This window comes from Scaptodrosophila lebanonensis, unplaced genomic scaffold (assembly GCF_003285725.1).
Source record: "Scaptodrosophila lebanonensis strain 11010-0011.00,11010-0021.00 unplaced genomic scaffold, SlebRS2 tig00000024-arrow-pilon, whole genome shotgun sequence".
NCBI classification, from domain to species: Eukaryota; Metazoa; Arthropoda; class Insecta; order Diptera; family Drosophilidae; genus Scaptodrosophila; species Scaptodrosophila lebanonensis.
The window spans coordinates 1,219,208-1,452,401 of NW_022060538.1; the positions used below are offsets into that span (position 1 = coordinate 1,219,208).

General features: G+C 39.7%; 24 protein-coding genes and 1 non-coding gene across 41 annotated transcripts; 12 read left to right on the forward strand and 13 right to left on the reverse strand.

Annotated features, from left to right (window-relative positions):
• Positions 1–12,944: 12,944 nt before the first annotated feature.
• LOC115621791 (B9 domain-containing protein 1) lies at positions 12,945–13,761 on the forward strand. Its single transcript, XM_030515562.1, has 3 exons — positions 12,945–13,218; positions 13,277–13,522; positions 13,589–13,761. Exons 1-3 carry the CDS (start codon positions 12,960–12,962, stop codon positions 13,678–13,680), a joined length of 597 nt encoding a protein of 198 aa, XP_030371422.1. The 5' UTR covers positions 12,945–12,959; the 3' UTR covers positions 13,681–13,761.
• Positions 13,762–15,034: 1,273 nt separating this feature from the next.
• LOC115621790 (opsin Rh6) lies at positions 15,035–17,321 on the forward strand. Its single transcript, XM_030515561.1, has 3 exons — positions 15,035–15,493; positions 16,165–16,605; positions 16,664–17,321. The coding sequence occupies exons 1-3, from the start codon at positions 15,227–15,229 to the stop codon at positions 17,063–17,065; spliced, it is 1,110 nt and encodes a 369-aa protein (XP_030371421.1). The 5' UTR covers positions 15,035–15,226; the 3' UTR covers positions 17,066–17,321.
• A 221-nt stretch (positions 17,322–17,542) lies between these two features.
• Positions 17,543–18,241, reverse strand: LOC115621792 (trissin). Its single transcript, XM_030515563.1, has 3 exons — positions 18,123–18,241; positions 17,970–18,063; positions 17,543–17,910 (listed from the first exon to the last, which is right to left on the reverse strand). The coding sequence occupies exons 1-3, from the start codon at positions 18,157–18,159 to the stop codon at positions 17,715–17,717; spliced, it is 327 nt and encodes a 108-aa protein (XP_030371423.1). The 5' UTR covers positions 18,160–18,241; the 3' UTR covers positions 17,543–17,714.
• A 788-nt stretch (positions 18,242–19,029) lies between these two features.
• LOC115621789 (activating signal cointegrator 1 complex subunit 3) lies at positions 19,030–26,008 on the forward strand. The gene is made up of 6 exons (XM_030515560.1): positions 19,030–19,191; positions 19,266–20,968; positions 21,028–22,412; positions 22,488–24,922; positions 24,979–25,429; positions 25,489–26,008. Exons 1-6 carry the CDS (start codon positions 19,067–19,069, stop codon positions 25,936–25,938), a joined length of 6,549 nt encoding a protein of 2,182 aa, XP_030371420.1. The 5' UTR covers positions 19,030–19,066; the 3' UTR covers positions 25,939–26,008.
• Positions 26,009–26,354: 346 nt separating this feature from the next.
• LOC115620211 (probable cytochrome P450 6d4) lies at positions 26,355–28,271 on the forward strand. Its single transcript, XM_030513348.1, has 3 exons — positions 26,355–27,043; positions 27,107–27,306; positions 27,365–28,271. The coding sequence occupies exons 1-3, from the start codon at positions 26,355–26,357 to the stop codon at positions 28,006–28,008; spliced, it is 1,533 nt and encodes a 510-aa protein (XP_030369208.1). The 3' UTR covers positions 28,009–28,271.
• A 116-nt stretch (positions 28,272–28,387) lies between these two features.
• On the reverse strand, positions 28,388–30,127 carry LOC115621301 (cardioactive peptide). The gene is made up of 3 exons (XM_030514911.1): positions 29,968–30,127; positions 28,796–28,859; positions 28,388–28,727 (listed from the first exon to the last, which is right to left on the reverse strand). The coding sequence occupies exons 1-3, from the start codon at positions 30,079–30,081 to the stop codon at positions 28,432–28,434; spliced, it is 474 nt and encodes a 157-aa protein (XP_030370771.1). The 5' UTR covers positions 30,082–30,127; the 3' UTR covers positions 28,388–28,431.
• A 627-nt stretch (positions 30,128–30,754) lies between these two features.
• LOC115620662 lies at positions 30,755–34,202 on the forward strand. The gene is made up of 6 exons (XM_030514015.1): positions 30,755–31,001; positions 31,694–31,812; positions 32,980–33,318; positions 33,415–33,615; positions 33,682–33,795; positions 33,906–34,202. Exons 2-6 carry the CDS (start codon positions 31,699–31,701, stop codon positions 34,023–34,025), a joined length of 888 nt encoding a protein of 295 aa, XP_030369875.1. The 5' UTR covers positions 30,755–31,001; positions 31,694–31,698; the 3' UTR covers positions 34,026–34,202.
• Positions 34,126–38,346, reverse strand: LOC115620663. The gene is made up of 9 exons (XM_030514017.1): positions 37,884–38,346; positions 37,624–37,824; positions 37,281–37,562; positions 35,923–36,283; positions 35,677–35,862; positions 35,449–35,618; positions 35,248–35,395; positions 34,918–35,159; positions 34,126–34,864 (listed from the first exon to the last, which is right to left on the reverse strand). The coding sequence occupies exons 1-9, from the start codon at positions 38,025–38,027 to the stop codon at positions 34,193–34,195; spliced, it is 2,406 nt and encodes an 801-aa protein (XP_030369877.1). The 5' UTR covers positions 38,028–38,346; the 3' UTR covers positions 34,126–34,192.
• A 681-nt stretch (positions 38,347–39,027) lies between these two features.
• LOC115620500 (protein winged eye) lies at positions 39,028–50,333 on the reverse strand. 3 transcript variants are annotated; one of them, XM_030513753.1, is made up of 11 exons: positions 49,152–50,333; positions 48,949–49,095; positions 46,119–46,250; positions 45,713–45,829; positions 42,952–45,163; positions 42,180–42,876; positions 41,806–42,046; positions 40,777–41,417; positions 40,504–40,683; positions 40,278–40,439; positions 39,028–40,209 (listed from the first exon to the last, which is right to left on the reverse strand). In XM_030513753.1, exons 1-11 carry the CDS (start codon positions 49,660–49,662, stop codon positions 39,946–39,948), a joined length of 5,304 nt encoding a protein of 1,767 aa, XP_030369613.1. In that variant the 5' UTR covers positions 49,663–50,333; the 3' UTR covers positions 39,028–39,945. The 3 variants fall into 3 exon arrangements, with proteins under 3 accessions (XP_030369613.1, XP_030369614.1, XP_030369612.1); XM_030513754.1 differs by having other exon boundaries at positions 39,029–40,209; positions 40,777–41,447; positions 42,952–45,130; XM_030513752.1 differs by having other exon boundaries at positions 39,029–40,209; positions 40,777–41,447.
• Positions 50,334–50,642: 309 nt separating this feature from the next.
• LOC115621197 (E3 ubiquitin-protein ligase RNF220) lies at positions 50,643–52,162 on the reverse strand. The gene has a single exon (XM_030514776.1). It carries the CDS (start codon positions 52,003–52,005, stop codon positions 50,818–50,820), a length of 1,188 nt encoding a protein of 395 aa, XP_030370636.1. The 5' UTR covers positions 52,006–52,162; the 3' UTR covers positions 50,643–50,817.
• A 146-nt stretch (positions 52,163–52,308) lies between these two features.
• Positions 52,309–56,665, forward strand: LOC115620895 (transmembrane protein 47). 4 transcript variants are annotated; one of them, XM_030514381.1, is made up of 7 exons: positions 52,309–52,453; positions 55,097–55,409; positions 55,497–55,572; positions 55,641–55,827; positions 56,094–56,243; positions 56,308–56,370; positions 56,427–56,665. In XM_030514381.1, exons 3-7 carry the CDS (start codon positions 55,522–55,524, stop codon positions 56,585–56,587), a joined length of 612 nt encoding a protein of 203 aa, XP_030370241.1. In that variant the 5' UTR covers positions 52,309–52,453; positions 55,097–55,409; positions 55,497–55,521; the 3' UTR covers positions 56,588–56,665. The 4 variants fall into 4 exon arrangements, with proteins under 4 accessions (XP_030370241.1, XP_030370243.1, XP_030370239.1 ...); XM_030514383.1 differs by having other exon boundaries at positions 52,320–52,449; XM_030514379.1 differs by lacking the exon at positions 55,097–55,409 and having other exon boundaries at positions 52,343–52,825.
• Positions 56,666–61,219: 4,554 nt separating this feature from the next.
• Positions 61,220–64,802, reverse strand: LOC115620791. The gene is made up of 7 exons (XM_030514211.1): positions 64,473–64,802; positions 64,169–64,314; positions 62,579–63,470; positions 62,397–62,516; positions 62,015–62,179; positions 61,842–61,950; positions 61,220–61,783 (listed from the first exon to the last, which is right to left on the reverse strand). The coding sequence occupies exons 1-7, from the start codon at positions 64,534–64,536 to the stop codon at positions 61,561–61,563; spliced, it is 1,719 nt and encodes a 572-aa protein (XP_030370071.1). The 5' UTR covers positions 64,537–64,802; the 3' UTR covers positions 61,220–61,560.
• Positions 64,803–64,939: 137 nt separating this feature from the next.
• Positions 64,940–66,867, reverse strand: LOC115620792 (septin-2). The gene is made up of 2 exons (XM_030514212.1): positions 66,650–66,867; positions 64,940–66,236 (listed from the first exon to the last, which is right to left on the reverse strand). Exons 1-2 carry the CDS (start codon positions 66,795–66,797, stop codon positions 65,125–65,127), a joined length of 1,260 nt encoding a protein of 419 aa, XP_030370072.1. The 5' UTR covers positions 66,798–66,867; the 3' UTR covers positions 64,940–65,124.
• Positions 66,868–67,005: 138 nt separating this feature from the next.
• Positions 67,006–69,329, forward strand: LOC115620724 (signal recognition particle subunit SRP72). Its single transcript, XM_030514103.1, has 4 exons — positions 67,006–67,186; positions 67,247–68,283; positions 68,348–69,030; positions 69,084–69,329. The coding sequence occupies exons 1-4, from the start codon at positions 67,075–67,077 to the stop codon at positions 69,211–69,213; spliced, it is 1,962 nt and encodes a 653-aa protein (XP_030369963.1). The 5' UTR covers positions 67,006–67,074; the 3' UTR covers positions 69,214–69,329.
• Positions 69,330–69,520: 191 nt separating this feature from the next.
• Positions 69,521–71,317, reverse strand: LOC115621094 (tRNA pseudouridine synthase A). Of its 2 annotated transcripts, XM_030514629.1 has the most exons (5): positions 71,257–71,317; positions 71,165–71,193; positions 70,589–71,095; positions 70,254–70,524; positions 69,521–70,202 (listed from the first exon to the last, which is right to left on the reverse strand). In XM_030514629.1, exons 3-5 carry the CDS (start codon positions 71,016–71,018, stop codon positions 69,686–69,688), a joined length of 1,218 nt encoding a protein of 405 aa, XP_030370489.1. In that variant the 5' UTR covers positions 71,019–71,095; positions 71,165–71,193; positions 71,257–71,317; the 3' UTR covers positions 69,521–69,685. The 2 variants fall into 2 exon arrangements, with proteins under 2 accessions (XP_030370489.1, XP_030370488.1); XM_030514628.1 differs by having other exon boundaries at positions 71,165–71,287.
• Positions 71,318–71,720: 403 nt separating this feature from the next.
• On the forward strand, positions 71,721–102,811 carry LOC115620642 (transcription intermediary factor 1-alpha). 5 transcript variants are annotated; one of them, XM_030513983.1, is made up of 10 exons: positions 71,721–72,571; positions 96,573–97,962; positions 98,545–98,628; positions 98,716–99,095; positions 99,175–99,301; positions 99,379–99,674; positions 100,117–100,291; positions 100,840–101,200; positions 101,269–101,392; positions 101,458–102,811. In XM_030513983.1, exons 1-10 carry the CDS (start codon positions 72,362–72,364, stop codon positions 101,728–101,730), a joined length of 3,420 nt encoding a protein of 1,139 aa, XP_030369843.1. In that variant the 5' UTR covers positions 71,721–72,361; the 3' UTR covers positions 101,731–102,811. The 5 variants fall into 5 exon arrangements, with proteins under 5 accessions (XP_030369843.1, XP_030369845.1, XP_030369842.1 ...); XM_030513985.1 differs by having other exon boundaries at positions 100,864–101,200; XM_030513982.1 differs by having other exon boundaries at positions 71,722–72,571; positions 101,455–102,811.
• A 1,066-nt stretch (positions 102,812–103,877) lies between these two features.
• Positions 103,878–115,480, reverse strand: LOC115621900 (meckelin). Its single transcript, XM_030515729.1, is given in 7 exon segments — positions 103,878–104,351; positions 104,417–104,580; positions 104,798–104,885; positions 104,952–105,108; positions 106,335–107,914; positions 108,001–108,698; positions 115,225–115,480. Coding segments are annotated over 7 exon segments (3,075 nt in total). The 3' UTR covers positions 103,878–104,219.
• Positions 115,481–117,199: 1,719 nt separating this feature from the next.
• Positions 117,200–117,283, forward strand: Trnal-uaa. The gene has a single exon. It is a non-coding gene; the product is annotated as a tRNA-Leu (tRNA).
• A 298-nt stretch (positions 117,284–117,581) lies between these two features.
• On the forward strand, positions 117,582–125,042 carry LOC115620771 (protein hairless). Of its 4 annotated transcripts, none has more exons than XM_030514178.1 (5): positions 117,582–117,712; positions 118,984–119,882; positions 119,941–120,114; positions 120,358–122,868; positions 123,206–125,042. In XM_030514178.1, exons 2-5 carry the CDS (start codon positions 119,174–119,176, stop codon positions 123,232–123,234), a joined length of 3,423 nt encoding a protein of 1,140 aa, XP_030370038.1. In that variant the 5' UTR covers positions 117,582–117,712; positions 118,984–119,173; the 3' UTR covers positions 123,235–125,042. The 4 variants fall into 4 exon arrangements, with proteins under 4 accessions (XP_030370038.1, XP_030370039.1, XP_030370040.1 ...); XM_030514179.1 differs by having other exon boundaries at positions 117,606–117,773; XM_030514180.1 differs by lacking the exon at positions 117,582–117,712 and adding an exon at positions 117,856–118,467.
• A 1,254-nt stretch (positions 125,043–126,296) lies between these two features.
• On the reverse strand, positions 126,297–138,105 carry LOC115621263 (phosphatidylinositol 4,5-bisphosphate 3-kinase catalytic subunit delta isoform). Its single transcript, XM_030514862.1, has 9 exons — positions 137,987–138,105; positions 135,197–136,916; positions 134,927–135,124; positions 128,779–128,985; positions 128,116–128,703; positions 127,734–128,040; positions 127,499–127,669; positions 127,311–127,430; positions 126,297–127,247 (listed from the first exon to the last, which is right to left on the reverse strand). Exons 2-9 carry the CDS (start codon positions 136,687–136,689, stop codon positions 127,119–127,121), a joined length of 3,213 nt encoding a protein of 1,070 aa, XP_030370722.1. The 5' UTR covers positions 136,690–136,916; positions 137,987–138,105; the 3' UTR covers positions 126,297–127,118.
• A 543-nt stretch (positions 138,106–138,648) lies between these two features.
• LOC115621709 (leucine-rich repeat serine/threonine-protein kinase 1) lies at positions 138,649–149,261 on the forward strand. 2 transcript variants are annotated; one of them, XM_030515418.1, is made up of 17 exons: positions 138,649–138,706; positions 139,913–140,072; positions 140,133–140,308; positions 140,368–141,034; positions 141,099–141,359; positions 141,460–141,618; positions 141,674–143,536; positions 143,662–144,147; positions 144,210–144,588; positions 144,649–145,344; positions 145,399–145,812; positions 145,875–146,138; positions 147,064–147,327; positions 147,383–147,608; positions 147,679–148,282; positions 148,347–148,779; positions 148,853–149,261. In XM_030515418.1, the coding sequence occupies exons 1-17, from the start codon at positions 138,688–138,690 to the stop codon at positions 149,087–149,089; spliced, it is 7,308 nt and encodes a 2,435-aa protein (XP_030371278.1). In that variant the 5' UTR covers positions 138,649–138,687; the 3' UTR covers positions 149,090–149,261. The 2 variants fall into 2 exon arrangements, with proteins under 2 accessions (XP_030371278.1, XP_030371277.1); XM_030515417.1 differs by lacking the exon at positions 138,649–138,706 and adding an exon at positions 139,528–139,821.
• LOC115621901 lies at positions 149,116–157,352 on the reverse strand. Its single transcript, XM_030515730.1, has 29 exons — positions 157,222–157,352; positions 156,778–157,161; positions 156,332–156,724; positions 156,110–156,273; positions 155,815–156,045; positions 155,550–155,753; positions 155,404–155,488; positions 155,069–155,345; positions 154,814–155,015; positions 154,531–154,756; positions 154,363–154,475; positions 154,156–154,305; positions 153,923–154,089; positions 153,752–153,795; positions 153,495–153,707; positions 152,743–152,903; positions 152,448–152,664; positions 152,185–152,375; positions 151,927–152,125; positions 151,710–151,873; positions 151,413–151,643; positions 150,889–151,092; positions 150,753–150,837; positions 150,412–150,688; positions 150,155–150,356; positions 149,871–150,096; positions 149,702–149,814; positions 149,477–149,626; positions 149,116–149,414 (listed from the first exon to the last, which is right to left on the reverse strand). Exons 1-29 carry the CDS (start codon positions 157,322–157,324, stop codon positions 149,274–149,276), a joined length of 5,517 nt encoding a protein of 1,838 aa, XP_030371590.1. The 5' UTR covers positions 157,325–157,352; the 3' UTR covers positions 149,116–149,273.
• Positions 157,353–157,616: 264 nt separating this feature from the next.
• LOC115620289 (neprilysin-4) lies at positions 157,617–168,565 on the reverse strand. Of its 3 annotated transcripts, XM_030513466.1 has the most exons (6): positions 168,303–168,565; positions 160,116–162,184; positions 159,045–159,732; positions 158,572–158,960; positions 158,368–158,508; positions 157,617–157,913 (listed from the first exon to the last, which is right to left on the reverse strand). In XM_030513466.1, exons 1-4 carry the CDS (start codon positions 168,313–168,315, stop codon positions 158,635–158,637), a joined length of 3,096 nt encoding a protein of 1,031 aa, XP_030369326.1. In that variant the 5' UTR covers positions 168,316–168,565; the 3' UTR covers positions 157,617–157,913; positions 158,368–158,508; positions 158,572–158,634. The 3 variants fall into 3 exon arrangements, with proteins under 3 accessions (XP_030369326.1, XP_030369324.1, XP_030369325.1); XM_030513464.1 differs by lacking the exon at positions 168,303–168,565 and having other exon boundaries at positions 160,116–162,543; XM_030513465.1 differs by lacking the exons at positions 158,368–158,508; positions 168,303–168,565 and having other exon boundaries at positions 160,116–162,544.
• Positions 168,566–191,235: 22,670 nt separating this feature from the next.
• LOC115621595 (histidine-rich protein PFHRP-II) lies at positions 191,236–193,779 on the forward strand. The gene is made up of 2 exons (XM_030515287.1): positions 191,236–191,247; positions 192,640–193,779. Exons 1-2 carry the CDS (start codon positions 191,236–191,238, stop codon positions 193,777–193,779), a joined length of 1,152 nt encoding a protein of 383 aa, XP_030371147.1.
• A 12,250-nt stretch (positions 193,780–206,029) lies between these two features.
• On the reverse strand, positions 206,030–207,502 carry LOC115621594 (PE-PGRS family protein PE_PGRS26). Its single transcript, XM_030515286.1, has 3 exons — positions 207,371–207,502; positions 206,599–207,305; positions 206,030–206,316 (listed from the first exon to the last, which is right to left on the reverse strand). The coding sequence occupies exons 1-3, from the start codon at positions 207,383–207,385 to the stop codon at positions 206,304–206,306; spliced, it is 735 nt and encodes a 244-aa protein (XP_030371146.1). The 5' UTR covers positions 207,386–207,502; the 3' UTR covers positions 206,030–206,303.
• Positions 207,503–233,194: the final 25,692 nt, after the last annotated feature.

The following is a 233,194-nucleotide window of genomic DNA, read 5'->3' on the forward strand; positions in this document are numbered from 1 at the left end:
ATACACTCGAAAAAAAGTCTTCAATGTTATTGTGTGCATTTCGGCTTTTGTTTATTGTTTTTATTTTGTTGAACAACATTCTACATGCTGCATTAAGCTGAAGCATGAAGCGATTCTTCGTTTTATATTTTCGACAATTTTTTGGCGCAATTTTCGTTTTTGTTTACACTCGCACATGTCTGCAGCAGTGTATATGTGTGTGTACGAATGTGTAGCGCTGCCCAAAGAAGGTCGCGCAGACACTCACAGACAACTCGCAACTCGGGTGCACTCGCAATGCGCTCCCATGCACTCGCCATTCACTCTCAAAGGGTTGCGCATGCTCCCTGTTTAATTACCGTTATCGTTATGCGTTCGACTTATCACGCAAGGTGCGCGCAACAGCAAGACGTAAGAAATACATGATGGCTCTTGATTCCGGGTGTGTTTGTTGCCGATGATTTATAATCGTTCTAATTGTTTTTAAGCAGCAGGAAGAGTGAATTTAGGGCTGCAGAGAAAACAACTTAACCGACAATACCGCAACCGCAACCGAAACCAACCAAACCAAAAAACGCGCGTACCGCTCGGTGTGTTGCCCGATTCTGACTGTCAGCGAGTCGGGTGAGCGACAACGCGCCAAGCATAAACCAGCCCGCGCAAGCTCACACACACACACTTACAAACATGCAAACATACGCCACTAAAGCTCTCATCTACAGCTGAGGCCCCATACAGAAATAATACAAACAGGCGGACATTGCGTGTAAAGTGTTTCCCATTTCTTAAAAACATTTTTTTTTTGTTTTCGATTCTTAAAGCGGATGCTTTCCAGATAACACAACCGGCGGCCGTTACCCCACAGGGTCCCAACCTGGGCAAACTTACTCTTTAAGAGCACGTTCGATTCAGCTACTATCATAACTTGTCAAAAAACAAAAACAGAGCTCCCCACACACATACAAACACACAGCACTGAGCTGAGCTTTAAGAGAATTCACCCGGCTCGATTCGCCAGCCCTGCACAAACAAACACTCATATATATATATAGCGTTCTCTTTACATAATTTACTCTTTACTTGTGCTTAGTCTTAACACTCTCTTGAACTTTTTCTCTATATAATTACAATAAATCCTGTCAATGGCGCAGTGCGCCACACAATGTAATACAATTTAAATATTTTATGAGAGATAATGCAATTGTTAATAGTACTATAGCAAGGGCGTACGCAACTTTTACAAAAGGGGTGGAAGGCAAAAAAAAAAAAAGTGTTGATTAAATAATGCACAATGCATTTAAAAAATAATTTATACATATGATCAATGAAAAAACTTCAAAAAATCCAACTGAGTTCCATTTTAAGGCGAAATATTGCTCAATAATAATGAACGTGTGGTCGACTTTATATGGCAACTTTTTTTGTAGCCTTAAATAATGCTTCACCATAATACTTATAAAGTTTGATCAACATCGTAACAGTTAGCCGCCACATGAACAATCAGCACAAAGAACAATTTATTTGTTTGTCCTCCTGTATCTCAGAGACTATAAGGGATACCAATTTTTGTACATAGATGCCTTATATGTTATGCGATTCTTCATCGTTTGTATAATAACCTATGTATATCTCGGAGACTATAAGTAAGAGCAAGAGACACCAAATGTTATATTCGAACAAAGAAAAAGTGTTTTTCAAAATTTCGTCCTTTCGTCCTTCTATTAGTGATTTTACCGTAATTTTTGAAATTTTAAATAACATTTTTTATATACTTCCAGTTAGTGATCATGTATCCATATGACAAGTTTCATCGAGATATGTCTATTTTAAAGTTCCTTACTCTAACAAAACAAAAAGGAAACAGCCTCTAACAGGGAACGCGCATTTGATTTATAGCCGGCATGTTTTAAATAATAAATGTTGTAATTAGCAATAGTTCTTTCCTTTCTTGCATGTCTTATAAACTATACTTATACCAAACTCTATATACACATCTACTTACGATGAAGGGTATAGCATAGGTTTATTAGCCAATTCTTACAAAAAGGCTCTTTAGTATTCAAGTGAGACGCCATTTTAGTATGGTCAAAAGTTTCCTACCACCTATAACAATTAATTTTATAGTCTCTTGCTATTAAAAGTCAATAAATAAAAATTGCAACCAAATTACTTTTAACACACACCCAGAATTTTAAAACTAAACGTTTCCATATAGCGATATCCATCAGCCAATCTGTCTATGTGTACTTTTTTTTATCACTTCTCCTACATCTGAAACTTTGAACTGTACAGAAATCGACTAGATGTAAATTCAGACTTTTTAGATAACCACTTTTTCGAATACAGAAATTCAAGCCAAAATGCCTTTTGATAGTAGAGGATTCCACATTGTATTGATTTTGTAGCCATTATTAACACGAAAGGATTTCTCGTTTAGTCTTTTAGAATGTTAATGTGGCTTGGAATAGTTTTTTACTCGCAATCTTTGAGTCTAGCTAATGTAGGTCAAGCGTGTCCATTGGTGAACTCATCAGTTGCCTGGAATAGATCGGCTTCTATCGTTATTATGATGACTTCTACACAAGAATATGTCAAATTACCATATGTAGCAATTGACCTTTCATATTAAATGTTTTCTTTAATCAAATACAACAACATTGGGACAAGAGCAACAAGAAGAATTAATCAATTAAAGCGAACGCTCGTTTTCCATATTAAAATATAGTTGGGAATTAAAAATCCATTTTGGCAGTGCATGGCACTTGGAACCAATCAAATATTTGAAAAAGCGAAACTTGAATGGCATAATAATTTTTTGGCAAAGCACATATGATACACACATTCATTTATCCACTATAAATATGTGTATCTATAAATCATATACATGTATGTGAACATATGCAAGCACGATGTTGGGGGCAGCCAGAAGCGCCACCGTCATAATCAAAACCAAATCCAGCCACGAAGAAATGCGTATCCCAACAGCATCAACAACAACGTCTATGCAATATGTTGTAATGAGCAACATACCATAATGCAGGCAACCAAGAAAATCAACAGAAACAAATTGAAAACAACATAAAACAGCAACAAAAGCTACACACAAAAATATAGTTGCAGAACATGCAAGAAGCCAGCAATGTAAACAATAAGAGTTTAAACAAGACAGTACACTGCAGGGCTCTATATAGCTTTACGGGCCAAATTGTGGCTAGGAAAGCACCTCAACTGCCACTTCCACTACCAGATGTTGTGCAGACGCACGTCTGCCTAGAGAAAAACGCACTCGAGACGACGTGTCGCACAGTGGCTTAAATATGTGAGCGACGTGGGTAAAAATAAAAGCTTCTGTACTTCTTGGTATACTTTCTGATGGACCTTCAGTGTTTGATATTATTTCATTACCTTACCAAAATAGTCTTACCTCCACGCATTAACACAAACTTAGATAATTTAGAAGAAGTCTGTTGTAACGGGTAAAAACGAAGCATCTGTATTTCTTGACACCCTTTTTTTTAGCAAAGGCTTTTGCTTTGATGATTAATGTTGGGTTGTTAGGCTTATCCATGTAGACCTGCAAGCATTAAATATTAAACTATCATAGATAACTTAGAAGAAATTGTAAAATATTGTAATAGTTTTTCTAAAATCTGACCCCTTTTACTATTCAAACAATACTATAAAATCAAATATAGCTATTCTAAGAAATTACACCGGCTTTCTAGGTTGTTCATTAATTCGGTAACGTTTATATCTTGTACAAGGTATGTAAAACATTTTTCTGTTTAATAAAATTGTGGCACATGTGCGTTTCAGAAGTAATCGAAGTGGATTCTTTTCTTTTTGCCCGCGCACAAGTCCGATGCGGAACAAGACAAGAGAGCTGTTGTATAAGCATACACAAATTCATACACACTACATATATGTATGTACAATGCCTCTAGCTATAGCTATTAATTAAGGAAATTAACTTTATTAACAGCAGCCGGCCAGCTAGCACGCGCTCTAGAAACGCCGTCAATCAGTCAGCCAGTCTCAGCCGCCAGAGATAGCAACTATTGTACATAAAACGAGTAAAACTGCCACAAAGGCCGACTATTATATACCCTGTACCCCAACCATCATCCCTTTCCCAAAAACGTGTACAACAAATAAAGTTGAAGAGCTATCAAATAGCAGTTATGTTAGAATAGCACAATAATCAGAAAATTTGTTCAATTTTTACACTGATCGTTCCTTTGGCAGGTATACTTGTATAGTTTATAATAAACTTGATATGATGACAAGTTTTCTGACAAAATTCTTATGTCTTAAGACGGACTGTTCTACTTAATCCTGCTTTTCATTTATGTGCCATTTATATGGTCTGCCATACCTATTTTTGGACGTTAAAAAAGCCTAACGGTTTCATGGTGTCCTCTTATTCCTCTGATTCCGTATAGGGCATAAAAAGGCACACACTGTTCAACTCCGAATGCCAAACTTCGGCCATAGCTGTGTTTGATGTGATATTTGCGCACAGACAAGCAGATCAATCGAGATACGAGATATGCCTATTATTGTACAATATGTACATATATTTTCAAAATGCAATTCCGTAGGCTGCGAGATACACTCCCACTCTAAGCGTTTGAGCAACTTGAAATTTGTTGCCTTTCTTGTCGTTTTTTGCAATCAACTTGAAGATCATAGACAGCTGGCAAACATAGTTCTTCTTGTCAGACTGATTGTCTGTCTGATTGTCTGTTTTTAAATAAGACGCATGTATGTATGTACGTCTCTGCGTATAACACGCGCTCCGTATTAGTCACGTATAAGAGGTTTGATTCCAACATAATCGGCATCAATAATTCCATAATTCAAATGGACATTTTGAAATTTGTCTTTGTCTAGTCTTTCTAGATACAAAAAAAAAGAACAAGTGGCATAACTAAAATCGGGTGTCCCAACATTGAAATATTCTGTACATATGTGTTGAATATTTTAAGAAATTATAAAAACTAAAAAGATTAAAAAAAAGTTTGAAAAATTGCGACAGATTTTACCTCATTTGGCATTCGAACTGTGTGTCTCTTGTGTCTGTGCAAAACAGCAGCATCAACAACAATAGCTGCGGGCAGTGATTGGGCAGAGAATACATATATGGCTATAACATTCTTAAAAATCGACCTATAATAATCACGGATTCATAATCACTAACTGGAGGTATTTTCCGAATTGACGTCCCTTAGGAATCCTAAGGTTTGGCAGAGAAGTGACTTTCTTTAGTACCTTAGAGGTGAGATTCCCATGAAAAACTGAACAATTTGATTTTGATTCGGTTCGTTAGCTGATAACACTGTTTCGACCATTTCAGAAAAATTAAAAAAAAATCTTAATACTGTTTAGCGAAACCTCGAATGTGCGAATGTTCATACTACATTCAAACAAATTCGCTTGTGCGTGCGTATTTATGTTTGTATAATTTTGCGCGTTTTCATTTCTGTTTGCCTTTTTTCATTGATAAATATTGATCCTGATTGAATGATGGAAAGCTTAGGCAATGCGCCAACTATACATGTACATAAACGTACTCGTAATAGCAATCCGAGCAAGCGCCGGCCGGCCACAAATTATTAAGACTTCACGTTTTTAAAGTTCATTTGACAGCTGCTCAATCAAATCAAATATTTGGGCTAACTAAACAAACCTTTTTGACATACCCCATGGCTCTTGTTGTTGTTGTTATCTTTTGATGCTGCGCATACATAGTTTTCTATCCATGATTCAGTTGGAGTAGAGAGCAATGTCGCCCATCCAATGAATGTCAGCCCATGCCCCGTGCCCATTCAACTGAAGCGAACGCTCTGTCTGAAGTCTGTCGGATGTCTGAATTCTCGAAATTCGCTAAAAATCAAACTCAATTACGTGTGCTGTCAATCAAAAGGAATCGACGTCGTCCATAGACATGCTCTTACGCATTTTGCTGCGTTCTTCTTCTCTCTGTTCGTATCTCCAAGATACATATTGCCTAAGTGTAGTTTTCATGCCCACATCAATTACTTACACATATACTATAGTTCGTATGTTTCAATGATTTTCGTACTTCAAATATATAGTATACATATATGTATGTATACCCTGTGGTACCAAGCAATAGCCCCTCACAGATTGTCGACCCCGAGCAATGTATTGAATTGGATTTCGTCGGCCGGAGCATAAGGATCTAAGCATCTGAGGTCTATGCCCAGCACATTCCATGCACATTCAGCTATTTGAAAATAAATTAATTGTGTATTGTGTGTACCAACTGCTGGGCAGTACGGGCGTACGGGCGAAGAAATTCACACTTACACGATCCTCCACAATGATTTAAGATCTGCTCTCCGCGTTTCATCGATCGCACCTTTTCCCTGCTGTGCATACTTTTAGTTGGCGAAGTATCGACTCATTGGAATCCTCTCTTTGTTAACAAATCACAAAGCACCGAAGTGTTGAACCCTAGTGGCCATAAGCGGTAGGTGAGCCTTCCAGTACTATAGGGCATGGCGTAGACATAGACATCAGGCAGCACGCGCATAGCAAACAGGCGACCAGACACGGACACAGACTCTTTTCGTACATATAGTACTTATAAACACACACATATGTACATATATGTAGTATACTTTATGTTCATACGCACTACAGATGGCTGCGATGCGATCCCGAGATCTGTTGGATACGATGCCATTATTTGATGTCCGTTGACCCTGACCAACGCCCGCGCAAATATAAGATGATGTGTGTATGTAGCATATATTTTTAGTTTGGCAGCTCAACTGATGCTGCTGATCATCAATACCATAGTATAATATGTATTTATTAGAACAGCCGCCGCAAGTAGCACAGTAATGAAAATGAACTTGAATTAAAATAAAAAACAAAAATAGTACATAAAACCATTAAAACCATTGGGAACAACCATTTTAGACAAACGAAAAGTGCCTGCTGAAAAGAAGCATAATAAAATTATATTACTCTGTGAACTATTTGCCGATCCAAGCCGAACGTTCCGTTGCTACCACTGCCTCAAGGTTGCGCCATCCATTTTACTACTATACTTATCCAACTTTTTTTAGAGCTGGAGACAGACATTAGGCAAAGGACAGCTAATGAAGTGCCAAACGATTCGTTGTTCCGTTTTCAAGTCTAGGCCTAAAAATTAAAAAAAAATATAATACAACTAGTGATGGATTTGAAAGCGAACACATACTGTAAAATAATGTACGAAAAATATGGTCGAATTATGCGACACATTCAAACCACTGACAATTCTCAACACAATTCGAAGCAACCAAAACATACTTGTATATGTGTATGCTCCTTAGATTAATAGGTGATTATCTAAGGATACTATTAGTTCGTGAGCTTTGATAGTTTCTTGACAATTTTATAAAACTTCTATTATCAAGATGTTTACAGTAAATGTATGACTATAAGAGGCTACTAATTTACATTCAGATTCTTTTATATAGATTATTAAATTTACCCTGCTTAGCTCTTAAAAAAAATAGACCAAGCTTGGTTCTTCTAATTCATATGCTTTGTAAGTGCCTTGGGTTCATACAGTCGTACAAGCAAACAGGTGAGCGGGCGATCGAGCCCATGGGTTTACTGATTGTGTAATCAAAATAAAAAGGAGTTCTCCGCCATAAATTGTGCTTGCTTGTGTGCACAAATGAACTCGTCTGTATGGATTTGTAAAACAAAACACTTAAATATGAAAAATGTAACCTTAGGCGCCCCTTGTGTCAAAACCGTTCTTGTTGCCGAACGTTACCAAACGCTTCAATTGAACAGTTTCGTTTGGTGAAACGTTCAATGAATTTATGGTGTACATAAGTACAAAAGCCATAAGTACATATAATATATTTATATACATATATAAATTCGATATGTGCAGCAAAAGAAAATTTATTGTTTTTCTCATTAATTCTTTTCATGATTGCGTTCACCAGCTTTTGTTCATTGATTCTGAAAACGTAATTGAATGCATAACTAAAAAAATAATAAAGCAAAATAAGTATGTACATACATAAATATATATATATATATATATATATATATATACGTAAGTATGTATGTATGAACATACCATTGGCTTATTAGAAGAGCTGCCCACTGGTGACCAGCAACAAATTATTGTAATATTCAACTTGAGCCCGAATTATGTCGATGTTGCACTGCGTCAGCAGAGTTTTTAGCTCGGGCCCCAGCTCCGACCAACCGAAAGCCTTCACCTAAGACCCAGTACTGCCAAAAATCATGCGACAGCTCTCCAATTGCACACATACTTGTACAGGCGCTAAAGCGAAAGCCTCAGCTCCCATACGAGTACATACAAATAAATACGTACCCGTACACTCAGAAAACACTAGCGCAATATTATCGTTCTAAAGTCAAGTAAAAACGGTGTCAGTACAAGTAGTTCGAGAAATTATTTATTAGATAAAACTTACCATTTCTTACTATTTGAAATATAGCTCTCACAGGTCCGCTAATTGCTACCGACCAGCGGAAGTATGTAAGAAAATGAAAAGATCATATTGCTAGTTACATTAACGCATTTCGCGCTTTCTATCCAATATAACTTTCAAAGTACTTTATATTATTATTATAAGTACATTCTACACAATCCAGCTAAACGAGTCGTTGACGACACAGGACTTTTGTCTAGTGATGTTAACTGTGCCATCGCATTCAGATATCAATTAAAAGCTGTCATACTAAATTACAGACGGATTCATCGTTTTCTTTCTTAACGGTCTTTTTATTAGGAAAAGTTAGAAAAGTTAAATATCGAGGAAATAAAAGAAAATTTTGATGCTGGGGGACACTTCTCCATCTCTAAGAGCTGTGAGGTATTGGTCGAACAATGTTTTCATTGATGTATCTGTATCGCCTGAACGCGGAACAAAGTTGCGTGAAGAAGCTAAAACCTAAGGTGCAGGCAATCAAGATTTTATATAATGAAATAGATGTGAACAAAGTGTCGGCCCAATAGGTGCCTCGATTACCAACGGTGGGCAAGACTCCGCAAGAAGTATTAAGTCGTCAGCGTTGTTGAAAGCTAGACACACCATTACATGCCAGAGACAAAACAAATTAGGAGAAATATATTTGCAAGAGTTGACCAGAGGAGAGAAGTTCTGGCAACTTGATTAAATAATATCATTAAATCACCAGTCTTTTTGAGATACTGCTTCAAATTCTTCAACAATTCATACTTTTGATGAAAGGAGTACAGAATGTCCTCAATTCTAGAACTGTTCGTGTCGTTTTTCGCTAAGTGTACATAGTGGCTTGAAAATGGGCTTTTTCCATAGAACTGCACATGGCACTCGAATGCCGTCGATTGCAACACATTTTTTGTTTGGGCTTCAATTGATCCTCGGCTCAGATAGAGGCGCAGGCGCAGAAGCACACACAGATGATGGTGGAGAAGATGAGGCAGCTGCAACGATGCCGGCGACGGCAACTTTGTCTGGGACTGGAACAGCTGCAGCTCAGTGCAGCTCATTTGCGTAGCTTTAGCTGTATTCTGCTTAAAGATACAAAATACAAATGAAGTGTTGTGCGCTGTTGTTGTTGTTGTTTACACCTCAGCATCTATGGGTCGCCTTGAACTATTGGCATTAATTTCGTGTGTGCTGCTCACTTTTAATTACATTATGAAATATTGAATGGTGTGTTGCTTGCATAATGAGCCGGTTGTCTCGTAGTATCTGAGCAAAAGACGCAACTTCCCGTTAGCTGCAAGACTGCCACAGTAGCGCCAGTAAATTGTCATAATGATTTATACACAGGCACAACTTGTAACCATAAATTACTTAATGGGAATTACAAAACTAATTACAAAGCTGCTGTGACAGCTGTTGCAGCAGCACTGCTGCATGCAAGCCGCCAGAAGAACTTATAAATACTTGTACTGCACACATTCTTGTCTACATGCTCGTACTGCCGGTATTCTTGTTTACGAGTACAATAAGCCCAAGACACACTGTCAACCGCAATTGACCTTTTGCCACTGAGAGGAGAACAATGCAGGCACAAAACACTCTGACTTGCCTGGAACAAGCGAACCACCGCAACCGGCGAACCACACGACCACAAATGAATTATTATCTTGTAAATTGTCACGTACCAAGTTATTAATTGATCGCAGATAAACGTTACATTGTTTATGGTGCCCGTACCCGTACACGTACCCCCATATGCAAAACTGGGCAGACAACTGGCAATGGCCAACCCGACCATGTATGTGTGAGTATTAAATTACATTGGCGACGTAGTGGCCGCGACATGTCCAGACACTATCGACTGCCCTGAACGGGGCGCGTGCTAGCCAAAAAATAAATAAATAATAAAAAATTAAAGCTACGAATTCAAATTATACGCTTTATACATTAAAGTTATGAATAATATATATTCTCGACGATACTTTATAATTACTGATTCATTATAATCATGAACATTTGCTTTTTCAACACCTTAAAATTGCACCCAACTAGTAAGCAACTACAACTTTATTATTATTAAGTAGCTCACAGATTAAGGTGTGTTCAGCAGCCAATCGTATAATGAACGAGAAAAACCGCATCGTCAACTTGCAATAAAAATTTTAGCTAAATGTCTCTTTCTGATATTATGAACTTTTTGTTGTAAACACAGACCAGTTGAGCCTCCTGTTCACTGATTAGTTTTATATTTCCGCTTGTGTGGTGATTTGGCCGCCCCCCATGCGGTTTTCATACCAAATTCCTCAGTGATGGCACAGCGAGAATTAAATTTTTTAAATTAAATTAAAATAATTGACCGACCTCCTCTGCGATTCTCTTACCAAGTACCTAATTAATAGCAAAGTAGGGATTAAATTTTGGAACTTCTGATAAATTAAATAAAAACAAGATAGAACGCTACAGTCGAGCAAGCCCGACAGTAAAATAGCCTGTACTCTCCACAAAAAGGAAAAATTAAAAAAAATATTAAAAAAAATTAAATTATTAAAAAAATGAATGAATTAATTAATTAAAATAATTAATTCAATTAAATTAGAATACATGTTTATGTTCAGTTTAAACAGCATACATTTACATCACGTACCTATGCATGTTTATATGCGTGTATGTATGCAGCACAAAGTTGAACAAAAGCAGCAACAACAACAGCTGCGGGCAGCGCTGCCGACAGAGCTGCAGGCAGCGCATGAGCAGCGATTTTACTTATGGCTATAACTTTCTTCAGAATTGACCTATCATGATGAAATTTGGCACATTAGTACTAACTGGATGTACCTACCAAAATTGATTTTAAAATTCCGAGAATTACGGAAGTTATAAGAAAAAATACGATTTGCGGGGGAGTGGGGGGGGTGTATCAGAAAAAATAAACAAACTCGTTCTGCCTAGGGCTTATAGGAACCTTGATACCAATTTTGGTTATCCTAGCTCTTGTACTTACTGAGATCCTTGCGCTCATACAGACAGACGGACAGACGGACATGGCTATATCGACTCGTCTTCTCATCCTGATCAAGAATATATATACTTTGTGGGGTCTGCCGCGCCTCCTTCTGTGTATTACATACATGCGCACAAAACTAGTATAGCCTTTCACCTTTTGGGAACAGGCTATAATAATTGGCCGCGCTACTGCGATTCTCATTCCAAGTACCAAGTAACTTATAGCAAATTCTCATTTCAACCATATCGGCTACACCTCAATAATTGATAAAGCAGCCTTCGAGCTTATTAGTATGTTGGGTTTTCAAATTGTATACACCTAGTCCTCGCTTAAAACGGGGGTTACGTTCCTTGAAAACGTCTTGTTAAGCGAAATCGTTTAACGCGATGCCATGTATTTCCATACAAAATGAGTGGTTACGTTCCTAGACTTCGAAAAATGCCTACACAAATATTTTTTTGTTTAATGTTTAAATTGATTAGTTTCAAAAACATAAAAAGGTTTATTCAAATGGCAAATGTTTTCAAAAGTAAAAAGAGAACAAAATGTATTAAAATAAATTGGAAATTTATTTGGTGGCCTTTATAATCAGAACAGTTTTCGTAATCAACTTTTTTTTATATGGTGGCTCCCCTTCCGTGGCAAAAAAATCAGTAATTTTCGTTTAGTGTTTAGTGGCTTTATAGCAGCACTCCTTATATGGTTTGTTTTCTTTTGCTGCCATTGTAGAAACTTCAATTTGTATAATTCATTACCATTTTATTTCATTCAAGAAGAATTTTAATCTTACTACATATGGGCGCGTCTGAAGAAATAAAGTTTTGCTCACCTTTGCAACTATTTATGTATGGACATACGAGTATGCACTCATTCTTACTCTGATGCCGTAGAAAGTGGGACTTCCCTTTTTCTACACACATTTCATGTGTGGTGATACATACTATACACAAAAATACACATGCAATAATCGACAAAATAAAAAAATCGATTTTGTCAATCGCGTAAGAGCAGGGTTTTTCACCGTGTTAAAAGAGAAAAGGCAGCAATTTTGTAATTGCGTTAGACCGAGAGTTAGCGTTAAGCGAGGGCTAGGTGTATTTCAAAAGCTGTATGTATGGTCACATTGCTGAGTAGCTGATCGGAAAAATCGATTATTAACCAAGAAATTAGAAAATCAAATATACCACATGCTACATAGTATGTATTACTTCAACACATAAGCTCTGGTCACATTGCCGCGAAAGCCTGTACTCCTAGGAACTCTGGACACTATCCAACACTAATATAGTCTCTAGTCGCAACGATCTGAGAAATTTCAAACAATCAATCAAAAAATCCGCCCCTGGTGTTTTTTTTAACAATTGCCGTTGTTAATAATGAGCGACTCCGAGCCAATACGTTCCCATGGCAGCAGTGCTTACAACAAAAGCAATCGGGCAGCGAAACGAAAACAGGAGAAAGCCAATGAGGAATCAGGTGGCCAATTTCCTAAGGATATGGATGGAAAAATCACGGCCAGCTACTTTAGTTTATGCATCGCGGGGCAGATAGTGTCTGCCACCTTTCCGCTGGGACCAGATACGGAGTTTGTCTTTTGTCGCTACGAGTTGGTTGCCGGACCAGACTGGTTGCTGTGCTCGGGTCCGCAGCACGGACTCACACAAATGGCCACAAACAAAGGCGGCAACTTCAATGACAAAATTATATTCAACATGCCCATTGAGGCGACATACAAGAGCACGAGTCCTTTTGGCTGTGAGTTCGGAGAAAGGAAGAGAAGCCTCAGAACTATGTAAATAGGTTTTACTTACAGGGCCGCAGCTGCTGGTCAGCGTGTTTGGTTGCAATGGTCATGGTCGAGAGCGCCTACTTGGCTATGCCAGGGTCCACCTACCCCTCTTTGGTAGTCAATGTGACCAGAGCTCGCAACCCATGCTCAATGCGCCCATCTTGAAGCCCAAATGCCCTAACATAATCGCCGACTTGACCAGTTGGATGATGAGACGAGAGCCCGAACTCCGCGATGCCAAAGTACTGCTGGACACCATGAAGTGTAAAGGTAATAATTAATATCAATTGTTTCGAGGACACACAACTAATTTATTAATTACATATCCATTGATAGGTCTGTCCATGGAATCTTACGGCACATTGGAGTTACAACTGTCTACCATAATGAGAGGAGCGCAGAAGCTTGGCTATAATTGGCACGTTTGAGCGCTTCTTCCGCATTTCGACATCCGTCCTGCCATGTGCAGCTAGTCTTAGCGTCTTTAAATAAAGCAAAAAACCTGCAAATGCCACCTCTTGAGTGAAAGTCAAACAATATCACTAGTGTTGTCATCTTAACCTTTTCTCTGATACTATATGTATATCTGCTTTTTCAGTTGAAAAGGCTGGCTTATATTTAACTATAATCTTAATATAAATCAAATTAATATAATTAACTAACAAGAGAACAACAACAGGAGTTTGAGTTGGCGGTGGACTTAGACCATCCTAATTGCTCAATGAGCCGCTTTATGCACAGGTCAAAATTATTTAATTGATAAAAGAGAGACCAAAGAATAAAAAAAATAGTTAATTGAAAGAGCTTGGCAATTAATTTCAGCATATTCGTATATTCCTAGCCTTAGAACCACCTCTAACTGTAATGCACTAATTATCTCAAAGCTCGAATGATTTCTATATATAAAATATCTCATGCAAGAATATTTCGCGAAAAATTGACCAGTGTCGTTAGTTTCTTAAACAAACTTGTGCTTACAAGATTTGAACTTTATTTTGAATTTGTTTTAAAAATGTAATTATAAAGAGTCAAATCTCTACAAATTTAAAAAACATAAATACTTGTACAAATATGTTGGAATTTAAGTTTGAAAACTTCGTCAACTTTACTCAAATTTGCTTACCTTCTTGTAAATTATATCCGATTAAACAATTCGCCTCTTCGCAGCGTAACAAAATAATTCCATTGGTATGATTTTCTAGCAAACCAACTTACCAAACATTTAGAATTGCTTTCTTTCATGCATATAGTGGTATGGATCGAAAAAAACGCATAAATTACAATAATCTCTAAAAACTCATTAGTGAATTATTTAAAAATAGCTCGAGCAATCATTTAAATGCTCAATAATGCGGCTAAGCTTGAGAAGGACTAAATGCACTCCTACTTAATTATGTTAACGTCAATGCCTCAATAATATTTTGATTGAGATATTTTACTCAAAAAATTGGCACCACTGGTCTCCAATGTGGCAGCCAAGCGTTTGTCTTAATCTAATTGTAAACAGACGTCGCCTACTGCTCAGATTACGGGGTATGGAGGCGGGTGGCTTGCCGCTTCTTTAAACTTGACCTTGTCTGTGCTGAATCGACGCTCCGACGACGTTAATCCGCGCGTACAAATCGTGGCAATTGAGAAAGAGACAATACGGTGAATTGGGCAAGCGCCAACTAATTGGATTAGGGCAATTAGTCTAAGACAAGTTAGTAAGTGCCACTTACTGCCTGCACATATAAAGGCCCGGGTTGGTATAGCGCAAGGCATTCGCCTGAAGACGTGCGACCAAGAAACCGAACCGCGACCTTCGAAGTAACGCCGAACAGGAGATTGCAACAAACCTACTATGGGCAGGAGCACATAGGGTCCAACAAACACAGCAACTGCAGCAACAGATAGCCATAGAACCAAAACCAATTGAGTCCAGTGATCCCAACGCCACGTTCCGCTCCCATTTGTCCAGCCGTAAACACAGACATGGCCAGTTTACAAGCGCCGATGTATGCGCATATGCGCAGTGGTCAGAACATCAGTCTGGCGGAGAGTGTGCCCCCAGAGATAATGCACATGATCGATCCATACTGGTACCAATGGCCCCCCATGGAACCCATGTGGTTCGGCATCATTGGTTTCGTAATCACAGTGCTTGGTATAATGTCGTTGTCCGGCAACTTCATCGTTATGTACATCTTTACCTCATCGAAGGCATTGCGCACGCCATCCAACATGTTTGTTGTGAATCTGGTAAGAAGCTTTCATCATATTTTTACTATTCCATTGGCATACCTAGGATTACGATCTCTTTCAAACAGTTATGAAGGGTTTTGAATGCATTTAATGTCAGACTTAAAAAAGTGTACTTTGGTAAGACAAATGGAACAAGACATTAATTTAAGATCTTTCTCAATATAACTTATACGATCTAAAGCAACTGCAAATTCGAATAGAATTTAAAGCATTTCAGATTCTGAAAAATGTTAGCATTCACGTTTGTGGAAGTAAACAAAAAAACGTTTTCAGATAAAATAAACTATGGTTCCTAAATTTTTAGTACATTTCGATTTATTTATAAATAGCTTTATTGTTTTTATGAATATTTTTTTAAAAAAAGTCTTTAACTTATTGGAATATTGTAAGAAAGATAATTTAAAATTATTCTCTTCGAATTTGATTGTCTTTTCTCGTTTATACTTATTTTTTAATTATAAAAACTAATTCTTATTATAATTTTCAAGTAAGTAAATCGTTCTCGAAAGATTTCGACACATTTCAACTCAATTTTGAAAATGACAGCTCTGGTATCCTCAGGCGTTAAAATTTGGTTTTTGTTATAATAAGTGACTAAGGTTCAGAACACCGTTCGAAGCTAGGAACATAACGAATACTCCTATTCAATAATTTCATTAAAACTTCAGGCCTTCTCTGACTTCTGCATGATGTTTACGATGTTTCCGCCGGTTGTGCTCAATGGCTTCTATGGCACCTGGATCATGGGCCCATTCATGTGCGAGCTGTACGGTTTGTTCGGTTCGCTCTTTGGCTGTGTCTCCATTTGGTCAATGACGCTGATTGCCTACGATCGGTACTGCGTCATTGTTAAGGGTATGGCGCGCAAGCCGCTAACAGTAACTTCGGCTGTGGTACGCCTGCTCATCGTGTGGCTCATCTGCGGCATTTGGGCGCTACTGCCGCTCTTTGGTTGGAATCGTTATGTACCGGAGGGCAACATGACCGCTTGCGGCACAGACTACTTTGCCAAGGACTGGTGGAACCGTTCGTATATCATCGTCTACTCGATGTGGGTGTACTTTACGCCGCTGCTGACCATAATTTTCTCCTACTACCACATCATGAAGGTGAGCTGATTAGTCAAGATCTACACTTTGTACACTCCTCTCCTTCCCTGCCACACAGGCGGTCGCAGCTCATGAGAAAGCCATGCGAGAGCAGGCCAAGAAGATGAATGTGGCATCGTTGCGCAACAGCGAGGCGGACAAGAGCAAGGCCATAGAAATCAAGTTGGCCAAGGTGGCGCTAACCACCATTGCACTGTGGTTCTTCGCCTGGACACCCTATACCATTATTAACTATTCGGGCATATTCGAGTCCATGCACTTGTCGCCATTGAGCACCATTTGCGGTTCGGTGTTCGCTAAAGCGAATGCGGTGTGTAATCCCATTGTGTATGGCCTGAGCCATCCCAGATACAAGTTGGTGCTCAAGGAAAAGATGCCATGTCTGGCCTGCGGCAAGGAGGAACCTGTCACAGACTCCAGAACCATGGCCACCACAGAAATCAGCGAATCAGCTGCCTAAATATTATCTTATACACAGCGACTGCAGCAGACAACAAAACAGCAACAAAAAAAAACAAAAAAAAAACGACGACTTTAAAGGAACTGAGAGCTTTACAGACATATCCAAATCTACATATATATGAGTTTCTTTTTCTAAGCTAATTACAATGCTTCGTATTAGTGACGTCTGGCGCCAACGTCAACTGCGTGGCACTTGGCCAAAAACTTTTTGCATACAAAGAAAAATCAAAAAAAAAAAAAAAAACAGCTTAAAAAAATTGTAAGACAAGAAGAAAAACTGCAATTGATATAAAATCAAACAACAAATGTGTTTTTCTTTTTCAACTAGAAATAAAATATAACTATTTCACAAAGTCTGCCTTCTATATGAAACTAATTCATCAATACGATTTTGAAAATCAATTCCTCCTACATTTTTTTTTATTACATTTACATTTATTGGGTAAAACAGTACAAAGACTTCGCGAAGGATGAATATGTTCTGCTTTATCAAGCATGTTGCCCCAAGGAAATTCTTGCATTTATTTTTGATTTATAAAAACAACAACAAATTAACATTTCAAACATTTTCGTTATTTGGGAGGATCAATTGCATGTCGTGGATCTCATGTATGTGTGTGTACGGGGTATGTGTTTGGTGAGTTCTTTTAACCGTAGTACGTTTCTAAGCCGACGTCTATGATGGTGCCATTGCGATGCCTCTCCTCGGCGCTTCTTAACTCGTTTTGCGTAAAGAGCGCACGGCCCTGCAACAATATGAAGTCAATAAGTCGCCGATTGGAGCTTAATTGAAGCGCAGCATCAGGATCGGTACGCTTCCGAAGATAGTTGAAGCAACAGGTGCTGGTTGAAATGAAAATTAATTGAAAACGGAAAACTTTACGAATGAAGACGCAACTTACCGAAAGTGCTTGGTACCGCAAGCACTAGCGCACTCCTTGCCACAGGAATCACATGGTATGGCATTTGAGTTAAGGAAAAACATGACGCACAGGCCTGCAAAATAACAGAAATAAACTAATAAATCAACGAAAGAAACGGAAAGTATTTCTTACATAGTACAATAATATGAAAATGCATTTGCGAATGCATTTCAATGGCCCGGTTCGGTGGATTAAGGTATTCAGAAATTTGCGAAACTCATAGGAGCTGCCGTGATTTAGACAGAGTCGTCCTGCAGCATCAACTAAAAGAAGAAGGCTCTGTGGTCCGCCGCTTATATATGCCCAAGATGCTCACGCACACCTACACAACCATTGACCAAAACTGCAAAATTCAAAGAAGTCACTGAAGCATACTCTGAGCCAACGACCAAAGAGATTCATTCGAGTATGTGGACATGCATTGCATAATAAATTATCTCTTACACACGCACAATTGCAGCTTGCGCAACAATTTTGTGTAGCATACTTAAGGGGTGCGCTGTGGTCCAGCCGTGGAAGGCGTATCACATGAAGACTTTTCATGTCTTGCAATCAAAACAGTTCGTCAACAGGTTATAAAAGTTTTGAACAGCTTTGCTGTGACAAGCTGTGCATAAATAAATTAATTGAAATGAAGATGCAAAATGACCATGTGTTCAGCGGTCAACAACGAATGGAATCTGTGAAAATATTATATTGTAGTTTGTTCTTACTTAAAAAAAATATAATATATTTTTAAACTTGTTATTAGACAAATCTCAAATCAGCCCAACTTTATTAGAAATAAATAAAAAAAGCATTCTTATATTGTAATCTGTGTTTAAGAGCGGTTAGTTATTTATAGTAAAATAATAACTGAATAAATTAACGTTAAGAAAATTGCATAGATTAGCAGTCCGTTTATCTACCAAATAGGTGGCAGCCTGCACATACCATTTTTAAACTAAGTGGCACCACGCACTCGTGTAATGGCCCCAAATGAACAGCTGTTGCTGCTCATCCAGTGCAAAACGCATTCACTACATTTGAATAGAGAATATTAGTTACATTTTAAGATAAAACAATTAGAATCAACGATGTGGGATCTACCACGCCTGAGTGCATCGCTACGCGCAAATACTGACCTTGAATTAAGAAGCCAACGCATCTGTAGACTACGCAATGAGCATTGCCGAATTTCCACGACAGCAGAAACGTATGAGTAAGTTGTATTTCACCACTGCGGTGCAATTTTTATCTATATGCCGATAATAAGCATCCCCCTGCCACCCACAGCACGAAAAAGGCGCATACGAAAAGCGAACAAAGCATTTCACAGCTTCTGGCGCAGTTTCCGCGAGACAAGCAACCGGCAGCTAAGGTGCAGCTACAAAAACTGCGCAATCTCGTGCATGAATGCATGGGCTACGAGGAGCACCCACAGGTGGTTGAACACGCATCTCTCTATTTGTTTTGGCTGCTGCTCGATCAGCGGGTCATGCTGGTGTCCACCACAAACCGGCTTCAGAGCGTTTTTGGCAATGTGTTCGATAAGAAGCGCACCGAAATACACGAATGTGTGCTGTCCTTGAGGGACACTCTAGAGGATTTTGAATGCGCAGCGCTCAAACGTTGGCAGCAAACACAAAGCAAAGAGAATGAAGCAACTCAACGCCCGTTATGGGGCGAAGATGTGCACGTGATCTGCCGTCATGCCGAATGGATGGATACTGGTCTACTAACCAATCTTTCTCCGGATGTTTTGCTAAAGAATCGCACTGTCAAAAAATTCTCCATGAAGTACAAAGAGCAGCAGAACGCGATAGCTCCACTCGCGGACACCAAACTTAGTGCTGAGCTAAACGCACTACTAGGAATAGCTGAAAAAGTGGGCGATGAGCATTTACTTAATCGCGTCGGCGACATGCTCAGCTCTAAGCGCAGCAGCGATGATCTGCAGAATGAGCTCATGGAGCTGCTCGGCTTTGAGCACTTTGAATTGGTCGGTCAGCTGCTGCAAGAGCGTAGAAATATGGTCAAGCAACTGGAAAATTGTGTGACCCGTACGCGTCGAGTTAAGGAAGTTAAACAAAAGCGTCTCAATGCGAGGTCAGAAGCTGGTGCTGCCAATGAGAAGCGACCTACTGTTGCCAGCGCTGTGGTGGTGCAATCAGAACAAGAGAAACAGCTTGGCAAGTTGCAAAGACGCGAAGAGAAAAAACTGCAGCGAGTTATGAAAAGCATTAAAGACGATGAACAAGATGACGGATGTGCGGTGGCGGTGTCAGCGGCAAAGCTACGATTGCAACATCAGCGGAACTTGCTCGAGGCGGCACAGCGAGAACCGTTACTTCACACCACCAAATCTATCAAATCGGAGTATCAGCAACAAAGACAAAATGTCCACTACACCGTACATTATCCGTATGTCTTTGATAGCCAAATGAATGCTAAGCAGCATGCCGGCTTCATTGGTGGCAGTCGCATTACGCTACCAGAAAATTCACATCGCGTGGACAACAAACAGTGGGAAGAGGTGAAAATACCGGCCAACGACCCTCCTCCACTAGCCGTAGGTCATAAGCGTGTTCAAATATCCGAACTGGACGACGTGGGTCGTTTGGCTTTCGCAAACTGTAAGGAACTTAATCGAATACAGTCTGTTGTTTATCCTGTTGCCTACCACAGCAATGAGAATATGCTGGTCTGTGCGCCAACAGGTGCCGGTAAAACGAATGTGGCAATGCTAGCAGTGGTGCATGCCATACGCTCGCATCTAGAGAACGGCGTTATCAATCGTGATGAATTCAAAATAGTATATATAGCGCCCATGAAGGCCCTCGCTGCGGAAATGGTGGACAATTTTTCAAAACGTCTTAAATCGCTGAACATTGTCGTTCGTGAACTGACGGGTGACATGCAGCTGACGAAGGCAGAGATGACAGCAACTCAAATATTAGTAACCACACCAGAAAAATGGGATGTGGTTACCAGAAAAGGTGAGTAAAAAATCTGTCGTTTTTATTGACAATCTTTCTATAAATATCGCGTGTTGCAGGCAGCGGAGATGTAGCTTTAATCAATTTGGTAAAGCTGCTCATCATCGACGAAGTGCATTTGCTTCATGGGGAACGTGGGCCAGTGGTTGAAGCTTTGGTCGCACGCACACTACGTCTTGTGGAGTCCTCACAATCTATGATACGCATTGTAGGTCTGTCCGCCACATTGCCCAATTACATAGATGTAGCGCAGTTTTTACGTGTTAATCCCATGAAGGGGCTATTCTACTTCGACTCACGCTTCAGACCCGTACCGCTTGATACTAACTTCATTGGCATTAAGTCGGTGAAACCGTTGCAACAGATCACAGATATGGATCAGTGCTGCTACCAAAAGTGTGTTGAGATGGTACAACAGGGTCACCAAGTGATGGTCTTTGTGCATGCCCGAAACGCCACTGTGCGCACGGCGAACATGTTGCGGGAGCTATCACAGCAGAACAACACAAGCGCGCTCTTCCTGCCCTCCGATTCGAATGCTTTTGGTCTTGCCTGCCGCTCCATACAAAAGAGCCGGAATAAACAGCTTGTGGATCTTTTCTCTTGCGGCTTGGCCATGCATCACGCAGGTATGCTGCGTGCCGATCGTCAAATGGTTGAGAAATACTTTGTCGAAGGGCACATCACAGTCCTGGTGTGCACTGCCACACTGGCCTGGGGCGTGAACCTGCCCGCCCATGCAGTCATAATACGCGGCACAGACATTTACGATTCAAAGCACGGCACTTTTGTGGATCTTGGCATCCTGGATGTACTACAGATCTTCGGGCGCGCCGGCAGGCCCCAGTTCGACAAGAGTGGTGTGGGAACCATTATAACCACCTATGATAAACTGAATCATTACCTCTCACTGCTCACCAATCAGTTCCCGATTGAATCGAATTTTGTTCAGTGTCTGGCCGATAATTTAAATGCCGAAATTGGACTGGGTACTATTTCAAATGTGGAGGAGGCCATTGAGTGGCTAAGCTATACATATCTGTTCGTGCGCATGCGTAAGAACCCGCTTGTCTATGGAATTGAGTATGCAGAGCTGCAGAAGGATCCGATGTTGGAAGCGCGACGACGGTCCCTCATCATGTCCGCATCGATGAGTTTGGACAAGGCGCGCATGATGAGGTTTAATCAACGCACAATGGACATGAACATCACAGATTTGGGTCGTACTGCCTCGCATTTCTACATCAAATATGATACCGTTGAGATTTTCAATGAGCTAATGAAGCCGTTCATGAACGAGGCTGAGATCCTGGCCATGATTTCGCAAGCTCAGGAATTCCAACAGCTTAAAGTACGGGACGATGAACTGGAGGAGTTGGATGATCTGCGCCGTAGCTACTGCAAACTAAAGGCATTCGGTGGCAGTGAGAATGTTTGCGGCAAGGTAAGCCATTCTCAAAAAATATGTAATGAAGGCTCTCTCAGATTAACCACCATCCTTATTTTGATTTCTTTGCAGGTTAACATACTCATACAGACATATCTTTCGAATGGGTATGTCAAATCCTTCTCGCTCTCCTCAGACATGTCCTACATCACACAGAACGTTGGTCGTATTGCATGCGCCCTCTTCTCAATTGTTCTGCGTAACAACAACGCCATTCTGGCAGGCCGAATGCTACAGATGTGCATAATGTTTCAGCGCAAGCAATGGGATTGTGACAGCCACATGCGGCAATTTCCAACTATCAACGCCGAGACCATAGACAAGCTGGAACGGCGTGGTCTAAGCGTTTATCGATTGCGCGAAATGGAGCAGCGCGAGTTGAAGGAATGGCTACGGAGCGATCGCTACGCCGAGCAAGTGATACGATCGGCGCGCGAGCTGCCAATGCTTGATGTGGAGGCCAACCTGCAGCCCATCACTCGCACCGTGCTGCGCATTAAGGTGGAAATTTGGGCCAACTTCAATTGGAACGATCGTGTGCACGGCAAGACCAGTCAAAGTTTCTGGCTGTGGATTGAGGATCCGGAGTCTAATTACATTTACCACTCGGAGCTGTTTCAAGTCACACGAAAGGTAGTCTTAAGCGGGCAATCGCAGCACCTGGTGATGACCATTCCGCTGAAGGAGCCGCTGCCGCCACAATATTACATACGCGTTAGCAGCGATTCCTGGCTGGGAAGCCCAACATGTGTGCCGCTTTCATTTCAACATCTGGTGCTGCCGGAACATCATCCGCCGCTGACGGAATTGCTGCCCTTGCGTCCTTTGCCCGTCAGTTGCCTGAATAATGCACTGTACGAGTCGCTCTACAAATTTACGCACTTCAATCCAATCCAGACACAAATCTTTCACTGTCTTTATCATACGGACAACAATGTGCTGCTCGGTGCACCCACAGGCTCCGGCAAAACGATTGTCGCTGAAATTGCGATCTTTCGGATGTTGAATCTGAACCCTAAGTCTAAAATAGTGTACATTGCACCGTTAAAAGCGCTAGTCAAGGAACGCATTGGTGATTGGAAACAACGATTTGAGAACTCATCGCTGGGCGTAAAAGTAGTGGAGCTCACAGGTGATGTGACGCCGGATATTCAGGCCATACGGCAGTCGCAGGTGATTGTAACCACGCCAGAGAAATGGGACGGCATCAGTCGATCTTGGCAAACGCGCGAGTATGTGCAGGATGTATCTTTAATAGTCATCGACGAAATCCATCTGCTTGGTGAGGATCGTGGACCTGTTATTGAAGTTATTGTGTCCCGGACAAACTTCATTACCTCGCACACTGGTCGATCTATTCGAATTGTTGGTTTGTCGACGGCCCTGGCGAATGCGCAAGATCTGGCCAATTGGCTGGGCATCACCAAAATGGGACTGTACAACTTCAAGCCTTCCGTGCGACCCGTGCCGCTGCAGGTGCACATCAATGGCTTTCCCGGCAAGCATTATTGTCCGCGCATGGCTACAATGAATCGTCCAACATTTCAGGCGATACGCACCTACTCGCCATGTGAGCCTACCATTGTGTTTGTCTCCTCGCGTCGTCAGACACGTCTCACAGCCCTCGATATCATCACCTATGTAGCTGGCGATGAAAACCCAAAGCAATTCCTGCACATAGCCGAGAATGAAATGGAACTTATATTACAGAACATACGCGATCAGAACCTTAAGTTTTGTCTCGCATTCGGGATTGGTCTGCATCATGCTGGTCTGCAGGAACCGGATCGCAAATGTGTTGAGGAGCTGTTCCTCAATCGTAAAATTCAAGTTCTCGTGGCCACAGCCACCTTAGCCTGGGGTGTTAATCTTCCAGCACATTTGGTCGTCATCAAGGGCACAGAGTATTTTGACGGCAAGGTGAAGAAGTATGTGGACATGCCCATCACAGATGTGCTGCAGATGATGGGACGCGCCGGTCGCCCACAGTTCGACAATGAAGGCGTGGCCGTCGTTCTGGTGCACGATGTGAAGAAGAATTTCTATAAAAAGTTCCTGTACGATCCATTCCCAGTGGAATCCAGTTTACTGGGCGTTCTGCCAGAACATATAAATGCCGAAATTGTCGCCGGCACAGTCCAAACTAAACAGGCGGCCCTGGACTATCTTACTTGGACGTATTTCTTTCGCCGTCTGCTGCGCAATCCCACATATTATCAGCTGGATGGCATTGAGCCTGAGGATGTGAATAAGTTCATGTCAGGTCTGGTGGAGCGCGTAGTTTACGAACTGATGGGGGCAGCTTGCGTGGTGGAACGTGAGGGTTTTCTGGTTCCCACTTTCCTGGGGCGTATCTCTTCATTCTACTACCTATCCTACCGTACAATGCAGCATTTTCTCGAAGACTTGCAGGGGGGAATGGGCACAAAGGATGTGCTGTTAGCCATTACCGATTCGTATGAATTCGATCAACAGCCTGTGCGCCACAACGAGGACAAATACAATGAGTAAGTTTGGACCTTAAATCACGGTAATCAGTTGACAAAATGATTCTACTCCGCAGGCAAATGGCGGAAAAGAGTCGTTATCGACCGCCCTCGGCTAGCTGGGACTCCCCGTATACAAAGACATTCCTGCTGCTACAGGCACACTTTGCGCGACAATCTCTTCCCAACTCCGATTACCTTACCGATACCAAATCTGCTTTGGACAATGCCACGCGCGTTATGCAAGCCATGGTGGATTACACTGCTGAGCGGGGTTGGCTCTCCACGACGCTGGTGGTGCAACATCTGATGCAATGCATTATACAGGCGCGCTGGTTCGACGAATGCGAGTTCCTTACACTACCCAACGTCAGCGAGGCAAATGTCGACGCGTTCTTTAAAGTCCAACACGATCAGGACTATTTGACGCTACCGGTTCTGAAGGATATTTGCCGTAAAGACTACGAAGTGCTTGCGCAACCGCTACGGGATGCATTTGAAGAGCATGAAATCGAGCATATTTACCGAGTACGCTAAAAACTCATTCAGATATTGTGTCCATGGTTTAAGAATACTTTTTGTTCTAGGTTCTTCAAGATCTGCCCGAAATTGCTGTGCAATTTTCAGTGGAGGGTCGTTTTTTGGAGGATGAATACGCAAAACGCAGCTTGCCACTTACTCCTGGTTCCGATACGTGGACACAATTGCATGCCAATGAAGACTACGTGCTCAATATTGATCTGCAGCGCTTAAATACCGCACGTCGACCAATTGGACATTATCCCATATATTGCCCCAAATATCCGAAGCCTAAAAACGAGGCTTGGTTCCTAACACTTGGATCGCAAGCCAACGATGAGCTGCTAGCCATGAAACGCGTCAGTTTGCGCAGCACACGCTCCTCCAATCGAATTTCTTTTCAAGCCACACCTCGTCGAGGTCGCCTGCTGCTAACATTGTATCTAATGTCGGACTGCTTGATAGGCTTCGATCAGCAGTACGACCTACAATTTGAGATTATTGATGCAAAGGCGTAGTATTTATAATTATAATAACTATAATTCAAATTTTTGAATAATTTATATGCATAAACACAACTGTGAATAAGCTGACCTTCTATACTTTGTGATCCTAAACGTAAAACCGTTTTATATGACACCCTGGTTGGTGTTTTGTACTAAATGAAGTTAAAAACATTAAAAGGAATTTTAAAGCAAATTTTCGAGCAATTTTCGTCTCCACAATCTCTTACAATCGAGATGTTTTTCAATAATGCCTATGTGGAACTGCTTTATCGACACATCGGCGATTACAAAGCCACGCGTCGCTACCGCCTCGCGAAAGAGAGCTCCACATTCATGAAATTAAATTAGTAAAAAGCCAGTGCGACAATTGTCATATCAATAGACGCGTTTTGATCGTTCTCGCGCATAGACCCATTCCAGTGGCTATTATGTTATCACTAGTTTTTATACTTGCCTCGCTTGTAGCGGTTGCCTGGCAGTATGTCAAACACCACTATAGTTATTGGCAACATATAGGATTCCCCTATGATAAGAACTCCAAAATTCCATTTGGCTGTCTGGGCAGCGTTTGCAGGCGCGAAAAGTCCATGGGCATGGCCGTTTACGATGTTTATCGGCGGAGTAAGGAGAAATTCCTGGGCGTGTATATGCTCTTCCGGCCTGCAGTTTTAGTGCGCGATCCTGAATTGGCTGGGCGCGTGTTGGCCCAGGACTTTGCAAGCTTTCACGATCGCGGGGTCTATGTGGATGAGGAGAGAGATCCATTTTCGGGCACGATATTCGCACTACGTGGCCACAGCTGGCGTTCAATGCGTCTCAAATTGTCGCCATGCTTCACGTCCGGCAAACTGAAGGGCATGTTCAGCACAACCGAAGATATTAGTAACAAGATGGTTGGGCATTTACAGGCTCTGCTGCCGGATGAAGGATCGCTGGAAGTGGACCTGAAGGAACTGATGCAAACCTATGCCATTGATATCATTGCATCGACCATTTTTGGTCTGGACATCAATAGCTTTGAGCAGCCGGATAACAAGTTCAAAAAGCTGCTGCACATATTTCGTCGCAACACGAGAATCGGCGCAGTGTTTAGCATATTTATATTCTTGGTTCCCTCGTAAGAAATCTGAATAAGTCTGCTCAAATGGTTCTTTCAAAAAAACCCTTTTATATTTTATAGTGTGGCCCAGATTTTATTCCGGCTAGGCTTTAAAAATCCGATAGCAAACGCCCTAATGCAAATTGTCAAGGAGACTATTGAGTATCGTGAAAAGCACAACATTGTTCGCAAGGACATGTTGCAGTTGCTTATGCAGCTCCGAAACACAGGCTCGATTGACGAGAATGACAACAATTGGAATTTCGAGAAAGGCGATGACTGTGAGTTCCCTCAACTTTTTAAACTCAACAGCTCGATCATATTTATTTTTCCGTTCAGGTAAAATCAAGAGTATATCCTTGGAAGCCATAACCGCCCAGCTTTTCATATTCTATGTGGCTGGCCAAGAGACAACCGGTTCCACGGCTGCCTTCACCCTGTTCGAGCTGGCCCAATATCCCGAGCACTTAAGCCGTCTCCAAAAGGAAGTTGACGAAACACTCAAACAGAACGATGGCAAAATCACCTACGATTCCCTACAGAAAATGCAGTTTCTCGATTTATGCATACAGGAAACGCTGCGAAAATATCCCGGCCTACCGCTACTAAATCGCGAATGTACCCAAGACTATGTTATCCCTGAAAGCAAGCATGTCATAAAAAAGGGGACACCTGTGGCCATTTCACTATTTGGCATTCATCGCGACGCAGAATATTTTCCCGAGCCGGAAAAATATGATCCTCTACGCTTTTCAGAAGAGACACTAAATTACAACCCTCAGGCGTTTATGCCTTTCGGCGCGGGTCCCAGAATCTGCATTGCTCAGCGCATGGGCCGCACAAATGCGAAGCTGGCCATTGTTAAGGTTCTGCAAAACTACAATATCGAGGTGATGAGTCGGCGCGAACTTCAATTCGAAAATTATTCCATTGCACTGCTGCCAAAGGGTGGCGTCAAGGTGCATATGTCCAAGCGAAACTAGACGTGATTGAAAAACGCCGAGAAATTGTGAAACAACTAAACAAAGCGCGTTTAAACATACATACGTACATACATAGCTAGAGATAAGATAACCACACATTTAGATAGTATGCCATTACGGCACCTTATCTGAGTCGCCTAATATTTAAATCATAAATAAGAACAGGGCTTATGCTGATTGAGAGCTGATAAAAATTTGTGAAGAACCTGTAATGTTAAAAATAATACCTAGGAGACTAATAAATAAGAATTGTGACCCATTAACGATTGTATTTAGTCGAAATGAATTGGATTTACACTTTTTATTGAATGCTCGCAAATGTTGTAGTATTCCTCACATCAGTATTATGAGTCCATATACAATAGATAGTTAGCTAGATAGATACGTATTTACATGAACAATCGGTATATGTTTTCAGCCCGTTTATATATTTTCGCGCTCCTCCAAATTTCGTTGCTGCGCAGCATTTTGCAGCATTTTCTGTTTATTCTTCTGCCTGAAGATCTCCTTGCTGGCCTCTTTGATGGCTTCAAATATTTTGGCCTGAGACATGATTTGCTTTTGCACATTCTCGACAGCTGGTTCGGCATTTATATCGATCAGATCACTCAGACCTTCTGACAAGTATTCATTATTATACGGCTTTTCCTCGAGTTCGTTGCGCTTGATGAGCGAAAAGGGCGGATAGGAGGGGTATGATGTTCGTTTGCGTCCGCAACCTTGAAAATTTTCCAAATTCCAAATTTTAAAACTATATAGAAAGACTTTTATTTGAGTCTACACATACCGGTGAAGGCATTGCAAAAAGGACGCTTCTCATATTTCCACTGTATAACTCCGCTTAGTTTGTGCTGCAAAATAGAAAAAGAGCAGAAATAAAAGGAGTTGAAAAGCTAACTTCATCTGCTATCCCATATACTCGTATACTGTAACGTTTCCATACTATAGTAATTCTCTTTAGAAGAAACCAAATTAAATATGTTTGTAAAAAAAACCATGGCCAATCTGTATGGTAGGTGATCTGATATAGTCGTTTTCGACATATTATTATTATTGGACTAATAATAATATCATATCAGTATGTCCGATAATGTGGGTCTAACAAACTTACACACCAAAAACAATATCGCCTTTTTAGTAAACGGTGTACAAATTCAAATAAAATACAAGTATGATGTATTAATCGTTTTTGGTCCAATTCGCCAATAGTATTATTTTCTCCAAACAAAGTAATTGGATAGGTGGCCCTTCCCAGTTTATAGTTAAGTATTAAATCACTCAATTGACAACCAACTCAGAAGCGAACATCTTTTCACTATGCATCCAATATGTATGTCGTCTTAAAGAATCATTTCTTTCGAGGAAATTTCGATTTTCAGCTTTGCCTAAAGCATTGCTCGAATAAATTTTTTTGGCGAGTAAATGATTGAATAAGCTTTTTAAACTCTTTATAAGTAAAATTCATAGTAAATGTAGAAGATGGCAAAAATGATGTTTTTTAAAAATCGTTGTTTGTTTTTTAAATTAATTAAATTGAAATAAATATGTAATGACTAATCTGGTACTTGTAACGCTTGGATAACTTTCTAAATAAATAATTAGAATTTATATAATTAATAATTGCCATGTTTTTAAGAAGCTTGATTTTAACAAATATACTGAACTATACTTTAGAAATATCATCGTTTTCATTGAGTTGACAATTCATACTGAATATTTGAATTATTTCCAAGAAATTATTTTTTATTTCTACACATAGTATTTTGTTAATAGGTTAGTTGCATAGTTTAAAATCTAACGAATCTCCACCCACAGTAAATGAAAAAGTCAATACATTATTTCTCCAAAAAGAGTAAAGGAGTGGAACAAAAATCGTGGCAGCTCTATTTTACCAGACACTTTCCACGAAATGCTCGAGCCTGTATTACTTTTCACCATATGGCCTGCATATCAACTTACATTGGACAAATTATTCACTTCACTGTTTTCAGTTTCTAGGGACGCGTGTGTTGCTCGCAGCACACAGATCGCCAGCACGGCCAGCGAACAGAATATTTTCATGCAAGTTTTCATGGCGGATTCAAACTGATCTTTGAAAATTTGAGCACACGATTATACAATGCTAATGGATAGGGATTGGCAGCCTAGCGACCGTTACGCGTCAGCGTTTGAAACTCAATTGAAAGCAGAGTCGACTGAAGGCCTTGGTTAACATGTCGGCTACACAATCTTCTGCTTCTAGAGTGCACCGCAAGGCTGTGTGTGCGCGTACTTGTTGCTTTCAAGATGTGACAGGACTGCCTGCTGTGCTGTGAATGTACTTTGGTTTCGTCTTAATAGCTTTTTGTGTTTTCCACGACCTTACCCCCCGACAGCGCTGATTTTTGCTGTGGCCTTTGCGGCGCGTTCTGGGCTTTAAGCTTGACCGTTTTTTTCAGGCATTTAGATAGGTGTTGAACGAGCTATGACTAATAAGGGACAATTTTTACCAGTGTAGACAACTGCATCATTTAGCGCCGCCTCACCGCGACACTTTCTCATGAGCGTCGCAAGACGCGCATCTATTTATAAAGAAAAAACATTCTCACAGATACACATATTCACGTTCTAGACACATTGCTCGTACACGGAGGTACATGTGTGTGAATTTTCGGAAACTTTTCTACACGCTTCCACAGGAATTTTCGGCACTAACGGCGGCAATTTCGAAACGGTTTTCAGTGGGATCGGTTCGCGTGCTTCTCTGGCCGCAGTTCGTATAAGATTTTAGAGAAGAAATATTGGCAACCAGCACAACCTAAATAGACAATTGAAAAGTTTGGCAATAAATAAACAATTTGGATAATTTGTAATAAGAATAATAGGCGGATCGGAAAAGCCGCATCAAGAATTTAGTGCCTTTGTTTATACATACGATATAGTACTTGTTCAACGCAACAAGAATTTGTGTCGAAAGTTAAAGAATTTCTGTGCCAGTTGTACTAAAATAGCATGTGAGTAATTAAAGAATGCATAAATTTAAAAACCATCGGCTTAGAATGCCAGGCAATTCAATCATCTCTCTTCAATTGGCAAATATGTTATGTATGACAGCATTTTAATTGTTCGTGCCGCGACGGCTCATATTTTCCGCACACACATGTATATATATATCCAATTGCAGTTGGCATGTTAAGCTTTTTACCTTGTTTCTTTTTGTCTACATAAAGTAAAAACGCCTAAAAATAACGCATCTATTTTGAGTTTCTCTCACTTGTACCGCCGCAACACACAACATCGCTCAGACAAACAGTACTATAGTGTTAACCGTAGTTTTGTGTCCCATTGTCGCCGGCTGGTAATTGACGGAAAGCATTCCGACTTTCCAGCTCTTTGTTTATAACAAAAGCAACAAATTCCGCAAATTTTTGACGTGCCCGAATCATAAACAGCCCAATAAACATTGTAAACATTTCAGCGCGTGTAAACGTCAGCCATATTTTCCAAAGAGAATCCGTTTTCGGTGGCCGATCGTAAAAGATAATTTCATTTCAAAAGTGAAATGAAAATTTTTGCATTTCATGGGCAAGGGAAAACTAGGAAAAGAATTTCGAGTGACGCGGCAACAAGAAATTATGATTGCGACATTCATTTTTATTTAAGGATGATATTTATTTAATTTAATTTCTCACTCAACTATTTTTAGCCAAGATGTCAGAGCCCGCAGCCCAACAACAGCAACAGCAAAATGGGAAAGAACGTTCCAAGTCAACGGAGGAGAAAGAGATACCACGCGAACCAGCATTGGTTTGCAAGGAAATCGATGTAAGTTTCACCTTCCTTTCAACTTCCTTAATGAATAGATTATAAAATCGATACAAGTATTTCGCAAATGTTGAACTTTAACTGAAGCTGTATAGTCTTTTCATTTGTAGCACAAACAGTAAGAAGATAAAAAGCTTACAAAATAACAAGGCCATCTATTCCAGTTCGAATCCTATGCGATCTAAAGGGACACATTTAATATGTAATACAGAATAATTGCAGAGAACAATACTTCAAATTAATAATAAACAAGATAAACACTAGAATAAATATCAATATGAAATTAAATTTTAAAAATTAGATTACTTGACAGATTCCTCTGAATACTTTTACTCCACTTATAAAGGTAGTTTCTGACTCGCTGTTAAAAGATTTGTTACGCAGTCCGGCATGCGCGAGGAAATGCCTTAAAGGTGGAAAATAAATCTACAAGTTGCTATTGAAAAGTTTATTGCTCACTTTTATTATTAGTGAGTGATTCTGATGTTCAAAACAGTTGCATTCATATTATTACTGCAATTATTTAGAATGCTTGTTTATTATATGAAACACCCTCAGTCGTGTACATACTACTTAGTATGTATGTTTGTATAGCTTTTTTCTTTCAAGGTTGAAGGCCTTAGCACAGGTATTACCGAAGTTGCAATACCTATGTACCACATAGGCTGATTATTAAATCGTTTAAATTCAATTAGAGGGCCCGGCAGACCCCACAAGGCGTATAATTTATAATATAATAATTCTAAATATATGTATAAAGAGTTCTGTATGTTCGTATGAGCGCAAAGTATAAGAACTAGAATCAAGAAATAGTTTACAGGCTCTGTTAAGTCCGAGACGGAACTAATTTAATCTGTTATCTAAAAACTGCTGTATTTCTTGAATTTCAATATCAGATCAATGTATGCCAAGCGCTAACTTAAAAGCTTAACTTAATGTAAGATAACCACCTATGTACCTAGTTCCTCCAAAACAAAAATCAATATTCAAATAAATATATGTATTTTATTCAGCAAATTCATGCGCTTTGGAAATCGACAAATAAAAACTTTCTTTTTATAGAATAATCCATTTTGAAGCTTTAAATACTGGCGATTTAAATGATACGTCGTATTAGGAAATGCGTTTTGTACTAAAATATAAATCAATGGCCTATTTCTCTTACAGATAAAGACTGAATTAGAGTGCCTAGTTAAGTTGCTTGATGGCAAGATCTACAAAGAGGAGGAAGTGGCCATGGAGGAGCTGCATCAGTATTTGATCGAGGACGATGGCTCTTGGGCATTGGGCGATAACTTCCTGGTGTTTGTCCAACGGGTACTGCGCGACGTGCAGGCCTTCTCGCCAGACACACGGATACACTTGATACGCACACTGGCCTACGCAGCGCTCAAGGACGATGTCATAATTATTCTGCATCAGGACCGCAGGGACCATACGCTGATGAATTTTGCACAGGACATTGATAAGCACACACCTGAAGAGCAGCAGGCCTGGGCCATGTTTGTGAGTGTTCCCTGAGTCTATTAGTGAAATGAGTATCGAGTATGAGTATCTCTCTCTCTCTCTCTCTCTCTCTCTCTCACTTTCTCTATGGAGCAGATGTGCAATCTCTTTGAGAATGTGGGACCCTCTGAGTGGCTGCTGTATATTTCTGAATGGGAATACAATGGGCAAACAATCTCTAATATTCGCGTAACTACAAAGGTAGCCGTACACTGCATACTCTCTAATTGTCCGCAGCTGAAAAATATTGGTTCCATGATCCTTTACAACATTGCAATCAAGGAGGTTAAAACTGTGGTACGAACAGCTGTTGACCATTTAAACCTTGATTATAAACTACTCTTCCATTCATGTGTAATTCAGGTCTTTGATGATGTGGCCATCGAGCTGGCCATGGCTATACTACAGTTTTTCCAGAGCAGTCCAAATGAAGATCAAATCTTTCGCTCCCTTAAAGCGCTCGCACGTTTTCTTGAGGTAAACTGAACTTGGCCTACATTTTTGAAATGAGCTCTATGAAATGACTTGCGCCCATTCCACGCTGACAGCTGTCACCAACTATAATATTTCTCTTGTCAATATTTTAGGTATCACCAGACGTAGCCGCCATTATACAGATGATTGGCCCGCATCCAAAACAATTTGCCGGCAAGAGCGAGCGCGTCGACGAGCTGGTCAAGATCATTAGTCGCAAAGTGCCTGCATAAGACAAAGTTTCTCTATGGTCCATTTGCTGGCCCATGCCCATAAATCTTCACGTACATACTATAAGCAAATAACTATAGCGCCCATTACAACATACATATATTCGTACACCTATGATATTCTCCTTCATTTTTGTAAGCATTTTTGCGACACAATAAACATAATTTTCTTAAATCATAGCATCACCACAGCAAAGCTTCATTAAAGGAAACCCATTGCCACCTCCGGCGCGCAGCTGTAACCAATGCTTCTGATTCGACACGAACATTTCCGAGGGAAGTTGAGTGTCCTGTGCTGAGGCATCTTCTATCAAGCAAAGCATAGAATGTAGGACCTCTCGTCTACACGACAAAAATTGGAACTTACGAGATTTCTTGTCGAACTTGGGGGACTGCGTTATGGAAATAACGTCCTCTGGTTTGCGTAGCAATATTTTTCCCACGCCCTTGCACATGCGCAGCACCTCGTGGTTGCTTAACTTCTCCAGCTGCTCCTCATCTAGCAGAGTGCAGCTGAGAATCCACTCCCGCACATCATCGAAGTCGTTGAGCAAGCGCACGGCACCATTCACACTGAACCGTATCCGTTTCTGAAAGATGAAGTCCAGCCACGCCTCACAGATCAGCTTGAGTATCAGTTTCAGTATGACAATGTCCTTAGTGGCCTTTATTGTGGGCAAGTAGATCTGGTCGAGCACATAGCCTACATACAGACTCTTCTCCTCGTTGTCGTAGACGTTGCGCTGCCAGTAAATGGCGGCGGGAAAGCAGAGCGTGAAGTTGGCCAGGCTGAGTTCCCGGCAGACAGCAGATAATATCAGAACACACTCATCGGTGGTTTTCTTCAAGGGACAACACCTTTTAGTCTTAATCACCAGCTGACTGAATATCCTACCTTTAGTTTGTCTATGTTGGCATTAACCTCGGCTATCAGTTTTGTGCGCAGGGCAACGCAGACCAACATAAGTATGTCGGTCAGATCGGCAGTGAGTTTGGGCAGTTTAAAGGTAATAAAAACTCTTAGGCATAGCTTTACATCGTGCTCCAGTATTTGAAAGAAGTGATCCATTTTCCACTCGCAGCAGAGGAGCTTGGCCTGCTCCTTTACCCACAAGCGCATGGAGTGTACGGAATGGTCTGCACAGAAAGGAGGAAGTAGAATCCTAAGTCACGCCAGCCCTACTCTTATATCCTCTGGACCACTCTGTACAACTAAAAGACTCACCCAGTCTGTGCAATATGGGTATTTGTTCGGCCACTGGCAGTAAACTGGAATTGTTGTGTGTGTCCGTGTTGGAAAAGTACTGATTACTCAGGTTTACCAAGTTGGAGAAGACGCTGATCCATACAGTCCCCGTGGGAGTACCATGATCCTTGAAATAAGCCAAGTTTCATGCACTATTTCGATATATGGATGATGACTTACATTTTTGGGGCAGTCACGATATTGTTCAACAAATTGATCGACCAAGCGCTTGGAATTACTGGCCGATATCAGGGTCAGGCGAAACAATTGATCCCATATGTTGTTACAAACAAAACCTGTCAAGATTTCGCCAATGCCGCGCAAAGTGGAAAACACAGGCTCGGGAACATCTATAGAAAAAAGTTAATATTAGATGAGGCCCCACAAAAAATGTCCCCACTTTCTTACCATTAACACTTTGATGATAGAGCCAGCTGCGTATGGAATCTATGTGGGTTAGACTGTAGCAGGAGACAGGAGTATCAATCCACCAGAGTAATATGTGATCCAAAATAATACCCACATAGGACCACAACAGTCTCAAACCACGCCCAATATACAGATGCATGTCGACAGAAGTTTGATTGCCCATCTCTACATATGTAACTCATAATTACACACCTTAACAAATAATTGTTATGATGCAGAGCTTACCAAAAATTGTTGGGCAAATGTCCGCGGCCTTCGTTATGAGCTGTGCGATGAACACGCGCTCCTTTTGCAGGAAACTCTCAGTGTGCTTGCATCGCAAGCTTTGCTGATCCTGTTCTCTGTCATCTTCTCCTGATATATGCAAGGCGTTATAGTCCGGGGCGGACTCACAATATGGCTGATATTCGCCACCAACAGCACCAGCGCTTGCTCCGAAGGATATATTCAAGGTGCGCAATATCTCGAGACTTGAAGAAGTGGACTCATCGTTGTGATGATCACGCCAGGCGTCCTGTTCGCCCATATTGAACAATCCAAAGACCAGGTCCAATGCACTCTGCTCCACGCGCGTTTGGGCTACAAGCTAAATTGAAAGACAGTTGCATACACTCAGAAAAAATGTGGACATTTTGTCAAAGTATGTGCAGAGTAGTGCTTAAAAGGGGGACGATCACAAGTCATTGTTGTTTTTCAGAAGGGTCCTAACATTCGCTTAATAATTTTATTTTATTCGTGTGTCCCATATATAATTAAATAAAAATACATATATAAACTAATATTTACGAATTAAATTCTTAAAACAGCACCCCTCTGCGTTTATCATGGGAAGCACTTAACCGAACCCACTTTAAGCACCAGACAGGGTTTCAGAATATTGAATATAATCACTTCATAATTTGTATGAGCTAATTAGAGACAACAGCCGTCCACCTCGCTTTCAAACGTTGCTTTTGTTGCCACCGATTGTTGTTTAATTTAATAAACTAATTTGTACAAATATTACACAATTACGAAGCACTTAACCGAAGCCAGTTAAATCCCCCGAAACTAATTAAATCACATTAATTATATAAAATGGTTTTTACTGCTGCGCATTTAAAAAGCACTTATTAACATGACAATCTAAATAAAGAACATTTTTGAAACGTGCTGCCTGGCAATCTGAATATGCTAATACAAAATAAATGTAGAATATACATATGTCAACTAAACTATCAAATTAAACAGATATTGCTTAAAAATAGAAAAGTAAACAAATAATATAGTACAATAATATTCGTAAAAGGAACTTTGGCTGAATAAACAAAATTACTTTTTAACTTTATAGGCAACGTGTGAAGACAACACACTCGTAAAATATCAGAAGATCTACAACCTCGACTATATAATTATGATTATCCTACGATCAAATATATTTGTGTGCCTCTGACTTTCGTACATATTCATAATAGGGGATTAATTATTGTGTGTTCATAAATATAGGACTACCAAAGGTTCGATGTAAAAATCTCAAACATTGTTCCAGTAGAAAATGGAAATGAAAGCCTTCAGTGACAATGCTCTTTTTTTGCTTGACTAACCTGTAAAACGTAGCTGAAGTCGATGGTCTTAAGTGAGAGCAAGAGTGCGGGAAACATGTTGCTGCACACATTGGCGTGCATTTCCTCTTTGTTCTTGCCGGCGAACTTTGGCTCTGGCAGCAACAGTTCCACATCCTCCTCGTTCGCTGGCTCGATAGGAGCACTCACCTCTGGTGGCGACTTACACTCGACCTTGCGACACTTGTTATACAGTTGAGTGATATGTAGGGCCCAATTGAGCCACATTTCCGACTGCATGGATTTGCGCAGCAAGAAACTCAACTGGAAGACAAAGCAATCTGAGCAATCAAGTGCAAACCGGGGTACCTATCTCTACACCCACCGTGCGCTTTAGGACAAAGGTCAGCTGGCAAAAGCGCCTATCGTTGAGCTCCATAATGTTGTTGAACTTCTTCATCAGCAGCGCATTGTACGGACTGCGTTTGATTTTCTTCGAGAGCGACTGAAAGTCTGCATTTTTCGTCTCGTCCTTGAGACTCCAATAGAGCTCAACAATGCGCTCACACTCCTCCAGTATGTTATCCTAAGAAAGATTGGCTGCATTCTACATCCACATTAGACAGATTCAATTGCATAACTCACATGCTCGCTGAATATATCCACCTTGACATCGATGACAATGCGCTTAGTAATGCGGCGCAGCTCCAGGCCCAATTTGTTGATTTCCGCAAACGTGTGCATCGGTTGCGATTTGTTGCGGCAGTACCATTTTGGTGTCGTGCTCATTTTCGGAGTAGCCTCAGTCGTGGCCCCACAAACCGCCACGCGTATGTAAATAGCCCTTTAATTATTATATATCGCCTGCCTATGCACGCATTCGCTTCGATCCGATCCCTTCTTCCCTTTTTTCGCGCCTACCAAATGCAAATGATTGTAGTTCCCCATCGATTGTTTGATCAATACTAGAAGTTGCCATTGCCAGGCAACGCACGCATTGTGCGGCACAGGTGTCTCGAATGCCACCAAATACTTATACGCAAAGGGTAATACGACCTTCTACCGGACTTCAGAAGCTAAGTTTCTCGAGGCATTCCAAATCATCAACAGAAACGCATTACTTTCTGATTTCGGAGTAATTTCGGAAACGCTGTGATTGGAAATTACAATTCCTAGTCAATTACGGCCCGGCGTTTAATAAAATTGGAGTGTCGGATTATAAGACAAAATTGATATAGTAATAATAGTGGAAATACAGAAATGAAAAATGTTGCCATTGAGAGATCTAATGGAAATAAAGTAAATGTTTGTTTGATTGCTTAACTACAAGTTTCAAAATTCACATGAAAGTAAGTTGAAAACAAAAAATATAATTTAGTTAGGTTTTGCTGGAACTTACTAGAGCGAGCTATTTTATTTGTCGGTTTTCAATTCATTGTCAGCATTCTATACCGAGTCATAGAGTTACTAGCCCCATCCATCAAAAATGTTTTAGGCTTGATTTACTAAAGCCTCAATTAGGTACGCAAAAGATAGCGGATTGCTCTTCCTAGAAATCGTCTATAGAAATCGCTCTTTCTCTCTTTCGGCCAAACCTGTATCATTATAACCTTGTTATAGCTTGTCTTTGGCTTAGAGTTTTCAAACGAAAGATGACAAGCCTTCAATTGTCTCTTAACTACATTCTGCATCTGCGTCCACATTTATTTGATGTGAAGTTGGTACTTAATGGTTTTTGAGGAAGGGTGTAAAGAGACACAAGTTCAACCTATTGGACACAGAGTGTATAAGCCATTTAGCTAAACGTAGCCCTGGTCTTTCATATTAAAAGCGACCCCATTCCGGAACAATCCATTAACCTACCAATTACGTGAATGATAATTGGCTATTTGGCCACCATACTACCAACCCATAAACTAAACTAGGTCTGCCGAGGAATAATTACCATCTGCAAATAATTAATAGCCGCTTGTTTTCTGCTTTTATTATTATATTTATTTTCTTAAACATCGTTCTCTCTCTCTCTTTACACATCAACATCTGTTTTGTTTTGCTATCACATTGAATTGTTACATTTATAGTAGTAGTTGCTGCATGTTTCTTGCTTAAAATCATTAAACATGTTTTAAACTTCATTTGAAATACAATTGTATTATTGTTTTTTATGTATATAGGTAAGACCTATGTGGTATACATGTATGTATGCGTGTTTGTTTATGGAGCTGTGTTGGTGGTGGTTGTAAAGAAATTAAGGAGCACTCACAAATGGCAGCCTGTCTGCCTGCCTGCCATACGTTAGACGGTGCTGTTTGTTAACATTTTGCGGAACTTTCAATACGTTTTTGAATTTTTATAACTCGAATTCAATTTCAACATTCATTCCTCGTTTGTTTCCATTATACAATTTAGACTTAAAATTGCAGTTGCTTTTGCTTGAAGCTTACACATGTATAGTTTTAGTTGCTTAGTTCCTTTTTCTCTCTCTCTCACTAAATTTTTGTTTTTCCTTTTAAAATATACGCTTTAAAATATAGAAATAATATGTGTATACATATATGATTCATCTGTTTCTGTTTTCGTTTTCTGTTTTGTTTCACGTATATATAGTAAAATATATGTATAATATAATATAATATTGTATGTGTGTATATATAGATTTGTATGCATTTCCATTATGCTTGTTCTGCTATCAATGCATTCTTCTTAATTAATTCTCCGTAGTAGTTGTTGTAGTTGTAGTATTTTGCAGCTCTTCGAGAGTTGGAATATCGTCTTGTAGTGTCAGCACTAGTAACCTTGGGTTATATTTGCCAGCTAAATAATATGTATCATTGTTATCGTATATGGATTGATATTGCTTCGCATCGGCGCCGAACTTGGCGAAGTAGTTTGGAAACTGCAGCACCTCGCAGCGATGAGATATGGTCTGTACATCGTTCTCATCCTCGTGCGGCGATTCAAAGAGAGCACCCTGAAAATATACAATATAAATTATTGAAAAATAACAACAATTTTTTGTATACAATATAATAACCCTACCGGATATTTAAGTTTGGGACAGCCCGTCGTTTCTTCTGGATGATAAAACCAAGCTACGCGCACTACTTTATTGCCAGTAGTGGTCTCCCACATAGACTCAATGCGTCCAATGTAAGGTCGATCCGGCCTTCCAGTTGATAAAAATACTGCACAATCCCCGACCTGCAAGGCAATCCATACAAATAAATTAACATTGTGTTACTGCTTCTAATTCCATTTTATATACCGTAATGGTCTCCTTTCCCCTTTTGATTGTTTTGTAGAATTGCTTTCTGGCTCGACCCTTGACGCCCGCCTTACGATAGGCGGTGCCAAACCAACCCCAAAGCTGCCGCTCCGGCAAAAATGCTGCAATTTTGCTGCTGCCTTTGGAGTTGTTGTGTTCAACCAGTTCGTCGCCCTTGACCTAGAAGAGATTTGAATTATAAATTGGTTTAGCACAAGGTTACTCGTATAATGGGATTAACCAGAAATAGACGAGTTCATTATTAATGCTCACCTCATCAGATATCTCAGACATCATGTTGGACGTAGTCTCCTCTTCCATGTCCAATTGCTCCGTTTTAACTTTAGCCAGTGCATCCACTCTACCGCGCTGTTGGGCGGCTTTTGAATCTAAAGAGGACTCTATTGTAGGTGCAGTCACATCTATTGCCTCCGACTCGGCCTCCGGCATGTGTGGAACAATACCAGCTTGTGTTAAGTAAATCTGACCCTCAGCCTCGTTGGCATTTTTTCTATGATGCTTCTTGTGCTTCTTGCGCTTCTTGTGCTTATGATGCTTCCGACTACCCTCAGTGAGATTGTCGCTGGGCGCTACGCTCACATCCGTGCCACCGTTGTGGCAGCCATTCACAGTACCACCGCTGTTGCTGTTATTATTGTTGATAATTGTTGCCTGTTGAGTGCCGTTTTGTGATTTGTTTAGTTTCTTTTGACTCTTCTTTAGGCGCTTCTTTTCGCTGCGTTGATTAAACAGCTCCATAGTGGCGGCTAGTGACGTCATATTGTCAGTGGTCATGGCAAAGCCATGGTGGCTATGATGATCATCGCCGGACAGAGAGCTATGCTCGTTCGCGGCCTGTGTGTCGCCACCGCTGCGGGAGCCACTGCCACCAGCACTGCTACGCTTCTGCTTGCCTAAGGAGTAGAGGGGATTATCGTTGTACTCTGTATGGTGGCCGAGTACGATACGCAACACACGAACACAATGCAAAGAAGGGAAACGAAAAGGTAGAAATAAATAAAGATGCTAACACACACACAAGTAAACGAAAGATATTCCTATCAAAGTTATTCCTGTAATGTTGTCCCCTAATGAAATGTCCTATATAAATATTATTTATTAAATAAGTATGTACACTTCTATATAGATAAGTTTTTAGATTAATTTAGATAACGTTTCCAAAAAGAAATTCCCGTTAATGACCGTCAATAAAATAGCGATAGCGCCAATTAGTGTAATTTTTATCAACCTCGTAACAATTGTGTAAGACTGAGTAATCTACTTTACTTCAGGTATTCTTACCCGCAATCGGATAATGGCTAAGCAGAAAACGTATGTTCTGCAAGCGGATCCTGCCGCTGTCACCGTCATCGAACTCCACGCTCACAAAGTCCTGCGGTGTTGCCGGTGCTGCAGCATCCAGAAAAGGTTCGGATTCAATGGCACGACCTGGATAAAGGCAGCGATACTGTTGACTCCAGTAGGCACATAAGCGTGTGCCCACAGGCACGTTGTCAACACTCTTCGGCGCCACCTCGAGTATCTGTAGGTAAATAGAGAAGTTTTAATCTCAAGAAATAATCTAAACATATCGTAAAGCAATTGAATCCGATAATATGCAACCTTAACTTTTCTTCCACAGGTATAACATAACTCATAACTGGATCTAAACTCACCGTATCCTTGAGTATGTCCTCTCGCGACATCACATGTGATTTGTTGCCGCGCTCACCGTCCAGTGTGATTGCATAAACATCGGGCGGCCGCAAGGGCTTCATTACACCAGCATAAAACAGACCGCCCATGTCCGTGAGAACGCGGGTCTCGTCGCGATACAAATGCTCGCTAGTGAGCTGCAGCTCCCGATCTATGGCGCTTTTATTGCTGTTGTTGCTGCTATTATTATTATTGTTATTGTTGTTGCTAGTACTGCCATTAGCGACTGATGTTTCGCGTTGCTCCAACGCCGCTGTTCGAGCCGCGTTTTTAGCCACAAGTTTGCGCTCCTTCCGTGCCAACTGATGAGCGGCTTTGTCGCCGGCCGAATGTTTGTGTGCTAGTCGAGAACCATTGCCAGACACCAAGCAAGAGGTAGAGGGGGAAGAGGACACAGAAGTGGCACTAGAAGCTGTCACCCGACTATTATTTGCCGCATCAAGAGCACTGGGCTCGAGCCGCACAAACGACGAAGACGGAGTATTAACGTTACTGCCAGAGGGCAAAAGACTGTCGCCTGGATTGGTGCACAATTGTGCAGGCGATAGTGGAGGTGGGAATGAGTGCGTCTTCTCTGGGAAGCGCAGAAAACTGGATCCTTGCAAATTGCTGCTCGAAAATTTTGGAAATTTGTAGTCCCGCAAAGGCGATGAAGTGCTGTGAGGCAAAAGAATAATGATTTACATTAATAAAACAATATAATTGAAAATGGTTTTTGCTGATAGCAGTTACCTCAGGACGTTGTTTGAGTGAAGCGCTGAAAGCGTCGACGTCAATGTTATCTGTGTGGGCTGGGGCTGAATCTGCTGCTGCTGCTTGGAGCATTTTTTCTTTTTTAATTTGTTAATCTCATCGAGTTTGCGCTTCTTCTTGCGAATTTGGCGGTTAATATTCGCCAACCGCATGCGCATATTATTGTCCATGATGCTATAGACCTCCCGGCTGAGACGCTCGGCATCGCTTTGATTTTGATTCATCGGGTGAAGCGCAGTGCGCAATTCCGACTTAAGCTGTTCATCCTCCAGATCCAGCTCCTCACCTGGATCGCCACCAATGGCAACCTCTCTGCTATGCTTCCGCTTCTTCTTGCTCTTTTTGCTGCAACGCGATGACTTGCGACTGTCAGAGGCGCTCGAGGAGGACTTGGAATGTTTGTGCTTCTTACGCTTGGCGGGCGACAGCTCACAGCTGGCACTCATACTGGACGTGGTGGGCAGCTCAATGCCCTCCATTGAGGGAAATGTGCCGCTACTGCTGCTCAGCGACATCTGGAAAGTGGACGTCTCCAGACGAAAACTTGGTGCCTGTTGCTGCGTAAAACCAAAACATGACTTTGTCAATATGCTACCAGAATCCATGACAACAGCCTCGGGCGAGCGTGTCGGTAGTGACGATGGTAATGATGGGGAAGGTGTGCGGGAGGTGGGCGTGGCAAAGAGACTACTACCCTGCACCTCTTCCTCTTGTATACGCTGTTCGGCAAGCGCACAAAGCAGCTTGAGGCCGCCAAGTGGTTCCGATGGAGCGACTACATCGATCGCTGTGGTCACTTGAACTGGTGGGGGTGGCGTCAGCCGTCGTGTAGTCATAACCGCACTTGGCACCAATGCATGCTCCAATTGCTCGGCATGCTCCATGGGCTCCTGCTTGACACGCACCAGGGGGGTACTGTTAGTGCTGATATTAGACAGCAACTCCAATCCGGTAAGGTCTTCAGCCGCCGCTTGCGGGGGGGATAGCTTTGCCGACTGCTGCACCGATTGCAAGGGTTGCATTTGCGTTGGCAGCGCTTCCTTATGCACTGGCTCAATGGAACTACTAAAGGCTGCTGCACTGGGACTGTTACTGGCTTGATTATGGCACTCGGTTACATGTTCACTGGGCTGTTTTGTCAATTCTAGCGGCTGCTGCGCTGCATCAGCATCTGTTTCCTGCACTTTCAGCGGACAGGATGAGTTCTCATCCTCGCTGCAGACCGGTGTATCGGTTTGGATATTAACATCCTGCATCTGTGGCATCAGAGAGGTGACGGCACTGGGTGGATTTCCACTGCTCACCACTAAACGTGGTGGGGTCTGCGGCGTTAGCGGGGTGTGCAGCTTAAAGTTAAGAGCCGCTTCATCACAGGGTGCAGGACCAGGCGTGGGCGGTCCTATGGACGTGGTTGGTGTGGGTAACGACGTCGCACTGTGCATGGACAGATTCAGCAATGCCGGTGTGGGCGTGGGCGGTCCTATGGACGTTGTTGGTGTAGGCAGCGAGGCCGCGCCCGTCTGGAAGAGTATTTGATGGGGCTGTTGGCTGAGTGCCGATTCAATTGTGGCCGAAGTCGGCGGTGTTGGCAAGCGCATTAGATTCAGGGCGTGTTGTGCACTGCTTGCCTGCAGCTCCAGAAGATTGGATGAGGTGCTATTTGTGTTCGTTAGCTTGTCACGCATCTCGTAGTTGAGAGCGGTGGTTTGTGGCGGTGGTGCCAGCGGCACCAACGGCGGCACAGGCAACGAGAGCGGCTGCGCCGCCGCTAGAGTTGTATGCTTGTACTCGCTAGCATTGTACTCCTCCATCTTCATGGCCGCCGGCGCTGTGGTGGCCAGACTCAGGAAACGCGAGCTGGTGCTGCTCATGCTGCTGCTGCAACTGCTACTGGTGGCACCACTCAAGCTTAAATTAATAGAGTTGGTGGTCGTGGTGCTACTTGTGTTCGTCTGCTGGTTGGCTGCAGCGGCCAAATAAAGTTGCAATGGGGAGGCATATGATGGCGTGGCGCTCAATGTTGAATGTGCGGCCATCGGGGGGAAAAAGAAGTTGGCAGGCGAGGATTGCTGCGCCTGTTGTTGCTGCTGCAGCGCAGCGGCCTGGGGTATGTACGGTAAGACGAAGGCCGCTGCTGCTGCTGCCTGTTGAAACGGATCTGTGGGTGTTAAGATAGGAAAATTTGATATGCCTATGCACATACGGTTTACGATTGTTTTGGAAATTTTTTCATGTGACGGATTGCGGCGTTGGATGTCGTTTCGGATATTGGGTGGACGTATAAATTGTTTAAGGTTTGTGGTGGTGGGAGGAAAGAAGCGCAGTTATAAAAGCATGAATTAGTTTTATATTGGCGAAAAATCGTAATCAAATTAAATAAACTTAGCTTAAATTTTGACTAAAGCGATATATAGTAGTATGTGATAAGTGATGGCATGAAATTACAAAACTATGAATAAACTTATAGAAAAAGTGCGATGAGAACCGTTTCTTATAAACTTCATCATACCTTCACTACTATTGACATTAATTGCCTTCTTCAGACATATAATATAAAAAATTGCCTTTTAGGAATTATCTGCCAATTCACAGCAGTGTTCTTTATAAGTGTCAAACTGCAAATATCATGATTTTTATAAAAGCCTTGTATTCGATTCGCACTTCCTTTATAGCATATTATCTTTTACACAGGCACTATGCAATATTTTTGAGTAATTTCCAGCTATTTGCATACACTTACCAAGCGCTGCTGGAGCGGCGGGCAGCAGCACCACCTGTCCGCGGCTCGCCTCGCGTGAGTATTGCAAGCCCACTGTGGCGGGCGACATGGAAATCACTGATTCAATGGGTAATGGATCTACATGCAACAAAAAAAAAAAAGATGAAGAAGACATCAAAGAGGATAGAAGATACAAAATAGATGAAGATATAAACACGGAATGGAATTACTGGCATAAACACCATTGTAAATGCAAACATCAGGAATAAACATCTACTTATTCAAGCAATTCCGTCCCAGGCTTATCTCTACAGCAGTGTCGAATAGTCAGGTGCGGGTCATCGAAACAAAACGAAATTAGAATTGCTTATGATGCAATGAAGGCAGCAAGTGGCTTTTGCACAAAGTCAAAGGATGATGCACTTACTTGAATACTGCCAAAAGGCAGAAGGCGCACGATTGACGCTAGCAGCGCTCAGAGCCAACTCCTCGGCGGCGGCTGAACTGGTCATCAAATCGCCGTTGCCCGTAAAAAACAGGTTGCCACAGCTGGGGGCACCTACAATGAAATGAAATAAGGTAAAGGAATGACAATGTAAAAAATCGAAAATGAAAAATACTTTGCTGTACAATCAACAGGAAGCGCTTACAACAGCAGACAGGCAAATGAAATTTGTCTACACTCCACAATATTAGACATATTCATGTTATAATGCAAAGATTGCTCCACCTTGTCGTCAGCCCCAACTATAGTTAAAATAAATTTAATTTAATTTGTTTTGTTTTTACATTTCTTTAAGGTTTTACGCGCGCACAGCTTTAACGAACAACAAACCACGACTGACTCAACTCGGCACTCAATTGTTTAATACACAAGTTTTTATATAATACACAAGTATATATATATATATATATATATATATATATATATATATATATATATATATATATATATATATATATATATATATATATATATATATATATACATATATGTATGTGTGTGTATGTCTCTATGTGTGAGATACCACGTTGTGTGTGTATACGAAAAATATTGCATGTCCTTGAACTATGCATTTGGCGCTTGCAAACCATCCACCACCCCGCCCCACATCCCCACACTCCCATTAACATCTTCGTCGTTGCTTGTGGCATATAATTTCACATACAAATCCAATTATCTTTTATATGCCCTCACTAATTGTAGTGCATTGTATGTCACAAATTGATATGCTCCCCAGAAGTATGCAACAAACCCGAAAGAAGAGCGAACGGGCAGGAAAGTCGCCTTAAAATACAATTAGTTTGACGTTTCTGTGCCCACACAATTTTTGCAAACAACTCGATATAACACACACACACACACAAATACACACTTACATATATACCTTAAATCCAATCATGACTTCAAATATACATACATATATGAGCATACATATGTACGTACAAAACCCAAATTCATGCGATTGACGGGGGAGGGCGACTTTGCCATATGGTCACATACTCAAATCATTTAGAGTCTCATATTGCTATGCAGCAATATGGCTATTGCCAACAACAACAACAACCACAACAGGAACCATAGCAGCAGTCACAACCACAACCAGCCACCCAGCATGTGAGCATCCATCCCTTGTTGCTGAAACTCCAACTGCTGAGGCTGAGACTAAGGCTGCGGCCTAAGGCTGCTGTTTCTGTTTCCGCTCTTACCCCCATATGGCCGACGTATCGCCTCACATAATTGTTGAGTGTACTTGCAACAACAAACACTGAAGTTGTTCGAAGCAGCCGAAAACGCAAAAAACACCCACCAACAACTACCTACTACGAATAATCTTTCTTTAAATCTGCTTTTATAGGGTGCTGTTTTACGGGTACATTTCCCTTTCAACAGACGAAGACGGTTCTTTCCAAATGAAAACCGTTTTATTAGTAAGATTTCAATATAAGATTGCCGATACTGCGTAATGCCCGCTCGCAGTTCTGCCACGATCGAAGTGGAAGAGTGTTTTAAAGAAACAAATTAGGAAAGATAGTACATTTTGAATGCAATTGTTCGCTTTTAAATGACATATTAATACAAACCATATGTATATCGTTCATTTACAGATCGCTCGTTTAACTCTGTCGTTTCTTTTTCTAAATATCACACCTCTTCAAACATAGCGCAATAAACCATCGGCAACTTGGATACATTTAAATGTGAAATAAGAAAAATAGTTTTATTCAGATACCCGCAGAAAAACACAATTAAAAAATTGATAATGATAATAATGATTAACTAAAATAGACCTATACCTAAAAAGCTTAAAGTGGTGGCTAAGATAACTCTTAATTCTTTTTATCTAAACAAACTACTTAATTAAACACAAATTAAGTCAGTTTATAAAAGATTTAAAAAACCCTTTGTATTGTATTGTATTTCGTGCCTAGTAAACGGATGTGCACAAAAAAATTCTATACAATGAAAAATATTGAGTTCATACAGCAAATTCTAAAATGCTAAATCTTAATTCTTAAACAAATACTGCTAAAAACAGTGCTACCTAGTTCGATCTCCTAGTCATGTATTAAAAATTCAAGCTCACATACATCAAATACGTTATTTATGTGGCATAGCGTAGTAGTTAGTCAACAACACCCAACCGAAAAACGTACACTCTGCTTAATTCCCATCGTTAACTTCCTTCTTTACAATTTTATATAATTTTCCATGGGGTTGTTTGCAGTTGAAAACAGCGCGATGTTTGCGTTTTAATATTTAAGCGCCCATAGTGAAGAGCACAGTCACATACAGTCCCAATCGGTCTGTCGAGCCCTGGTGGGGGGGAGTTAGAGGCTGTCACAATAACTCGGTACGTTAACTACCGAACAGGCGGCCGATCGCATCATATGATTTCTGCCCACTTAACGGGGTGTTTAAAGCACCACCACCATCTGTGCGAGAGAGCGGTGCCGACGACAACTACGACTACCACGAAAAGGATGGCGTCCACACCCTTAACTCACTGATGGAATTTTTCAATGTTTGTGGAAATCTTATTAGTGCCATAATTGGACGAAGTCCATACCGCCCAGTGAACGAAGGAAAGCAGTTGCACGGTCGTGCTTTTTTCACCATAATGATGCCCCTGGGAACAAGCGAGCGGCTTTAGCATCAAAGTCGAACATTTATAAAGCATCCATGCCCTTTCCATGCCCATTTTAGCCAACGGCAAGAATCTCTGCCACTTTATTGAATTACAGCAAAAACTTACCCAAGTCTGCTACGCGTATGCCGAAGCAATTCATATCCTTGCTCAGTGGCTGCTGCAGCGGCAGGGTCGCAGCGCTGTTCAGGGTGGCTGTTGTAGTTTCCTGAGGACGTTTACGTGCTACTGCAATGCCAATGGGCACAGAGTTGCCTAGAAGTGAGGGTGTTGTGTTAGCAAGTAGGGGGCAGACGGGCAAATAAACATACTTGTGCTCCCCAGCGGTGGCACCGTCGTCGTCTTCTCCAAATCTGATACTTTGGGCGAAGAAGCCTCTATTTTTACCAGGGTTGTGAGAGTGGATGACGACATGGTCTTGGATGTGGCCGATGCTGTAACTGAGGAAGACGAAACGGTGCCCAGACCAGCCGCTGTGAGTGATGTGGAAGCCGTCTGGTGGTGGTGATGCTGCTGCTGCTGCTGTTGCTGATGGCAATTATTGGAGCTAATTTCAGAAACTTGGCAAGGCTCCCGCTTGATTTGCACAAAAGTGTATGAGGAGTTAGTTTGCTGGTGATGGTGATGCAGAGGCGCAGTCACATAATGCGTATTTGCTGGTATAGCACCAAACTGTTCTAAGTGCAGTGGTGTGCCAGCGGCTGCTCCGGCTGGCGTTGTCGTGGAGGGCACTAGAAATGTCGCTGCTGCTGCAGCGGCGGCAACCGAGGAACTCAAGACGTCCGCGGCGTTAGCTGTTGCATTTGCATTGAATGTGGCCATTTGACGTTTGTGGTGTTTCAGTAGTGTGTGTTTATGTGTATTCAAATTGTAGGACTTTTCTATCGAAGACGACACAGTGGTTGTCTAGCGTGAGGCATCGCAGCAGCCAAACCGCACTTGGGTCCCGGTGGTTGGCGATGGCAACAACAACGGCGACGTGCTGCGGCGCATATACTTTATATAAATATGTATGTATATTTTTGCGTACACATATATCTTTCTATATGTATGTATATATGTATGTACTTATTTATATAGCTACAACTAACATCCATTATCTGCGCACACATTCGCAGTCTACATTTTTAGAGGTTTTTGGTGTCGTACGTGCAACATTTAACGCATTTTTAAACAACATTAAGACGCTTCTTATTAATAAATGACATAATCGACGCGCGACGTATGCAAGTTGCAGTATTTCTGTATAAAACTGGACCTGTCCGTAGGTCCCAGCGAGGTGGCGACAACAACTTCGACGACGAGAAGGTGGCGGGGGCGGCGATGAGGTTGTGGCCCGCACACAATCACCAGTGTTCTGCGTTAAACTGCGACGCTTTCGATGGTTCCAAAAAACGTTTTAACTTTCACAATATATATAGAACTAAACGCTCTTAACGATCGCGCGTTTTTGCGAATTAGTTATTCCTGGAAAAAAGTCCACGGGAGACAAAAACTTCAAGTTTTCACTTAGTTCACGAAGCAGAGGTACTGCCAACTCAAGCCATATTGAATTGTCAGCAAGGCGACAGAGGCAGTAACTGCTGATAAATACTGCAAGTACTTTTAGTATTTTGAAGTGCTGCCAGACAATTTTATTTAATTACCAATTTATTACTGGCGGCAAGGCTTCACATTTTAAAATATAAAAATACATTTTTTGTTAATATTTAACCATCAAAATAAAAACTAAAATTGGTTAACAGATATGTGAACCGCAATCTTTTGATTAATTTCTGATGGTTTATTGTTATCGTTACATACTTCTTATTGTTATGTCACGTACGTTATAATCATAGCATCATTAAATGTATATTTAAAATAACTTATATAATACAACGAAAAATAAAGGGCTAGCCAACTACCAAACCTTCTTAAAGGATGGGAAGTTACAAAATACATAAATGCAAATACTGTGAGCATATGATGCGTCACCGCTTACAGGTAAATGCGCCGCAAATCCTTAGGCGTTGTAATTGAATTGCATTGCGGACACAATTTTCGAGCTCCTAGAGTCTGCAACCAGCACTGTTCGCAGTGGACATGCCAGCAGGAAACGGAAATGGCGGGATTTTTGTAGTCATCGATGCAAATCAGGCATTTGAATTTGCTCTGCGCCTGCTTTTCGTATAGACGTAACTTAGCCTTTAAGGACTCAATTATTTGCTGTTGAGTCTGGGCGGATTTGCTACTACGTGATGTGGAAGGTGCTTGTGATGTGGATGGCGTGGGACTGTGACAATCTGAATCTTCCATCGCTTCAGTCGTTGGGTGAACGTTGTTCGCTCCATTGGAATGGTTAGTTTTGCTTATTTCGTTGGACGAAAGCAGCTGCCGGACATATCGGGTCACATCTGCCTCCGAAACATCCCCGTCAGTGTCCTCGTTGGTTAGTGATATTACATCTTCTTCGCCGTATTGCGTTGGCCCGTAGATGTGTGTGTCGTCTTCGTCCACATTGAGATCTTCGTCGTCCTCATCGTTAGTCGCCTGTTGGCTGCCATTGTACTTTATGGTCTGGCCTAAGTTGAGAGACGAGTATCCCCCCTGCACCAGCGTGGAGACACGTACACGCTTTTGACCTGCCCACTCGTACTCCTCGTACTCATCGCTATCCTCGTCGTCATCACTGGAATGGCGTTGGCCATTAGTTACACCATTGCGTCGGCTACTGCGCAAGCATTGGTTCACATGCCGTTGAATTTCAGACTGTGGAAAGTTTTTGTTGCAAACTGGGCAGGTGGGTTCGGTGCTCTTTGATGCAGTTGATGCGGCTGAGGGGGCCGTCGGCGTTGTAGGACGTTTGCGGGTGCGTTGTCGCTGACGTGCTTGTCGATTCCGCTGGATTCGCTGAAACACACACCAAGGCTTGCGCCGACTGCCGCCATCATCTCCGCCGCCTTCACTTGATTGTGTTATTGTTGTCGTTTCAACAAGAGTCGATGTAGCTGCGGCGGAATTGTTGGAACGCAGCTGCATGCTATGCAATCGCTCCATTTCTATCTTACAGTGTTCGGCCACAAGGCCACGTTTAATTTTGACATCGCAGGTCGGGCAAACTACATCCTCATCACCACCGCTACCCAAAGCGAAGTTTTCGGCGTTTAGAGCCGCCTCTGTTGTCATAGCAGGACACGTTTCCGGACTTTCTCACGCTAAATACCCACACATAGACAATTTCCACACTTCCTACCGCCACACAAGTAGTGTCTTTACAGTCCGGATTGTTTGGATTTCGCAGATATACCCAGATTAATAATTAAAAATTTCGCAACCGACAACGACGCGACAGCAATAAGCAGTCTGTTTCGATAGCAATATGTTCGTGACCTGGCACGACCATCGATAGTTCATTCAAACGTGTCAGTTGCCATCTCCATGTCCGCTAGTCGCTCCGAATGGCAAGCGCAGTTTCTACTTTATCATTTCGATTTTGTTTATTTTTGATGTGAAAAACTTGCCAAATTAGTGGTGCGTGAATTTGAGGCAATTAAAAATGTAAAAAACTAAAGATAACGGGTTTCTCCTATGCACAGTGTGTATAATTTCTCAGGTGCATGCTGCTAATCTGTAGGTACTGAATCTACGCCATTTTTGCAGTTCTCACTGAGACAGACACGTTCACAGGCCACGAAGAAAAACAAATAGAGAAAATAATAGTTTGTGTGCAAAATAGTATTCTTTAAAATTGCAGAGCAGTGAGTGTGTGTATATGGGTGTTAAATACATTTTACTTTTAAAATAAAGTGAGGAAAATGACACCAACTGCGCATAATTCAAAAACAATGCAACAACAACAGCAGCACCCTTACCAGCAGCAGCAACAACAAAGCCCTAACTTGCCTCAATATGCCTTGAGCGGAATGAGCTCCTTTGATGCTGAATCGCTGCCTGATTATTCAGAATTTGATTCCGAATCGGTAACTTTGGACTATTACAAGGAAAGGTATCGTTTTGTACTCCCAATTATTCCATTTATCTTTATCTTCATTTTGTTTTGCTTCCGTTGCATCGTCACTGTTCGTTCTTATTCTCTTGTTGTTGTTATTGTCAGTTTATATCTGTATGTATGCCCTAGTTTTACTTTTCCTTTTGCATTTTGTCATTCATTCATTCATTCTATTGCAATTAAACCCAAAGATCCTGTTGCCATGCCATTCAGTCAATACCTATTGTTGTTGTTACGTGTTCCCATATGCAAATTTTCTTCGCTCAATATTCGTCTATCATCATGCTGAAATAAAAGCCGCTCGTGCTCATTGCTAAAAATAGTCGCGTCGTCTTGATCTGATCTGGTCCCCACAATGTATGCCAAGAGGCAGCCGAGAAATGTTTTTTTGTTTGTCTTGCCCGTTTAGTTTTCTCAACACTGCCACATTTTCCCCAGCCATTTGTTTTTGCATGTACCATGTTGATACATATTATTATGTTCATACATACATACTGAATAATAGTATGTATGCGTATGTCTTAGCATTTCCATATGTATCAAATCGTCGCCCCCACAAAGGCATTGTCAGCGCCATCGCATAATTAATGATGCATTAAGTTGCGCGGTTCCCAATGCACTTCTACGGCTGCTACTCCCGTGGCGCCCTCTCTCATCTGACACGCTGCTGAGCCTGCTCATTTGAATTGAATCGTTTTGTCGCAAGACTCCCTTATGTTGTCGGTTTTCCCATACATACATATGTACGTATGTATGTATGTAAATATTTATGTACACAGTCTGTTGCCGGTTCGCTTTTTCGACTACATTTACATGACTTCCCTATAGGCCGCTACTTCCGACACACATATGTACATATGTATCTATTCTGGCCAAATAAATTAAATTCAAATTATTTCGATGAATGAATCAAAAACTATTGAAGCGTTGCAAAATTGCAGCACTTTATTTGGTTGTATTTTGCGTATCTTAAATTGTGTTACGCCAACCAATTGTCTGGATTAATTTTGCCCCAATGCCTGTCTTTATACGAATAGAAAACCAATTCAGATTTTTTAAGAAAAAATATTTTTTTTTATACCCTGTACCCAAAGGGTACAAGGGTATATTAGTTTTGTGCGAGTCCACATGGAACACACAAAAGGATGCTTGGTAGACCCCACAAAGTATATATATTCTTGATCAGCATGACAAGCCGAGTCGATATAGCCATGTCCGTCTGTCTGTCGTCTGTATGAACGCAAGGATCTCCGAAAGTATAAGAGCTAGAATAACCAAACTTGGTATACAGATTCTCCTGAGCCCGAGAAAGGACGAGTTTGTTCATTTTTTCTGATCCACTCCCCTATTAACGATTTTCTATAATTCCCGTAATTCTTGGAATTTTGAACTAAAATTTGGTAGTCAGTGGTTAGTGATTATATATCCGTATACCAAGTTTCATTATCATAGAATGTTCGGAAAAAAAGTTATAGCCATATAGCCAAATTAATTAATTAATTTAATTTCTTTTTTGTGGGGTGGTACAGGGTATTTAAGAGTTGAGCCTGCTCGACTTTAGCATTCCTTTCTTGTCATTTCTGCGCGACTTCCAAAGTAAAAACGAAAAATAGAAAGAAAATCAGACAATTCCTATGTTCCTCTAACTGAAAGAACAAATTGTTGCGAAACTAATTTTTAATATATAATATTTGGTAATTGAATAACATAATCATTTTCCAAAATGCTATAACCAATTCTATTTTGGTCTAATTTTATTAGGTCGATTTCCGAGGTCTACAGATTAGATAAATCCATCCATATTTTTGTGTTCGCATATTTTTAATAAGTCAATGTATTAAATTATGAAGAATCACGAATTGAATGCATCGTTGAAACGTGGCATGCAAAAAAAAATGCATTTTTATACTATACAATTTTATAAACTCGGATTTACCATGCTTCCAATCCCCTAAAACAATGTCGTTTATCATAAAAAAGTTATAAAAAAGGAAATAGTCCATCAAGAACTTGTCGGGTGATTTGCCTGCTCGTTTTTGTTGCCGCTGTTTAAATGCATGTTGTTGCTTTCATTTTTTTCATTATGCCTAACTGCTGTTGCTTTCAAGTATTTTGTTTTGCTGCACGAACCAAGTCGTAGTTGGCCCCAATATCAAAAATATCCAGCTTGAATAAAGAAACCCAGATTCAAGCTAATCAATTGTTACCAATTCTGTTCTCCTCTCACCACCCTGCCATAAAACCTAAAACAACACACTCTCAAAACAGGTGTTGAGAGGGCTGTCGCCGTTGCCAGCATTTTAAAATTGAAGCTACGAAAACATTACGCATTGGAAAACCTCAAACACGTGCAAAGAAAAGCAATACAAAAATATTAATAATAAGAACGCAAGTTAAAGCATTTAAACGTTAAAGCCAATTTTTCAACTACAACCGTGTTATTCCCCATAAAAAAACTAACCAAAACCAAAAAGCAATTTCAAAGCCGAAACCCAAACAGTAAACATAAACATTTAACTAAACGCATTGAAGCATTCCAAATTAGTATTCTCGGGCAACTAATTGCCTCCTAGTTTTTAAGGTGAGTATGATTAATAAAAATATACAGTTGCTTTTGCCATAGAGTGTGCAATTGGTAATTAATATTGAGTCTCACTTCCATACACAGTGTACTACGTCCACCAGCAGAAAAGATGGCGCCAACAACTACAATTGAAACCATTACAATCACAAGGCCGTTGAAGGTAATCATTGGGGCTAGAAAATGTCTGAAAACTGTGCTTAAACCTTTTTCTGTGCTGTTACGTGGCAGGTCATTGCATTTATATGTGGCGTCATTGTCGTCGCACTCATGATCATGGCTCTGGCTTCCACAGATTGGCTGATGGCTGCTGGCTGGCGTCAGGGTCTGTTTATGCATTGCATAGAGGAGGATGTAATGCCACCGCTGCCGTTTAATATTCAGGATCCTCCTGGCTGCTATGCAAGTCGCGATGTCGGTGCGTAATAATTAAACTTCAAACTCCACTACGATTATTTACTTGTCCACTGCATTACATTCAGTTAAATCAATCCATAGTTTTGAAAATTTAAGTCTACTGATCAATTAGTTATATTTGGCTTGTGTCGAATATTCGATCAGTATGGATGTATAAAGATATATATTTCTTATTTTTTGAATTATGTACGTTCAAATCTATTTATTTAGATGGTAAAACATAAATAGTTTATAAAATTGTTTCTAATAACAGTCATCTGTTTTTAGGTTACATTAAAGCTACCGCAGCGCTGTGCATTATTACATTAATAACGGACGTTATAGCCACAGTGCTTACCGGTTTAGGCTTGAAATCGCAGAACCACAATCTCAAATACAAATTCTATCGCATCGCGGTCTTAGTAATGCTTGTATCATGTGAGTCGCCTGAAGATATCAATACAAATGACAAATTATAATAGTAGTAAAATTTATTTTGCAGTGCTGGCCGTACTGTCTGCCTTGATAGTGTACCCTGTTTGCTTTGCAGGCGAACTTAATCTTGGTAAGTACCTATTCATTTTATTTACATATTTATAACATTTTATTCATATGCCTCAGCGAATCGACCAATTTGGGAATTCGGCTGGGCCTATGGTGTTGGCTGGGGCGCTGCCATATTCCTCTTTGGCGCCGTCGTCTTACTGCTATGCGACAAGGAATCCGAGGAGATATACTATAAGGAAAGAAAAATCGTACACGAAAACCAAATGCGCGCCTAGGCAAGGCCGCACGACCTGCCTGACGTCGTTCTTTAGACATAAGTATATAGCAACAACAACAACAGCAAGAAGACACACACACACATATATATATATATATATATATATATATATATATATATATATATATATATATATATATATATATATATATATATATATATCAAAACATAGATTTCGATTCAAACGACAACAGCAACAGAAAATTTGCATTGCCAATGTGTTAACATTATGATTATGTACACCATTCAACATTTAAAGACAAAAATTTCCACTTAAAATCTCAGTAGTCACCGAAACCCGTATAATATGTACTCAATATTTGTTTAGAATTTTCATTGAGTTCACAAGTTTCCATAATCTTCCAAAGCATAATTTCATACATATATACACACATGCATACATACCTACCCCACATATACTCATGAGTTAAAAATTGAGGAATGGAGTGATATGGATATAGTAGAAAAATCAGAAGCGAATCCTAACTAAATACTTATAAATATTAAGCTTAACAGCGACTTTTACAAAATTGTAGCCAACTTTTAGTGTGCTCTTTAGTAGGAATGTGAAACAAGTAAAAAGAAGTTGTACTTTCTGCATATTAACATACTCGCCCGCATAAAAACATATATACTCTCGCCCAGTTATGTAACCGTCATGTAATCTCCAAAGATGCAAAAAAAAAAAACCGCATATACATATGTATCCGCAATGGATTGCTTATACAGTCTTTGAGCTCCCTATTAAGAAGAAATTGAAAAACAAATATTTAAACAAATATTAGAAATTGTACCTATGTGTATGTACTTGAATTCATTTGTAAAATTCTAAGCGTAATGAACAAAAAACAAAAGACGTATCGCAAAAACGAAAATGCAATGAAATTCAACGATCCAGACACACTCGCGCACACACAGGAAACACAAAACATACACTAGTTTTTGTGCACCAACCAACTTGGAACCCGCGATTACGCTTTCAATAACTAGTTTTGTTCTTTTTTTTAAATGCGTATCAAGTAACCAGTTCGTTAACAGTTTAGCTCCTATTCCTTGACGGCCACCGCGCCCGTTTCCGTTTTGTTGATATTTTTGTAGCTGCTATGTATATGTGTCAGTGCTGTTCAAAAATCATTGTACTCGAATATTTGTACCTACTTACCTATTGTAACATAGTTTAGATCCCTCACTGCCTGACTCCAAACAGTTCAATTAATATTTTAAGTTTTGAACTGCAAACTTTTCTGACAGACTTATAAACTTTAATTAATAATATTGTGCAACTAAACTCATATTTATTTATATTTGTTTACGTTTGGTTTACTCTCTATATATTTGGCACAAGCTTTTGTGTAATTTTGTAATATTTACTGATATACTGAAACATTACAGCTTAATTTATATTTATTTGTATCAAAAGTACGTAATTGACTTGTTCTGTATACTCTTGTCACTTTTTGTTAATAAAATAAAATCCATATGATTTTACAAAACACTTCAGTTATTTTTTGGTTTGTTCTTAGATGCTTTCCATAAGCAAAGTATACCCAATAGAATATGAACATATTTATTTATTTTCTACTTATAATTAGTTTGTAATATTTAATTATAAGATTTAAAATGCGTTAGATTCAATAGTAGGAGAGTATTACTTACCAGTTGTCCCGAACATTGAGCTTAACGTGCGACAAATACAGTAGGTTTTTCAACATCAGTTTACGAACCTAATTAGAGGAGCTGTACCAGAAATTTTGCCCTCAATCAGGTTCAAAACCCAAGTCTTCCAATTAGCGCGAAGCTCTTCTACTTGTTGGGTTGGCCTAAGATTGTATTAGACAATAGCTACTGTAATTATATGGGCGCGAAAACAATTTAGCAATATGAAATCGACCGCAAGTTCATTATTATGGTGCACATTTCGCCTTAAAATGGAACTGAGTTGTATTTGTTGGATGTTTTTATTGATCATATGCACAAATTATTATTTTAAAGCATTTTAATTTTTTTGGCCCCCATTTGGAAAAAGCTGCGTACGCCCTTGGTTACAACTGAGTTCGTTTATTTGGAAAATCAGCGCTAAATATTACGTTCTAATCTCTTCTACACTGCCTACGTTTCGTACTGGGCGCCACAAAATGGTCCGCAGCATTTGTGTTTATCAGACATCTACTTATATGATTGTATATACATAATTTTATTATTATATAGCATAGTCGCCATTTCGTATACAAACTTTCCCAAAAGCATCGTTCAAAAAACAAATTCATATCCTCTTTGAGCTTTGTTTAAAACGTTTCAGTTTATTCCGTTTCGTTTCACTTTCTCTTTTCGTTCCCTCAAAACGCAGAAAGAGCAAACACAAAAACGAAAACAACTATCACAAAACACAATTGCAAATATTAGCCGAAGTCAAATGAAATGGAAAACAAAACCACATCATCAATAACAACAACAAGTTAAACGCGACGTAAATTACAACAAAAGGAAAAATATATGCTTAAATATACATATATTGAAGATATTGAACAAATCGTAGGCAGGAACGTGCGGTGAAAAAGAAGAAAACGAAACGAAACAAAACACAATTAATAGAGAGTATAACATTAAAAATTATACCAAAAACAAAATAAGATGAAAAAGATATAAATACAGAAACAAGTTAAATTAACACTAAACTATTGTTAAGTAAGTTTAAAGTAAATTTTATTAAACAAAAAACACAACATTGTAATTATCAATTAATTAATTTAACAAAACAAATATACACGCATGCATACTCAATTGCAAATCTTAACGAAACGTTACCATTTTATATTTATTTATTGTAAAACAACATTAAAACACTTCGAAAATTGAAAGCAAAATTAGCAATTAATAAGACATAACGAAATATTTGTTATTTATCATAATAACACATATTACTAAACGAAACGTCTAAAATCATCATTCATAGAATTTCGAATTGAAGACCACAAATCGACTGGTTTGAAAACAAAATGCGAAAATTATCAAACGTATTGCTAGTGATTCATATAATGTAAACGTATAGATCGTATATTATGAAATTATATATATACATATGAAAGGAAAAAACAAATTACATTTCCCCTAACTATAACTGTAAACAAGTAAATTTAAAATTTATTTCAAAACCAAAATCAACATTACTTAATTATTATTGCATTTGGCAAAATGTTCACCAGAAATTTCACCCCACCCTCGAACATATTTTAGTTGCAATGTAAATATTTCGGGCAATTTTATCAAAATTACACACACACCCAAAATAATGTATATTTTGGAACTCAAGTAAAGTTTTATTACCCATTAACCTGTTTGAACAAAATATAAAATACACATACATATGTAACACTTATGTAACTATATTCCATAGCCAAAGCGTATCTCTAATCCAATTTATGTTCTACCATTGCTATATCAAGAAAAGATACTTACAATATATAGTACACCAATCCGAGACACATAATCCATTATATGTATGACGTCCCGAAATTTTAAATTATGTTGTTTTTTTTTAAGGGCGGGTCAATTTGTACACTTTTTGGCAGAGACTGATGAACACGCAGACTACCAGGTCCTAGTTTCGTAAGAACTTTTAAAACGTTTCTAGACATATTATTATTTTCCAGGTCTTATTGCTTTATAAATTTGAGATGAATATCACCATGGATGGCAGTCCATATCGTGGCGCATTAAATTTCCAGCTTGATATAAAATATGGTTTGAAAATATATTGACAGACAGCAAATAAAAATATAATTTAAAATTTTTAAGCTTCCAGGAGTACACATTGCTGACCGTTCATAGTATTCAACATTTGAAGCTAATTGTTTCCAACGAAAATGAAAGAAGTGCTAACGTTTTTCAATTAAAACTATTATATATTTTTTCATTTATTAATAATAAATACATACATATAAATTTTATGTACATCATGAATTATGTAAGCTAACACCAGAGTGTTACATAATTTTGAAGGAAATCAAGTTTTATTCATCATGATTTAAATTTAAAAGGTTTTGTAATGCATTTGCTTGACTTCCCATTCCTCTCTATATAAACGTGTAAATATAGTACATATTCGTTTGCATTTGCTAGAATTTTGAAATTACATACCGTTTATGATCTTGAGGAGAGCTTAACCGACAATACTTTTTATGGTGATGCATGAATGTTTGTGTCTTGCAAGTTAAATGTACTTTTAGTAACATGAAATCCTTACCTTTGTTGTTGTATGTTTATTAAAAAGCATTCGAATGTTCGCATTTAGTTTCGATGCAAAACTAATTGTTTGTTCTAGTATCTATCACAATTACAAATATGTATGAATATTTTGCTTGAGAGTGTGTTCTTATGTATTGTTTAAATGTTCTCAGCACATTCTTTGAGCTGTCTTTAAGTTTCAAACTTCTATCGAAAACAATTACATGTTTACAAATATCATCAATCAATGAATGCTTACAACAAATATATTTCTTTTTTCATTTGCTTTAGAACAAAGACAGTCTTTTACAGCTACTTATGAGATTTAGTACATATAGTACACACATACGTTTTGTCCGTATATGATTGCGATTGCAATGATTACATCAGTTTTGGCCATTAATGAGCACGTGTATGAATATGTGTTAATTGGTGTGCGTTTATGTTATGCAACTAACAATATATAGAAAATATAATTCAAGTTAAGGGTATGACTGAAATAAAGTAAATATCCATGTATAACAAAATATATTACATATATACAGTGAAAAATCCCTTAATGGACACCTCTTTTATGCGGACACTCCCTTCGGCGGACACTTTTTCTAAAACATTCGATCGGTGTATAAAGTAAGTATCCCCTTAAGCGGTCACTGTTTTCACTGTATCAACCTAAGTATGTATGTGTATAAATTAAATTAAATAGGTTAATTCGTATGGGTAACATTATTACAACAGCTTTCGATTTTAATTGAGCGTATTATAACGCAAGTTGCTGTCCATATCCCCGACATTGCCACCAACCAAATTGGCCGGTTCGGCAATCAGATCTGAACTAGATGTGGAAAACCGACGAAACCGAGGCCAAGCCTCCCGTACGCTGTCAATAAGGCGTTGCTGGAATGTCTTATGCTCCATGTCCACCGATTGAGTGTCTCCGAAATTGAAATCGGCAACCTCCACAGTAAAGCTGTGCATACAATTTTGGTATAAGAAAATATTCAAATGTCAAGAATATTCTAACTTACCGATTGCGACTTTGTATATAATAGGATACGCCAAATACAACCAAAATAACAGCGAGCAGAGTACAACAAACAGGCACAACCACGACTGACAACTGTGATTGGCGCTTGGCTAAAGGATTCAAAGAGTGTTACTCAGCATATAAAAAATTATTTGTACTCATTAGTCGACGCACCTTCATACATGTTGACAGTGATTATATTTTTAATATCCGATACCTCATTACGTATAAAGAACATTATTGCCTTGCTGTCGGAAAAGTAACGCTGATAGCTGAACTGACACACGTTCGTCCTCTCATATTCTGAACAAGTCTCGTTGCCTGTCATATTGTAGGGAGCTATAATTATAAACAATCGTTAATATTTAAGCAATTTTCAATTATGTTTCAACTTTAAAGAGATTTTATATATGCTGAAGCCTAGCAAACCGATTTCAAGTTGTGATAGGTTATTAGCATATTCGATCGAAATGGAAAGAACAGTGAGTTCATATAATAAACACAGGGAATTCTTTTAGATTGTAATGAAACTTTGCGTTATATTTGCAATACGTACCATTGTGAACATAAATGCAGTATTCTATAGGCGCTGACCCATTACAAGTAATCTGGAGATTCACCATTTCCCAGTGTTGTAGCCAATTTTTGCCACTACTGCCAAAGCTGGAGACGGGATCTAAATGAGGTGACAAATAAAAAAGGTTAAGAAACGGGTACGAAATCTATCTGATTACTTACTTTTAGATACAATGCGACGCCTAAAGTAGCCATAGGCCTTCTTCGGATCTTGTGATATAATGCTCTTATTGACACAATTATAGGGCGGCTCTTCAGGTATTAACGCTAATAAACGATGTACGCCCAGCAATGGACGCACACGTTGAGGATTAAGCAAGGCTACCGATATGTTATGGCTGGTATTTTGTTGTTGTTGCTGCACCGCAGACGTTAAATTAAGACCCAAAAGGGCAGCATTGGCGTGCATTGTTTGCATGATGTCACGTTTAGAGCGTGGCACGTCAGCTTTTGGTTTAGATGTTGTGGTTGTGGTGGTTGACGAAGTCGTCGTACTTGGTGTGGTTGATGATGTTGTTGTTGTTGGCGTGGTTGTAGGAGTAGTAGTGCGGGGCGTAGTGGTTGTGGTAGTAGTTGTAGTAGTAGTTGTAGTAGTCGTCGTCGTGGAAGGAGTTGGTTGAGGAAGTGGCTCAAAAGAAGCAACCACCAACGCTTCGATATCATAGTATATATTAGGTTCCGAATATATTGCCTCATATTCATAGCTATTGGACATGCCCAGATATGTGCAATTTTGAAACCAGTAGGTCTGCACATAATATGCCTTCTGCTCTAAATAGGCTAAATCTTCGGGCAAAATTTCAATTTTGTGGTTAACTGGTGTCTTTGTGGAAACAAACTCGCTTGGTCGCACAAAATCCTTTTGTATAAGCTGCAGTTCTCCGCCCAGATGATCGCGTAGTTGAATGTTTGTTGAATCATCCCCAACTGGGAACCAGATATTGAGCAGCAGCTCTTTTTCAACTTGCACGCTCACTCGATATTTGCCTGGCTTTATGTGATCCTTGGCATAATTGACAGTCCAATTGCTTTGGGGTGACTTCAGTTGAAATACCTGTGAATGGAAACAAAGCCGCTCGTAATGAATAAGCCAGCAAGTTTAAAAATCTACAAATAAGCAATTCGAAGGTGAGGTTTTCTTTTATTTATTTCCACAGTCAGTGACGCAGATAAATGAACAATGGCTGAGTTGCTTGCGTATGTGGGGAAAACTAGCTGCTGATAACTAAAGCTGAGCGTACCAAGTACGAATTGGTATAGGCACTTTCAGACAGCGCCATTCAGAAAATTTGAATTGCAAATGCATCTAAGCATTCATACTCATACATACGATATGTACATATGTATGTATATATGCTATGCATTTCAATTACAATGATTGTTAAAAATAGCTACAAAATAAAATTATAATTATTAAAGAAACGTAACCCAATTTATCCAAAGTATGCATTGCATATTTACATAAACCTAAAATTCAAATAAAAAACACGTTCTGCTGTTTAATATGTACAAAAACGTCTCTACTATTAATTATAAATTGAGCTCATTTGGGTAGAATTGTTATCAAAAATGCGTTTCATTATTTTATTAAAAATATTTTAAATGCACGCGAACATACCAAAATGTGAGCTTATATGCTATTATTGATAATGAATTAGTCATAACAATAAATGTGCGAATATATATATATATATATATATATATATATATATATATATATGTATATATGTATATGGGTGCGTGCGTACTTGCCTTTTCATGGTTTGCATTATCTTTCCATATGAATTTAAAGTTGGTGTCTGTAGCGGGCGTCTTACCATCGTAAATTGTAACGCTAAAGTTCACCGAACCGATGAGGGCGGACGCTGGCGCCGTTAAGACAACATTGTAGGCCCTTGCTGAAAAACAAAAAACAATGAATGTTTTAGTGTAAATTTTGGCAGTAGAGCAAATATTGATTGCTATAAAAAGTGGTACGCTTGTCCGATTTATATTGTATGTATGTACATATGAACATACATACATATGTATGTACGTACACAAAAAGTTTCCTTACCTGTTTGCAGAACAGCATAGATAGTTAAAGCAAATTTCAGAATAATCGCTGGACTAGGCGACATATTTGCGTCTCGATGCAATTTCAAACAGACGTAGGAAATTCCGTTTCGACTGATTATTATGGACTGCTGCAGAACCAACCCCCCACACCCGTGCCCAACACTTGCGACAAGTAACAAAACAGAAAATCTATATTCAATTGCGCCGTTATACACCCACTTTTTACGTTTGTACAATACACTGTATATGTCGATTAGCCTTGTACTTGGTTTTTGCGTATATCACAACATTTAAATGTGTTTTAAATAACCATTCTATTGCGTTTTATTCTTCAACTGCACTCCATTAGCAAAATAATCTAACAAACATGGCAACGACGGAGTTGACACCTTGCAGCGTTGCCACCCCGGTCGCAGTAACACGACCGGCAAATCAAGTCGAAACATTTTTTTAAATACTAAATTCGCTTTATTTGTTAGTATGTATGTATGTATGCTAATTGTAAGCACATATAGTATGTATATATATTTTATGTTAATATTTGAAGAAAACTTAATAGTATAAATGAAATACAACAAGATGAAAAAGCAATTACTTTGGGATAAGCAAAACGCACAAAATATTCAAGAGAAGGGCCAGAACTTCTCGGCCTACTTCTTCTTGCTTTTGCCCAGCGTTAAAGTATGATGTGCTGTAGCGAGTTGCTGTTTACGACGTTGGAAATCCATATAGTCCTCTTCAAGGGCCTTTCGTGACTCCTCGAGTTTTCGCTTCTCCTCGGCATGATCTCGCTTCAATTTCTCGAACTTAGCATGCAAATCTTTCTCGCTCTCCTTCAACTCCGCTTCTTTCTCCTTGACCCGCTGTACAAACATTTGACGCACTTCCTCCTCTTTGGCCTGCAGCTCCGCCAAATGGTTGGAACGTTTTGCCTCGAATGTTTGCTGGAATGATATTGGCTTGTTGTCGCTATCCACATCACTGAAGCCCATCTGCTCCAAGCGTTTTTGGCGATAGAGTTCGTAGTGTCGTGTGTGTGTCTTCTCCCGCATATCCTCCATGTTTGTGCGAATAAGCATTTCACGGAGCTTGACAAAGTCACAGTGTGTCTCATTTTCTACCTGGACTGTGCCCCATGGGTACTGGCGGGCACGTATGAGTTTATTGCCAACCTTAATGAACTCTGTGCTGCCCACGACCGCGAAGGGGATGTGGGAATTCATGCCGCTGTTTGTCTCGGCCACGGTTTCATCGTCCGTGGGAAACTGATAGATGTGAACGCCGTTGCTGTTCAGCTCCTGTATGATCTTTGCTTTGAATCGCTGCAGTTCCACTTTGGAAATGGTGTCAGCCTTTGCAATAACTGGAATAATATTAACCTTGCTGTCCAGCTTTTTCATGCAAACTAAATCCAGTGACTTCAGCCCATGTCCAGTAGGACAGATGAAGTACAAACAAATGTGGATACGACTATCATGGCAAGTAACCAATGACCGCTTGATCTTCAGCTCTTCCTGCAAATAGTTCTCGAACTGAGCATCGATGTAGTCGACGACAGCTTTGAATGAATCATCTTTGTTTATCTGATCACCATAGCCGACTGTGTCGCAAATGGTAAGCTTAAGACGCACGTTGCTCTCCTGCAGCTCGTAGGTGTGAGCCTTCAATTTCACGCTGGGGAGCGTATGCGGGGAGGGTGTCGACTCGAAACTTGTGTTAAAAAGCGTGTCCATCAGTGTGGATTTTCCCAGACCAGTCTCGCCTACAGTTGAAAAAGTGAAAGACATGAAAGCATGCAATATAAATAGATAAGTGTGTGCGCACTTAAGTGCTGTCAATAGGCACTATCCACAAATATATATTAGTGTCAGGGCGAAATTGTAGAAAGCAGATGCCGCTGGTCTGGGCATGAAAATCGATTGCCACTCTGCATGTTAATCATACTGCTTTCATATTACTATTGAATCAACGCTTCTGTAAATGTGATTCACTGCCGAATGGCGGATGAATATAGTGAATCAATCAATGTTTCAATTCCTCTTTTATGCACTTCTGCTACTCCTCCCCATCCAGCCAGAGTCAGAACCCCAAGCGTTGATTCATTTTATTGCATACACACTACCAGACACACACACAGACACAAATATCGAGTGGTATACAAATACATATACGCACCAATACACATAACGTTGAAAACGAATCCATTCTGAACGCTCTTGTTGACTAACTGATCGGGAAGACTATCGAAGCCCACATGTCCTGACTGCTTCAGAGTGCGTAGGTGCACCTCCTTTTTATTAATAAAATCAACTTCAGCAGACATTTTGCTCCAGAACACACAAAAAACGCCGAAATTATTACTCTAGCAAAGGCGTCGCCAGCGAATCGAACAATAAAGTTACCAGTGATGGCCCTTGCGCGTTATCGAATGGTTTGGTATTTTGTGTAAATGATTTGGCAACCGTCCACCACGAAGATGCGGCAACTCTGGTTTGGTGATGTGTCTGTGTCTGCCAGCTGTCAAAGTTGCTTGCCTAGCGAAAGTGCACGCCGAATCGTAATTAACAATTATCTATTAAAAATTTTGTGTATTTGCCGCAATGTCGAAAGACACAAACCCCAAGGAGGCGCAGATAAAGTCCGCCTACGCTGACGTCAACAAGTACGGCAACAATAGGGAATACGATAAGGCAATAAAAGCTGTTAATCGCAGTAAGTTTTCGCCCTTCTGCATATGAATCCGTCAAAGTGTCTTATTGTCTTTGTCTTCAGTACTTGGAGTAGCTCCAGACGACCAAACGGCCCTGCACTGCAAGGTTGTGTGCCTGGTGCAGTTGTCTAAGTTCGAGGAGGCTCATAAGTTCATCGAGAAAAATCGTCTGACGTCGCTGATTTTTGAGAAGTCATACTGCGAATATCGTCTCAACAGACAGCAGCAGGCGCTTAAAACCATCGATGATGGTATTGTGCAGCCATTGCCTCCCAACTTAAAGGAGTTGCGCACTCAAATACTGTACCGCCTGGAGCGCTACGAAGAGTGTCTGGATTCCTACAAGGACATTATCAAGAACACCAGCGATGAGTACGAGGATGAACGTCGCACCAATCTAAGTGCGGTGGCTGCAAATTTGGCAGTGGACAAGAACAAGGATGTGCCCGATGTGACAGAAGATACGTACGAGCAGTACTTCAACAGCGCCTGCATACAATCGAATCGTCAGAAATATCTCGAGGCTGAGCGAAAGCTGCGCACTAGCGAAAAATTGTGCCGTGACTTTCTCGAAGAGGAAGGTGCCAGCGAAGAGGAGATTCTCGAGGAACTGGATGTCATACGCGTTCAATTGGCTTACTGCTTGCAGTTGCAGGGCAAGGTTAAGGAGGCTAGCACCATTTATGCTGAGTGCTTGCGTCACAAGCCCAAGGATCCGGCTCTGGTAGCAGTAGCTAGTAATAATGCAGTGGTCATCAATAAAGATCAAAACGTTTTCGATTCGAAAAAGAAAATTCGCGCCGCCATGGCCGAAGCCTGCGAGCCAAAATTGACTTCCCGTCAAAAGCAAGTGATTGCCCTAAACAATTGTCTGCTGGCCTTATTCACCAATGCTAGCGATCAAGTGCAGCAGCTCAGTCAGAAATTATCGCAGAACTATCCCCAGATGGAGTTCGAGGCGCTTCTTATCCGATGCAGTCAACTTGCCAAGGATAAAAAGCACAAAGAGGCCATTGATCAGCTGCAGAAATTCGCGGCTTTACATAAGTCACACGAGTTTGTCACTAAATTTGCCATCATACAACTGCAGCTTCTGCAAGTGAGTATCATAATGCTTTTAACATTTCATCGATTGATATATTAATACGTTCTATCTCATAAAGGGCAATCGTAAGGACGCCATCGAAACACTGCTATCACTGGGCGAGGCCAAATACAAACCTGGCATTGTTTCTGCTCTAGTCTCGCTCTACTTGGGAACGGACAATAAACCTGCTGCATCGGCATTACTCAAATCCGCTGTGGATTGGTATAAGCAGAACAATGTAAGCAGCGGTGATTTATCGGATATGTGGCGTCAGGCCGCCGAGTTTCATTTGCGTGGTGGTGCTTCGGAGACTGCCGCCAGCTCGCTGGAGGAGCTTCTAAAGCTTAAGCCCAATGATATGAAGGTGTTGGCACAGTTGGTCATTGCTTATGCACAGTTCAATCCGAAACGTGCTCTGGAAATAAGTCGGAAGCTGCCCAAATTAGAAACCCTGACAACTGCTTCGGAAATCGATGCACTTGAGGCGGCCAACTGGGTCATGTCCACGAAGGCGGCCAAGAAATCGGCCAGTGCAAAGATTGAGCCTTCGCCAAGCACGCCATTGGTAGAGAAGAAGAGCAAAAATAGGAAACGCAAAGGCAAACTGCCCAAGAACTATAATGCAGAGGTGCCCCCAGATCCAGAGCGCTGGCTTCCCAAATATGAGCGCACTGGTTTCCGCAAGAAGCGTGGTGGTGGACGCACCAAGGATGTAATCAAGGGGTCGCAGGGTATGGCCACAGGAGCAGCGGATCAATAGTAAGTCATTGTGAAATTATAAATTTCCGTTGTAATTTATATATTCCTTATAGCGACATGTCAAATCGCGCCAATTTGAGCAAAAATTCACCCGTCACACCCGTCTACCAGGAGCCAACACCCGGTCCCAGGCAACAGCATCGCAAGGGCGGTCATAAGAAGAAGAAGGGTGGGCGCTTTTAAGCATTGTTGTATTGTGGCTTTTTTTATTTTATATCAATTATTAACAACTGGATTTGCATTTTAAACTGTGTATTCTTAAGTTGAATTTTGGAGTAAAACAATGAATGACAAAATTACTAATCCGCCTGATACATTCATTCAAATGTACATGTATAAGTAAATCTCTTGTAAGTACGTGTCTATATAACAATGTTATTTATGTAGCTACAGAGGAAACTGAAAGTTTGGTCTTTGGATCGATTCTAAACCAACTCGTTGTAACATTTGCAATGAAACTTTCAGGCGTATAAATCAAATTCCAAAAATTAATTAGCGAACAAAAAAATTGCATGCGTACTTTTATTATGTATATAAAAAATTCAAAACAAATGGCTCAACTTAAGCCAATTCTTCGAGAGACTTGACGAATATTGGATTGTTGGCATTGGAATTTTTTAAACAAGTCCTCCACAATTTAAGTTATCCGACGGGCTTACTCGTCATCATCATCATTGGCATTCTTCTGTTTGTCATTCAGTGGCGGCGGCTCATCCCGACGGGTATCGTAGGAATGGAAATGTAGGGTGCTCAGCCAGTCAAGCATGTTCCGTTCTTCTGCTTCGGTCTTATAAATATTTGCATAGATATAACGCTCAATGAAATCACGAACTACTGTCTCCTGTAGATCCCAGGTGAGCGGTGAATGTATGCCATCCTTCCCATAGCGCTCATTGTAGCGTTCATAATGCACTGTGTCCAACACCAGGCCCAGACCTGGTGCCATGGGCAAGTCCAAGCGCTCTTCGGTCAGTGCGCGCTCCAAAGTTGTTGCTGTCGCATTTCCCCTTACAATGGCGATGGCAAGTCCAACCATTTTTCGTATCTGGTGCAGCATGAAACTCTGGCCTTTCACCTTCAGTGTGACAAATTCAATACCTTGTGGACTCTGGAATGGCTCTGAGCTCGCAAACGACATTATAAAACGTTTGGAGGAAGGATCTAAAAAGTTTCTATATAGACAATGTCAGTTTGCAGCTTTCTAGAAAAAATAGGCTACTTACTTCTTGCTGGTAAAATTGTGAAAATTTTTCGTACCCTCGTAAAGTTGAAGTGTTTCTCTAACCTTAACCAGCTGTGTATCTGAAATGCGATAGGTTTCTTGCTTAATATCTTCATTGCAATCCGCAAAGGCGATGGTGGGCAATGTGTAGGTGTAGGTCCGCGCATTGCACTGTTCCTTGGCATTGAAGCCCTTGGTGACACGTTCCACGCCAAAGAGGCGGATCTGCTCAGGCAGATCTTCGTTGAATTTCTTTAAATCCAAATCATCAGCTGCAAGCAAACAGATCTCAAATAGACTTGATATTTAATTGGGGAATATCAATTCAAAACTTACGCAATTTCACGGAGCACACCTGACGAGCAGCTGAAACGCCTTTGTCAGTGCGCGCTGCGCGCTGGAAACAGGCAATTTGCACTTGCTCGAAGCTATCCTCCGTCATCCACTTATGCTTGAGCATGGCTTTAAATAGCTCTTCTTCAATTGTCTGCATGCCAGGATTGCGCTGCATGCCATAATAGTTGGCGCCACAGTAGCTCAACAATATAGCGCACTTTTTCCGTTTAATGCGATCGGCTGGATTAAAGGGTGCTCGCTTTGTGCCGCCTACAGCGTCCTCTTCGTCCTGTGTTTTCCAATCGACCCACTTGCGGCGCTTCAGATTTCGCTTAACGCGATTCGTTTCCTTTATTACCTCTTCTTCAGCTTCTTTAGCTACTTTCCGCGCAGCTGTGTCTGCTTCCAGTTTGTCCAGAGCTTCCGACATGGCGGCTGCAAATCCTTTGCTGCGGTGTGGTATTCGGAGCCTGTTGATTGTTGTGTGTAGCAGCGATTTGAGGCTCACTGTGAAAGAATGTTTTTATTAAAGCAAAATACATATATATATATTAAACTCAGTGCATTCAAATTTACCTGCCTTTGCGTAACCACCAAATTTTTGGCTAAAGAGCATTGATTGTTAATATATACAAAATAGTTATTTTTTTTATTTTAAACTAATTCACCTCAATCAAAACAACTGGTAGAAACAACGACCAACACACGTGTTGGCTATATACATACATACATACATAGTTCTTCTTCTTCGCATGACATAGCACAGCTGTGTCTGATGAATTCAAATTGCATGATTATTAATTTATTGTAATACATTCAATTCAAATATTTAACAAATTGTATTAGTTTAGCAAGGTTGAAACGTTTAAAAGCTAGAGCTATTACTGTAAATATTTGTATTAGTTATTAAAAGTATTTAATTGTATACTAATGTAAATAAAATAAAGGAACAAATATCTCTCGAATCGAAATTTAGAAAACCATACTAGCAACAAAAATTGTTTTGGTCTTAACGTGTCTAGGCCACCCAGCCTTGGTGCCATCTGGCAACCCTCGCATAATTGAATACGCAGCCATCTTGGATAAGAAAATTTTTGTACAGAGCAAGCGTCCGACGAGAGTCGCCGTGTTTTCCTAACAATATAAATATAAAAATCAATTTGAATAACAAATAAACAAATCCAAATGTGTGTAACAAACAAATTCTCGTCCAAATGTGATTTTCGAAGAAAAATCAAAAGTGTGAACACTGTAATGAATGTCTCTGTTTCTATTGCTTCGTGAGAAGATTGTGCAAAAGCAGAAAAAAAGTGATGAGAGAAAAGTTGCAAGCGGAATGCAAAATGGCTCTGCTTCGTCGAAGGTGAAATGAAAATTCAGTAAATTGTAATGCGAATTTTTATTGCAACAGCAAGCGCGCCATTGTACAAGGGCCAAAATATAGAAAAGGTGGTAAAACCCTAACCATTTTAGTAAGCCCATTTTTCGTTGTGTTTTTGTTGGTGATTCGTGCGCGCGCCCTCTTTGTGGCGACATTCGTCTTGGGGTCGGGTGGTGCTCCCCTACCCGTTTTTGCACGAAGATATGTACTGAAAGTTAATAAAAACAAAACAATCAAAAGCAAATCCAATTTATAATCCTTGGAGCCAAAAATGCCCAGCTGGTGAACACATCGTAACGAATCGCGCTAAAATTAGCAAAGGCCTACTCACACATCGGTGGCTGACAACTTAATTTTTTGATTATTCATAATACTCCTACAATATACTCAACATGGATTTGGATTTGGAGAATCTGAAGAACGATTTTTTGCCGCTGATAGCTGGCATTAAGCAGGAGCAATTGGACTCGGTTACGCCGGATGTGCTCCCTCAGAATCACTTGCCTATCACAGCAGCCAGCAGCGGAGCAGCGGCTACAACGTCAACATCTTCATCGACTTCGTCGTCAGTTGGCAATCCCTGCGACAGTGCTGAGAAGCGGGTAAGTTATTTAAGGCAACATTGCCAAGATTCCTGTGGGGTCTCACTTTCAACGACACCTTTTCAATGTTGAGGTTATTAAACAGAGCATTTGCGACACGTGCTCGCCGGCTACGTGTTCGCTAACTGATAAGAGAGTCAGTTGAACGCATTAGAATTCTAGCGTACCTTTAAAATGCATGTTTATCATCGTTGCCGCCTTCTTGTTACCTGCGATAAGCAGATGTCAGCGTTCGGTTCAGTCGCGTGCAATTTCGTTATCTTTTCCCAAGCTAAAACAACAAACACAAGACGGTATCGTTGATGTTAGCGATAGCAGTAATAATAAACAAAAACCAAAACACGCATACGGCGCTCCTCCCCACACATATATGCATTGTGTATGCATATGTATGTACAGATGTATGTATGTACATACATTGTCGCCGACATTGCTGAGTTATGTGTGTTTCACTTTCGTGTTCAAGTCTCGTGCTGTTTGCAACCCCATACCCGGTTTCTGGTTTGCAGTTCGTTTTGTAGTTTACTCTGTCTGTGGCTTTGGATCTGGCGTGAAAGGCATTGCTAACAGATGCGCACACACACACATTTGCAAAAGCGGAGGTACGTGTGTGGCTCCTCAGTTACACGAGATACATAGATGTATGTATTTGTGTATATATTTGTGTATATAATGGTAAAAATGCTCTTTTTCTCCACTGAAGAGGCTCTCCATCAAGATCAGCTGCAGCACTAGTACCCAATGACTAGCTCTTTCCACGCGTTCTGTCTGTCTTATGTTTGCCGTTGTGGTCTCGCTTGAGCGGCACATTGAACATGTACGTGAGTTTTCTAAATATTCAGAAAATACAAGTTTCGAATGGCGGGCACGACCAGACTTTGTTTGGCTTTTTGTTTTTTGTTTTCCTTTTTTATTCATCGCAGGCATTGTGCAAATAAATGTTGGCTCGAGTGCCTCTGGAGTAGTCGGCAACTGACGCCGCCACTGCCACTCACACACACAGACACAGACACGCGTACATATACACATCCCCACTCAGACTTTTGAACTGACATGCACTCATTCAGTCCATCCGTCAATCATTCGATTCACTGTTTGCTATGTGGAGGCACTTAAAAACCCGGGCCATGCAGGCCGTGCACGGTACCCGTCAGCTGCTGATCTTGCTGCTTGGCTCGGTGTTATTTGACCTTCCCCTCTTTCGAGCTCTTACGAGGGTGGTTTAAAAAGTCTATACAAAGCCTTGAAAACTTATATTTTATGTTCGAAACACGATTCTTTTGTAAAACTTCGCGTAGTTTCGGATTTCCAATCGATTAAGATTTGATTCGTGCAATTTTCTAATAATAAAAAATAATCAATTTCGTGCAAAGATTAAACACTATCAGAAATTTATTTCAAAGCTATTTTAAAATGTATCAAACGAAGTTGTTTGAAATACACTCATTGAACCATATTTCAAGGCTGCTTACAATTGTGTTAATTAATGTAAATGGAGCAGGGCCTTTGCAAATAATAAGTAGCGTTTAAAAGTCTAGTTGAGTCCGATCATCAATGAGAGATTGTTAATGCAACACGTTTATCACTTGGGTCGATGACTTCAATTTTGAACGAAAAGAATAGCCGCGTTTCGGAACTGTGAGCTTAAAAGCTTGTTTAAAGCTGTACCGTGTCACTCGTCGTTACATTAACATTAATGATAGAAAGAGCCACTTTAAAAACAAGGAACATTCAAAGAAATTAAGAAAAACGCCCATATTTTTGACACCTCTAAAACAGTTTCAATTCAAAAGATAAGATTATTTACGGTCACGATTCGAAAACATTGTTTGAGATAAAATCAAATTAAATTTAAAATAAAATAAAGAAACAGTAAAAGAAATATGTGTTTTCTGTGCTTATTAATGATCTAACCTCGTATCATAGGTATACATACTAGACAGCTGCATGGCTTCACTCATAAGGTACGTTGAAAAGAATGGAATCGAATTGAGTTGAGTAAATGGTACATAGAAAATGATATGAATTTGTATGAATATGAGTGCGTCTTGTGTCTCATAGCATACGACATTCATTGAAAGGAGTTAGAATAAATTAAACGTAAAACGGAATGAAACAATTGACATATCGGAAAACATTCGAGTTATTCGAGTTACTCTAGATACTCTACTCTAGTTATTGTAAAATCTGCTCACTTTGGTCCGATAAATGCCGAAATTGATGAATATAAAGCCTTTGGATATGCCATCACCAGTGATATATGGACAGATAATTATTTAAAAGCGTCGTATTTGTCCTGTACAATTCATTATATAAAGGAGGGAGTTCCTCTGTTGTACAAAACTAGCTGCAAAATATTTTGCATTTGCATATTTGTTTCGTATTCTCACTCCATTCAATTCGTTTTTCTACGTTTCGACTGAGTGCGACTGAGTTGTACGTGTGTATACTCATTCATTCATATCAGTTCACCTTTGCATTCTAATTCACTCAACTCATTTTGAGCATTCGAATGTGGTTTTTTTACCATTCCTGCAGCTGTCTAATACATATAATAATATACAGATATCTCGGCCTAAGTTTGCCAAACAGCTTTCGGTGACTGCGTCGAAATGTTGTTGAGGTTGCAATTAATAACAAATACTGATAAGCTGGCACGGCAAGAGATTTGACACGTGTAACTTAAATTGCTTAGCCATTAAAAATGTCTGAGGAATGATAAAGATGTCCCCCATAAGAACAGCTTAAAAGTATAAATTCCAAAGTACTCAATAACTGAACTCTGGGGAACACGATTGCGGATGTCAAGTTTCCCGTAAACTTATTGTTCTCCAAATCAAATACTTTAACTGTCATACTTCCTCCAAAAAGGATATTCGGTGTCAAGAAGGGACCATAGGATCTGAAATTCATTTTAGTAACTCAAGGCAAGTCGATCTAGCTATGTTTAAACTCTATAAATAAAAAGGTTTCAACAAAAACATTGGAAATTTGTATGCAAAATAGAAAGATCCTATATATATGTCAACTTTTTCAATATTAACTATGTTTTATATTATAGCTTTAGTAATTGATGTTGAATGAATTTTAACCAACCAACTAGATCCAGTAAATCGTGAACCCCTAGGAATGACATATTCGAATCTATTTGGAAGAGAAATATGGGATATATCTAAATAAAGTTGGCTTAAATAACATTAGCGGTGGTAAAATCTTTCTCAATCACAATTGACTTGGATCATTTTGCCATCACTTTTTAATATTTAAATTGGTATATGCGCTAAAAATTACAGTTCTAGTATTAGATTGCTGCTACCAAATAAAAAATAACTACAGGCCAAGTTTCTGCGGGTGCAGAAATCAAGTCCGTATTACTCGTATTATAAGGGAATGAATTTTCATTTTGATTTTGCTACTTTGCTACTTTTTACAGAAACGGGAAAAGGGTCGGTGTCATATTTAGTGATTAGCCCAACAGCGTGGGCTTTGTTGGCACAACTGGCGGCGCCGACATAATGTCACGATAGATTCACACTATGTATAAGCTGGAGGTTGAAATTACAATTCGACACTCTGGCAAGAGAGGAATGGGGCAATCGAATGGCAAGCAGCCATTTTGTTTCATTACCGTATTCGCTTTGCTTTTCCACGAAACGTTAAATTAATTCTTAGAATTCACATTTAATGATGTACAATTAACTTTAATTTCACGAAAATATGCAAGCAAAGCGTATTCTTGTTAATATAGCAGGGAACGGGACGGTTGGAGGTGTAGAGAGAGCTAAGTGGTTGAAAATCAGCGTTCGCGGGGAGAGGAACGAAACAGAATAGCTGCCATTAAAAATGCACAAAAAGTTTCTAATTAACTTGATTGCCTTTCCATGCAATCTCGCCTAAAAAGAGATCTTGGAAAATGTTGCTTTTCACTTTTAATGCGCTGAGAAGGGCCGCTCGCACCTGTCGCAGACGACCATCCATGCAGGCTATAATTCGGAGATACACATACATCCATTTATATCTGTGTGCATCTAAATACATAAGGCTGCAGGCATTGCGTGCTGTTGCATATGTGAATGTGCCTATGTGGTAGATACACATTTTAATTACTTTTCCGAGCAGTGAGTGGACAGGGAAGCCGGCGCTGTGGGCGTGTCTGTGTCGACTGAACGCCTTAATCCGTCGCACCGTGTGTAATTAAAGTTGACTGCAAGACCGGATCAGTTCAGCACCCCTACACACACAAACATACACACACATTCAAAAGCATCATACATACACAAGCACCTACCTCCCTGGCGTTCTTTGTCCACGTGACGCTTGGCATTTTGCCTGAGATTAGGCGCAACAGGACATAATCCGATCACAAAAAGCGGATTATAACGCAATATAAAAACGGTGGCCAACAGCAGAAAGTACATACATATATTCAACAAAGAATAATACAACAAAATCTAGCTTCATACATACATATACTACGTATTTGTGTGTGAAGCATGAACATTTACATATACATATATTCGAGGTGAATTTAAGTTGAAGCGCCAGTCATGCTGACATGGCAAACGTGGAGTCTGACAAACTTTTTAATAAGCTGCCTGAATCAGTAAAGTCAGCGCAGCCTTAAGAAGATTTTCTTTAGCTGTGTGTCTCACATTGAATTGCATTTTCACAGGTCTTTAGCATTGGGTGGAACAGTTCCTGCGGTAGGCTCCAAATATGCAGCTTCAGTTGTGAACGTGTGCAAGTTAATGTGCAAGCCAAGTTTATGTCTCGTTTTTAGCCTGCCAGGGATAAATTGAGGAGATGGCATTTTGAAAAACGTTTATATATGCACGCTTCAAGGTGTGTGTGTTTGGGGATATGTGTGGATTTTCTGCTGATGTCATGGGCCGAATGGCACGAAAAATTGCATCAAGCACAGAAAACCGCAAACCGCATCAACAGAGCAGAGCAGCAATGGCGGCATCGTCGGCGACGACGTGGTAAGCTTCAGAGACCGACCAACCAAGCTGGGGAACGATGATGGTTGCAGCGGCACCAAAACCACTCACCCAACCAGTCGCTTCCGACTATGTAAACGGCCAAACGACCGCTGCCGTCCAAAAGACCACCTCGTCTGTAGCAGTCCCCGTTCATTAGTTTGTGGTTTTTTGGTTTCGTTTCATTTCGTTCAAAGAGGTGGCTGCTTTTCCAGCAAGATTTCTGTTTCTGAAATACAATTTCCATAATGCGACTCATTCAAAACTGTAATTAGTAACTCAGTATGCAATTACATTTGTATATACATACATACATACATAAGTATACATATATAAAAATCAATACTATCCTATTACTAAAGTAATTTATTTAAGATTATTATTTTTTTTACAATGACGCCTATTAGTGAGGCTCTCCATATTCATACTATAAATGTTGTGGGAGGGGTATCTGATTGACATATTCGTATTATTATTATTAATAATGCTATATGCGGTATTTTAATTGAATGCGCTGAATTATAGTGAAAAAAAGATAGAGAGAAAGAGGAAGTGAGAGGGATAGGACGCGACATTTAATGACCTGTCCTTTGTGGTTTTCAACTATGTTCTGTACGGCTATAATGTTTCGTTTTACAATGCTACAATGCTTTATTATAATTAAATATTAGCATTATTATATTGTCATATTAATCAGCATTTTGTTTATTCGGTGTTTTGACATTCGATTTTTTTTTTGAAAGATACTCAGATATTCAATTCTTAAATACCCTGTACCATCCCACAACAACTGCGGGTAGATATTGGGCAGAGACTATATTTATGGCTATAACTTTCTTCCTAATTGACCTATTATGATTAAATTTGGCATACGGACACATACTCACTAACTACTAAATTTGAGTTCGAAATTCCAGGAATTATGGGAGTTATGGAAAATCACTAATAGAGGGGGAGTGGGGTAGTGCATCGGAAAAAATGAACAATCTTAATCTGCCTAGGGCTTAAGGGAACCTGGATACCAAGTTTGATAATTCTAACTCTTGTAGCTTCTGAGATCCTTGCGTTCATACAGATGGACGGACAGACGGACATGGCTTTATCGACTCGTCTTGTCATACTGATCAATAATAGAAGGTGTGTTCCAAAGTAAACAGGTCTTAAAAAAAAAAAACAACAAATGGTTTTTACGGCAAAATCAATTTATTATACTCTGTACATGAAATGTACAAGAGTATATTAGGTTTGCGCGAGCTGAAAAATGTAACAGGCAGAAGGAGGCGTGGCAGACCCCACAAAGTATATATATTCTTGATCAGCATGACAAGACGAGTCGATTTAGCCCTGTCTGTCTGTCTGTCCGGCTGTCCGTCCGTCCGTCCGTCCGTATGATCACCTAGATCTCAGAGGCTATAAAAGCTAGAGACACCAAATTTTGCACAAAGATGCCTTATGTGTTTGTTTACTATATACGAGTTTGTTTAATTTTTTTTTCCGAAATACGGCGAGTGGTTAATGGTTAAAATGTGATTTTTGGTCAAATAATCGGTCACAAGCGTCGTTCGATTCTGAGCAATTTTTGGTCGTCAGTCAATTTGTCAGATTGTTCAGTCAATAACTTAGTCGGAAAGTGTGACAAAGACATTTTATAATTAGAGTCGTGCGAGTCAGACTCTTGAATAGTCTGTACTCTCTTTTTTTCATGACAGTCTTTCAACTAAAATCAACTTTGTTCAACCAATCTTTCCTAAGACGAATTGCTTGCGCTACTAGCAAGCTGACAGTTGTTCATAGTGAAAGACGAATTAGATGCGTATTTAGTTACGTTAGTCACATATGTTTTTGAAACATCGATGTTTTATTCCCGATGATCGATGTTCTTTACTACTTGTCCATCACTGAATTTTTATTTTTGTATGTTATACTTTCTTTCTTTTTTTGTTATACTCTTTGAAATTTTGAAAATATCGTTTATTTTGAAACCTTTTGTATTTAATAGAGACCATTAACTTTATAAATAAGATGGTAAATCAAAATCAGTACCGGACGATTTGAAGCTGACAGCGTCGGCTTCGTCTTTATCTTCGTCAACGCAAGCACTATGAACAGTTTCGAGCGAATTCATGTTTGCTTGTGCACAGTTTTTCGTCTTCAGCTTCGTCTCAACACTTACTGTTTGTACCCTAAGCTTGATTTATGATCCGAACGTTTCTATGGCAACTATATATAATATTGTGAATCAATTTTAAAAATAATGAAACTTGAGGATTTTTTTAACAATACATATATTTCAAATCTTCCGACCTGCTGCTATATAAATTTCCTTTCGTCAGCTTCGGCTTCAGTTTCGTCTCAGTGCTTACTATGCTTGTACCCTTAGTAGACAAGTCAATGTGCCCAGTTTTGTGTTCCTAGTTATTTTGGCTCAAAAGGTTTCGGTGTTCATACGGATGAGCAGACGTACATCTCTTTATCGATTCGTGTTGTCAGTCTGATTATAAGTACGAGTATGTACTTATAACATGGAGTCTGTCGCGCCTCCCTAGTATTCTGTTTAAACATTTTATGTGAAAGTCATTCCTTTTCGTTCCACTACAACTATTGATAACAATAGGCCAACTAAGAATGTATAAATTGTAGATAATTAAAAAGTTTGGGCTGCTTTTTTTAGATGCATGAATAATCAACTGCTGACATTGGTATGCTCCATAGTAATGACCAATTTCAGGGTTTCTACATCAACCACCACCACACACATGGCTGGCTTATTATGGTTGTAAATAACAGATTGTTTTGCGCAGGCATGACCTATTTGCTTTAATGTGCTTTTTGCCTTATGGGCATGTTTCCCTCCAATCATTCGGCTTCGAGTGCTTGAATTGGGCAGTATCTTTATAGAGCAACGCTAAAAATGCCGCCATTGCTGCTTGGCAAGCCACAACTCACTGACTATTTTGTTGTGCGCGTATGAATCACATTGAGTTTATCTCAATTAAGAGACAACCCCATTATCGTTTTTACTCTTATTATTATTTATTTTATGGGTTTCCTCAACAATAAAAAGGGCACCACAAAAAAGCGTTACTAGCATAATAAATTTAATAATAAATAAATATATACTCGTACATACATAACTCATCTGAGAATCGTAGTCCTTTACCTTAATGGTTCTATCGATTTTCGTGCAGAACCAAACTCATAAAAAGTTCTCGACATTTGTTTGCGTTCCATTTACGATTTCCATGCAATTAAATCTTTACGACTGCAATGATGATGACGACGGCGTCGACGACTACTTCGACGAGTTACCGAAAAAAGGAAAGGACACATAGTAGCGTACACATACATACATTTTGAATACTTATGCTTTTTAGCCGCAGGCAAATCGACTTCCACCCGTTACTATAGTATATGTGTGCGTCTGCTGTGTGTATCTATATATGTTAATCCGCAATCAGAAACATACACTTTTGATGGGATCATTCTCATGGCTGTTTATACTTTTTTGGAGCTTAAATTGCGTTATGAAATGTTATGACGGGTCATTAGAGGTTTTCGTTCATGACAGTAAGGCTGCACTGGCCATGGCTCCTGCCACATCTACAACATCATCATCGTCGACGGAAATGGCAGCGCCGCTGCCGGATATGTCCGCGATTAAAACAAATGACTAGAATGAGGCTACATAGATATTGCACATTCATATAAGTATGTACACATATAGAGACTATACCGACTGGATTTCAAGTGGTTGGGAATCAAAATTTGTATTTTTTTTCCTTTTCAATACATTCGTTGTTGAATATTTATAATTTTATTTATTTATGCTGAACTCTGGATCGAATTGTTGATTCGTATGCCTAGTGCGCAACTTAACCATTAATATTTATCAGTTCACGTCCACACCATACACCCGAGCGTTGCTTTCAACGCACCCTCCTGTTGTCGCTGGGCCACTGCAGTGGCTACCCTCTTCGCAACGATGATGATATAAATCTTTGAGCACCTTTAACTTACAGTTGGTTCATTTGCAATGTACAGGTACAATCAAGTTTCTCGTTTTTATTATAGGGATATAAAATATTTCATATTACCAGCTGGTCTTTCTTCCTCTATCTTTCTCTCTGTTTCCCTGCAACTCGCTTCTCTTCCCTCTTACTGAGCAATTTATGGCTACCATTTTGGACGTTATGTCTTTGCAATTTTAGTTTATTGCGCACGCTATATATATTTCAAGACCGAGTTTCTCTTCTTCCCCTAGTCTTTGTGCGTGCGTTCTGTTGCTAGTGATTGTTTGTGGGTGAAGGAGCCACCATCTCATTCAAAAACGTGTTTTTCAAGTTTTACCTTTTATGGTTGTGGTTTCACACCTGGGTCCTAAGGGCGGTGTTATTAGGAATTATGTTTAAGATTTTTTTTTTACGAAATCGCATTTTACATTATTATTTCACTTTTCGTGATGTTGAAAGCATTAATCAAAGAGGAGGGACCAAACAAACTATTTATGTTCACTAAACACAATAATTAAATATTGTAAAAACACAATTTGCTTCGTAATTTTGGTTGAAAGTTAGCGTTTTTAAATCTTTGGAATATCTTTTCATAGAAATTGTAGGGATGACTTTACACTATTTCCGTAAATTTCAGATATTTGATAGTCCTAAATAATTAAATGGATTAACAATTTTCTATTAAGAACGAAACCGCAAGTCAGAATTTTTGTAATTCCCAATACAAATAGGTAAGAACCTGTCCGTTTTCGCAACACGCAAATAAGCTGCGGCTTAGTGTTATAATAGATAGTTATCAAGGCCATACATTTTTTTAAACACCATATTGAAAGGTCGAGTATTCGGCAAATGACAGCTGATATTGTTGATTTCGGCAATAAAGATATATGTAATATACATATATGCTACGAATTGATTAATATCAAGGTTATAAATGATATAGCGTAATTTATAAGTAAAATCGAGTAGAAGTTTGGCATTGCTACTAAGTTTGGTTATAATAATTAATCAAATACAAATAACAGACTAAGGACTATGACTAATAGTCGAAGGGCTCAGAGCTGGAAACAAAACACGTCATTGTCGTCCGACCAAGTCAGGCGTGACGAATAGATTTGCCGCATGGGAATATGTGCTATGGAAATAGAAACTGTGACAAATGAATTTTAATGAAATGCATAGAAAATTAATGCCATTAACTGTAATGTCTAAATATGTATGTGATGCGTTAAAGAACGTAATTAATGTTTATGAATGCACGAGACCTGCTTGCGTTGCATAACGCGCATTAATAATGCAAGTGTATGTATACATGCAGTATGTATTTATCATTATTTACTTATAAGTACATATATACTGTACTAGCAGGTATTGCCCGTCTTAACCCGGCTCAATATAATGTTTCCAATTGTATTTATTTTGTGTGTGCATATGTTTTCACCTTAAAGGTTACCAGTAGGAAGGCATTTAAGGTATTTAAATGAACATTTTCTGTTCTTGACAAAAAATTGTTCAATAGTCCGTTACATGTTTGTTCTTGCCAAACTATTTCGTTAAACGAACATGGCCACTATAACTAATATTTTTTAAAGCTCGTTTTCCCCCCTTTGGAGCTAGAATTTTCCAAAAGCCTTTCTTAGTGTGCTCCTACACTATGATGGATACTATGAAAGGATACTTGAGTCCAAATTTAAATTCACATTTGAGTCTTTTCGTGTCATATTGAGTCAATACGGCCACGCACAAACTCGGAATATGAAACACGGCATTCGTGTCAATGCCGTGCAGCGATGAGCCACGATCAAAAACCACTGGCACCGATACCATAAAAATATCGAAGTTTGAATGCAATAAGCAGAATATTTAAATAATAAAATCGAATTATTTATTGAGATCATCATCATAAGAACAAATCATATACATACATACATACATCTGCCCGCAATGCGAAGCAGAATATGCGTAGCTCCGATATTCGGTTTCTGCTTTCCTATCACTTACGCAGTCGTTGCCTAGCGACGATAACTGTAAACTTTTGGCGTTTTGCCTTTGCAATTAACATTAAATGGTCAAAACGAAAGAAGAAGAGCGAGTTAATGACTTGCAGTTCTTGTTGTTTTTAGAGCATTATTTTATTTACAATCAAACAACTGTGTTCGATTGCCCAATGTATACATTAATACGAATGCGAATGAATAAATATGTATGTTTCTCTTTACTTTTTCAACCGTACGTAGAGAACCGCACACATAGACACGAACTGTTGCTTGTTGTGTGTGTGAGTGTGTGTATGTGATGTCCCCAACTATTTCATATTTGTTGTTGCTGCATAAAGCTATTAATGAAAACCCTAATGCCAAATGCACTAAACAAAGACAAAATTACTTTTAAAAATGTTATATAATTTTCAATTAATTAACATTTCTTGCTCTGTCAGTGCAAGACGAATGTACAAACATACACATGTAGATACATATGTACATACATAAATGTGCACATACATATGTATCTATGGACATTCACACATTAGTGTCTCACATGTTGCTTTGGCTATTTCAATCGTTTGCACGCAACTACACGAACAGCTGTTTGCATGTGTGTGTGTATGTATACTTAGTTGTCCCCAACTGTTTGATATTTTGTATTGTTTGTTCTGCCTGCTTTTGTAAAATGCATATTTTGAAAATCCTTGAATGCAAAGTTGTAGATTTAGTTACGTAGATTACATTATCCAAATTTTAAATCGATCGGACTAAATTTATAACACAAACTTTTCATTTGAAATAGTGAATAAATATTAAAACCCCAATAATTCAAGCTCCAACACAAATGTAGTATGTATGTAGTTTTGTTTGTATTCTTTAATTGATTTTAGAAACTAAGTTTTAAGTCGATCGGTTGAAAAATGCGGATTTTTCAAACAATTTTTGGAGCTACTTTTCCCCCCTTTGGAGCTCGAATTTTCCAAAATCCCTTCTTAGTGCGCATCTACACCCTGATAGGATACTTGAGCCCAAATTTTAGCTTTCTAGTTCTTACCGTTTGGGCTGTGGGCTGTTGACGCGGTTCTTTTGTGCCCCAAGAAAACCCCAATAATTCAAGCTCCAACAAAAAATTTAAAAAACCAAGTATACAGTTTTTCTTGGAATTGTTCTGAGAGTATACAAACTAAGTTTAAAGTTAATCAGATGAAAACTGTAGATTTTTCATACAAACGTTGGAGCCTGTTTTCCCCCCTTTGGAGCTCGAGTTTTCCAAAATCCCTTCTTAGTGGGGACCTAGACTTCGAAAGGATACTTGAGTCCAAATTTCAGCTTCCTAGCCTTTACCGTTTGGGCTGTGCGTTGATCACCAATCAGTCAGTCAGTCAGTCAATCAGTCAGTCAGTCAGGACAAACTGTTTTATATATATAGATGTGTGAAAATGGAATTAATGCACCAAATTGCTGACGCAACTTTTGTATCCTTGTTAGACTTGAAAATCAATAAACGAATCATGGTAAAAATTTCTACTCAGAATTTCAACTCTAAATGCAATTAATGCCTATTTTGCTGACTCAAAGGATTTTCTGGCTTGCCAAAAGTTCAAAGAGCACTTGCGTCTGTATGGGTATGTGGGTGTGTGGGCGTGTGTCGGAATCAGTGTCCTCGGACATTTGATGATAGCCTGACCGACCGTTTGTTGTAAATTTGTTAAATAATGAAATTTATCTCAGCAACAACAATAAATAACGGCCATCTACCCTCAGTCTGTAACCCGAAACATAAAGACATTACACGCAGCCTAGTATTCTAGAGCAGACCAGGAGCCCAGCCACACAACTTGTTGTGAAGATGGAGCGCTGGGTGGTGGGCGGGTCAGCATCAAAATGGCTGCCAGAGTTTTGGCTACCAGGATACGACGCACGATTGCACACACACACAGCACACATGATGCATACTCATATTCGAGTGATTTATGAGCCGCTGTCCAGAAAAGTGAGGAATCGTTTGTTGGGCGGATGGTTAGCCGATGCATTGTCTAAAAGCCACAGAAATGCAACGCATATGGCTGCCATAGATGCAAAGTAAATGTAAGGTACTTCCTTAACATGAATCGATTTTAGTGCAATTATATAGTTTAATTAAATGAAGACTGAAAGCAACATGATTGTTGGGCAAAAGCTATTTAACTTTGTGTATACACTGGGAAAAGGATGAAAACTTACTCTTTGCCATGTGTAGTGGAAAACTTTTGCCGGCCCCTTGAACCATTCGCCACAATTGGGCGCCTGCCAAATTGGTCCAATTACTAGATATTGTGCAGCAAAACATTTTTATCGGATAATCAAGATATAATACACACGTACAAACATACCTGCATGCACTGAAATGTTTGAGCCTCGACAGTGTATGTGCTTGTAGGTAAATAATTTGATTGCCATATAATGGAGCAATTGTGGAAAAGCACGATATTATAACAAGCAGTCTTATATATCAATTTAACAGAACTAGTTACAATTAGTGTAAAAAGCCAGTAGCTCCAGTGTGTACTATACGTGTGGTATAATGAACTAACTCAGCTGTACAATAATGTTGACATTAAGGTAATGTAAGCTAACCATTCAAAAATATGCCTTACAACATACTTGTACGAAGAAGAATTTAGGCAAAGTCTGATAAAAATATAACATTTAAATCTGCTTAATTTTGTAAAAATTGGGTTTTCAAGCATTTTAGTACGTATTTAGGTAATTTTATTGCATTTACTGAGGGTTATTTAGTTGCATGCGACTAAGTAGTTGTGTAAAGATCCTTAAGCGTTTACTTTTATATACTTACAGGTATGAAATTATTTCTATCGTTTGTTATCGATTGCCTTTGATTGTGAATATGTTTTGTTAATTGTTATACCCTGTATCCAAAGGGTGAAAGGGTATACTAGTTTTGTGCGAATGTCTGTAACAGGGAGAAGGAGGCGTGGCAGACCCGACAAAGTATATACATATGTATATTCTTAATCAGGATGATCCTGTCTCAGGATCTCGGCAAGTACAAGAGCTCGAATAACCAAACATGGTATTCAGGTTCTTCTGAGCCCTAAGTAGATCAAGTTTGTTAATTTTTTCTGATACACCCCCCACTCCCTCGCAATTCGTTTTTTTTTTCATAACTCCCGTAAGTCTTTGAATTTTGAATTTGGTCATTACTTATAGTTGGTGATTATGTGTCCGTATGCCAAATTTCATCATTGGTCAATTCTAAAGAAAGTTTAGCTATAAATAAAATCGCTGCCCACGCTCTTCGTGCAGCTCTGCCCGCAGCTGTTATTGTTGGTGGTTTAGTTCAACTTTGTGCTGCATACATACACGCATATATTCACGCAGAGACACGATTCTGAAGTAAATTTATTCTAATTTTCCTTTTTTGTGGAGAGTACAGGGTATTTTACAGTCGGGCTTGCTCGACTGTAGCATTCTATCTTGTTATGCGGAAATACATACATACACTCACATAGACGCAATTGCTTTGTATATGTGCAATTATACACCCTTTGCGTGAGTTCGAATACCGAAAGAAGTAAAATCGATCCAAATTTTTTTTTATACTCTGTTCATGAAATGTACAGAAGTATATTAGGTTTTCGGGAGCTGAAAAATGTAACAGGCAGAAGGAGGCGTGGCAGACACCACAAAGTATATTTATTCTTGATCAGCATGACAAGACGAGTCGATCTAGCCCTGCCTGTCTGTCAGTCCGTCTGTCCGACTGTCCGTCCGTATGAACACCTGGATCTCAGAGACTATAAGAGATAGAGACACCAAATTTTGCACAAAGATGCCTTATGTGTGTATTCTACACGAGTTTGTTTTATTTTTTTGATTTTCCCCCCCACTTCCCCCCTATGGGGGTTTTCCCGATTTTCCATTCGTATAATCGCCTATATCTCGGAGACTATAAGACCTAGGAACAAATTTTTACCAGGGGGCGCTAGATTCAAGTCCTGTTTACTTTGGAACACACCTTGTATATTACAAGTATTGATCAGGATGGCAAGCCGTGTCGATATAGCCATGTCCGTCTGTATGATCGCAAGGATGCAAGTACAAGAGCTAGCCAAAATCGGTATCCAGATTCTCCTGAGTCTGAGAAAGGACGAGTTTGGGTTTTTTTCTGATACACTCCCCACTACCCCGCAATTCATGTTTTACATAACTACTGTAATTTTTGGAATTTTTATACCCTGTACCCAAAGGGTTTATGAACGCAAGGATCTCAGAAAGTATAAGAGCTAGAATAACCAAACTTGATATACAGATTCTCCTGAGCCCGAGAAAGGACGAGTTTGTTCATTTTTCTCGATGCACCCCCCACTCCCCCCTATTCGCAATTTTCTATAACTTCCTTCATTCTTGGAATTTTGAACTATGAATTTGGTAGACACATCCAGTTAGTAATTATATATCACTAAACCAAGTTTCATTATGATAGGTTGATCAGAAAGAAAGTTATAGCCATATAACCAGGCCCAATGCACACATACATACATATGTACAAGTACACAAACACGCATAGACACGATTCTGATGTAAATGTATGTATGCATGTATGGAATATTTTATATTTAATTTATTTAATTAATTAAATTAAATTAAATTTATTTTTTGTGGGGTGGTACAGGGTATTTAAGAGTTGAGCCTGCTCGACTTTAGGATTCCTTTCTTGTTTTATTATACCCTGTACCCAAAGGGTACAAGGGTATATTAGTTTTGTGCGAGTGCACATGGAACACACAGAAGGAGGCTTGGTAGACCCCACAAAGTATATATATTCTTGATCAGCATGACAAGCCGAGTCGATATAGCCATGTCCGTCTGTCTGTCTGTATGAACGCAAGGATCTCCGAAAGTATAAGAGCTAGAATAACCAAACTTGGTATACAGATTCTCCTGAGACCGAGAAAGGACGAGTTTGTTCATTTTTTCTGATCCACCCCCCCACTCCCCCCCTATTAACGATTTTCTATAACTCCCGTAATTCTTGGAATTTTGAACTAAAATTTGGTAGTCACATTAGGTTAGTTATTATATAACCGTATACCAAGTCTCATTATGATAGAATGATCGGAAAGAAAGTTATAGCCATATAACCAGGCCCAATGCACATATACATACATATGTACAAGTACACAAACACGCATAAGGCACGATTCTGATGTAAATGTAAATGTATGTACGCATGCATGGAATATTTTATATTTAATTTAGTTAATTAATTAAATTAATTTAGTTAATTAATTAATTAAATTAATTTAGTAAATTAATTAAATTAATTAATTAATTTAATTACTTTTTTGTGGGGTGGTACAGGGTATTTAAGAGTTGAGCCTGCTCGACTTTAGCATTCCTTTCTTGTTTTATAATTATTCTAAGAATATGTACAGAGTATTTCAAAGCCGGGCCACCCGAATTTAGCTTTTGTACTTGATTTTTATGTATGTTATTTCAAAGCAACAATATAGACCCTTAAATACAAGTTTATTCAAAAATATAACTGAATATAAATTTGTTATGGCCGATTTTGATTAAAAATCTATATCCAAACGCTGATGTGTGGAGAACAACAAAAAAAGTATCTGAACATTGTCATAAGATAGGTGGATACCGTTAAACTGCACCAAACCCATCTTAAATATTTGATCCGTTTAATTACAAATTTCCTTTTATATTTACATGTTGCAAATTTATAAAGAGCTCAAATGAATTAGTTTTTCATTTGTTAAATTCGATTTATAGATGTTTTGGATGATTAATAGCCCAGTCATCTTAGGCAAAAAAGGAGTCAACCTCGGAATTTGAGATAATAAGCTGGAAATTGGTATACACCTTTGTTTTGGCGTTTTATATGTTGTCTCATATAATATCGTATCCGTGCCTTAAGTTTTTCAAGGTCAAAGGTCACGAAAATCGGTTGTTCTCGCATATCTCGCTTCCTATGCCTTTGGTGAGATTTGTATCAACATTTTTTTTTTCAAACGATTAACCGTTTTTGAGATAGAGCGCAAAGAGTGCGCAGCGTACAGTCATATCCATATATAGTCATATACCGTAACTCATGCTAGACCTTGTATTAGGCTATACGTATATGACTGTGCGCTGCGAGAGAATTAAGAGAGTTTTATACTTTACAACTTTGTATTGGGTGCAAATCTCATCAAAGGCATAGGGAGCGAGTAGAGGTGGAGAAACATCGATGCATCGATGTTTTTAATTTTTTTTAAAACATCCATTGTTTGTGGCGACTATCGACGTTTCTCGCTTACATCTCTATGAAAGTGAAAGTTCGATCTTCTCAAGCAGACGCCATTATCATCTTGAGACAACATCTAAAAAATTTTAATGAACTGGAGAAATGTGATCCTCTCTTATATTGGAAGGTAATTTCGATATTTTAAATAATATAATAATAATTATAAATCATATTTTTAGGTGAATACAGAAGGCATGGTGGCGTTTAAAAGTACAACTACAGCACAGAAATATTTATGCGTTCCGGCAACTTCATGTGAAGCAGAGAGAGCTTTTAGCAAAGCTGGACAAATAATATCTGATCGTCGTACTCGCCTAAAGCCGAACGTTGTGGATAAGATTGTTTTTGAACAAAAACCACGACTTGTTTTTAGACAAATGATCTTAATGCTTTTTTATACTCTGTACAAGAAATGTACAGAAGTATATTAGGTTTGCGGGAGCTGAAAAATGTAACAGGCAGAAGGAGGTGTGGCAGACCCCACAAAGTATATATATTCTTGATCAGCGTGACAAGACGAGTCGATCTAGCCCTGTCTGTCTGTCTGTCCGTCCGTATGAACACCTGGATCTCAAATTGTACCTCGGTATTCGAACTCACGTAAAGGGTGTACAATTTTGCCCATATACATACAAAGCAATTGCGTCTATGTGAGTGTATGAATGCCTATGCGCATCTATTCGTGTCTGTGTAAACATGTTTGCAGTCTACTAAACAGCAACATCAACAATAGCCGGGGGCAGCACTTGAGCAGCGCTGGAGCAGCAAATATATTTATGGCTATAACTTCTTGTTAAATCGGTCTATCATAGAAACTTGGCACACGGACACATAATAACCAACTGGGGGTATTTGCAAAATTTGAGTTAGAAATTCCAAGAATTACGGGAGTTACGATTTGTGGGGGAGAGGGGGGAGGGAGGGAATTTCCAAAATATACATTTTCTGCGTATTCACATAAGGCATCTGGGACTAAAATTTGGTGTTCCTAGGTCTTATAGTCTCCGAGATATAGGCGATTATACGAATGGAAAATCGGGAAAACCCCCATAGGGGGAAGTGGGGGGGAAAATCAAAAAAATAAAACAAACTCGTATAGAATACACACATAAGGCATCTTTGTGCAAAACTTGGTGTCTCTATCTCTTATAGTCTCTGAGATCCAGGTGTTCATACGGACGGACAGACGGTTAGCTTTTGAAATGTGGACAGTATTACGAAATTCTGTAGCGTGGGAAGGGGAGGAAAATAAAAAAAAAAAAAAAAAAATAAACTTGTCCTTTCTCGGACCTAGGAGAATCTGGATGCCAACTTTGGTTATTCTAGCTTTTATAGTTTCTGAGACCCTTGCGTTCATCCAGACGGACGGACAAACGGACGGACGGACATGTCTAGATCGATTTCTCTCGTCATGCTGATTCAGAATATATATACTTTATGGGGTCGGAGATGCTTCCTTCTGCATGTTACATACTTTGCACAAACACAGGGTATACTAGCCCTTTTTACCCTACGGGTACAGGGTATAAAAATGGAAACATTAAGAGCCACTTAATGTTTGATTACTTGACTGATAAGCTTTGTATAATTTTAAATAACACAAAAACATCTCGAAATTCTAAAGAAAAGACAGCCTTTATTTTAATTGACATAAATAACGCGCTGATAACCCATTGGTCTGCCTTGAATTAACAAACAAACGTGTAATTGGAATCTGGAATTCGTGGCATTGTAAATTTTTACTATACAACTACTTAAGATAACATGAAGCTAGCATGTGTTCTACTAAAAATATCGTTTCTTACTTCTATTTTGCCTCCAATACCGTTTGCCGTTGACACCCAATTCCGGAGGATTATTGTTAGTTGTCATTAATCAGTGATAATTTCCAATACCATACAAGAGAGAACGCTACAGTCGCCCAAACCAGACAGTGGAATACTCTGTGCCCAGACAAACTTTATGGGGTCCGAGATGCTACCTTCTGCCTGTTACATACTTTGCACAAACCTAATATACCCTTTTTACCCTGCGGGTGTATAGAAATGATGGGGATATTATAAATTACTTGTTCTTAATTAGTGATAATTTCCCATATAAAATGATGGCGATAGCGTAGTACGTAACGGTTCCAGTATATATATTCCCAAGCTGAAACACAGTTCCAATATATTTTAACCTCCGACAGCTGAATTAAAACTCCTAAATCTTCCCCTCTCAGTCTGTCCACGCGCGAATCAATACTGGCTCAACTGAAAATTCACTTTGATGGGTGCACACAATTTAATGGAATTATGGCCTTGCGAGAGAAAATGGATTTCGTCTGTGAAGTGCGTCTGCAACTTGTCAGTGGGGCTTATAACCAATTTTTGCGCTTTCATACACCTCTCCACCATAACTGCCAACCCAACATCCACATCACATACACATTCAAAAACCAGACAGAACAGAATGAAATACAGTTGTGGAACTTCTTTTATTTCGCAAAAGTTTTCTGTGTGACTAACGAGAGCGGAAAGTACGTAAAAAACTTTCCTCGAAAAGGCAAAAATAATAACACAAATCAATTTTGAATTGAATGTGAAAAGGCTTTAAAGGGTTTCCTCGCATTGTATTGAGGAGGAAAGGGCGAGAAATGATTGCATTCATCAAAATTACATCAATCATAAATGTACCCATTAAGTCATGCCATCCTGCAGCCATTCAATCATTTGTAGAGCTTCGCAATGAAGGCGGTTGCGTTCTTTGTGTTACTATTGCTGTTGTTGTTGCTGCTGATGCTGCTACTGCTGGGGCATCCTTTGAACATTTTCTAATTGAAAATGATTTAGAGTAATTTTAGATATATATTTTTTTCATTTCTGGCGATTTTGGCGAGTGGTATGCGTACAAAACTAACGGACGCACAAATGGTGTATATATGTACATACACTATGTATGTAGGTATATGGCTTAGATTTGATTGGGCCGGCACGCTAATGTCGAAATCATTGAAAACACCACAACCCCGAACCACAGAAGTTTGGGTAACGCTTTTTGTTGGCTGTCTGATAGAAAAATCTATTAATTTGAATTACTTGCAGAAAAGAATTTTCGAAATTCTTGCCACATGTTTGCAACACTTCACTTCAGTGTGCGTGAATTTTGGTGTGTGTGAGTATGTGTGTGTGTGTGTGTGTGTATGTATGCGGGTGCGGTAGCTGGTGCGGGCAGATAAAAAGAAGAAGAAGAACGAGTTTGCTACCCGGTTACTCTTGCAAAGTCATTTCAACGTGATTGAAAACATGGGGGTAGCAGCTGGTTTTGGATTTTCGCCACATTTTATCGCCATTTATTTGAAAGTCTTGAACAACTTTAAGTGGGCTGCGCTGGCCGACCAAACGACCGACCGCCCGAGCCGGCCGAACGCCAACGAACTCAGACACGACGAGCACCCGAACGAACTATCGAGTATTTGAACGTCGTCGTCATCGCATCGTGGAGAACGTAAGCGTCAGTGACGCGCTATGGTCTCTGAATATTATGATGAATGGCTTTCAAGTGGGACGCCGAGCGGCCTCCTACGTCTTCGTCTCCATCTCCACCTCCTCCATCTATTGCCTGCTGGCAGCGCAAATGTTCCGCCATCTTCGTTTAGGTTGTCGGGTTAGTCTCTTTCTATGTCGCCGTCCGTGTGTTTTTGGTATATGGCAAGCTTCCATATAAAAATGGCTGTTGCCAGATGATTTATGAGCGTTGAAGCATTACGAAAGTCGCAAGATGCGTTGGCCATGGACAGTAGACTTGGGGGGAAGACAGAGATGACTGAGGAGACAAGTAGAAGACACATCACACCACATCCAAAACTTTCTCTCGCCAAGCTGTCGTTATTTAAGTTGGCATTACCAAAAGATAGATCGCTTGGATCATGCAGAATTATGGTTCGGTTTATGATCCACGTTTCAATTCCAACGCCAGGCAAAATTGTTGTCTTCTTTTTCTGTCATTCTCTCGCATAGTTTTTGTTATGCCACCATGTTTCTTTTTTGCAGTTTAATTTGCTGTTCCTTAAAACGAAATGCAATGCCTGACGCATTCATCAATGTCCATGTTGTTTCCGTTCAACAACACACTATACACATACATATACATACATACCATATGAATGTATGTACACAAGTACGTATGTAAAATGTGAATGTTTCCAGAACAGCTTCGCAGCAATCTTTATCGAACACACAAACATAATCAATCAATTGGATTTATGTGCTCCAACTCAAGATAAAACTAATCAATCTTCCCTTGCGACAGTCGGAGAGTGAAGGAGAGAGAAAGTGCGCACTCGCATTGATGGCTGCACTTACAGCGATTCCGATGCTGCCACAGCCGCCATTCGAGAAGCTAGCCCCACTCGCATTGCCAGCTCCTCCAACCTACGCAATGGTGGAGCAATTTGTTTGCGATTCTACTTTTGCTCATCCTCTTTTTTTCCATTAAAATTTATGCTCATTGTTTCTGAAAAAGTTTCTACCATTAATTATAACAAAGTTTTTAACGAGCATTAAGGCCTTACCACACCGAAATGCAATTTAATTTCAACAAACAGAAATAATATATACGCAATTGCAGATAAAGTCAGTTTTGTTTGTTGTGCCACATATTCAAATTTAATCTAATCTTTCGAATCATAATAGATAATAATTATATTCAATTACATATATGTAACTACCACTAGATCATTACTTCATATACATTTACACATTTGTAGTATCTATTTTTTATGCAACTAAAAAAGAAACAAAGAGGCAAGTGAAAAACAAGAAAAGAATGCTAAAGTCGAGCAAGCTCAACTCTTAAATACCCTGTACCTCCCACCAAATTGGAAAAAATTAAAAAAAATTTTTTAAATAATTAAAAAAAATTTTTTTAAATAATTAAAAAAATTTTTTTTTAATAATTAATCTCAGAAAGTATAAGAGCTAGAATAACCAAACTTGGTGTCGAGATTCTCCTACGCCCGAGAAAGGGAAAGTTTGTTAATTTTTCCCGATGCACCCCCACTTCCCCGCTATTCGCGATTTTCTATAACTCCCGTTATTCTTGGAATTTTAAAATTTGGTAGTTACATCCAGTTAGTGATTATATATCCGTATCCCAAGTTTTATTAAGATAGGCTTATTAGAAAGAAAGTTATAGCCATAACTCCAAGCTCTGTCCGCAGCTGTATTTGTTGCTGCTTTGACATAGTTATGTAATGCACACATATAGTACGTATGTACAAGTACACAAACACGCATAGACACGATTCTGATGTAAATGTTTGTTTGCATATATGTAATATTTTATATTTAATTTAATTGATTAATTAAATTTTTGTAATACATTTTTTTTGTGGGGTGGGGTGTTACATACCCTGTAGTAAGAGTTGAGCCTGCTCGACTTTAGCATTCCTTTCTTGTTGTTTTTGGAGCTATGGTGAATCAATAGAAAGAATTTGTATGTTCATTATTTCCATTTCCATTTCTTATACGTAAATTTCTATAATACATAATTATAATTTAGTCTTCTGAAGCGATGAAGTACAAACGATAAATTCTCCTTTGCTGCAGAACAGCCGATGTTGCAGAAATATGCTGTAGGCTGTTTGAGTTGGAACTGAAATCTCAATGTATGTGAAGATAATGCAAACTGTAACAAGACGAAGATTCATAAGTGCGATCTTCTTAATCTTAGGTACATATATCACAACATGAATACTACTATGCGTCCTGGCTAACCTTAACCATATTCCTATAGTAAATAAACGGATTATCCTTTTTAAATGGGCTATACAATAATGCATTGGAATCTGATTGTCTTCATATTGAATGTTAATCAACCACTTCATGTTCCTGCTACATAAACTTTTCGAGGGATCCGCTTGATGTGATAATACGTACCGGTTGAATTCAATATTAAATGATTCGGAATCATAAACATTGAAGGCTCGCGTATTTCTAAGAAGATTTACAACAATTCTAATTAACTGTCACAAAACTTAGCTACAACTCATTTGCAAAAGCTTCAAATAAGAACCCCATAAAATATATAATACACATAAAACATTTATAAATTTATAAAAAATTCCCGATGCCCTTTTTATTACGTCAATGGAAATGTTTATTGATTAGTATTTTCCATATAGATAAGAATACGCGGGTTCATGTGTGGATCAAGAGAAAGTGCCTTACATTAGTAGTATAGATATGCAGCTACAAACATACTTTTGTATATATAGGATGTAGATAATATTGAAAGGCCACTCATATATTTTGTGAAATGTTATCCCGATCGCCTTGTTGCTAGAAGACAGATTGGATTGATGATAAGCTTGTTTTGCTATATGGAATTACTAAGAAGGAACCACACTATCTAGTTTCTCATATTTATAGCATTGGGCGATAAGATCATTTATGGACACGTATAGATATTATTAAAAGGGCAATACTAAATTCTTTGATATGTTAAACAGATTGCTTTGTGTAATAAAAAGGCAACCTTTGGTATTCCAGCAGATAACAAAGTTGCAATTAGTGTGAAGCTTCGAAAATGGAGCGACTATGTCCCATTATCGCACTTAGCGATAAGAACATGGCTTGTGTCCAGGCTATTTATAGTTGCATACAACATACATATGCATATGTATATGTGTGGATCGTCCCTAGTAGCATGTTAATTAATTGTCTCAATATCTTCCATTTTCAGTCCGAATCCAATTCATCGGCGTCGGCTAAATTTACGCTTTATAAGTGTGTCTACTGTGCACAGGTGCTGAGTATCAATGATCGACCGAAATTGCTGGAGTGCCTGCATGTGGCTTGTGCCCAATGCGTCAATACAAAGTTCTCTGAGCTGGATCGATCGCTACCGCCCTTAATACATTGCCCGGTGTGCGATAACGCCTCCCAGAATGAGTATATAATTGACAACCAGTTCCTGATCGAGCAATGCGCCGCGGGCGACAACAGCGTGAGTGGGGCTGATAACAGCGGATCCAGTGATGCTCTCAAAACCTCGACTTCGGCCAACATACAGTGCAGCAGTTGCTCGGATGGTGCCGTCGCCACCTCATGGTGTGTCGATTGCTCCGAATATATTTGCGATAGCTGCGTACAAGCACATCAGCGACTTAAGATCACCAAGGATCATACGATCAAGCCAAAAGATGAGGCAAACAATGAGCAATTGCCAGGTACTGCTGGCGTTGACAAACTACATATGTGTCAGATGCATACACAGGAGAAGTTGTCCCTTTTTTGCGAAACCTGCGATAAATTGACGTGCCGCGATTGCCAGCTGAGTGATCATCGTGATCACAAATATAAATTTGCGCACGAAATCGCTACCGAATCGAGGCAGGCGCTGTCTACTTTAGTATCCGAGATTAATTACAAGCGTTTCCTGCTATCCTCTGCCACTAAGGTTATCGATGATCGTCAGCAGCTGATACACGATAAGAAAAGGGACCTAATCAAGGAGATTACAGCCATGGTGGTTAAGATAACAAACACAGTCAATACACGTGGTAAACAATTGGTAATGCGTCTTAATGAGGTATGTGACAGTAAGCTGAAGGTGCTGGTGGAGAAAAAGGAGACATTGCAGCTACTATCCGACAACACCGATCACTGCATCGAATTTATGCAGAATGCGCTAGAGAAGGGCAGTGACTTCGCCATTCTGTCCAGCAAAAAATCACTGGTTCGTCATCTGCAGAAGCTCAAGTGTCAGAGAGCGGATATACCTAATCCCGAAATACCAGTACGCATCCAAGTGCAGCTCAATCAGGTTTCTGAGCTGCAGAAGGTTATTTCGACGCTCGGCATTGTCATAGTTGATGGAAAACCGTATCCCCCCACACCTTCGCCATCGCCCAATGGACCACCGTCACGTCAACAACCACCCAGTCCTAACATGGCGCCACCGTTACGACCAGGAATGCCGCCAGGAATGCCGGCAGGTCTCTCGCCCAATGGACCGCCGGGCGGTTTCGTGCCACAGAATGGACCCCCCATGTATAACAATAACCCGGCGCAGCAACAGTTCAACAACCTGTCCATGAGTCGCTCCTTTCCAGGCGATGGGTCAGGTAAGGGTATGGAATAATTCATAGTCCATTTTTATACTCTATGCTCAGACTAAGCTCTCCGCTGTAAATCCTAGATAGAATCTACAAATAGAATTTTAAACAATTACATTTGTTACATATTACTTATAGTTTCGTGTTGCCTAGCGATAGACTGATAGACAGACCGTCGATTTGTCTCATCGTGCATCAAGACTATATATACTTTTTGGGATCGGTAATGCTTCCTTCTTTTTGTATTATACATACTATATACATATATTCAATATTCTTTTTACATTCGGGGTACAAATTTGCATTGGGAAAACTGCTTTATTCTTAATTCTTACAATTTCAACTATTTTATTATTTGATTTTTAAAAAATTGGCGCAATATAATTTGAATTATGAGTAGACAATATAGAGGAGCTAATAGATTCTGAGTTCAGAGAACAAAGTCGTTTTGAATAATAGGTAAACCATGTTGGGGGGCTATATAGTCTGGGTGTAGAGTACAAAGTCGATTGCGCTTCATATTTTTGTCAGCCCCTGAATACCAGAATCTTATTTGTATTTTAAAATATATTTTCTGTTTTGCTGGCCCACCCGCAGTTCGTTTTGGTGGAATGCCACCCGTAGGCATGCAACGTCAGGGTCAGCCGCATGTCAGCTCCTCCACACATCCGCAAAACATGGGTAAGTGGGTTTTACGCGTTAGCAATGGAACTGATGGCAACAATGGGCGTATGTCTTTCTGCTTCTCTGTCAATCCTCTTTTTATAGATATGAGTCTGCGCGGCTTGTTGAATAATCAGGCGGCGCAAAGTCCCAATGCAGCACACATGTCATTCAATGGCCCACCCAGCTATCCAGGCGGTCCCCAAGGCGCACCCTCACCGGCCCATCAGCAATTGGGGCCGCAAATGCGGCCGCATTTCATGCCCGGCCAGCAGAGTTTTCCGCAGAGCCCTGGCGGCCCAAACAACAACAGCTTCATGAATAGCAGTGCGCGTTTCCAGTCGCAATACCAACGCTTGGCTAACCATGCACAACAGCAAGCTGCCGTAGCGGCCATGGCCGGAGCCGCTGCCGGTGGTGGCGGACAGATACCTTCGCCGGGTGCATTACAGCGCCCCCAAATGATGCCAAATCCCATGCAGAATGTAAGCAGAACTGGTAACACCGCTCCTCAAATGGCACAGATTAATAAAATACAAACATGGTGCCTATTCTTCATTGCAGAGCTTGGGGTTTCATGGGAGCCAGCCTGGCTTTAATGCCGGGCCACCGCAAACGTCGCCGCAGTTAGGCGGTGGAATGCACAGTCTCGCCAAGTGGCACATACCGCAGTCCGCGCAGCAGTCAAACGGTAAGTCCGTGCTTCTGTTCCGAACACTATTCTTCTATTTGAAGTTTTTTTTCTATTTCTTATGTCATTCCAAACAGCTTGTCCACAACAGGGACCGCTCATGCCGTTCGCAAACGGACGTCAGACGTCTGAAAATTTTAAAATCTCACTGAAATCTCCAAATACTCTAAAGAATACAACTCCTCCCAGCTTGGGTACTGGCTTGCCAGGCATGTCAGTCATGACCGGCGGCAGCACCAGTGGTGGAAACGGCGGCGGCGGCTCGTCTGGCTCGCATTTAAACGCTAATGCGCTGGGCCTTGGCCCAGCAGTATCAATACTCTCCAATGTAACTTCGACTAACCCGAAGACGCCCAGTCCTAGCACTCATGAGGTAATGTATAGCGTTGATCTTATAATGTGAATTAAGAAAACAAAACATTTTTAAAGACCATAGGCTATGGACGATAACAAATTGTCTGTAGTAAGAATAGGGTCAATATTATTAACAAATTGTAGAATTCATATTTTCGTATCTAACGGGTTTGCTGGTGTTTTACACATTTATTGTGTTTTGCGGAAATAGTATTCAAATTTCATTTCCGCTGGATTTTAAGAGGACCATAGCATCGCTAATTACACATTTGTGATCGGTTTTGACTGGCCTGACTAACTTTCGAATATGTGATAATATTAACAAAATGAATGAACAGAATGTCCCATAAAAATAAAAACACAAAATTGTGATTCTAAAAGTGAAACAGTAGAATTAGCTGAAGTCTGTCAGTACACGTGTATTGTTTACAACACACTCTTACAAATATATGTACCAACAGAATACCAAGGACTTTACGGAACCCATTGACAAAGTGCGTGACGATTCCATTAACGATTTGATTGCCACCATTGCCAAACTGGACTCGAATGGGGTGCAGGTGCTGCCCGAAGGTCGCACTAAAACCACGTCACCGCAGGTGCACAGCTCAACGGACCTGTCCAACACACAGGAAGGTGAGATGACAATGATATCCTTTGATAATGGTGCTGTATTGTGTGGAGTTGTAAATTGAACCAAAGCTTTTATTGGGTGTTGGCTGAATGTAGACGTGGCGACATTTGTGATTTCGCAACTGCAATATAAAATTTAAAAGCTTCTACATTAATTTAACATATTTTCGAACCCTTTTGTATCGGCAAAATAATCTTGAAGCAATTTAACGCATTTTGTTTAAGTTATTGCCACAATTGTAAACAAATTCTTATGTCACTTTGCTTTGTTTATTTCTATTTTCAAACAAAAAACCAACTCGTATTTTGAAAACTACGCATAATAATTGAAATGATATAAAATTAAACAACTAACCTGTATAAACAACAATCTAATTAACGTACACACCCAACAACGCCTACGCCAAATATAATAAAACAAATACCAAAACGAACAAAACAAATACATCGCATTACACACTTTTCAAAAAACAAAATACACACACACCTGTACACATACACACACCCATGCATATAAAACACAAATGCAAAACCTAAACTAATCATATCAGTTAATAATAAAAACGAACAAAAAGACGATCCAAACGAGGATTGGTGTGCGGTCTGTTTAGATGGCGGCGAACTTATGTGCTGCGATAAATGCCCAAAGGTGTTCCATCAGAACTGTCACATACCTGCGATCAGTTCGCTGCCCGACGAGAGCGAGAGCTGGCAGTGCCTGCTGTGCGTTAATCTCAAGGAGTTGGCCAAAAACGAGGATAATACCCAGAAGCAGCCTGGCGAACTAAGTCGGTTGGAGCTGATGATACTGCAGCGCATTTGTCTGGAGCTCTATTGCCAGTACGAGCAGAGCATTAACTTCCGGGAGCCGGAGTCGCCAGCTAATACAAACTACTATGAGATTATATGCAAGTAAGTATAGTTATAATGTCTATATAACTTGTTCCTTGGACTCATTTCAATCTTTAACTACATTGCAGCCCTATGTCGTTGGATGTTATACGCACGCGCCTGGATCCGTCCAGCCCTAATCACTATAAAGATATTGCCGGGTTCGTCTCGGACGTGCGACTGATTTTTAAGAATACCTATCTTTTTTACCAGGTGAGCACAATTTAGTCACCACTCTTTGCTCTCAGTTTAATAGGCAATGCGTTTGCTTTCAGGAGGATTCTAAAACATATACCAATGCAAAATATTTGGAGAATTTCTTCGAGGAATTACTGCTAAAGTGGCTGCCAAATTTCGGCAGCAAGCATAAGAATTGCACCAGCAATGGAAGTAGCGCCTCCACTTCTTCTACATCTCCTGGTTTAGTGGCAGCAGCGGCCGGTTCGCCGTCGCCAATTGAGAATGGACGCAAAAGCTGCGGCTCGGCATCACTGGGTGACAGTGAAGATGGTTGCCTGCCTCCCAAGCGTTCACGCCGCACGGCCGAATAGAACGAACTTCTGCCCATTGAGAAGGGGCCGGATGAGGAGCAGCACTCAAAGGGACAAACAGATGAGGGAAAAGAGCATGAAATGCCAGATTTGCCACAGCGTCCACGTAGTCTGGGGAGTAATGTTATTCAAGAGAGCGCGGATTATGTGCTGCAGCTATTGCATGCATATGCCGCTGCTTTCGGACTGTAAGCGATTTGTAAAAAAAAGAAGCAACATATCTGAATCTGTACACAAAAGAGAAGTTGTCCTGCAGGACACTCTTATCGACACAAATTCATATTTAAAATTAAATACTAGTCTGTTCCGTAAATTGCGATTTCCAATCTGCAGAACAGACCCGATGGTCTTCGTTGTATATTGAACCTTGAAAGCTTCCCATAGTGAGCCGCAGATTGTAAAATCGATGAGATACCAATATAAATATTTATACATCTATATATCTAAGAAAAAAATGAACAAACTTGCTTGTGTACACTTAAATCTTAATTTTAAAGCTGTAAATAGGATTAATATGTGTATTAAGTCATTTGACATGATTTATTATGGAAAAAATCATTTACATTATGTTAAAGTAATATATAGTAGCAAATACTTTTAACTACAATCTAAGTGTTGGTTGCATATACAAATATAAATATAGACATATTAGAGATTAAATCTATGCTAAGCTAAAAACAAATTTGTCATATCTGTAAAAGGCATTGGCTAGGACCTCTTGAGTTTCGTTCACATTTAATTAAATTTAAACATGTGCCCCATCTCTAGAGTTGTATTTACTTTTGTGATAGCGAAAAACAATAAGATGAACAAATCACTTACTATTATACCCATTTCATTCACATTAATATTAATTGCTTTCGAATTTTAATCGTACATAATCATAGAGTTTCGTGCAGCATCATAAACAAAAGAAGAACAATTCGTATACGCTTTATATAATTTGGATTTAATACTATTTTTTTGCACTTTTAAGACAAAGCCGTTTATCGCTCAGCCACAACAGCATACATTCGTATACTTTAAGACATTTGTATTAAGTCTATGATACTAAATAAATACATTTATAAGTATTATGAAATTAAACACAATTTTATTGATTATAAGTTTGTCGTTCGTTTGTATATGTGGCGTATTTATTATTGATGTGTATTTGTGAACATATGTATGTAATTAAGTGTCGTAGTAAAGATTAGCTCAGTTTCTTGCCAAAGCTTTAATCTTTGGTAAACTATGTTGTCTTTCATATGTGTTGTAGCAACTGTAATAACATAGGATTATAATGGAAACTGAACAGTATCCAAACAAAAATATGTATATTTTTTATTAAACTACGGCAATAAAATTGATTGGCCGAATATGTAAAAAGTTTTGTATGATATCAAGTCAAAAGCGAAAAAAATAAAGCAAAATAAGTATTTTCGTAAACGAAAACAAAAACATTAACTAATATAGCAATGCATACGAACTATATTGGATTTATAAAAGCATGGTATAACTCGGATATGTGCAGAAGCAGCGACATTTTGTGAGCAATCAACATAACAGATGAGATGATTACATATTTTTTCACTATTGAATGGGCTTTTTAAATTAAAATGACTGTGTTATGAAATTATTTAATTAACTAACTGAAATTGTTTTTCATTTACGGCTATGGACTTTCGAACTTTCTTTGCTGCACACCATTCTTGTTTGTGCACATTTCTTTTGCTTTGTTGGGTTAATCAACTGTTATATGAGACTTCGCGCAATGCAGTCGGGCCATTCAAATCGGCTACAACGAAGTAAGCTTTTGAATCTGAAAGTAATATTTAAAAAATAAGAAATCGTCATTTTTATCGAATTTTTATTTAGTGTTGATGAGATTTTAGGAAAATAAAATGTTTACGGAAATTTCTAATCCGTGTTACTCGAGTACTTCATTATTCAATGTTCGACTGTAGTTGAAAAAATGAAGCCACAAAAAAAGAAGCCATATCTCTTAAAAATGTTCGTACGGGTGCCTTCCAGTTTTCGCATATTTCTCAAAAATGGTTCAAGCTCCAGTAGGATTGCGGGAATTCAACCACATTTTTGTGATTTTTGAAAACGGGAACGGGGCCAATAGTCTGAGTAGTACGTATTAGCAAAAAGCCAACTATATAAGTAACAGTAACTAAATCCTATACTCCCAAACGATGCCACAGATGCATGCGGAGTTACTCCTAAAGCAAACAAAATTGCGTACATATGTAATGAAACTAAGTGAAATATAATTCAACAAATCAATACAAGCAGATACAGAGAAGAAAAAAGATAAAGATACCATGTTGAATGTGAACTACAAGATAGAAATTATAGAAATAGTTTATCTGTTTTTAGCTGTAAGTTTTATGATAAATAAACATAACTACTATGCACTACTCACTGTGAAATGAATTATGAAATAAAACAAAGTCCGAAAATTCGATTTCAAGTAAAACAAATCTTCATTTTGTTATTACCAACTAAAGTTCAAAGAATCCATCACTGCGCAAATGCTGTTCCTCGGATGTCTGCTACATTAAAAAGCGCTGATCGATGAGCGTCTTGCGGGAGACATTTTCACGCACCCAATATCGAAATGCGCTGTGGAGAAGCTGGAAAGAGGAAAGTGTGAATAAAACATAGAGTGTGATTGACCAGTGGAGACAAATCGACAAACCATATTAAACGCACAGCTCACAGCTATGCCAATCCAGACGTTGTCAGTCAAAAGAAAAGATGAAATAAGCATTAGAAATTCTAGAACAAAAATCTGAAAGTGATTGCCCAGCAAAAGTACGCGAGAAAAACTTAGTGAATCATCAATGTAGAACGTGCCTTTGTCTGAAAATTAAAAAGAAAAGCTCCAGAACAGTTCAACAATATCGAAAATTGGAATGTAGAAATTATGTCTATTTTTGGTTTTTTATAACAACGGTTCACTTTTCATCGTGAGAAGGAATTACCAATATATTTTCTTTTTTATGTATGAATGCACATTTTGGTTATAGATAAATGTATACATATTCCAAATAACGAAAGACCATTCAATTTTACTCACTTTCTGTTAAGTAATTATCAATCTCACAGTTTAGAAATTTTTCGATAAAACTTTTCTCCTTAATAATGTAGTCCATATCTTTAATGGCCTACGAAAACAAAACACAGTTATGAAAAATGAATAGAATAGTTAAGCGAATACTTGTATAACTTACGTGGTCAATAAATGCACAAAAGAAACGATTAACGCTAGCATAGGCAATCGAGGTACGCTCCACAGTGCCATCTATAGTGGGTATATCCTTTTGATAGAGCGATTGTGACAGACTTGCCGAGCGTTGGAAAGGTACAAGCAAACGTTCTAAGTAAATTCTTTAGAGACAATTAAAAGTAAAATCAAAAATTAATAGGTATGCGAAATAGTTATAACTTGGAAGAGGTTTCTTTTGATTTTTGAATACATATGTATAACTCAAACGTCTCAGTTCTTAAATATGAATAAATGATGCCTCCTTTATTCCTTTATAGTAGTTTTCATAGTTGTACTCTGTATATGAAATGTACAAGAGTATATTAGGTTTGCGCGAGCTGAAAAAATGTAACAGGCAGAAGGAGGCGTGGCAGACAAAGAATATATATTCTTGATCAGCGTGACAAGACGACGGATCTAGCCCTGTCCGTCCGTCTGTCCCTATGAACACCTTGATCTCAGAGACTATAAGAGCTAGAGACACCAAATTTTTTTACAAAGATGGCTTATGTGTGTACGCTGGGCAAGTTTGTTTTATTTTTTTTGTTTTTCTCCCCCCACTTCCACCCTACGAGGTTTTGCCGATTTTTCATTCGTATAATCGCCTATATCTCGGAGACTAGAAGACCTAGGGATTACGCAGAAAATTTGTATTTTGGAATTTCCCTCGCATAATTATTCTACAAAGTCGGGACACCCGACTTTAGCTTCTCTACTTGCTATTATTATAACCTGTACCCGTAGGGTAAAAAGGGTATATTAGGTTTGTGCAAAGTATGTAACATGCATAAGGAAGCATGTCCGACCCCATAAAATGTAAATATTCTTAATCAGCATGGCGAGAGAAATCGATCTAGACATGTCCGTCCGTCTGTCTGTCCGTTTGGATGAGCCTAGGGCTTCACGAGTTTATTTTATTTTTTTGATTTTCTCTCCCTACGTTTCAGAATTTCTGTCCACTGTCCATACAGACTGTCCACATTTCAAAAGCAACATAGACCAATCTTTGCGCACGTAATATGTACAAGTATATAAAAATATCTACAATTGTTTCAAATTGCATTGAAACCGGTCAATTCTAAGAAAAGTTGTACTGCGTACGCCCTTGAGAACTATTCAAAAGGAAGCGGAGCGATAGCAACGTAGCAGAAGTGCAATTAGAATTGATTAAAAATACACAAACTACATACATACATATTAAGTTCAAAGTTGAATTACAGCCTTCGCTCGGTATACTCAGAAGATATACTTAACTAAATTGTTTTGTCCTTAATCATTATATGTACGGTTCTTAATGACTTTTTAAATGAGTTGAAAAAGCTACAAAGTATCGAAATGAACGACTTGCCGTAAATTGCGGGGCGGCAAAACGATGTATGCCTGCTTGTCGCTATCCATAAGCAGACCACGTCGACCACACATGCTCTGCGCCTCCCTCTGCAGCTGCATGATCATCGAGGACATGTCCGTATCGGCGAAACCATGCGGCGAGCGTCCATGTATGTAATAACCGAAGCCGGGATCCATTAAACTGAATACACTGATGTTTGCGAGACTGCAGGTGTCAATAAATTGTTGCAAAGGTTCGCCAAAGATGCGCTCCACGAGCAGTTGGCGTATGAGTAACTGTAGGAAATAGGATCCCACATAGAGCAGTGCTAAGAGGCAGCCACGTATCGTGTTATCCTCGTGGGTCACCTGCGGTCGGTCCAGTAGTTGATAGACGCACAGGACGATAAAAGCCTGAACCGCACTGGAATATTTTTGGGCCATACTCAAACGGACCCATTCGTTGGCCGTGAAGAGCAGACGCCAGGCAGACACATTGTTCTCTGCCACATAGGTGCGCACACTTGAGCAAACCGATGAGGTGTCCAGATTGCTCTTTAAGTTAAAATGGTTTTGTTCGGAGATGCGCGGACGTTCCCAGTCTATAAAGAACAGCTCCAGTTGGCTGGCGCGCCGTAGTTGGACCAACAAGAAGACAAATTGCAGCAGGCAGGCGGGGTATATAAGTGTACCCAAGGCATGACTATGCTTCAGCAGTGGCAGTGTGATCTCCAAACTACGCTGAGTCAGATATTCCAGCGTATTGAAGCAGAGGATCAGGAGTGTGGTGGTTAATAATGCCAGCGCTACATTGCCGGCCAAGTGGAGAAGAAATTCCACCAGGCAGGAGACCTCGCACAGTTCGTCAGCCGTCGTATGTCGCCTCCTTCGACGGATATTGTAGAGCCGAAGCAGGGCCACTGTCAAGGCGACTAGCAGCAACAATGGCAGTGCCACTTCCAGGAGAAGTTGACGATTTGCGCCCTCGTGGAGACGTGTAAAGCTGAGCCTCAACCGAATAGAATACAATTGCTGAAGCGAAGCATTACTGGTCAGTTCGACGCTACGATATCGTAACCGTAACAGCGGAACTCCAATACGGTTATTTGAATGGATATCGTAATGCAGCTCAAGGTACTCCACAAAGCGAAGGCTGCGATAACGCTGCAACTTATATGAATCATCATACTGGGAAGCTACGGCACCGGAAGTGTGATGGCGTATCCGAGGGTGAGCCTCAATAAGCTGAAATCGCGTAACCAGCTGCCACTCCTCGCGTTGCTGCCGCTGATTTTCTGGGATCAGTGTTTCTATCAACACTGGCAGTGGGTGAAGGTACCAATGCTTATCGTCATTCTTGGTGTAGTTAAGGTACAGATTAAGAAAATTATCGTTTGCCATCAAAATTGCGAGGTCTATCAGCTGGCCCAGCGTCAGTTGGCAGTTGACATCGCGAGAACGTTGAGCGAAGCGAAGTTCCAATGCGTCCGTTCTTGGCCCATGCAGCTGACAAAGATTAACATCCTGCAGACTAATACTACCCCAACGTTTAAGACGACCAGTTAGCGCATAGTTGGTGCTAAACATTTTTAGTTGACTCTGTAAATCAGAGAGAGCTCGTTTTAAGTGAAAAGCTCGTAAGTCATAGTTAGATGACGAACCTGTGCTCCTTCTAATAAATATGCCGATTGGTCCTCCAAGGGTGTGCCCAGCAGCCTACTCGTCACTTTTCCCTTCTTATAAAATAGAAATGGTTGGAGGCTCCGCAACGGTTCTCCGGCATTGGCATACTTCATGACCACATCCGAGACTTGTGTCAGCAGAAATGCGCTGCATGGCGAATGCTTGTCCAGGGAGTAATGGGAAAGTACACAGAGATTGGCCAACTGGTTGCAGGCACTAGAATTCCGCAAAGCCAGACAGAAGAAGGCGACAAACTTCAGTTCACCAAAGTGGCCGTAGGTGCTGCTTAGTGTCTTTCCGCTGTTGCTGGTGATGGTCTGCCAGAAGGCATTGTAATGCAAATAGGGACGCAGCAGGGTATTGGCTATGCAGTAGTCCTGGTAACGGAAGTTATATATCGGATCGCAGCTGTGGCAATCGCTACCATTAGACGCCACTTCTGTCTGGGTAAGTAAAATCCCACCAATTGGCAAAGGAAGGTGGAGGTTCACTGCCGACGTAGCGTTTAGGTATCGCAAACTGCAGTCCTCCATGACTTGTGGTTTATCGTCCATAACGAGACAATCATCACTTGTAGAAGCATCTGTGGGCTCCTCGAAACTTTGATTTGATTTTTTTGAACATAATTGCAGACAAGTTGGCCAAGTTTTGCTGGGCTCGAAGATAATGATGCTGCCATATGGACATTTGCAGGAGAAATCTGTTAAAGAATGTAATATTGTATGTACTCGTATGTATGTTCATAACTTTATTTCCTGGCTAGATCGAACAACTAGGTTATTTTTATACTCTGTACATGAAATGTACAAGAGTATATTAGGTTTGCGGAAGTTGAAAAATGTAACAGCAGAAGGAGGCGTGATCAGCGTGACAAGACGAGTCGATCTAGCCCTGTCTGTCCGTCCGTATGAACACCTGGATCTCAGAGACTATAAGAGATAGAGACACAAAACTTTGCACAAAGATGCCTTATGTGTGTACGCTATACGAGTTTGTTTTATTTTTATGATTTCCCCTAACTTCCCCCCTATGGGGGTTTCCCGATTTTCCATTCGTATAATCGCCTATATCTCGGAGACTATAAGACCTAGGAACACCAAATTTTGAAATTTTGGAATTTCCCTCCCTCCCCCTCTCCCCCAAAAATCGTAACTCCCGTAATTCTTGGAATTTCTAACTCAAATTTTGCAAATACCCCCAGTTAATTATTATGTGTCCGTATGCCAAGTTTCTATGATAGACCGGTTTAACAAGAAGTTATAGCCATAAATATATTTGCTGCTCCAGCGCTGCTCAAGCGATGCCCGCAGCTGTTGTTGATGTTACTGTTTGGTTGACTGCAAACATGTTTACACAGACACGAATAGATGCGCATAGGCATTCATACACTCACATAGACGCAATTGCAAGTTTCTAAATTTTTTTTATTTTCTATAATTATTGTAAACATATGTACAGAGTATTTCAAAGTCGGGACACCCGACTTTAGCTTTTTTTCTTGTTATGTCAAGGAAAAGGAAAAACTGATCAATCTGACGAGACCAATCAGCCTTATCAATTGCAGAATTGGTAGGGCCTTTCTCAAAGCAATCTGCACATTCAATTGGCTTACCTATGCATTGATTCCTGTTAACATTTTATTTATTGTTCTGTGTATGGAGATAAGAATATGGAGAACCTACTAATTAGCCTGTGTAGAATTTTTAGCATAGCTGTTTGATCTATAGAAAACATACAATTACGAAGTATGAACAAGAGAACTATGCTATAGCAGGTATTGCCCGTCTTAACCCGGCTCAATATAATGTTTCCAATTGTATTTATTTTGTGTGTGCATAACCTACCCATATGTTTTCACCTTATAAGTTACCAGTAGGAAGACATTTAAGGTATTTAAATGAACATTTTCTGTTCTTGACAAAAAATTCTTCAGTAGTCCGTTACATTTTTGTTCTTGCCAAACTATTTCGTTAAACGAACATGACCACTATAACTAATATTTTTTAAAGCTCGTTTTCCCCCCTTTGGAGCTAGAATTTTCCAAAAGCCTTTCCTAGTGTGCTCCTACACTATGATGGATACTATGAAAGGATACTTGAGTCCAAATTTCATCTTTTACCGTTTAGGCTGTGCGTTGATCACCAATTAGTCAGGACAAACTGTTTTATATATAGAGATAACGCAACGTTTTAACACGGCACTTGTGTCAATGCCGTGCAGCGATGAGCCACGATCAAAAAGCACTGACAATTCTCATCTCAACTTGCTAGAGTAAAACTTTCGATAGTTGAAGCCACCGATACCATCAAAATATCGAAGTTTGAATGCAATAAGCAGAATATTTAAATAATAAAATCGAACTATTTATTGAGATCATCATCATAAGGACAAATCATATACATACATACATACATCTGCCCGCAATGCGAAGCAGAATATGCGTAGCTCCGTTATTCGGTTTCTGCTTTACTATCGCTTACGCAGTCGTTGCCTAGCGACGGTAACTGTAAACTTTTGGCGTTTTGCCTTTGCAATTAACATTAAATGGTCACAACGAAAGAAGAAGAGCAAGCCAATGACTTGCAGTTGTTGTTGTTTTTAGAGCATTATTTTTTTTACAATCAAACAACTGTGTTCGATTGCCCAATGTATACATTAATACGAATGTACATGCTATATTCATACACAGGCATACATACATCTATATATATAAAACAGTTTGTCCTGACTGACTGACTGATTGGTGATCAACGCACAGCCCAAACGGTAAAGGCTAGGAAGCTGAAATTTGGACTCAAGTATCCTTTCATAGTCTAGGTCCCCACTAAGAAGGGATTTTGGAAAATTCGAGCTCCAAAGGGGGGAAAAGTAGCTCTTTTTTGTTGGAGCTTGAATTATTGGGGTTTTCTTGGGGCACAAAAGGAAACCGCGTCAACAGCCCACAGCCCAAACGGTAAGAACTAGAAAGCTAAAATTTGGGCTCAAGTATCCTATCAGGGTGTAGATGCGCACTAAGAAGGGATTTTGGAAAATTCGAGCTCCAAAGGGGGGAAAAGTAGCTCCAAAATTTGTTTGACAAATCCGCATTTTTCAACCGATCGACTTAAAACTTAGTTTCTAAAATCAATTAAAGAATACAAAGAAAACTGCATACTCGGTTTTTTAAATTTTTTGTTGGAGCTTGAATTATTGGGTTTTCTTGGGGCACAAAAGGAAACCGCGTCAACAGCCCACAGCCCAAACGGTAAAAGCTAGTATGCTGAAATTTGGGCTCGAGTATCCTATCATAGTGTAGATGCGCACTAAGAAGGGATTTTGGAAAATTCGAGCTCCAAAGGGGGGAAAAGTAGCTCCAAAGTTTGTTTGAAAAATCCGCATTTTTCAACCGATCGACTTAAAACTTAGTTTCTAAAATCAATTAAAGAATACAAACAAAACTGCATACTTAGATTTTCGTTGGAGCTTGAATTATTGGGGTTTTAATATTTATTCACTATTTCAAATGAAAAGTTTGTGTTATAAATTTAGTCCGATCGATTTAAAATTTGGATAATGTAATCTACGTACCTAAATCTACAACTTTGCATTCAAGGATTTTCAAAATATGCATTTTACAAAAGCAGGCAGAACAAACAATACAAAATATCAAACAGTTGGGGACAACTAAGTATACATACACACACACACATACAAACAGCTGTTCGTGTAGTTGCGTGCAAACGATTGAAATAGCCAAAGCAAAATGTGAGACACTAATGTGTGAATGTCCATACATATGTGCACATCCTGTTAGCAGCTGGGCCAAATAGTAGTTGACCTGCCCATGTCTCCTTTTGATCCACTCCTTTATGTTTCCTAGCAGCTTGTGTGTCCATCTTCTTTTGGTGGATGTGTCCCAGCGGTGTTGCCATGTTGCCATCGCCTCATCACTTAGCCCCCGGGAGTATGTTACGCCGGTTCTTCTGCCAAGGCACCTCTGCTTTTCTGCCTCTGCCAGTAGCTCTAGCGGTGGCATTCTTGCGATTACTATTGCTGCTTCCGTTGATACAGTACGGAACGAGGAGGCTACCCTAAGGGCACACCTTCGGTAGGCTGAGAGCAGGTGCTTCTTATATGAAGTTTTGGCCATTGCTTCAGACCAGATGGGCGCTGCGTATAGGGCTATTGATGTGACTACATTCATCAATAGTAACCTTCTGACTTGCCTCGGTCCACCAAGGTTGGGCATTATTCGTGCTAGGGCATTGCTTACTCCAGCACACCGTCCTCCAACATATTTGAGGTGCTCCTTGTAGTTGAGTCTGCTGTCCATCATGACTCCCAGGTACTTGATTGCTGCTTTGGAGGTGATCTGTTCATTCCCTACTTCTATTGTTATAAACTCTACTTTTTTCCTGCTGCTTACAAGTAGTACCTTTGTCTTGTGGTCAGCTAGTTTGAGTCCAATGCTTGCTATCCAGCTCCTAGCTATTGCTACAGTTTGGTTACACATTCTTGTCAGTATGTCAAGGTGCTTTCCCGTCACTACTATTGCTATATCGTCCGCGAACCCAGTGATTTCTGCCCTCTTGGGCAGTTCCAGCCTAAGTATGCCATCATACATTATGTTCCATAGTATTGGGCCTAACACTGATCCCTGTGGTACACCCGCTGTCACGGCATAATGCTTTCTGCCTTCGTCTGTGTCGTACAGGAGCACTCTGTCGTTAAGGTAGTCCCTAATGATCTCTACTAGGTACTTTGGTACATTTTTCCCATCAAGTGCTGCAAGAATGACATCCCAGTCTGCTGAGTTAAAGGCATTTTTTACGTCCAGCGTGATAATGGCGCAGTACTCTTTTTCTCCCTCGAGCCACCGCACTCCTTTAATGGCGTCTTTCGCTGTGTGTATAACTGCTGCTATCGCATCTACTGTGGAGCGGGCTTTGCGGAAGCCATATTGTCGGTCTGAGAGGCCATCTCCTTCCACTGCTTCGTCCAGTTTTCTGCTAATTATTTTTTCCAGTAGTTTGCCGGCAGTGTCAATCATGCAGAGCGGCCGGTGGCCTGAAGCGTCCTGGGCGCTATTTCCTTTTGGGATTAGCACCAGTCTTTGCTTCTTCCCGATCCGGGGGAATTTCCTCTCCTTAATGCATGCGTCGAAGGTCTCTCTGAATAGTTCAGCTTCGTGTTCGATGGCCGTCCTGAGGGCAATGTTTGGGACTCCATCCACCCCAGGTGCTTTCTTTAGTTTTAGTCCTCTGCTCACCACCTCTAATTCTTCAAGAGTGACACCTGGGATGTTTTCTGTGGCCTAACAGCTTGCCACTGAGTATGTGATTTCTGCCCTCTGGGGGAAGAGGCCCTCCACAATTGCCTTGAGCTTCGTAGCGCATGTTGTGACTGGTGAACGGAAGCTGCTTATCTTTTTCATTACCAGCTTGTACCCTGTGCCCCATGGGTTATTCTCAACGTCGTCGCACATCTCTCTGTAGCAGTTCCTTTTGCTTTGGGTGATAGCTTTTTTTAAGGTGGCTCTCGCAGCCTTATACTCTTCTTGGAGTTCGACAAAGTTTTCGCGACCTCTAGCTCTCTGGCATATTCGACGTGCGCGTATGCATTTCTTGCTGAGGTCGGCAATCTGTCTGTTCCACCAGTAAACGGGTTGTCTTCTAGCCTGTTGGCCTTTCTTGGCCATAGACGCGTTACAGGCATCAGCAATGCAACGCATCAGGATGGACGCTTTGTTGCTCGCACTACCCATTAGGTGATACTCACCCATAGACAGTTTGAATGCCTCTTTGTCGAAGGTGGTGTCTCTCCATCCTGGATTGGGTCGGGTGCCATTTGTTGGGTTCCGTCTCGTAGGTCGTCTGTGGATCTCAAATATTATTGCCTGGTGGTCACTGTGCGTGTATTCATCCGATACGTGCCATTTCGTTGAGGGTAGTAGGGCAGAACTGATGAAAGTTATGTCGATCTTTGAGCTTCTCCCCCCTCTGGAGAAAGTGTCCTTTTCACCGCAGTTGAGCAGTGCTACATCCAGGGTTGCAAACGCTTCAAGAAGGTATTCTCCCCTGAGTGTGTGTGTGTGTATGTATACTTAGTTGTCCCCAACTGTTTGATATTTTGTATTGTTTGTTCTGCCTGCTTTTGTAAAATGCATATTTTGAAAATCCTTGAATGCAAAGTTGTAGATTTAGGTACGTAGATTACATTATCCAAATTTTAAATCGATCGGACTAAATTTATAACACAAACTTTTCATTTGAAATAGTGAATAAATATTAAAACCCCAATAATTCAAGCTCCAACGAAAATCTAAGTATGCAGTTTTGTTTGTATTCTTTAATTGATTTTAGAAACTAAGTTTTAAGTCGATCGGTTGAAAAATGCGGATTTTTCAAACAAACTTTGGAGCTACTTTTCCCCCCTTTGGAGCTCGAATTTTCCAAAATCCCTTCTTAGTGAGCACCTACATTATGACAGGATACTTGAGCCTAAATTTCAGTTTCCTTACTTTTACCGTTTGGGCTGTGGGGTGTTGATTGTGTTTCAATTTTTCCACGGAAAACCCCCCCTTTTTCATGCCCCAGTAAAAATGGTGAAAAACCAAGTATACAGTTTTTCTTGTATTCTTTTTGAGAGTATACAAACTAAGTCTGAAGTTAATTGGATGAAAATTGTAGATTTTTCATACAAACTTGGAGCTCGTTTTCCCTCCTTTGGAGCTCGAATTTTCCGAAACCCCTTCTTAGTGCTCACTTTCACTATAAGAGGGACCTTGTGTCCTAATTTCAGCTTCCTAGCTCTTACCGTTTGGGCTGTGCGTTGATTGCCAATCAGTCAGTCAGTCAGTCAGTCAGTCAGTCAGGACAAACTGTTTTATATATATAGAGATTCGGTCAAAACTGAAAACTACACATTGCACTTATGGGATATTTTTCATGTCTAATGCAACATGGATACAGTATCAAATAGACCAGTAAAGAAATTTTGCTTCTCTCTCTTAATTAATTGGCTGAAATAGCACCCAGGTAATAAACCACTGCTCTCAGCGCCATTTCAAATTGTTCACAAATTACCTTTACATTTCTTGACCTCGTTTTGTATTAATTCCCATCTCCCCTTCCTAAGTGGTCGTACGACCGACCTATTAACCGTTGGTCACAGACCTTAAACACTTGCAGATTGTTACGTCGCTGCATGTGTTTTCCAAACATTTGTTTAATCAATAGACTACTTACAGTCCGCGCTTGGCTGCAGTTTTCCAATATTTGCAACATCGTTGCACGGTGCACAGCGATAATGGTTTAAGTCGTAAAATTCGTTGTAACTGCACTGCTTGGGGCTTTGAAAACGGAACGCATTGAAGCCATTGGCGTTGAACGTTTTGGGAGATGTAGGCCGTTGAGCTACGTCGAAAGTAGTGCAATATCCTAGCCTAAAGAATGCCGCAGTACAGAGTAGTAGGAAGAGCCAATTGACCAGCAGGAAGCACATAATGAACCCTTTTCTTCAGGTACAAGGAACGCACTTAATGCACTGAAATTCAAATGGGAACTGAAACCAAGAAATCGGTGTCGCGCTCGGCGTCGTTGTCGACGGTTATGTCAGGGTGTGCAATTGCAGGTAGGTAAGTAAACAAGTTCCTTAAACTGGGGAGAGCGCCAGCCATATCCCTTATTGTTTGCCAAAAGTTGCTATAGCTACTCAACCCTGCGACCTCCCCTGCGACAGGTTCGGTCGTAGCTCACGCATGCAAAATGGCAGTTCACGATTGCATAGTATTACTGTAGTGCGTGTTTGCTTTGCTATTGCGCCTCGATTGTTGTTCTTTGTAGGTGTCCTTTTAGCTGTTGGTCAGCACTCATTGGAGAACAGGGCGGTTACTTGTTACCAAGGGCGTAGGAAGCTTTTACCAAAGGGCGGGCCCAAAAAATTAAAATTTTGTAGGGACCGCAAATAATGATTATTTTGTTTTTTTTTAAACGAAAAAATCATTCACTTATAGTAACTTTTATAAAGCGAGGAATTTACTGACATCCTTTTTAAGGATTATCTATGTATTTTCACCATGATTTATAAATTTTAATTTAATGATTAATTTTGAGTTTTACTTTAAAAATTAACCAATAATCATTATTGATGAGCAAAAAAATAAAACTTATAAGATAATGATTATTCTTTGAGTTTTATTTTTTTGATCAAAAATAAAACTCAAGCTGAAATTTTATCTGTTTCATAGGGATTAAGGACAAAATTTATATATATCCTTAATCAGTGAGTCAAGGGGAACATTTTTAAATTATTAATTTTTAATTAACTAAATAATTAATTTATTAATTAATTATTTTTTAAATCACAAATGCGAATGTATGTAACAGGCAGAATTATATTCAATGCAAGTGAGTGTCGAATGGGCATTTTCTGCCCTTAAATTGGTGTTATCGGGTCTAAGGTGCAACCTTACGCCGGACTCATTACAAAAAATATTTTTTGTAAAATTAAATAATTAATAGTTAAAGATAAAATAAAATAAAATTTAAAAAAAATAAATTTTTTTTGTGAATTAAAAAAAAATTAATTAATTAAAAATGTTAAATTTGATTAATGATTATTGGTTAATTTTTAAAGTAAAACTCAAAATTAATCATTAAACTGTGAGCGAAATAATAAAATTAAAAAATAATCATTATTTTGTAATTTTTTTAATAACACATAATGATTACAGTCCCTGAAATTTTAATTAAATAATGCACGATGAATTTAACAAAGAACTTTTGCATATGATCAATGAAAAAACTTCTACAAATCCAACTTAGATCCATTTTAAGGCGAAATAGTGCGTCATAATAATGAACGTGTGGTCGACTTTATATGGCAAAAATATGGCAACGGCCCCCTCCTATACTCCCCTGCCTACACCCTTGCTTGTTACGCTAGCTGAAAATCGTGTGCCAAGACGGTTTTCTTAGACTGATGACCCTTGCGTGCTGTAAATTATTATTAGCATTATTATTTTTGTAACATTTTGCATACAATTTATAAAGTGTACAACAACATATTTATAAATAAGTGTTTACTTATGCATGTGTTTGGCTAACGGATTCTACATAGGAAAACAATAACAAAGGTGGAAATTCTTATTTATTTCAAGTATACGAATTTCACCTTTAATGAATACATTTAACATGGCACTTTGTCATCTGTGTTGGCATAGTCAGGTTGGCCGAGCGGTCTAAGGCGCCAGATTTAAGCTCTGGTTCCCGAGAGGGAGCGTGGGTTCGAACCCCACATCTGACAATTAAAAGTGAAATTGCATTTATTTTTATTTTTTAAATTAATTAATTATACTTATTTACTATTATAGAAATTTTATCCTTTATATTTGATTTTAAAAAAAGCGCTTGAACTTAAATATATTTAAGTGTTTGCGTTAAAATATTTTTGTTTTCAAATGCATTGTGTCAGCGGTGTGGTTCTTTCAGGCGCGTGTCACGTTCGTTCCTAACATACACGACCTCATCGCTACTCGCGACGTCAGCAGAACACAAACGAACGCCGCTGTGCTTCTTCTTCTGCTTACTGGTTGGTTTCTTCGTGTATGCTTTGCACTCCGCTCTGCATTTTTCGTTGATAATTTTTTATATTAAGTTTTCGCCCATTTCCATAATCATTTATTAGTTTAAAAAACGTGCAAAGACTTTGACAAACTCGCAACTATGTTTTAGTGTAAGTGATAGGCCATTTTTTGCGCGCATTTGGTTTAAAAATGTGAAAATCTTTGTGACTGGTAAATGGAGAACGTTTTTTTATATTATCTCCTCTACTTCATTCCACTGAATTTTGTGCTTTTTGTCGTGCTCTGCGACGCAATCGCTTGCAACGACAATGTGGCTGGTGTGTTATAAATGGATAGTGTAAACAAATAAATTGAAAGAATTTATAAAATTGTGTGCAATCAAATAAAATGTCAAATTATCAAGCACAAAAATAATATGCAGACGCTCCCAGTGTTGTACCAAGCCGGCAATATTTACGTATGCAACGGCGTCAAATCGTGCCGCAATTTACGGCTGTGCGCTCTGAGCACAGCACTTACAACAAAAACAATGTTTGTGCGCGATCAAAAAAATAAGCGTGTAAGAATAAATAAATACTGATAAAATTGTGCATCACAGATGTGTACTTGTGTGTGCAGTGACAAAGTTAATGAAAAAGTGTAATGAAATCAAATTTGAGCTAGTGCACTGCGTTTTCAATTCGTGGCGCAGCATCTAAAAACATATGCTTTAGTATATGTACATATGTATATACATGCATACGTACATATGTATGTACGTCCGAAGTCCATTGCATGAGCATAGGCTGATAATATGACAAATTTGTTAAAATGTAAAGATTGTTGAACAAAATTGAAAGCTAACGAGCGTTACAGAACTGCCGGTTCATCAGAACGGCGTTTTTACAATTAGCGGCTTCTATATGTATGTATATACACATATTGATGTGCGTGTGTCTGTTGCATGTTTCACAGATGCATATTTTCAAATAGTCCTAGCCCAAAATATGTTCACTAACCTACGGAAAAATTTAAAGTTGTCCTGTTTCTAAATTAGCTGGTGTATGTATGTAATTCTATTACAACAAATTTTACAAATTAAACAAAATGGCAGTTGTGGAGCACGCAACCGTTCTTGGGTGTGAGCGTGACACTCGCTCGGAGAGTCCAGAGGATTGTCTGTCGGCGTAGGTGTGTGAGTGCGTGTGTGTTTGTGTGCAGCGAACGAGTAAAGTAACAGCGAGTGCTCGAGCCAATGTGGAAATTGTTTATGTGTGTACGTGCGTGTGTAATGTGTTGAGTAAAAAAACGGAGCACAAAATATAAAAAACTAAATGGGAACAAAAAATAATAAATACAACTGCATCGCAGTAAAAATCTCGTAAATCGTAAAAGCAAAACAAATATAGCAATTCATTCTATCCATTTTCCCCCGTTCAAGCTTCATAACAACAGCACCAACAACAGGCAAAATTGTTGTTGTATAGCCATGGTGGTGTCTAAGTGTTGGTGTTAAAATAAAACAAAAAAGAAACGAAGAATTGAAAACAGAAAATAATTGCAAGTGCAGCCCCCTACATAGGTAAAGTACGCTGTAAAAATGTTGCAGCACTGCTGGCACGGCTGCAAAAATGACCGATGAGCGCGGCAACGGTAATCAAAGCAAAATCAGCACAAGCAGCAACATTGCAACGAACAGCAGCAGCAACAGCATCGGCGCCAACAATAACAATACTAATAACAACAATAATAGCAGTAATAGCGAACGCATAATTGCAGAGGCGGCTGCAAAATTTATACTTAAAAATGGCTTAAATGGCACAAATGCAGCAGCGGCAGCATCTTTCCTCACAGCAGCTGCTGCAACATTTCAACAGCCCGCACTGCCGCCGTCGCGTTTTCCAGCGACAGAACTAACTCGCACTGAAGCAAAGACAGGAGCGACCGGAGTGGGAGTTGGGGGAGCAACATCCAATGGCTTTTTGCCGCATGTGTCAGCAAAGACAACAAACAATAGCACTAACAGCAGCACAGGATTGGCTGCAACTGCCCACACAATGGCGGCCACGGCAGCGGCAGCTGCAACGGCGGCAGCAAGCTCTGTACTTGTTGCTACAGCGCCCAAGCCGCCAGCCGATGTGCTCGGCGTGCTTGATTATAGCGCTGTAAACAATGTTGCCTCTGCGGCTCCCAGCCCATCAATGGCCGCAATAAAGAGCAACAAGTATAGCAGCAGTGGTGGCAGCAGTAATAGCACCAGCTTTGATATGGGCAGGCATCCGATATCAACGAATAGTAACAGCATGGCCGGCTATGGTGGCCGCTTGCAGTTCTTTCAAAGTAAGCTTTTCACTGCCTGCTGGAGAAAATCCTATTTATATTTGTATTGTATTGGCAGATGGTAAATTCATATTGGAACTCGCACGCTCGAAGGATGGCGAGAAAGGGGGCTGGGTGTCGGTGCCGCGCAAAGCTTTCCGGAAGCCCTCGGCGGCCACCTCAGCCACAGTAACGCCCACATCAGCTGTGACGGCAACATATCCAAAGAACGAGAATTCTACATCGCTGAGCTGTAAGTGACAATAATTTATAAAGTATGGTTACGTTCATTTGGCCACAGTACCGAAATAGTTTGATGATGGTGATGTTTGCGACATAAGGTTAAATTTTCTTGTAATACTTATATCGAAAGAGAAAAAGGAATCTTTTTTTCTATAAATTTTCTAAAAGTTCTTATTATATTTTCACTGATTTAACAATTACACGTTATTAGACTATATTTAGTATTCTTTATTAATCATTGTCTGTTTTGCAGTTTCGGATGACAACAGCTCTATACAGTCATCGCCTTGGCAACGAGATCAGCCGTGGAAGCAATCACGACCTCGACGTGATATTTCCAAAGAATTGTCACTGTATTACAAGCGGCCGAAACACTTTGTCCTGTCTAAGTGTGCGATAAAGGCTGCGCTCCGAAAGCGTCGTCGGCCCTATGAACTGACGCCGGTGGCAGCAACGGAAAAACCTATGTTCGAGCATGTGGAGCGTGGTATCAAAATGGAGAATGGCGATGACACATTAAAAGCCGAGGCTACCGAGGGTGCAGCGTACACTGAGGAAACTGAAACTAAAGAAGGAATCAAACAGGAGAAAGAAACGGATCAGACAGTCAGTGAAGTGGACGACGACGAAAGTAAAAAGGCTTCGAAGTTGCCTTTGGATGCAAGTGTAAAGCATGAACAGGGTGATCATCGGGACAAGAATGTAGAAGCTAAAAGCGAACAGGAAGCGTGTGTTGAAAAAATGAATACGAGCGAAGATGACGATGCCATGTCTGTAATAGTTGATGATCCAGCAGGGGCAAGAACGTCCAACATGAATGGCAGTGTAGCTCAATTCAATGGCGACATGAAGACGGAGGACAAGGAAAGCACAAAGTTTGAGGCAATTAGTGAAGCAACGTCGACGACGACCGCAACAGCAGCAGCGGAGCTAAAAGAAAAAAGACTTAAAAAGCATAAACCAAGAGCTAAGCTCAACATCATAATACAGAAATTAATCGACAGCGTGCCAGCACGTTCAGAGCTTTTGTCCAAGACACCAGCGTCGGCAGCAGCAGGAGCAAGCGGTAATAACGGTGGCGGAGCCATCTGTAGTAGTCTAAGTCACTCCTTGGCGCACAAGGTCTCGCCACCGTCAACGTCATCGACATCATCATCGTCATCATCGGCAGCCAGCCGTCTAGTCGAGTACCATCATCAGCATGTGTCGCCGCGCAAGCGCATATTACGTGAATTCGAGAAGGTGTCACTAGAGGATAGTTGTGGTGGTATGAACAACGGCAGCGGTGCAGGTGGTAAACGTAGTCGGGCCAAAGGGGGTAGCAGTGCGCCTGGTACGGTGGCCAAGTCATCGCCGTCGCGTTGCAATAACATGCCCATGAATCTGGCGCCACCGGTAGCCAAAACTTTGATACCCCTTGCTGCTTCCACATCAAGTAATCAGATGGACAAGTGCGCCCCAACACAGTCGGCACCGACGCGACTCAATAGCTCCTACAGCATACACTCTCTGCTCGGTGGCAGCTCCTCTTCGTCGAAGAAGAGCAATGATCAACCAGCCACCATTACGACCATGCATCATGCTCTCTATGCTCAATATCCACGTGCTGTGCTCAGCTCACCTAAGTCGCCGGAAGTTGGCGGTAATAATGGAAGCGGTGGTGGCAAGTCACCGTCGCATTTATCAAGCAAAAAGAGATCGCCGCCGTATGCTGCCGCCGCTGGTTCCCCACTGCAGGAGGCGCATACGCAGCGGAGTCCAAGCGTACCAATGGATTATGGAGGCAGACGCACGCCTCCGGAGAACTACAAGGTGCATCATCATGCACATCAACACCCCTTCTATGCGCCCTACAGCTTGGGCTCGCAGTACGGGGGCTCACCCACACAGGCGCCAGCGGGTGTTTCATCACGATCACAAGCCACTGGCTCGCCGCACATTGCACATGCGCTGGCTTCGCAAGATTTATCTCCGCCTCGGTCATCAACTGCTTCGCCCCGCGAACTTGCAACCACGCCACGAACTGTACCCAAAAAGACTGCATCAATACGCCGCGAATTCGCATCGCCCACTGCCAGCAGTAGCAGCGGCACGGCTAACACCAGCTGTCCCTCGCCTGTGGAGCGGAACACAGCGTCACCCGAGCGACGGCATACCACTCAACTTCATATGCAGCGTGGCTCTCCGACCGCTACCACGAGCTCAGCTCTACAGTACTACATGTATCCGCCTCATTTGAATGGTACGGGCTCTACGTCTGCTTCGCCCTCGCTCTACCACCCATATATAGCGACGCTGGCGGCGCTCCGACACAATTCGCAATGGATGCATCATTATCCGGCCAGTGCATCGTTGTTGCTACCACCACATCCGCATCCAGCATCGACATCTTTCCATACTTTGGCCGCTTACAATGGTGCGGCTAATGTGTTTGCTGCAGCAACTGCGGGCGCCTTAGGGGCACCACCACCACCCACGCAGGCCCCACCGATGACACATGCTGGACCACACGGCCTGTCTCCACCTCACACACATCTGGTTGCGCTCGAGCGCAGAGATCATACGCCAAAACTGACTGATAGTTCTACTGACCACTTGTCTGCAACAGCGTCCAGTCATCGCATCAGCAACAGTTCGCCAGCCTCCAATTCCAACGCGTCCGCCTCATCCAGCGCGCATAGCTATGCGCTGCCATCCGCAAGCAGCTCCTCAGTACAATCCGCAATGTTTCATGATAGTAATCTAAGAAATGAACTAAGTTCAGGTGAGTTTGTTTTATTAAAATTGTGCTATAAAGAGGACTCCATTTGATTGATTTGAATTAGACGAAAAGAAAAGCTTCTTCAATCCAAAGATTGGTTGACTCTATGGCATATTATAAACTTTATCGAAGTGTAGGTCTGTTCGCTTGTAAATTTGTTTGAATCTTTAATTCTCATTTTCACAACCTTTGCACCGATACAGCTTATTCCTACACCCACATAAAGTTAAGAAGATAAAGGATAACTGTGAAATAACAAAATGTACCATCAATTGAAAGAATTATTCTTTTATTATATTATTAATAAATTAATCATCTGTGTTCTTACTCGTTTTTACAGACTTACCCCTGAATCTATCAAAACACTGAGTCACATGCTGCCAGCGCCCCAGTGTGGATCTAAGTGAGCGTGCGTCCCTTCAAGTTAAGCACTAACAGCACTAGTAGCTCTTAAGAAAAAATTTTAATACCTATATGCATATTTTTAATGTTAAGTTAATTACTATTTAATTGCACGTAATTTAATTGTTTTTCCCACATAGATTAGTTTATATAAGTTTAAGGCCGGAAAATTTAAACAAAATCAAAAGAAAAGAAAAAAAAAGGAACTCAGAATGCTAAAACCCTCTCACAAAACTATTTATACAATCAGTTACACAAGTGAAATATCTGACATATTGCTTAATCAATAATAAATTCAAAATGCAAAACAATTTAAATTAAGTACACATACAATTATGATTAAAATTAATTTTTTCTATGGGATGTAAACTGAAACATCTTAAGGAATCTCAAAAAAAAAAGAAAATGAAAAACAAAAAAATTACGGTTATTTTTTGCATCTAAACATTTCCTTGAAACAGACTGAAACTTTAGATGATCACTGCATCATTAACAACAAATCAGATTTTTTTAAAATGCGTGTGCCTTTGAAAATGGAAAGAGAACTAGAGATACATCAAGAAAAATATGAACCATAAACTATAATAAAAATGTAACAAATGCGTTGGTACGTTCCGGAAATTATTAAAGAGGATGTAGCAAATGATTTTCAGAATGTACCCTATAACTGTTTACAGTTATTTTTAAAGCTTAGTATGACATAATAGATAACCAAATTACACAAATTATAAAAAAAAGGTGCTGACAATAATTTGTATAAAGTAGATCCCCAAATTAAAAAAATCATAGGATTTATTAAAAAATAGATATTGAATGTATTCCTGCAACTGATTTTCCTGCTCTTTTTAATATTCTGTACAAAATGCATTTGAAGGAGTGAACCGTTTTGTTGTTTCTACAAAGATACGACTAATTATTAAATGATCACAAAAATCGGTTGCATTTATCCACATTTATAAATGGTATTATAATACTGAGAAATTTAGGAGCTTTAAGAAAAAGTTGGTGCATCTTTTAATTGTAAAATCTAATTCAAATTGTCGCTTAAATAACTTTCATACCCATGTGGAATTCACAAGAACTAGAACATATAATAAGTTTACGGATAAAGTGCTTAAGAAATGTCGTGTACTGTTTAAATTGTGAATCCATGACTGTCCGTAAATGTTCTAAACTGTACTAAGTCTGTGGTGTGTTTTGTAAAAATCTTTATCTACTGCCTGCAAATTCAGATACTGAAATTTTAAATACTCTTTATTTCAAAAGTAAAGAGGCAACATTACGGGCTTTACGGTATAGATTGGGAATGTGAGTGCGAAAATGGCATGAAAAAACTAACTGCAATTTTATTTCGATTGATTGCAAATCCCCAATTTGAAAGATACTGAATTAGCATGGACGTTAAATCGGGGCTTTGTACTTATCTTTCATTTATTTCCTAATTAATAAACCACTTTTTTATTTAGGATAATAAATATATACATATTTAACGAGGTTTCAATTTGAAATTGTATTACACTTACTATGTTGGTAGTGGTATTATGGGGCTTATTTATTTTATACAGATGCATTGTCGGCCACAAATGCAAGAACAAAAATTGTAATCAACTTCAAAAAATGTACAAAATGCGATACAAAATATTTACAAAATAATAATGCAGTGAACCAAAACAAGAACTCAAATTCGTACAACTGAAACAAATACAAATGAAAACTTTATATTTAAAGTGAAAACTATTCCTAAAGTTAAAAAGACAACAAAAAAGCGGTTTCTCATATTTTCTAAATTATTTTTTATATTCTAAAAACGACTATTAAACTGTTTACATAGTAATTACAATTAATTTTTTTGTAAATACAGTATTTTTACACAACTATTAGGACGGGAAGAACGTAAAATATATAAATATTTAAATATATATAAATGTACCAATACCGTTAGTGAACATATTTTTATAAAAAATTTTAATCATACGCTGTATATTTTATATATGTATACACAGTGAATAAGAAATTGACGATTCCATAAGAGAGATCAAGGAAGGAGCATTAATGGCTATTTGTTAGCTAATAAAATAAACAAAACGAACATTAATCAAATTTCCATGAATATTCCATGATACTGATAAGCAAACTAGGTAGATAACTAGGTTCTTATATATATATATATATGTATATATATATATATATATATATATATATATATATATATATATATATATATATATATATATATATATATATATATATATATATATATATATATATATATATATATGTTGCTTCTGTACTGAGTACGAAGCGAATGGTTAATGAACATTAAACGGTCTTAATTTAATTATTACGTGTGAATCTGTCTCTGTGTCTACCGAAGCGAATGATTTCATGCACGAGATCGAAAACTCTACTGAATATTCCGCATGGGGGTTTCAAATAGTACATTAGAAATACCTATAACTGCTGCTTCTCTGATAGTAACATAAGTGTAAAGTAAAATGAAAGGAACTAGTGTTTAACAAATTAATATATTTTATATATAAAACTATATATGTATACATGTTTAACTATTGATGTCAAATAAAATTTTATAAAAAATTAAAAGAATCATTAATTTATAATTACCATTGCCCTCGATGAGTAAAGGCTGTCCTAAGCTGTCAAAGTACACGTTGAAGAATGTTTAAAGATTTGTAGGGGAAAATTTTGTGCTTCATGAGACTACATCGAAAAGGTATTGGAATGTTGCAGTACCTTATTTGTGGATTTCAGGTATTTTATTAAACACCATCAAATCAATTTTCGTCAGTGTACACTTTTTTTCGCATTTAACGATGGCTTTTGTTAGTCCAAAATAACATTATAATAAATGAACGGAATAAAACAAGAAAGGAATGCTAAAGTCGAGCAGGCTCAACTCTTAAATACCCTGTACCACCTCACAAAAAAGTAATTTAATTAATTTAATTAAAAAGAAATAAGGCAAAATTGTTTATTATTTTTGAATACAGTCTATCGTAGAAGCACATTATTTTTATTTCTTGATTCGGTTACAGTTATATAAATGTATAGGTGTGTATATATGTTTATAGGTTAATTATCCGACTTAAATAGTACGACAATAATATAAAGTGTAGGTTAATATACGCGTATACATCGCATATTTGAATTGTTTTTCTCTTTCCAGCCATATACAAAATACGTTATAATAATAACATAACATCACAAAACACCAAAACAATATTTTCTTTGCCACATTCGACAATAAGCATAATAAAAAACGTTAACTTACAAATACAGAAGGATGCTAGAGCTTATTAATAATTATACAATTAATATATGATAATAGGATACAATTTTCTTAACTTAACCTCGCAATTTTAATTACAATAATATATATTTTTGAACTTTAGTATAGAAATAAACTCTTCGTTTTTTACATCTTTATATAGTGTGGTTGTGCTTTAATAGGTTGAATGTGTTATGTGAAATTCGCGCATTTTGAAACAATTCAATTCAATTTGCAATTCGATGAACGCAACAGTTTAAGCGTAATTTTATCAAAATATAGCAACCAAAAACTTGTATATAAAATATGTATATACATGTACGTATATGCATTTACTTGACTACAAATAATATAGCTGCAGTCAAAAGTAATGGTATTGCATGTATTTTATATGGGGCTGTGTGTGTGTATTTTGGCCTAACATAGTGAACACATTGTTTTGAACTCGGTTTATGTAAAGTTGTACTACGTTTTTTGTAGAAGCAGATAAGTATCATAAAAGACTAATTGCGGAGTGCCGAAACTAATTAAAATTTGCAGCTATTATTTCGTTGTGGGTATCGTTTTACTGTTTGTTGTTTTTTGAGAAATTGTGTGAGGCCCAGTTGAGTGAAGTTTTCCAGGAGTTGGCCAAGGCTTCGCTGAATTTCGCTGTGAAATGTTCTCGCGCTTTCTCTTCCGTGTAATCCAGCACCTGAAGAATAAAGTCCAGCGGTTAAACAGCAGAAGTAGGCTTTTCAACGCCTCAATCACTTACCAAAGTCTCGCGCAGATAATCCAAATCCTTCTCTGAGGACAATTCCGGTAGGCCCGTTGAAATCATCATTGAGAAGAGTGATAAAATAAGGCAGCCGTGTTTGCGTAAAACTAAAAAGGCCTGTTCAAATAAAAGCGTGATTTCAGATTTCGAACAAACAAAGGAAAATTGTATTATGTTTTACGCACCTCTTCGCACAATTTTTGAAAATGGGTGAAATTTTTTGAGTCGCGCTCAAGGTTGCCATTGTTAATAACATAGACAAAGTCGTGTGTGAGCACAAAGGGCACACGTTCTCGTCGCACCCCAAACTTTTCCTTGAAGTGGCCGAGTATGTGCCCAAAGTCTATGTGAAAAAGCTGGCAAAATAATTATGTATTAGTGGAAAATGTTCCGTGGAATATGAATATGTCAAATGCTCACTTGGCCATTGCGCTTCACCATTATGTTGTCCGAATGGCGGTCGGCGACGCCGAGGACATAGGTGGCTACACAGTAGCCAGCACAGCTGAGAGTAAACTCTTCAATGGCCTTGTTCAGTTTCTCATCGGGCTTGTTGTGTTCTTTCAGCCAATTGAGGAGTGAGCCCTTTTTAAATGGCGACGTGGCCGAGAACATGCCCTTCTCCTTTTGAATATTAGCTATAGTCTCGGCATGGCGCACCACTTCAATCATGCCCAGACGTTGTTCCATGCTTATGCAATTGTAGATGTTCATGCGGAAGTCCATGCTGCAAGCGGAGCAGAGAAAAATAAAAAATGTGTGATTGATATGTAATAAATGCCTTTTACTGTTAAATACGAACTTTTCGCGTTTCCATAACTGATCCATGACGCGCAGCATTTGCAGCGTAAGCATATCCTGTCGCAGGTCGTCACCATTTTTGAAAATGATGTATACATCGTTCGACGTTGAATCTGCATTCTCAAACACCACCCAAAGTGGGCGCATTTTGGAGTCCATTACTTTGCATTTGTCTGGTGCGACGCCGTTACATCGAAAGCTTGGATTCAACGGATTCTTGATATTCTTAAAGACGCTTGTGTTTCGCGGATCCTTTAAGAACTGTAGCAGTGAATTCCGAACCTTTTCCTTATTGCCCTTCTTAGCGAGCACGGATCCTTGCTTTAGCTTCTCCAGCACCTGCACCTGTTTGCGCAGCGGCGTCACATGATGTTTACAGCCTTTTAGGTAAGCCTCAAGCAGCAGACCAAAGCGCGTCTGCACCGAGGGCGTTGTCATTTCCGAGCGCAGATGCCAAAAGAAATAATGACCAATTCTTTGATTGCGAAGCGCCCGCTTTAATAGAAACACAACTAGTTCGTTGTCCAAGTAGGACTCATGTTTAATGGCCTGGACCAGCTGTAGCAAGTAGAGCAACAGCTCCTCATCTCTGTGGTTGCAATTCAAATAATAATAGTAAAGGTATAATTTAATTTAAAAACTCGAATATTCGTTGGAAGCTCACTTTAGATTTTGCAGACACTTAATAGCAAATTTACGCACAGCCGGATCGGGATAAGCATAATCGAGAAGCTCAAGTGACCGTTCAGAGGAGATGACTGGCCACTGTTTCAGTAGATACCAAATTTCGGAAAAATCATCACGCTCTTTCCAATATACGCAGTGTAATAGTATTGAGAGCTCCTCCGGAAATTCATGTTGTATTTCATATCTGTAAGCATTGAATGCAATAACTTTAATAATGCGTGCAGTCGATTTGAATAACTAAATACACTATATAATAATATACAGAAAATATACATATGTACATACTTGTATTCATTAAGAAAGTACATACTTCTACATATGTATAGTACATAGTTTTGTGTAAAACAAGTGGAGAAGCTAAAGTCGGGTGCATCGACTTTGAAACAAACTCTTAAATACTCGATACCACCTCACAAAAAAACAAAACAAAAGGAATGCTGAAGTCGAGCAGGCTCAACTCTTAAATACGCCGTACCACCCCACAAAAAAAGAAATTAAATGAAATTAATTAATTAAATTAAATTAATTTAATTAATTAACTAAATTAAATATAAAATATTCCATACATGTATACATACATTTACATCAGAATCGTGTCTATGCGTGTTTGTGTACTTGTACATATGTATGTATGTGTGCATTGGGTCTGGTTATATGGCTATTACTTTCTTTCTGATCAACCTATTATAATGAAACTTGGTATACGGATATATAATCACTAACTGGATATGTCTACCAAATTTTAGTTCAAACTTCCAAGAATTACGGGAGTTATAGAAAATCACGAATAGGGGGGAGTGGGGGGGTGTATCGGGAAAAATGAACAAACTCGTCTTTTTTCAGGCTCAGGAGAATCTGTATACCAAGTTTGGTTATTCTAGTTCTTATACTTTCTCAGATCCTTGCGTTCATACAGACAGACGGACATGGCTATATCGACTCGGCTTGTCATGCTGATCAAGAATATATACTTTGTGGGGTCTGTACACTCGCACAAAACTAATATACCCTTGTACCCTTTGGGTACAGGGTATAATAAACAAACAAGAAAGGAATGCTAAAGTCGAGCAGGCTCAACTCTTAAATACCCTGTACCACCCCACAAAAAAAATTATTAAAAACATTTAATTAATTAATTTAATTAAATATAAAATATTCCATACATACTTTTACATCATAATCGTGTATATGCGTGTTTGTGTACTTGTACATATATATGTGTGCATTACATAATTATGTCAAAGCAGCAACAAATACAGCTGCGGATACAGCTTGGGCCTGGTTATCATAATGAAACTTGGTATACGAATATATAATTACTTTACTTTACTTTATAATTACTAACTGGATGTGACTACCAAATTTTAGTTCAAAATTCCAAGAATTACGGGAGTTATAGAAAATCGTGAATATTGGGGGGAGTGGGGGATGCATCAGAAAAAATTGACAAGCTCCTCCTTTCTCGGGCTCAGGAGAATTTGGATACCAAGTTTGGTTATTTTAGCTCTTATACTTTCTGAGATCCTTGCGTTCATACAGACAGACTCGAATTGTCATTCTGATCAATAATATATATACTTTGTGGGGTCTGCCACGCCTCCTTCTGTGTGTTACATTCATTCACAACTAACTAGTATAGCCTTTTACCCTTTGGGTACAGGCTATAAACAAGTAAAAAAGCTAATGTCGGGTGTCCCGACTTTGAAATACTCTGGACATATGTTTACAATAATTATAGAAATTAAAACAAGATAGAACGCTACAGTCGAGCAAGCCCGAAAGTAAAATAGCCTGTACTCTCCACAAAAAAGAAAAATTAAAAAAAAAAAATTAAAAAAAAAATGAATGAATTAATTAATTAATTAAATTAGAATACATGTTTATGTTCAGTTTTAACAGCATACATTTACATCACGTACCTATGCGTGTTTATATACGTGTATGTATGCAGCACAAAGTTGAACCAAAGCAGCAACAACAACAACAGCTGCGGGCAGCGCTGCCGACAGAGCTGCAGGCAGCGCATGAGGTCTTATAGTCTCCGAGATATAGGCGATTATACGAAAGGAAAATCGGGAAAACCCCCATAGGGGGGAAGTGGGACGGAAAATCAAAAAAATAAAATGAACTCGTATAGAATACACACATAAGGCATCTTTGTGCAAATTTGGTGTCTCTATCTCTTATACTCTCTCAGATACAGGTGTTCATACGGACGGACAGACGGACAGACAGGGCTAGATAGACTCGTCTCGTCGTGCTGATCAAGAATATATATACTTTGTGGGGTCTGCCACTCCTCCTTCTGCCTGTTACATTTTTCAGCTCCCGCAAACCTAATATACTTCTGTACATTTCATGTACAGAGCTATGCTAACGATGTTTGTCCAAACATCGAACATTATTCATGTTTTGTTTGGCGGTCACATTTCTTTGTGTGGTTTATAGAAGAAGGTATATTTATATTATATATTATTTGATATTTTCGTTAAAATGTGTATTTTATAATATACATTTTATATTGTTAGGTATTTGATCTACTTTTTTTCGTATGTAATGTCACACTTAATATGCCTAAGAGGTGTAGCTGCAACGCGTCATTGTTTTAAAAACTGTATATAATCAGTTTTTTTTAAGTAAGCCATACAAGTTCATCAAAAGTCAATATTACGAGTACTATTTTGATTAACAACATTAAGTAAAATGCTATGACAGTCTCTCTTGATATATAAACATTTTATATTTCAAGCATCTATGTTGATTAGCTCCATAATAATAGATTTTTTTCTATGGAAAGTTAATTTTTTATAACATCGATGCATCGATGTTTTTTTGCAATGCATCGACCACGCATCGATTTTTTATAAAGAGACACCGATGTACATCAACATCGATGTTTTCCCTTCGATTAACATACCTAGTTGCTTTTGAAAACTCCCAAAAAATTCGTCGATCCCACAGAACTTCGAAAGATTTCATTTTTTCAACTTCCCCTCCAAGCCAGCTGTCAGTAACAGCTGACTGTTAACGCTCACATTCGACTGACTAATTTTGTAAAAATCCTGTAACGTACTCAGGTGCCACCAACAGCTGACTGTCGATGAGTACATTTGACCGACTAATTGTGTTTAAATTCTGCAACGTACTACGTTTACTACAAAACAATTATGCCATTTGCATTAATATTAGCCCGTAAGTATTTGCGGAAACGCCAATTAATTTTTGAAAAAATACAACACAAATGTTTAAGAAGCGTATCTGATCCCACAAAAGAATGTTGCTTATTACAAATTAAATTTATTTTAACATCTTTTCGATTTTTTCGCAATTACAGGGTGTATAGTACTTCCATAAATTGATCTAAAATTGCGTACTGTTGTGACAATCTATGTTTTCCCTTGGAAAAAACTAGCATTTCAGAAAGTACAAAAATGTACTCTCATTTTATTTCGCTGGTTCGTATTGAATATTTAAATGGCAGTTTATTATCATTCATATTTCATAACACACAGACCTGCCCAATCGGCGACACAAAATTTTCGCCAAGTTTGTTTAATTAACACACAGTTATGTATGTGGTACTTATTTGAAACAAGAATTGCGTCAATTATATATATTTTTATACTCTGTACATGAAATGTACAAGAGTATATTAGGTTTGCGGGAGCTGAAAAATGTAACAGGCAGAAGGAGGCGTGGCAGACCCCACAAAGTATATATATTCTTGATCAGCATGACGAGACGAGTCGATCTAGCCCTGTCTGTCTGTCTGTCTGTCCGTCTGTCCGTCCGTATGAACACCTAGATCTCAGAGACTATAAGAGATAGAGACACCAAATTTTGCACGAAGATGCGTTATGTGTGTATTCTATACGAGTTTGTTTTATTTTTTTGATTTTCCCCCCCACTTCCCCCCTATGGGGGTTTTCCCGATTTTCCATTCGTATAATCGCCTATATCTCGGAGACTATAAGACCTAGGAACACAAAATTTTAGTCCCAGATGCCTTATGTGAATACGCAGAAAATGTATATTTTGGAATTCCCCTCCCTCCCCCCTCTACCCCGCAAATCGTAACTCCCGTAATTCTTGGAATTTCGAACTAAAATTTTGGAAATACCCCCAGTTAGTTATTATGTGTCCGTATGCCAAATTATGATAGACCGATTTAACAAGAAGTTATAGCCATAAATATATTTGCTGATGCAGCGCTGCTCAAGCGCTGCCCGCGGCTGTTGTTGATGTTGCTGTTTGGTTGACTGCGAAAATGCTTACACAGACACGAATTGATGCGCATAGGCATACATACACTCACACAGACGCAATTGCTATGTAAATGTGCAATTATACACCCTTTACGTGAGTTCGAATACCGAGAGAGGTAAAATCGATCAAATTTTTTTTTTTATTTTCTTAATTTTTTTTATTTTCTATAATTATTGTAAACATATGTACAGAGTATTTCAAAGTCGGGACACCCGACTTTAGCTTTTTTACTTGTTATATGTTTCGTTTTACTCATAACTTTATTTTTTACAACTTTATATCAACAAATTGTGATGTTCGACAAATGTAATGTTCTATTTGGGCCAATGCACTGTGGTCCAGAAATCCGTTTTTTTTGGCATAAAGTCGAAAAATTGAGCAAAATTGATACAAAATTGATGTACAGAAGTATATTAGGTTTGCGGGAGCTGAAAAATGTAACAGGCAGAAGGAGGCGTGGCAGACCCCACAAAGTATATATATTCTTGATCAGCATGACGAGGCGAGTCGATCTAGCCCCGTCTGTCCGTCCGTCTGTCCGTATGAACACCTGGATCTCAGAGACTATAAGAGATAGAGACACCAAATTTTGCACAAAGATGCCTTATGTGTGTATTCTATACGAGTTTGTTTTATTTTTTTGATTTTCTGCCCCACTTCCCCCCTATGGGGGTTTTCCCGATTTTCCTTTCGTATAATCGCCTATATCTCGGAGACTATAAGGGACACCAAATTTAAGTCCAAGCTTTATGTGAATACGCAGAAAAAGTGTATTTTGTTTATTTACCTCCCTTCCCCCTCTCCCCCACAAATCGTAACTCCCGTAATTCTTGGAATTTTGAACTCAAACGTGGAAAATACCCCCAGTGGGTGATTAGGTGACCGTATGCCAAGTTTCACTATGATAGACCGATTTAACAAGAAGTTATAGCAATAAATAAATTTGCTGCTGCAGCGCTGCCCGCGGCTGTTGTTGATGTTGCTGTTTGGTTGACTGCTAACATGTTTACTCAGAATAGATGCGTGTATGTATGCCACACTCACACAGACGCAATTGCTATGTAAATGTGCAATTATGCAGCATTTACGTGAGTTCGAACTTCGAATACCGAGAAAGGTAAATTCGATCAAAATTTTTTTTTGTTTTCTATAATTATTGTAAACGTTGCGAGGTGGTTGAGGTCCCGCAGCTGTTGTTGATGTTGGTGCTTTGGTTGGCTGCAAACATGCTCACACAGACACGAATAGACGCGCATAGACAAACATACACTCAAATAGACAAAATTGCTTTGTAAATGTGCAATTATACACCCTTTACGTTAGTTCAAATACCGAGAGGTAAATTCGATCAAAATTTGGTTTTTAATTTTCTTAATTTATTTCATTTCTGTAAATTTTCTAAACATATGCACAGAGTATTTCAAAGTCGGGGCACCCGACTTTAGCTTTTCTACTTGTTTTTATGAAATGTAGTTATTTAACTAATTAAAAAGGTACAGGTTATTTAAGAGTTGAGCCCGCTCGAGTCTAGCAATCCTTCCTTATATCCTGAACCCAAAGGATGAAAGAGTATACTAGTTTTGTGCGAATGTATGTATGTAACACACAGAAGGAGGCGTGGCAGACCCCACAAAGTATATATATTCTTGATCAGCATTACAAGACGAGCCGATCTATGTCTGTCTGTCCGTCCGTATGATCATCTAGATCTCAAATTTTCCACAAAGATGTCTTATGTGTGTGCGCTATACGAGTTTGTTTTATTTTTTGATGTTCTACACAAAGTCGAGACATTAAATATCAACCTTTCAAGAATATGTACATATACTTTTTTACACTATTTAACAAATAATACACACCTGTACTCCCATATAGCATTACGATCCTGGTCATGCATTTCGTAGATTTTGTCCAGTCCTGTGTAGTTGCTGAGAAGGTCAGCCAATGGCCTTACAGTTTCACTCTGTGATTGTGTATCGCGATTGGATTGGGCGCGATCTGCCGCATATTTCAGCACCGTATCCTCGCTGGGGAAACGTAAGCTTTTTGCGCCATTGCTGAATTTGTATATAAAATGAAAGCAAATAAGATTGTTGGACACAAAGAATATTGTTAGCACTTTCACTCACGGGAGGAATGTCAAGTGCACGACGGCGCACTCATCCTTGCGTGGATTTGACTCAATGGTGCCTAGCGGATGAAACACTTCGTCTGATTGTATATCGTCGGCATAGGTCCATGTGTAGAGTGTTTGGATCCCTGTCCGCAGTCGATCTTTGTAATCGAATAGTGTAGTGTTAACCCAGGCAAGTGGATTTTTGTTATTGTTATACGTGATATCCTTCAGAACGTTGTCCTTGTTGTTCGACGACTTTTTCGAGCGCGACATTTTGGTCACCTCAAATATGACAATGCATACCCTTGTCATACGCGGCAGGTTTCGCATTAATATATCAAATTCTAGCTTTTTGTCGAAAGTATAATTTCGTGAATTGCAACTAGGCGAGTCTACAGTGCGGTGGATGCACAGTTTTCGATCGCCATGGTATAGACCCACGTCCACGCCCACCTTTAGGGCACGCCCTCCATCGTAGTTAACATTGCCGATCATGTGTAAAGTTAGTGTGAAATAACCGTCCATATCCCACACAGTTAAAGGTGGAAACGGCCCATGGGCAATCTCGCGTTTAGGCTTAGGTGCTCGTTTTAACGTGCTGCTCTCGTTGTGATTGGGATGGTTAATATAGGAGTCTAGGCGTATTATCGAAAGCAGCAATACGTTGGGCACCGCAGAGTCAGAGAGTGCCTCCTGAATGTACAGAAACTGTATCAGGGGATGATCGCCAAACAAATATTCATCGCGCCCGCTCACTTTAAGTATATAGTCGGAAGCGCGATCGTTAATCTTCATTTGTGAGCGATTCATCTTCTGGAGCGCGCTTTCTATTAAAGAGTGCGGCGTATCGCTCTCCAACACCGATAGTGTAAATGTTGAATGATCGTTCTCATTTTTAACGACGATCAGAAACGCCGAGTTAGGATGTTGTTGACGTATGGGATTGGGCATTTCAGCTGAGGTGGACAGACGCAATGGATGCTCGTAGAGCAGGTGTTGCTGCCATGTGTACTGCAAGCGCTCCTCTTCGATTTCTTCAGAAATATGGGACATCTTTTGCCGAAAGTCATCGATCTCAGGTGTGACTTTTGCATTCTGGTGATCAAATGGCTTGCCAATCATTGTGTTGACCATTTTCGTTAGCTCATAGTCGCTGGATAGGGTGCTGGCATCAGTGCGCTCACCCAGACACAGCAGGCAGAAGTAAGGTTGAACCTCGCACAGTCTTTTTGTCTCATCTATATAGGGCTCGATGCTGAAGGGCGATATGCCACTGACCACGTAATCGCAGGCATCCTTGATCAAGTAACCAAGCGGTCGGGGCTTGGCTGATCGGACCATCTCTGCTTTTACCTCACGGACTGTTGCGATCGATCTCATGCGTAAAGGCAGCACCAGACCATTCGGCATTAGGCATATTATATCTACAATATCAGGCGGATCGTTCTTCCAAAGGCTGAAGGAGAACTTTGATGGGGTGCACAGCGGTGGCTGTAGTAGTGACATGGCGATCGGTTTCTGTGTGTATGTATGTACGTGGGTGAATGTGTGCTTATTTAACTAGAGCGTTCTTATATGTCTTTTAATCGTTGCTTGCAGTTTTTATTCGTGCTTTTCCCTTGTTGTTGTTAATAATGCCCTACCGTGGTTTTCGTTTAGGTGTTTACACATTTCCGTTTTTGTTACGGCATTTTTACAGTTCCCCATTCAAATCAGCAGCAAAATCTTAATGTCTGTAAAACGGAAACGGTCAATTATTTTGTATTAATATGGTTCCATATGTAGCTAAATATTTTAAATATTAACACTCTCACGCATTTTTACTTTATTTAAAAATTACTCATCGTTGCCTTCGTTTTAGAAAGGAAACTTTTTTGTTGTTGCTTTCTTTAAGAAACTTTTTAAGTTTTATGAGTGTGAAAGAAATAAATTAAAATTATTAAATATCTTATAACATTATAATAATATTGCATTGCATTGTGAGTCAAACATTTCATTAGAAGAAACGCCTAGACAAAATATTAAGCGAACTTAATCCAAATGGGTTTCTCAGATGGTTTTCCATCAACTAAAGGAGAACTTATGTACATAAATTCCAGAACTCTCAAAAGCAGCAGTTTATTAGAAAATGTATGACACATACTTAAATATCTCAATTGAAACTTCAGCCTGAACTTATCCGAAAACATTGACTTAATATAATATTAAGTATGAATCATGCATTGCGGCGGGTACCATATTGCCGCTCGAGACTAGCGGCAGAAAGCAGAAGCGAGGCACATCCAGCACCCGAACGAGTCATAAGCGAAAACAAGAAAAGCAGCTACATACATACATATGTACATTGCAGTGCACGGACTCTGTATACTCTGCTACAGATTAATTTCTAGATTCCTCAACAACTCAGTAAAGGTATCCGTTTATGGTGTAGCTCTATGCTAATAAAGTAAGTATAACTCTATTAACCAAAAACTGTAATTTCATTTTTCACCCGCCTCTTGTTTACAACTTTTATGGGTTTCAAACACATTGTGCGTGCTTGCATACTTCTAAAAGGTAAGGGTATAAATAGTTACGCGGCACGGCTGTCGTATCTCCTAGTCGCAAGTCCGTAAAGTCGCGATCGCACCGCCCTAATTTTCTTAATGTGTCTGGGCTCAGCCTGATTAGGAATTCTGAAATTTCATTACAGTCCCTGTTTTATTTGGCTGCTTTAGGTCAGACCTTTGGGTAGCTGCGCAGTTTATTTCAGACACAGCTAAAATCGCTGCAGTACCCAATGCTACGCCAGCGAAATTCATACCAATAAAGCAGATCACACGGTATTTTTATTTGGGTGCACAATATTTTTCTTATATTATTATTGTTATTATTATTTTTATTTGTGTATTTACGAGTTTAGAACTGAGGTCAACACTGCACTAAGTCTTTCATTGCATTGGCAGCACTGTTATTGATAGACGATAAATAAAAGTTGAAAACATGTTCAAAACTGATAAATGTATTTATTTTAATTATACAAAATTAAAAAGTTTAAATTGCATTTTTTTACATTTCCCTTAAATTTTAAAAACTCATAATAAAATTGCTAAGGCAAACAGCTGCGAACTCCGATGGCCTGACGAAATAAAAGCGTTGTTTTCGTTAAATAATTAAAATGTATAGTTTAATGGATGCGCGATTATATTTAGTAATTTTAAGGAATAGGGGCAGGGAAAAGGGTGTTACTTCATAAATGATAATGATGCACCATTATATGCCAGGGCGACGCAAAATATCAATACTTTTTTACAAAGGGCAACATTGGTCAAATTGAGTGGGGGGGAGTTATTTAGTGCATTTTGTGCGCAGAGGTAAACAAAAGTGAAAATTTCGCTAACACATAATCAACATGTAAACTTTTAAATAAAAGAAATAAATAGATGTGGATCAACGCCATCAAAAATGTGTTTAAAAGCATGTGGTGAATAGTGTTAAAAAATTTATGCAGTATATATTAAGAAAATGAGCGATTCGGACGAGGGTAAGTGAGACTGACAAGGCGACCGATCACTTTGCACAATATCAATAAATTTTTTTGGCCAGCACCTGCGTAAGGGGTAGACGGTGTAGTCGCCAACGATATTTAGAACGTGGTTAACTATAAGTTATTAATTAAAAATATGATATTTCGTTTGTTTAGATACAAATGCCCTATGGAGGGGAGATTTGCTTAAGCTTGATGGAAGTCGAGTGTCCTGTATATGAAATAGTTAAAATGCACTATGTAGTCCGACATGAAAGTTTGTGTAAATTACCCTGCGTTATATGAGAATTTGTATTCTCGTTTTGTTTTTGTGTTTACCTCTTTTGTTTGTTTTGGTTTGCTGATTTGCCAATCGATAAGTTCCATTATCGATAGCTACAATCACAGGGTGTTTGTCGTCTTGCAATATAAAGAAACGGTATGGCGCGTAATTTAATTCATGATTAAAAAATACACTCAACTAATTCAGAACACTTATTGTTCTTAAGAATTCGCATATTTATTATTGGTTAAAGCGACAACTGTCTGTTTGTCATCGTGTAATTTGAGCAGGTTTATTAGGCTGCGAGTATCAATACTCATAGCATTGTGGCTGCCGCATCAACTGGTGCGCTGCAATTGTTGCACCGCATCGCTGACTGCAATGTAAACAAATATGCAGACACATGTACATGTGAATACAAACCATGACCACATGCAACAGTTGAGTTGATTTGCTTGTCTTGCGCAGTGCGTACGGCAGTCGACGCGTTGCCTTGGATGAATGAACTCGAAGCCAGGACATGACGACGAGTGACAACGTGGCAACGAACCAATTACAATAATCGATTTTCCTAGCCGAAAGCAAAACCGCTAAACCTCAGCAAATTTAGTTGAATTTTAAGCACGGCCGCGTGCAGTTGGGTAGTCGGCAATTGCATTGGTATTTAGTCTGTTTGCCGCCATAAATGTGCACAGTGTTATTGCCGTCGTTTTGAATTATGTAAGCGTGGTCTACCAATCGCCGGAAATGTCTTGGAATTTTGTGGAACAGCCAAAAGCAGGCACTGAGACTGCCTTGGAGGCCTGTGATTATTTTGTCGATGAGGTCATTGAAATGACGCGAGGCCTAGGTAAAGCAGGGTGAGGGGGTGGTGTGGATGTATTTAAATGTGGAGCATCTAAAATTAGCATATGGCATTCATTCAAATGCGAATATTGCAGATGCGCGCGAGCAGGTGCGCCTAATTAAGCATCGGGAACTGCGACAGGCAGTTTCGACGGGTGATGAACGCACCGTGCGCGTCCTGCTGGAGGCAATGGCCAGCGAGCGCCAGATTATAGTGAATATGGCACCAGCGGGGGCGAATACGCTGCTATTCATGTAAGTAGCTAAGGGGTCAGAATATTCATTTGAAAGTACATATTTATTTCTTTTGCACAGTGCCAGTCAATCCGGCTTTGAGAACATTACCCATCGCCTGCTCGATGCGGGTGCAGATGGGCGGTCACATGCTGTCACCAAATATTCGCCTCTTTATGCTGCTGTGCATCATGGCCATTATGGCATTGCTAAACTGATGTTGGAGCGATTTCCGGAACTCATACAGCAACCAACAGGTAAGGGCTACCCATTCTGGTTAAAAATACGTCTATTTATTTGTATGTACTCTGTATAGTGGAGCGTTGGCTACCCTTACATGCGGCCTGCATCAATGGGCATATTAAGCTACTCGAGCTGCTTATCAACTTTCAATATCCCGACTACCTCTATCAGACATATCGCGACGAGGAGGGCATCTGGGAATGGCGACTACCCTTCGATCCAAATGCACAGGACGTAACGGGTCAGACCAGTCTCTATATTGCCAGCATATTGGGAAACAAGTCGCTGTTGGGCGTTCTGCTTAAGTGGCAGGTGCGCTGTCGCAAGACGCTGAGCAGTGGCGAACAGGCATCCGCTTCAAGTACGCCAATTACGCCAACGCGTAAGCGTATCTCCTTCGGCATACAAGCCATTATGTCCAAGCTACATATATCCGGAGAAGGAGATGCGCTGGTCAAGTCAATGGAGGCGGACGAGCACGAGAGTCAGCGCTGTCCCATAAACGTAAATCTACTCTGTGGCGCGGCGCGAGAAACGACATTGCTGGCGGCCGTTCGTGGTGGATTCCTGGATGTCGCACAGGCGTTGTTGCAGCACGGTGCCAATCCGAATATTGTTGCCAAGCCTGTGGAGGACCAGAATGATCCCAAGTGCAGCGAAGAAATTTATGGACTCAGCAACGTGCCTATAGCCGAAGCATGCAAACAACGTTCGCTACCCATGCTGGATTTGTTGCTAAAGTGGGTTGCCTTGAACGCACATTATTCAACAATGCAATACAATTAATACCCATCCTTTTTGTAGGTTCGGTGCTCGCGATGATAATGGCACTGCCATTTGTGTGGCTATTGCTAGCGGGGATGAGGCTATTTTGAATCGTCTCCTAGCCCGGCGTGTGCATCCTGACTCGGATTATAAGATAAACAAAAAGGGTTTGCCCACGCCCGTGGAGGTCAACGTTTTTATGCCCTCTGCTACCAACATATCCTACAGCGCCATGTTTCCCAACGTACCGACCATCATTGACTGGCACAGCAACATGAATGCGCAGCTGCCCTTTGTGAGGTAAGAAAAACCAATTTAAATATTGTTTATTGTTCGCGTTACTTATATGTTATAATTATGATATATTTTTTTTTAAACAAACATAATTTGTTACCCGTAGCGTTAATTGGATGGTCAATGGCGTACTTCACTTGAATCCAAAGCTACAGGGGCACCCGAAATTAATAGATGTAGCCCTTACCGCCATCACACGCATTGACTTTTCGCATAATGTTCTCACAAGCGTGCCCGTGGAAATCTTCAATCTTGTCAGTCTGAAGTGAGTAAGGCATTGAGTGGGTAATCTTATGAGTATTCACGGGTATAATTTGCAGATATCTGAACTTGGCTCAGAACAAAATCACGCATCTGCCGGAGCCGACATGCCAAGGCAGCAAGCCTGCCTACAAATGTCCCGTGCTTGATGAGCTTTTTGTGCAGGATAATCAACTAACTGGTATACCAGCCGCCATCTTCCACTTGCCGGCTCTAACAATATTGGACATATCCAATAATAAGCTGCAGGAGCTACCCTTCGATATGTGGCGCTCACCCAAGTTGCGTGAGCTCAATGTCGCATTTAATTTGCTGCGTGATTTACCTGTGCCGCCCATGCAAACTCCGTCCAACTCCCAACTGAGCCTCGATAAATTGGATCTAGAGCCGTTTGCTAACTTGGACGCAGGGGAAACGCAGAGCAATAAGCTACGCACGCTCAGCTATCAGCAGCTGACGCATCGCAATATTTGGTCCGCCTCACTGGAGGTTACAGACAATGAGTTGAAATGGCACGAAGTCAAGCCGGAAGACGGAGCTTCGCAGCTGAGCAGTTTGAACATTGCTAATAATCTGTTCACCAGCATACCAGCCGCCTTGCCTTGCCTCGCATTAAACCTCACCCGTCTTAATTTGTCCTACAACAGTCTGCGTTCCATGGGTCACGTCACTAGCTACCCGGCTACGCTCAAACAGCTTGATTTGAGTCACAATGAGATTTCATGCTGGCCCAGTTTGCCTCAAATACGCGAATCTGATCCCCATCTGCTGTGCTACAGTTATATACAACGTCAGATGGAGGTCGATGAGCAGACTCCATCGTTTGCAAAGTACCAAAGTCAATCAAAGGCGCCCTCGTTTCGTGCTTCAGTACTAAAAAGTGTGTGTCGGCATCGCCGACACTTGCGCCTGGAGGCGTTACGGACTCTTATACTGGCGGACAATCTACTCACACGGATACAACTCTCGACGGATGATGTAACGACGCTGTTCAATGAGTCCGACGATGCCGATTGGAATGTTGTGGGCGTAAACAAGTCCAAGCTTATATTCCCCAATCTGTCTATGTTGGATATTAGCAATAACTGTCTCAAGGAAATACCCACATCGCTGCATGAGCTCAACAGCCTGAGTGTGCTTAACATCAGTGGCAATGTGCAAGTGACGGATTTGCCACCACATCTAGGCTTGTTAACGAGGCTCTGGAATCTCAACACTCGAGGTTGTTTGCTGCAAGACCCATTGAAATCCATGATTGATAGTAAAAAGTACAAGACAATGGACATTATTGGCTATCTAAAGTCAATATATGAGGATGCCCAGCCATATGCGCGGATGAAGCTCATGGTTGTCGGAGTACAGGGCATAGGAAAGAGCACTCTTCTCGATCTATTGCGTCAGGGTGTAAGTGCGCATAAGTCACGAGCCAGTGAGAATCATTGGGCTAAGCGCATGGGTCATACGCGTAGCACATCACGTTCACAACGAAATGCGGCCAGTTCGGGCAACATTTCGACAGTGGGCGTGGATATTGGCACTTGGATATGTGAGAAGCGTAAGAAGGCGCCTGGCTCCCATGGCCCTGTAATGTTTCGTACCTGGGATTTTGGGGGCCAAAAGGAATACTATGCGACACATCAGTATTTTCTGTCCAAGCGTAGTTTGTATTTGGTGTTGTGGAATATCACCGATGGGAACAAGGGACTGGCTGAGCTCTTGCAATGGTTGGGAAACATTCAGGCGCGTGCACCAAATTCCCCCGTCATCATTGTTGGAACGCATTTCGATGCCGTCGGCGAATCTTTCTCGGCACAACAGGCCGAGGCTTTGCAGCAAATTATACGCGAAAAGTTCATTGCTATACCGGATGCAGAGAAAATCGGACTGCCGCGAGTTATTGACTCTATTGAGATTAGTTGTCGGTATGTATTTCTATTGATGACATATCCTTAAGCTTTGTTTAGTGTCGTGCGATCCGCGAAATAACTGATAACTAATAACTTCTTTTTCCTAAAATTGTTCTATAATGTTATCCTACAATCAACAGCACGCTTCACAACATTCGCCTGTTGGCCAACATTATTTATGACACGGCCTTCATGCTGCGCTCGCCGGGTTCCAAGGAACCGCTGTTGCTCCAGAAAATACCCGCTAGTTACATTGCGCTTGAGGACATCATCAATGTGATTGCCTGCAACTTGCGTGACGCTGGCTTGGACCCCGTACTCGATGCCGAGCAATACAAGCGACTGGTAACGGAGGAGATGCGCCTGCACAACTACAAGAGCTTCCGGGACGCTGCGGAGTTGCAACAGGCCACCATGTTTCTCCACGACAATGGCGTCATACTTCACTATGACGATGCCACTCTTCGGGATTATTACTTTCTCGACCCACAGTGGCTGTGCGACATGTTGGCGCATGTGGTCACCGTTCGTGAGATAAATCCCTTTGCGCCGACAGGGGTCATGAAGCTTGACGATCTACAATTACTGTTTCGTAGTGTCAATGCGCAGGGTAATAGCAACCGCAGGTGGGCGCCTTAGTATACTCGATTGCTTGGATTAGTCAATTTAGCCTTTTGCTTTTCTTCAGTTACATTGTCAGCCTCTTAAATAAATTCGAGGTGGCTTTGACTTGGGACTCACGGACTCTGCTGATACCATCGCTGTTGCCGCTTCAGGAATCAGCCACTTCCTATACTGGCACCACTGTTAAATTATCGCAGCGAGCACGCGGACGCAACACAAATCTGGGTTGTTCTGTGTCCCAGGAGCTAAATCTGAACAACTTGATCTATGATCAACACTCCGCAACTCTGTCATCTTCATTCGGTAATTTGGAAATGGGTTTAAGGCGCATATTATTAATGACGTACTTTCCTTCCGGCTTCTGGTCTCGTCTAATCACACGAATTTTGGCTGACGAGCAAATAATCGAGGCTATACGCGGTGTCTATGTGGCTAGTCAAGATGTAAGTTATTGGCTACTTATTGAGTTGTTAGCTGTGACTTAAAACGAATTTTCCTTGCAGAAGTACCTGGACTTTGATTTACGCACTTCTCTGGAGAACGACACTCAATGGAATCTGTGGCAAACGGGCCTAGCCCTCTACTACGGGCCTATACTTATATTCAAGATTTGGGAGCTGCCCTTCCAAAGCACTGAGCGCACTCAGCCATTTCGCACGGCCACAAATCGGTTTAAGCTTAAGCTTGACGGCATTTGGAGCGATGTCAATTTGAATGCATCTAGCATTTTAGAGGTTTACTTTCCATTGCTACAGGTTAGCATCTCGCAGGAATTGGATGCATGTGAACGACAACTGCTTGCTGAAGTAGAGCCACATATGCCGCTCGTGGCCAAATTATTGGCTCTGACGGTGGATCACATTGATCTTTTGTTGGAGGACTGGTATCCTTCTTTGGGTACGCGATTCGTGCATACCTCGGAGGGGCGCTTCCTGATCACACGCATGGTCGTTTGCCCACGCTGTCTTAAAAAGCTGCTACAGAATGCTCAAAACATCAGCAAGGATGGGGGAGATGGCGGTGCCTTGGATCGCGACATAGGAGCTGTTGGGTACAGCAAGTCCGGTCGCAGTGTCAAACGCTGTCAAGGCGCTGGAGCTAGTGGGTTCTTTTTGCACGGAGATTTTGGTGAGGATGGTGCGATGAACGTTTTCTCTGCCTATCTCAACGCAACAGCGAGGCGGGAACGGCGGTCAGAGGTCAGTTATTGTTACCTTCTGTCAGTAGACAGTAATTTCAATAAAATTTTGTAGGATTCGCTTGGCGGCTTCTCTGATGCAGACTCGGGCGTTGGACCTGACTCGGCGGGCTCGTCGCGTAACACCAGCGTCGATGGGCATCCCGTTTATAACATTCCGGACAACTCGAACGTATGCTATGGCTGGATGATAGAGGAGTGCATTCTATCAGTGTACAATCAAAGCAAAATATCTTGTCCTGTGCATTTGGAACAGTCCATGCAACAGCTCGCACCGGATGTCATCTTTGCCGACATACCCGAAAAATACACCATCAATTCGGAGAGCATAATTAAGGGCTCTTTGCTGGGCCGAGGGGCATTCGGTTTTGTTTTCAAAGCTAGTTGTAAGATGCGCGGTGCGCGCGTCTTTAAGGCGGTAGCTATGAAGATGTTACAACCTGTTCCGCCAGGTGCCCGTGCCAAAGAGGTCAGTTAAATGAGAACAACAAGCTTGTTGACTGTTTGTCAACTTCCATAATTGTCTTGCAGAGCGCTTTGATGGCCTACAAAGTTGCACTTGGAAAATGGGATCGAGATCCGCTGCAGCACTCGTGCAAGGCTTATTGCACGGCGCGTCAGGAATTGGCCGTATTGCTAACTCTTAAACATCCTAATATTGTGCCTCTGGTGGGCATTTGCATTAAGCCATTGGCGTTAGTGCTGGAGCTAGCGCCGCTGGGTGGCTTAGATACACTGCTGCGTCAATATCGACGAAGTGGTGCACACATTGGACCTCATACTTTTCAAATACTGGTGTGTAGTGCTAAAACTTAATTTTTATACTCTGTACATGAAATGTACAGAAGTATATTAGGTTTGCGGGAGCTGAAAAATGTAACAGGCAGAAGGAGGCGTGGCAGGCCCCACAAAGTATATATATTCTTGATCAGCGTGACAAGACGAGTCGATCTAGCCCTGTCTGTCCGTCCGTATGAACACCTGGATCTCAGAGACTATAAGAGATAGAGACACCAAATTTTGCACAAAGATGCCTTATGTGTGTATTCTATACGAGTTTGTTTTATTTTTTTGATTTCCCCCAACTTCCCCCCTATGGGGGAGGTTGCCCGATTTTCCATTCGTATAATCACCTATATCTCGGAGACTATAAGACCTAGGAACACCAAATTTTAGTCCCAGATGCCTTATGAGAATACGCAGAAAATGTATATTTTGGAATTTCCCTCCCTCCCCCCTCTCCTCCGCAAATCTCGATGTTCTCTAACTCCCGTAATTCTTGGAATTTCGAACTAAAATACCCCCAGTTGATTATTATGTGTCCGTGTGCCAAGTTTCACTATGATAGACCTATTTAACAAGAAGTTATAGCCATAAATATATTTGCTGCTGCAGCGCTGCTCAAGCGCTGCCCGCGGCTGTTGTTGATGCTGGTGCTTTGGTTGACTGCACACATGTTTACACAGACACGAATAGATGCGCATAGGCATACATACACTCACACAGACGCAATTGCTATGTAAATGTGCAATTATACACCCTTTACGTGAGTTCGAATACCGAGAAAGGTAAAATCAATCAAAATTTTTTTTTAAATCTTAATTTTTTTTATTTTCTATAATTATTGTAAACATATGTACAGAGTATTTCAAAGTCGGGACACCCGACTTTAGCTTTTTTACTTGTTTTGTTTACAACTAACTATTTTTATACGTTCCAGGTTTTGCAGGCTGCGCGTGCAATTGAATATCTACATCGGAGGCGCATTATCTATCGGGACTTAAAATCGGAGAACGTGTTAGTCTGGGACTTTCCGCAACCGCACAGCGAGGACAGTCCGCGAAATTCGGTGCACATTAAGATTGCCGACTATGGCATCAGTCGACAGACCGCGCCTAGTGGATCAAAAGGTTTTGGTGGCACTGAGGGCTTTATGGCGCCAGAAATTATACGCTACAATGGAGAAGAGGAGTATACGGAAAAGGTAAGCTTCTTTGTAACTCTTTAGTCCTTGGTTTGCTAATGATCTTTGTTTGTAGGTGGATTGTTTCTCCTTTGGCATGTTCATTTATGAAAACATAAGTCTGCGTCAGCCCTTCGAAGGCCACGAATCGATAAAAGAGTGTATACTGGATGGAAGTCGTCCGCCACTGACACAAAGGGAAACCCAGTTCCCAACTTATTGCCTCGACCTCATGGTGCTATGCTGGGATGAGCTCCCTAAGAAGCGTCCTACTGCTAGTCAAATAGTTTCTATTCTTACGGGTGAGAAATAATTCCAACATTTTTGAATTGATCGTCTCAATATCAACTAATCGACATTTCATTCTTACAGCCCCCGAATGCATACATCTTCTGGACGTGGTGGCACTTCCGCATAGTGAGAAGATTGTCTGCGGCGTTTTCAATGCCCTGCACAGCGCAGAGGATGAGAGCGCGGGCTTCGAGTTGTGGCTACCTGCCTTTAATTCGCGTATCGATATACTGGACACCACAGCCGGGGGCAGTTTGTTGCAGTGCAGCAGTATTTTATGTGCGCCACAACCACAAGTGGCGCCCAAGACACCCGAAGCTGGCGGTGCTGCAACACGCGCTCGTTCTGCGACTCGTCCACCCAAAGTCAATATGCTGTGTTGTTGCATCATTGGCGATGCAATATGGATGGGTGACGTATCTGGCAATCTGCATGCCTACAGCACTTCCACCTACATGCATATCTTCTCCTACATGCTTGATCCAGCCATTAAGTCACCTGTCATAAGTCTAGTTTATATGCAGCGTATTGAACGTGTGGCGGTGGGTCTGCATAATGGTCGTGTTTTTTTGGTGGATGCCACCAAAGTGCCCACTAATTGCGCGTTTGCCGAGGGCTCGTTTGTGCTCACCGAAATCTGTTCTGGTTTTGTGCTTCATGCAGCTTGTACAGTTTATGTTGATGGGTAAGATGATAATACTGAAGTATATTAATAACCCATTGACTGCTGAATTAATATTCCAAAATAGCAACTACGAATTGTGGTGTGGCGAGTTGGCCGGAAAGATCAATGTATTTCCTTTGAACGCCTCTGGCGTCTCTGGCCATCAGGCGCTTTGTCATATCGATGAGCCGAATCTTATTGAGGATATTAAAGTAGCTCGCATGTGTGCCAATGATACATACTTGTTTACTTGCCTTTATCCCGGGTTCATCGTTTATCAGTGGCATGCCTCTGGCAAAGAAATTGTTAACAAGCTGGATTGTTCTAAACTATTGCCCTGCTCGGAGTCTCTCAAAAGCATTGCAATTGACGAACATCTAAGCTTAATTAAATGTCAAATATCTGCACTTGCGACGCACAGTACAGAGCTATACATAGGTACAACCTGGGGTTGTCTTATCGTTGCTGAGCTCCAAACACTCCGACCAATAAGTGTATTTAGACCCTATGAGAACGAGGTGTGTTTAACCAAAAAATTGAAGTGAAGCTATTTGATCTTAAAGTATTCTCAAAATTGTTTGCCCTCTACAGATAAAGACAATTATAGCAGTGCCACACCCGAATGTGCCTCTAATTGCTACAATTGGACGACGCTACCGTTCGCTAATATCCCGGTATGTGGACGTACCGGAATCCACGACGTCATCGACCATGACACAGTCGCGTCTTGTGGGTACCCCCACACATGCTGGCGCTAAGAACTTGCCAATAGTTGATTTGGACAACCACATACATTGCCTACTTTGGCGTGCCAAGCACTGGACCTAAATCATGATCTCAACTTAATGCATTGATTGTTGTATTTTGCTAAACTATCTATTTCTTATTCAAAAGCTTTGACACATATTGTTATGTAAACATTTACCAACTGAAATAGTTCTTAATAGTTCATCATTCCATTTTCAATAAAGAATCAAATTGTCCAACTGTTTAAAGCCAAGGTAGTAGCTTGTCACTCAGCCATGGAGGCCACTGACATGGAAGACTGACGACTGCGGGAGTAAACTGAAGCGGAACTCTTCAGTACGCGCACATAATTGTTAAAGTCAATCACAAATCTGAACTCTTCTTTTAATGCCTCACGCAGTGGCACCTGTAATGTTCATCAACGTTTTATAGGCTTTCTTAGTCAAGAGGTAAAGGCGACCAACTCACCTGATAGTGTCGTGCCTTTTTTATTACAAAGAGCACCCAACTTACAATCCCATAGAATATTGCGCAACAACTGCCGACGAGCAGTACGAAAAACACCCCTTCTAAATTGTCCATAGCTAAGGGTGTAGCATCGGGAGCATCCTCTTTGGTCTGAGAAGGACAACATGCTTAGGCTTCAAAAATTTGCCCAAAACTCGTATATCTAGCATCGGATATACAACTTACTGCACAAATGCCAGTGCCCACTTCATTCCACCATTTGTTCTTCATTTTCTCGAGAACGCCTTGTTCCTGAAGCTCGAGCAGCGCATTGTTGAATTTATCGCGATGTGGCCAATCTGAAATGAGCTGCCATCGAATAAGTTTTATGTAAAGTTTCGGAGCAATAACCCACTTTTCCGCATGGCTATGCCATATCCTTTTTCATCCAAGGCCTCGCCAATTTTCTTTAGGTTACACTCGCGCTTTGTGTTGTACTCAATAGACGTGGACTCCATGAGAAATGCATATTTGGTGCTTGTTTTGACACGATCGACGCCCTCCTGATTAGTCTCAGTTAAGTACTCGGGATTTTCCATCATAAATTGGTTCATTTTTTTGTAACGTTCATCCTCAGATGTCTATAAGTTGGGATAAAACATATTTTATAGTACAGCAGGTTATCAACGGTCAACTTACCATAAAAAAGTTTCTGGTAGAGCCCGTGCGTTTAGCACCATATACTACACCACCTTTGTTATCAGCTAAATCGTCAACACTATCGATCAAGCTCTGTGGCTGTTCGATGGTCAAAAAGGCGGCCAAGTTGGCCGTATAGGAGGATACCACAATAAGGGTGAAGAACCACCAAAATGTGCCCACGACCCGCGTAGAAAGCGCTCTGCAAAATATTTTGCCAAATTAGTCCCTTCTTAAGGTTCACCTCAGACATATACTTGGGTCCAATTTCTGAGCCCTGCTGCAGGAGTGCTCCGGTAGTGAACCAAATGGAGTTGCCTATGGTAAATTGATTTTCCAGTTCTGTGGGCTCCTCCACACAAGGATAGGGATTGTCCCATTCGGCTGGCGATAGGCGACCCAGTATAAAGAAACTCAATGAGACGCCCAGAAATGAGAGGCCTAGAAACCACCAAACGTCCTCAGAGAATGGATCCATAAAGGTAAACAGTGCTGGTGGTGCCTTTTGGGGTTTCAAATAGAGTATGGCAATGCCTATAAGGAATGAACTAGTATGTAGAGTGAGGAAATAGGCTTTTTAACAAGTTGTTCAGTTTACCTAAATTCATAAATGGTATTGTAAAATCGATGGCCTCCTCACGCTCCGAGGTAATTGTAAGATCCGTTATTGCCAAATCAGCGCGCTGAAAAAATAATATATTTGGGATGCAGTATTGTAAAAGATATATACTTACACCATGCATAATCTCTCTAAGCATGCCAGTGGACTCATTGGTGTACTTGTTATAAGAACCATAGTCGTTGCCACCATTGTTGAACGTAAAGTTAAAGCCTAGCTTGTCAGCCAGCTCTTTTATGAGATCAACCCCATAGCCTTCGTACTGACTGTTTCCCTCCAGTTTTTTGAAGCTCTCAACCAAACTGGCATAAGGTTTGTTCTGCGAAAGGTTGTGTTTTTATAACGAGATTAATTTATACTCTTGCTTAAATAAATAATAATCAAGTGGAGAAGCTAAAGTCGGGTATCCCGATTATGAAATACTCTGTACATATGTATGTCTAGAATAATTATGCTTGTCTATGCGTGTTTGTGTAGTGTTTGAGTGTGTCTGTGTATGTCTCGTGTGCCTGTGCAAAGCAGCAGCAACAACAACAACAGCATTTTTACCTCCCCTAAACCTAATATGTATACTCTTGTAAATTTCATGTACAGAGTATAAAAAGCCATTGGACCCCTTGGCTGTTTGTTTAGACTTACCGGTACTGAGAGCAGAACTATAAAAGTCTTGTTGGACAACGAATTATCTATGTTATCGAACAGCGTAGTTGTGGGCGGTAAACGTTGCGGTATGTAGTCTCGTTCCTCATCCCAGGTGCCGACTTTTACAATGCCCGAGGGCTGCAGCTCTATTACATCAAAATGGTAGCCCTTGCGAACGTTGCCCTCAAAGTATATGGGTCCAGTGAGCAAACGATCTTTAAGACGCAGCTGAAAACGATAAATAAAATAAAATAACCTAACAAAAATTAATGAAATCATCAGTGCTGTCATTACCGTGCGCATATAATTTTTGAATGAAGAACCATCATCTCGTACATTTTCCGTGCGCTGCGAACAATTTTGAGGAGCTACACTAAAAGGTAGTTCCTTCAGAGTTTCAGCAAACAATTGGACGGCATCGTAGGTGAGTGCCATTTCCACAGTAATCGGACAGGAGCCTGTTCGGGTTAGTATGACGGTCAGCACGTAGAAAATATAGGTATGTCCTCACCATTTCTCAACTCGTCCTGCTCCATGTTGTAACCGATTTTTTGAAGCAACTCCTTTATAGCCATTTTCTCGGGCGAGAACATTCGCAAGCCTGTAATGTTGGCTTCACTGTACTTGTACTCCTCCAAGTCAAAGGAATGGAAATCCAAATTTCCAATTATAAATTTGTAATCTTCATTGATAATTCCCACTTGTTGTGCCTGCAAACAATGGGAGCTTCAATTGCTGAATGCTGTCTTTTCGATATAAATATCTGCACCTGATTAAGGAACTCGGGCATGGTCTCTGTAGATCCCACGACCACTATGCGATTGTCCACGGACTTGCGAACGCGTCGTAAAACCGGCTTATAGTTTCCATTCAATTGCATATCGTAGCGCAGGACGGTAACAATCGGTCCATTTATTCCAAATAGTGTTGTGAGCTCATTAAGTATGGTCAAATATTCCGCTATAGGTATGTTGATATAGAGGTCGCGAATTAAGAATTAAGCATTACCATTTCATACTTATGTCTTCTCACCCGATTCGTAGAGAAATATGAACCGCGACCATTCAAATGACATTATGAGGCTATATAATGCCTTCGATATGTCCGCTGGATGTGGATGCAAATTGAAGCCTTCCGAATATTCGCTCGTACTAGAAAATATGTGTGGTATATCCATGGCATCGCATATGGACATTAAATGGACGGCTGTGTGTTGCGATGAGGGCCCAAAAATTCCAGCTACACCAGTCTTTTGGTCAATAACGTGTAGGTGTTGTTAGTGATCGAAAATTGAAAAAATGTTGGAGGCATACTCATATGTACATACCTCCAGCATCATACAGAGTCTATTGTAGCTTTGATAGGCATCGCCGTAATTTACTTCTGCCTTCAGGGATGTCAAGGTTGTACCAAGCTCAATATTAGCCACCTCAATAGCATGATCGAAGACAATATTCATTTTCTCTGTATCCTGATCGGTGAGTAGACCTGGTGTAGAACAATACATGGTATATAAATATAAAAGAACTGGATGTGATGTCTGGTTTAGAAAGCAACAGGTATCCCATAACAGACAATTTACTGGATACTGGGCTATTCTAGTATTCTAGTATGAGGAAAAAATAAAAACGATAGTAATAAAATAAATATAAATAAATAAGTATTATATTTATTAATACATCAATATCATAACATTAACTCGTTCAATGTTTCAGTACACGTTGTGTTTCTGCTTCGACAGTATGTTCTGTTCTGCCTTAATTCTGTTTAATTTTCCGGTTTGTTTGTAAACAAAAGTTGACCTTAGCGAAAACATAGTCTGCCTCTCTATCTTTCGGTTTATATGATAGCACCATTAGCCGAAAACACAAAATAAACAAACACTACAGACACCGTTTTATGAGCTTTTGGCGTTGATGGAACGAACAGCATGTTCTCTATACGAAATATTAAAAATAAATCGGTCGTGAAAACATTGTGTTTGAGTAATAAGTAGATATATGGCGATGGAAAGCTCGAGACACGCGACACACTTTTCAGTTTTTCTGAACTCAATGAATTCATTTCGAAAAAACTTACCGATTGGTACAGGGCCCATATTTTTTAGCATTTCCTCAGGGTTGTAACCATCATACTCTGCCTGATTTTGAAGTCTTTCCTCACGGCCAAACGAGTAAGTATCATATTGTGCTTCAATAATTGGGACAATGTATATTAGAAGTATTGAAAAACCAATTGAATGATATACGCCTTGCATTTTATTGTTGCATAAAAATTTTAATATGATGAGTTCTACATATACATTTCATAGAAAATAAAATCGACGTCGGAACTACCGATGTCTTCCGATATACCACACGCGTTGAGAAAAAAGCACCGACTGTTCCAAAATATTCCTGACATCCACCTCAATGACTCAATGGCTTCTAAAAATTAAATTGAGTGAAAGTTTAGAAAAGCTTTGTGAGAGCACATTGGGTGATCTTGTCAAACATAAAGATTATTGCTCATCGTCTTGTTGGTCCTCATCTGAATCGGTTTCGAGTGAATCGATGGACTGCGAAGAGTTGCGACTTCTTGAGTACACTGACTGAGCGCTTTTGAGGGCTAGCTCATTTTTCGAAAAGTTAATTACTATCTTAAATTCCTCACCCAGAGCGGCTGTAAAGGGTACCTGCACGACAAGGGAAATTATTAGGGGACGTACATACTATGTATATTATGTCCCGGAGCTTCTCACCTGATAGAAATGCGCTTTCTTTATAACAAAGATACACCAGTACATGATCGTAAAGACCACGGATAGGCATGTTCCTACGCCCAGCACAAAATAAACGCCACCAAGGTTATCGACACCTAATTTGTCGGGACCATCGTCTTCGCTTTTGGCCTGAAAAAGCGAAATTAAAATATACCGCCATTCTGGCTGGTTAGCGAATGGACTTACTCCACAAACTCCAGCACCGACTTCATTCCACCATTTGTTCTTAAGCCTAGCAAGGACACCCTGCTCCTGCAGCTCCAGAAGAGCATTGTTGAATTTATCGCGATATGGCCAATCTAATTTATTTTGAAGTTTAATGTTGATTCCATACACGAATTTCTAAAGACTTACTCTTAACCATGGCTATTCCGTAACCCTTCTCATCCAACGCGTCTCCGATTTTCTTCAGGTTGCATTCCCTTACTGTATTGAACTCGATGGAGGTTGATTCCATTAAGAAGGCATACTGTGTACCCGATTTTACTTTATCCACTCCCTCTTGATTAGTTTCGGTTAACATTTCCGGATGATTGGTCATATACTCGTTCATTTTCATATATGTTTCATCCTCTGAAGTCTAATAATTTGGATGTTTGTTGGGCTGTTGCGTAACGGAAATGTATTGACTGCTTACCAAAAAAAAGTTTCTCGTTGAACCCGTACGCTTAGCACCATATTGTACACCGCCTTTGTTGTCGGCCAAATCATCGACATCGTCTATAAGGCCTGTGGGGTTCTCAATAGTCAAAAAGGCGGCCAAATTGGCTGTATATGAGGAGACAATAATGAGCGTAAAGAACCAAAATATTGTTGCCACCACTCGTGTGGATAGAGCTCTGAAAGAATATAGTGAGATTAAAGTTTTATAACTGCAATTAAGGCGACCTACTTGGGCGCTATTTCAGAGCCTTGCTGCAACAAGGCACCAGTTGTGAACCACAGCGAATTGTTTAACGTGAACTGATTTTCCAGTTCCTCTGGCTCCTCAATGCAAGGTAGAGGATTATCCCATTCGGTAGGCGACAGACGTCCCAAGATAAAGAAGCACAAAGAAACACCTATATAGGCTATGCCCAAATATAGCCACACATCCTTGGAAAAAGGGTCCATGAAGGAGAAGAGTGCAGGTGGAGCTTTTTGAGGCTTGATATAAAGAATGGCTATACCTGAAAAACATTTAAATGCAGTCCAGTTTGGCAACAGTTTGCCAATTATAATATTTACCAAGATTCATAAAAGGTATAGAGAAATCAATGGCTTCCTCGCGTTCGGAGGTAATGGTCAAGTCCGTGATGGCAAGATCAGCGCGCTGTTGAAATTGTTTTTTTTTTAAGAAATGATTTATTTGTATATTTTCTTTCGAAACTTACGCCTTCGACAATTTCCTTTAACATGCCGGTTGTCATATTTGTGGTTTTATTGAAGGAACCATAATCATTTCCGCCATTGTGAAATGTAAAATTAAAACCCAGTTTCTCAGCTAGCTCTTTGATGAGATCGATGCCATAACCCTCATATTGGTTGTTGCCATGAAGCGTTTCAATGCTCTCCACCAAACTTGCATAGGGTTTGTTCTGCGTAGCGAGTTAGATGATCATTTATTACGACCAGGGTTTCGTTGTTATCCTCTCTTACCGGCACAGAAATGAGCACCTTGAAGGTCTTATTGACTAAGGAGTTTTCATCCACATCTATCAGTTTTGTAGCTTGTGGCGGTCGCTGAAACTCAAAATCCTGGCCGTCTTCCCACGTGCCTATTTTCACAATACCCGTGGGTTGCAACTCAATGACATCAAATGTAAAGCCTTTGCGTATATGGCCCTCAAAGGCAATTGGGCCCGTCATAGTGTTTTCCTTGACAATAAGCTGCAAAATACATATATGATATATAATAGAGCTGAAGGTACGGGCAGAATACGTTTCCACTTACAGACCGCATGTAGTTATTGAAAGTTGTGCCATCGGGTTGAACATTATCGTGCCGTTCGGAGCAATTTAGCACTTCCGGATGATAGGACAGATGTTTTGTGGTCTCGGCAAAAGCCCGCACGGCATCAAAGGTCAGCGCCATGGCCATTGTAATAGTTGTAGAGCCTGAAGGTGTGCTACAATTGTAATGAGACTTATATATTTATAATCTAGTCCATCCTACCAGGATTTGTTGGCTCTTCATCACCCAGCTCTTGGCGCAGCAGCTCCATTAAATCCCGCACTAAAGGCTGATCCGGCGAGAACATCCGTATGCCGGTTATGTTAACCTCACTGTATTTGTACTCCTCCAGATCGAATGTGTGCATATCTAAATTGCCGATAATATAGTTGTAGTCCTCATTTATGATACCCACCTGCTGCGCTTGTCGCATCAGCTCGGCTACACTGGCGGTGGAGCCCACAACCACAATACGGTTGTCCTCCGATTTGCGAATACGTCTTAGAACAGCCTTGTAGTTTCCATTCAGATGAAGGTCGTATCGCATGACTTTGATGACAGGACTTTTGATGCCATACCGTGACATTAGATTATCCAGAATGGTCAGGTAGTCGGCTGTCAAATCAAGTAGGGTTAGAAGGACCTCGTAATAGTTGTAGAAAACTTACAGGACTCGTAGCAAAAAATAAAGCGAGACCAACTGAACTGATTGATGATGTCGAAGAGCGCATGTGCAATATCCTCGGGATGGGGATGCAAGTTGAAGCCTTCGGGTCGTGTACTCCACGATAGATGCGGATATATGAAGGGTATGTCCTTGGAGTCGCAGGCATTGAGGAGATGGGCGGCCGTATATTTCGCTGCTGGTCCAAATATGGCCCCTACTCCCTTCTGCATCATGCGGCAAAGTTTTCCAAATGCTTCGATGGAATTTCCATGGGCCACCCGCTCCCATTCACCCACAATCGGCATACTCAGCTCGTTGTTTACGACTGATATGGCATATTCGAAAGTGTGGCGTACTCTGTCCGTCTCATCGTCAGTGATAAGGCCTATTGGAACCACTTCTTGAGTGAAAGCAAATATGCAGTAATACATTTACAGATGTTTACCAATGGGTATGTTTTGGCCCCTCAAGGCACCGTATGGACCGCTGTTATATCCATAAACTTTGCTGACTAGCAACAATATTGCGCAGATTAATTGAAGTTGCATCTCCAGTAATCGTGTTTAATCGTTTAATTTTACAGTAAGTTGTGATTATTACAGTGCGGTTTTTCAGCTTCTATTTTTAATAGAATATAGCATATACATATATAAATATAATTGTACTTCCAAAACACGCGGCAAGAATCTTAGGACACGTTCTCTTTGAGCGCACACGATCGACTGACTTGGCTCGTTATGCGTTATTCCGAAATGTGCTTAAAGTTTTTCAAAATTATTTCCAACTTGAAAGCTGCTGAATATATTTTGGAAAGACCAGTGTTGAACAGCAATGCAGGGATTTGAAAGGGCTTTTGCTTATTTTGATTTTATTAAATGGTTTTATTTACATTTTGTTGGAATTATCACAAATTTTTAAATCGCTTAAGCTAAATTATATGAAATAACTAGAAAAATATGACATGTTCTATTTATAAAATATATAGTATAAAGAGTTGCAACAAACAAGTAAATTGCAACATTTTGGCACAATTTTCTCTACATAAATATTATGTGCTCTGAGTTCATCTTCTATGCTTGTAATACAGTTTGATTGGCAAGTCCGTTGGGGTATGCAATAAAAGCTAAGCAGTTGAAGCTATAACACAAGAGAAGAAAATTATTACAGGATGTGGAGAAATGTAGTTTTTGTTTGATGGAAAGAGGTCGTGTAAAAATTATAATAAAAAGAAAAAGTACTGAAATGATGTATACCCTAGCCTATTAGAAGCCCTATAACTAACATAAAACTAGAAAATACGGGCTTTATTACATAATTGAGCTATACTTGCAAAAGCGCCAAACGGTCTGCTGTTGCAGGTGTTGTACTTATAAGAAATACAGAGGCTGATGTGAGTATTTGAAGCCATAAACATCCGCGAACAATTTTATGTAAATCAATAATAGAGTAACCAAAGCACTGATAGAAAAAGTAGCATATCCATTTAACTGCCTCATTTAACTCAGAATTGAAGTACAAATAGTGCAGCGTTCGTTCACTTGACTTTAACCAACTGTGGAGCATAAATCACCATTAATTAAGTGGAACTCACTTCGCGTACAGCTGCGATGTTGTTGTTTCAAAACAAGGGTGTGCCAAGTGAATTGTGGGGCGCCTGGCCTGGCCTGGTCTGGCTCGGCCTGGAGGAGGCATATGTATAACGAGAAAGCTACCAGCCACACACAACCACGTACTTGAGATGAAAATAAAAGTTGAGCAATTAGATGAAGACGTCAGACGAAAGAGAAATACTTACCGCTTGTTCTAACGCGCAAGCCACTGTTAATACTCTTAGGTTAATAGGTAAATGCGCTAAAGGCTACCACACGCTACACTTGTGGAACGGATTCATAGGCGTGCCGGCGGCACAATGAAACTCCCGCGCAAAATCATATGAGTTGGATAATGTGCCAATGACCCGATATCGGCCCGGACTATGTATGGCCGTATTTAGTTTATTTCGTATAGCCTCAGGACGCATAGCGCCGCACCACACTTGGCCAAAGTTTAGGAAGAACAATTGCGGCCCAGTCATATTAAGGCCCGGAAGACGCTCCTCCCCAGCCTCCTGTGGATGTTCGTTCAGCCAGCGTTTGTAGGCATGGAATGCCTGTCTCAGGCCACCGTTATCTGCAATATTTTCACCTAAAAGCAACACATATTAGCTTATTTACTGTAATATTCTGAAATTTTCGAACAGAGTTCAGTGCTGTTGGTACCTATACTAACCTTGTGTGCTTTCGCCATTGAGGGCTATGCCCACCTCTTCAACCGTATAGTTACTATATTGTGCAATAATGCAGCGGGCACGCTCATCGAATCCGCGAATGGAGGCATCGGTCCACCATTTGTGTATATTGCCATTGCTGTCGAATAGCCTGCCCTTGTCATCGAATCCGTGCGTCAGCTCATGGCCAATGACTACACCGATTCCACCGAAATTCAGTGACTTGGGAAAGTGACGATGGTAGAATGGTGGCTGCAATATGCCCGCTGGAAACATTATTTGATTCTTGTTGCGACTGTAGTAGGCGTTCACGATAGCCGGCGCCGTTTGCCAGTTGGTCTTATTGACACGTTCATGAAGCTTTGACTGCTCCGTCCTCGCTGTGTGCAGCAGCACGTTCAGAGTGTTCTCGAAATATTTATCTGGATGAATCTCAATGCCAGCATACTTTTCGTTGAGCTCGCCAGCATTGAGTATAAAGTCGGGATAGCCAATTTTTAATGACATAGCATTTACCTTCTCCTCGGCTAGCTGTTTGGTGGCATGATCGAGCCAATCAGTGGTCTTGAGTATGTCGCGGAATGCCTGTTGGAGCTCGTGGGTCATCCGAAGCGTATCCCGTTTGCTATTATCATCAAAGTATCGGCTGACGAACATGGACCCCACGGCCATTCCCATGTTGGTGTTTACCTGGTTAAAGAAACGAGCAGCAGATGAAATAAAATATTATCGATTCACATTACATTATTATTCAGTTATACTTGTACTTATAAAATTTGTTGTTGATTATTGTTACAGAAGGTGAACACGGTTGGTACTAAATTAGTTCAATTTTTTACGGCTATACTGAAAGTTGCTACTTAGGGTCAAGAGTTTCCCTACACTGGACTGAAGAATTTAAATTATTAAAAGTACGAGTAAGTCTTAAGCACATTCCTTTAATGAATTCTTGGTGGTGATGAATGCTAATATGGGTTTAAATTTTTAATAATTCTAGAAAAGTTTTGGATTATAATTCTGAACTAATATATGCACTTAATTAGTAGTAGTAAGGATATTTATATTTAACTGACCTGTGATATGCACACCTTCCAGCGTTGTGGGCTCTCTTCGCGCCCAAAAAGCGCATGATAGAAGCTCTGCTTGATGTCATCGAAGCGATCGTCCACATTGTTGATGCGATGGCGCACAAAGCGCCACATCATATAGTTGGCTACGGTCCGCGGCTCGGTTTCGGCGATCAGTGCCACCAGTTGTTTCATATATTCGATAGCATAGATGACCACCTCCTCCCCATCGCGCACTTCACGATTCTGCAGCGTGCTCAGGTATCCAGCCCAATTGATTTGGGGTACGGTGCTATGTAGTTGTTGCAAGGACATGCGCTTGTATAGTTTGGTGACATTGAGACGCTGCTCTGCAGGCGCTGTGATCCGGGCCAGCTGTGTTTCAAAGGCAATCATTTCGGTGGCTGTACGCAAGGCGTCGGACTTCGCTGCGCCCAACTTGTGCATGACCTCGGACATATAACGCTGGTAGGCTAGCAGATATTTGGCATTGCTGTGCTGTAGGAAGTACTCGCGTGTGGGCAGCCCCAAGCCCGTTTGATCAAATTGTATGATGTTCTCCTCAGAGTTCTTAATGTCGGCTCCAACCCATTGAACTATCAGTATATCATTGTTATAGCGTCGTAATGTGGCCGCCAATTGCAGCCAATTGAAGTTGGCGTCGGTCCATTTACTATCCAGAACGGGCCAACCTCCTAGATCCCGGATGAGCTTGTGAAGGGGCTCCAGACCGCGACGACTTAGCAGCTCGTTGTTCACACAGGATTTGTAGAGGTTTTTTGCTTTTACTTGCGCATCGTATTTGGGCTTGGCATATTCGTTGGTGCTCGCTGTTTCCGAGGAATGGTGTACATGCTCCTCCTTGTTTTGCTTTTCCTTGTCCTTCTCCTTCAGCAAATCTTCATCCTTGGGTTTGTCACGTGGCGTTTCAATAAGTCGCTTCCGTTTTGTGCCATTCGTGCGTCGCTTGTACCGCACCAGTACTCGATTGAGAATGTTACGTCGACGCACGATGTGTTTACGCAGTTGCTCGGCCTCTGTCTCCTGTTCCGCTTTCTCCGCCGCCGCGGTCTTCTCCTCTGTAGGCCCCTCATGCTCACTCAACTTAAAAAGATTGTTGCGTATTTCTGTCTGTTCCAACTGGTTCTTGCGCGCCTCGGAGGGAGCTGTAGTCTTTTCGAGTAGATTGCGCAGTACAAGGTCAAGACTTTCGCGTAACATTTCGAAGGTGTCAAAACCTGCCTTGTCCTTCGGTATGGGATGCAATTTCTCCCAATTTCCACAGGCGTATTTGTAGAAGTCAACGCAAGGATCAACCTTAAGGTCCATGTAACGTTGCATGGTCTTGGCTTGTGCTTGTCGTATGCCTTCTCGAGTGCCCTGCTCATTCCAAAAAGACTGCAGTGCGGCAGTAGTTTCCAATATTTGTGACTCCAAGTCCTCCATACTGTCTTCACCTTGATCATCTGCCTCGGAAGCTTCGCGTATTATCCGCACACCCACATTACGTCTTTCCCGTTCACGAGCCTCTTCCCAATCCTTCAGTCTCCAAGCCCAATAATGTGGGGTCTCTAGGTAACGACGTGGTATGGCTTTTTTGTGATTCGTGTAAAATTCGCGTTTTACGTCGCCGTCGTCGTCAATATCTCCCTCCGAAACAGCACCAGTTTCTAGATCATTGGCTTTGTGTGCCGAATTGGCGACAGTATCCAAGCATTCTTGTGGAAGAGCGTTCACACTGTGTGGCAGGAAGGACGTGCGCGCATCCTTCATAAGCTCACGTTCCTCCAGCTCCAGCGTCTCACCATTGGCATAACGAAAGGACAGACAACGCTTGGCTCGTTCCGCTGCATGCGTCTCCAGCTGCGATCGCTTCGCCTGTGGCACCAGGAATTCATCATTGATCAGTTCATTATAAGTCTCGCCCTCGGGCAGCAGTGACTCGTAGTCATCCAAATAGCTGGGCACGACTAGGTTGGCCGACTGACGACCATTTTTATTCAACTGCAGTGCAGTAAGCATGCTGTCCATTCGTATCAACAGCACCAACACCAGCAGCAATGGCAGCAGAATCACTGGAAGTAATAGTAAAATTTTGCAACAAGTCAGACCGGGACACCATTGTAGGCGACCCGTTTGTTCGTTGACGCCCAGGCCCAGCTTAACACTGGACCTACAAGTCTGTGGTTTCGATCTGTGCACCTCTGGCAACGGATATGCAATCTCCGTCCTTTCTGAGCTCATTTTGTCACGGGCGCGGCACGGATAATATGCAGACTAATATGTTTACCGACGTGGTGAGGTTTATTAGCTAGTGAGTGGCCTTTATACTTTAATTAAACGCAATTTTCACACGACGCAGTAGTCGACTCGAGCACTGGAAGCTGTCGAGTTATGTGAGCATCAAGCCTGGAGCGCCGATCGTACGGGCGCATCATACGCGAGCGCATTTCGTACTGAAAGATCCAACTAACTCACATGTGGCCAGTGGATGCCAATAGCAGCGCTGGCCAAACCGTGCCTCAAGTTAAGCAGGGGGCTGCGAGGGAGCAGCTCGGAGCAATTCACGGCAATCACGGCGTGCGACAAACAATTGAGCGATGAGGCAAGCGAGCCACAGACAGACACAAACGCACTATGAAAAGCCCTACCCGTTGCCTCTGTCCCATGCTCAGAGTTTATTTTCGTTTTCAGTTTGGTTTGGATTCCAGCCCGAGCTTTATTAGCTCGATGTGGCGGCGCTATACTGAATGAAATAAAACGGCGGAGCAGCGGCGGTCATTTAATGTCGCCGACAAGCATATGAGTGGGCTTGGCAGGGCAGACACGATAATGCATATGCATGGGCTGTTTGATATACACTGATTATCAGACATCTACACTCAATGGGTAATGAACATTTTATGTTAGTCTTGAAGGGCTCTTCTGGCAAATTCGATTTTAAGTGCCGTTGAGTTTGTTAATAACAAGCCTAAATGTCTTTGCCTTTAAAATAGTTTAAGATACACAATTAATTTATTACTTAAACAAATTATTGAGTAAATATTAGATATGGAGTCGACCTATATGCTGTAATACTGTTCCATAAAACAACTAGACTAGGGTGGGATAGTATTAAATATTCTTATCTTCATATTTATGGGTGATATGTCGTCTCTGGACTACTTTAAAACTACTTACTATAGAAGACAGCAAAGTTGTTTCCAACGTTCGTCTTATTTAGCGGCCCATTTGGAACCATTTATGAATTGATTTAAATCTATTTTGGCAACCTTTAAAATTCAAATGCTGTTGCCGTCTTGCTATAAACTTTGGCAAGACAAAATAGTATATCAAAAATAACCTTGGATAGGGCTTCATGTATCTTTCCACTTCTATAGATATCATGAATGGACAACAGATTTTAGCTACATTGCATTAAATTACAATGGACTTTAAAAAAAATACAACAAGTATTTCCTGTGCTTATCGCGCATTATATTTGTAAATGAGTTTAACATTATTGTTAAACGCAACATAATATAGAAATATATACCAGGATGCCCTTGTAACTAAATTAGAATTCGCTTTTGTATGCTTTTCTCCTTTAAAATCAATAATGATATGCCTTTTTGGCACAAAGAGCGTAAAGATCTGTTTTAAGAGTAAACCAAATCCAAATAAAAAGTCCAAAACTTGTTTGTTTACAACAAATTTGTCATTTTATTGTTATTTGGGGTCTGTAAAATAACTGACTTCTCTAGACCACTTTTATTTGTTTAGCCGATTTGTTATTTGTAATATATATTTATTATATTTATATATTTGATATTCGACAGCATCGGGTAGTCACCAAGTAGCAGATCTACTCCAAATTTTCACAAACGTATTGCCCAAAAGGTCTTATATGTAGTATGAGTCACATTATAATCTTGGAAACCCCAATGAATTAGTTTGCGAGAGAAAAATATAGCCTGTAGTTAACAAACGGCCCTCGCGTCGAACTGTTATCACATATTATGTTTTGATCTTTCGGTTTTTATATACTCTTTTATTTATCAAACTATCAAACGAACTGTGAAGTCAATATTGATATATTGTGAGCGTTGCAGTTGATTGACCCTGGTCTTATCTATTTTTAAATGATACAATTCGTTAAGCATTGAACTAGGTTGTTACTCGTAGGGAGCTTATATGAAGAGCGTTTTGAAGTTGTGACCTAATAACCTCATTTGGTTTAGGAACCAAGCACTTCCGTTTGCCTTAATGCACACTAAACTCAATGTGTTTGTGTGCTCCACAGCACATGATTCCAATAAGCAGCAGGCAGTAGCACAATAACAAGAACGTTCAGAAATTAGTGTCATTATCACAGCGAAGCAGTGACAACCAACCTGGGCGCCCACAAACAAACGCACCCAACGACCTCCGTTTGAGTTCAACACCAAATTGAGTTTAAATTAAGTCAATTTAATTTAATTCCACAAAACAATTGTAATAAAAACATGAACTCAGCATGCCGGCATTAGATATACATATGTACATATGTTTGTATCGATGTTTTGATGCGCTGCCCATTAAACGATATAGTACGTATAGTCTGGCTATAAAGTCAAACGGAATTCTGACAGATTTTCAAAGATTATTCTAAAGGTGATATTTTAAAGCAATGATTTATGGAAGAGCTTTTCTTCTTAAAAATTTGATTTGAAATTTGTTGAAATTTTTTTTATTTAGTTACTCAAAATGGTGTCGGAGAGGTTCATTATTTGTTCATTCGACACTATGTAAGCCTATGTAAGCCACTTGTATGCTATTTGAAAATTTGATTGCAAAACATATCTAGCCTAATGATTATACTATACTTTTTTAGCTCGTAATGGATTGATATAGGGGAAAATATTTGACAATCATCTTAGTAGGTTAAGAATTTGTTTAATAAGGTGACTAAAGCAAATCTAGTAGAAGTTTTGTGTGGAGTGTCACCTCAGGTCATCGGCGTTCTATATCATAGACCTAGCAATGATCTATACAAGAACAACTCTTAGAACCATTAAGGGTTTTGGAGGATTTTTCAGTTAAATATAAAATACACTCATATAATTTTGGAAGAAAGCAGCGTGTTTGAAATCGGGTTTGCCAAACGCAGGCAATTATTCAATCTATATTATTATGTAAATGAATAAGTTAACGATTTTTGAAAAGCCAAGTGCAAACTTATAACAAACAATTACCGCCCAAAATAGCCATGTACTCGTAAAAGTATTGATTTCATGCGCTTTGTGGAAGAAATTGTTGTTTACCGAGCAAAACCGAAATGGTCTGCATAACACGCAATGTACTTGATATGAACAATATTATTGTTCGGCTTTTATTTTTAGGCTCGTCACATAGTGGCTATGGATTCTCTGGAAGTGTCAACTCATATTGACGCACACCTTGTCATTGTCCACTGTGTTGGTCATCATTTTATGGCTGCGTGAACGCTACGACTACCCAGAACCAGGGCAATAACAACAATACTCGTAGTTGGGGAAGCGTGTGTGTTGTTAGGTATGGGGGAGGCATTAGGTAAGGTTAGTATTACAAGATTATGAGGGTAATTGCTGACATGCGATGGCATCTAATATGCCCACGTCCATGACTACAAGTATAAGCATGAGCCAGCAATTGGCAAGCATAACTGCCCAATAGGCGCGCTTGAACATTGGAACAGAAATGATGGATACATACGTATGTGAAATGGGAGATTTGAAAGTGCTTCAATCTGAATCTTTTGAAAAGGCGACTTCAACAACGTATTATGATAACATATTATATTTTGACATCTTTGTTGATCATACTATATATCTTTGAATGTGTTATAGTAACAGCTCTTTTTTGTGGTTTATCTATGAGTTCGAAACATTAAGTGTTTGTTATAGATTTAAGAATATCAACTAAGAATAACAGCTATTTTGTACTGGACAAATTTATAATTACTTTGAACTAGTATTTATAGTTAACATTAAACTTAAGCTCCATTATTATTCTTATTGTTTCTAAAATGCGCTGTAAAGATCTAAGTTGTTGCCAAGAATGAGGGTTTGCGGCCCAGAGTGCTCTTCAAACTTTGTACGCACGAGTATGTAAGGTCTTGCGGCCATTTCAGCTTCATGAACAACACACGCGCGTCAAACATAGTATATAAATAGATGTAGGTGTGTGTGTGGGTGGCTCATGTGGCGAATTTAGTTTATGCCTTGCGCTGACCCTGCTTGCTTACCCGCTGGCCTGCTGTATACATACGTGTATATTGTTCTTGTTACTGTTCTTGTCGTCGCTCGGAATTGCCCGTTGGCTTATATGCAAATTTAAGCCTTAAACCTTTTAATTAGTGACTATGACCGAGATTGGTAAACATGCCCATTTATCAGCACATGTCTATAGGTAAGTAAGTAAGTACATAGGTTGGATTTCGTTGTTGTTGTTCTTGTGCTCGTGTTAGTGTTCGCCTGCCATGGCATTTGATGCTGCAAATTGCATTTGCAAGTGTTTACATAATTACCCATTTGCTGGCATCTAATTTAATTTTCCATCTTGTTATTTGTTTGTTTGTGTTAGTGCTCGTGCTCTTGATCTTTAGTTCAAGTTCGCAGCAGTTGCATGTGAAATGACCTAATGATATCAATTGTTAAAATACACGTTCGGCAAAGGTAGATGAACGTTGACAATATGCCAGAATATACAGGTACATACATACAAGTATAACTCTCGTGTGTTTTGGTTAATGAATACGAGTATGTGACGACATTAATTCATTTATGAATGAATGAATGGATGCGGAATTGCGTTGATTTAAGGCGCACATAGCAGTTATATAAAAAAATACTTATACTATATATGTATATACGAGTATATTGAACATACATATAGTATAAATCAGGTCATTTTAATAATGAGCTGGGCTATCAACAGTTCAGATCAGTGCTGTAGATCAGAACGGTCCGAAGCGTGTCGTCATGATGGGTAATGCCCCGAAATCAATGGCGTTAAGGCAAACAGAAACAATAAGAACAAGTAGAGAAGCTAAAGTTGAGTGTCTCGACTTTGAAATGCACTGTACAGTTGTGTAGAATAATTATAGAAAATTTAAAAACTTTAAGAAATGGGGAACAAGTAAAGAAATTGTAATTTTACAAACACTTTTTTGATCGATTATTGCTCCTTGGGTATTTGAACTCACAAAAAGGGTGCACTTGTATAACGGCACATTAACATAGGAAATGTGTCTATGTGACTCTATGCATGTATCTGTGCAAAGAAGCAACAAGAATAACAACTGCGGGCACAGCTTTGGCAGATATTACATATATGGCTTTAGCTTCCTTTCAAATCGACGTATCATCGCATATGGACACAATTTGTTTCAATGTACAGTTAGATTTCGTATTTCTTCGCTATTACTGTCGTGATATTTAAAAAAATATTTTGTGTCGAAATTCCTATAATTTTTTATTGCTTATGAAGATAAGATTAATCGTATTGGAGATGCTTTTTCAACACAGGTAACTTCTTTAGAAAATGAACGAGTTTTAGGAATGAAGTCGTAAACTGCGGCAGTAGAACTTGAAATCAAATACATTGAGGATTTCATTTAATTATTTTTTTTAACCGTCATGGGCGTTATCGCTAGAGCTCTATAGATTGGAGTAATAGTTAAACAAAACAACCTTGAGTAGGTAATCGAAACAATCTTTCATAACTCTGTCTTTGAATGGAAGAATTTTCTAGCTAAACAGAATTGTGAGTTCTTGGCGTATTCCAAAACGGAAAGTATTAATTGCTTGGAGCATATAATTACTTTAATACCCTGCCTTACATATTTGTATACCAAGCCGCTTTTTGCCGGCGGAAGTAAACAATCCCTTTAAAAAGTCCTACGAATTTAAATGAGTTCAGTCAAGTTCAATCGAATGCGTGAGACAATGAGATTTCGATTACGATACGTTAAACGAGTTTGAGTTTGAACTGCACATTTTGATATACCTATGTAGTCGTATTCAGAAAACACATCTGTAAACCGGTCGAACGCGTATGTGAGGTGAATAATTGCACTTCAATTTCTTATGCCATTCAACTTTGCTACACAGTTTAGAGTCGCAACTTCAGGTGCACAATAGAAACCGGGGTACTTGGGCTTTTTGGCCATATTTGATTTGGAACGGAACTCACTGTTGTTTGTCATCGTTGGCGGTGGTTGTGCACTTTGATTTTCACTTCATGCCACTGGTGAGTGCGTTAAAAATTTTCCTTAAAGTGGCGGAATGTTGTGCGCCCTTTGAGCGTTGTTGTCGTATTGAAACTGACTTGAGCATCGATTTTAAAAAATGATTTTGCGTTCTAAGCAAGCTCCGGCTTTACTCGTTATCTCGTTTGATGACGTCGAGTCGGAAGCGCCGACGCGTCGCAGACGTTCTGCTGACTTCTCCGGCGACTTATACAAGCAGCTGGAAGACGTGTGGTCTGTTGTTGGCGCAGTTGTTGCCACTGAAAATGTTGCAGTTTGGCTAAGTGGGCTTTACACTTTGACGGCACTAATTTTAATTGCGTTGGGATGCTTCAGACCGTTAATTAGTAATGAGTAAGGCACGAAAACGTTCCCTTTTCGTTTTGCATCTGTCTTTAAAGGCACACTCACCTGATGGCTGGCTAGCGGCGATAGCAGAAAGTTTTCATTTTGTAATTAAGTGATGTATTTATCAAAGGCAGGTGGATTGAGAGTAATGGTTCAGTTGATTGATTTTTTTTTCGAAAAAACGCTACAAATTTGCTTAAGAGCTGTTCGAACTAAATTACTTTTGCATCAGTGTAAATCACCAAAATTTCAATGGAGTTCTAAGACACCAAGTACCTGAAAAAGTTAGATGATTGCTCTGACAATTCTTGCTGTACTCTTCCAGTTAAAAGCAAGAATGATTTCTGAAAATTTCGCATGGATACAAAGTTATTGGGGAAGCATTATTTATGGCATATATAACATATTCTTATGGTTATTAAACGAAAAGGAAATTATTAACCTTCGCTTGTTGAAGTTTTTTTTTTTCATTTTTAGACTAATTGTCTTACAAAGCTTACAATAATCAATGAGAATGGACGCCAAAATAATGCTCTATTAAAAATCTTCTAACTTTTAACATGGCACTGTGTACTAAATTTCGTAATATATTATTGCTCATGCGATTTGTTATTTTTGTGTCGTAATTTTGTGTGGATATATATATTATCTATACTAATATTATAAAGAGAAAAGATTTGATTGTTTGTATGTTTGTTTGAATTGAAAAGGCTCCGAATCTACTAGACCGATTGGATTTTTTCACTGTTGGGAAGCTACACTATCGACGGTTAACATGGGCTATATTATATTGGCAAAAAAGAATGGAATCTTTACTTCTGGACTGCCGCCACATGAATTGACGGTAAAATTCGGAATTGCAATCATGCTTTTGAGAAATGAAAGCCTTCCAAGCATGTGCAATGGGACGAGGCTGCTTATTAAGGAATTGCAGGACAATTTAAGTGTAGCAACTATTATCAACGGCCCAGCAACTGGCCAACTAGCTCATATAACGAAGATACCGATGATCCCATTTGATCATTTATATGACTTTAATTTCCGGTAGTGCCAAGGCCAATCCTTCGAATTAGTAGGGATCGACATACGAAAGCAATGTTTTACGGTATGTTGACCTATCACGGGTCGGAGCTCCTGAAAATCAATTTATTTTTCTACCACAAAATAAAACATCAAATATCTTTTACAGAAAACCTCTGACCTAATAACGAAAAAATCTAAAAACGAATAAAAAATGTTTAAAATAATAATATCCAAAAAAAATTTCACTCCTTCTTAGTAACTCATAGCAAAAAGAAGGGTATATGTATGTTAGGTGTGTGTACTATATGTTATAAAATGTATAATTTTTTAAATTTTTTGAACATTGAAACTTAATAACCTTTGAACACTTAATTGACAATATTTTTTACATCCAACTTTTGTTGCTGATTTCAATTTTTCTCACAACGCCAAATGGAAAAGAAAAAATTCAAAGGCAATTAATTGTCTTATTGCGACATATTGACAATAAATCAATTGAACTTGCTGCGCCTATACTATGCTAATAGAATAAATATACGTTTCAACAGCATTTTACAACATTGCATACAATGCTATTTATACTCTGTACATGAAATGTACAAGAGTATATTAGGTTTGCGGGAGCTGAAAAATGTAACAGGCAGAAGGAGGCGTGGCAGACCCCACAAAGTATATATATTCTTGATCAGCATGACGAGACGAGTCGATCTAGCCCTGTCTGTCTGTCTGTCCGTCTGTCCGTCCGTATGAACACCTGGATCTCAGAGACTATAAGAGATAGAGACACCAAATTTTGCACAAAGATGCGTTATGTGTGTATTCTATACGAGTTTGTTTTATTTTTTTGATTTTCCCCCCCACTTCCCCCCTATGGGGGTTTTCCCGATTTTCCATTCGTATAATCGCCTATATCTCGGAGACTATAAGACCTAGGAACACCAAATTTTAGTCCCAGATGCCTTATGTGAATACGCAGAAAATGTATATTTTTGAATTTCCCTCCCTCCCCCCTCTACCCCGCAAATCGTAATTCCCGTAATTCTTGGAATTTCTAACTACAATTTTGGAAATACCCCCAGTTGGTTATTATGTGTCCGTATGCCAAATTTAATTATGATAGACCGATTTAACAAGAAGTTATAGCCATAAATATATTTGCTGATGCAGCGCTGCTGCAGCGCTGCTCAAGCGCTGCCCGCGGCTGTTGTTGATGCTGGTGCTTTGGTTGACTGCTAACATGTTTACACAGACACGAATAGATGCGCATAGGCATACATACACTCACACAGACGCAATTGCTATGTAAATGTTCAATTATACACCCTTTACGTGAGTTCGAATACCGAGAGAGGTAAAATCGATCAAATTTTTTTTGTTTATTTTCTTAATTTTTTTTAATTTCTATATTTATTCTAAACATATGTACAGAGTATTTCAAAGTCGGGACACCCGACTTTAGCTTTTTTACTTGTTTTCTACAGTGTTTACGCAAGTATGGTGCAGATTTGAAGCTCATGGGACACCCGCTGGTCTTCTGACAAGAACATTTCAATTATAATAACAGAGACCACACCTGAAACGCACACAACGTATGGCTGGCCACATGAAGTTTAGCTATCATTAGGCTAATGCTAACACCTATTTGTCAATATGATTTATTGTTCTCGTAGCTCCGATACACCATTTCCATTCCTGTATTGAATGTCCATTTTGCAATGAGCCGCGCCATTTAAATGCCGACAGCAATTTATTTGAGCGATTAATTAGTTTTGTTTTGCACTGATTATTGTTATGCATTTGTTATTGGCTAATTTAATAATTCAATACCTGGGTGTGTGTAAGCGTTTGCCCATAGTGCTAATTAATACAAACTGTCGCACAGGTCGTATGCACAATAAAAGGCGTTGCTAACGGCGCCACAATTTGCGCCATTTTGGAAATATTTGTCATGTAAACATTTACTAGTGTTATCCGATTTATTTGCATGCTTATTTGTTAATATTAGTTTTACGGTTCGTCTAAAAACTTACCGCTCACGCTCACAAAATAATTGTCATATTTAAAAAAGAGAATATTAAATTATGATTTTTATATCAAAACGTATGAACATATGAACATGAATTGCACAAAAAAAGGTACCCTGTTCGATATTCTAGCGTTCAATCATTTAACATATTCATTACATCTTTAATAACACAATGAAAACATTATCCATATTTGAATTTGTTTTGCATTTATAGTAGCATATACATTTGAGGTCTGCATGGCTGTAATTAGTCGACAGATTTTAGAAATCAAACATGCAATTAACACGGCATTATTTGTAACGTAGACGTGGATCGCAGTATAGGGAATAGGAGTGAAAGCATGTCCACTAGAGAGCGACTTTCTTAATTATGCTTTTGTGCTGTATTTATGAAACTCTTCAATATACTTATAGATCTTTGTATTTTCTCTCTAAAAATTATACACATTCGAACATTTTTAGTTAGATCAATTATTGATCAATTTTATAAAAAACATTTATATTTATATTTCACCGATATAATGTCGAAAATTTAATTAAATAATTTCCTTAAAATACAGTTTGTTGTTAACGTATAATCATAAACTTCACGAGATGTTTACTTCATTTGCCTAATTCAGAAATGCGAGTTTGACATTTCCCGCTGTCCATTTATCCACTAATGCACTCTAGATAGAGCTCGAAAGCCACAACGAAATATTTGGCACAGCACTCCAGCTCATTTATTAGACTAATTATGTTAAAACACAACCGCCTGCAACGACAGCGTCCACATATTTGAATAGTTGCCGACCCGCAACACCACTCAGTTGCAGTGATGGCGGTCTGCAGATGAAAATAAAAATGAGTTCGCCTGGCCACATCAATATCCAAATACTTAGTGTGCATTTTATAACAAAAAAATTGCAGCTATAAATTTTCTACTATCGATCATTGTCAAGTTGCGGGATAATTTGCAATAAATCTGTATGGTATAGAATTGCTTGTGGCACCCGTGGCGTATGCGCAATGTGAAACCATTTCGATGTGTAGGTGGCTCTGGAAGTGGCTATCTCTTTGTTAGTGTGCGCGAGTGTGTATGACTGTGCAGCGCCCACAAACTGCATTAATTTTGGCACACAACATAAATTAGGATAATTACAATTGCACCCACAAGTGCCATTCGAGCTTTTGTAGCTGCTGTTGTTACTGTTGCTGCGCAGTTGTTGTTGGTTTTGTCGGCAGTAGCGTCGGCGAAACCCAAAATGTTTGCATGCAAGAATTTTGATTGCATAAAAATGAGGCGCGCGCTCGCAAAACCAAAAAGTAAAGCTAAAACCATTCCAATGTTTGAAAACATCATCGTTGCTGGTTTAGGGTGACCAAAGTTGAGGTTGAATTTGATTTTGTTTTTGCACGTAAGATTTTCATGAATAAATGAATTAAATGTATTTGCTCATAAAATGGTGCAGAGACGAGTTAATGTTATTTTGAAATTTAATATAGTTTATAGTGACTATTTGTTGGTAAACACATTTTTATAAATCTAAGTAGATGGTCACTCTGGACATTACCCGCCAATGTTGCCAAATATTTTAATGCGGGCAAATTGTCAGCAGCAAGGCGATATCTTTTCGAAAATTAACAAAAATGTACAAACTGTGCAAATTACAAAGACAACAGCTAAGCTACAAATATGACCAATCTGGCAAGAGGGTGCCAAGTGGGATTATCGCGACTGTGGCTGCCCAGTAACGGTTTATTCGCAATTAGTCGCCGCCACAGCCGCCCGAAAAAGGTTAGGAATATTTAGCAACTTTTTTGCATACCAAATATGCGGGCTACCAGAGAGTAGCGTCTATCCCCTCCTCCACCATTTCATGTTCAACTAAATTGGTTACCCAAGCGGGCACGCTTCTGGTTGGAGTCGCGTTGGTGCGTTCATTATTTTCGTCGTTCCGATTTCCAACAACAAACAAAATCAATTAAAACGAGTCGCTGAAGCAAAGTTCCACTGGATATCTGTTGGCGGGCGGCTCATTCATCCATGACTTTGCACTTTGTTGGCGGCAAGCGCCCAAATGCAGCGCGCAATTGTTGCAGCGACCGCCGGTATCTACTTTGCGGTTTTGGGTTACCGATAGTCTTGTTGACCAGTTGGTCAGTTGGTCATGATGGCTGGCACACCAATGTGTTGCGCATGCGCTAAGGTGTTGCTGCTTGGCTTTTGATATGCTTAATTTTTGGTTGCATGCCGCTGCAATTTTGTTGTTGCTGCTGTAGTGGCTGTGACAGCAGGTTTTAGGCTTCACCATAATTACTTTGTTCGAGCATATTTCAGGAGTATCTCAAGTATCGGGCTGCATGTGAATTTCCTTTCATTTTGAATCTATGAGATAGAAATTAGTGGTTAATATTGTGGGGGCTTGGCTCAGTAAGCTCCAAGATTTCAAAATGATTTGAACGCCTTAACAAGACCTTGTACCAGACGCATTCAAACATGTAATTTAAAGTGAAGCTACACAAAAATTTTAGTTTAGTAAAGACATCGCTGATATTGGTTATGTGAATGCAACATTTATCCATTAAGAGAAATCAAATATATCCTTTCGTTGATTTTCGTTCCGAAAATCCATTAAATTTAGTAATTTAATAGGCGTTTTTATTCATATAACTAAATTTGATCAACAATCCGAAACTTGTAAATAATTAGAAAAAATCCGGATGCGAGAGAAATGTGATTAATAGAACATGAAGGGAGTGGCTTTACGTTGGAATTCCGTTCAAAACTCATTATAGGCCTTAACAGAACCAATTAATTTGTTAATTATCTCTGAATCTACAAAAGGTGCTAACGGTCAAACTAATACCTACCATCTTTAGTTTTACAAATTTCAAGTTGAAACTGTGCACATACTTAGACTTATTTTCAAATTATCACATTCGTTTTAGGAATGCTTTTAAACGTTACGGCTTTTGGTGAGTGGTAGTACTAATATTGAACTCTTCTTAAATACATACATAGTTCAATCGGGTGCATGTTAAATCTAATTTATCAAAAATCAAATGCACACTCTCGAAAAACCTTGTCTAACATTTTCACGCAAATCAAAGCCAATTGACGACCATGGCATTGACTTTCGATGGCTCGCACACGCAAGTGCCGCAAATCGATTGCGTGCGGCTTTTTACGATAGCAACTGCAACTGGTTTTATGGTATTCTCTTAAACACACACATGTACATACACGCGAGTATGTGGCGTGCCCCCAAAGCATGCGTATACGCAATGTTGTCTGCGTCGCGCATGCGCCGATGGCGATGGCTAGCACTTATAATTTGTGCGCTGCAATTGATCACACTTGTGGCTAATGGCGCCAACAACATAGTACAATATATGTGGCAAGTCGGGTATTTCAATTAAATCGCATTTAATACGCTGCGACACATTACTTTTTAATCACAACAGACTTTCACACTTTTATGTCAATTTCTATGCCGTGATTGCAACCGACAATTAGGAGTTAAACAAGCGGATTTGACAATATTGTTGTTGCTGTTGTCGCTGATTATGCAAATCGATTGCTGCAATTATTTTGCAATAGCTTAAAGACTATGGCATGGGGGAAGTTTTTAGTGCTAACATATTGTTGGCAAGGGGGTGCGCGTGCGGAAAAAAAGGAACGCAACGCTAAGCAATTAAAAGTCCTGGCATGGGACAGTGAATATAAATCAGAACAGCATGACAGAGAGCAACCGGAGCAGCAGCTAATTAAAGACAAACTTTACTAGCTGTTGGGGCGAGGTTGAGGTGCAGTGCAAAGGGCATTCGGTTATTGGTGGGCAAGTTGCGCAACGCCACGCAATTAGCCACGTTAAGCGAAGTCAGATAAAATGCACACACAAAGCTAAAGCCCACTAAACCTCCCTCGGTAGTTCTACCCTCTACCACAAACCTCACCACCATTGCCTGTAATTTGTTCCGGTTTTTATTTCACTTTCGCACTTGGTATGCGCGATGTCCGCAGCGAGTTTCCTTTGCAAACGCATAATTAGTTTTTAATCTCGGCTAATTTCATGGACTTTGCAGCTCCAATGCGAGCCGATTTGCCACAGTTTCCAATGCAACAGTATCGAATGTAGATAGATAGATGTGTATGCAGCTTTGGGATTTTTATACTCTGTACATGAAATGTACAAGAGTATATTAGGTTTGCTCGAGCTGAAAAATGTAACAGGCAGAAGGAGGCGTGGCAGACCCCACAAAGTATATATATTCTTGATCAGCATGACAAGACGAGTCGATTTAGCCCTGTCTGTCTGTCCGTCCGTCTGTCCGTCCGTCTGTCCGTATGATCACCTAGATCTCAGAGACTATAAGAGATAGAGACACCAAATTTTGCACAAAGATGCCTTATGTGTGTATTCTATACGAGTTTGTTTTATTTTTTTGATTTTCCCCCCCACTTCCCCCCTATGGAGGTTTCCCCGATTTTCCATTCGTATAATCGCCTATATCTCGGAGACTATAAGACCTAGGAACACCAAATTTTAGTCCAAGATGCCTTATGTGAATACGCAGAAAATTTGTATTTTGGAATTTCCCTCCCTCCCCCCTCTTCCATGTAAATTGTATGTATCCGTATGCCAAGTTTCATTATGATAGACCGATTTAACAAGAAGTTAGGGCCATAAATATATTTGCTGCTGCCCGCGGCTGTTGTTGATGCTGGTGCTTTGGTTGACTGCTAACATGTTTACACAGACACGAATAGATGCGCATAGGCATACATACACTCACACAGACGCAATTGCTATGTAAATGTGCAATTATACACCCTTTACGTGAGTTCGAATACCGAGAAAGGTAAAATCGATCAAAATTTTTTTTTTTTTAATTTTCCTTATTCTATTATTTTCTATAATTATTGTAAACATATGTACAGAGTATTTCAAAGTCGGGATACCCGACTTTAGTTTTTTTACTTGTTATAATTAACCTTGACAGATGCCTTTTTTTGGCATTCACTCGTTCTCTTATCAGCTTGCCAGCCCTCCCCAATCAATCAATTGAAAAGTTTTATTTTTTGACACAAGTGCGACCTTTGTTATGCCTTTTAGGCCTTTGTTAACATTTTCCGCTCCTGTCACTGCGGCATGAGCCAACACATTTTTGAAAGTGAAACCAACCTGTCAGCCAGGTGAGTGGTCGAAGCGGTGGACAGTTGGACACCAGGACAGGGACAGGGACAGGGCCAGGCACACATATAGTAAGCGTGCGACACTTGAGTGACATTTGTATGTTTTCTTATGTTTGCCGTTTTTTTTTTGGAAAATGAAAATGATAATGCGATTGGTCTGGTGCGCGCAGCGGTTTCAAAATTTTGACCTTGAAATGGGGAGTGGACCACAATAAAAAAGCTGGACATATTTGTCGTAGAAGGGAAGCACATGCAGACTTAAGGGAGGATTGCGCAGGTCTTCTTACATTTCAATGACTGTTTTTATACTCTGTACATGAAATGTACAGAAGTATATTAGGTTTGTTTTCTATAATTATTGTAAACATATGTACAGAGTATTTCAAAGTCGGGACACCCGACTTTAGCTTTTTTACTTGTTTTTATACCCTGCATCCAAAGGGTGAAAGGGTATACTAGTTTTGTGCGAATGTATGTAACACACAGAAGGAGGCGTGGCAGACCCCACAAAGGGTATATATTCTTGATCAGGATGAGAAGACGAGTCGATATAGCCATGTCCGTCTGTCCGTCCATCTGGGCCTCACCGACATGCCCTCCTTCCTTTACAGTTATAGCGCCTCGGAAGCAAGTATTTGTTTCGAGGCTGTCTGCTGATACTAGCTGTGAGTCTATCGCCGCTTACATCGCCAGCAAATCTTCTGCTAGCGTTTCCATCTCTAAATTTAATTTTGCAGTACCCCGAGAAATTGCGTCTTTTAAGATTAGTGTTCCGTTTGAAGCTTTTGAAACTATTTGGACCCAAAATTTTGGCCACCGCATATGATAGTTCACGAGTTCAAACAGAAAAAACGCACTATTCCAATTTCGATGTCCCTGCCAGTTAGTTCTTCAATACCGCCTACTAATAATTGTTCAAAAAACTAGAAATTTTTCCTAAATCTCTTAGTTTACATTACCAAAACGTTAGAGGTATTGCATCTAAGCTTACTGTTTTATGTAGGGATAGCTCGTTTGAATTTGACATAATTGCTTTGTCAGAGACGTGGTTAAATATCTGACTTTGAAATTTTGTCGAATAGCTTTATAATCTATATACGTGATAGACCTGTTCGTCGTGGGGGTGGTGTACTGATTGCAATCGGAAATTGTACACGTTTGCGTTAAGGCAACATCTCCTTCTCGAGCGCTATATATCACTTGCTCCTATATTCCTCCTTCTTCTGATATTCAAGTTTATATGATCCATATTACTTGTATCAGAGAAGTATGTTCCTAAATATTGTATTGAAAAAACTAATAATCTTCGACTTTGCCATTTTTCCTTGCGAATAACAATTCTTGTAATGATTCTGTAAGTGCTGAATTATTTGCACATTTTTTCCAGTCGACATACTCCTCCGAGTCTTTTAACGGTAATTCTTACCCCTTCCACATTATGCCTTCAAATTCTATATTTGCTCCAACAATTACAGATTCTTGTATTTTATCTAATATACAATCTGTAAAAGCTTCATTCTCTCCTGGGCCTGACAACATTCCTAGTTGTGTGTTCAAAGAGTGTACTTCCCTCTACAAACCAATGCTTAGGCTTTTTAATCTGTCCCTTGAGAACGGAATCTTTCCTTTCCAACTATAGAGGCTTTATTATTTGAAAAAATAATTACTTCCTCTTTACAGCATCATTGTGAGTCTGTAATCTCCCCTGCTCAGCACGGATTTTTTAAAAATCGGTCAACAACGACTTATCTGCTTGAATTTACATCTTTGATAATTGATGCTTTCCTAGCAAAGATGCAAGCTGATGTTATACAAGTATATACTGACTTCAGCAAAGCATTTGATTCTGTGAATTACGACCTCCTCCTCTTGAAGCTAACTTGTATGGGATTTCCCTCAATCTTTTTGAAATGGATTTCCTCGTACTTAAAAAATAGGACACAGAAGGTACTACTCAGGTCGAATATTTCTAAATCTATTCTCGTAACTTCTGGTGTACCTCAAGGTAGTCATCTTGGCCCCCTATTATTGACTCTATTTATTAATGACCGTCCGTCTATCCTGCTGCATTCCCGTATACTAATGTATGCCGATGATGTGAAGCAAATTAACAAAGCTAAGGGTGTTCTTGGTTTTATTAAACGATGGTCCAGAGAATTTAACGACCCCTACACCACCAAGCTACTTTACAGTTCTCTAGTACGACCAGTGCTAGAATACTGCTCATGTATTTGGTGTCCTCAGTATAAATTGCATCAGGATCGCATTGAGTCGGTTCAGAAATTCAGAAATTTCTTCTTTTTGATCTTCGTGGTCTAAACTGGGATCCTAATCTGCGATTACCATCCTACTCCTGTAGACTTCTCCTTATTAACCTGCCTTCTTTAGCTCACCGTAGGATAGTTCTTGGTGTTCTGTTCCTCCACAAATTGATTGTCGGAGATGTTAATTTCTCTATGCTCTTAGGTCGTATCAATTTTTCTGTTCCTTCCAGGCCAACAAGCAACTTTCTGCCTCTCTACTTAACAGATGCACTAGTGATTACGCCATGCCCAATCCTTTTCGAGTAATATGCGCTAATTATAATACTTTTTAATCTCAAGTGAGCTTTCTCTCCCCCACTAAAATCTTCTATTTCAGCTATCTCCAGCAGAATCACTGATCACCACTGCTCTGAGTAGGGGCATAGTTTGCCCGACTGGCTAATAAATTTTCCCTCAACGCGTCAGTGATTCTTCACCTTTATTTTTAATTATATTTTCTATATCTTTTATTGTTTAAGTATTTTAATTTTAATTTGCTTTCTTCTATCTTTTATTGCTATATTTTTTCATCTCCACTTCTATTTTGATAGGTCTAATAACGTATCTGACTACTCTCTGCTGTGAATCGGGGCATAGCTGGCCGTTTGGCAAATAAAATTCCCCCACCGTGTCGGATTCGTTATTAGATATTTTTGTCATTTTTATAGGCTATTTTATTTCTTTAGTTTAAGTTCTCTATTGTATTGATTTTTTTTATTTTATATACATCGACTGCATTGTTGGTCGTTGAAAATAATAAAAATAAAATAAATATAAATATTACTTCATTGATTTGAGGCACCTGATGTTTTCATACGCTTTGAAAGAAAAGGCGAAGCGCCATAAAATTGTCTAATAAGAGTATATATACACTACTTTTACTTTGCTTTTATTTGACATTTTATGGCGTTCAAATTTAATGTCACGTTATGCTTCAACGTCGGCCTGAATCGCTAAGACAGGGCTCCTATTTTGTTTTGCGGCAGGTAACATAAAATTGTTTTTTGTCATCTTCGTTGAAAGCATCGGCTTTTTGGCTACTTTTGACTAAAGCGACCAAATGTTTGTTGTGGCTGGCAAGTCGGGTGGTTGGGCTGGACTTGTGGCTGTTTTTTAGGCTGTCAGTGGAGCAACTTTATTTGCGTCGGGGTCACACGCTGCCACCGCACGTAGGTGCATGCGACGATGTGGCAGCAACGCTTGTAGCGGGTGCGGCGCTTTTGGGCCACTGGGTGGTCAATTTTTTTCCTTTTTGGCTGACAGTTTATAGTTGTAGGAGGTATCTGGGTCTGGCTTTTGCGGACATTTTAGTTTATATTGAAATGTTTAAACCAGAGGGCACATGCCTTTGGTTAGTCCTGTCGTCATCGACGATCTGATTGCCATTCATTTCGCTTGTGTGCATTTTATAGACGTGGTTCTTAGCCGATTTGTATGCCATTTTTATTGCTGGCGCAACAACAATATTAAACACTATGACAACGGCGACATCGACGAGTGTTATGAAACGTATTTGTTATGGATTTTTGACCGTACAGAATGTTTTTACCGGTAGGCAATAGGACAAGGTTAGAGTCGTGCTGGCACGTTATTTCAAAAGTTGCATGGCTATTAGTTATTGTTATTTTATAAAATGTCTGTAAAAGTTCTAAAAGTGTGTGTCAGTGTCCTTCAGCAAGCAATAATTACGTTTTATTGATGACAGCAATTGAATACTAGCCCTTTTAGAGAGAAATATAAATAGGGAGAATTTATTAAAATCAACCTTATAAGCTTGTTGGGTCAAAAAGCGGACTTCAAAGTTTTCTATTTAATTATTATATTTTTTTTATATATTTTATTTATGCAATATCTTGATAACTGTATTTTCCAATCTTTTCTATGTTTAAAATGTTTATAAGATAAACAGTTTAAAGTCATTTTATGCTTAAGATAAAGTGAAGGCTTTTTCTAAAGCACTTTTCCGGCAGGATTGCCAATCTAGGACTCCCCAGCTTTTATCTAGCTTGATATCAAGTCAGGGCTCGAGTAATTAATAGTATTAGCATACTAGAAATCCTTTATTTGTCTCATTCTACGTGCATATACACTTGTACCAATTATACAGTGTGCGCCATCTTTTATGTCGGTATGTAAATATTGAATAACTTTGTCATTAGTGAACCGATTGACTTGAGTAGACCAGTGTTGAAAAATTAGTCTGAAGAAATTGTACAGAACCAAATTAAATAAAAATATCTCATACTTGAAAATCGGTTGTTTATTTTCAAAGATATTCAATGTTTACATACCGACATAAAAGATGGCGCACCCTGTATAATTAAGCGGAAAATTAAATTAACATATTGAAAAGTGTTTTGTTTCTTAAACCCTTTAGCTGCAGGTTCTAAAAAGAATTTAACTCTGCTTTATGTGCATATTAACTCCAGTAGAAAAGAGTTTATATTATATTATTATGGGTTTGAATTTGTTTTTAAAGTATTTCGAACAAACAGACTGACTGAAAATTTATTTTTTGTTTTGTTTTCCCTGCCTAAAAAAGGATAGCATTTAGAACAGCCTACAACCATGCTTAGTTCCAGTAATTCGATTATTACAGTGTTTTCAAATTTTATTGAAATTTAATGTACAAGTATACACACCCAGAAGTCAAGATGTTATAATTATAAGATTCCATAGTTAGCGTAAGTTACGTATGAATTCAAAGAAGATAGATTTTCTTTCTGCTTCTACTCTTGCAAGGTGCTTTATATTTTTGAGGCTGCTCAGATCCGGTTATTTTTTTTGGGTTTGGCTACAGCAGTGAAAAATGTTCCGTGATTGTTTTTTGCAGCACAGGCGAAACCAGATCAGCCATAGACCTCAAATGGCACCTGTAGCGAATGGCAGCAACAACAACAACAGCTATAACAGCGGTTGGCCCAAAAACGCTTCTGGCTCAAGTGTTGCAAGCGCCACCAGGAGAAAAATTAAAAACTGAAACTAGTTGCAAGCAAAAATGTTGAAGCGTGTCTAAACGCTGCTGTTTTGGTGATGGCTGCAACAGCTTTATTTCTTATTATGAATATATGGTGCAGTCACATAACTTGAAGCCCACATACCCAAACAGAAAATTCAACAAGCAACAGCATCGCAACAGCATCATAGACAAATAGACCAACTAATAGGAGCCCCCTTTTGCCAATCAATCATTTTTGCCATACATATTGTTCTCGCTTTACCGGAGAAAAAATTTGCAATTTAATTTTGTGCTGCAACGCCCGCCACCGGCAGTGACTGCGTCTCTTAGGGCCAAATGCCAATTAACTTGGCCGTGCAACAACATGACACTCCCCTCCCCTACACACATACAGCCATTGCAATGGCATTCGCCAGCTTACACCTTAATGACATGTTACCGAGTTGTGTACTCTGCAAAACAAAGTCTTATAAGCTTGATACAGAAGTATGTAATTACAGACTCTTCAGTAGTATGGAATCGAAGTTACACGATTCATATAGTTAACACTGTGCTAGCAGTCTAAGTTAAGTTAATCCTCCATATTGCGTACAGTATCTGCCCCTTATGCTAAGCATTGTTGCCTTCGTGCTGAGGTGGCTTCCTAATTCTACAGATTCTACTAGTAACTTTTTTATCACAAGTTTTACTGTTAGTTAAATTCTTTGAAAAGGACCAGGAATGCGTACATCCGATTCATACAAGTATAACGTTAACACTTTGCTTGCAGTGTGAGTAAAGATGAAAGTTTACACAACTTTAACACTAAATCGAGAGCACTAATAACGACCATGTAGCCTTAAGGCACAGAGTTATCTGGTTTGCTTGCTGGTTTCCTTATTCGTTAGGTTCTACTAGTAACTCTCCTTATCGCAGGTTATAGTATTAGTCCAAGTGCTTAGAGTCCTAGGAACAGTCATTAGTAAATCGTACTCGTTGCTTATAGAATTGAAAGGGTATTATAATATACCTTCGTCAGAGAAGACTATGCTTTTTTATACCCTGTACCCAAAGGGTACAAGGGTATATTAGTTTTGTGCGAGTGTACATGTAACACACAGAAGGAGTCGTGGCAGACCCCACAAAGTATATATATTCTTGATCAGCATGACAAGCCGAGTCGATATAGCCATGTCCATCTGTCCGTCTGTCTGTCTGTCTGTCTGTCTGTCTGTCTGTCCGTCTGTCCGTCTGTCCGTCTGTCTGTCTGTCCGTCTGTCTGTCTATCTGTATGAACGCAAGGATCTCAGAAACTATAAGAGCTAGCTCTTACCAAACCAAATTTGGTATACAGATTCTCCTGAGCCCGAGAAAGGACGAGTTTATTCATTTTTCCCGATGCACCCCCCCAACCCCCCCCCCCCCCCCCACCCCCCTATTCAAGATTTTCTATAACTCCTGTAATTCTTGGAATTTTAAACTTTTTTAATTTGGTAGTTAGTAATTATTATCCGTATACCATTATGATAGGTTGATCAGAAAGAAACTTATAGCCATATAACCATGCCCAATGCACACGTATATACATATGTACAAGTTCACATACACGCATAGACACGATTCTGATGTAAATGTATGTATGCATGTATGGAATATTTTATATTTAATTTAGTTAATTCATTAAATTAAATTAATTAAATAATTAAATTAAATTTATTTATTTTTTTGTGGGGTGGTACAGGGTATTTAAGAGTTGAGCCTGCTCGAGTTGAGTTGGTTTTAATATATATATATTTTTTTTTGCAGACTGCTAACGCCCATAATTTTCATAATTTCATGTTAGGGTGGCCGTGTTGATTGAATTCAATTGTCTGCCACTCGAACTCGCATTGAATTTATTTTGCAGACAGTTGGCCAACGCAATGATTTTGTTTTCTCGTGGCTGAGCGGACAGCCATTTATGATTCAGGGGGCAGTTCTATTCAGTGGTTTGTTTTACTTTTTTTATATCTGTGATAATAAACGTAACCAATTAAGCTCATAAATTTTAATGATTTATTTTAGCAGCGCATGCTTAGTGTATTTAATTAATTCCTTGACCAAGCTTAGAGTATTTAAGGGGTAATCAATTGGGTTTAATTTTAACTTTTAATTAAGACTGGAAAGAAAATTAGGATGTAAACGTTTAAAAGACTAGAAGCGAAACTTATATAGTTATAAAGGGTAGAAACACTAAATAAACTAGAATTCGATAATTTGGTTTTATTCTCCCAAAGTTTAATTGATGTAATCAATTCATTGCTGGCCTTGCATACTAGAACGTGAGTGAAATCAGCTAAGCTATTGAGATTGTTTTGACATTGGAGGAAGTGAAGAATTAAAATTGAAATAAAGTAGAGCTCCATTTAAACTAAGAATGATCTTACACATCATTTTGTGTATTACGGGGGTAATCAGCAACATAATATAATAATATAAAATATTCAGTGATATAAATATATTTTCTTTTTTACAGAATTATGGAAGTGATTTCAATGACAGAACTTTATTAATGGACTTCAGCTTAAGAGTTATCTTGGTTAGACTCGCTGAAGATATTAAATAGGTTAAAGGTTCTAAAACAGCGAATAAAAGTGAAAGATCGAACAGACTATACTATGTGTGATAATACGCCTCCTTATAGTTGGTGTAAATTATGTCCCGCGGACAACCATTGGTATCCCCACATAGCGCTGCCGGATATTGGAGATCAGCTTCCATTGGCATCATGGTATGCTTTGACAAAGCCTGCACTGCCCCGGGAGAACATTTTGCCGCCTTCAAGAGGCCAGCATGTGTGTTGATATATATTATCGTGTTCGTAGTGAGTGCTGGACTGTTACATCGTTTCGACAATTTATGGTTATTTGTATTATATTGTATATTGAAGGCTTTGTGGTCGTAGAGCCTCTTTTGCTGCCTTGTTTAGAGCAATATTTCCTCCTGGAAGATACTGCAGCTTGCAGCCCAGTTCCTATCTACACCTCACAGTTGTCAGTGAATATGTAATTGGTGTGAAGTAACTTAAATATGTATTATTCTAAGCACCCTGTATAGAAAAATGTAATATTTTTCCAGTATTAAGTTATTTCTCTTGTGGCCACTGCTCATAACAGTCAGCAATTAGCGTTTGTAATTCAGTTTGAATATTTGAAGCAATAGTAGCGGCAATGTGCAATTTGGCAAGAACAAAAAAACGAATGCAATCGATGCGGGTTAAAAAAATAATTGATACAGCTGGAAGTGAACGCTCAACTAGAGCACGCCCGTCCAAAAGTCGAGCCCAATACAATACCCATACTGCTCACGCTCGACTGCATCGCTGGGCAATGCGGAGAGCTATGTAATCGTAAGAAGGTGTACCTATAGTGTTTGAAGCGTTGGCCTGTCTTGCACATAGTGGCTAATAACAAAAGACGTTGGCAGGCATTTCAATGCCAACGAAGCCGCTTGCTTTGCTCCGCTCTGCCCCAACCAGATCATTGATGCGTGGCTATATCCGAAGTGCTGGTGTTGCCATGCTAATTTCGATATCGAATGCAACCGGCTAAAATTGCGCCATTGCTCACAAGATTTTATTGGTTCGCTTAAAGAATTTAAATAATAATTAGATTTAATTGGCCGGGCCAGTATATAGTATGTACATAGAAGCGATCGAGCCACGACACGCTTCATTTGCGTAATGGTTCAACTAGTCAGGTGGTCAGCGGAGCAACAACAAATGCGTAGGCAACAAAAACTTGCCTTAATTATGTTGTTTAACTACTAATGCAATTAATTTAATATAATTTCCTCCTATGACTTGGTAGCTAGAAGAGCCGCCCAGTTGACACCTGCTCCAGATGCCTGTGGAGTGTGTTAAAGCTAAACGGAACAGCATGTTCTCTGAATTTAACATGCTTGTGCAACACAAAATCATGTTGCCACAACCGCAATTAGATAAATAAATAATTAAATAAATATTGAATTCAAAGAGCGTCTGGCTTCGCAATTTATTGCTTTATTTACGCGCTTTTATTTGGCTTTGCCTCTATGCTGACTGTCTCGATTTGCATATGCAAACTGATAAAAACTAGCTAATTCTGAAACGAGCGGGTCAGCCCACGCCCACAGATTGAACGAGTACATATAGCTGGCACTGTTGTGCTTGTTGTTAAGCAAATAATTGTAAAACAACAGCAGCTGGTGGGTGGTAGGCATTTAAGAAGACAATTGTATTCCACATACTGAGTTGCTGAATTTGCACAATTTTTTCCATAAAAACAATATTTTTGTTTTCTTTTTTGTTTTTTTGCATATAATAGCACAATAGTAGCTATACGAGTTCGTATACGTTTTTTTTCTGCCACATTTGCAAAATATTTATGTTTTGGAATTCAAAATTGTAGAATTGATGAGAATTGGCCGCTGTTAAGTGCAAGAGAGAATAGTAGATTGTTTTAAATGTCAATATTCCACTTCTTTTCATTTGTTGCTTTTGTGAAATAATTGAAAAATCAAATAAATTTGCATTTTAGTTTAATACTCATTCATCAAGGCACCGCTTTAATTCCAGGAGCTAGTAACACAAGATTGTTTTTTTTTGGGTTTTGTGGCTGGACCCGTTTTTGAGTAGAAATTGTGATAAATGTTTATGTGGGGATATGTTTTGTGAACACTCGGGTAGTGCTAAACTAAATAGAATATTATATAGTTATACTCTGTACATGAAATGTACAAGAGTATATTAGGTTTGCGCGAGCTGAAAAATGTAACAGGCAGAAGGAGGCGTGGCAGACGCCACAAAGTACTATATATACATATATTCTGCCTGTCTGTCTGTCCGTATGACAAGATGCCTAAGATGCCTTATGTTTGTACGTTGTAAGATTGTTTTATTTTTATACCCTGTACCCGTAGGGTAAAAAGGGTATATTAGGTTTGTGCAAAGTATGTAACATACAGAAGGAAGCATCTCCGACCCCATAAAGTATATATATTCTTGATCAGCATGACGAGAGAAATCGATCTAGACATGTCCGTCCGTCTGTCCGTCCGTCTGTCCGTCCGTCTGGATGAACGCGAGGATCTCAGAAACTATAAAAGCTAGAATAACCAAAGTTGGCATCCAGATTCTCCTAGGTCCGAGTAAGGACGAGTTTATGTTTTTTTTTTTAATTTTCCCCCCCTTCCCCCGCTACAGAATTTCGTCAATAGCGTCCACATTTCAAATGCTACCTAAACCAAATTTTGCACACATAATTAATATATAATTGTCTACTGTTGTATGAAATTTTATTCAATTCGGTCAATTCTAAGAAAAGTTATTAGCAAAACAAATTCTCCCCAGTGCAACCCCCCCAAACTGCAGCAACAAGTTCGCTCTTCTTCTTCCTCTTTTTGCTGCTGCTATGGGCGCATATAACTCAGTGACGGAAGTTTACCTGGGTACAGGGTATTACACTGTCGGGCTTGCTCGACTGTAGCGTTCTCTCTTGTTTTGATTATTATACACCCTTTACGTGATTTCGAATACCGTGAGAGGTAAAATCGATCAAAATTTTTTAAATTTTTTTAAAGTTTTTTAATTTCTGTAATTATTCTAAACATATGTACAGAGTATTTTAAAGTCGGGATACCCGACTTTAGCTTCCCTACTTGTTTTTGTAAATATTAAGAAGGGTTTCTGTTGAGTTCTATGGACTGTTGGATAAGCATTAATGACGAAATGTAAGATTGTTATTCAAGTACGAGGTATTTATGATTGTATTTTACAATTTCATTTCATATTAAGAAGCAGGTTATGGGACCAAAAAAATTGATTATGTGTTGGATTATAAAGTGCCATCTGGATGGCACTGGGACAAAGTGATAGTTTGAAAAACTATTTCAGTCCCATTTGTAATTCGGATAGTACCCTTTTGTCACCTCAGAAATCAGAACATTTTGTTTATTTTCATTATAATTTTTCCAGAAACTTCCCGCTTTATATGTATACTTTTAAAACTTAGAACTAATGACGCTGGTAGCGGGTAAGTTTGAATTATTTTTCACAATTTCACAATTATTTGCATATTACTACCATTCAGTTACATAGCACTTCAGCCTACACGCTCGTATAGACGTCCTCAAGCGTACATTAAAAGTGTAAAATAAATAATGAAATATAAAAATTGACAACGGGAATCTAATTAACATGCACAAGTCGCAAAAAAAGACACAAACACACCCGCTATCGGCAAAACCATTGACAATTTCAGATCACTTTTGTGTGAGTGCTCGCCGTTTATGCAAATTCAATTTGTAAGGCAAGAAATACTCGTAACGGTTAACAAATTAAGTTGCCGACATGTGAGTGTGCCCCAAGCTGGCGTGCAACAAGCAGCATCAACATATGACGTCGATAGCGACAGCGATTGCTCAGTTGTATTTGGGGCGCGTATCGAATGCAAATGATCGCGTTCAATTCACTGGCCGCACTCATTATAAAATATGTTTGTGCTGCGAAGTAAAACAATAAAAATTACAACAACAAAATGTGGCAGTAACAGCGACAACAACAGCAAAGTGTGGCAAATGCAATATCAAGATTTGCAATTGAGACGGCCCGAACGGCGGGAGGTGGCTGTAAAGAAATGCTGCAACATGTGGCGAGCATTTGGAGTTGCGCCCGTGTGGCATGCCAGTTGCTGTTGCTATTGTTGTTGTTTTGACTGTTGCTGTAGTGCTTTTATTTTTAATTTACAAAGTTTTAGTTTCGTTTTCGATACAGTTCAATGATTAAAGAGGCAAACGCCCAAAAATTGGTTTACCATTTTACGGTTTCTGTTGTCTTCCATACCCTTCCAATAAGTCCGTACAATAACGCGACAATGAAACATATAGAAGAAGAAGGTATGTCGGGCTATTTCAGGAGTAGTTGAGACCAGTTTGATTTTAAAATGTAGTTATTGAATTGTGTGCAAACCTATTTCAAGGATATCTGCAAAATAATCAAATTAGTAGTTTCGAATTGTACGAGCAGGTTATATAAAATTTGTGAGTGTCCATAGAATAAAAAAATATATATATGTGGGACAGGGGTTATATTTGGTTATTTCCAAACAAAATAATAACAGTCCCGGATAGTTTATTTTAATAGAATGTAGTTTATTTAAAATAGACATGAAATTATAAAGTAATTTATGAAATAATATAAACTTGGAATCTGCATCGTTCGCGTTTTGTGTTAGCTGAGAGCGTCGTACTCTCATGCACGTCTTCTACACGTCGTTCGTCGTTCGATGCAAGTTTCGCTCTTCTTGTACCTTTCGTCAAAGGCTTGCCAACCCACCCGCCTTTACCATCGTATATTTGTGGGAGGGTTGCCCATACGTCATTAGCCGGGCATTCCCACATACATACACCTAATTTTGTTTTTACACGGTAGATTGGTTCCAGAAACAACCATGAAAAAAGACATATCTCTAAAGAAATATATATGAAATTTTTAATTTTTAAACCGTGTTATATCAAAATCGTGTAAAAAAGACCTTGTAAAAATAGAATTAGGTGTATTGGGTTAGAGAAAAATGAATCCTCTTATTGGATTTATTAGCAAGATGTATGTATGATCGGTGTAGACCGTCATATCAGCAGTCGATAAGTCGCTTATAAGCTTAAAATTGACAACAAAACAGTTGGAATAGGTTTCACCTAGGGTTTTCACATATCCATTTTTAATTATCTAGGGAGTACGAGGAGGAAGAGTAACCAGTATATGACTGCAGATAATTCTAAAATGAGCCCTAATCTCAATAGATCCAGCAATGTTATATGTACATCAATAACTTTATGATAGAAGAGAGAATATTCGTAGACCGAAAGAAAAGTCATGCAGGGTATGCGAAATTCGGATTTGAAGGGTAGAGTTGTGCAATTTGTTGTTGTGCAGTTGTTATTTTTGGGCTGGGGCTCCGCAGTGTTGCAACTGCTCCCTAAGCGCCGCATAAAATTCGCAAAAATTCTTTAATTTGTGGCCATGCATGGCACACATTCTCCAATGCTCACAATTTGGCAGGCAGTGGGCGTGGTTTGTGGGCCTTTTTTATTCAATTTGTTTCTTTTTTTTTTGAAAGGAAGGCCGTTAAATGGGGCGCTGGCTGATAAGATCGCCCAGCATAAATCCATGTCGAGTAATGAGTGCTAATTGTGCGACGCACGGAAGTTCGCTCAAAATCCCACACAGCACACACACTACGTTTTGGATAAACATTCACAAGAGACAATAAAATCAACAAGAGGAGGCAATTAAAATTGTTTTTCGCTGCTGAGCAAAATAATGAGGGACACAGTCATAGTCGTAGAAACCGAAAGCAAGGTCATGGGTGCGTTTGTCACACCGCCACTGCACGCAACAAGCATGTGGAAGTGTTGTCAGCAACATGTTTCTGCAACATTCTGCCGCCCCGCTGCGCTAATTGCAATTGCACGGCAATGGTCGCTTGGCGGCAGCCCACAGAGACCGAATGCCACACCTTCGCTTGGCAACATTGTTGCCGATTGCCTTCTTGCTGTCTGTCGCTCTGCGGTTCATTGATACACATTCTTCGGCTCTGGCAGTAGATTTGACTTCGGGTCTGACTCTGGCTTTGGACAAAACTTGCTTCGAGCCACGATTATCGTTGTAATTCGATTACTCTTGTGCCACATTGTTCTGCTCGTACTCTCATTGTAGTTGTTATTACTTCTACGACTGTTGTTGTTGTTGTTGCTACACGATCGCTGGCGTTGTCTCTGGGGTTGGCGGCTTGGCTTGGCGGTATATATTAGAGCCACAAACGAGCAGTCAGCACAGTTCGTTAACAGTCCTAGTCGCGATTCTAGGAGGTTCAACCAGCGTTCAGTGTGTGTGTCGTGAGTGTAGTTAGTTTTCTGTTATTTCCTCATCCTTGAGCGCAGGCACACAAAACAGGATTCGCAAAGGCTTTCTTTTGTGCCTAATTTTGTGATCGTTCCCCCTATTTCCTCTAACTCCAGTTGTGATTACATTTAATTTTTAAAAATGAAACCGTTTGTAAGTAATTAAAAAGGATAATAAAACCAATGGTTTTTCATATTTTTTACAAAACTTAAAATAAACCTGTCTGTGAAATGTGCCAAATCAAAACTCTGTGTGTTTATGAACGGTTTTTTAAGTCTTCATCGCCAAATAAGAAATATTAAGACGTAAAATCTTTTGCTGAATGAATTGTGGAAAGCGTGTAGCATTAATTTAGAATTTAAATAAAAGATAATTAGTTCGGTAAACTACTTATACATTAAGTATTTTATAAACAATAATCAGTTGAATATCGTATCATAAGTTTGAAGTTTGATCGGGTTAATACTGCAAAGAAAAATTTAATGTCCAGCTACAATTAGTTTTGCTCAACACATCATTAAAAGTATAACGCCTTCATTACAGTTTCTGCTTGTCTAAGGTTTTATATATGGGTACCTGATAATCGGCAGGATGCTTATTAATATCGCAAAGTGGGTGTAGAGAAGATAAGATTGTTTATACAGATTACAAGCTTTGGTACATATACCAGACAACTTTAACAACTGCGTGGTAGCTTCTAAACGTAAAATCACAAAAATAAGAATATCCGAAGAACAGTGCGTTGAATATTCGACTTCTATTATAACCATTTTTATATATAGGTATGTCAAATACTCGATTTATGCACGAAATATTTAATTACTGGCTTGTCCAAATTCCATTACATTTGCAAAATAAATAAACCACCCAGAAATTCTCTAACTGACAGTTTAAAATGGTTGCAAGTGTCAGTTGAAAAGCCGTTGACATGTGCATGTGCAGTCTGACAGTTGAGTTCAACATACAGCTTAAATTCATACATAAATATACATATAGTCGAATGAATGCTATAACGAAAGGCAGACCACATGCGGTAATATCATGGTATCTTAAATCAAAGCAAATCAAATCAAATGTTGCGGTTGAAAGCACTTGAATGCAATCCGAGGTAGGTCCAGTAGCTGCAGATAGGCGTGTTAATGGGTAAGCCCCAGGAGCCAACTGGCAGGTGAATGATATTTAGTGGCGAAGAGTGGGCAATAGAAAGTGAACAAATCATTTGCGCATACGCAAGCCGCAAAACTGGGTTAGCATTGGGGGGAAAGCTGCGAAGATTGACTGACAGATGGATATGTACATAAAGAAACAATGGCAGGGGCAATTATCGCACATTCAGTGGATTGCATGGCTAATGTGTGTTACGTCTTGAATTGGATATGATATAACAATGGAACACTTAGAAATAAAAAATGCTTTTTAGGTCATATTTTAGTAATTTAAGATGCAAAATTAATTAAATTTCAAGTTGAAATCATTTATCCTTATATTTTCTAAGTGCTTTATGTTAAATATCTTTTACTCTCTTCTATTGCCACTTGATTGCAGTTGCTTGCCGCCGCTTTGCTCGTTTCGACGGTGTCCGCCACCTGGCACGGTGCTGTCTCCACACAGTACCAGCAGCTGGATCCTCATAGTCACACCTATTCGTACGGCTATGCGGATCCCAATTCACAGAAGCACGAGTCTCGTGGTCATGATGGCACCACTCGCGGCTCCTACTCTTACGTGGATGGTCACGGCCATGTCCAGTCTGTGTCGTATACCGCTGATCCGCATCATGGCTTTAATGCTGTAGGCACAAATCTGCCCCAAGCTCCATCGGTGCACCACGCCGGGCCCGTTTATGCCGCCGCTCACTCCGCCTATGTGCCATACTCTCATCATCCGCACGGCATTCATATTCCTGTGCTGACACATGGAGGCGTCCCCGTCGATACCCCCGAGGTACAGCATGCCAAGGCAGCCCATGCCGCTGCCCACGCAGCTGCCTCACATGGTGCTCATCATCTCTACAAACGTTCGATCTATGGCGGTCCTTGGGCCTATGGTGGTGCCGCGCATGTACCGCTGACACATGGTGGAGTCCCCGTAGATACCCCTGACGTGCAGGCGGCCAAAGCTGAACATTACGCTGCCCACGCCAAGGCTTTGGGACAGGTTGCGCATGCACATGGCGCTCCTATCGAAACCCCCGAGGTTCAACATGCTAAGGCTGCCCATTTCGCCGCTCACGCTGCCGCTCGCTCCGGACATGCTCTTGCTCCTATTGCTCACGGTCATGCTGCTCATGGTTACCATGTGCCTGTCATCCACAATGGCGTGCCCGTCGAGACGCCCGAGGTTCAACACGCCAAGGCCGCCCACTACGCTGCTCTCTCGCAGGCTTCAGCGCACGGCAGCTCGCACAGCTCTTGGGACAATGGACATTACGATGGACGTTGGGATGCTGGTCATGACAATCATGCTAGCAGCTATGCCAGCGGCTATGCGCACAAGGGTCCCATCCACATTCCCGTCATCCATAATGGTGTGCCTGTAGAGCCTGCCGAGGTGCAACACGCCCGTGCCGCGCATCTGAATGCTTTGGCAGCCGCCAGCCACAACAGTGGACCAGCTCATGGTGCTTACTATGGAGGTGGTCAAGAGGATGATGGCCAGTACCATGCGCACTACGATCGCTATTAAAAAAGGGCCTCATTGATGATGACAGATGTTTGTTCTTTGAATCATGCGCATGTCTGCCAGAGTTTTAGTCTAAATGATGACGAGCGTCTTTAAACACTGATATCTTCTATTACGACCTATTCCGAAGCAAGCCAGAATAACTATCTCTCTTCTTTTCGCTCTATTATACATATATATATATATATATATATATTGCCCATTATTGTCTCACACACACACGAACATGAAACGACTACTCAAGATGGGAAATTAAAGCCCTTCACACAGCTTTCTTGCCCATCTTTGTATTAACATACAACTCTTCACATACTCGTAACTAACAACAATTTATGTGCAATTCTATGTCTGTCACATTCTTTCTCTTTGTTAGATACAAAGATCTTTTCCTCTCTCTTTCTCTTCTTTCTCTTTCTCATTATTAGCTGTCTTCTGCCTTGTTTCTTCTTTTCTTTGTGTTTCTATATTGATCTTGTCAACTCTACGAATCACTCCCACTGTAAACTGCCAATGCCAACTTGAAACGAACTATCTGTCTAAGAACTATTCTATGTACTGCCTCTAATTTTGATTTCTACTAACCTTAACTGAAACACCGGGTATGATTATGTTGTAAATAACTGTTGTAATTTTTTATATCCATCGTTTATATGTCCTTCTAAATGGGAATGTACATGTAACTACATATTTTATAGCAACTGCAAACAGACAAATAAACTGCAAAAAGTATTTGATCACAAAATCAGTGTATATAGTTTTGATGCCATTCCAATTATTCCAAATAGTCTTAGAATTCAATGGTCATTCAGGCGCCATTTAATTAATTAATTTATTTATTTATTTATTTCCATCGACAAACAATGCAGTCGATGTGCATAAAAAAAATCAATACAATACAATAGAGAACTTAAACTAAGTAAAACTAAAGAAATAAAAAAGTCTATAAAAATTACAAAAATATCTAATAACAAATTTAACTAAGAAGCATTGTAAGAAACAAAAGTTTTATGGAATGAAATGTATTCGGTGGCTTATGAAAAAGTGTAAGTTCTTAAAAAAACAGGTAAATTGAATCATTCATTTCATTTGATATCCACAGCCACATTTAGTTTTGAAAATCTTTAAGTGAACATACATATCTCAGTAGGGGTAGCTGGCTTGAATAGTTTAATTTCAATCGTATTAAAAAGGTGACTGAGAAGTTTTTTCCATAAAAAAAAATACCCCAAAAATTACGGTGTTGATAAGTTAATATTCATTTAAATATAAATTTTTAAAAATTGATTGGCGACGCAGGAGGCGCGCAAAATTAGTAGTTCGTCTTTAGTAAAACTTTATCCTTTTTAAAATGCTCTGTTAAATACAGTCCTTTCTGATTGCTTTTCTTATTAAGTTTTTTATTATTTATTGTTTGTGTTGACAAATACGACATTCGATGAATGAAACAAATGAAGTAGTTTGTCCAACGAACTATGCTTCGGTTTACAGAGGTTCGAAGAGGAAGGAACAGATCCAAATGGTCTCAAAGCTAGTGAAAATAATTTAAACGTAAGACCCGAAAGGTCTTGTGCATTTTGTAATCTAGGTAAATGGGCAATAACTTTGTTGACAATTCCAGAACCTGCCCAACAGCGAACGAATTTAAAGGTAAATACGAAAGCATTTGAACGTGAGTATGAGCTTTCGTTTTAGATTTGAGCTGCATATTGTGTGAACGAACGGTTTTCTTTTCATAAAACGATTCCTTTTTGCAGAATGTCAACAGTGTGTCCTTTAGCGTTCGTATTAAGCATTGAAAGAGGAATAGCAGGGAATGGGAGAGTCAATGCATTTGGAAGGAACATAAATATTTGCAGTGCAACGTTTGAGCTTGGCATTCTCAGACGCGTGTGTAGGTATTTCTCCCAACATGCGTGGGTGCTTTTACAAGAAAATGCAAAAACATACGCCCACACACACATAGAAGCGAATGGCGCACATACAATCAATCAATGGCAGGCTACAAGCTCTCATTTTTTTGTGTTGTGCCATTTGCTTGATGTTGAATGGAGCCAAAAGAATTGTAGGGAATTTCTCTTGCAACCAATGGCATTGGCATGTGCCTTTCCAAAGAATGTGGACACACATGCCTTGGTCTCTCTGTGTGTATGTGTTGAACTATTTGTGGTGGAACAAACATGCGATGACGCTGGAAAAGCACACAAATATCTGTGAGTTTGACGCGATCTGTGTGTATTGTCAAACTTTTCAATTTGCAAGCATAAAGCTGAAAGAAATGTGTAAAATGCAATTGCAATTTGATCTGAGGATACTAGTAGCCGACATTTAAGGCCTTTTGTGTTTTTGGCAGCCTTCGAGACCAGAATTAATGTTGCCCGCATGGTTACAGGCCATAAATTTAAATACAAACTGCGGCCTAATCGATAACCTTTGCAGCTGAAATTTAGACTTTTAATAGGGTAGCCGGCCAAACGCCAATTACACGGCAGGCAAACTAATTAAAAATTAACAATCTACCGAGCGCACGCAAAGGTCATGTCAGCAACAGTGGATCGCATCGAGGGCGAAGAGGGGGCGGCGTTTTTTATACGCCTTGAGGCAGGCCAAAGCTTGCTGCCTTGACGTAGTCCCGACCTCGGCGTGGGTGGATGTGGGCGAGTGTCAGGTACGGTCGTCCATAAACTTGACAATGCTACGATTTAGTTAGGGGCGTTTAATTAAGTATGCATTGGCAGTTGTATTTGTATTTAGATTTATATTTATGGTTAATGGGTGCAATCGGCTAACAAAGTACAAGTACTTGAACGACCTTCACTGGGGCAGGGCCTAAATAGCGGCATTTTATTTTTAGGACCGGCAGTCTATTTAATTACAGACTCAACAAGAGCAGAGCGAATTGTTAATTGATATTGTCGAAATTGCTGAGCGATTTAATGTGCCGCTCAGAATGTGCCACTGTTTAAATACCGGTCGGTAATAGCAGCAGCCAGCTAAGCTTGCTCGCTTCATGCCTCAAAATGGGGGCGTGGTCGTGGGCGCACTGGCCAAAAGTGAATGTGCAACATAGCACTGCCCTCTGGCTGTTATAATTTTGTAAATCTTACTAACTTTATTATTGCAATTTTATTTTTATACTCTGTACATGAAATGTACAGAAGTATATTAGGTTTGCGGGAGCTGAAAAATGTAACAGGCAGAAGGAGGCGTGGCAGACCCCACAAAGTATATATATTCTTGATCAGCATGACGAGACGAGTCGATCTAGCCCTGTCTGTCTGTCTGTCCGTCTGTCCGTCTGTCAGTCTGTCCGTCTGTCCGTCTGTCCGTCCGTATGAACACCTGGATCTCAGAGACTATAAGAGATAGAGACACCAAATTTTGCACAAAGATGCGTTATGTGTGTATTCTATACGAGTTTGTTTTATTTTTTTGATTTTCACCCCCACTTCCCCCCTATGGGGGTTTTCCCGATTTTCCATTCGTATAATCGCCTATATCTCGGAGACTATAAGACCTAGGAACACAAAATTTTAGTCCCAGATGCCTTATGTGAATACGCAGAAAATGTATATTTTGGAATTCCCCTCCCTCCCCCCTCTACCCCGCAAATCGTAACTCCCGTAATTCTTGGAATTTCGTACTAAAATTTTGGAAATACCCCCAGTTGGTTATTATGTGTCCGTATGCCAAATTTCATTATGATAGACCGATTTAACAAGAAGTTATAGCCATAAATATATTTGCTGATGCAGCGCTGCTCAAGCGCTGCCCGCGGCTGTTGTTGATGTTGCTGTTTGGTTGACTGCGAAAATACTTACACAGACACGAATAGATGCGCATAGGCATACATACACTCACACAGACGTAATTGCTATGTAAATGTGCAATTATAAACCCTTTACGTGAGTTCGAATACCGAGAGAGGTAAAATCGATCAAATTTTTTTTATTTTCTTAATTTTTTTATTTTGTATAATTATTGTAAACATATGTACAGAGTATTTCAAAGTCGGGACACCCGACTTTAGCTTTTTTACTTGTTTCTTTTTGCTGATGTTTTTATCCATTTTTTATGACTTTTCATAGTTTTACAGACTCACTACTCACTTCGATTTTGTTTTTGTGGCCAGTTCATATTTCATTCGAATTGGAAATTTTCGTTTGCGGCTCATTTGCATGCACACGAATTTGGCAACTTTGTATTGTTGTTGTTGTTGCTACTCTGTCGTCGTGATAGTCGTTATTGTTGCCCGTTGCCTTTGCGGTTTTGAAAACTGTGGCAACCGCGCGTGCCGTGGCCCAGTAATTGCTCTGCGGACTTGGGTCTTGGCTTCTTCTGCACGTTCCCTGCAACTGCCACTGCAACAACAACAACAGGAACAGCTAAACTATCAACAGCAACAACAAGAGCGACGATCGTTAGGCAAACAATTGCCTGCTACAATAAAATAACACAATTATTTAACTATTTGTTGTTGTTTTCGATTGACGTTCTCAGCTTGTGCTTAGGTTTTTCCTGCTCTGAAAACTTTGTGTTTGTGGGCGTTCCTATTTTACATTTTTATACCCTGTACCCGTAGGGTAAAAAGGGTATATTAGGTTTGTGCAAAGTATGTAACATACAGAAGGAAGCATCTCCGACCCCATAAAGTATATATATTCTTGATCAGCATGACGAGAGAAATCGATCTAGACATGTCCGTCCGTCTGTCCGTCCGTCTGTCCGTCTGTCCGTCCGTCTGGATGAACGCGAGGATCTCAGAAACTATAAAAGCTAGAATAACCAAAGTTGGCATCCAGATTCTCCTAGGTCCGAGTAAGGACGAGTTTATGTTTTTTTTTTTAATTTTCCCCCCCTTCCCCCGCTACAGATTTTCGTCAATAGCGTCCACATTTCAAATGCTACCTAAACCAAATTTTGCACACATAATTAATATATAATTGTCTACTGTTGTATGAAATTTTATTCAATTCGGTCAATTCTAAGAAAAGTTATTAGCAAAACAAATTCTCCCCAGTGCAACCCCCCCAAACTGCAGCAACAAGTTCGCTCTTCTTCTTCCTCTTTTTGCTGCTGCTATGGGCGCATATAACTCAGTGACGGAAGTTTACCTGGGTACAGGGTATTACACTGTCGGGCTTGCTCGACTGTAGCGTTCTCTCTTGTTTTAATGTGCTTTAACCGATGTTAACATTTTCCTTCAATTTAATTTTATGGCTGAGGCGTTAATTTATGGTCTAATTGATTCTGATTTGAATATGTTGAAATATGTGTAGAAAGGCGGACAGCGGCAAGAGGCAACATTCCAAGTATTTTTGGCTTTTGGCAATAAGCTACAATAGTAAGTAGTATATACAAGTACATTCATTTCATGGTATTTTTTTTTTATACTCTGTACATGAAATGTACAGAAGTATATTAGGTTTGCGGGAGCTGAAAAATGTAACAGGCAGAAGGAGGCGTGGCAGACCCCACAAAGTATATATATTCTTGATCAGCATGACGAGACGAGTCGATCTAGCCCTGTCTGTCTGTCTGTCCGTCTGTCCGTCTGTCAGTCTGTCCGTCCGTATGAACACCTGGATCTCAGAGACTATAAGAGATAGAGACACCAAATTTTGCACAAAGATGCGTTATGTGTGTATTCTATACGAGTTTGTTTTATTTTTATGATTTTCCCCCCCACTTCCCCCCTATGGGGGTTTTCCCGATTTTCCATTCGTATAATCGCCTATATCTCGGAGACTATAAGACCTAGGAACACCAAATTTTAGTCCCAGATGCCTTATGTGAATACGCAGAAAATTTGTATTTTGGAATTTCCCTCCCTCCCCCCTCTACCCCGCAAATCGTAACTCCCGTAATTCTTGGAATTTCGAACTAAAATTTTGGAAATACCCCCAGTTGGTTATTATACGTCCGTATAGACGAGGGCCTCGGTGGCGTAGTGGATAGCGCATGCGCACACCAAACAAGAGGTCGTGGGTTCGAGCCCCACTCATGGCGAGAGCATGACCTAAATTTTCTCCTCTCGAAAAAACTCTCCTAAGCTCATGTCTTCAACGTCGTGGTCATTTATCCACCCAAAAACACATCCATCCACGCTATCTGGACTGCACAATAGTTAAACCCTCCAAGACGTCTCTCCCCGGCGTCGACAGGTGGCAGCCCCACCACTGGGATAAGTCGCATCTGGCCAATCACCAGGTCGACTGACAACTACATGATTATGGAAACTACTACAAGACAACTGAATCCAAAAAGGACTCCGACTACTTCGATGTCTGATGTCAAGGATGGCGCTGGAACCCCCAAGGAAGCAGACGGGATCGGCAGACCTAAAAAAAAAAAAAAAAAAGACGGCAACCTGGCGGCGGATGCACCCTTCAGGAATTCTCCCAGACACAACAACACCAAATGGGACACAGCCAGACAGACGGCTAGAAATAGAGAGTGTTAAGATTGGAAAAAATGTCCTTGTAGTAGCCCTAAGCTCCCAAGTGGAGTACAAAGGAAATAAAAAAAAAAAATAGACGATTTACCAAGAAGTTATAGCCATAAATATATTTGCTGATGCAGCGCTGCTCAAGCGCTGCCCGCGGCTGTTGTTGATGTTGCTGTTTGATTGACTGCGAAAATGCTTACACAGACACGAATAGATGCGCATAGGCATACATACACTCACACAGACGCAATTGCTATGTAAATGTGCAATTATAAACCCTTTACGTGAGTTCGAATACCGAGAGAGGTAAAATCGATCAAATTTTGTTTTTTTTTAATTTTCTTAATTTTTTTATTTTCTATAATTATTGTAAGCATATGTACAGAGTATTTCAAAGTCGGGACACCCGACTTTAGCTTTTTTTACTTGTTTTTTATTTTCAAAATTGGTTGATCAGTAAGTTTAATGATTTGTAACAGAATACAATTACAGCCAGGCAAATTTAAAGCATTTATTCTCTTTTAAGTTATGTTATCCATTATAAAGTTTTAAAGGGTTTTACATTTCCAAGGGCTATATTGGGCATATACCTATATCAAACGGGAACATCTTTATACTCTGTACATAAAATGTACAAGAGTATATTAGATTTGCGGGAGCTGAAAATGTAACAAGCAGAAGGAGGCGTGGCAGACCCCACAGTGTATATATATTCTTGATCAGCATGACGAGACGAGTCGATCTAGCCCTGTCTGTCTGTTTGTCTGTCCGTCTGTCCGTCTGTCGTCTGTCAGTCTGTCCGTATGAACACCTGGATCTCAAAGACTATAAGCTAGAGACACCAAATTTTGCACAAAGATGCCTTATGTGTGTACGCTGTGCAAGTTTGTTTTATTTTTTTTATTTCCCCCCCCCCCCCACTTCCCCCTATGGGCGTTTTCCCGATTTCCATTCGTATTATCGCCTATATCTCTATATCCCTCTCTCCCGCAAATCGTAACTCCTGTAATTCTTGGAATTTCGAACTCAAACTTGGCAAATACCTCCATTTAGTTATTATAAGTCCAAATGCCAAGTTTCATCATGATAAGCCGTTATAGTCATATGTCTACATAAGACCAAGTAGTGCCCGCAGCTGTTGTTGTTGTTATTGCTTTGCTCAAGCACACGAGACATACACAGACACACACAAACACACACATACACGCATAATTACTCTACACATGTGTAAAGAGTATTTCAAAGTCGGGATACCTGACTTTAGCTTCTCCCTTTGTTTTGATAGACTTTGTCAATGCCATGGACTCATACTTGATAATATATACTATACTGATCAAGCAAAGCTTCGCTTTTAAATGAATGTTTATGAGAAGACATACTTTCTACAAATATATTTACAGTTTTTGTATTACTTCCCAAACAAGTTCGAAATTAACTAACTAGAACAAACTCGGGTAATTTGATGAACGTTGTTGGGGCTCCTACTTATTATGAGCAGATTTACTTTTTGCATATGGTTGTGTTGCTGGCGTATGTGCACTTAGTTGCAACTTTAACATTTGATCCCCCTAACTTTGTTGCGACTACACGAACTTTAAACAACGAGGCGTTATAGGGGAGAACAGTTTTCTACTTTGTCGGTTGATGGAAAACAAGAACGTAAACGAATGGTGATAGTTTTTGAAACGTGTGGCAGAGCCAGCAGTTTTACTCACAGAAATAATCAACAAAATAAGCAAATAAAAGGCAGATGCAGTGCAAACTGCAACAACAGCAACATCGGCGGCAACAATTTGAAAAACACGAAGATAATGCAACGGTTTTCTCGTATATGCTATTGTGGCTGCTGTGGAAAATTCGCTGAACGTTGCGCGAATTTGCACAACTAAGTAAGCAAGGCAAATGCAATTGCCGTTCGCTGTTTTTTCAATTTTCCGCGTGCGTCGAAAATATCAAAAACCTCTTGATGACAGCGACAACAACGATGGCAATCGTTGCAACGGTGGCAGCAACGGCGGCTGTGGCGTCTGCAACCGCAAATGCTGCAACGTAATTCGCCGAGTAAATTGATTTGCGTTGCACAAATTTACACCAAATGTTTTTCATTGTTTTTGCTAAATGGATGGGTGCGATGGATGTTGGGTTCGGTTGTTGGCAGTTGGCTTGTCTGCTTTAGTTAGCTCATTAGTTAGTTGAATTGGCGGTTTTGTGGTCTACGCTCAAGTGCGTTCTAAAGCATGACGCATGTTAATCAACAAGCATCACAATGATGCGAATTGGAAAGTTATAGACTACTGGCTCGTTTGGGGTTGATAAATTAAATGTGCAGTTGACATATTTGGTGGAAACATACTTGACCACTTATTGTTTCATATTATGAATAACAAGCACGTATTGTGCTTAACTTCGAGTTAATTCAATTGAAAAAATTGTTAAAAATTAATTTAAATGTTTGCATTAATTAATTAATTAAAGTAAATTAATTAAGTTAATTAATTTAATTAACTAAATTAAATATAAAATATTCCATGCATGCATACATACATTTACATTTACATCAGAATCGTGCCCTATGCGTGTACTTGTACATATGTATGTATGTGTGCAGAAAAAATAAACAAACTCGATCTGCCTAGGGCTTATAGGAACCTTGATACCAATTTTGGTTATCCTAGCTATTGTACTTACTGAGATCCTTGCGCTCATACAGACAGACGGACAGACAGACGGACATGGCTATATCGACTCGTCTTGTCATCCTGATCAAAAATATATATACTTTGTGGGGGGCAACAGCCCCTCCCTGCACACCCCCCTGCCTACACCCTTGCCAAATGTACTAAACAAAAAAAATTACTTTTAAAAATGTTAAATAATTTTTAATTAATTAACATTTCTTGCTCTGTCAGTGCAAGACGAATGAACATACATACATACATAGATGTGAACATGTACATAGATGTGTACATATGTATGTATGTATGTACATTCACACATTAGTGTCTCACATTTTGCTTTGGCTATTTCAATCGTTTGCACGCAACTACACGAACAGCTGCTTGTATGTGTGTGTGTGTGTATGTATACTTAGTTGTCCCCAACTGTTTCACATTTTGTATTGTTTGTTCTGCCTGCATTTGTAAAATGCATTTTTGGAAAATCCTTGAACGCAAAGTTGTAGATTTAGTTACGTAGATTACAGTCCCCAAATTTGAAATCGATCGGAAAAAATGTATAAACCAAAATTTTCATATGAAAAGGTGAATAAATATTAAAACTTCAATAATTCAAGCTCCAAGATTATAAAAATCAAATTTAAAGTTGATCGGTGCAGAAATGCAGAATTTACAAACAAACTTTGGAGCCCCTTTGGAGCTTGAATTTTCCAAAATCCCTTCTTAGTGGGCACCTTCACTATAATAGAATCCTTGAGCCCAAATTTCAGCTTCATAGCTCTTGCCGTTTGGGCTGTGGGCTGTTGACGCGGTTTTCTTTTGTGCCACATTTTTTTTACAGGAAAACTCCCATATTTCAATCTCCTAAGCCTGTTTTCCACCCTTTGGAGCTCGAATTTTCCAAAATCTTAGTGGCCACCTACACCATGAAAGGATACTTGAGTCCAAATTTCAGCTTCCTAGCTTTTACCGTTTGGGCTGTACGTTGATCACCAATCAGTCAGTCAGGAAAAACTGTTTTTTATATATAGAGATTATGGAAATGTTATTATTGAGAAGAGTAAAAAATATTTTATAATTATAAAAAATAAAACTGTGGCGTGAATCAAACCCACGCATAGATACAATTCTGATATAAATGTGTGTATGCATGTATGAAATATTTTATTCAGCTGAGTTGAATTTTGAATTTCATATGTGAATACAATTTATTAGGATTTACTTCAACTAGGTGCCCTTTTAGATATCCTACCCCTCGACATTATCGGGTAGGAAATGGCCACTAATACTGCACTGAGAGTTAGAGAATCCCTAACATGGAAAGACTCTGCAAATGGGCACGAAAAAATACTCCATCATCCGGGGGTTCCGACCCATACGAACTATCACACGCCGTTGGTTACCTTTGCCTGGAAGTACACGGTCAGTATACCTACTTGTCTGGGGTGGGAGCACCTTCTCCACTTAAGAAACTGTGCCATCAATGTATTCACTGACGGCTCAAAACTTGCAGGGTGCGTCGGAGGAGGAATCTTCTCCCCCGATCTGGGTCTGAGACTCTTCTTCCCCCTGCCAATGTCTATCAAGCGAAAGTCGCTATCCATGTCGCCACGCAGAACCTACTAGCATCACTAGACCAATATGACAGTAGACCAATTTACATTTACTTAGTTACTTACATTAGAGTCAAATTTGGACATCTCCAGCGTTATCACAGACTGGCTCAGCATATGTGTACAAACCTCATATGGGTACCAGGGCACCAGAAAATAGAGGGGAAGTGCATTGCAGATTAACTGGCTAGGGAGGGCACTACGCAACTATGAATCCACCCTGACAAGGAAGGTATTGGCATGCCGCTAGCTTACTTCCGCCTAGTCATACGCAGCCTTGCAAGGACGTTGACCCAAAGGCGATGGGACAACACCAACCAGTGTGCCAAGGCAAAGCTGGCATGGCCAGCTCTGGAAGTCTCCACGATACTGGGGGTACTTACAGGACATTGTCCGATTAGCCGACACGCCGCCAGATTTGGCATCCCATATAATGACTACTGCAGAAGGGCGACCATTTCTCAGCAATCTAGCAGAAGTACAGAGTATTAAGATTGCGAGGCTATCCAAATTCCTTAAAAGTTCTGGGTGGTTTGGGGCGGACCATCGCAATCAATAGAGATTTTATGGCATCACAACGGGAGTCCTTTGGTCTAAGTGAGAAGGTGTGATCGTCACCCCAGCCATTGCAACCTAACCAAACCTAACTTCAACTATGAAAACTAATATGCAGTTGAAGGTTAAGACTACCATCGAATTTAATAAAATTCCCAAAATGTACCAATCTTAAATTAATATACAATGAAAACTAAAATCCATTGAAATATTAGTACATACATATGTACATATATGCGATGCGAACTAGAACCAATCATGACATAAAATGGCATACGGTACCCAACTTGTTAAAATATTTATGCCATCTCTTTAGTATACGTATACATAATTATTTATGAACTGTTGTATGGGCGTGTGGTATGGCCGCCCGTGTCTTTTGTAGCTGTCATGCATAATTAGCTCCTGCTGTCATGCTGGCGTATCATTCTGTTGTTGTGGGCTGCCATGTGTTCATAATAAAGTGCCGGACGGAAAATTCAAAGCCTACTTTTAGGCATAATTTTATGCAAATGCCCATTGCATGACATTTAAAATTTGCTCGCAGGGCCTTACAATATTAATACAGCGTAAAGTTTAGCATAACAATAAGAGTCAAGTGGCAAAAACAACAGCAACAACAACATGAACAACAAGTAGCACGGGCTATACGCACGAAGTTGAAAGCCAAACAGTTGCGGTCACACTTGCTTGACAAGCTTATTTATTGTAATTTGAAAAAGTTTAGATTACATGCAGGCTTCTAGTTATGTGTGTACTGCATAAGTCTGGTCTTTGCAATTGTCATAAAATGACCGACGAAACAAATTAGAGGCCAAGCAGCTGTTGCCACCATGAACTTTGTTGGTTTGTTGGCTAGTTGCCGACTGGTCCAATTTTTGCTGTTGCTGTTGTTGCCGCTGCCACTACCATTGTTGGTATAAAGATTTATGACAGTAACTGTAAAAAACTTTGATAGCCACACATGCATTTGCAGATAATCGAATTTTAATATTCGTTTGCGTGCTTAAAGCATATACAAATATTTTGACTAGACCTAATACTAAGTTCAAACGAACAAGTTAACTTAACAAATTTGTCTAGTTTTTAAGATAATGTTCCAACTAACTAAAGAAAGGATCGAAAGCAATATCATTTGTCCTTAAACATGGATCAGCTGGCAAGAACTTATTAATATAAACTTCGTATAACAAAAAAGAAATTAACAGCTGAAAGCTACTTCCGAACTGGCGGTACTGTTTAATGGAGTTGTCTGGAAAAGAAACATAGGGGAAAAATGTAATAATTATAGTAAGAATATTATAAATGAGATGTAGGGATAAACAGTAGGTAGCAGTGAACTCAATGTGGCTTAAAGGTTGTGATTAGCGAATAGTAGCCATATATAGTAGATAACACTTATAGCTTGGCTCCAAATCTGGCTATATTTTAATTTTTAGCCCCAATGTAGCCAAGTAAGACAGATATGCCAATTAATATTGTTAGTGGTGTTACGGTGAAATGTGAAAAAATAATATTGGCACTTTTTTCTTACACAATTTGAAGCTCTGGCTCGGCCCAAACTGGAGCGGGCTGCGCAGGTACCGGTGGCTGTGGCGCAGCACCACCCGCACCACCGCCTCCGCCAGCACCGTTGCGTGCACCCTTGCCACCTTTTCCGCCCTTTCCGCCCTTACTGCCGTCTGGGCCGTCGGGGCCATCTGGACCATCGGCGCCATCTTCTCCATCTGGTTGAGGTCCAGCTGGACTTGGAGCACCAGGCTGACCATTTTGTCCGCTCTCCCCGGAACCAGCTGTGCCTCCAGCACCACCGCCACCACCAGCGCCACCTCCTCCAGCGCTTCCCCCGCCGCCGCTACCACTACTACCACCGCTACCGCCAAGAACACCTCCAGCGCCTCCTGCGCCACCGCTACCACCTGCACCACCAGCCTCGCCAGCCTCACTTCCTGCTTCGCCTTCGGAGCCTGTCGATGAAGTGTCACTTGAACTACTATCACTTCCAGCGCTTGACTCGCTTCCGTCAGGGATATATTCGCCTTCTAGTCCCGGCTGTGGCTTCCATAAACCGTCGTCTACACCTAACGGTGGCTTATACGTGCCATCATCTTCTGGTGGTGCTGCGACCAGAAGCACCACAGGTGCCAGCGCTTGCTGTGGCAACAAATAGGTGCCAGCCACTGGCAGGATATGTGATGCCGCATCTTTCAGATAAATAACACCCAGCACTAACAGCAGCAACTACAGGGTATAAGCAATAACGCTATTATCTTTTAGTTCTGAGAATTTCCTAATTGTTTTCCTACCGCCGTCGCACGCATCTTTAAGGTTTTTCAATTCCTTTCTTTTATCGCGCTGTGCAGCACGTGCTCGAGTTTGGTCGTGATTCGACTGACTTGGGCGGCTTTGCCCTAACGCTTATATACGCTGCTCATGCATCGATCGCTGATCAATTGTCTATACATGGCAGCCGGTGGTTTCAGTGGAGCTGTTTCAACTTTGCGTGGCGCTCGCATAAATCAAGTGCGACCAACGCTCATTATAGCAAGTACACACAACTGCAGCCATATTCACGACAACAATTACAATTATGAGCTGTATCTGTATTATAAAACTGCCATATCAAAGACGCAATTACATGTAAACTTGACTTTGACTTATGCCGCACGAAACAACGATGCGTTGTGAGGATGAGGGTAAGACTTTTCCAACTTTACTGCACTCTGCTCTTCATGGCAATATTTTTGTGAGATATATCAATTGCTAGGGGATGACAAAAAGAGAGAGATTATAAGTAAGGGTAGTAATAATATAAATCTTTGCGTATTCGAACAATTAATTTAATGCGAATTGAAATTATTCCAAATCGAAAACAGTCCAAGACTAATTTTGTAATAATGTAAGAATTTTGAAATTCCATTCCCCATAACAGAACACACAATAGGGTATTACGACTTTGCTTTGATCCCATACGTACAGTGCAAAACGGTTCTAGATTGTTTTAAGTTCTTGCCGTTGATTTGTTAATAAATAATTGAAATGCCTTTTTAATGCATTGTTGACTTTCAGTGCGTCGTCTGAGGTTCGCCACGAGCCGGAGTTGCATTCATTCTCAGACTCGTTGGACTCGATAGCTGCACTGTTTTACTACGGATTAGATAAAATGCCATTCATGGCAATGCGGTTAGTGGACGCGTTGTGGGGAGGTTTCGGTTTCGGCCTGGCGGACTAGCGCATAGATGTTGTTGTTTTCGTTGTTGGCTTTTGTTGACTCAATAGCGAGCCACAATTGCATGCGAATGACAGGCATAGGGACGCGGGCGGCTCTAAGCCGCTCCAACGCGCCCACAAGTGCAAAGTGGCGTCTGGCTGGATAACAGGTTTGTTTTTTTTTATCTGCTATGTGTCAAATGTGTAGCACAGTGGTGGCCAACACGAAGTGCAAGATAAATAACTGCACGTCATGTTCGTTAATTGGTGCTGCTTCTCTGGTTTTTGTTTGATTCTTCCATTTTTGTTGCTATTGCTTGCAATACAATAAAACCAACAACAACATAACAACAATTGCATATGCGACAACCAGGAAGTTCCTTGGATTCCTTGGCAGCCCTTTGGCTGATAACAACGTAACATAAATTATGAGCAACTATTAAACTCTGCAGCTCCGACTAAATCAATTAAGCCAACAAGCGAAAAAGCAACTACAGGAGAACAAGCAACAACACTAACAACAATGATAGCGGGAACTAAACAAAGTAATGGCAACGAGTCAATTTTCATTATCATCAACATTATCGTTACCATTTAGCTACAAAACCAGCAGCATTATTCACAGCTTCAAGCAGTTACACGTGAAGAAAATCCACCATTTATAGTAGCAGCATGAGTATTATTTTACTAAAAACTTTTTATTAATTTGTCAAAAGTATAAAAATTTTGTGAAAATTCTGGTATAACTGCATTAAGAAATACTTGTATTTAAAAGGGCATATTCTAATAGTCCGAGCAGACTTAACGTAAAAATCTGAGGTAAGTTTTGATTGAAGTAAAAAGTAATTTTAAAGTAAAGCTACGGATGGACTTGCACATAATTCCACACAATTTTGTGTTATTTTACCAGTAAATACTGTAAAGTAAATAAGTTGGGAAATGACTCCATATATCATTTAGGATTATATTTTATAAAACATTTAACATTTATACAAATTTCTGTGCAGCAAATATAATATAATAAAAATAAAATACCAGAGTTAAAGTATTCTTTTCAGCTTTCAATTCAACATTTTTATATGGTCCTATTCGATGTTATCTTCATTTAATAAAATTATCCTCCTCTCTAAAAAATAAATTGATCGTTAAATCTTATCTCCATACATATAGATGCGTAAAGAATGCATGTAATACTATTTTCATTTCATTGATACTAATTTTTCTCTTAGTGTACGAGGTGTGAAGCTAGGAAGCAGCTAGTCTGACGTTGGTTCCTGTTGTGGCTGTGTGTCAGTGTGCCTGTGTGTGTTTGCACAACCGAACTTATAAACTGCGCACAGCGTGTGTGCTGCACCCTAGGATAGTTGAAGGAACTTGAGGCCAATTAAGCGGGCGCCGTTCGCCGGACAGCAAAGACGTGAAATTATGTCAAGTTGGCGCTTTTGTTGCTGGCTTGCTTGATAACAGATTCATTTAGATGGCAGACATTCGCTGCCTGTGTAAATATTTTTGTACGCCACTGTACTATTCTTTGGTTGGCTTGGCCCTCCGAAGGTGGAGAACGATGCGTTGGCGATTAATCAAAACGAATGCCCAAATTGACGTGCCGCAGACAATGTGATTAAATTTGTTGGCCATAAATGGCTGACAGACAAACAGACAGCATGCGAAACCCGCACACACTCGCACAACCTCATTTGTAGGTATTACCCTGCAGGGCAGTTACAAATGCCAGTACATTTCGGTGTTGGCGTTGTAAGGGGCCGTCGCACATAAAGATTTTCGCCACTATTTTGATGTTACTTCATTTGTAAGCCCGACAGACAACTCAACTATCCGTACAGTAGCCTCGAAGTGACAAGTGTATGGTCGCACGAGCCAACACCTGCAGAGCAAGCGGGTTTTTACATTGAACAAATAGTAGTATGCCCTGGTAAGCAAATAAGTTTCAATCGTGCGGCACTGTTTCTTTAAGAGAGTCAGAGAGCCATTTGATTTTCTGCAGCATATTTATCCCATAACATTGGATGCAACGATTTTTTTGGGATGAGCTGATTGTAAATATTACTGGCATTATTTTTATTTAAGAATGTGATGTGAGCTTACTTTTACTGCATCAAGTGAGCGATAAAATGTGAAAAAACTGCTGCTCCGACTGCTTATCCACCCCTTTTAAGCATAGAGGGCAAACTTTTAGCGAAAACACGAATCAAAGAATCTTGGTGCAGAGGTTGATTAAACTAAGGGGTCCTAGTCTGGGGACACGATTGCTGCCTTTGCTGATAAATATGTTACCACGTTTAGGCCTTTACTTTCCTGCAAAGCGAAGAATGTGGTTAGTTATTTGGGTTACTATCTTTTCTCTAAGTGCAGATTTCACTCTTTCTGCATCTCATTGTACGGCGAGCTTTTGCGAATAATATATACGAGTATATGAAGTCGTATGCGTGTTTGCTGCCGTGTTGCATGTCAGATTGAGTATGCGGCCATGTGTTTGTATTTTTAAGTAAAGAGTACGCATAAAGAGTTACAGTATTGGGAGCAATCTGAAAATATGTCAAAAAATTAAGAAAATATATCCATTTTAAAATTGACCCCTACTTAGAATTGTATCACTTACTTTTAATAAACAGAGGAGTAGATTAAATTTGTCTGCTCTCTAAGTAATGTTTTGAATCTTAACAAGACCATGATGGGTGCCAGCGCCTTTGTTGTTGTTTGCGGCTGGAACACAGCAAGCTTAAGTGTAGACAATATGTACATGAAATGTGTATTAAATAAATGAAAAAAGAAAAAGCCAATTTTGTTTTAGAAGAGGTCGGCTGTGGTCTACATAATATAATGGGAAAAATCAGCTTTTTATGCTTTTATGCTTTTATCTATATGTTAACTTCCCGAAAAGTGCATGTGGTGCATGTTTGATGGCCAAAGCAATATTTCCCCCACTTCAATTTATTTCAAATCTGAGCTAAGAGAAAAGCTTTTTTTGCCACAACTGGCTGAAATAACATATATGTATATATATAGCCTATCAATAATATATCGCAGGAGTTGTCAAAAAATAATATCGGCGGCAAAATGTGAATTTATGGCAGAAACCGCACTTAACCTCCTGACAAAAGATTCATGGAATACGTATGAAAAGAAATTGCTGTAAATATGTAAATTTTCCTAAACTTGTTGGGCAATACTCCAACTCATTAAATTCTTTCCTAAATAAAATGTTTGAAATTAAGGTTATTTGTTATTGAAAAATATGTAAAGCGGTGAATAAACGCCGTTAAGATAATACGTACATTCAGAGTTTTTAAAGCGAGACTTATTTAAGTGCCTTACAAAAATTGTATATAGAAATTTCAATTTATACTTTACAAGCTGATAATACTTAATGACCTAGTCAAGGAAACTTATTGTGAAGAGAGTGCACATCCAGATATTGTCATTTTTGTAAAGTTTAAGAACATTTAACTCTTGAGTCATCGAGGACTTAAATGTTGATTAGTCATTCCTTGGCTTTATGTACATTTATATACATATTTCATATTTACATACAGAAGCACATCTGCAAATTTGAAGTCATTTCAGCAAAATATCCTCAAGCAAGCGAGAGAGCGAAGTGCCAAGTATTCCCAGAACAACAAATACATATATTACTTTTTCCCTTATTTGTTTTACTCCAACTCATGGTGTGATGATTTATGATGCCCAGCATAGCAACTGAAGCGTTTAAATATGTCGCCAACGTAGCCTCTGAACCCACTGACACGGTCATGTCACGTGAGACGCATAAAGCTAAATATTTCTTTGGTTGAAACTGAAAAGGTGAAAGGACATTTTGAACAACTGGTGAATACCTTTTTTTGTGGAAATGCCAGAGTGGTTGCACCGCTGCCAAGGCACGTACATAGAGTCATCAATAACAACGCGTAATAATAAACAAAAGAAACACATGTCTGTACAGACAAACCTACATATTCACACATGTACATACATATGTGCATCGCATTAAGTTCAACATGAATCAGAGAGCTACGGGTCCATGTGTAGGCCACTTGGTTGAACAGGTTGAGATACCATGCCATTTGCTGCAATGCGAAATAAAATTGCGTTCCAGTTGTTGAGGGCGTTAACGTGCTTGACTTCTGTTACGATTTTTACTGTTGTCATTGTTTTTGCTGCTGCTGTGGCTGTTGCTATTGGGTTTGGGGCGGCGACTAGACTAAGAGTGACGCACATGCTGCGCATTGCCCAAGGCTATTAACAATAGGACGAATATAACACTCGAAGTGGGTGGCCTATAATAAGTCATAAACGAGCGGCTCAACTGCTGAGTATCGAGTATGTGTGGGCTTGAGTGTGGGTGGAACCGTGAGCGTGTGGCAACAAATAAAACAAGGTAAAAACCTTACATAAAAGCCACAAACACCGACCAGCATTTGTGGCCAAATTTTTGGTTTTAATTTAACGTTGAAATATTTTTATTATTTTCCTGGTCCTACCAATTCATCACAGCTGCGTCATTCCCCTTCCACTCCCGATCAGCTGAATTCGGTGGTGTGTTTTTGGTTTTATGCTCTTTTATGGCCATATCATAATGCCATTTGTTTTGTAGTTTTTGATTCGATTGCAATGCGCTGCGACTTTTTATAGACTTGTTTATTGGTTTCGCACCATGGCGCCTAATGATCAAAACATTTACGATGCAGACGCAGTCAAAACACACAAATAGGCCCCAAGGCGCAATCAGACCGGTCAATAGCATTAACAACAATAACAGCAACAAAACAGTGCCTCAATAATTGCGAATTTGTGCTTCAATTGACTTCACTTTGAGTATCCAACACTTTAGGTGCATGGCGAGAAAAGGAAAAACAACAAAATAACAAAAAATAAGTGCTGTCGGGCTACAATTTCTAAGCGTTAAGCTAGAAAAGTTGGCCTGATATCCTTTGTAACCAATAATATGTTGTAAATACAAAACACCAGGCTTATCGACCTCATCAGACCTCTGCGTCAGTGGCTATCCGTCGCCAGTTTGTCGCTCGATTTGTTCTGTAGTGCTTGCTAACGCGCTTTTATATCGCCCATTTTATCGACAATTTAAGTGTTTGCCAGATTTCTTATCAAGAGCATGCAATGCTTTTTCATTTTCCTTTGTCTGCTAGTAACGCGTACAATTTTTCGCACATGCCATTGACGCCAATGACGCAAGGCGGATTTTTCATAAATAAAGGGTCGCATAACACGGTGCTGTGTTCTTCGAAAACTTTTCATCGGAGCCCCTAAAGTGCTATTCACACTTCAAAATGTGGCAACTTAAATTTATGCAACCCTTTCCTTCTCCACAGCTTAATTGCCAAAATAAACTAAGCGCAATTGGGGCAAATGTAATTTCAGAAGTCTGAATAAACTTATATTTCGAGTTGGCCGAAAAGAAAAATTATTTTGAAAAGCGCGTGAATTTGGTAGAACTGTGACTATGAAGTGGATGTTTTTGCAAATGCTTTCTTTTATACCAACAACTTTGAACCAATGTTAGTGATGGCAACCGGTTATTACTTGTCGGCGTACAAATTTCGTTTTAACTGAGTTGCTCTAATGTTTTATTCAATTGTTTTTTGTGGTCAATCTGAGAGAGTGCTCAGAAATGAAAATGGGTTTGATGAGATTTGAAAAATATACCCGTTGATTGGGTTGATTACGAAAAACCATATTGTTTAGAGGGCGGACTAAAATGTAAGCCTGATTAAGTATACAACCACGGTTAATTTGATATAATGAAGCACCGAAGTAGCATTCATGAAAATAATAATTCACGGACGTAAGTCAAATAAATTTAAATTGAAAAGTAAGTTTTAATGGATATTATAACAGAGAGTCTTTCAATTAAATCATATTTTATGGTTGCGTGATATTTCCACTTTACAACAAGAAAACTACCATTCCATGAGAATATTTGTTGTACTTAATGCCACAATGTGATATTTTCTCATCTACCGCTTCAATTGACAGCATTGTCCAAAGCAAGATTTTGATTCGGCGTGAATCTCTCGCTCTACTTACACTTTGTCTTACGTAATTGGTGTTAACAGCAGCAAAAACAATAAGAAGAGGAAGAAGAACGACAACAGCAACAACAATAAAAACACTCGAAAACAACCAGTGCCAGAACACAAAGGTCATTTAAGCTGCTCCTGCTGGCAGTGACAGCAGCCACGTCTTGCCCTAGACCATGATAATTGAATGTATTGTCCCAAGAGTTTTCTTTGCTTTTGTGTTTTCCATAGATTTTTTTTCTGCCTACGTTCGGAAGGAAGATGGTGACGCAAAGCACGTCGCCCGACTCGTTGGCTCGGCGCACATTTACATAAATGTCTAACAGGCACCAGGCTGGTCAGGCCACATACAAACATATTCACAGACATCAGACTGTTTTATCTGTTTGCTTTATTCATATACCCCATTTATGAGCGCTTCTTATTATTATTGTAGTTCTGGTGCAGCTCATTCTATTAATATCACGCAAATTCGTAATTGAGCTCACTTGTGTGTTTGTTGTTGTTTTGAGCTGGTCTTTGTTTTAGTCATAGTTGGCGAAAGTAACAACAACAACAACCTGTTGGCGCCATCTTGGGCAACATTTTTTTGTACAGTGGCTGACAGGGTTAGTATTAATCTGATAAAAATGAAAATAATAAAATCTATTGCGCCTACAACTAACTCCTATTAACATTTCAATTTTAATTCTAATCTTATTTATTGTATTTGCCTATCACAATTCACGCACACACACAAACACACACGCACACATATGTATACACTAACAGAATGACTCAATTTCAGAAGGTTTTTAGTCACCCGCAGGCCAGAAACCAATCACAAACCGAATTTACAAGCCCAATCGACGCTCAGAGCCACTTTGCATGCGGTATGTGCGGCAATTTGTAGACACCAAACCGTACACGTTGTTGCTCTTGTTGTTGTGGCTTCGACGAGGGGCTGATTGTGTACGCTTGGCACACCTTTTGTGTGCGTGAATGTGCAGTGTGTGCTTAGTGTGCCTGTTGACTTTCCAGCAGGGCGCATTGTTTACAGCCTCTAAAAACAAATCATCTTTTATTATAACACATTAATCAAACGCACCGTTGTATCGATGGCCGAGCATAACGAATGTGCTGAGCTCTCGTCACCATGGAGAGGAACAAACAAAAGCCGAAGTATGTAAATGTAAATAACACATCATTTTTCATGCTCTCATATTTTCCGGTATGAGCATTGAGAGTTCTCCTTCCCATTTGTTGCCTACTTTTGTGCGCCGCACATTATTTATGGCCAGGTGGCGCGTCAGGCGTTCCAGTAATTGCGTGCTAAGTTTTTCAATGCGGATTGGCATCATATCTAAGGTTGGCCCAAAGGACCAACATGGAAGGCAGTAGGGAAGAATGCTGCCTATTGCGATTGACGTCAATTGGCATTGTTTGGCAATGCTTTCATTTCTACATAAATTGAAAATTGCATTGAACCAGTTTTGGATGCCGACGGCGTACACGGAATTGAAATCATCGGAATGAAAAAATTTAAGGTGTATTCTTGGCACGCCTGAACAATGTTACGTTCTTTTAGCGTAATATCAACTCGATTGGTTAATTTAAACTATACCTTTTTATAACCTCTTCCTTAATGGTAGGAGGGGCTGATGATGTTGCAGTTGGTTTTAAATTATAAGAAATGTATTATTTCTTAGAAATATATTATGTATGCATATGTATGTCTAAATGTTCCTATCTAATTTTAAGCTGACCAGGAGTGCATAACATATTAATGATATTCAGAAAAAAAATTAAATTTTTAATAAAAAAGCCTTAAAATCTTAGAATATGTATGCCTGTGTTTCCTGATCATATTTATGCAAGTTCAAATATATTTCAGCTATAAAAAAGTTAGGCGAGCCCTTAAAGTAAAATAGGACATTCCACCCAATATGGCCATTAAGAGCGGTTACTGCTGTACCGTCAATTGATTTATGGCTGGCGGTTATTAAGCCAATTTCATTTTGGGCGACCAGACAAACAGCAAAATGGCGCATTGAGTTGTTTGCCCTGAGATGGAGCTGCAACAATAGCAACAAACAAGAAATTCAAGAGCATCAGCAAGAGCATCAGCAAGAGCAGCGGTGCCAGTGGCAGTGGCACTGGAAGCAATAACAACGTAAACGTAAACTTTTGTTAATGCCAAACAACTCAATTTGCGTCTATGTATGAGCTAAAGTGTGCGTGATCTGGTGACAATGGAAACTTCTGCTTCTTGGCCTGCTTAAAATTCCGTAGTCGTGTTGTCTACTGCTGGCTGCTGTTGTTCCTCAACTGCTGCCGTTGCTGCTGCAGCTTAATAAAAACCAAAAGTGTAGCATGCTTTCGGGATTGCCATTTTCATTTTTTGCTTGCGCTCGACTATAAAACCACAATGGCCAACTTTGAAAACGTCACAGTTTCTGTGTATGTGGCGAAAGTACAAAGTTCGTTTAGAGGAAAGGCTTCAGAGGAGGTAGAACACAGTACTGCAGATGCTGTCAATGGGGTCGCACGCTGTGCGAGGCTGCCATTGGTTAACTGCGGGTAACTAAACTGAGTAACTGAAAGCGATAGTCAACTGGCATGCAGCTGTTTTATGCACTTCAGTCCGCTTATTTATCATGGCACTGTCAGCGGCAAAATAGTCAAGCTGCTCCCTTGCCACAGGCTCAGCTTTTTTCGAGTAAACGTAGTTTGGCATTTGGCGCGCAACGAAGTGGGTGGCCAGAACACAAGTAAATACATTCGACTTATTCATTTCGTATTCAAAATCCATTTTCGCGGCTTTGCTCCACGCTGTTTCCTTTGCTGACTGCCAGACTCGGAATTTTGTAAAAGGACACTGCCACAGTAGCACAGCGGGGGCGTGGCCAGTGCCTTCTCTTTAGGCATAGCGGCGTGCCAGTGCTTTAAGTTTCCGGCGGCGAAATGCCGCAGTTATAAATTGTTACTGCCAAAGGTTTAAAGACCCAGGCGCTTCCATTTAATGCGAATTAAGTCAGAACACAGTCAAAGAAATCAAGATTCATTTGATATTTAGCTTTATTTTGCCTGCTGGTGCTGGCATACATTTGCATGGAAATCCATTAGGCGGGGTAGAGGGGCAGCTAAAATTAATGCGAGCAATTCAGACTTTTTTCCTCTTTTATTAGGTATGAATGAAAATAAATGGCGCTGGTGAAAGACATGAAAAAGTGCATTAAAGTGTGTAAAAGAAGCAACAACGGCATAAATTGGCAAGGCAAATAGAATGAAATAAAAAGAGAATTATAGAGAATGCCAGAGTTAAGAAGTAGGCAAAAAGCTGGCTCCAATTTTCAATTGAATTTCGTTGCCTTTTCAATTTCAAAATCCATTTATAATTTTAACTTCAAATGGAGAACCTGAACGTTACCGACATTCATCTATCTACATGATACAAAATTTGGCTCGGCCTTGAGAACATGTTAATTGAAATTTGGATTCGTTTTAAAACTTGATACTTTTTATTATAAAAACTTTAATGACAAAGCACAACTACGAGGACAATGCTGTCAGCAATTTATGAGCAGTTGTAAATCATTAATGTGTGTGCGGTGCTTTATTAATTGTTATTGCAACAAACAATCAAAAATGAATCCTGGGCTTGCTAGCCGCAGTAGAAAGGCGGTAGTTCTTTGCTTTACGCCAGCAAATAGATTTCAATAGTTTTTAAGTTTGGGGCGCCTGTCGAAGCATTGTTCTGGGTCGTAGACGGTTTTCTGTTTCAGTCACCTTCGTAGTGGTGTGCATACTACCTCGTATTTGTTAGCCATAAGTTTGGATGCTTTGTTGTAATGAACATTTTCTATTTCTATCCATTTTATTAATTGCATTTAATTTTCATGAACACTATATAAAATGTAAAACAAGTAAAAAAGCTAAAGTCGGGTGTCCCGACACCTTTTACGTGAGTTCAAATACCGAGAGATGTAAAATCGATCAAATTTTTTTTTCTTAATTTTCTTAATTTTTTTTTATTATCTATAATTGTTGTAGACATATGTACAGAGTATTTCAAAGTCAGGACACCCGACCTTAGCTTTTTTACTTGTTTTTTGTCTAAGTGCTTAAAGCATATGTAACTTGTAAGAAATTGCATAACTCCATAGAAAATGCATCAATTTGTATCTTTTCGTAAAAAGTGCATCATTCCTGTAGTATGTACAATAATAATAATGATATGCAAAAGGTAGTTCTTATCATTAATATGTGCTTATCGATTTGCTTGAAAGGTCAGACTGTCTACATATTTTAGAAGCAGCTACTTAAGCAAATGCAGTTGTCCTGACTACGAGGCAGGAGTACATTTATTGGCATTTCAGTTGGCTGCTGTCACTGCTCTAAATGGTGAAAGCCCTAAAAATGTCATTGTTGGACACAGAGCGTTCTATATGCGTACGTATATAAATATATATGAAAAGAGCTTGTCGAGCTACTTAGAAATGAGTTTGTTGTCAAGACTTTGACGCAGTTGCCGGTACACAACCATTGGCGATAGCCCGAAGCTCAGCACATACTTTAAACCGCATAGCGACAAACGGAAGTTTAAAATAAAGCGCTTGGGGTCATTAAGTTAATAAAGAAGTACGCGGGCGCAACAACTTTGCTTTGTTTTAACAAGCTTTGTGTTCAGGACGTTTAGCTTTGTGTTTGAGTTTTGTTCATAAATGTCCGTGGGCATCCCTCTGGTTGCTCTGTTCTGTTCAACTTTTGCATGTTGAGCTCGCACTCGCGCTTGAACGCGAGCACAAGCCATTTAAGAAAATTCAACTAATTTGCAAAACTTTGCCGACTAGCTGTATTTTATAACTGAATTTAATTTTATGGCTAATACGCGCGGGATGCCCCACAGCGCTCGTTCTGCACCGCGCACGCCCCGCACCTTTCCTTACTATCTTCTTGTTACTCTTCAGCTGACAGCTATATAGTACGTAGAATGGATTCATAACTGCGTGAAATCGAGTGTCAACAATGATAAAGCGCAGAAAATGTCCGAGAAGGGGGTCGTCGGAGATGCTGCATTCTTTGGCCATGCCGAAATTGAATCTTCTGAAATCAGTTATTAAATTGAGCCGAACGTCTGCTTCCGTCAACAAATTACGAGCATAGATAAGCCAATCGAAATGAGCTGAAGACGAAGCGCAGGCAACGACGATGGGGACGTCGCGATGTCAAGGAAAGCGGCAACGAAAATTGGCAAACACTCGAAAGCAATTCGACACAGGGCCAAGAGAACGATATACAGAAAACGAGCACCAACAAGGCCAAGAAGCTGACATTGCTGTCTGGTGAATGACTTCGACTTTCAGGATATCCGCGAGATGTTGTTCTGTTTTTCTGTTGCTATAAAACCAAATTGCCTCCCAATTTTTTCTCCTCTTCACTTTACTTGTATTTTTGTTTGCGACCGTCCGGTCTGGAATTTTTTATGTTTTCAGCCACTCAAGCGAATTTTAAGCCAAGCGGGAGAACAAAAAGAGCAAAGAAAATTGTGTGTACATCCAAATGGGTTATTGAACTGCAAAATGTGCGACGCAGGTACTTACCAGCTGTCGGGATCTGTGAAGAGGGCCTCCGGCTGTTGGATACCAGTGCGAGACTGTTTTCCAACCGCAATGGCTGTGTAAATGACACGGCGGCAATGTGGCCGGTTAAACGTGTTGGACATTGCTTTTGGGGCGTCTGCTTGCAAATTGTTTTTGCACTTTTGGGTTTTCTTTTTCTCGTACAGCACGAATACTTGAAATTTGCCATTAACTGCCATGGGGGGCGTCGCTCCAATTGTTGATGTTGCTGACGCAAATGTCCCGCGCTAACTTGGTGGCTGGTGCTGGTGCTGCTGTTGTTGTTCCAGGAGCATTGATTACACCTCAGGCGACCATAACAATTAGGCGTAAATTAATGGAATTAATGTGCTGCGCAAATTGTGGCCAGTTGGTTAAATATTTGTGTGGGAGAAAGAAACCCCACTGGCGTCGACATTGTTGTCATTGCGGTGGTCCACAAGTGTAAGTGGTTTTTTGTTGCTATAGTTTTCTGCCAATGATGGTGGCTCGTATATTTACACACTCTTCCATGTGTTATTCTGGTGCTTATCACCAGAGTCCAGCACATAAATATTCCTTATTAAACAGCGCATGTTATTTTGTTCATTCGCTTAAAGTTTTGTTGTTGAACTTGTAGTTTTGCTTTCTTTCGAGTTGTTATGCAAACTTTGAAAATAAATTATTTGCAGAAACTTGAAGAAATCGTTGCCGTTAAAGAAACTTTCAACTGGTTTACATTGGTACAAATGCAAATCGATTTCTTATGACATGTTTATGGTGCTATGGAATAGGTAGGGATATAGGATAACATCAATGATGCATCGATGACTTTTAAATCTAGATTTATGTTGTTATACTTCTATTCGCGATATATCGTTGATCCATTGATGTGTTGTTATTACATAGGATTTTTTAGGACGCTTTGTTTCGATGTCAAACAAAAGCACAAACTGTAAGTATATATTTGTACAAATATTTATACTTTTATTTCAACAAATTTTCTTGAGATTTTGGCCATACTGTGCAGCAGAAGAAGTTGCCATACACCCTCGCAAAATGAGCAGTTTGAACAGCTCACTAGGTTTCTGCGATGCTAGCTCCAGCTACTCCAACTATGTATACAAGAGCAAACATTTTTTTGAGCGTTGCTCCTGAGGAGCGGAAAAGGTTATTATTGTTGTGTTTGTCTATATGCGTAACTTGCAAATGTTCATATTTTTGTTTCCGCTCCATTTGTCAATCTGCTTCATAGTTTGGAGGATATTCCAGCTTTTCTTGCTGTTTTTGTTGGTGGCTGTTCTCGGCTGTTTTTATTGCTGGCACTCATGTCACCAAGTTACCTAAAGTCAGACACAGAGCACAAAAAGTCGACGCAGTCAGCAGCTTGGCGTCGATTCCTATCAGCCTCAAGTCTTGGCAAATGGTAATAATAATGTCAAAGTGTTTAACAAGAAAATCGATTGAATATACAATAGAATACAAAAATGTGGCATAAAATGTTTTTTCCCAACCAGAAGACACATACATACACATACGAAGCACACACACACATCCCTTTTTGCATTTACATAAGAAACAAAACTTTTAAAGTTGTGCTCGTAGCACTTTCAACGGCACACATGTCATTGTCTGTATGTCTGTACAAATTTGTTTGCTTTATCGATTGTATGTGATATATTTTATGTGCGAATGTGCGTCAGTTGTCGGTCTCTATATCCGTAGAACCCACTGCCCCCTACACTACGAAATGCAAATAAAATTTTCTTACAAATTCAAACAAGCACGCTGTATTTGCGTTTGGCATTCTGATTTGACGAATGTGGATGTTGTACTCTGTGGCTTAAGTGGTGGACTGCCCACGGATTTTAAAAACTCTCTTTCAGCAAATAGTGAAGTAATCGAATATAGGTACAACTAGAGGAACTGAGTTAAAGGCTGCTGTTGTTGTTGCTTTATACGTTTATGTTTTAGCTTAGCATGTGTTGTCCCTTACCAGGCTGTGGTTTATTACCTGCATCTTGTTTCCATCAATATTCATATTTGATATGCAGGATGTATTACTCGACATTACGCTAACATGAACGTGCTCAGCACGACTGCCGGCGTTGAAGAGAAGAAATAGCTTCGGACTAAAGTCTTATGTTTATCTCGCCAATTCTTTAGTCCAGAGTTCAGTTCAGTTCTAAATATACTTAGAGCTTACGTTTTACATTTTCAATAGAAATTATCTAATGGAACGTTCTTTAAATATTTGACTTTAAATTCTGACAAATTCAAGTGATTTAAATACTATTCCAAGTAAGAAAACGATTAAAACGTAACAGTGCTTTGCAGTCAACCAAAGCAGCAACATCAAGAGCAGCTGCGGGCAGCGCTTGGGCAGCAATTATATTTATGGCTATAACTTACTGTTAAATCGGTCTATCATAATGAAACTTGGCATACAGACACAATCACTAACTAGGAGTATTTGCAAAAATTTGAGTTAGAAATTCCAAGAACTACGGGAGTTACGATTTGTGGTGGAGAGGGGGATGGGAGGGAAATTCACAAAAAACACATTTTCTACGTATATTTTCACATGAGGCAGTTGGGACTTAAATTTGGTGTCCCTAGGCCTTTTCTCCGAGATATAGGCGATTATGCGAAGGGAAAATCGGGAAAACCCCCTTAGGGGAAAAGTGGGGTGAAAATCAAAAAAATAAATCAAACTCGTATAGCGTACACACAAAAGGGATTTGGTGTCTAGCTCTTATAGAGTTTGAGAATCAGGTGTTCATACGGACAGATGTAGTGTGTGGGTAGATATGGTGTTCGTGTTTATCTACTTGTATTCTTATTGCATGGGCAGAATTCGGAAGGAGTGCACTTCTTGCTACGCTCTAACTTAGCTCGCCGGACATGGGGTGGGGTTCTTACCTCCTTCTGCCATACTGGACTACCATAATAGTTTAAATGCAGATTAATAACAAAAAACCAACAGTTCAATTGACAATAAAATAAAAATCCACAGTTGAAAAATAATACTGCTTAAAACCCTACTGAATTGGATTGGATTTGGCAGTATCTAGTGAGGAGCATAGATGTTATTTGCACCCTCGTCTGTACCCGCCCGACCATGGCAATAGAAGTTGTTTATTTATTGCCCATTAGAACCTTATAAGAATGATTAATTATTTGGGAGAAACATCATTTAAATTTTAAACGACGGACCGAATAAAAAGAGCTTAGAAATTCATAATTCCAAAATTCATTTATTCAAAAACAAAAACAATTTCATAACTAAGTTCATTATTACCAAGAACTCTAGCCTGATTTGCAAACAAAAATATTAAGAGAAATTAGTATTTAAATATTTTAAGTACGTTGAAATTCAATAATAATACGATACATGCATAGTAAAATATCTTCTTTATAAATTTAATGATTCATGATGGAATTTTACTTTGTTAAGGGTATCTTTCAATTTGGTTGATGTATGGACTTGTACATACTTACTTAGCTTGGTGATCGTTGAGCTCAATCGACGACGCAGCTAACATTACCACAGACATTTCTCTTTTAAATTGTTAATTTGCACTAGAAATTCATTACATTTTTACATAGATATATTCCTAATGCATGAATATCATTTTTAAATCATTTGATTTACGTGGCCTTGCATATGCAATCAAGTGGATTGTTTGTACATGTTTTTTTCCTTTTTTTTTAAGGAAAAATAATGTTTTATATACATTCTAGACTATCAGACTATAGTAGTGTACATTTTATAAACGAATCGAACAAATGCAGCTACCAATTTACGTTAAATAGCTACAAACCAATGGAACTGCGGAAAAGTAGACAAAAAGTAGTTGGCTGTTGCGCTTGGTGAAGGAAAAAAACACCCGCTGTGTTCGGTGGTCACAAGAAAAGAGAACAATGTTTATTTTTGGCAACATAAGGCGCGATACTTAGCCTGACAGCTGGATTGATACCGTTTACATTAAATCACTCATTTGTACGTACAGTCGTGCAATATATGAGTACATTGATTCCAACTAGACGCCTTAAGCTTCACAACATAGAACTGCATGAGTGCCTATTTTTGTGACTCTAAGTATACTTACTGAAAAAGCGGTTGCGGTGTGATCGCCACCGCATACTATTTTGTCAATTCAGTGACCTACTCAAAAGGCATTTTTGTATTGCTATGACTGGATCACTTTCGTACTCGATCATGGGTGTATGCGGTTTCTGCTTTACTTTTTCATCGCACATTCTTGTTGTCGTTTTCTGCAATCGTACTTATACTCATACGCGCACAATACAAATATTGCGTGCGCAAGAAACGATGAGAGAAGAGTTGACAAAATCAATGTGATGATTAGCAAAGCAAAGACCGGGTACTGCAAACACCGCATATGAAAATCGAAGCGAAGCAAAGACCAAGTACTGAAAACAACGCATGTGCATAACGGCGTTTTTTTATGTATGCTCATAATGCACTGTAAATTATTATACCCTGTACCCGTAGGGTAAAAAGGGTATATTAGGTTTGTGCAAAGTATGTAACATATAGAAGGAAGCATCTCCGTCCCCATAAAGTATATATATTCTTGATCAGCATGACGAGAGAAATCGATCTAGACATGTCCGTCCGTCTGTCCGTCCGTCTGTCCGTCCGTCTGTCCGTCTGTCCGTCCGTCTGGATGAACGCGAGGATCTCAGAAACTATAAAAGCTAGAATAACCAAAGTTGGCATCCAGATTCTCCTAGGTCCGAGTAAGGACGAGTTTATGTTTTTTTTTTTAATTTCCCCCCCCTTCCCCCGCTACAGAATTTCGTCAATAGCGTCCACATTTCAAATGCTACCTAAACCAAACATTGCACACATAATTTATATATAATTGTCTACTGTTGTATAAAATTTTATTCAATTCGGTCAGTTCTAAGAAAAGTTATTAGCAAAACAAATCCTCGCCAGTACAACCCCCCAAACTGCAGCAGCCAGTTCGCTCTTCTTCTTCCTCTTTTTGCTGCTGCTATGGGCGCATATAACTCAGTGACGGAAGTTTACCTGGGTACAGGGTATTACACTGTCGGGCTTGCTCGACTGTAGCGTTCTCTCTTGTTACCCTACGGGTACAGGGTATAAAAATAAAACAAACTTGCACAGCGTACACACATAAGGCATCTTTGTGCAAAGTTTGGTGTCTCTACCTCTTAATGGTAATTCAGTTAAGTCAAAACTCCACTTTTGATCGAATTGGTAATGCTAATAGGTTACTATACTCATATTGCGATTGTTTATATTTTTCAGCTCTCGCAAACCGAATATACTCTTGTACATTTCATGTACAAAGAGAGTATAAAAACAAAAAAGGGCTTCAATACTAAGATTATTACTTCACCGAACAAATCACCCATTCTTCGTATATCTAGATTGTAATGCTCATGCATCCTCGAGCATGGGAGCCTACAACTGCAACTGGTTTGCAATGCAAATTGCTTTTAGCTAAACATTTGGTCAACTAATTCTTGAATTATTGTATTTGTTTCAGGTAGGTTGACAAAATATAGTAGAATTGCATCAAAAGTTTTTTAATTTATGCTTTTAGCCCAGATTGTGTTGTTATTGTATCATTCGAGCTGGGCGCGTGTTGTTAACTGTTTGCGGTATTTATGTAAATTCGTCATACATACATAATTCATTAAAAAGTTTTGTACCAACCTAACCTGCACACAAAGTGCGCCCTTCAAATTGAAAAGTACTTGGCTTGGTGAGCATTAACCTAGTTCTTGTACTGCACAAAAGTTCTGCCTCTTGTATGGCAATTGTAAATTGTTTAATTAAAGTAGAGAATTCAACTCGAAAATGCTTACAAAAAGTTCATTCAACAGCCACTTCAAAACTTCAGTTTACTTTGCTGAATGTTTGCGTGCGCATAAAATATTGAACTCAATTTGATTAATTAAATCGGAGAATTTAAGATGCTCTTAATCTAAACAAGTGTCTGATTGGGGCGGCTTACGAAACTTTTTTGTAACTTGTGTAAGCCAACATCCAGTGGGACTGGGTGACCCGGTGATAAACAAAGCGCAACTTTGCCCCACGACTGCTAAATCGCATGCTTGTAATGAACAGTGAATCTCATATATGAAGAATTCAGATTAATTCTTAAATAATTCTTATTCTCTTATTTTGTTTCAATTGTATTTAACAATGGCATTCTGTAAAGATTTCGTGTTCCCTAACACCGCAAAATCAATACATATGAGAATAAATAGGTTTTCGTATTTTCTTGTATTGGATTATCAAATTTTTTTTTCTTTTTATCTACATAGTTCGTACTATTATTGTCTCTTAAATATTAATGCATTTCTATTAACATTTTATAAATTGTAATTTCATTTAGGAAGAGCAAAGTTAATGCTTTTCTGTTAGGTGTGTTCCTTAGCACTGAGTGGACCTGTATGTAGTCAACGATTGCGCGAGTCAAACTTAAATGAACAATCGATGTTATCTGGGCTGTTGCGCAGCCCTTAGCTGGCCCTACCCAGTCTTTTTTATGGACGATAGTTAAATATGGCGTACATTGTAGCTTCCGTGGTGTTGTTGTAGAAACTTCAGAGGCAAGTTAATGCGTTTTATCAATTGATTTCCATCAAATAAAACACTTTGTAGCTGTGGCTGTATCTGAAACGGGAAGGCGAAACTGAGGCAAATAAATTGGTTTTCACGTGGGCTGACATGACCCAAGTTAGTTAGTCGCACAGCGAATAAATTAGATGGAAAGTTCAGATGTTAGTTGTGTTTGTATGCTTCTATTAATGTATACATATACATACATATTGACACTTTCGTTTTGTGTTGCCTGCCTATTGGTGCAGAAGGAGCCATCCGATTCAAAGTGATATAAATTTTTATCGCCGCATTGGAAAAATGTGCTTTAATTGAAATTTGCAGTCCTGAGCCTTGGGCTGTCGGCGCGCATAAATTAGGCATCTCTTTTAATGACCAAAACTCATTTAATTAGCTGATATTCTTCAACACAGTCCAAAAGAAAAGCTGCGTCAGTGCAACACAATATGCAATGGACGCGACTCCTTGCCACTTGCCAGTTGTTGGCTGGCGGCGCTTGGCTCAACTTTGCTAGCGCGCTGTTAGCCTAATTGAGTTGGAAGCAAAGGGCAGGAAGTGGCAAGAATTTTCTGCTTTTAATTTTGCCTTTGTTACTTAAGTCGCGGCATTTTGCCAAAGCCATTTTTGTTTTGTTTTTTTTTTGCTATTACCTTTTGTGCAGCTTTTTATTTAGAGCTGCCTTTTGGAACTTTGTGTTCATTAAAGCTCGCTGTCTGTGTTGATGATGTTGTCTGCCATCGCCTGCAGCTATGCAGTGTTAGATAAAGTCCTTATTGCTTTATTTGTAACTTTAAATTTGTTTATTTGGAGTCGTACTGCGCGCAAAATATTTATACATACAATATATAATATGAGAATCGTACATTTAGGGTCTGTATATATAAATATATTTATATTTAGTTATATTGTTATAATTAATATAGGTATATATGACACAGATATATCTCAGAAAAAATTCTTAAGAATAGTTTGTCGTTAAACTATTAACAAATACACAAAGTTTTAATATTTTGTAGTGAGTACACATTATTTTCAATATTTTGGAACTCGTTTCCAAAGTTTTTCTTTAACATTTTCGTAAATATTTGAAACTTCGAAGGTACAACTCTCAGATACTATATACAAAAATGTTACATTTCAGCAATTAAATAAAAAACGAACACTTATTGATTAGATTAACGTTAAGATGCACATTGCACCTTTATATATATATATATATATATATATATATATATATATATATATATATATATATATATATATATATATATATATATATATATATATATATATATACGCAACGTGTGCAATGTGAGCTGTTCACTAATTCCGCTCTTAGAATGGCGCAACAGCGCAAATTGCCATTTCACAAGGCAGGAGGGAATACGAGGATATACTATTTGGCTCAACTTATTAATAAGGTTGGCCCAACTTCTAGAGATCAAAAACATTGTCCTTAAAAAGAATTTTTTTACGAGTATAACAGATAAGGTGATTTACTATATTATCTCCAGAATCAGATTTATATTAAAACACTTGCCAAAATGTTTCCTGTAAATTACCAATAGCGTCGTTAATCATAAAACTCTGTTATCTCTAAGATTCAAAAGGTTATGACTAACGAATGGAAAAATATGTTTAAAGCTTAAGCTAATTAGGAATTTCTCGTGTAAATCAGCTGGAGGACAGGAAGAACATGTATAGGATATTCCCTTCCATGGGTAAGACTTTGGAGAGGATGCATGGATTGTGCCTATCTAGATACTAAGCTTATGAGTTACAAGTTAAAGATGCTTTTGTTTTATATTTGATTATATACAGAGATTAAATAAGATGCACCTTCAACTTAATAGTGGTTGAAAAAAGCTTATTTGTTATTTTTTCTAAGACAATAATCGAAATACTCGTAGTAGGAGAGTTTGTCAGTTTGAGTTCACCTTTAAAAAGTATAGTTATTCAAGATAAGATTCTTGTCTTAATATACATATGAACAATATAACATAAGCATGAAATAGCAGTCAAAGAGTGAAGTTAGTTACTTTAAAGCACTTAATAGCACTTCTTTCTGTTTGGTATTTATAAGCTTTGCATTGGTATTTGTATACCAGACCTCGTTGTTGCCAATTCGTCAAAGTTGCGCGCACTCTAAAAACGGATTCATTATTCCAGCTACCTATAAATTAACTAACAATAAGCTTAATCAGGCGATCAGACCTTTGCATCGCTATACTCAATGCGCACCGTGCGTGGCGTTCTCGTATACTGTCTTTGGGTCAAACCCATGCCAGAAGGTGGCGGATGAAGGGCACGCAGTGCCACAATCTCCCGCGGCTACAATTGCGTTCTTTTGGCACCACTCCCATTTCCGTTGCTGCCAATAGAAGCCGAAATTGGCGTCCCATCACTGCCCGCATCCACATAGGAATATGAGGGCGTTTCCATGACCAGCGGATGGCAAATTTCGTATACCGGTACCTTCAGACTCGTTTTCCGTACCCCGCCCAAGCTGCTCTGCGAACTCGAACTGGGCCCAAATGAGCGTCATCTGGGATCGGTGCTCATTTCCGAGTGATGTAGTTCGCTCTCATCACCAAACGAGTGAGCCGCCGCACTGGGTGTAATACTAGGCGTGCGCGCTCTTATCTTTATGGCCGACATATCCGAGCCGCGTCTGGAGCTCTTCAGCGAGACGCTCTGTCGGGAGCAGAAGCAACGGCAAATGATGCGCTTGAATGCAAAGCGGAAGTCCTTCGAGAAGAGAGCATATATCATGGGATTCACGGCTGAATTGCAATAGCCCAGCCAGAAGAGCACGGAGAAGAGCAGCGGATCTATGCAGTCCTGACAGAATGGGCGTATGATGTACATGGTGAAGAAGGGGCACCAGCAGAAGATAAACATGCCCACAATGATGGCCAGCGTTTTGGCTGCCTTGGTCTCCATGCGGAAGCGCTTCACCTGTGCCTTTATATTGCGACGACCCATCTTTTTATTGGCCGGCCGATGCTGTTGCGCATGCGCGCCACTCTCGCTGGTGTTGGACTGTCGACGCGCCAGATCGGGCAATGCCTTGCTTACCTGCAGGTAGCAGCTGCTGTCAGCATGATGCTGCTGCCTATATAAGTGCGATTCGGTACTCTCCCGTCCATTCGCATTGTTGTAGTGCACGGCAAACAGCGCATTGTTTGAGGGTCGACGATCGTGGGTATCCTGCTGGCTCAACTCGTTGATGTTTTCGGTAGAGGGATATGACACAGATATCTTAATCTTGTCATGATGATGCAGACGTCTCGTAGCGTATTTCGAAAGCCGCTCGGGCGAAGGCGTTCCCAGGGTGGTCGTAGTGCTCTGCGTGCTACCATTACTATGCATTGAGTCGTGTTGCGGGCAGCCACGTCCACGATGTATGCGTAATGTAAGACGTTGCTCCTCGAAGCGCGAGCCGATGCCCTTCGAACCTGTGGTCAAGAAACGTTTATTGAATTAGTGCTCTGTACTTTTATAGATGTGATTGTGTTCAACAAGTTTCAGTGGCTCTGCACTTAAAGAAATGTGCCTATATCCCTTTCTCACTCTTTCACTCACATACACGCTCACGCATATTGAATATCACTCATACGCCTCGTTGCACATGCTTGCCACATAGTTGCCAGCTGGCTTTGTTCCTTTCTTTTCTCTTATTTTGCCTTGGCGCGCTGCCAGCCTGCACTTTAGTAAATTAAACGCGTAATTATGCAAATGTTTTCGCATAAACGCGACAAGCACTTAACTTTGCCATCTTTGCCTTCCCTAAAACCGACAATGTGATAGTTCGACAGTCTCCGATGCAAAAAAGTTGGCTTACACGTATGTTAAAGTGAAATGTCTTGAAAAATAAGGCTGACTTAATGCTAGCTGATTACTAGAGAGCATAGAGGTCCCTGCTTGAATGGATCACCCAAAACATGCTTTCCTAGATTGGTTGGGTTTCTGACCTTGAATAAATACAAATTCAAAACAACTTCAATTCAGAGAACTGATTATACTTTTCTATATATACATATACATATAATAATAGCATATAATAATACTTAAAAATTTCCAGATTACGTTACTTGGCTTGATATGGGAACTAAATGTCAAACTGTAACATTTGTAAATATATTTCACAATGTTTTTATTTATTTAGGTTAATACATTTAAATGGGCCTTTATCTTTTATCATACCCTTAATTTTGAACAAACTATATTTCACGTTTTTCCTTCTTAGATTGGAAAAATATATCACTGTACTCTGTCTTTAGCTCTCAACTTTCAAATACATGAGCTTGCCAACTGTCATGTCTTTATGTTGCTTTCAAAGTGAACTTTATTTCATTAACACATACACACACATATGTGCTCACATCCATTTGCATAATTTACACACACACACACACACGCACACATATGCTGGCTAGGCCTTGCTTCCTCTGCATTTATTACTCATACGCACGTTTAACAGCTATATAAATTTTCATTACTCGACAGCGGCAAGCGCGACGGGCACATGTAATGAATAATCAGCACAATAATGCAATGTTGTTGCTGTTACTGTCGTTGTGCCACTGAATTATTAATAGTGGAGCCCTGAGCTTTGCTGTCGTGGGCACAGTTAGTTTTGCTCTCCGGCAACAGGGCGTATGAGTGCCGCTTAGCCACAGATATTATTTTAAAGGGCGAAGCAATTTAAAGCGGCGTCCTTTCAATTGAGTGCAGACGGTAGGCAAGGAACCGCCCTCTCTGTTCGATACGCAGACAAACGCATACATACTCATCCATGCACACGGATGAACTCATGAACTTGGTAGCACATGAATATTTGTTTGTGTATTGCCTTTCAACGCCTGAGTGGGGAATTCAATATCTTTCCTATGTGTGCAAACGTATGCCGGCCGGTTGGTCAAATGCTTTGGCTTTTGCTTTGATAAATAGCCCAACGGGAATGTTCAAGCCATCAAAGAAATTGTTTTTCCGTCCAATGTACCGTACCGGACTGGACCGGACTGGACCGGAGTGGAGCGGACCAAGCACCGGCCTGCGGTGACAAAGTAACGTGTAAGGCGCGTCTGGAATGCCGATACCTTGGGTTAGTGGCAATTGTTTGTAGTCGGTGTTTCGTCACATAACATAGCTGAGGTGTGCCTAAGGACGGCGAGGGTGGTGCGATAACTTCACAATTCTAAGAAATCGTTGTAATGTGTTCTGAAAGAGCTGGTGGGCAGCTATAATAAAAGAAGGTAGTAGAAAGAACCGGTACACTTTTCTGAGAGAATGGCTAGATTTGTCAGTACAAAACCCTTATTAAAATCAAACAACTATTGCGATTGCCTGTTTTAACTCCTGATACTACTATATTGACGTATTCTATTTGCCGCTCCTATTTTTAATAACTAATTATTAGTTATTATAATAACTAAAGAAACAGCATTGCTGGAGAACTAAAATGAATAGTTTTCGAACTCTAATGGCAAATGGAAAAAATAGTCAGACCACCCTCGCTAACGGACATGCTTAAAGAGTTTGCAAGTTGTTACTTTATTGGGTCTGCCTGAGAGACAAAACGATTGACTGGTTATATGTTTGTCTTGGCCACGGTCAATGACCAAACAAACTGTTACCTTGGTGTAGCTGCCGAGTCAGTTTGGATTCTGTTATTATAAATTACCTTTTTGTCGGCCACTGTTGGTTTTCTTTTCGGTTTATGGTTCTTGTGCATATACATACTTTTTATATGCTTCTTTTATTTAAAATGCACATGACTTATCTTTAATATTGGCTATAACTTAGATACATATTTATCTGTATATTATAATAACTGTGGCATAGGCCGATGATGACAACATAAAGAATGGCGCTTAGTAAGTAAGGATGGGTAGACAACAAACACGTATATAGCTAAGTATCTCGAAGTTATAGGTAGTTCTTGTAGTTGTAAGTACACGCATACATGTAAGTATGTTTTATTTTAGTTACTCTTTAACGCTTCACGCATAGTACATCTGTTTAAACTTAAACATTTTTGTTTTGTTCAACATCTCGTTTAATGCTAATGCACTTATTTCCTAAGTAAATACATGAAAATTATTGCCATTGAGTTCCAACGTCATCGTTCAATGCGATTACTGACTGAGTAGGTCTGCGTAGAAACCAAGAAACCATTGCCTTCGCTTACGTTCTAGGCATAGCTAACAGAATACATTAGTCGGCATCAGTGTTCTGACATTCCCGAGTTTTAAGTGCTTTCACAATTTTACAAAGTGCAAAAGAGTCTGATTTAGTCCTTGGCGCACTAGACAATAAAATAATGTAAAATGTTGCACTCAACTAATTTATATGAATGTTTGTTAACATTTTAACAGCTTTAAACGCTTAAACTCTTATAACTTTAGTTTTAAGTTGTTTAAAGTAAGAATGTGTGAACTAAGTATAAGCATAGTTTGTTTAACTATCGGAACATAATTGGAATGAAGCTTGAGGAGGTTGCATCATGGCCGATGATTTCTAAACCAAGTGTCAGATGCGTAGCCTTGCATTTCAGATTCGATTCGTTACAACTACTATATTAAAATATTTCCATTTACTAATGTCATTGCATTCACAACTATTTGACTAAATCAACGGTGCTTTTTGTGAGCG

Excerpts from the sequence above, each read along its gene's own strand:
- LOC115621197 (XM_030514776.1), bottom strand. The coding sequence starts at position 52,005 with ATGACAACAGAGGCGGCTCTAAACGCCGAAAACTTCGCTTTGGGTAGC.
- LOC115620289 (XM_030513465.1), bottom strand. The coding sequence starts at position 162,353 with ATGAGCTCAGAAAGGACGGAGATTGCATATCCGTTGCCAGAGGTGCAC. Across the intron at positions 159,733-160,115 it reads GGAAGGTGTGCATATCACAG|GTAAACACCAACATGGGAAT; the intron begins GTCAGTTAAATA and ends TTCTTTAACCAG. Across the intron at positions 158,961-159,044 it reads CAATGGCGAAAGCACACAAG|GTGAAAATATTGCAGATAAC; the intron begins GTTAGTATAGGT and ends TGTTGCTTTTAG.
- LOC115621094 (XM_030514628.1), bottom strand. The coding sequence starts at position 71,204 with ATGCTCTTTAGCCAAAAATTTGGTGGTTACGCAAAGGCAG. Across the intron at positions 71,096-71,164 it reads TGGTGGTTACGCAAAGGCAG|TGAGCCTCAAATCGCTGCTA; the intron begins GTAAATTTGAAT and ends ATTCTTTCACAG. Across the intron at positions 70,525-70,588 it reads GGTGTGCTCCGTGAAATTGC|CTGATGATTTGGATTTAAAG; the intron begins GTAAGTTTTGAA and ends GTTTGCTTGCAG.
- LOC115620895 (XM_030514379.1), top strand. The coding sequence starts at position 52,635 with ATGACACCAACTGCGCATAATTCAAAAACAATGCAACAACAACAGCAG. Across the intron at positions 52,826-55,496 it reads TTGGACTATTACAAGGAAAG|TGTACTACGTCCACCAGCAG; the intron begins GTATCGTTTTGT and ends TTCCATACACAG. Across the intron at positions 56,244-56,307 it reads CTTAGTAATGCTTGTATCAT|TGCTGGCCGTACTGTCTGCC; the intron begins GTGAGTCGCCTG and ends TTTATTTTGCAG.
- LOC115620211 (XM_030513348.1), top strand. The coding sequence starts at position 26,355 with ATGTTATCACTAGTTTTTATACTTGCCTCGCTTGTAGCGGTTGCCTGG. Across the intron at positions 27,044-27,106 it reads TTTATATTCTTGGTTCCCTC|TGTGGCCCAGATTTTATTCC; the intron begins GTAAGAAATCTG and ends TATATTTTATAG. Across the intron at positions 27,307-27,364 it reads TTTCGAGAAAGGCGATGACT|GTAAAATCAAGAGTATATCC; the intron begins GTGAGTTCCCTC and ends TTTTCCGTTCAG.
- LOC115621709 (XM_030515417.1), top strand. The coding sequence starts at position 139,719 with ATGTCTTGGAATTTTGTGGAACAGCCAAAAGCAGGCACTGAGACTGCC. Across the intron at positions 139,822-139,912 it reads TGAAATGACGCGAGGCCTAG|ATGCGCGCGAGCAGGTGCGC; the intron begins GTAAAGCAGGGT and ends CGAATATTGCAG. Across the intron at positions 145,813-145,874 it reads CAGGTGCCCGTGCCAAAGAG|AGCGCTTTGATGGCCTACAA; the intron begins GTCAGTTAAATG and ends ATTGTCTTGCAG.
- LOC115620724 (XM_030514103.1), top strand. The coding sequence starts at position 67,075 with ATGTCGAAAGACACAAACCCCAAGGAGGCGCAGATAAAGTCCGCCTAC. Across the intron at positions 68,284-68,347 it reads TACAACTGCAGCTTCTGCAA|GGCAATCGTAAGGACGCCAT; the intron begins GTGAGTATCATA and ends TATCTCATAAAG. Across the intron at positions 69,031-69,083 it reads ACAGGAGCAGCGGATCAATA|CGACATGTCAAATCGCGCCA; the intron begins GTAAGTCATTGT and ends TATTCCTTATAG.
- LOC115621901 (XM_030515730.1), bottom strand. The coding sequence starts at position 157,324 with ATGCAACTTCAATTAATCTGCGCAATATTGTTGCTAGTCAGCAAAGTT. Across the intron at positions 150,357-150,411 it reads GGCTCAGAAATTGGACCCAA|AGCGCTTTCTACGCGGGTCG; the intron begins GTATATGTCTGA and ends AATATTTTGCAG. Across the intron at positions 149,415-149,476 it reads AAAAGGCACGACACTATCAG|GTGCCACTGCGTGAGGCATT; the intron begins GTGAGTTGGTCG and ends TGAACATTACAG.
- LOC115620662 (XM_030514015.1), top strand. The coding sequence starts at position 31,699 with ATGTCAGAGCCCGCAGCCCAACAACAGCAACAGCAAAATGGGAAAGAA. Across the intron at positions 33,319-33,414 it reads AGCAGGCCTGGGCCATGTTT|ATGTGCAATCTCTTTGAGAA; the intron begins GTGAGTGTTCCC and ends TCTATGGAGCAG. Across the intron at positions 33,796-33,905 it reads CGCTCGCACGTTTTCTTGAG|GTATCACCAGACGTAGCCGC; the intron begins GTAAACTGAACT and ends TCAATATTTTAG.
- LOC115620663 (XM_030514017.1), bottom strand. The coding sequence starts at position 38,027 with ATGAGCACGACACCAAAATGGTACTGCCGCAACAAATCGCAACCGATG. Across the intron at positions 37,825-37,883 it reads TGGATATATTCAGCGAGCAT|GATAACATACTGGAGGAGTG; the intron begins GTGAGTTATGCA and ends AATCTTTCTTAG. Across the intron at positions 35,619-35,676 it reads CTATCATCAAAGTGTTAATG|ATGTTCCCGAGCCTGTGTTT; the intron begins GTAAGAAAGTGG and ends TTTTTTCTATAG.
- LOC115621263 (XM_030514862.1), bottom strand. The coding sequence starts at position 136,689 with ATGTCACTACTACAGCCACCGCTGTGCACCCCATCAAAGTTCTCCTTC. Across the intron at positions 128,704-128,778 it reads AAGTGTCTGCAAAATCTAAA|AGATGAGGAGCTGTTGCTCT; the intron begins GTGAGCTTCCAA and ends TTGCAACCACAG. Across the intron at positions 127,431-127,498 it reads TTCAAAAATTGTGCGAAGAG|GCCTTTTTAGTTTTACGCAA; the intron begins GTGCGTAAAACA and ends TTATTTGAACAG.
- LOC115620792 (XM_030514212.1), bottom strand. The coding sequence starts at position 66,797 with ATGTCTGCTGAAGTTGATTTTATTAATAAAAAGGAGGTGCACCTACGC. Across the intron at positions 66,237-66,649 it reads TTTCAACGTTATGTGTATTG|GCGAGACTGGTCTGGGAAAA; the intron begins GTGCGTATATGT and ends TTTCAACTGTAG.
- LOC115620771 (XM_030514178.1), top strand. The coding sequence starts at position 119,174 with ATGACCGATGAGCGCGGCAACGGTAATCAAAGCAAAATCAGCACAAGC. Across the intron at positions 119,883-119,940 it reads CCGCTTGCAGTTCTTTCAAA|ATGGTAAATTCATATTGGAA; the intron begins GTAAGCTTTTCA and ends TTGTATTGGCAG. Across the intron at positions 122,869-123,205 it reads AAGAAATGAACTAAGTTCAG|ACTTACCCCTGAATCTATCA; the intron begins GTGAGTTTGTTT and ends TCGTTTTTACAG.
- LOC115621301 (XM_030514911.1), bottom strand. The coding sequence starts at position 30,081 with ATGAAAACTTGCATGAAAATATTCTGTTCGCTGGCCGTGCTGGCGATC. Across the intron at positions 28,860-29,967 it reads AAGTGAATAATTTGTCCAAT|CACAAACTAAGCGGAGTTAT; the intron begins GTAAGTTGATAT and ends TCTATTTTGCAG. Across the intron at positions 28,728-28,795 it reads TTTTTGCAATGCCTTCACCG|GTTGCGGACGCAAACGAACA; the intron begins GTATGTGTAGAC and ends AAAATTTTCAAG.
- LOC115620500 (XM_030513752.1), bottom strand. The coding sequence starts at position 49,662 with ATGGCCACATTCAATGCAAATGCAACAGCTAACGCCGCGGACGTCTTG. Across the intron at positions 45,830-46,118 it reads TGCCTTTTGGCAGTATTCAA|ATCCATTACCCATTGAATCA; the intron begins GTAAGTGCATCA and ends TGTTGCATGTAG. Across the intron at positions 42,047-42,179 it reads AGGACATACTCAAGGATACG|ATACTCGAGGTGGCGCCGAA; the intron begins GTGAGTTTAGAT and ends ATTTACCTACAG.
- LOC115620642 (XM_030513982.1), top strand. The coding sequence starts at position 72,362 with ATGGATTTGGATTTGGAGAATCTGAAGAACGATTTTTTGCCGCTGATA. Across the intron at positions 99,675-100,116 it reads CCAGTCCTAGCACTCATGAG|AATACCAAGGACTTTACGGA; the intron begins GTAATGTATAGC and ends ATGTACCAACAG. Across the intron at positions 101,201-101,268 it reads TACTATGAGATTATATGCAA|CCCTATGTCGTTGGATGTTA; the intron begins GTAAGTATAGTT and ends ACTACATTGCAG.
- LOC115620791 (XM_030514211.1), bottom strand. The coding sequence starts at position 64,536 with ATGTCGCCTAGTCCAGCGATTATTCTGAAATTTGCTTTAACTATCTAT. Across the intron at positions 63,471-64,168 it reads ATAATGCAAACCATGAAAAG|GTATTTCAACTGAAGTCACC; the intron begins GCAAGTACGCAC and ends TTCCATTCACAG. Across the intron at positions 62,517-62,578 it reads GCGTCGCATTGTATCTAAAA|ATCCCGTCTCCAGCTTTGGC; the intron begins GTAAGTAATCAG and ends CACCTCATTTAG.
- LOC115621789 (XM_030515560.1), top strand. The coding sequence starts at position 19,067 with ATGTGGGATCTACCACGCCTGAGTGCATCGCTACGCGCAAATACTGAC. Across the intron at positions 20,969-21,027 it reads GGATGTGGTTACCAGAAAAG|GCAGCGGAGATGTAGCTTTA; the intron begins GTGAGTAAAAAA and ends CGCGTGTTGCAG. Across the intron at positions 25,430-25,488 it reads AAATCGAGCATATTTACCGA|GTTCTTCAAGATCTGCCCGA; the intron begins GTACGCTAAAAA and ends TTTTTGTTCTAG.
- LOC115621791 (XM_030515562.1), top strand. The coding sequence starts at position 12,960 with ATGGATGGAAAAATCACGGCCAGCTACTTTAGTTTATGCATCGCGGGG. Across the intron at positions 13,219-13,276 it reads GAGCACGAGTCCTTTTGGCT|GGCCGCAGCTGCTGGTCAGC; the intron begins GTGAGTTCGGAG and ends TTTTACTTACAG. Across the intron at positions 13,523-13,588 it reads GGACACCATGAAGTGTAAAG|GTCTGTCCATGGAATCTTAC; the intron begins GTAATAATTAAT and ends ATCCATTGATAG.
- LOC115621790 (XM_030515561.1), top strand. The coding sequence starts at position 15,227 with ATGGCCAGTTTACAAGCGCCGATGTATGCGCATATGCGCAGTGGTCAG. Across the intron at positions 15,494-16,164 it reads ACATGTTTGTTGTGAATCTG|GCCTTCTCTGACTTCTGCAT; the intron begins GTAAGAAGCTTT and ends TTAAAACTTCAG. Across the intron at positions 16,606-16,663 it reads CCTACTACCACATCATGAAG|GCGGTCGCAGCTCATGAGAA; the intron begins GTGAGCTGATTA and ends CCTGCCACACAG.
- LOC115621792 (XM_030515563.1), bottom strand. The coding sequence starts at position 18,159 with ATGCATTCGCAAATGCATTTTCATATTATTGTACTAT. Across the intron at positions 18,064-18,122 it reads TTTTCATATTATTGTACTAT|GCCTGTGCGTCATGTTTTTC; the intron begins GTAAGAAATACT and ends GTTATTTTGCAG. Across the intron at positions 17,911-17,969 it reads TGCGGTACCAAGCACTTTCG|CACCTGTTGCTTCAACTATC; the intron begins GTAAGTTGCGTC and ends CATTTCAACCAG.